Source organism: Urocitellus parryii, chromosome 2 (assembly GCF_045843805.1).
Source record: "Urocitellus parryii isolate mUroPar1 chromosome 2, mUroPar1.hap1, whole genome shotgun sequence".
In the NCBI taxonomy this organism is placed as follows: Eukaryota; Metazoa; Chordata; class Mammalia; order Rodentia; family Sciuridae; genus Urocitellus; species Urocitellus parryii.
In genome coordinates, this window is record NC_135532.1 from 218,552,165 (window position 1) to 218,838,945 (window position 286,781).

The following is a 286,781-nucleotide window of genomic DNA, read 5'->3' on the forward strand; positions in this document are numbered from 1 at the left end:
CAAGAAAAAGTGCCTCATTTTCTTCTGCCACCAGGCCTGGCCTCAATACAAACTCCCTGATGGAGAAACCTGGCCACCAGAGGGAAATATCAATTTTAATACAATTTTACAGCTTGATAAATTTCGCAAAAAGGAATGGAAATGGTGTGAGGTGCCATATGTCCAGGTTTTCTTTACCCTAAGGGAAAAATCCTAAATTATGCCAACAATGTAAAGTAGACTTAACTATGATATCTGCCATGAAGAGAGAAAACCTTGGGTACTCACCTACTGAGGAAAAACAATCAGGAGGACCCACAAAATCTCCATCTGCTGTTGGTGCGCAAGAGCAGCTCTCCTGTCCTCCATACCCTGGCCTCTCTGCATCTGCCCCAATAGACAGACCAAGTATATTACCTCTCCAGGAGTTGCCAGGAGGAGAATTTGGACCAATCAAAGTACATACCCCATTCTCCCTTCAATACCGAAGGCAGATAAAAACAGACTTGGGGAGATTTTTGGAGGACCCACATAAATATATTGAGGTATTTCAAAACATATGCCAGCTGTTTGACCTCACCTGGAAAGATATTATGCTATTACTCAACCCGACCTTGACTTTCAATGAGAAGGAAGCAACTCTGAGAGCAGCTGAGGAATTTGGGGATGACCTACACCTTGCTCTTGCCCCAGCAGAACAGACTAGGAGCAAACCCAATTACCCATCCAGAGCACAGGCAGTTCCCAGAAATGATCCTGAGTGGGACCCAAATGATGAACAGGATGCTTGGAAAATTAGCCATTTCCAAATGTTGGTCCCTGAGGCTCTCAGGAGAATCAAGCAAAATCCCATAAACTATTCTAAGGTTTCAGAAATTATTCAGGGACCCCAGGAAAGCCCTGATATTTTCATGGAGAAACTCAGAGAGGCCATGAGAAAACACACCACCATGGATCCTGAATCCACAGAGGGACAACTACTTTTAAAGGACAAATTTATCACTTTATTACAAATTTATCACAAAATTATCAGCCCCAGACATTTGGAGGAAGTTATAAAAATTGGCATATGGCCCTGATCAATCTTTAGATAACATCCTCTGAACTTGCTACTTCTGTTTTTTTATAATAGAGATCAAGAGGAAAAGAAGGAAAAAAAGCTCAGAAACAGAAAAAAAAAAAAAACTGAAGCGCTGGTATTTGCTCTTAGAGGAGTAAGCTCCCAGGGTGAAAAAGGAGGAAGACGAAATGCTCCTCAATCCACAAAAGGGACTTGTTTCCATTGCGAGAGAAAGGACATTTCAAACGGGATTGCCCAATAGCCAAGAGACCACCCCAAAAGCCCTCCCCAAAATGTCAAGGCAATTACTGGAAGAGTGACTGTCCTCAGGGGCATAGGTCCTTGAAGCCAGACTCCTCCACACAGGCCTGACGGGGCTGGGCTCAATTCTGGCTCCCGTGACTCCTATCACCGCATGTGAGCTCCGTAGGGAGCCAAGAGGTCAGCTTCCTCTTAGATACTGGTGCCAGTTATTCTGTGCTCACCTCTTACCCCGGACCTCTTTCCTCTAATACTGTAACCATACAAGGAGCATCTGGACGGCCAATCACCAGAAAGTTTACTCCCCCACTGAGTTGTGAGTGGGACAGGATGATGTTTTCTCATGCATTTCTGAGAGTCCCAGAATGTCCTACCCCTTTATTGGGAAGGGATTTACTTTCAAAACTTCAGACGTCCATTACAATGAATTTAGGACCGAGAGGGCCATTATGTTTGCCTTTATTAGAATATAATATAAACCATGAATTGTGGGCTACTGAAGGCAAAACTGGACGGGCAAAAAGTGCAATTCCAATCAAAATAAGTCTTAAAAGACCCTTCTGTCTTTCCATATCAGAGACAATATCCCCTATGCCCAGAGGCAAAAAAGGGCTTATTAAAGATCATTCAGAACCTCAAAAGACAGAAACTTTTAGTGCCCTGCAACAGCCCAGCCCATGCAACACACCCATTTTAGGAATTCAAAAACCCAGTGGGGAATGGCAACTAGTTCAGGACCTGAAAATAATGAATGAAGCAGTTGTTCCTCTCCACCCTATAGTTCCTAATCCATACACCCTCTTACCTGAGATTCCAGCAGCCGCTGCTTGGTTTACTGTGTTAGATTTTAAGGATGCCTTTTTCTGTATACCCTTAGACTCCCAATCACAATATCTGTTTGCCTTTGAGGAACCAGAAAACAGATCTCAACTAACTTGGACAGAATTGCCCCAAGGGTTTAGAGATATCCCTCATTTGTTTGGCTAAACCCTAGCTAAAGATTTAACAGAGTTCAGAGAGAAAACACCTCTGACTGTCCTACAATATGTAGATGGCATATTTTTGTGTGCCTCTACTCAAAAGAAATGTCAGGAAGCTACTAAAGAACTTTTAAACTTCTTAGCTGATAAGGGTTATAAAGTCTCAAAGAAAAAAGCTCAATTGTGCCAAAAACAAGTTCAATAGAACTCTCAAGCTAGTACCAGAAAGAATAACCCCTATAGGACAGTATCCTCTACCTCAAACCATAAAACAACTTAGAGGCTTCCTAGGGATAACTGGATACAGTAGGCTTTGGATCCCTGGATATGGGGAAATAGCTAAGCCTCTCTATAGCCTCCTGAAAGAGACACTACGCCAAGGAACAACTTCCCTGATATGGGAACCAGAACAGATTAAAGCCTTTAAGGCATTGAAAGGGGCCTTACTCCAAGCCCCTGCCCTCAGCTTACCTATTGAGTAAAAATTCAACCTATTTGTCATTGAGAGAGGAGGAATAGCCCTAGGAGTGGTCACACAAAAGAAGGGACCAGCTCAACAGCCAGTGGCTTATCTCAGTAAGGAGCTTGATCTAGTGTCTCGAGGATGGCCTCATCGTTTGAGGGTAGTAGCAGCAGTGGCCTTGCTAGTCCCTGAGGCAATTAAAATCATCCTGGGAAGAGACCTTATTGTCTATACCTCCCATGATCTCTCAGGAATTTTAAATACAAAAGGTGAACTATGGCTCTCAGACAATCGCCTTCTAAAATATCAAACCCTACTTTTAGAGGGACCTATAACTCAAATAAGGACTTGCTCTAATTTAAACCCAGCCACCTTCCTCTCAGAGAAATTAGAGGGAAATTCTGAATATGACTGCCAACAAGACCTAGCTATAAATCACTCAGCCCAGAAAGACCCTCAAAACATTCCCCCTCCATGTTCACTGATGGAAGTTCCTTTATGGAACAAGGAGGACGCAAAGCGGGATATGCTGTGGTGACTTTACATGACACCATAGAGGCACAATCTTTGCCCCCAAGCTGGATAGGAAGATGTACTATTGGGTACCCCTGGATGCAGGGGAGATGGACCCCAAATATAAAACAGCCAGCAAACCTCCCCAATCTCTAATATAGATGGGGACAATCTTTGTTTCGTTGGTATGATCATCTAGCTTCACTGTTTATCCCACAAATTGGTTTAGAAGATGTAATGTGGCATGTAGAAATTTCAAAAAATTATAATCAAACTGCCCTCCATGATATCAAGGGAAAGTATCTCTCTCCTCAACACTGAAATAACACTTATGAGGAAGGCCATCTTACAAAACCAAATGGCTTTAGCTCAAGGTGGCACTTGTGCCATTATTAAAACTGAATGTTGTGTTTACATCCCTGACAATTCTGGCAACGTGACAAATATCCTTAAAGATTTACATGCTCAGATAGAAGTCATGTCCTCACCAATCTTGTCCTGAGAACAATATCTTAGCTCCTGGTTCTCTGGTACTTCCTGGTGGAAAACATTGTTAGTCTCTGTCGTTGTCATCATACTCATTGGCATATTCCTATGCTGTGGCATTTATTGCTGCATTAATCTATTTCCAGTACTAATAACTTCCTGTTTCTCTTATAGACCACCCATTGCTCAAATGGCCCTCCAGCCTGTTACTTCTTTTTTTTCTTTTTTTTAATTTGTTTTAATTAGTTATACATGACAGCACAATGATCTTGACATATCATACATTTGAATCACAGCCTGTTACTTCTCAATCAGACTTCTATCATGGACCATTCGATAGACCCGATTTTTTAAAAGGGGTCTCCAAAACTGCTTGCTCAACACCTCCCCCTTTCAGCTTGAAGAAGCCAGAATGGTCATCAACCCCTTTCCTTACAGCAGTAAGGAGTTCCCAAAATTAGAGGGGGGAATGAAGCCAGATTTAAAAATAGGTAATTAGTGTAGCTAGGTAAATCGGTCTAATATTGAATGAAATCGAAAACGAAGGCCATTTTGAGAATGGAGCCCAGGAAAGCAGAGCAGCACTTGGGGAAATTGAAATGTTCATGTTCCCAAGGCCCAGGGCCCATTCTAAAGAAACGTTAATGAAGCAGCTCCCAGCAAACAGGGAGGTGTTAATCAAAAGGCCCTTTCTACCCAGATTACTTCTCTGGCCCATCTGCCCCTCATCTTTTGGGTCTTCCCACCTACATTCTATCACTGCAAGATAACAGAACAAAGGACAAGAACGCTGACAGAAATACAGGAAAGCTGAAAGAAGACCTTAGCTATTAAAAGGGGAAGACTCAAGGATTCCAGCTCTTGGGTCCCCTTCTTCCTCCAGAGAGAAGTCTTTTCTGCTGTCCTTAATAAAGCTTCCACTTTCCACTCTGACCTTGCCTCAGCGTGCTTCTCTGGTGTTACACTACTTTATGCTGGGGAAGCAAGGACTCGTCACTGGTAAATAGCAGTAACAGACTGGAGGAGGCCATAATCAATCAACCAACCCCCCTGAACCCCGAATTCAGGTAGTTCCAGAACTTTGTACCACCATGTAAGGGAAGGTGCTCAGAAGTTCACAGTCTGCAGAAGTTCACACAAAAGCAGCTTTTTCTTTCACTGTTCTGGGCAAGTTAATCCCTCAAGGACAGCTCCTGAGACGGGGACAGCTTCTTCTTTCTTTCCTCCCCCTACCAGCTGTTACCCTGGAGTCCAATGGGTAACTTCATTATCTTAGAAATGTAGACATCTCTGTGAAGCTCCAGCTCAAGGCAAGAGGCCCTGTTAAGGGATTTGTCTCTTTTTTTTAATCACATTTTGCATTTGCAAACATGTTTCTACAAACTACTATACTGCATAAGTGTTTGTGAAAAACTAGTAAAGGAGCATTCAGCACCTGGAGTGCCGATTTCTTCCAGGCCTGTGGCCAAGTAAACAGGAAGTTTAACTTCATTGAACTCTTTTGTAGAGACTCTTTTTTTGATAGTTCTAACATCAATTGTGGTGAAGATTTCTGGAGAAGTTCAGTTAAGATTCTCTGTGGAGGAAGGAGTGCCACACAAGACTAGCTATATTTCAATCATTCAACAGGCAATTGGACAGTACCGTTTTATTTAAAAATAACACTGAAGCTTCTTGGCATGGTGGCACATGCCTGTAATCCTAGCAGCTCAGGAGGCTGAGGCAGGAGGATCAGAGTTCCAAGCCAGCTTCAGCAACTTAGTGAGTCCTTGAGCAACTTAGGGAGACCCCGACTCTAAATAAAATATAAAAAGGCTGGGTATGTGGCTCAGTGATTAAGTGTCCATGGGTTCACTCTCTGGTACCAAAAATCAGTCAATCAATAAACAACACCAAAGCCTTTCCTTCAAACATGTGTAGATGTTAGTCTACACACTTTTTAATTCTTTAGGACTCAATTTATAATACTGACCAGTAATTGCTGGTGAACGATCCTGAAATTCATCTTTGCAAGGTTGAACTTTTGCTTTAAAGGCAGGGCTTGTCCCCTTGAGGTTCATAGACTAGCAGCTTGAGCCTGGGGTCGTGTGTTCTCTGAGGTCTCACAGGGTGGGTTCTCGCTCTCCGGGACAAAGATTCGTCATTGCTAGAGCAGGCTGTCATAAAGCGAGTTTGCCTCCTCAGGTCACTGGTCCCCCTCTCGTCACATGACTCCTTCTGCCTCTGACACACCGCTCTCATGCTCCTGCCATCAGATGCCATCTGCCACCTCCAGGCCCAACTACGACATTTGTTATTCCAAAAATACGTCTTACATAAGTCATTTCTTAAGAACACTCTAAACCAAATCAATTTTTAGAATAAGTTTAGATGGGCAAAAAGAATATTGAAATGTTAGTTTTAGTTAACTAAAAGTCTGAAAAACTGGCAATATTTATATTTATGCATAATGAGTTCAGGAAAAATTGATTTCTAAAGACATCAAGTCTTTATTGCCTTTTTTGTATCAGCTTTATGTTCAATTAGTATTTTTAAGAACAAATATATCTGTGATGGTTCAGACCTGCAACGTCCCCCAAGGTGCATGTGCAGGGGTTTGGTCCCCAGTGTAGCAGTGTTCAGGGTGGGGCTTCTGGGCAGTGATTGGGAACCCAAGGCTCTGACCTCATCGTGGACTACTCCATTAATACACCGGTAATCTGGTGGCATCGTGGGAGGTGGTGGGAGATCTAGGAGGTGGAACCGGTTGGGGTGAGAGGTCACTGGGAGTGGGCCATGGAAGGGAAGGTTTTCCACAGCCCCTTCTTTGCTGGCCCTCTGTTTCCCAGCTGCCCATGAGCTGACGGCTGTGCTCCACTGGGTCCCTCTGCCATGATGCTCTTCCTCAGCTCAGGCCAAAGCAATGGAGCCAGCTCACCGTGGACTGAAAATCTCTGAAACCATGAGCCGAGATATATCTTTCGTCCTTTGGTTGTCTTTCTTGGGCATTTGTCCCAGCAATGAAAAATCAACAGAACAATTATCAAATAAAAATTCATTACAAACCCTACCAACATGCAGACTTGCTTAACTAACTTCAAAAGCTAGAAGGATGCTCCAACATAATTGAACATTATGCAAAATGTAAGTCATTCACAAAGGACCACATATGATTCCATGTATAAGAAGTGTCTGGGACAGGCAGATGGGTAGAGGTGGAAAGTCTGTCCTGGTGTCTAGAGCTGGGGCACAGAAGTAAATAGACAACCTCTACCAGTCGGGACAGGGTTTCTTTCAAGGATAACAAAAATGTAGTGGTGGTTGGACGGTTCTGCAAACACACTCTACCTTAAATGTACAGTACCTCAGTTCCTTCTCAATGAAGCTTTTAAGAAGAAAAGGTTCAAAGAACCATGGTTACTGCTGTGGTTTGAATGTGAGCAGACTCTTCTGTGAATGCAGGAATGTTCAAAGGAATCCTGAGAGCTGTGACCTCATCAGTCCATCCTAGTTTGAATGGACTGACTGGGTGGAAACTGTAGGCAGCGGGGGCAAGACTGGATGAGGTGGTCACCAGGGGTGTGCCCTGGAAGAATGCATTTTCCCTGGCCCCTTCCACCTTCTTCCTCTCTTGCTCTGCTTCCTGGCCACAACTGGTATGGATGGAGGAGCTTTCTTCCACCGTGATGTTCTCCTCACCTTGGGCCCAGAGCAATGAGTCCAGTATCTGTGAACTGAGACTTGGAACCATGAGCCAAAATAAACTCTTCCTTCTCTAAATTGCTCTTGTTGGGGATTATGGTCACAGTGACAGAAAGCTGGCTAACACAGCTACTAATGACAGAGGATAATTATTGTTTCTGATAGCTGCACAGAGATTCTTTCCTATGGACTGTAACTGGAAAATGAGAGCTACAGAACTGGGTGTGCAGATCTCTGGTTGAACTGAAAGATGAATGGAAAGCAAAAATACAGGTATGAAAGGAAAAAAACAGTGTGGCTATGCAGACACTTTAGCATCTGCTGGCAAAGGGGCTCCCTGAGAGTTGGCCCACAGCATGGTGAGCCTCCAGTCACAGTGGAACAAGGCAATCAGAGTGGCAGCACCAGGCTTCAGCAAGAACTAAGCAGCTCTCAGTTCTTAAAAAGCCACTAAGAAGGAAAGTTATAATTCAGCTATATTTTATTTAGAGACCCCCTCAGACATACCCAACAACAAAAAAAGTAGAGATGCATATGACTTCTGTATTGATAGAAAAAAATATGAGCCCAGTGGCGCACGCCTGTTATTCCAGGGAGGCTGAGGCAGGAGGATCACGAGTTCAAAGCCAGTGTCAGCCACTTCGCAAGGCCCGAAACAACTCAGCAAAACTCTGTCTCTAAATGAAATATAAAAAGGGCTGGGGATAGTGGCTCAGTGGTTAAATGCCCTTAGGTTCAATCCCTGATCCAAAACAAAACAAAACAAAAAACTAAACTTGATATGTGTTGCTATAGGTTGAATGGATGTGTTCCTGCAAAATTCATATGTTGAAATCTGACCACCCAGGTGATGGTATTATCAGGTGGGGCTCACAGGGAGGTGATTCATGATCTCATACAGGAGGTATAAGGGACCTGCCTCCCTCCTTTCTGCCTCCTGCCATGTGTGGACCCAGAGTTCACCCTGCTGGAGGGCACAGTAATAGAGGGGCCATCTGGGAAGCAGAGACAGGGTCTTTAGCAGACACCAACCAGCTCGCACCTTGACCTTAGACTTTCCAGTCTCTAGAACTGAGAGAAATAAACTTCTATTGTTTGTGAATTACCCAGTTGCAGGTAAATGGACTGTGACATATACAGATAAGAATTCATCCCTGGCACGACGGCGCACACCTAGAAGCCTAGCTGCTTGGAGCCTGAGGCAGGAGGATTGAAAATTCAAAACCAGACTCAGCAACTTAGCAAGGCCCTAAGCAACTCAGCAAGACCCTGTCTCTAAATAAAATACAAAAAAAGGCTGAGGTTGTGGCTCAGTGGTTGAGTGCCCCTGGGTTAAATCCCCAGTACCAAAATAATAATAATATTAATAATAACAACAACAACAACTCATGATAAACAAGGGACTGGGATGAGCTCAGCAGTAGAGCATGTGTGTTTAGTATGCGCAAGGCCCTGGGTTCCATTCTCAGCACAACCACAACCACAAATCATGACAAGCATATCAAAATTAAGTAACTTAATACACTAATTTAAACGAATTTTTAAAATCTTAAAGAAAGATTCTGTGGTGGGTTGAATAGTGCCCCCCACAAAATAAAAATTCATGCCTACCAGCAACCTCAGGATGACCTCTTATTAACAGGGTCTTTGCAAACGTGATTACCTAGGTGAGGGCTAGCCATAAAGCCAATGACTAGTATCCTTACAAGAAGAGTCAAGAGGGACAAAGGAACTGTGACATAAATACACAATGGAGTCCTATTCAGTCATAAAGATGAAGGGAATTCTGCCATTTGTAGGATAATGTAGGGAACTTGGGAGCATTATCCTAAGAGAAATAAGCCAAACCCACGGGTCATGTTTTCTCTCAATGTGGAAGCTAGAGAGGAAAAAGCAAAGTGAGGTGGTGGAAACTTATGAAAATGGAAGACCAGTGGAGGAAGGGGACCAGAGAGAGGAAGGAGGGAGGGAAAGGAGAGATACCGGGGAGAGAGCGAGCGGCCCAATCACATGGCTCTATCATGGGCATACACAAATAGGTAACTACGAATCCGACTATTATCTATGATAATCATGCATCAATAAAATATGGGAGAAAGAGGACGAGGAAAGGCGATACAGCAGGCACACTGCAGCAAGGGTGGCCGTGGGAAGACAGAGGCTGAAACGGGAGACGCTGCTACAGGCCAAGAGCAGCAAGGATTGCTGGCAACCACCAGCAGCAGCCAGGAGAGGCAAGAAGGATTCTTTGCCAGAATCTTCAGAGAGAGCAAGGGTCTGTTGACACCTTGGTCTGGGCTTCTGGCATAGAACTAGGAGAGAATACATTTCTGTCCTTTTAAGCCACCCATGTGGGGCCCCTTGTAAGAAATTCATGAAGTGTCATCACTAGACCACTAGAGGGCAGCAAGTCCCACTTAGACAGATGGGCCCCAAAAAGTTACTCTTGTTTACAGAGAAAGCCATCTTTTGAATGTCAAAGTTATTATTTATCACTTCAATTATCACAACCATTATTATTTTTCTGAATAACTGTTGATTTTTGCAATAACCAGCTTGGAGCTTTTTTTTTTTTTTTTAAAGAGAGAGTGTGAGAGAGAGAGAGTGAGAGAGAGAATTTTTTTTTTATTTTTTTTTAGTTTTCGGCGGGCACAACATCTTTGTTTGTATGTGGTGCAAACGGGCAGCACGCATGCCAGGCGAGCGCACTACTGCTTGAGCCACATCCCCAGCCCATGGGAGCTTCTTTTAAAGAACATTCTTGTCCTTTTGTCATTTCACATGTAGGAGGGTCACTATAGGATAAATTCCCCAGTGATTCACCTTCTGGCAAAAGATACACCTTTTAAATTTTCAAAAGATAGGCCCTCATTGCTCTCCAAGGAAGTAGTAGCACATTACACTCACCAGAAATGTATGGAATGACGTTTAGATTTAGGTGTGACAGTACTTTTCCAAGCTAAGGGTTAAAAAAGCAGACTTCGCAAAGATCAGTGGCTTGTGTCCTAGGGACAGATAAAGGACCCTTGAACCCATGTTTTCTGGCTCAGGGGCTTCCGCAGCCTGTTAGGTCCTAAGGATCCATGCCTCCTGGGGTCCCCTCTCCAGGCTGCCATAGACTTGGCCAATTTTCCTTTGGGCACGGAGCCCAGGCTTGCAGACAGCACACTGAAACTGGTTTGTGTCACATTGGCAGAGAGAACATCTTCCTCCAAGACAGCAGCAATTATAACCACAAGCTCCCTCTTCCCTGAGTCACTCTGAACCTAAAGGCCAGAAACCAACCCAGGACACCAAAGGGATAGTCACCAGAGTGTCCTCAAGAAGAGTCACACGTCTGCTTGTCCTGCCTGCTCAGTCCTGCTGAGGCCAGGGATGGCCTCACTGAAGCCCTCAGGCAGACGGGAGACAGCTCAGTGAGGTGGCACCAGGACTCGCTTCTCCCTGTCCCCTCCATGGCACTCAACACCTTTGTCCTGAATCTAACTCACCTAATGGTCCAGCCCTAAGAAGGACAGGCAGGGAAGGACAGGGGATGGAGAAGGGAAGTGGGGAGTTACCAAGATGTCTGTCCATCTTTCCTTCTGACTCGGGAACCTGACCTTCATCTTGCTTCCATTCCTGCCCAGACCTGCCTGCAGCAACCCGGCTGTCTTATAACAACACAATAGTGCTTCCTGTAAGGTGAGGCGGGACCAGCTTCTCCTCCCTCCCCTGCCTGTTATCTACCTCTAGCAAATTAAAACTGGCCCAGTCATGACTTCCTAGCACAGGTCCTATAAACTGGGAAGACATCAATAAGTAGCTGTAAACGAACAAACATATTGGTTTTAGGTAGTTGACTGTCTTCCTTTGCAAAGAATATAAGAGGGGGATTAACTGTGAGTTACCATGAGACAACACTGCCCTAAGCACTTTTGTAATATGAACTCACTTAATCCTTGCAGCAGTCATAAGAGTTGGCACTGTAATTATTCCCATTTTACAGATGAGTAACCGGAGGCACCGAGAGACCAGGAAGGTCATACAGTGAGTAAGTGGCAAAGCTGGGAGCAGCAGATGTCAGACAGCTTCTCCCCTTTATTTCATTCTTCCTCATCCCTCAGAAACATCCGGGCATTTCTCCCTTTCTGAAATATTAGCTAGTAATCCCAACCATCTGTCCAGCCTGCACTGGGACAAGGGAATGGTTTCCCCGCCCTGGGTGTGACACAGAAATCCTCCCTGATAACTGAGCTCATTCCTGATGCTGCCCCAGTACATTAACCCCAAATCAGTGGCTTACAGCAAATGCAGTTGTTGATGTCGGGAGTCCCAAAGTGCAGGGTCAAGGCAGCTTCACTCCCTCTGGAGGCTGTGGGAAAGGAACCCTTCCCCAGGCCACCTGCATCCTCCGGATCAAAACCCCTCCCTGCAGCATCGAGGCCGGCAGCACAGGTCTTGCCTCCCTGGTCACTCTCTGTCTGACCCTCGTGTCTTCTACTCTTTGAGACTTGTGACGACACTGGACCCACCTGGATAGCCTGGGGCTTCCCCAGGTCAGGGATCCTCAGTCACATCTGCAAAGTGAAGCCACTGTCACCACCCTGGGGACAGGTGTTTTGCAGGAGGGCACTCTCCTATCTGCCACAGAAACCTGTGACATTTCCAAACCCTTTCTCTTGTCTTTCAAAGACCCCAGCTCTTTTGAAGAGGATGTCATTTTTATCCAGTAACCTTGTCCCTTTAACCCAGTGCTCTCAAACTCTGCTGCATGTTGAATTCACCAGTCCTTCTGTCAAACCCCTAACCAATCACATCACAATACCCGGGACGTGTGCCAGGTATCAGTGCAGACTTTTTTTTTGGCGGGGGGGAGGTACCAGAGATTGAACCTAGGCGCTTAAATACTGAGCCACATCCCCATCCCTTTTTATTTTTTGTTTTGAGACAGGGTCTCACTAAGTTGCTTAGGGCCTCACTAAGTTCCTGAGGCTGGCTTTGAACTCATGATCCTCCTGCCTCAGCCTCCTGAGCCGCTGGGATTACAGGTGTAAGCCACTGTATCTGGTTCAACACTTAATATTTTAAAAAAATCTCCAGGGATTGCAATATGCAAAATTTTGGAACCATTGTTATGATCAACAGAATTCCCAAACTACCCCCCACAACCCTTCAACAATGAATGTGAGTAGGGCTGGCCACACCCTACATCATCTCAAACTAACTGCTGTGGCTTGAGTTCGTTTATCCCTGTCCGAACTCATGTTGAAATGTAGTGGTGTTGAGAGGTGGTGGGCCCTTTAAGAGGTAATTTGGTGGTGGTGGTGGGGGGGCTCTACCTCTTCAGGGATTAATGTAGCTCTCACAAGAATGAGGCCAGCATCATCAGACCAGGCTGCTTTATGGAAACAGAATCTCCCCTCACTATCCTGTACACACAAGCTCCTCCCAGTAGCACCTGCTTCCCCTTTCCAATTCTCTGTCATGATTCACAGAACAAGGCCCTCATCAGAAGCTGAATGGATACCAGTACCACAATCTTGGACTGCCAGAACTGTGAATAAAATCAACCTTTTTTCTTTATTCATTTCCCAACCCAGATTTTGTTATAGCAACAGAAAATGGACCAAGATAGTTGGCTTAGCTCTGGTCTCAGTGCTGTCCCCCAGGATCCCTTCCTTTGGAGACCTCCATTCCTTTAGGCTTCCTGCCTCCCTTCCTTACCAAGCTCCAGTGCCATCACATCCTTCCTTCTCCCCCCAGTGGCCATGACTCTGCACTCCAGTCCTTTCCTTGCAGACACCTCCCCTGTTATAATGTAACCACTGTACCCCGCTGCACTAGCAGCTGGACATTTGAGAGTGGGAGGATCAGGAGGCTGACCCAGCTTTCTTGATCTCCAGGACCACAGATCCCATGGGTCCTGGGTTCAGAGTCTGGACGCTGCCTAATAAATCACTTTACTACTCTGCAAAATGACTGTCCTGCTCCTAAATCTCCCAAACTAATCTTTCTCAATGATGACTCAACTTTCTCAATCTTCCAAGAACTAACAGATGCCCCCAGGGCACATCTGTGACCACCCCACTCACTGTGCTGCAAGAGGAAAGCTGCCCTGCCGCCCCGCCGCCCGGTCTCGCCCGCCTGGTCCTGGGTCCCTCCACTTGATCTTCCCACAAAGTTTATTGTTACAATTACTGTCTTTCCTTCACCAACATCACCTTTCTCTGAGATTATTGCCTTTACATAAAACATGCTTTAATATGTCTATGAGAAGAAAAAAAAATGTCTATCAGTTTTTGAAACTACTTTCTTTTTTAAGAGATGGGGGTCTCACTACCTGCACTGGCCCCAAACTTCTAGGCTGACGTGAGTCTCCTGCCTCAGCCTCAGCCTCAGCCTCAGCCTCAGCCTCAGCCTCAGCCTCCCCGGAGCAGCTGGGATTGCAGGCATGTGTCACTGCACCTGGTTGTTTTGAAACTCTTTAAAAAAAGAATTTAATTAGTCAAAGTACGTTCTCTGATCACAGTGGAATTAAGTTAGAAGTCAGCAACAGCAAGATAACTGGTAAATCCTGAACAACTTGGAAATTTAATTTTTTTAAAAAAAAAAAGCACTTCTAAATACTGTTGGTCAAAGAGGATATCAAAAGGTAAATTAGAAAGTATTTTGAACTGAACAAAACTGAAAACAACATGTTCAATATTTGTGGGATTCCACTAAATAGTACTTTAAAGGAAACAGTTCATAATGCTCATATTAGACATGTCTCCAATCGATAATCCCAGCCTCCATCGTAAGAGACTGAAGAGCAAATAAAACCCAACTGAGCACATAAAAAGAAAGATCAGAACAGAAATCAAAATAGTCAGGAAAAAAATGGAGAAAAAAAGATCAATAAAACCAAAAGGTGGTTCCTTGAAAGGGGAGAAAAAGTTAAACTTTAAGCCAGAGAGATCAGAGACAAAAAGAAAGGCCAGGTATGGCCGAGTGCACCTGTCTGCTACTCCGGAGGATCATCTGGGCCTCAGAGTGTGGGGCCAATGTAGTAGGCAACTGAGCGAGACCCCTTTCACAGCAACCAACTAGCCAAACAAAAAATCAAACTGGTAGAAAACCTTAAACTTTTTTAATCTTCAAGAGGAAAAAAAAATTATATACTGGGTTAGACCAGCAAGTGCCCACCTTCCTGACCTCTGGTATTGGCTTTATAGAGAGGGTGGAGTCAGGGTAACAAAGGCACCAGGCAGTTTGGCCAGCTGGGCTTGGGAAAAGTTGAGTCACGATGAGATCACAACCATCTCCCCATCTGGAAGTCACCAAACAGGCTAGGATTACACTGAAGAAGATGGGTGGAGCTCTAATTGCACGCACACCTTGCCACGCCTTTGATTTTGTTGGTGGATGCACAGATCTGACTGGGAGGGAAAACGCAGATGGATCTAGATCTCTTTGGAGATGACTCGTAGAGATATATCCTCCTTGAACAAAGCTAAAGGCAGACTTTACACCACCAAGGTACGTTAGGATTAAATAAAACATTCCTATAAAGGATCTGGCACTCAGTAAACATTCTCTCCCACTTGAGGGCGCACAGGGGCTCACAGAGCGGTGCAGCCCGCCACACCTGTCTACTTACGGAACTTCTCTTCGCTAATTCTCTCCGGAGCGAGCCAGAGGATCGTTGTGTGCAGAAGCAGTTACTATGTCTAAGTATTTTCTTTGCGCGTTAGGCAAAGCGAACATTTGCATTTTGCAATGGATAATGGGCTCACGCCCAAGAAAATTACTCAGCACTTGTTTTTCTGTCTTTGGAGTACTTCCGAAATAGTTGCTTCGGTCCAGCTGCTAAGAACCCGCAGCTCGCTACTGACCCACCGCGGACCGGTGTGGCTTAGAGGCGAGCAGTCTCGCAGATCGCCTCTCTTTGCAGAGCCTGGATCAAAACCCCAGCGCCGGGAGGAGGCGGACCCGCAAGCTGGGGCGTTACGAAACTTCAGGATCAGACAGCCCCTCCTCAGAGGGGAGGGACCGGCTCCGGGGGCCTTGTTCTCTAGGAGTCGCAGCACTGGACCCCAGATCTTAGATCTGCGCCTCTGCTCCGACCCTGGCCCGGCTCCGAAGCGCGTACCCGGGGTGGTCCGCTGTCAGGTCCGCTCTCCACACAGGTGTCCCGCGCTGCCCACCCTGCCATGTCGTCCTGCAGCCGCGTGGCCCTGGTCACCGGAGCCAACAAGGGCATAGGCTTCGCCATCGCCCGTGAACTGTGCCGGCAATTCTCGGGGGACGTGGTGCTCACCGCACGCGACGAAGCGCGGGGCCGGGCAGCGGTGCAGCAGCTGCAGGCCGAGGGCCTGAGCCCGCGCTTCCACCAGCTGGACATCGACGACCTACAGAGCATCCGCGCCTTGCGCGACTTCCTGCGCAAGGAGTACGGGGGTCTCAACGTTCTGGTCAACAACGCGGGCATCGCCTTCAAGAGTAAGTGCGGGGCTTGTGGGGAGAACTCCCCGCGGCGCTCCGAGGGTACAGGCGGCAAGCCGCAGGCGCCCCTACTGTCCAGTACTGTGATCTGGGAGGGCGGTGCCAGCCCCTGGGGATGCGCTCAGCTCCCGCCTTGCAGGGCGGTTATTCGCTTTCTTGGATTGGGGAGCTCTGACACCGCGCGCTCTGCCTGCCCTGCCGGCCCGCCGGCCTGTGCAAGCCGGTGCGCCGCCCAGGGGCCGCCCAGAACTTTCAGCTATGGCTGTTTGTAGGAAAACCGGCCTCCGGGGAGAGAGCCACGCCTTGCTAAACTCATCAGCTTTTCGTCCACTGCAAGAACCATTTTCTCTGCTAAGGGTCTCCAAAATCACTTGGCTTTCGCTTTCCGCGTTAAACAAGGGCGCATTCATAGTTGCCAGGAGACATCTGCCCAGGACAGGAAATGAGTCGCTAAGACACAATTAACGCGCACTTGCACATTAGTGGATTTCATAGTTTGTTTAATGGAGAGCTTTGATAGGCTCTGGCCAAAGGGAAGCGAGCCTGGTTCCCGCCCCCAGGGAGCTAATGTTTGTTATAAAAAATGCAAATGTGGCTTTTAAGAAGCATCTTCCTTTAGGGGAAGAAATCAAGGAAATTATTTATTCCAGCAATTTGTCAATGAAGAAAGTTACTGAGTTGCCATGATCCAGGAGTATAAAGAAACAGGCCAGCTTTACTTACAACCGAGGGGGGAAGAGAAGCCTGAGACAGGAAGAGGCAAAGAACCGATTGTGCAGAAGTAGCTCTGCCTTTGGCCCTGGGCACGCACTCTTGCTCTGCCACGGACCCAAGTGGCCTCTAGGCTTTGGGGAGCTGCGAACCGGGAATTGACAGCCTCGATAGTAGACTGCCGCCGTTGGCTGAGGGATTGGTGAATAAAAACCCGGCTTCCTAGACAAGAGGTCTAGATATAGCCCTTATGGGCGGTACCCGCAAACCTGGGGGCAAACTGGGTGCCCAGGCTCCACACCTGCTGAATCAAAATCTGCATTTTAACACAAATCCCAGGTATCTCCTGTGCCTATCAAGTTTGAGAAGCAGCAGCAAAGCCAGGGGTCTGGAAGTGGGGCGGGAAGCCCAGAAGCTGCAGCATTACCAATGAGAGACTCCCTGGGTGTGGCCCCAAAAGCTGTTTTCACAGGCCCTGCAGGGGATTCCCATGCACACTGAAGTTTGAGAACCAACCACTAGAGATTTTAAAAATTAGCTTCTCTTTTAATTAGTTGTTAGGCAATAGAATCCATGTTCTCATGAGTGTGTATGGGGGGGTGACTTTTTCTTTGTTTCTTTGTCTTTTTGAAAGTGGATGATCCAACACCCTTCGACATTCAAGCAGAGATGACCCTGAGGACAAACTTTTTTGCTACTAGAAATGTCTGCACTGAATTACTGCCCATAATGAAGCCTCATGGTAAGTCCAGGGGATGGACTGTCAGGTTGTGTTCCTTAGGAGGGAATAAGCCATGAGCCCTCTGGACTGGCCCCCAGCAATTACCCAGAGCTGCTATTTCTTTTCTCTTTTTTTCTTCCTTTTTTTTTTTTTTTTTTTTTTGGTGGTGCTGGGAATTGAACCAAGAGCTTCCCACATGCTGGCAAGCTCTCTATCACTGAGCTACATTCCCAGACTCTGCTGTTTCTTTGTAAGGGAGTGGGGGAAGGGAGATTGAAGATTGTCCTAATTTCTCAAGTGTCTGGCTCCTTCCTTGAACATTTTGGCTTTCAAAGAATTGTATGACAGACCACAATGCTCTTGGGATCCAGATCACATGATCTTCAACCCTCATGGACAAAATGTCACAAGTCCCCAAAGGCTTTTCAGTGAATCTCCTCCCCAAGGATGTGCCCACACCTGGCTTGTCTGGAGGACCTGCAGGATGGTGTCTGCTCTGGCATTGTGACTTTCCCTGTGTTCCTTTCTTACTCCCAATTTTGCAAGCTGATTGAGAAAATCTGAAATAATTTTTCTTTATTAGTAAATACAAAGCCAGGTGTGGTGGCACATGCCTGTAATCCCAGCAGCTCAGGAGGTTGAGGCAAGAGAATGGCAAGTTCAAAGACAGCCTCAGCAACAGTGAGATGCTAAGCAACTCAGTGAGAGCCTGTCTCTAAATAAAATACAAAATAGGGCTGGGGATGCAGCTCAGTGGTCCAGTGCCCCTGAGTTCAATCCCTAGTACGCCCACACACGCCAAAAAAAAAAAAAAAAAGTTACCTGTGATTCTGAGAAGAATTGTGTGGTTTATTAGAAATGTGATTTTGAATAGGATTATCTCTGAATGCAAGCATTGTTAAGTCTAAATAGGTATATGGTGAGAGGCACACTTCTGCTCCCTACCCACTCACTCCCAAGCTCCACAGGGATTGTTTTCTTTATCAGTTTCTTTTTTTTTTTTTTTTTTTTAAAGAGAGAGTGAGAAAGGAGAGAGAGAGAGAGAGAGAATTTTTTTAATATTTATTTTTTAGTTCTCGGCAGACACAACATCTTTGTTGGTATGTGGTGCTGAGGATCGAACCTGGGCCGCACGCATGCCAGGCGAGCGCGCTACTGCTGAGCCACATCTCCAGCCCTCTTTATCAGTTTCTTAATGGACTGGGATCATAGAAAGCCTGCAGACAGAGTTGTAGGTGCTGGTCATAGGAAGCCTTTGGTCCAGGTGCATGGAGCTGGTGAGTGCCCAGAGGCCAGGAGATGGAGTTTACAAATATAAACCTAAGCAAATAAAAATGCATATTTTCAAAACTCCCTTTTTAACACAAAAGTATTTGCCACCTTAATTTTTTTTTTTTTAATATTTAATCTTGCGGGCTGGGGATGTGGTAGCGTGCTCGCCTGGCATGCGTGCAGCCCGGGTTCGATCCTCAGCACCACATACCAACAAAGATGTTGTGTCCGCCGAGAACTGAAAAATAAATATTGAAAATTCTCTCTCTCTCTCCTCTCTCACTCTTTCTTTAAAAAAAAATTAAAAAAAAATATTTAATCTTGCAACATTTCCCAGTTTGGCCTAGTCTTCTGGGCTCAGTGATCCTCCTGCCTCAGCCTCCCAAATCCCTGGGACTACAGACCCATGCTACCATACTCGATGTGATCTTGCTTTATGTTCGATTTACACCTCTGGGGCTCTTCCCAGATTAGAACAGAATGTTTTCTGTTTTTCCACTGCAGGGCTATCTTTTACCAAGTTATCAGGAAGTCTTCTCCCTGCTGAATTTTACAGTCATAAAATTTAAGAGCTGAAAATTGCTGATGAAGCCTTGCGTTGCTTCACCTCCACTTTCCTGAGAGGGGAATTTGAGTCCAAAGAACTGAACACACACACACACACACACACACACACACACACACGTATTCATGGATTTGGAAAATGTCTCTTAGTTTCTTGATTTCACTACTCAATCAAATTAGGATAACCTGTGCTAGTGAAATAGGAATTAGAGGGTCAAATGATTATAAACCAAGCCATTTTGAAAGACAATGAAAGACTCGGGGGGAGAATGGGGTTTGAGAATTAATCCAGAGCAGGTGAATATCTATTTTTAGTCAGTTTCCAAAGTGGAAATCTCTAGTTTACAAAATGCTAATATTTGTGATTTTTAGTAAACCTGGTGTTTACCAGAAGGGAAATATTGAGCATTGCTGCTTCCTAATGTCTCTTTGTTTAGCTCTAAAATGCATTTAAAAGTTTAAAAAGCCTTTGGTTTGCTTGTTTGATTCTGAGTAAATTGGCTAAGCAACCTTTGAGCCACTAGAGGGAGCTACTTGCCCACTCCTTCTAGAATGAGGCTGTTTCAGGACCAACAGGGTCACCTGGACTTCAGATGAGAGTGGGGTGCAGTTCTCCTCAGAATTAGACCCATCTGTTGACTAGGTTCCTACATTATCACCCAGCCTCTCTCAAAGGTATTCCCTTAGATCAAAGAGGACCCCTCTTCTGTAGAAGGGTTTGCGTTTCCTGGAAGGCTCTGAGTAGCTCCTGTAGTTTGTTTCTTCTCTTTCTTCCTTCCCCTGTAAATGTCATTCCTCGAGCAGCCAAGTATAGACAACAAAGCTGTATTGAAAGCAATGAGGAATTCATCACCAATGTAGTATTCTTGCCAAAAATATTGAAATAAATTTAGTTATAAGAAAATCAGACCAATCCAAATTGGGGGAAACACTACAAAATAATGAACTGGAGTCTTCAAAAGAAAGGTCATTATCGACTAATCTAGATGAAAATGGATTAAAAAGATATGACAACTACAGGGGCTGGGGCTGGGGCTCAGTGGTGGAGCACTTGCCTAGCACGTGTGAGGCCCTGGGTTTGATCCTCAGCACCACATAAAAACAAATAAATAAAATAAAGGTATTGTGTTCATCTACAACTAAAAAAAAATACTTAGAGAGATCGATGACAACTACATGCAGTCCAAAATCCCACATTGTATCTTGGATTAAAACAAACAAAAACTATAAAGCAGCATTATATGGAATGGCTGGGGACATTTGAACATGCATGCCACTGGAGATAACAGGGTTGTACAAACAGTGTGCTTCTGGTGGGGAAGGCCTGTTACCACACAGTCAGCCTCTGTACCTCTAGTTCTATAAATGAGGATTCAGCAACTATGGACTGAGAATATTTGCAATTTGTAAAACGTAGTATCTGTATTGAAACTGTTCAGACCTTTTTTCCTTGTCATTATTCCCAAATAATACAATGATTTACATAGCATTTACATCGTATTGGGGGTTATGAATAAGCTAGAGACCACTTAAAGTCTATAGTAGAATCTCTTAAGTTATCTGCAAATACTATGCATTTTATAGATGGGACTTGAGCATATGTATATTTGGTATCTGTCAGGCCCTGGAACCAATCCCACATCAACACAAGAATCACTTAAACACTAAAATATTTGAGGAGAGGGTTTAAATTTCTGCAACATGGAGAAAAGGAAGGAGGGAGAAAGAAAATGGGGCAAAATGTTAATCATCAGTGAACTTAGGTGAAAATGTATGTATGGGCTTTGCAACATTTTGCAACTTCTCATTAGTTTTCAAAATTTAGGAAAGACGTATGTATCACCGGGCTGGGGATGTGGCTCAAGTGGTAGCGCACTCGCCTGGCATGCGTGCGGCCCGGATTCGATCCTCAGCACCACATACCAACAAAGATGTTGTGTCCGCCGAGAACTAAAAAATAAATATTAAAAATTCTCTCTCTCTCTCTCTCTCTCTCTCTCTCTCTCTCTCTCTCTCTCCTCTCTCACTCTCTTAAAAAAAAATTTAAAAAAAAAGAAGTATGTATCACCATAAAAAATGAGAGAGGGAAAGAATGAAAGACAGACTGAATAATCACACATACCTGTAGGAGGAGTGTGATGTTGGTGTTCAAGGAGAGACTGAGGGTATCTTCATAAACAGGGCCCTCAAAGAGGTCTACCCCGCCCCAAATGTGCACCTGCGGTGGATGCCACTGATGTAGAGAATGTGAATTCAGAACAGCATGTAAGAAAATAACTCCCAAGTTGGGCATGGTGACATATACTTGTTTCAGCCATTTGGGAGGCTGAAACAGGAGGATCACAAATAGCCTCAGCAATTTAGGAAGACCTTCAGCAACTTAGCAAGACCCTGTCTCAAAACAAAAAATAAAAAGGACTGGGGATGTAGCTCAGTGGTAAAACACCCTTGGGTTCAATCCCTGGTACCAAGAAATAAAAATAAAAAATAAATAAAGAAAAGAACACTCTAAGATAGGTGGATTTGGATGGTGGATAAGATGTGCAAATTCGTGTTGGCTGGTTTTCGGGTTTCCAGCAATGCTTCAGATTATTGTATGGGTGCTGGCCTCCATATGGGCTTTCATGGGCACAACTGTCTCTTTAGCAGTTGTGAATTATAATCAACATGAATATTAATTCATATTAGTTTAATGACTCATACCATATTATTATTAACTAGAGACTAACAATTAATCAGAAATCAGGACCAGGATGAAGAATCAACTGTTCCACTTGTGGACATGCCTAGCACTAAGGACAGTGATATTCCCTGCCATCACTTGATCCTGATTTAGGTACCCAGGGTAGAAGTGACTGCCCGTGGCCCTAGAAATGTGCCAACCAAGGGCACTGGGAGCTGAGATGCAAAATGAGGGTACATTCCCTCAGAAAGCAGGCTCTTGCAGCATATGTGTCGAAGGAAGCTGTTTTATAAAATCGTCCAGTGAGTCTGCTACAGATGACAGTTCCACCATTTCATGGAGAATTGCTGCAGAAGGGAAAACCTATTCTTGACGGAGCTGTGTTCTTTCTTCCCTTTGGGAGAACAGGAGCCCAAATAAATGTATAACCCACACACACACACACACACACACACTGCCCCGCCCCCACACAGATTTTATGCCTTCTAGAGTTGCTTTTTGATGTTTTTCATCCATTAAACCTGCACCGTGCCTCGGTTGTTGCTGGGTGTCTTCAGCTGACCAGTGCTGCTTTGTGATGGGCTTCCATTTCTATTCCTCTGTTTCAGGGAGAGTGGTGAATATCAGCAGTTTACAGGGTTCGAAAGCTCTTGAAAACTGCAGTGAGGATCTACAGGAAAAGTTCCGATGTGACACACTTACCGAGGGGGATCTGGTGGACCTCATGAAAAAGTTTGTGGAGGACACAAGAAATGAGGTACACGAGAGGGAAGGCTGGCCCAATTCGGCTTATGGGGTGTCCAAGTTGGGGGTCACAGTCTTATCGAGAATCCTGGCCCGGCGGCTGGATGAAAAGAGAAAAGCGGACCAGATTCTGCTTAATGCCTGCTGCCCTGGATGGGTGAAGACAGACATGGCTGGGGACCAAGGCTCCAGGACGGTGGAGGAGGGAGCAGAGACCCCTGTCTATTTGGCCCTCCTGCCTCCAGATGCCACTGAGCCACAAGGCCAGCTAGTCCGTGACAAAGTCGTGCAAAACTGGTGAACGTCTTCTTCATGGCTTGATGTTTAATAAATGTTGGTGGAAGGAACAAGTGAATTCAGATGTGGTCGGATTCTATTTCTGGGGTTGAGGAGAAATGTCCACTAGAATCTCCCTGGGAGAAAGATGTCTCGTTCCAGACCCTGGAGCAGAGCCATTTTGCCATCTGTAGCCTGAAAGAAAAGGACATATCAGATTTTAGCAGGCATCGTGATTACATGGGGAACGGGTAGGCATATCACTGTTCCCACCCTATAGTTTCTGATCCAGTAGGCCTAGGGTAGGCCCCAAATTTGCATTTCTAACAAGTTCCTAGTAATGCTGCTACTGCAGCCGTCCTGGGTCAGCAGGTTGAGAACCATGGTATAATGGTCTTAAGAGCTGAGGAGTCCATCTTGGCCATTTTCCAAGCCATTCCTTGCTGTTTCTAGTTTGTTGATTCTGAAGGGTCATAATTTATCCTGTTTCCCTAGCTCTGCAAACTTCCTTTTGTATTTCATTCTGTCTTGCTGTATTTGAGTCTATTTTTATTGGTTCTGTCAAAAGGCAAAATTACAACAAATTTGAAGATCTAAATTGACTTTTACTTATAATTCTCGAGTGGGGCAACATCTCATCCCATAAAATAGTGAGTGTTCTGATGAGCCAAGCCCAGGATGGGAAAGAACTAAGGAAGGCAAGGACAGATGAGAAACAGATTGGTTGTTTCAAAGCTATTTTCTTGTAAAGGTTAAAAAGGAGAGAACTATGTATGTAGGCTAAACCTAGGTTGTTTAGAAATTTGGCTATCATCTCTCTCCTAGTTTTCTTAGTTTTGACCTGGTGAAGTGTAACTTTAGCATGAACAACTCCACCTAGTTTGGTCTGGTAGACCTAGTGTAGGAGCTCAGTCCAAAACCAATGTCTCATTTAAGAAACAGAACTTGAAAGACTCAGGAGAAAGGTCTTGTTTTATTAGGATGTGATTTCCTCCATACTGGGTTTGAACCCAGGGGGGCTAAACCACTGAGCTAGATCACCAATCCTTTTTATTTCTTATTTTGAGACAGGGCCTTGTTAAATTGCTGAGGCTGGATTTGAACTTGCTATCCTCCTGACTCAGCCTCCCAAGCAGCAGGGATTATAGGTGTGTGCCACCGTGCCCAGCCATACTGGGTTTTGTGTCTGCACTACTGCCCAAGGCTGCCCTGCCACGTCTTTCATCATTGTGCTTTCCTAACTGCAGATCATCTCCTTCCCCTGTTGACACCCCTCTCTGAGCTACAGCCCAGGGCGATTTTTTGGATGAATCCCTGAGCCCCTTTTATAGTCTCCATGACAAGAGAGTCCACTTGTGAGTCGCAGTGACTCATTGCTTTCAAGTGGGCTTGGTTTTGAGACTCCTGAGTGCTGGCTATGCCTTATAGAAAAAAAAAAAAAAAACCTGGAGATCAAATGATCTTATCAAAGAGGAGAAATTCCTGGCAAAGGTTTGTAAGGGAGTTAAGACTTGAAAAGGAGCGGCTAACCAAAGGAGACCCCAACAATTCAACAGTTATATGATGGAGAGGATACAAAGGGGGAGAAACTGCAAATTCATTCGCATCACCAAGTACATGACAGCTGTTCAGTGTGAACCAGTGATGGTATACTTGATAATCGTATTCACAAAGGTCACAGCCTATGTCCTAAAAGTTCCTTTCAGACATAAGGAATCAATAAAGCATAGAAATTTTCAAGATTGTGTTTATTTGGGGGACCAAGGCTAAACAAGGAAACCCTGTTATTTCTGGCATATCCCATGATGTAGGCAGGTATCTATTTTTCTTGACTCTCCATCACCTCAAAGTATCAGCTTAACTGTCACCTCACTCTTTCATCCCCTTGGCATGCAGAGAAGTCTGAATCCCACCCAGACTGCATTCCACTTCCTTTTAACCCATTTTTACATCACTCAGTAAGTCCAATATCTATTTACCTTAGGCCATAGCTCCTCCTTTGATGGTTTTTCAACAAGTTTCCTGAATATCTCCCATACCCTGGTCTCTCCCTCCAGCCAACTTCCAGATTCCTGCTGTTGATGAGCAATAGTTGGGGAACCACAGAACTCAGGCTCTGGCTAAGTTACAGACAGAAAGTACACAAATGAACCACTCCTTGATTTTATTTCTACTTCCTGTTTGTCTCTAGCCAGTTCCAGCTTGACAATTGGATTAGCATGTAGTTCACTTGGAAGACACATAATTGTCAGCTGTTGGCCAGAATGACGTTTCCCATGAGAAGTGCTGCAGGGGCCCTCGCTGGATGGTCTCCCCAGCACCCTCTGTCCAGGTATCTCCTGCCTCCCCTCTGCTTCCTCAAGAGCTGAGCTTCAGCAACTGGAAGGTGACTTTGCCCTGCTAGCCTCTGTTGACTGTTCCAGGTTCTTCTAAAAAGTAGGACCAGCTGGATAGGATCAGAGCTGGTAATTCAGCAACATCCCATCCATTATGGTCCCAGGAGCAGAGGGAGCCAGGCCATAACTAGAGAAGAAGGTCAAACCTCAAAAGGAACATTTAACTTCTCTGGAGAAGGCCACTCCCCTCAGTGGCATCCCTTCCCTGGCTTCAGATCATTCCTGAAATTCTGGGTTGTAGGAGATGCTACAAGATACCCTTTATTGTGATTCAGATCTTAAATGTGTCCCCGAATCTCCTGTGTTGAAAGCTTGGTCCTCAGCCAATGGTGCTACTGAGATGGAAAGTTTAGGAGATGGGCTCTAGCTGGGGGAAGTAGGTCACTGGGGACATGCACTTGAAGGAACCCCAGTCCCTTCCTCTCTCTGCCTCTTGGCCACTCTAATGTGGGAGCAGCTTGGCTCTGCCACATGTTCCCCACCAATTGTTCTTTATCTCCACAGATCCCAAGTGACCATGGACTGAAACCTCTGAAACCATGAGCCAAAATAAATCTTTCCTCCTTTTAAGCTTGTTTTTCTCAGACATTTTATTACAGTGATGAAAATCTGACTAATATAGCTTTGTCTCCTTAAAATTTCCCTTTTCCTTAACTAGGTCAAATTGGATCGTGGCTACTTGTGATCCAAAGGAACATTGTAAATAGAAGTACACTAAAGTATTTCATGGTATGCTGCAGAGAAAAGAATAATTAGGCTTGGGATCAAAAGGAAAACAAAATCATGAAGTGAGAACTCATGGCATGCAAAGCTTTGTCATACTAGTACTTTTCCAACATGATTTTACATAATTCCACCACAGTCCCTTAAGGTCATTTTTCCCCCCAAATGAAGACATAAAGGATGAGAGAGGCTAATTAGTATACTTAGGATCATAGAGCTATGAATCAAGCCTGGACCATATCCAGGACTATCTTACTTTTACAAAACTCCTTGGTGCTTGGCATCTGTAGCTTCTGCTGTGACTCTAGAGACCATGGATAACTCTCCTGGTGTAAAAATTAAGGGAGATGGGCTGGGATTGTGGCTTGGTGGTAGAGTGCTCGCCTGGCATGCATGAGGCACTGGGTTCAATCCTCAGCACCACATAAGAAAAATGAAATAAAGATACTGTGTGTCCACCTACAACTAAAAATTAAATATTTTTAAAAAATAAGGGAGATGATATAGCTAATCTAAATGATTTGTAAGCTATCTGGCCATTAGATCCCTAAATTATCCTGGATATATTTTTTCCATGGAGAAATGAAGTACGGTTTAAATGCAGCATATTTTAAATTGGTCCTCCTGTACTGATGAAGCCAATGGACACTTCTACAACAGCTTTTCTGTGGTGTGCTTTTCTAGGTTCATGCTTGTGTGGTAAACCCACGAATAACACCAGCTTTAGACCTGGCCCTTTGCCTTTCCCTTCTTTTATCAAACTGCAAAAGGAATTGTGACAGACCAAAGCTCTGAACAGCAAAGTCATGTGGAGATGAAATAGGTGATAATGATGAGCAGGACAAAGGTTTCCTTGTTACTGCAAGTTGACCACAAATTGGGCGCAGCATCAAATAGAGACATGCACAAGATTTCTCCTCCACTAAGAGAGCAGCGGGGATGAACACTAGGATGAATGCTGCTGGGTGGATCAGAATTACTTTATAGAACAGGCCTGAAGGGTCACCAATATTTGCATATCAAAACTGAGAATGCATTTAACTGGACAGTGTCTCCAATGGGGGTCAGCCCTAGTCTGAGAATGTAATGGGCTCTGGCATACAAAGTCTTCTTTACTATCAAGAGAATACTACAGTTCAGATGTAAATTAAAGTTGAAATGCTAATTAGTTTGAATACTGTTACACAAGGAACCAGCTCTACTTACACATCTTAAAGAGATGAAATAGACTTTTAAGTGTGACAAGACAAGTTGAGAAAGAAAACAAATTTGCCTTAAGAATAGTCAGTTCTTTTTCAGTGGTGCTGGGGGTTGAACCCAGGACATCGCACATGCTAGCTAAGCATTCCACCACTGAGCTATACTCCCAGCGTGTTATTTTTTTTTTTCCTAGTTGTAGTTGGGCACGATACCTTTATTTATTTATTTTTATGTGGTGCCTCACATGTGCTAGGCAAGTGCTCTGGCACTGAGCCACAACCCCAGCCCCCTGTTTGGTTCTTAATGTTGTAATGCTTCCTATCAATCTTGATTATAAATTGAGTTTTTTTTTAAGGGTTTGCAATATTTGAGTGTCAAACTTATTTTAAATGAATCCCTCTCACACCTGGAGTTCTTTACAGACAGGTGGCATATCTCCAAGGCATAAATTTATATAAGTGTATTAGGGCAAATTGGTAGATGTTGGCTTGGACACAAATGGAGGCTCTTTCTCTTTAATGTTCAGTATAAAGAGGTTCTTTCATCTCTGCTAGTTCAGAACTGCAGTGAGTGTGGCTAGGACTTGAACCACCTAAAAAAAAAAAAAACTCATTTGCCAATTTTTTTTTTTTGCCACTTGGTTTGCCATTTTATGGTGCCCATAAAATTCACCTTTTTCCCCCTGCTAAATGTGGCTTAATTGTTTAATTTTTCTCTGCTTCTATTTAAGATGACTCCTAAAAGTGATAATTAAAGGATTTACATCTGGGATACTTGGGGTGTGGCAAATGGAGATAGAATCAAATCAGGAGTATGGCTAGGCCAGAGATCCAGCATCCTGGTGCATTGGGAGAGGTGATAGATCCATTTAGGAATCTGGTATAAACTATACACCCTCTACTCCAGAAACATACATATAATACAAAGTGTTCTATACAATTTCCAAATGTCAGTGGGCTTTCTTCACTCCCCAAGCTCATTCGTGGACTACTTAGCCTTAGTGAAGCCCAGACCAGATCCAAAAATTCCTAAGGGCTTCTAGGGGTTAAAAGGGGAGCGGCCACAACAGAAATTACAACCTGAATCAACAGGTGGCAGTACTTTGATTGGCTGGGAGTCCCAGCTGGGGCAACCAGGACAGGGCCAATGCCCTATTCCAGGATAGGGCAAGCTAGGGTGACTCCCTCGGCCTCACTTGTTGCTTCTAGCTCTGCAGCTGTCAGGCCAGGTGGCGTGGGTCTAGATGATAGGAAGGGGTGAGGGTTAGTCTGGAAATATTAATGCTAGAGTTGACATGAAGTCTTCTTTCCTGGGCCAGAGCATCCATGAAGGGATCATTCCAAGAAGTGACCTCACTTCCCCTGACCTCTAGGGATAGAACAGGCCTGGGGCGGGGCCGAGGGTAGGGATGCCTTAAGGAGGGACTTCTAGCCTTCTGCGCCGTGAGCAAGTAGGGGTCCATCCTGTCTCCTCCCTGAGGGTAGAAGGTTAGGGGCTAGCCTGAAGGAAAGCATGGAATAAGCCAGGACCATGCACCTTGCTCGGGCCCCGTGGTTATCCGCGTCTGTAACTCCGACGCTTTTCCGAGGGTGGAAGCGCAGGTAGACGACTCTGGGCAAGTACTGACTGGCGCCCCTTCCCTTCGGTTGGGTCGGGAAAACCCTCCGTGAGGGGCGGACACCACCCTGCCCACCCGTGTAAGGCCTTCTCAGTAGTAGCTCGATCGCGAGGCGACGCCCACGCCGGGGAAGGCTCGGAAGCCTCGGCCTCCTAGACTCGGCGGTGGTGACGCCAGAGCCGCGGGCCGCGCCGAGGCCCCGCCCCCGGCCAAGGGCCCGCCCCCCGCCGCATCCCCACGCGCCGCAGATCCACCTCCCGACCCGCCCTGCGGCCCCGACCCGCCCCCAAGCAACCAGGCCCCGCCCCGATCGGCCCCGGCCCCGCCCCCGGAGCCGCGGCCGCTGGGCTCGGGCACAGCGCCTGCTCTGCGGTCCGGGTCCCCGCCGCGCCGCAGCCCCCGCCCGCGCTCTCCCGCAGCCCGACAGACTCCGCCACGCCGCACGTGGGCGCGCCCGCCGACCAGGGCCGCCGCCACAGGTAAGTCGTGCCCGCGCCTTGCCCGGCGTTGGCGCCCTCGGCCCCCCGGCGTCGCCTCCTTGCCGGCCCGCGGGCGGCTAGGCGGCGCGGGCGTCCTTCCCTGGGTGCGGAGGGTTCGGGCGGCGCCGAGGGGCGGTCCCGGGTGCAGGTGGCTCCCGGACGCGCGCTGCTGCAGTGCGGGGATGGCCCGCCGAGGCTGCGCGTGGGCGTGGGGCACCGGCCTGACACCCCGCGGGCAGCCTGGGAGGGTCCCCTCCGGGTTCCCCGGGCCACGGCGGTGGAGGATGCGCGGGCACGCCCTCGCCGCCCCGGGCGCGGGTGGAGGTCAGGTGGGTCACCACCCGGCCATCCTCTTGTCTGGCGGAGGGCGGAGGAGCTCTGCCTTTGTTTGCGGGTGCGGTCCCAATTGGGGAGGAGGCTGGGGACGCCGGCCTTTCCGAATTGAGGGCTTTCCTGTTAAGGAAACACCCCCCTACCACCACCCCGTTCCCCCGACTGTGCCCAGGAGAAGGGATCCAGCCGTAGTGCGCGCGCTTTGCCGGCCTGGCCCTGCGTCCTGCAGGATTCTTGGCTGCGGGCAGCATGGGGATCCCCTTAGCTCCTCCAAGAGCGGCTGCTGACAACACTGTCACCCGCAGGTATTGCCCCTACCTGGAGACAGCAGCCCGACAGGCTCCGCAACGGAGGGGAAACCTTAGTAGGTATTTTTTTGGGAGGTGGGTGGGTAAAGTGTTGGACAGCCTCACTCCAAAGCCTACTCCTACTAGGTGTCTTTAATTTTTTCAGTATATTTTCAGTACAATTACTACTTAGAAAGACCAAATTCTAAATAATGTGTCTTCCAGTTGATTAAGCCAACTGGCTGTGAGTGTGTGTGCCATAGATCAAGGGTTGTTCCTATCTGTGAGTAAATCTCGCTCATGGATTAGTGGCTATTTACAATTTTCACTGTTTTGTTTTTAGCCAACTTGTTCTACCCGTATTTACAATGAACTCCTTTGAGATCTAGCAGATGGTTTTTCACTTGAACTTGTTTTTCTATGAAGTTAAGAATGGGTAAGGTAGAGATATCCTACCGACATTTTTAGTCTTAAGGTGAACATATCTGGTCAGACACATTTGTGTGATTCCTCGTTTGTGTGCATAATTGTTTGTAGGCTATAACTCTTACCAGTTTAGCAAACTATCAAATCTCTCACAAAGATGTATCCAGGATGGATTGCGAGATCTAACCAAAAAAAACTATTTAAGGACTGAACTCGTCCTTCTTGCCCTAGCATAACATAGCATCTCACTGACCTGAGCTGGAATCCTGGTTCAGCTAGCCGCTAGCTAAGTGGACTTCAGAATTTTCTGAGTGACCTGATTCCCAATATCCTCATCTTGGAATTGATAATACTCATGAGACTCCTGTGTATTGCATGAGATAAATGCATGCATGAATGATGGGATACCAAGCTCACACAGAAGACTGGTATAGTGTCATCATATCAAATGCCCTGTATTTATACATAAAGGAGCTTGCTTGAATGACTATTTCCAAACTTCTCATTTTGCTCTTACACCAAATAGTACTTTCTTCATATGGGTAGCCATAGCATTGAACTGCTTCAGTTACCTCTTCTTGCCTGGCTGGCACTCTCTTTGCCAAGAGCAGTGGCTCACCTTTGCCACCTCACCTCCTAAACACACACCTTTATCACTGGTGCAGCTCTTCCTGGTACTGTGAGCCACCCACACCTGTGGACCTTGAGGACTTCTGTCCTGTTGTAAGGCTTCCTCTTTCTTCTTGCCTGTTTCTGATACTTCAGCCTACTCTCTGTCACTGTGTATGCACATTAAGTTGAAATTATGCATTTAGATATTTCCTTTTTTATTAGGCTGTATACAGTGAGACTAGGAACCCTGTAATCTTCAGGTTTCTTTCCCCAGTGCTTAGATGTTTAGTTAAGTAAACAGGTTGTACATGGAGTAGTGTGGTGCTGTAGTTAGGCTGGATTTCAGACCAGGAAATTTCTTAGGGGAGGGGAAAAAAAAAAAAGCTATGGACTGTTTGGATATGCTAACTTCTCAGTCTTTTCTTGGCAAAATAAACAAATTACCACCTCTCATAGCCATCCTTTCCTTAATATTTTCAAACAGTGTGAATAATTATATTTCAGAAAAAGGGACAATCTTCCCATGAATGATTTTGTTTGGGGGGTGCATATGTGTAGCACAGTATATTTTTGCACAGGGGACCCAGCATGTGCAAAGGCCTTGTGGTAGAACAAGTCTGTCTTGGGTCTTGCAGAGTGTGGTAAGGAGAGAAGTAAGTGGATCCTTGTAGGCAAGGGAGGGAGAAGTTTGAATTTATTATAAACAATGTAGGAAGAGTTTTAAACATAGCCATGATGTTTTCTTAATGTGTGTTTTAAGACGATTCCTGACCTATGAAATATACTGGAGAGGGACAAAGATGTGAGAGAGAGCTGTTAGGAACCCTGTGCAAACCTGCATGGGGCAGGAGGCTTGCTGTGCATTGAAATGGGATGGAGAACCATGGAGTCAACAGCATTTTCTAAAGAAACCAACAGGACTTGGGTTGGGTGTGGTGAAGGAAGAGTCAGGATGACAGAATGTCCCAGGGACACAGGTGCCACTTTCTGAGATAAGGAAGACAGGAAGAAGCATGCTCTGTGAGTGGAATTTAGAGTTTAGTTTTTATAGTAGTGTTATTGAGATATAATTGAAAGATCATAAAGTCCATTCATTCAAGGATATAATCCAGTGGATTTTAGTAAGTTCACGGAGCTGTGTAGCCATCGTCATATTCTATATTTCCACCACCTCCGAGAGATGTGTGCCCACATGGGGGTCCCTCTGCTTCCACCCACCATCGGCAACTGCCAGCCTTGCTGTTAGTGAAGATTCACCTGCTGTGGGCATTTCACATGATGGAGTTGTGTAGCATATGGTCTTTCTCCGCTTCTTCCCCGCCTCACCCCCCCCACCCCCGGCACGCCCCCTCAGCTGGGTTTTCAGGAGTCACTGCGCTGTAGCCCATGTCAGCTCTTAGTTCCTCCTCGTTGCCATCCGCTGTGAGGAACAGTGCTGCTCTCAGGTGCTTCATATCCCATCCTTATTTTCTTTGCTTTTGCAGTGCTGGGGATCAAGCCTTGGGCCTCACAAATGCTAGGCAAGGACTCTACCACTGAGCTACCTCCCCAGTGCACATACATCCTATTATATATATATTTTTTCTCACCATATCTTCTTGTAGAATATTTCCAGTCTTCTGGTGTCATGGAGAGGATTCAGGTGCTCAATACACCATTCAGTTTAAGAGCATGTCCTTAGGTATTACAGATACCCTGTGATGGGGGAAGGGCTGACTGCACTGAGAATCGGCACCTGGCAACAATATATAGTTTAGTAGTTTAGCAAATTTCACTCCTAGAATTAATGCTGTCAATTAGGTGGAAGCTGGCCGCCTCCTTTCTGCTGGGCGTGTTTGTCTCCCTCAGAATCCTGGAGGCTGGAATCACTGATCTTTTATTTACCATAGTGCCCGGCCCAGAAACCCTGCTAAATATTTGAACTATATTGCCAAGTGCATCTACACGGCAGTGTTTGTGGACACGTGTCGCCCATGGCTCTGCGCTGGGAAATATTTGTGTCCCTGAACAGATCCCTCATTTGTCTGTTCTTTGATTTGCTTTAGATACTCTCTGCACTGTGAGAATGTAAGATGGATCCAGAGGAGCAGGAGCTGTTAAATGACTACAGATACAGAAATTATTCCTCAGGGATTGAAAAGGCTTTAAGAAATTTTGAGTCCTCAAGTGAATGGGCAGATCTCATATCTTCACTTGGCAAGCTCAACAAGGTACGTGGGACAGGTACTTTTTGGAGGTGGGGACACAGTTGTCTTTTTAGTATTTATTGCAAGGAATTTGTGGTGACTATAACAATTAAACAATACAGAAAAGAAAAACCACCCCAGTGTTGTACCTCAGTTACCCTCTGCTAGTCATCTGTATGTATGTCTTCTAGCCTTGCTGAGCCTAACATTATAGTGTTCACACATTTAAACCATCTTCTTTTCAATAATTGTGTCTGCACAAGATAAAGTTTAAAATCGTCAGCTCTATTATTCAAAGATTGCTCTTTATTCACGGCCCAGGATTTTTACTATTTTTTTTCATTTACTTTTTTGATCCTTTTTCTCCTGACTGGTAACTCCCAGAAGATTAAAGGATGAAATGAACATTGAAATCCATCCCACACTAGTGTACATGTGTATGTGTGTGTGTGTGTGTGCGCGTGCGCGCACATGTGTGTGTTTGGATAAGAGCAAGGGGCGAGATCTGGGGGGACCCACACTGGTCAGATGTGGGCTTGACCTTGAGCTCTTAAATGGCCTACAGCCAAGACTATCATATATTTTCCTATTCTGCCCAGAGGGTGGTGACAGAGACACCCTTAAGCCCTCAGATGACTAGTGTGGCATATAAGTAGAGAATATTTGTGCTCAAAGAGGTGGTGCCCAGCTCTGTGGCCAGCACTTGAGTATGGAACCTGTGTGCCAGGTGGGAATTGGGAGACTCCCAGCTGTACCCTGCAGGCCTGGACTCCTCAGGTCAGACACAACAGGGAACTCTTAACAGGCCTCCCTGGAGAGGAAGGAGGTCTCCGTTCCCCTCCAGCAACAGGTGTGAGCAAAGAACGTGAGCAGGTTGAGCCCATGCACTGCCTGGGCAGTAGCCAGCCCTGATGCTGAAATGTGCTCTCAGTCCCTGAGAGGTGGTTATTACAGCTGATCTCTTGCAAGGCACATTTACAACAGGTAAATGTCAGGGTTGGGTGCTGGCTGGGGTGGACAAGCATCTGCTCCTAAGGTCCTCTTTACCAAATAGGAGCCTGAGCTTCCTGCAGCCATCCAGCTGCAAATAAGGAATTCTCAATTGAAGACAGTGATCGCCTGCTCACCTGGAGGAGGTCGCTATTTTAGGGCAAAATGGAAGACTGGGGTGGAGGTGTGTTCAGCTTCTTTGTATTTTACTAGTTTAGCACTTTGTATTTCACTATTTTGGCTCACCTGGAGTCTAAGAGGTTTTTTGTGAGTATATGTGTGGGGTGTTCATTATTTCTGTCTTCCTTTTTCTTAATTGAGATAAAATTAACATAAAATTCACTATTTATCCATTTTAAAACATAACAGTTGCTTGGCGTTTAGTACATTTACATAGTCGTGCAATCAGCACTCCTATTCAGTTCTGAAACGTTTTCATCATCTTAAAGGAAACCCATGCACATGACACGGTCTTCCCCCAACCTCCCCTTTCCCCTGCCCAGCCACAAGCAACCACTAGCCTACTTCTGTCTTTATGGATAGTTCCTGCAAATGGAATCACACACCGTGTAGCCCTTTGAGTCTGCCTTATTTCACTTAGCGTAAGATTCTCAAGGTTCATCCATCTTGCAGCGTCTATAAGAATTCGCTGTTTTAGGGCTGTTATTCCACTGTCTAGAAAGACTGTCCATCAGTGATATGTTTTCACCTTGTGGCTGTTGTGAATATGCTGTGACTCTATTTGTGCATATAGTTTGTTTGAACACCAGTCTTCAGTACTTTAGCGTATACATGTAGGAATGAGGTTGCTGGTCCTGTGGAGCCTGTGTTTAACTCTCCGAGGAAACACCAGCCTGTTTTTCTCAGCAGCTGCACGATTTTACTCACCTACCAGCAACACAGAAGGGTTCTGATTTCTCCTCATCTTCACCACCACTTGTTTTCAGTTTTTATTTGATAATAGCCTTCCTAAAGTGTGTGAAACGATATCTCATTGTGGTTTTGATTTGATTTTCCTAGTGACTAATAATTTGGGGCACTTTTTCATGTGTTTATGGGCTATTTATATACCCTTTTCAAAAAAATTTCTATTCAATATCTGGCCCATTTTTGTTGTTGATTTATAGTTCTTTAGGTATTTTGGATGCTAGGCCCTTTTTGGGTGTATGATTTACAAAATGTTTTTTTTTCCCCCCCATTCTGTGGGTTGTCATTTTAAATTTTCTGATGATGTCCTTGATGTGCAAAAGTTTTTAATTTTGGTGTCCAATTAACTGTTTTTTTGCTTGAGCTTTTGGTGTTCTGTATGAAATGGCTGCCAAATCCAGCATCATGAACACTTGCCCTGTGTTTTCTTCTAAGAGCTCTTTTAGTTTTAGCTCTTGTGTTGATCTTTGATTCCTTTTGAGTAAATTTCTGTGCACGATGCGGGGCAAGGGTCCAGCTTCACTCCTCTGCCTGTGGAGATCCAGTTGCCCCAGCACTAGTTGGTCTTTTCCTATTGAAAGGTGTGGGAGCGCTGTTGGTAACCAACTGACCGCAAAGATACGGGTGTGTTTGAACTCCAGTTCTTTCCTATTGCTCTGTACATGTATACTTATTGCTAGTACCACATTGTGGGTGTGTGGGGGGGTTGTTTTTGTTTTTATTTATTTATTTTTGTGTTGGGATGGAACCTGAGGCTTCAAGCAGGCTAAGCATGTGCTCCATTCCTGAGCTATGCTCACAGGCCGTGGATGGGTGACTGAGTCTCTCTGGGTTCTCTGTCCCTTAATATAAAATGTGACCAAAAGGCCATCTTAATCCATTCAGTCCACAAATATCAGATTGGCCCAGTCCAGGCATGCTGTGTGATAACTGACTCCATCCTCCATCAACCCAGGAGAGCGGGAACACGCAGAGCCTGTCTGTTACCACACGGTGCAGCCAGTGTACGCAAAAAAAGGGCAGACTCTGATTCCCTCTTCTTGCCACATTCCTGGAGCCCAGGACCTTCGTGGGTGCTGCATACTTATGTGTTGTGGCAGGGACAGTGTCTCCATCTGCCCCACGTGGCATTTTGAAGAGCTTGATCCCTTAGTACGGCCTGTTGTGGGCATCATTTTCCTTTCTTATCCCAGCCCACGGGTGCACTGCAGGATTGGGGTTGGCCTGCCTTCCATCGACACCCACTTCTACTCTCTAGGAACAAGTGGTGCACAAGGAGTCCTCCATTCATTCTCTTCCAGCCATGGCAGGACCAGAGTGCACTTCCAGATGCCTTCCTTCTTCAAAGACTCACTCACTAACTTGAACTCCTTTTATAGTATTGTACTAGTTAGAAGTTTTAAAAGACAACTTGTCATTGTGGTTGTGACTCCAGGACTCCCACTGTCTCATCTTGGCCGTGCTGCTTGTTCTGTCATTGTAATTAAGCAACAAGTTACACCAGCCACCCTGAAAGATTTTTAAGGCGTCAGAGGGACAAAGGTGACAATCAGGCTTGTCTCAATCTGCCCACGACTGGTGTCCTCAGCTTTGTTGTGTAACCTTTGCAACATATCTTAAGATCAGGTCTAACCTAAGCAGCTTGTGCAGGGCCGCAGCCAGCCAGCCAGCCAGCCACAGGGGGAGGACTCAGACCTAGCACAGCCTGGCCCTGGGCACGTGGTCTTTTTTTTTTTTTTTCTTTTTTGGTACCAGGGATTGAACCCAAGGGTGCTTAACCACTGAGCCACATTCCCAGCCCTTTGTATTTTTTGAGACAAGGTCTTACTAAGTTGCTTAGGGCCTCACTATGTTGCTGAGGCTGGCTTTGAACTTGAAATCTTCCTGCCTCAGCCTTCCAAGCTGCTGGGATTACAGGCGTGTGCTGCTGCACCTGGCTGAATCTGTGGTCTTGAGCAGGGTTTCCCGGGCTTTTCCATGTCAGTGTCTGTGAAGCTCATGTTTACCACTGCATTTGTGTGCTAGGGCTGCTGGAATACAGTACCACACTGAGTGGCTTCAACCACAGAAATGTATTGTCTCACACTCCTAGAGCCCAGAAGTCAGAAATCAGAGTGGCATCAGAGCCAGTCCTTCTGAGGGCTGTCAGAGTCTGTACCAGGCCTCCCTGCGCCTGCTGGCTGCTGACAGTCTCTGGAGTTTCTTAGTCAGTGGGCGCATCATCCTGATCTCTGCCTGGGTTCTCCCTCTGTGCTTGTCCAAGTTTTCATTCTTTCTGAGGACTGTGCCACTTCACCACCAAGGACCCTGACTCCTTCGCCCAAAGGAGGTGGGTATAGCCATTAGCCCCATTTTACCAGTGACTGTTGACCAACTTGCCCAATGTTACATAGCTTCTAGTGGTAACAGGGTTGAATTGTGTCTTCCAAAAAGAACATGCTGCAGTCCTGACCCCTAGAAGTAACTGAATTTGCAAATAGGATCTTTATAGAGACAGTCAAGCTAAATGGGTCATTAGGGTGTGGCGGTGATCCAGTCTGACTGGTCCTCAAAAGAAAGGGAAATTGGACAGACTTGCACAGAGGGAGAGCACCCGGAGAGGACGAGGCATCCACCAGCCAGGGAACACCAGAGGCCGATGTTAACCGGCAGACACCAGGGAGGCCTGGAACAGATTTTGACAGCATTCAGAAGGACTGGCTCTTTTGGTACTTTGATGTCTGACTTCTGGCCCCCAGGAATGCGAGACAATGCATTTCAGTGGTTGGAACCACTTGGCATGTGGTACTGTGTTCCTGCAGCCCTAGCACACAAACACAGTGGCAAAACCAAGACACTTGTACGCCTGGGTGCTGCGATGTGTCCCCAACACAGAGCTCCTGCTCCCATGGAGTGGGAGGCTTCATTGGCAGGACACAGACAATAGGCAACAAATATGTGATGGGTGCTGTACACCAAGAAGGAGATACTCCTGGGGTGTGGGGTGGTGAGGAGGAGGCCAGGTGCTGTTTTAGAGACAACTCTGATCACAGGACATGGAGCAGAGGCCTGAATGCAGTGGGCAAGCTGGCGGGAAGGCCTTCTGGGGCATAGGCCTGAGGGTGCATGGTGGAGGGTGCATTGTGGGGTGCCTACTTCTGAGGGCTTGCAGGTGCCCCTACATCTCAGTGGCTGCTGCTGCCACAGTTAACTCCCCACTCTGAATCTGAGTGGGGGGTCTGAGGTGACATCTTCGCCTACAGGATGCCTGTTTTCATCTTGTCCTCTCGTAGGCCCATCTGTTACAGTGTGGCACTTCAGTAGGGGACTACTATTTTAGTTATTCACCAGCAACCTTCTGGTGTCTCCATGACCTTGAGGTTGTCAAATAGTGCAATACTAGGGTCTAAGTGGGAGGACATAGCCTGGATGGCAGTGGGGCCAGGTCTCAGGTCGGGTTTTATTCTAGAGTGGGCAGGGGGAGGGGAAGCCACTGAGAGCCCTTCCTGGGAGGACTTGAGCAAGGATACCTGTCCTTACCTGTTAAGAGGATCCCTCTGGCTACCATAGAGCACGGGAGGCCTGGTGGAGGTGGGCACCTGTAGCCCGAGAGCAGTGACTGGCTGAGGGTTTGGAGGCGCGGGAGGGAGCAAGTTGGATCAGGGTAACTCTAGTTGTTACTGCTTCTCTGAGGCTTGTAGCTTCTGTGTTCTGTGGGACCTGGGGGAGCCAATGTGCATGGAGATTTTTCCTAAGGTTTAATGTGGTGGGATTTCTTAGATTAGTGTATGCACAGAACTCAGTTACTTTAGCATTGAATTAATAAAAACTGTTATGATGCAGATGCAAACCATACTGTGGGTTTGGTCAAGATGCTCTCTTGGTGGGTGGCTGTAAGCACAAACCATAGATTCAGAAGAGCAGATGCTTCTTGCTCAACCTTTTTTTACTAACAGAAAACTGAGCCCTGAGAGGTCTTGCTTTATCCAACTCTAGACAGATTCTAATTGTATCATTTTACCAACTTGTTAAATTTTCAATACAATTTCTAGAATTTTTCTATAATAAGGTATCACTGACTTTTTTTAGGGTATTGTGTAGCTTTCGTAGTTTTTAGGTGTGTCAGCATAATCAGGGTAGCTTTGGCTACTTGTTCATCTGAGACTTCAAGCCATCATCTAATTATTTTTAGATAAATTTTAATCAATAAAATTTATAAAACAAAATACCATTCAGCTTTCAAAAAAGGAGTGCATCCTGTCATTTGGGACAGATGGATGAAACTGAGGAAGGTTATGTTAAGTGCACTAAGCCTACCACAGAAAGATGGATACTGCAGTCTGAACTCCAGTGGAGGGAAGAATGCTGAGCTTTAGAGGTAGAGTCGAGGAGGGGGCCAGGGACTGGGAGCTCTTGGTTAAAGGATACCAGATTTCATTTAGAAAGAAAGAAGCTCAGCGGCCTATGGTGGCTCCCAGCCCCAAAATGAAGGATAGAGTGAATGCCTCTGTGGATTTAAAAGCTTATGACCAATCTTCTTTTTTAAAAATTGTCCTTGGTAGTACCAGTGCCCCAAGCGACCCATCTCTTTTTGCTGCTTTTGAGGACAGACACCATAAATCTCACAGATGGCCAGAGGCAGGTTTCCTGAACCACATGGACAGCCAGGGACCTTGGGCATCCCTGGACAGCTCCTGAAGTCTTCGGTTTATTTTGGTCTCCTTGTAGAGCAGATGTTGGAGTTGGAACTTCAGCTTGGACATTTGCAGGCAACGTGATTCAGCCCGTAACCAGGTCTGAGGGGGTGCACATCGTCTCTGCACACACTAGCTTTTTTAAGAAAGCTCATTTCTGGTGGAAGCCCAGGTGGTCTTTCATCATACCCCTGATAGAAGTTAAAAGGTCATTTCTTTAATCTCCTTCGTGCCCACGAGTGCCCTAGAGACCTTCAGTTCTTGCGTGTGCAGTGATGCGGTGATGCCCTGCATACTTAGCAGCCTGTGTAGACTGACACAGAAGAATTGACTCTGGACATCCGTGTCAGAGATCCTTCCTGATGATCTATGCCCAGAGCCGCGCCTCCAGAGCTCTGCGCTGACTGCTTCGTGGAGGGTGCATTGTGGGGTGCCTACTTCTGAGTGTCTTGCAGGTGCCCCTACATCTCAGTGGCTGCTGCTGCCACAGTTAACTCCCCACTCTGGATCTGAGTGGGGGGGTCTGAGGTGACATCTTTGCCTACAGGATGCCTGTTTTCATCTTGTCCTCTCTCATAGGCCCATCTGTTACAGTGTGGCACCTTAGTAGGGGACTACTATTTTAGCCATTCACCAGTAACCTTCTGGTGTCTCTGTGCCTGTGACTTTGAGGTTGTCACATAGTGCAATACTAGGGTCGCGGTGGGAGGGCATGGCCTGGATGGCCTTCTGAGAAGAGGCCAAGTGGAGAGGATGCTGTTGACAATTACCGACTCCCTTCTCTCTAAAGTAAAGTAGCCTTGTGCTGAAAGTACACATAGGATCCATTTATTTCTGGCAGCATCCTGATGTTCTTGGCAACAGAATTGAGAAGATGTAGCTAAAAGTATGGCACATCTTACCCTGCTTCTAATGGGTGGCAGAGGTTGTGCAGTCCTGGTTTGCCACAGTGACTGTAGGGCTCAGATGACATGACGTTCTGGCTCCATTCCCTACCCCAGGCCATCTGGAAGGAGCTGAGATTGTGCAAGGGCCTTGCCGACTCGGGCTTCATCAGCAGCCTGTGTGCAAGCCACTTGGACACTGTAGGATTGAGAGCGCTTCTCTTTGCCGAGCAGAATTGACTCTGCATTTCAATTCCTGGTAGCTAGAATAAGGTCTTACTGGTTTTGTGTTTGAGTAAAAGAACCTTTTGCCTTTCTTCCTTTCCAAGCCTGCTAGAGAGAAACAGTCCAGGTTTAGACAGAGGAATTAGCCCTCCACTTTCCTAGCGACAAAAGCTCCTCTAGCAGAATTGAGTTTATGGATAAAGGAAAGGGCTTGTGATCCACTTATGTGGTATAAATTCTTCTAAGAAAGTTATACAGCTAGAAATGTCTTTTAGGCCTTGGTATGGAAGGCACTATGTACTGAATTGCCACACCCACCACTGCCAAATTCATATGTTGCCGCCATAACCCTCAGTGTGACTCCCTATGGAGCAAGGTCTTCAGGTAATTTAGGATAAATGAAGTCATTATGGTGGGGCCCTGAGCTGATATCACTGTGGCCTTATAAGAAGAGAGAGACACCCCCTCCTTCCTCCATTCCTCGCCTTACCCCATGTGAGGACACAGCCAGAGGCGGCTCTCTTCAAGCCAGGTGGGAAGAGAACTGAATCACCTGTCACCTGGATCATGGACCTCAACCTCCAGTACTGGGAGAAGTGAGTTTTCTGTTGTTAAAGCCACACGGTGTGTGGTATTTTGTTGTAGCAGCCTGTGTAGACTGACACAGAAGGAACTAAGTTAAACTTGGCTGGTTTTCACTCAAGGCAGCTGTTTGAACATGAATATCTGTTGTGATTTAAGCAGGTATTTAAGCCTAATATGGGCATTCCCATTTATTTATTTTTTAAAATGGTCTTTAACTTCCCTTTTTTTCCCTTCCCATTTTCTTGACATAATAAACTGCACACATTTGAAGTGTATAATTTGGCAACTGTTGAGATTTGTGTATATCTGGGTGAAACTATTGCCACAATCAAGATAATGAATGTGTATCTGTCACCCCCAGAAGTTTCCCCATGCACTTTCGTAACCACTTACTCCCTCTTGGTCCCTAGATGAGTGCCAGTCTGCTTCCTATCACTGTAGATTCGTTTGCATTTTCTAAAACTCTATATAAATAAAGTCATCTGTTTCTCTGATCTGGCTTCTTTTCCTCAGCAAAGCTATTTTGAGAGTTGTTGTGGATGTTGATCATCCCCTTTTGCTGAGTAAGGCCCATGGATATATACGGGTCGTTTATCCACTTCCCCGTTAATGGACATTTGGGTTACATCCAAGGATATAGGTTTAATTGTTTTAAGAAACTGCCCGACCTTTTCCCTAGTGGTTGTATCATTTTGCATTCCCAGCCACAGTGGCTGAGGCCACAGCTCCTCTGTGTCCTCGCCCCACCTGGTAGGGTCAGGTTAACTTCAGCCACTTCAGTGGAGTGAGCACCTCACTGTGGCTCTGCATTTCCCCCATGACCGAGGACTAGGAGGGGAGCACAGGTTGCTGTGAATGTGTTCTAGTCCCATGGACAGACATCCCCCAAAGATAGCCGTGAGGGTCTCCATAGTGTCATCGTGTATAGTAAAAAGTGGGAGGTAGCCACCAGCTGTAGGGGTGTGGTCATGAGGCAGTCTGTGCTAGAACAGTGCCCTGGCAGTCGCAGCCTTCCAGTGGGACAGACCTGTAGTCCACTGACGTGAGCACACGTCACGAGAAATGCTCGTGAGGAAATGAGGGAGCAGAAAAGGCAGGTTGACACTTCTCTGTAGCCTCTTAGCCACACACATGCGTGGACAAAATCTAGAAGCCCTTTATTGTTGTGCTAATGTACTTCCAGTTTTTCATGATTCTAAAGAAAGCTGTCGTGAGCCTCTCTGTGCACAGGGCTGTTTACATCAAGGTGAGCTGGCCGGGGAGGTGTTGCTGTGCCAGAGGGCCTGTGGCTAATGCTGTGGCCACAGGATCTTTTGGTGGCCTTATTTTGTCCACTAATCTGTCTGCATGGATGCTGGGGACTCCACCTGTTAACTGCTGTCCTTATCACGCATTGATCTGGAAGGATGGTTCACTTTCCCCCCTCCTCACCTCCTCTCTTTCCGAATTCCTCTGGCATTTTCAGGCTGGGAACTTTAGAATCACTTGTAAAGTTTAAAAACCGTTAAGTGGGGAGGTTTGTGGACATTAGCTAACAATTATAGGTTACTCTGTGTGAAGAAGCGACATGTTTACACAGATGGGCCGTCCACGTGGGAATGTAGTGAGTCTCTTCAGTCATTAAGAAGTATTCACTTGTGACCCTAAGGATTTGTCATTCTTCTCACATAAGTCCTTCCTGTTCCTCAGGTTATTAGGGAGATGTTATGCATGCGTTTTGCTATTGTGACTGGATTTCTTTTCTGGGTGTGTGTGTGTGTGTGTGTGTGGTGCTGGAAGTGGCACCAGGCCTCACATAGGCTAGAGGAGCACTGTGCCGCTGAGCTGCACCCCAGCCCTCCTCTGTTTTAACTAGTTGGAGGAGAGGAAACCATCAACTGGTGGAACTGAGAACTGATTATCTTAGTGAATGTATTTGTTTTCTTAGGTTCTTGTCTTTGAGTTCTTCAGGTAGACAGGTGCACCATCCACCAATACTAAATTTGTGTATTTTTTTCCTAATATTTTGCTAGCATTTTCTGGAACAGGGTTAAATAATGATGCTACAGTAACGTTAGCTGCTAAAACAAGACTAGAAACTCAGTGCTGTGTGAAAGCATGCGCAGGGAAGTGTTTGTGTGTTTTGTTTGTGGTGCTACAAATAAAACCCAGGACCTTCTGCATGCTGGGCAGGGCTCCCCCCTGAACTGCATCCAGCCCCATAGTGAGGTCCTGACAGGCCTTAGTGACACATGTCACTTCCGCTCACATGCTCAAGGCACACCAGGAAAATATCTAGTGTGAACACATCTCACTGAACAAATGGCCAGACTGCACCCCTTACTGCGGGACAAGGGGCACATGGTGTGAAGGCATATCCCTGACACCGTCCGCACCTGGCACATGCTAATAACTAGGAGAGGAAGGGCCTCTAGTGGCTCACCATTACCTCAACCCTCAGCTGCCCTCTGTCGAGTGTCTCCTTAAGGATCCGTCTCTTCCTTACTGAATTTATTTACTGCTTATCTTCGTATAGCAGACATGCATGTCACCTCATTACTGCTCAGTGTGCAGAGTGTCGAGCTTTTTCCCAGCAGCACAGTCCCATCCTGTGCTTGTGGTGAAGGTGATAATCAGGCAAAGTTCTCCTCATGCTGTGGAAGTATAGGGGCTGGAACATCATCTAATTCCCAGGTTCTGCTGGGGATGAAGGAAGGAGCAGGATTGGACCCCGAGGTTCACAGTCAGACTTGTCCTGCCTTCCCAGGTTAGGGCAGACTCCTGGTTGCCCCCCAGCAGCTGGTCACCCCTCTTCTGTCTTAGCCAGTGGAACTCCAGTTATGTGTAGGGGTCCAGTAGGAGCATGCTCTCCCATGGTGCCCAAGTGGTAGATGATATGGTTCTAGGATGGAACCCTAATCTGTGTTCCTTGGCACAGATGAATTCAGACACGGCACACCACCTTCTGTGACCCATGAGAGGTGCAGGGAATGCTGCAGCTGGCGTCTGGGAAGGATTTCATCTAATACAAAGAATAGTGAAGAATAGGCACTTGTGTTTTTGGTTGTTTTGTTGGCTCTTCTGTGTACTTGTCGGAGAATCTAATGCCTGAACCCATGGCCATTGACAGGAAGAGACAGGCAGCAAGTCCACTCGCCTTTGGCAGCACATAGGTACATAAAACCCTGGGTCCTCTTAGGAGCCCTTTGCATAAGCCAAAGACAGCCATGTGCTGCTCTGGACCAGGTCTCAGCTCAGCCTAATGGACATCCAGGCTGCAGGGGTTACTGCCCTTCGCTGTAGGGGTTTATTAACATTCTAGGTTCTCTCTGCTGCCTGTTGGTGTCACCCATCCCTCACCCCCATTGCAGCAGCCAGAAATGTCTCCAGACATTGCCAAATGTCCCCATGTAAAACCACCCCAGCTGAGGACCTGCCCTAGATCTCTGGTCTCATGAGGTGGTGGGTTTTCTTCATTTAAACCCGTGCAGTTAGGGAGTCTGGTCTAAAGCCCAGTGTGTCCTCACTGAGCCCAGGACCCTGGACCACCCTTAGCGCATTGGAGCTGGAGCCTGTTTCCTGTGGGCTCAGGCAGGCATGTTGTCTGCTGATGGTGAAGGAACCTGTTACCCTTAAAAGCCACAGTGTCCCGCATCAACCCCTACCCTTGCCATCTGCTTTGGAGGGCTGCTGCCTGGGATCAAGACTTTTACCACATGATTGCCGAGGTTTCTAAGGCAGAACCTCTTATTTTCACCAGGGCGTGTTCTTGCAGTGCCGCCTCTGGCAGCCATGGTACTCTACCTCTGGAGGAAGCCAGGACTATTCTTTGTCACATTTCCTGTGCATTGTTAACCACCACTTCCCACCCAGCCACAAAGAGCTCGGCTCCCATGAACATGGCTTGTTTGAGGGACAGGGAAGCAAAGGGAAAGCACCGAGGAGGAAAACCGTGATCAGGTGGATGAGGCTGAGCAGGCCTCACAGCCTTAGGGAGCTGTGTTTTCATGTCCCGCTGAGACTCTGCACTACACTCTGGTGCCCTGTTGCCTGGCCTGTCACCTACTGCAGAGCCAGCCCACTGGGGAGCTCCCATGCATTCCAGAGAGGAGGATCTTGTGCCAGTGGGAACCAGAGCTCTGGAGGCCATGTCCCCAGTTCTGGGAAGCCATTCTGAAGCCATCCTACCTCCGTGCTCTCGAGGAACCAGTCCCACTCTGGTCTCTAGGCATGACTTTTGAAGAATATTGACTTAGCTGGGGATACAGCTCAGTGGTAGAGTGCATGCCTCACATGTACAAGGGCCTGGGTTCAGTCCCCAGAAGCACCAAAATAAATAAATAAACAAATTATGTATGTATATATAAATATGTATATATTGACTCCTACCTGTAGAATTTTGGGGACTGAAACCTGTTTGGGATTTGTGATGAGACGGTTCCTAAGATGTCCTTTCTTCTCTCAGCTTGAACTTTAACAGGTTATTATTAACTATATTATCTGCATGTGGATCACAATACATTTAAATAGAAGGAAGGTGACGTTTCCAGGTGCCACATCTAATTCCATTCTTCTGTTAGATCTCTGACACACAGGTATAAATATTGAAGTATTTTGCTTGTCAGGGTGACACATGCCTGTTTTCCCAGCTGCTTGGTAGACCGAGGCAGAAGGATCTTAAGTCCAAGGCCAATCTCAGCAATTCAGCAAGACCTTTTCTCAAAATTTAAAAAATAAAGGGCTGGGGATGTAGCTTAAGCCCCCAATTCAATCCCCAGTGTCTCTGCGTGTGTGCATCTCTCTCTCTTACACACACACACACACACACACACACACACACGTAAAGTAAGAATTCCAGTGTTCTCTGTGGCGTGTGTTCTGAGGTTTAGTCTGGGTTCTGAGGGTACGTTTTTCCCTGTCTTCACTCTCTTTTCCTTGGCTTCCTACAAAACTCAGTTGCCTCAACCTCCTCCCGCCACTTCTGAGCCTGCTGGCCGTTAACACCATCCCTCCCCCCCACCGCCCCGCAAAATAGTGTGACTTCCTTGTAAGCCCCTGTAATATGCTTTTCCAACCTCTGAGTGGGTGATGAAGAAACAGAAGCTCAGCAGCTCGCTTGGCTGTGGGCTGTGTGGATAGCATTTCTGTCCTTCAGCTGGGTCATCATCTGCGGGGGATCCCCCCTCGGGGTGGAGCGTGGTGGGATCAGGGAAGGATGTGATGCTGTCGAAGAACAAAAGGGGAGTCTGAAGCAGGGAGAGCACCGCCCAGTGTCACAGCTGTCCTGTATCTTTGTGGGAAGGTAGGACAGTAGGGGTTAGAGGTGGTGCTGAGTGGCTTTAGGAACCTAAATGGAATAATCGCAGAAGGGGGCACGCAAGTGGTGTGCTGTGGCCTGTGTGGTGAGGTAGCAATGTGTTTGTCACGTTGTGTTGTAACAAGTCGTTTTCTGATCTAGAATATTGATACCGAGGTCATCTTAACTAAGAGATTGGGAGCATCCTGTGTGGTTGGAGGGCCTCTTGCTCATGACCCCCTGGTGCACATATGTACATGGGGGGATAGGTGGCATGTGTGTGCATGTGGGTGTACATGTGTGGTGTGTATGTGGGTATGTGCTTATGAGTTTGATATGTGTATGTATCAGTGTGTATATATGTGTATGCATGTGTGGGGGTGTCTGTGTGGACTGTACCTGTGTGGGTGTGTTTACATGTGTGCGCACATGTGTAAGTCTGTGCTTACACATATGGGGTGCACATGTGTGTGTCTGTGTAGAGCGTGTGCATGTGTGGGTGTGAGTGTATGTCATGTATTGGGTGTGAAGGTAGCTGTTGCTCACATGTGTAGGCGTGTGCTACTTATGTATCCGTGTTGCATGTGATGTGGGCATGTATGTGCTTGTGGGGGCAGACACCTACATGTGTGGAACGTGTGGGTGGGCATGTATGTGTGTGTTCGTGTGTGGCAAGTGTATGCCTGGGCGGTCTGTGTGTGTAGGTGTCTGTGCATTTGGTGTTGCCCCTGCGAGGCCAGGAGGTGGACATGGATGCGTGCCTGTGTGCTCCCCTCCTCTCTGAGGCCAGCCTGTGAGTGGTGGCAGCACACATTCTGTGTGAGGAAGCCTCTGTGGAGTGTTCAGGTGACCCTCAGGGGGGCAGATGGAGCTGCTGGTGTCTGGTTTCGAGCTGGGCTGCGTGAACAGGCTCGGCAGTTCCCAGACCAGCACTCCCTCCCTGCAGAGCCAGGTCAGGCAGTTGCGCAGAGGGGCTTCTAGAGCCATCAGGCCAGGCCTACCGGACTCCCTGGCTGCCTCCATCTTCCCACCTGTGCCTTTGAAAGTCTTGGTCACTTGTCCATGTGGTAGCCTTCCGTGCCCTCTGCCAGGAACGAGACCTGCTCAGAAAGCATGAGTCCGTATTAGCTAGAGCAAGCCTAAGCAAGGAGGTAAATGGATTCAAAAGAAGTAAAACACTCTTTAAGAAGAATTTTAAAGAAAAAAACAAGTGTTCTAGTGCATCTCTCATTGGCGTGGAAGGCAGAGGGAACCCAGGAGTTCCATCCCTCACTAGTGGCTGTCTGGCAGCTGGGGTGAGCTGTAGATGGTAGCTGCCCAGAGCCGGTAACTAGGACTGGCTGGCCGACTGCAGCATGGCTGTGTTCCAGCTGGTGACCTTTTTGAGAAGGAAGCTCCTTGTTTTAGTAATTCTGACAATGTCCCTCCCCCAGTTAAAAGTGACCTCACAGGTGCCCGTGGGACCCAGCTTCCTGCAGTGGCTCCCAGGGCCCTTGCTGATGGACCTATTTCTCAGCTTCTCTCTCTCAGCCCCCGAGGCACCGCCATTCAAGGAGAGCATGACACTCCGCTCGGGCTGTGGGGCCTTGGCTTGCTGTAATGTGGCAAGTCCTGGCCAATCTGTTATCGCTCAGGTCTGTTCTTTCCTTTGTAAAGGGCACTGCTGGTGTCCCTTGGCGAGTACACAGCCAGTGTTGAAACTAGTGCCACCTGTCAGGTCTGACTCACTGTGCCGTCTCACAGCTGCGTTTCATGGCATGAAAAGAACATCCTTAGAAAGATGACTGACTTTCAGAGGGAGCAGGCCCATCTCTCATGCGTCTCTCATGTGGTGAACACAGTTCCTCCTTTGCTTCAGGAGACAGGCTTCCAAATGACTCACGTTTTTTTGTGGACAAATATTTGGCTGCTGGAGCCATGTCATTGCCCTGTGCGGGGGAGGTTGGAACTCTCTGCTGAGACCTTTTTTTTTTTTTTTTTTTAACATATTTTTTAGTTGATGGACCTTTGTTTATTTTTATGTGGTGCTGAGAATCAAACCCAGTGCCTCACATATGCTAGGCAAGCGCTCTACCACTGAGCCACAGCCCTAGCCCTCTGGGAATTTTTTTTTTTTAATATTTATCTTTTTTTTTTTTTTTAAATGTGCTGAGGATCGAACCCAGGGCCTTGCACGTGCAAGGTGAGCACTCTACCACTGAGCCACAATCCCACTCCCTGCTGGGAACTTTTAAAGGAAACATTTTTTTAAACTGATTTTACAGGCTAAATAAAGCATTTTTAAAATCAAACAATTCTTCCTCCTTCCCACCCATATTATTAATTTATGTTCATTTAAAAACATTGGTAATTGTAGTAAAATACACATAATATAAAATTTACCATCTTAACCATTTTGAAGTCTGTTGAATTACCTTTTGAGTTCATGCTCTAGTCTTTTGAAAATTTTCATTGTAGTTCCTACATGGAACCCTTCTAAATCAGCTGGAGAGTCCTGGAGAATATCACACTGTCAGATTGTATAATGCCAAAGGAAAACATAGGTATTTTCTTGGGTTAAACAAAGTGAGATAACTTTCCTAGCCTTTGGGAATGATGTTGGGATGTAGTTCAAGGCTCCCCCCAACCCCTTATTTTTGTTTTTAAATATTCTTTTAGTTGTAGATGGACACAGTATCTTTATTTATTTTTATGTGGTACTGAGGATCGAATCCAGCTCTTCACACATGCAAGGCAGGTAGGTACTCTACCACTGAGCTACAGTCCCAGCCCCCCACCTTTTTAAATAAACTTAGATTTTATTTTTTGTATTTTTTTTCTTTTGCCTCAAAAAGTGACATTTATTCAAAGAAAAAAAAAAAAAGACAAGATGTCCATCCCTTGGCTCCCTTCCTTCCCCCCTTCCAGCTGACCTTAGCCCTCAGAATTGAACCCTGGCTGGAGTTAGGTAGCAGGACAGCCTCTCAAATGAGGTCAGCAACATTAAGGGGCATCTCTTCAGTGGAGGTGTTGTAGAAGGTCTCAATGTCTCAAAGAGTCCTCTGTCATCTTCTGCTACCATGTTAATAGCCACACCCTTACAGTCAAAACGCCCACCTCGGCCAATTTTGTGGATGTAGTTTTCCCTGTTGGTAGGAAGGTCATAGTTGATGACTAAAGAAACCTGCTGCACATCAGCGTCTCTGGCCTATGTCAAGAAAGATGGCCAATTCAGCCTATGGATTGAAGATATGATCCATCCAGAGGAACTTAAATATGCATGTTTGCAGCCAAAGGGAAGCAAAAGAAGTTAAGTATCCTCTGTCTCCCAAAGACCTTAGGTAAGCCAGGTTTTCTTCTGAGTTGCTACTTTCCTGAGAGAGACACCTTTCTTGTGTTTTGTAAATATTTGTTCACTTACTTATTGGTGCTGGGGATCCAGCCCAGGGGCCTGTGTATGCTAAGTGTGCACTCTGCCACTGAGCTCCAACCCCAGCCCTTGTTATTTTGTTTTAAGATCAATCTACTAAGCCTACAAATATAATGAAGTAAAAAATATTGTAATTATATCTTAATTATAGTTCTAGAAATGCTTTTGGAATGGTACAGTTCCTGGGTAAAATAAGGAAGTCTAATTTCCTGTTTAATTGTAGCTTTTCCTTCCCATATAGCACTTTCGAAGTGTGATTTTGAAAACATGGCCATTTTTCCTTCCAGGTTCATCTATTTCTCTGATGTATTTATTCCCCAGTTGTAGGACATTTCTCCAAGCTACCTGTATTAGGCTGACTAGCCAGCCAATCTGAAAACCCCACCCAAAACATGAAACAGTCCTGCAAGTATTTGCTGAGCCTTCTTGCTGGAGAGGATTCTTGCCAGAACAAAATGCCCGGATAGAGGCTGGAAAGAGAGAGACAGAGGGTAGCCTTTCTGTCTGTGCCAGGATGCCAGTCCTGGCAGCTCTTGGAGAGCTGGAGGTGGATGAGAATGAGGGAAAGTATGGGAAGAGAGGCTGACTTCACGTGTGGCCCAGTTTTAGCCCAAAGGAGAAAAAATCACCAAGATTGCACAGGAGGGCAGGTGCTCTTGCTTTGTCTGGCGTTTTGAATCAGGAGGACAGCTTGAGAGTTGCCCATGAGCTATGGCTTCCTTTTTAACATCCCAATGCTTCATGTCTTCACTTTTTCTGAGCCAGGTTTCGTGGGTCATAATGTCATTTACCCATGCAGGTGTGAGCTGGCTTTGGTGTAGGGCAAAGGATGAAGGGCTTCCAGAGAATAAAAACACCCACCAGAACTTTAATAGAATTTACTAGTTCATTAAGGAGGGGACACATGCACACACACACACACACACACACACACAGGAATCAGGAGTTTACAAGCCCTTAGAGCCTAATTAGAAACTGAAGCTCACTCTCAGTTTCAGAGGCTGGACTGTGGCCATGGGTCTCTTGAGGGTTTGCTGAAATATGTCCCCTGGTTATTGGTCAAGAAGGAGTCTTCAGTTTGGTGTGGGAAAGGTCTGTTGTGGAAGTGACACACAAGCTTATGGTTTATGTAGCCTTAGCCAATGTGAGCAATTGCCATGAAACTGAATCTTTTATATTTTTAATTGTAGTAAAATATACATAATATAAAAGTTAGCATTTTGACCTTTTTTTTTTTTTCCCCCGGAGACAGGATTTTGCTCTGTTGCCCAGGATGGCTTTGAATTCCTGGGCTCAAGGGATCCTCCTGCCTCAGCTGTCCAAGCGGCAGGGATTGCAGGTGCACATCATTGAGCCCATCTTAACCAGTTTTAAGTGTACATTCATGGGTTGGGAATAGCTCAGTTGGTAGAGTGCTTGATTCGCAAGCACAAAGCCCTGGGTTCAATCCTCAGTACCACACACACACACACACACACACACACATACACACACACACAGTCTTCGTTTGGTAGCATAGCATTAAAGTGCATTTGTGTTTTGTGGATGTCACCACCATCCATCTCCAGAATGTTTTCATCTTCCCAAACTGAAACTTTATACCCATTAAATAATAACTTCTGTTCCTCCCTCCTCCCAGACCCTGGCAGCCTCCTTTCTACTTCCTGTCTCTCTGAATTCAGCTACACTAGGGATCTCAGCTAAGTGGAATCACATGATATTTGTTCTTTTATGACAGCTCCCTTCACTTAGCACCGTGTCCTTGGGGTTCATCCAGGTTGTAGCCTGTGTCAGAACTTCCTTCCCCTCTAAGCCTCAGAATGTCCCACTGTGTATTCACATTTTTTTTTTAAAGAGAGAGTGAGAGAAGAGAGAGAGAGAGAGAGAGAGAATTTTTAATATTTATTTTTTAGTTCTCGGCGGACACAACATCTTTGTTGGTATGTGGTGCTGAAGATCGAACCCGGGCCGCACGCATGCCAGGCGAGCGCGCTACCGCTTGAGCCACATCCCCAGCCTGTGTATTCACATTTTGTTGAGCCCTTCATCATCAGTGGACACCGGGCTGTTTGTCGTTGGCAGTGCTGTGTATACTGCTGCTGTGGACAAGGGGTTGCAAGTATCTGCTAACGTCCCTGCTTTTGCACCTTTTGGATATATATCTAGACGTGGGATTGATTGATCTGATGACACTTTGATAAGCAAATGAAATGTTCAGTCTCTGGGAGAGTCACCTCACTGTTCTCCACAGTGGCCACGCGGTATGCATCCCCAGCAGCAGTGCACAGTGTTCAGTATTGATCCTCCCAGGCAAGGGCTGTTCCTTCTAGAATACCTTCTTTTATAAAAGTAGCAGCAGCTACAGATAGTACGCTCCATCTCCCCTAATAGAGAGGAGGCATGGAACACCCAGGTCCTGCAGAGAAGTGTCCTCAGAAGAGAATGTGGCTGGCCATGTAGGCCAGGCGCCTCAGCTCCTTTCCAAGGGCATGGGCAGAGGAACTTCTGAATCAGGGGGTCTAACTAAAGAAATTGGGCTAGTGGAGGACCCCATCGAGCTCTGAGCTTTTAGCATCCAGAAGGAGGGAATAAATAATGGATAGCTCTTTCTTTCGTAAGGGAACTCTTACTACTGCATCCAAAAGATAAGCTTCTGCTCTTGCCATCCCACTGGGCCATGCATCCTCCCTCTGTCCAACATGTCCACACAGCTTGGTACATGCCCTCCCTGTTCATCACCTAGAAGCTGTCCTGAACGTCGTGTTGCTGCTGGGGTCTGACAGCAGCCCCGATGCTGTATCACTTGCCTGTCCTGCACCTCACTTCATCTTGTCACGTGGACTCTCATCTCACATCTGCACAAGGAGAGCCAGTGCAGTACAGTGAGGTACTTAGAGAGACCACATTCGCATAATTTCTGGTACATAATACTGCTTTCACTGTTCTGTTTTGTTATTGTTTTCAGTGCCTGACTTATAAGTAAAACTTTATTATAGAAACTTTATTATAAAACTTTATTATGGTGATGTGTCCCAAGACTCCCTGTGGATGTTTAATACCACAGATAATGAGCCTCTCATACTGCATTTTTGCTTGGATGTATAAGCAAAAATGCAGTATGAGAGGCTCATTATCTGTGGTATTGAACATCCACAGGGAGTCTTGGACACATCACCATACAGATAGGAGGGACTCTTATTAATTTGAGAAGGAGGTGATCTTGATGTGGTGGTTATGCTGTGGCAACAGACAAGCCTCAAATCTCAGAGACCTTTTTTTGCTGTGCTGGGGATGGAGGCCAGGGCCCTGTGCACACTAGGCAAGTGCTCTGCCGCTGAGCCATTTGACTTTCACACCTGGTGATCTTCTGGCTCACTGGGTCAGCAGCTGGTTTCTGTCTCTCCAGTTTCTCAAGACCCAGGCTGGGGTCCTTTTTTTTTTTTCCCCCTCAACCTTTTTTTTTTTGTATTGGAGTTCCAACCCGGGGTGCTTTTCCACTGAGCCACATTCCCAGCGTTTTTATTTTTATTTATTTTTATTTATTTTTTGAGACAGGATCTCACTAAGTTGTTTAGAGCCTCACTAGGTTGTTGGAGCAGGCCTTGAACTTGTGATCCTCCTGCCTTAGCCTCCCAAGCCCCTGGAGTCAGCCTCTGTTTCTTTTTTTTTTTTTTTAAGTTGTAGATGGACACGATACCTTTATTTTGTTTATTTGTTTATGTGGTGCTGGGGATAGAACCCAGTGCCTCACACATTCCAGGCAAGTGCTCTACCACTGAGCCACACCCCCAGCCCAGCCTCTGTTTCTTGATCTTAGAGTGGTCAGAGGCCTGACAAGCTCTGAGTTGGCTTTCAAAGCCCAAGCCAGAGTCGGCTCACAGTGCCACTCACCTCACTGGCTGGAGTAAGTCCTGTTGCCATCCTGGGATCAAAGGGCAGAACAATGGGATCCTGCTTTGCACAGACTGAGGGGAGCAAAATACCCACAAATCCTAAATGCCATCTGAGGGACTGGACATCTGTGGCACCAGAAATAGCAGAAGTCCTTAAACTACACTGAGCAAAACTGAGATTAGAGAAAACCATCTTATCAAAAATAACTTCCAGTGAAGACAGCCTTGAGCCCCCTGCCCACACCACGCCCGCAAGCCACCAGTGGTAGAAAGGACTCTCTGGGAGTGTGTCCTCTGGGCTGGCCAGGAGCCACACTTGCTGCAGCTGGGTGACAGCTCCTGGCCCTCCTGCCTTTCTCACGTTTGAAAATGTCCCTTGTGAAAGTGCCTTTCCCTTCCAGTGCCCGTGCGGCCTTCCTATCTGCAGCATCTCTGTTTGTTCTCATCTTCTGTTACAGTGTGTAACTTAAGTGGCCTCCTTGATTTTTTTTTGAACATAAGCACGTTATTCAAATTATTTTGTTGGTTTTCCCTTTGTTTAAAATACTAGGTTTTTTATAATGTCTTAAAATATTTCTTGATGATTGAACCCTGGCATGCTCTACCAATGAGCTATATCCCCTACCCTTTTTTAAAATATTATTTTGAGGCAGGGTCTCACTAAGTTACCCAGGCTGACCCTGAACTTGAAATCCTCCTGCCTCAGCCTCCTGAGTGGCTGGGACTATAGGTGTGCATCTGTAATTTTATTGACTTTGAGAGTTCATGTAGGCCTCAGGCCTCTGATGATACTTGTTGTTTTCCTCTCCCTCCTCTACCTCCCACATAACCTGAGTGCGTGTTAGAGGAGGGACCATTTTCTTTGTAAAAAAACAGCTGTCATGGCCTGCAGGGCACATGGCCCAGGGTGGCCATCCTGGCCAAGTGGAATGCAGTTGGCATGGCAGATGTTCCAGCCGCCTGCTCTGGTTTAGGCACTGCAGGAAGTGCTGAAGACAGCAGAGATTGGTGATAGTCCCTCCCCCAGGCGGTGGAGAGGAGGTTCCCTGCTCAGAGTGAGAGGACAGGCGAGGAGCAGCAGCAGGCCAGTGGGACCCGTGGACTGCTCTGTGTGTGGCGAAGGCTAGAACTGGAGTGTTAGGGAGCAGTGAGCAGCACAGGCAGGACCAGGCCTGGAAGCCCCTGGGTGGCCCTCAGGCAGCTTGGAGTTCACCCAGGGGCTTTCGGCGATTCACGTGTGGGAGGATGTGCTATGACGTGGGTGCGTAGCAGAGCATCAGACCCTGTGCCGCACCTCGGAGACATCAGCTACTCTCAGCCGTGGGGCTCTGCAGTGGTCACTTGAAGCTAGGAGAGCAGCTCTGACCTGCTCATGCTCTGGATCCGGTGTCTTGGCAAGGCACATCACATCCTGCAGACCCTTCTTGCAACAGCCCTGGGTCCCACCCCTGGACACCTCGCCTGAGACGCCATTGCTCATCCCAACGGGGTGATGGCAGATTTCTCCGATGGACACTGGATCCCTCCCAGGACCACCCTAGCTGGTGTAGATGCCAGGAAGTGTGCCCCCCACTCCCACTCAGTGTAGGTGAGCCCCCACTCAGAGCCATGTGGCTGGGCAGCTCAGCAGAGAGAGCGAAGGAAGACACAGCCATCTTCCTGTCCCCGAACAAAGCACAGGGCTTCCTTGGCTGGCACAGCAGGGCTTTGCTAGGGACAGGGGGTGTCTGCCCCACACAGCCTGTGTTCTGCTTGTCTTGAGTGTAGACTGGTTTCTTCTGGAGCTGGAGGTTCACCAAGCCGTCATCTGCAGGTGGTGTCCAAGGTGTGGCTAAGAAACCTGCTTGATGGTGACACGGTCATGCTACTGCCTTCCTCCTCCCCAGCATTGGCTAGGGGCTTTCCCAGAGCCTAGCTCATGGCCCTTCCTGGGCCCTCTGGGTTCCACTACATCCCCACCCGTCACGTTCCACTACATCACCCCCATCCTGCAAATCTGTCTTGGAGCCACACCGTGGTCTTCCTCACCTCAACAGATTGACTCTGCGTTGCAGATATCACCTCTGCCTTGCTCACGTGCTTTTCCTCATTGCACAGGCTCTCCAGAGCAACCTGAAGTATTCCTTGTTGCCCAAACGCCTGGTTATCAGCAAGAGGTTAGCTCAGTGTTTGCACCCCGCCCTGCCCAGTGGAGTCCACCTGAAAGCTCTGGAAACCTACGAGATTATCTTTAAAATTGTGGGGACCAAATGGCTGGCCAAGGACTTGTTCTTGTACAGGTACGATTGCTTCTCTGCCATAGGACTTTCTGTTATATGAGCAATCCATCTTTCAGTTCACAGGATTAAAAAACGACAAGCAGAATGCATGTGGGGGAGGGGTGCATGCACCACTGGGAGGTGACTGACGGTCAGTTTCCAGAGCCTCTGTGGCCAGACTGTACATGTGTTTGAAGGAGAACCAGAGTATGCACGCAGCTTGGTTGCCTGCTCTTTGCTTAACAATATCTTATGACCATCTCATTGCCAGCATTCATCTATATCACCAGTTCAAACGGCAGTCTGTTTGTTCTTGAAAACTCCTTTTGCTGTGCACAGTGGCACACACCTATAATCCCAGCAGTTTGGGAGGCTGAGGCAGGAGGATTGGGAGTTTAAAGCCAGCCTCAGCAACTCAGCAAGACCCTAATGAGACCCTGTCTCTAAATAAAATTTTTAAGAAGAGCTGGATGTGGTTAAATAGTTAACCTCTGGGTTCAGTTCCCAGAATGAATGAATGAGTGAATGAATGACCCCCTTCTGCACCTGGGCCTGTGGCTCAGTGGTGGTGCTTGCCTGGCACGAGCATGGCCTTGGGTTCCATCCCCAGCACTGCAAACAGAGACACTGCCTCCTGCAGGCTGATGTCCTCCTGAGTGGTACCTGATTCTCCCCAACCCTCCCTTTTCTCCTTCCCAAAGCTGCGGTCTGTTCCCGCTCCTGGCGAACGCCGCCATGGCAGTGCGGCCCGTGCTGCTCAGCCTGTATGAGAAGTACTTCCTCCCGCTGCAGAAGCTGCTCCTGCCCAGTCTCCAGGCCTTCCTCGTGGGCCTGCTGCCCGGCCTAGAGGAGGGCTCCGAGATCTACGACAGGTGGGTAGGCCTCTTGTCCAGCGTGATGCTTGGCCTGTCCAGGCCGGGGTTGTTCTGCTGCTTTACAGGAGACGGGGAGAGAAGCACCAAGACTCGAGCAGTGGGGGAGGGTGCTGCGGGAGGTGGATGGTTGCGGCTCTGTGTGGTCTTGGCTTCCTGGCACTGCACTGTGTCTCTCAACGAATGGGGCCGTCCCAAGCAGAGCGATTAGACCCTATACCTGGGGAAGTGTAGTGGTTAGTAAGGGAGGCCATGTACAGGGTTCCACTACATCCCCACCCGTCACAGAGGCACCAGGTTGTCACAGTTGGAGCTGGAGAAGCTTGATGCAGCTGCCCCTGAGGGGGACGAAAACTGCAGGGCGCCTGCAGCACACACTCTGCCCACACTCTGCCCCTCGTCCCCCGGCCTCCTGTGCTCTGAGAACTGCCTCCACCACTGCGAGGGTGAGAAGGTGGGGAGGAGGCCCAGGCGCAAGGCCACAAGTGGCAGAGCAGGATTCTAAGCCATAGGTGTCACGTTTGTTCTAAAGTCCTTCTTTGAGCTACTGAAGAAGAAAACAAAGCCAGGTTCACAGAGCAGCGGGGCCAGGAAAAGCGACTCCCTTGGCCAGTTTCAGCAGCACCTTGAGAGACTTGTAAAGTCAGGAGTAGGAGTTCACGAGATTTTCTCATTGCTGCCTAGGAATGGGGGAGGGCGTGTGTCCACTCAGACTTTTGCAGTAGAAGCAGGGTCCTTTTTCTTTTTGAGAATCATGAAGAACTTGTTTCTGGCCTGCCAACGCTTGACAGTGGCTGCAGCGATCAGCTCCTGTTAATGGGACCCATTCTAAGGGCCCCGCTGCACGGACTGGGGGTGACTGGGCCTGGAGTTTCCCCTTGGTGACAGGGTGCAGCACTTGCTTTTCCCTGTGCTGAGGCATGAGCCACCGCACCCTGGCCTGTGGCATTGGCCATGACTGAGAGCTGCAAGGGGCTGGGGCGGAATGAAGGAATCAATCCAGGCCCCACTTGGAGTGCTCCTTCCCCTAGACTTGAGGAAACCCAGGAATCAGGTGGCCTGGGCTGTTGTGGCCAGATCTAACCAGATCTAACCAGAGGTTTGCACTTCAACCATCCAAGCTTTCATGCAGACCAGGTAGTGACTTTCCTCTTCTCAGTGGAGAACCCACCTTTACAGTCACTGCATTGAGAGGAGCATTGGTCTTGTTGCCGTTTTAATCCTGGCACTCTGAGCTGCAGCTGGCAAGTAGTGAGGCTTGGGTTCTGTGTCAAGTTATGAATGGTCAAGGTCACATTGGAGGTAGTTGGAGTCATGCCTCTTGACTTCTAGTCTCAGGCTCTTTCCAGAAGTTCTGCTGCATTCATGTTCTCATAACAGATGGGTGTGTATAGCTGTGTGTGTGTGTGTGTGTGTGTGTGTGTGTGTGTGTGAGAGAGAGAGAGTGTGTGCGAGTGCGCATGTATATTTTCTTTTATCATCTGAGGGTGGAACACATTAACTCCCCAAATGTATCGCTGTCTTTTAAATCTGTAATTGTGAATCACTAGAAGTATGTGTTAGCTTTTTGTTGCTGTGACAGAATACCTGACAGAAATCAACTCAAAGGAAGAAAGATGAATGGCTCCATTACCATGGGCTTGTGATGCGGCAGAGCTTCCTGGCAGAGGGTATATATGGCAGAGTAGAGCTTCTCTCTTGCGACTGCCAGGAAGCAGAGGGAAAGAGAGTGAGAGAGAGAAAGGAAGAGTCCAGGGACTAGGTGTGCCCTTTACCTCCTGCAGTTTCCATCACCTCCAGGTAATGCCCCAAGTTGTGAATCCATTGGTGAATTAGTCCACAGGTGAGGTCAGCGCCCCCAGGATCCAGTCACCGCCCCAAAGCCCCACACATTGCCACCTTGGGGTTCAAACTTTGAACACTTGAGCCTTTGGGGACATTCTGGATCCAAACTGTTACTCTATGTAAATAGAGTGTTTTTCCTTGTTCTCTTAATTAATAAATGAGGTGCACTTGAACAGTGGTTAAAGTTGCTTTGCAGTGATATTTCCTGACATTGAACCAACAGCAGAGCAGCTGCATGAATCATTGAATAGACTTAGCTGTCATAGAACACCAAGCCCCAGGGTCTGTTGCACCCAGGAATTATTAGTTATCAGCTTTCCAAGGCAGACGCTGGTCAAAGGTTCTGTCGCGTGGGAGTGCACCGCCCTGTGAACAGGGCGGGCACTGCACAGTCTTCTTGAGGTTTTCATTTTAGCCTGAGGCAGTTTGCCCACATTTCCTAAAGTGCTTAGGAACTGAGTGGAACACCCAGCAGCCATTGTGTGCAGCCCGGAAAGGGTGGGTGGGCGAGGGGTCAAAAGTGCATGCTGGTAGACAGAGTTAGGCTGGGGCTGGGAGGGCGGGGCCACCCATAAGTGTCCTGCAGGTGGAGACTGTTCCTGGTTTGCACTTTTTAGAGAACCACAGGGATGGGAACCTTGGCTGGTGTTAGGAAGCCTGAGTCTCCCTGCTTTCCCACCTGTAGAAGCCTGCAAACTGCCTACACCTGGCCAGAAACCCTTTAAAGTGCCCGTAGAGTAGCTTCGAGCTGTTTTGCTGTCCCGACAGGAAGGACGGGGAAGCCGAGAGGAGTCTCCCTCTGCCCTGGAGCCAGGAGAGGTGAGAGTCTTCGGTGGTCTGTAAGGAAGCAGGAACAGCCTTGGTGGTTCTCCAGCCAGGCACGTGCCCCTCCCTCAGGGTCTTTGGCAGTATCTGGAGATGTTTCTGTCACCCGAGGGTGGAGGCCAGGGGCGCTGAACACCGCTGTGCACAAGCTGCCCCACAGCAACGGGGTATTCAGAGAAGCCCGGGCTTGTTTATTCCCTGTTTTGAGATAGGATCTTACTGTGTTGCCCAGGATGGTCTCAGACTCCTGGGATCAGCCATCCTCCTGGCTCGCTGTGCCAGCTGAGAAACCCTGGTTTAAATGATTGAGCATTTCTTCTGGTCGGGTCCCAGCGCTGTGACAGTGAGTGTGGCTGGTCCTGGGCTTCATTCTCACCTACCCTCAGCCCTGTGTCCGACCTGTGGTTCACGACGTAGGACACTGTTGTCACTAAGCTGCCTGTTCAGTGGCAGATGACCACATGGAAGCTGTGCAGTCTGTGGCTGTCAGATGGACGAGCGGCTACAGAGCCAAAGGTGCAAAATGCCATTCCTAGGCCACTCACCCACTTCACGCTGAGCAGAGGTCGTTGTCACTTGAGTGGGCTGTGTCTGCAGGAGGCACAGGACGGCAGCAGCCAGAGTAAATGGGAAGGTGGAATCGTAGGGCTGGGTATTTGGGGTTGTTAGAGTTAGTGGTTGGTTTTTGAATTAAAACATTGGTTTTGGTTTCTAGGCTATGTGCTCCTTTTGTAATTTAGCAGTCAAGATGAGCAGAGGGACTCTCGTTCAGCAGAGAGTTGCTTGGTTTTTAACCTCAGTTATTTTGTTCTTCCATAGTGAAAACATGTTGTAATTGCTTTTTCCTCCATTGTCATTAAATTGTTAGTACCTTTTAACTTTTTTTAGAATAAAGTAAAACTTAAGGAATAAAGTTACATTTCTTTAATGCAGAAATCTAGCCAGTGTACCCTGAATATTGGAAAAGGAATGACACACACAGCATCTCCCAGGCTTTTTTAAATTTTATTTTTATTTCCTTATTATTTTAGTTGTTGGAAGACCTTTATTTATTTTACGTGGTGCTGAGAAGCAAACCCAGGGCCTCACACGTGCCAGGCGAGTGCGCTACCGCTGAGCCCCAGCCCCGGCCCTTCCCAGGCTTTTCGATCGTGGAACCCTCCTCTGTAGAGGGCCTCTAGTGGCTGGTGTTGTGTGGAACGTACTTTGGGCATGCTCTGTTCTAGGCCAAGGGCTGTGCATGTGCAGTACACAGTGGGGGTATCGGTCTTGTCATGAAGGGATCCCGGAGACGTGCTCCAGGGGCTTCCTGATTAATCTGCTGCTGTGGAGTCTCCAAATAAGCAGACAGGACCATCCTGTCTGCTTCACACAGAGGCTGCCCAGCAGGCCTGTCCAGGGCACTGTTGACCCATCTCGCCACCTTGACATAATTACAGCCGCCAAGTGGGACTTCTGCCCAGCATTAGAGCTTTTGCTGTGATTTTTTTCTGACCTTGGCAAAGCTAACCTTTATTTGTTTGTTCAGCCTTTTATAGATGACCAGTCAATGACTTCAGCCGTGAAACTGTTCTGTGTACCTTTCCTAAACCTTTGGCTGTCCACTTATACCTCACTTTTGTGTTTCTAAGATGATATTGTGGATCATTTCCTACAAATAATTTATGAGACAAAAGATGCAGACTCATTTTGAGGAGAACAAGATTCATTTTTAATATATAAAGGGTGTAGTCTTTGTATGAAATATTTTTATATACTCTGAACTGATGGTTGAGAGTGAGCTGCAGGTCGTTGGTGTCATCATGAGTCAGGAGTGGCATCCATCTGACGGTTTCCCCTGCGTCTGTTGTGTGTCACTCCTCAGCAGACAGTAGAGCTGGTGGTCACAGCAGGTGGTGCAGCCCAAGCAGGCCCTGTTCTCCTGCACTGAGTTTTCACACGGGGACAGCGGCTTCTGCTCTGTCTCATCACTTAGTATGGACATGCACAGGAGGTGAACTTGTCCTCGGTCCCATAGCCAGGAAGCCTCACAGTAGAAGGGTTGACTCTTGAAAGGGAGCTTCTCGATCATACTGGGCCACTGTTGCCATGTCTTCCCGTCTCCCTTGTGAGTAGGAAGCATGTGACAAGTGAAATCCTTGCAGATCATGAGTCAGATCATCATGAGAAACCTCTGCATGGGAATTTGCCTCTGCTGGGTCACTGACAGATGCTGTCACCAGCCTCCAGGTTGTTTTTGGTGCTGACAGGGAGGTTACCTTGCCATTCAGCGGAATGGGGTTGGCTGTGATCAATGGAAAACAGGCCCTGATCTGCTGATGAGCTTCTCAGGAAGAGGTGCTGACTTTGTGTCATGGAGGCCCAGGTAAAGATAGGAGTCCAGTACCTGTCAGGCCCCAGCACAGGAGCTTCTCAGAGCGCAGTCAGCGTGAGGAGGCGCTGTGGGCAAGGTGGAAGAAGACACCACTCCAGGCACAAGGGCGTTTGCAGGCTAGCAGAAAGCTGGCCAGTTTTGTCCCAGTGTTCTGAAGTCAAATGTCACCTGGCACGTTTCTGGCTGTGCCCAGGTTGGGGCCATCTGTATGTTGCCTAGTCTTTTGTCCGTCCCAGCAGCTTTAGTGACTCCTGTCACTAAATCACTCACAAATGACTCCTGTGCTTTTCATCAAGTGGCTGATCTGCTGGTGCCCTTTCTGCTGATGGAGCCACCTTTCTTTCTCTGTGTCCATGGCAAAGCGTGTTGGAGACAGTCTCTGTGCCACCTTGACACGACCCAGCCAGATGTTTCCTGTTTGCCAGGAAGCTGCTCCTCTCGGTGATGTGTGTGTTTTAGCAAATTTAGATTCACCATGGCTGGGTGGACAAACACGGAAGGGCAAGAGATGGCCACAGCTCAGGACGATGAGAACAGTGGCGATTCCCCAGCCAGGGTGAGTCTGCTCATGGAGCTGTGCACCGTGCGATGGGGACAGTGGGACAGACCTCACAGCTTTCATCTCTCCCCCCCCAGGACAGACGCCCTGCTCCTGAGACTGTCCCTGGTGGTGGGCAGGGAGGTGTTCTATGCTGCCCTGTGGGGGAGTGTTCTGGCGAGCCCCTCCATCCGTCTCCCCGCCTCGCTCTTCGTGGTGAGCCACATCAACAGGGACTTGCCCGGCAAGGAGCAGAAGTACATGCTGGGGACCAACTACCAGCTCACGGTGGGTGCTTTGCTTCTCCAGGGGGGTGTGTGGGCATGGCTCTTGTGTGCAGCTTGTCCTGAGGCTGCGAAGGGACATCAGGCAGTGGTGAGAGAAGTAGAGCATCCCAAGGTTCAGGGGTGTGAGATGAGCTGATCCGCAAGACGAGGGGGCGGCACAGTGGCGCTGTGGGTCAAGGATGGTGGTGGATTCCCTTTTTTAAACTCATGCATTAAGGTTTATGCATTCGCATAGGTGATGTTTACACCCTAGGAGTTTCCCTGTGGCCTCTCAGCAACAGCGGGTTGCTGTGCTCAGAGGCACAGAAAACCCCTACAGGGAGGCTGCTGTGGCTTCCATCTTGATTCCTCTCTGTCCTTTACTGTGTCACACCAACCTCCTCTTAGGCTGACACATCCCCTCCTCCTGCGTGCTATCCCTGCAGCTCTTGGCACTATTCCTTCGTTTGGCTGCTCTCCAGCCTAAACCACTGGGGTTCTCCAGGTGCCCACCTCCTGGTCCTCCAAGGAAGCTCTCTTGCATGTAGACAGCGGCATCCCTTCTCAGTAACCTAGGGAATCGCTCTTCCCCACCCACCCCCTGTTAATGGCTTGCTGTCTGTCGCCACCTGGTGGTGGACCTGCACTTTGCACTTAACAGGCAAATAGAATTCACAGGTTTGAAAGAATGACTTTGTGAGCACATTCCTCTCTTTTTTCTTTTTTCCTCTTTTCACATTTTTTATTGATGCATTAATATTTGTACATAGTGAGGGGGCTTCTGTTACTTATTTGTACATGCACACAGTTAACAGTATAATTTGACATATTGCTCCCCAGCACTTTTCCTCCTCCTTCCTGGCCTCCTCCCCCAGTCCCTCTCCTCCACTGATCTCTCTTTGATTTTCATGAGATCCCTGCCTCCTCCACTGTTTTTTCTTTTCCTCTCTAGCTTTCACATCAGAGAAAACACGACCCTTGACTTCTGAGTTTGGCTCATTTCACGTCACATAATGGTCTCTAGTTCCATCCATTTTCCTGCAAATGACATAATTTTATTTTTCAACATGGCTGAGTAAAACTCCATTGTGTACATATACCACGTTTTCTTTACCCATTCATCCAATGATGGACACCTGGCTGGTCCCATAGTCTGGCTGTTGTGCTGCCCTCGGCGTGGGTACTCCTGCGTTGCTGTGGCGTGCTGACGGTAATTCTCTAGGATAAGTTCTGAGGAGTGGTATAGCTGGGTCCTATGGGCATGGGTTCCCTGCCTAGTCTTTTGAGGAACCTCCATGCTGATTTCCATGGTGGTTGAATTAATTTACAATCCTACCATGGTATAAAAGTTCCTTTTTCTCCACATCCTCTCCAGCATTTATTATTATTTGCATTCTTGATGACTGCCATTCTGACTTGTGTGAGGTGAAATCATGGTGTAGTTTTGATGTGCATTTCCCTAACTTCTGATGTGTTGAACATTTTTTCATGTATTTCTCCTTCTGAGAAGTGTCTGTTTGGTTCATTTCCCTTTTATTCCTGTGAGCTTGTTCCTCTGTGGATGGTAGCTCTCCCTCACAGGGTCTTTCTGTTGACGAAGTGGATGAAAATCACCTTGCCGGTGGCTGGAATGTGGGAGACACATCAATAAGCCTCCTTCCTTCCTGCCCTGTCAGTGTCTCTTTCTCTCCATTTTCATGGCTCTGCTTTGGCTTCTCAGGTTTTGCTCTACCATCAAAATGTAATTTTCTAACTGATTTCTACTCATCCTGTCCTCGTCAGTTGCCAAGTGTTTTGCTTTACTAAAACATGGTTTTGTTAATATCCGTCCTATGCCATTAAAATGTCTGACTTCCTCTTGCTTACAGAGAAGGTCCAACTCGAATTTTCTGAGTCGGCTCCCAGTTGCCACTCACCTGCTCCCCTCAGGCCCTCTGCCCTCCGCAGGGCTGCCCACGGGGCCTGGTCGTGAGGCTGTTTGCCCGGCCAGCTCCCTCCTCGTGACTCACAACTTCCTGTCACCCTTCCTCCACACAGAACTCAGTGTGGCTGCTTCCTGTCCTTGGAGCCTAGCTTCCAGTTCTCCCCAGTGGAAAGGGCTTTCCTCCTCCTCTTCTGGACCCTCATGGCTTTTCACGATACATTGTCTTTGGCTTTTAGCTCTGACGCTGGTGTATTATCGCTGTCTGTATTCAGAAATGACACTTGAAGTAGGTATTGATTATCTGGAATCCACTGGATCATGTCTTCTGAGTTTTCATTTAGTGCGAGATTCCTGTTGGATCCTCTCTGGGATCACAGAGTTTGAGATCTCAGAGCTGACCATCCGGTTGATGTTCCTGCAGCCCTCGTGGAGCAGGCGCGGTCCGAGCTGGGCATCTTCCCCGTGTCACTTAACCCCTACCCCCTAGATATCCAGCCCCTACCGTCCTGACCTACAGCTTGTTCTATTCTGCATGCTCTAATGTGGTGTTGTCAAAGGGTTACTTCATTTTTATGACTATAAAGGACAGCCTGCAAAGGATGTCACATGTCATTGGAACAAACTGTGTCATTTATCATTTATAGGTGAAATCACTATGTGCATCCTTGTTGGATTCGAATGTTCTTGTACAGAGAAATAATCTGGAGATTGTTCTCTTCTTCTTCCCATTTTATTCCTGTCTGGTAAGTCGTGTGAGTCCTTCTGGAAAAGTCCCTGCCACTTCGCAGGCACGGGAGTTGGGCATAAGGCATTGTCTCGTGAGAGCAGAGCTCGGGTCCCCTGCATCGTCACTGTTTGCTTTCTGCCAATTAAAGGCCTTTGTTTGTTTTCGTAGGATGGTGTTTCCATAGCAATTATCAATTAGCTTCTTTCCAAGGGTGATGTGGAAAAATCCACCTCTTTTGAGAACTGCCCTTGGGGTGGGTGGTGAAGGAAGGGCTGCGTGTCAGAGCCAGCGGTTGCTGTGTCAGTCCCTTGCAGTAAGGTCTTTTCTGTCCTCCTAACAGGATTCCAACGAGAGAGCCATTCCCCTGCTCAGATGGGACATCGTGCACATTCTCTCGGCCGCCACCCAAACCCTGCTGAGAAGGGACATGTCTCTCAACAGAAGACTCTATGCCTGGCTGCTGGGTACGCAGTCATTCGGTCAGGGGCACAGAACCTCCTAGCACTGACTTGGGATGAGTTTCGGTCTTGATGGTGTTTCTGAGTCAGAGTGTGGAAAGATGCCAAGATGCCACACTAAGTGTAGCACTGGTCAGTCGAGGGCTGCTTCCCACACACAGCTTGGGTTCTTTGCAGCTTTTTTTTTTTTTAAAGGGAAATTAGTGGGATTTTCAAAATGCCAACTGAATTCCATTTTCCATTTCAAGAGCTTGAAATACCACTCAGAAAAAAAAATTGTAGCTGAATCTTACTGAATTAGCAGCCTATTCTAAAGAAAAGTTTCACAGGATGAGGGTGTATATGGAGAAAGCCCACAAATACTGGAATATGTGTAAATAACAGAGACGCCTGGGAGGCGTTGGTAACTTTGGAGCACACAAAGCCGCTGGGCTGAGTTTCTGTGCAGGAGCATGTGTGTCCCTAGGCTGTCTGTGGACTCGTAGGCAAAGTGCCCGGGACTATTGGTCAGAAAGCTTCCAAGGCACGGAGCCCAGGAGATCAGAGGACTGAAGGTAGCCCTTCTATGAACTTCATAGAGTCCCTTCTTCATGTCCCTAAGGAAAGGTAATGCGAGAAGCCATTGTGACTGAGCACCATCGCTTTTGTTCACCATCAGTGCATGACCTTATCACACCCAAGTCAGGAAGTCCTCTGGGTTGCTCTTCCCTTTACCTCCCTGGGTACATAGCCTCCAACAGGTGTTGCAAGAAGCTCACTAAGGACTCGTGATGGCCAGGGCTCTTTCAGGATGTGTAGCGGAAGGCTCCTCTGTTAAATGCATATTCCATGGATAGTGAGGACTCCAGACCATCCCCAGCTGTGTCCCAGAAGCCCCAGATTCTTGATCACCTTGTGAGGACAGTGCTTGTCCTTAGCCTGAGGACCTCGTGGACTGCCGTGCCTCAGAATGAGGGTGTGTAGTGCATCCACGGAAATGCCAGCACCTCTCGTGGTGCTGGACAAGGGGAGGCAGGTTTAGAAAGCAGTCCTCCTTTTGCCACATACTTGCAGTTACACTTGTCCCAGGCAGGGTGGATCCCTGGGACAAACGGAGATGGAATCCGCCTGCCTGATGCTCAGTCACCCCACTGTCAGGAGGTGTGGGGCTGGGTGTCGCTCAGAGTGGAGCTCACGTCTCGCACGCAGGAGGCCCTGGGTTCCATCCCCAGCACTGGGGGAAAATGATGTGGCTTGATCTGATTCGGGAGTTCTATTGGAGGAGTTCTGTTTTTAAAGATATCAGTGTCTGAGACTTTTGTCCACTGAAGTCCTGTAAAAGCATAGGTCTCTTTACTGTTTGTGATGTGTGTTCTTTTATAGGTTCAGACATTAAGGGAAACACCATTGTGCCGGAATCTGAAATCTCTTCTTACGAAGACCAGTCTTCTTATTTTTTTGAAAAATATTCCAAGGATCTCTTGGTTGAGGTAAAGGATATTTCTGGAAAGCTGACCCCTTTTGGGGCATTCCTCATCAGGACTCTGTCGCGGGTTTCTCTGTGAGACTTCACAGTCGCCCTTGCCACGGGGCTGGGAGGACCATGGTGTGTCTGTGTGCCGGGGAAGGGTTCTCTTTCCCAGTGTTTAGCAGTTAGGACAACCAAATGTGGTGCTTAACCGTACGCAATGTCCTAGTGTGTGGCTTTTAAACAGAGTCTGGCTGAGATACTGCATCAGAAGTTTTTAGACGCTGACACGGAGGACCGTCACCACGCCTACCTGAAGCCCTTCCGCATCCTCGTCAGTCTGCTTGACAAGCCAGAAATAGGTAACGTTAGTAACATGTGGACCACCCCTTCTCAGAGAATTGAAATACTGTGTTGTTTTGACGATACTCTGGTCTTTGGAATCTGGAAGCCGGGAGGTTTGGTTCTCTCCCCCAGGCTGCCTGGAGGTCTTGCCAGTGGTTGGACTGTTTTTCTTAGGAAAGTGCCTGTCGGCTCCTGCGTGTGCAGGTGCCTGTGCCACTGGAGCCTGTAGAGATTTGCTCCTGAGGAACGTTTGGTCTCAGTGTCCTGCTCCAGAGCACTTGGGCTTTATTTTCAGCTAGGTAGGGGAGCACCTGCCTTGAATTTCTGCTTTGTGACCATGAACACATCATCGAGTGAAATGAAAGCATTTTACCGTAAAATGATGGCGGTCGAACCAGGCTGGGCTCCCTGAGGACCTCCTCCTACTCTCCGCAGCCCTGTGAGCATCGGCGGAGATGCCCCCTCTCTGGCCTTTTCAAAACATTCTCTGCAGTATCCATTCACTGTCTGATCTGACATCTGGTCACTTGAGCCTGGGACAGGGAACTCTCCCTCTTCTCTTCGCACTGCCAGCCCCACGGTGTCCTACAGGTGCCTGCCCCTGCCCCTGCCCCCTGCTTGCAGAGAACAGGAGCCAGGACATTCTGGTGGTGCTTATCTCTCTGGTCTCAGGAGGGAGGCCCTTCCTTTATTCGCTGAGTCTGTTACAAAGCCTCTGCTGTGTGGCAAGGGGCCGTGTCAGGCTCTGTGGGTGCACAGAGGTTGGAGGCTCCTCACCCTGATCAATGGAGGGCACCCTGAGGTCCTGGAGTGTCTGAACTGTTTTTGATGAATTGCCCACACTGGCCTCAAACTTTCAATCCTCCCCCCTCAGCCTCCCCAGTAGCTGGGATTACAGGCATGAGCCAGCACCCCTGCCTTGTATTGTTTTTTTTTTTAAATAATGACAGTAGCTGACAATTTTTGAGCAACTATTTTGTGCCAGGTGATTTGCACACATTGTTTTTTTCTGCCATACTGGGGATTGAATCCAGGGGCACTCTACCACTAAGCTACATCCCCAGTCCTTTTTAATTTTTTATTTTGAGACAGAGTATTGATAAGTTGCCTAGGTGGCTTCCAACTTTCAATTCTTCTGCCTCAGTCTCCCAAATAGTTGGGATCACAGTTGGGTGCCACTCTACCCCGTTGCATATATCGTTTAATCCATTGTGTCCTGTAATCCATCTTGTATATGGGACACCTATAACCACTTAAATTGAGCAGTTTTTATAGGATTTTATAGTGTCCTCTGTGAGTGTCATGGTGGGACATGGTGGGTTTTAACATGTCTCCGTAGAAGGGGGGTTCTCTCGTGATACCCATTTTGCATAGGGAGAGCCTGAGGTTGAGCCAGGTGAGCTGCTTGTCCAAGGCTTCCCAGAGGCCCGAGCTCTCCTGATCAGACCCTGCTGCTGGCCTGGGTACACTGAGACCAGCCATCCCTGAGATGCTTCCTGTGCCACAAAAGGAACTTTGCCTCCACTGTGGCTCCAGCCGCTGTCAACCAAACCCAAGTGTGAGGTGGTCTGTTCTTCCCAGCCCTGCCTTTACGCACTACCTCTGCTGTCTGTGCGCTGCTCAGACTCCTGTTTCTCTCCCTCCCTTGCCAACCTTCCTCTGTGACTGTGGAATAACTGCACTCTCCAAAGCCACAAGTTTAGACAAACTGAAGCCGGTCGTGTTGATGTGCTGGGGGCTTGGGCAAGTACTCAAGAAGAAACTGTAGCTCAGCGTTTTGGAGCTGTGTGTTTTATGTCCGAGCCATGCGCCTTGTGAGCCAAGTAACTGTTACTGCTACTCTCTGGATCTCCAGGTCGTATTTTCTGGAAGGGGACAATGTCCAGCTTCTGTCCAGTCATAACAGCCACTAATTTGCTGGCCTGATGACTTGGTTGTCTGAGGGACGGCGTTCACAGGGGTGAGGAAGGAGATGATGTGGAGCTGGAAGGCACAGCACAGCCTTCCAGTCTCTCTGTCCTCTCAGCACCTGGGCTTTTAGCCATATCTGACCTCCTCCTCCAAGAGCAGGAATGACAAAATCGCCTTTGTTTTGTAAGAGACATTTGGCATTCTTACGCCAAAGATAAGATACATACAGGGTTTATCTTGGAGATAGTTTTCTCAGAGGCACATCTTCTGACTCTGTTTCAGCTCAGTGGTAGGGTGTGCTTAGTGTCTACAACCCCCAGTGCCACAAAACCAGGGTGGGGGAGATTAGGCCCATCTACTTCTTGCTTTCTGTACAGTGGTGTTGACAGACTTTCATGTTCTGTGAACTGACATGCGTCCATCCCTCTGAATACGTGGGGAGGTGTTAATCCCCCAGCTGCCTACCTGATGGCTGCTGTAGCACAATGTCCTGCCCAGTGTACTGCCTGATTGGCAGAAAGCTATTTGACGTGCAGCTACTGCTAGGCCACTGAACTATGTTCCCAGCCCTGGTTATTTTTTGTTTTGAGACAATATCACTAAATTTCCAAGGCTAACCTTGAACTTGGGATCCTCCTGCCTCTGCCTCCTGAGTCACTGGGATCACAGGTGTGCAATCACGCCCAGCTAGTGCAGTTCTTTTGTGGATCTTTATAGGCTTTTCAGGACTGGGGTTATTTCTTTTGCATTATTTTGGCTCATGATAGAAGATAGGGAAGAACTGAGGATAGGGAAGTGGCCCTCCTTGGCGGTTATTTCTGTTGAGTAACACGTCTGGCCATGCGGTCGTTTGTGCACTCTTGGAACATGTCACGGGCAGCTGGCCTGCACCTAGCAGAAGCTGGCTTGGGCAACTTGCCTAGGCTGTCTGTGCCCCAGTCACCTTAGGTGTCCTTGGGAACAACAGTAGAGCACTTTGTGTGTGGCAGTGGTGAGGATCAGGAAGGCCTTCATGTGAAGTGCCAACAGCAGAATCTGCACAAAGCAAGCTCGACAGAGGTGCTGGCTTTTTTCATCAATGTCATCCTCTAGTCAAAGATGTCATTCTCACCCCTTAAGTTATGTTGCTGTGTGATCTGGAGTAAAAGGCCTATATGTGGAGTTACTCTATGTTTTATGTGTGTTGCATATGATTTTTTTTTTTAGAGCAGTTTTTTTTTTTTTTTAGAGAGAGAGAGAATTTTTAATATTTATTTTTTTTTAGTTCTCGGCGGACACAACATCTTTGTTGGCATGTGGTGCTGAGGATCGAACCCGGGTCGCACGCATGCCAGGCGAGCGCGCTACCGCTTGAGCCACATCCCCAGCCCTGCATATGATTTTTTAAAATATTTTTTTTTAGTTGTCATTGGACACAATACCTTCATTATATTTATTTATTTTTATGTGGTGCTGAGGATCGAACCCAGTGCCTTGAACGTGCTAGGCGAGCGCTCTACCACTGAGCCACAACCCCAGCCCCTTGCATGTGATTTTTTAAAGGATTTTTAGTCCTTCTCTGACCATTTTCTTTTGATTACAGGGCCTCAAGTGGTTGAGAGTTTGTTTCTCGAAGTCATCAGAGCCTTTTATTCTTACTGTAGAGATGCCCTTGGCTCTGACCTTAAGCTCAGCTACACTCAGAGTGGAAATCTACTGATAAGGTATGGATATGGCCTCTAACCTCACATGTCTTCCTCCCTCCCAGAGCCCAAATTTTCTTTTCCTCTGCAGTTCACTGTAAGTCGTAACATGCTAGAGACAGTGGACATGGAGCAGGCTGAGTCACTGGTGACAACAATCCATGCTCTTAAGTCAGTCAACACGAATTGATTGTTCCCCACTGAGTCCAGTGAAGAATGTGAAGGAGTTTGGTCCCTTCCCTGGCCTGGGTGTGCAGACGGTGTTCACTGATGAAATGTGCAAATTGTACAACAAAGGCAGCTTGATCCAGGGTGGCACATGGCAAGTCCCGCACAGGGAGAAGAGCAGATGGGGAGGAAGTCCAGACGTGGGCCGGTGGACTGAGGCAGGACACCAAGGGCAGAGTCCGCATGCTGAGGCAGAGGGGTGGAGTTTGGGGACAGCAGGCACCTTGGCTTCGAGTGTGCGGTTACCTGTGACCCCTGTGTCTTGTTCTTGTGCCACCACACCCAGCTAGAACTCATCTTTCCCCCCTGCGGTCTCACACTGCTGGGCAAGCACCCTACCACTGAGCCCCTGAACCACAATACTTTTAATCTTGATTAGAATTTGTCAGCCTCTGTGGAAATACCTCATAAATGGAGAAATCTATTACAACTTTGCAGATTCAGTGTTCCTGCAACTTGGGGCTTTTCATAGGTGTGTCTCCTTTCTCCCCTCCTTTTACAGCACAATCAAAGAGAACAGAAATGCCTCTGAGATCGTGAAGACAGTGAACTTGCTGGTCTCCTCCCTCAGCACGGACTTCCTGTGGGATTACATGATGAGGTGTTTTGAGCAATGCTTTAGGTAAGCAGGTGTGGCACTGTAGGAAGCTGGGCAGGTGTCACTGCTCTGGGATGCTCAGTGTGGCGGAGTGTTCGTAAGAGCTGAAGTCAGGTGGTTTCTCCTGAGCTTCAGCATTCAGCCAAAACAGGATTGGGAAGAATCCACTTAAGAGTCTCACAGGATTAAAGATGTCCCCAAGAAGATGATTCACATAACCTTTGCCACATAATTCTGAAGCTGCTTTATTTACTAAATCTCACTTAAGAAAACTCGCGGTGCATTTTCTGGTTATATTGATCAAATCGGCTTTCTGTGCACTGTTCTCTTGCTGGCCCAATCTCCTTAGCGCAGCTTAGTTCTATGTCTTGGGGATTGGATGGAGTGCTTTTGATCTCTTCACTCTTTTTAAATTCTTATTGAAATGAGTGTGTATCGGGTCAGATAAAAGCAGTAATGTTTTAAGCTACTGTAATCAGCTTTGCTGTTACTTTTAATCTGTGGGTGAATTGCATAACCTCAGAATTGTGCTTGGGCCAATCAGGGACAGCAGGCTCCCCAGAGAGCTCTCCCAGGTCATTGCCTTTCAGGAGGAGGAATGCAGCCTTTTCAACTCTGTTTTGTCCCTTGAGGTCTTTGGTAGAACTTTCTTTCTTTCTTTCTTTCTTTTTAATCTCTGCTGTGATGCTTGGAACCTCTCCCTATTCACATGCCCAGCTGTCACACAAGTTTTCCACATAAACAGTGTGCTGGGAATGTCTTCAGTGCTTTGGAGCATCCTCAAGAGAAACAGGCACTTTGTCATCATGATTTTGACATGAGAAAGCTAGAGCCCAGTGACATGAAGAATCCACTCCTCAGTCACGACTAGAACCCAGCAGTGCCTGCCTTGGGCATCTGACTTCCCAACTGCTGCAGTGAGGCTCTTCTGCCTCCCCAAGCACCAGGCCAGATAGGCTTATCCTGTCCTGAGTCATTTGTCACTGGACCCACAGGCAGCAGCAAGGCCAGGTGGTACTGAGCTTGAAGCTTGCTTTGGTCACCTGGGGCTATTTATTTACTTTAACTTCATCCCAAAGGATAGAACCCAGGGTCTTGTTCATGCCAGGCTAGTACTGTACCCCTGATCCATATCCCAGTCCATATTTTTGGGGGGAGGGGTACCGGGGATTGAACTCGGGGGCACTCGACCACTGAGCCACATCCTCAGCCCTATTTTGTATTTCATTTAGAGCAGGGTCTCACTGAGTTGCTTAGCACCTCACTTTTGCTGAGACTGGCTTTGAGCTTGTGATCCCCCTGCCTCATGTCCCAAGCCACTGGGATTACAAGTGTGCTTCACCAAACCCGTCTATTTTTTGTTGAATTTTTAAAAACTTGTTTGTGGTACTGTGGTACCAGGACCTTAGTGCTAGGCAGGCATTCTACCACACTGCCAGCCCCTGGGCTGTTTGTTTTGTTTTATTTGTGGTACTGGTGATTAAACCCAGGCTCCTGCCTGGCTGGGGAGGCCTTACCACTGAACTCCACCCCAAGATGCTGGTTTAAACGTTGCTCCCCAGATAGAGCTAATGCCCACCTGCCCGCGCGTCCTCCTTTCATCCCAGGTTGGTCCCCGTCCTGCACTTGGTGTCTTTCCCATGATGCTGGTGTGTACTGTTACAGCAAGTGTGTGTCCGTGAGTGGCAGTCTGTGTCATCTGCTGCACGCTATCTGAGTGACGCCAGGTGGTACGCACCCTCCTGTAAGGTGCTCCTTGGGGGTTAGCACTCTACAGCTGTATCTTAATGCATTCATCCAGTTTGTGTGTCTGAGGCGCTGTAGCAGCTCATGCTGGTGGCCCAGGTTCACTCTCAGTCGTGTGAGTAGTACCTTGGGGAATGTTCACCGTGTCTGTGTAGGTGTACACTGTCTTTCCATACACACCTAGAAGCAGAATCCCCGAGGTGCAGCATAGGCTACAGCTCTCTGCAGGAATTCTCCTTCTAGGGTGAGCTCCAAGATAACTAGCATTGCTTTACAAGAAAACACGCTAACTCAGGTCGAGTAGTACTGTGACAGCTAGATGCATCCCAGGTTACTATGTTTTGAGAACCAACATATCCAGTCGTCCCTTGGTGTCCTCGGGGAATTGCTCCCAGGATCCCCTACAGATGCCCAGGTCTGGATGCTGTGGTCCCTGAGATGAAAGACAGTAGTTGCTTATGGCCTATGCCCATCTTCCAGTGTATGCTAAATCATCTCTAGATGACCTGACAATGCTCCATATGATGTCAGTGCTGTGAATAGTTGTCATTATGAATGGTTACATTGTTTAGAGAATAATGAACAGGAAAAAATTTGTACCTGTTCAGTACAGATGCATATTTGTTTGGGTTTTTTGCCATCTGTGGTTGGTTGGATCCACATTTGTGGAATTCAGGGATTCACCAGGTTGATGGTACTTTTTAACCATTTATCATTTACCCAATTACCTGCTGAGTAAAAAGTGTTGAGTTTGGATCAGCTAAGCAGCTGACTATGGGTTGGTTCCCACCCGTGGCACCATGTCAGCAGTACTTGGAAAGCTTCGGGTTTAGTAGTTGCACTTCTCTGTGACATGGGAGAATTCTAAGTAGCTCTTGCTGATGAGCTCCAGACTGTCCGCTAGGAAGGAGGTGTCTCAGGGCCTGCACTGTCTCTGGTCCAGGCCTGTTTCCTCAGAACCTGCCTTTGGTTTGGGGTCAGGGGCCTTGGATATGCACACTGAAAGCTCTGAGGTCTGCTGGGTGTGGAATCCCACGCAGTCATGGAACCACCCACATTTGCACCAGTGTTGTTCAAACCAAAGGAACCGAGTTGGGAGACAGATTCAGGGCACTTGCTGACCCTTCTCTGAGTTGGTCACCATAGCTTAGGTGTTAGAACTATCAAAGCTGTCTTTCATTAGGTTTGAAATGGATCCATTACTATAAATCATAAGATGCTTGAAATTACTGTAGGATGAAAGATGAATCTGATTTTCTTTCTTTTAAATAATGTAGACTGGTGAAGCAGAGTAACGCTATTGGAAAAGGCGTCAGCCCTGCCCCCACGGTCTCGGAGCTCTGCACCCTCCTCGTGTTCCTTCTGGATGTTATTCCCTTGGTAGGTGCTTGCTGTGGACAGACAGCTCTTGCTCTTATTAGTGCTGGGAGCCTACTTTATAAACCTAAATGTACTGAAAAGCAGCTTTACCTAAATACACACACACACACAGATCTTTATGCTTGTTTGGCTATGAAGTGTGTGTCTGGATGTAATCTCTTTTTTTTTTCCCTTTCTTCCTTTTTTGGGGGGTACTGCAGATCAAACCCAGCAGCTCCTGCATGCTAAGCACATGCTGTACTACTGAGCTATGTCCTTTTATATTTTGAATATCTCATTTGAAAGGTATTATAACATTTGGCCAGTTGTAAGTGGGCAAAACTAAAGTTATATAAACCAGATGATGGGATGAACTGATAGTATAGTTACTTAGGTGTGAAAGCAATTATACTTCCTAGTTAAAATTGTGCACTTGGGCCAAGCTTGGTGGCACATGCCTGTAATCCCAGCAACTCAGGAGGCTGAGGCAAAAGGATCATAAGTTCAAGGCCATCTCAGTAACTTAACAAGACTTTTTTCTCAAAATAAAAAATAAAAAGGTCTGGGGATGTGGCTTAGTGGTTAAGCACCCCTGGGTTCAATCCAGGACCAAAAAAAAAAAAAAAATTTGTGAAGTGCCATTTTGAGGTGCATTATTTTTCTGGGTGGGCAACTGGAAACGTGTGTATGAATGGTGCTTTTATTCCACAGGAGCTGTACTCAGAGGTGCAGACCCAGTACCTTCCTCAGGTGCTCGGCTGCCTGGTACAGCCTCTTGCTAAGGAGGTGGAAGCCTTAAGCTTACCTGAGCTCACGCACGCCTTGAAGACATGTTTCAAGGTGCTCAGCAAAGTCCAGATGCCGCCCTCCTACCTAGATACGGAGCCCACAAGTGGAAACTCGGTAGGTGTCTGGGAGTGAGCTGGTTCTCGTGTCCGGGAAGTGGGAGGTAATGAGGGTTGGTCTGGGCAGGATTATGGATGAGAAGGTGTACAGGTAACACATCACAACACGTGAACACTTTGAAAGGTTTCAGTGTTACTAACCTCCCTTCATCTCACCCCTCCCATGCTACATAGCTGTGGTTAATGGCAAGATATAGCTAATACTATGCAGCTACACTCAGTGCCTGCATGTAGACGGGCTTCAAATCTTTGGATATATAAGTGTGGATGCATGTGATTTGGGTTACTTAAAAGGCAAGCTTTTGGACTGGGGTTGTGGCTCAGTGGCAGAGCACTTGCCTTGCATGTGAGGCACTGGGTTTGATCCTCAGCACCACATAAAAATAAACAAACAAAATGAAGATATTGTGTCCATGTATAACTAAAAAGAAAATTAAAAAATAAATAAATAAAAGGCAAGCAACCATATGGATTGCTTTGTAGGGCTGCTGTAACAAAGTTCCTAAGACTGGGTGGCTTAAACAACAGAAATTTTTTCACAGTTCTGGAGGCTAGAGAGCAGTATTAAGGTGTCCACAGGGTTGGCTTTTCCTGAGTGCACCACAGAAGAAGACTGTGCAGGCCTTTCCCAATTTCTGCTGGGGTGCTGGAAGTCCTGGGTGTTCTTGGTTCATTGAAACATCAGTCTTCATGTTCACGGGACTCTCTCCCTGAATGCATCTATCTCTGTGTCCAGAATTCTCCATTTTATGAGGACCGAAGTCCTGTTGGAGTAGCACCTATCCTAATTCTCACTCGATCTCCTGCAAAGACCTTGTTTTCAAATAAGGTCACATTCCAGGGCACTCGAGGCTAGGATTGAGGTTCATGGTCCAACCCACGGCACACACTTTTGTGACTTTCTTTGGTTTTCACTCAGACAATATTTGGGGGACATGAGTACTAAAAAAAACTGGATAGATCATTTGGGTTCTTTCTAATTTTTCTCTGTTCAAAGCAGTTTCACAGGCAGCCTCCTTCTACAACTGTGCACAGGCACCAGTGTCTCTGAAGGATGAATTTTTGACAACAGGTTGTGATTGAAAAGCATGTACAGCCTCTTAATCTGTGAGAGATGCTGACATGTCTTCCAAAAAGATAAACAGTGATAATCTCAAATGTTTGATACCCATGTTCTTTGAATTATTTTTATTTCCTTCTTTATTTGGAGATTTGAAACCAGTTCAGGGCAACGGCAGATGGGTACAAACAGACTAAAAATTGAGGCGTTCAGAGAGAGTGTCGCAGGTATTGATTAGGGTTTGGTGGCAAATGAGTGATCGATAGACATTCAGTCTCAGATTATAGACTAATTACAGACTTAGAATTTAGTGTTCTTTTTTCCTCTGGCTGTTCTAGCTGTTAGAAAAAACGTCCTGAAATAAGATCCAAGGTACAAAGCTGAAGTGTTTGTCAGCTTGACAAACCACTGATCGAACCAGCTTAGAGAAGGAAAGACTCATGGGACTCACAGTCCTCCACAGTCACTTAGCTGCATTGTGTCTGAGCCTGTGGTGAGACAGAACATCCTGGTGGGAGCAAGGGCAGGAGCTGCTCACCCCATGGAAACCAGGAAGCAGAGAAGGAGAGACGGGGACAGGCAGACTGGAGACAGGCTAGACCCTTGCAGTGGCCCGCCCCAGTGACCTGCTTTTTCCCATCTCCTGAAGAGTCTGCTGCCACTTGGGGATCAGGCCTTCGTTGTTCAACACAGGAGCCTTTGGGAGGACATTCCAGATCCAAACTAGAACATTAATCACTTCTAGTTTACAGATATGAATAACAACACACTTCTAAAACCACATTCCCCGTTTCATTCTTCCCTGAAAGCACAGTGGGGTAAATGCTAAGGAATTTCGCGCCGAATATAATGTCTAAAGAACAGTATAGGAAAAGAGAAAAGTGTTTAATGTTTGAAGTGTCGTCACTGTATGTGTGTGTTCATGTGTGACATGGACAGGTTGAGTATCCCTTATCCAAAATGCTTGGAACCAGATGTGTTTTAGATTTTGTAATATTTGCATATATATAATGAGATATCATGGGGATGGGACCCAAGTCTGAACATAGAATTCTTTTATGTTGTATATACACCTCAGACAGTATTTTTAGTGCCCCTTCATTTTTTTTAAATTTTCTTGTATTTCTTTTTTTTAATATTTTTTTTGAGAGAGAGAATTTTAATATTTATTTTTTAGTTTTCCGCGGATACAACATCTTTGTTGGTATGTGGTGCTGAGGATCAAACCTGGGCCGCACGCATGCCAGGCGAGCGTGCTACCGCTTGAGCCACATCCCCAGCCCCAGTGCCCCTTCATTTTGATTGTGACCCGTCATGTGAGATCAGGTTTGAAGTTTTGCATTTCCAGCATTGTGTCAGTGCTTATAGCGTTGGATTTTGGAGCATTTCAGATTAGTGATTGTCAGCCTGCGTGTGCGTTTTGGAGGAGCTGCTCTGTGACAGCTTCCTCTTTGCTTTATTTCTTCGTGCCTTTATTTTGCCATCAACTCATTTTCCTATTCGTATTTTTAAATTTGTCAAAATCTTTTTTTTTTTTTTTTTTTTTGGTGGTGGTGGTGCTGGGGATTAAACCCAGGGCCTTGTGCATGCAAGGCAGACACTTTACCAACTGAGCTATATCCCCAGCCCAGTAAGAAACAATTTTTAAACAACTGTTTTGAACACTGAAGAGTCTCAATAAATAAGACAAAGTAGACTCCAAGGCTGGCCGGCCTGCTGAGCGTGCTGGTTCCTCCCCTGGGGCTGTCATCTCCTCCCCTGCCCTCCCCTGCCCTCTTATTACACACTTTTACAGGGGACTCTTTTGTTGCAAGAGTTATGTTTTGGAAAAAGAGGTTTGAAACACATTCACTGTTTGTCTGATTCGTCTGACACTTGATTCACTGACCACCACAGGTGGTCTTAAGTGATGCTCACAATACAACGGTGTTTTTCATCTTTTGCAGAGTCCAGTAAAAGGCGAAATCACTGTGGAAACAAAGGCAGTGGTTCCGGTGGATGAAGACGCTTCCTTTCCCCCATTGAAATCTGAGGACAGCGGAATCGGGCTCAGTGCCTCATCCCCAGAGCTTTCTGAGCATTTGAGAGTCCCTCGAGTTTCTCCTGAAAGAGATGACATTTGGAAGAAGGGTGGGAGCATGCAGAGGACATTCCTTTGCATCCAGGAGCTGATTGCCAACTTTGCCAGCAGGAACATCTTTACAGTACCACTGACCACGTCTGGGGAAGAAAGCAAGTCTGAAGAGCCTGCAGGGCAGAGGGCAAAAGGCGGGCCCCAGAGCACGGTGGGTGACGACACGGGCAGGAAGAACTCATGGGAGGCCAAGCCCCTCACTGTGCCCCAGTTTAAGCAGATGCTTTCAGACCTATTCACCGTACGTGGGTCTCCATTCAAGACAAAAAGTTCAGAATCGCCGTCATCCTTGCCCAGTAGCCCTGGCAGAAAAACAGGAGGAGAATGGGATGTTGACCAGGTGGTCATCCATCTGGAGGGCTCCAAGGAGGACTGCAGGGAGGCCTTTGCGGCCGCCTGCCACCTGCTGCTGGACTGTGCCACCTTCCCTGTCTACCTGTCTGAGGAGGAGACAGAGCAGCTCTATGAAACTCTCTTCCAGCTTCCAGGTGAGAGGGAGGCAGGGAGCCTGATGTTGAGGATGCTGTAACTGAGGTGGCTGATGCTTACAGACCAGCTAAAAGTGTGTCAGCCAAGAAGGGACTGTGCTGGGGCATCCCAACCCGAGATCCAAATTTTTTTGAGACTGACACATGATTTTGAAGCATTTTGGATTAGTGATGCTCAATCAGTTAAGGCTATGCAAATATTCCAGAAATCCTAAAATCTAAAACCTGAAGCACTTCTGGTCCCAGACCTTTTGGATAAGTGATGCTTAGCCTATATCCGCCACAGTTGTTTCCCTCCTTATTTTGTAATCAGGTGTATATAGTTTTATGTTTGTCTGATGCTGGGGATTGAAGTTGTATACATTTTTAGTTTATGTGTCATTATATAACAAGTTGATAAGGGCTGGGTCTATGTTTTTAAAATTTGAATGTCTGGAACAGCCCGTCAAAAGATCTATCACATTAACCGTGCCCAGTCATAGTAAGCAGACCATTCCATGATACCTGTTGTTAGAGATTTATGTATGGCTTGCATGGGCACTATAACAAAGGGCCACAGCTGGGTGACATCAATAATAGAAACTTACTGTTTCATAGTCCAAGAGGCCAGAGGTCCAAAGTCAAGGTGTTCCCTGGGCCATGCACCCTGAGATTCTGGGTTGAACCTGCCTTGCATCTTCCCAGAGCAACCTTGGCCTTCCTGAGCTAGTGGCTGCCTCTCTCCAGTCTCTGCCTCTACCCTCACCTGGCGATCTCCTCGTGTCTCCTCATGTGGCCTCTTCCTCTATAAAGGACACCTTGATGACCTCGTCTTAACGTGGTTACATCTGTACAGGCCCTATTTCCAAGTAAGCGTCACACCCCCAGGTTGGCACACTGCTGTCCAGGTGACTCTCCAGTTACTGCTGGACCCAGGATGCCGTAGAATTTGTGGATTAGAAACCAATCTCACCTGGATCTGCTTGTTTCTGTCCTCTCTGGCTGCCTTCCTTTCAGGAGCCAGCGATTCCAGCTTCCCATCGTGGCTGAAATCCCTCATGACCATCTGCTGCTGTGTGAGTGATTGCTACCTCCAGAACGTGGCCATCTCCACCCTGCTGGAAGTGATAAACCATTCCCAGTCCCTCGCTCTTGTCATTGAAGACAAGATGAAACGCTACAAAAGCTCTGGGCACAACCCATTCTTTGGCAAGCTACAGATGGTGACATTGCCTCCCATTGCCCCAGGCATATTGAAAATCATCGCAGAAAAAACAGACTTTTATCAGGTACTTCCCACTAGGAAGAGGGTGGTGAAGGGTGAGTGGGCGTCTCTCTGAATCATTCACCTAAGGTCCTCCCTAAGAACGCAGTGACTGCCCAGGGTAAGGAGCGTGCAACTCCAGGGGCACCCAGAGGTTTGCTGAGATCCAAGGCTGCCTTGTCTGTCTGTATCCCAAGCTCCTGGCATCGTTTCTGGCTCTATTGGGCAAGCTACAGTAAGAGCAGCTTGGCCTGCAGTGCCTGGGAGGAGCCTCTGTCAATGAATTGGGGCTGGATGGAGGCAGGGTGCTGGGACCCCTCCTCTGCCCCCACTTGGAGTGGCCCTCTGCTAAGCAAAGGAGTGGGAAGACAACATGGTGGCGACCTGCTGTCCCTGGGAGATGCAGAAGCCCTCGCCACGGAGCCAAAGCTAGAGGGCACCCCTTTGTCTTGGTCACACCCACCAGGAGTGGATAGTCCAGTTTCCATCAGGCCGAGCTGGGTAGGAAGTAGAGAAGGAACCCATCCGCTCAAGTGCCATAGGCTCTTGTTGCTTCTACCAAGATAAGAGATTTTCTTGAATAACTGTTCCTCCATTTCCTGAATGCCCTTAGCATAATTCCATAGTCCCAGTGTTGTTCTTCACCAGTTAGTGGTGGTGTCTTTAGGAAGACAATCCCTAGGGCTCTGTGAACTGCTTTTCTGGCTCATCTTTGGTTCAGAAGCAGGGCTCTGTCCACAGTTCAGGCCTTTGGGGAGCCAGTGTGCACTTGTTCTTTGACTTGGATACCACATCCTCCTTTCCCTTTTACCAAAGTAGAGTCACAGTGTCTATCTTGAATCTATTGAACTTGGATTGAGGACCAGCACTACTGTAAGCAGCTGTTATTGGGCAAGTGTTTCCTTGTTCCTGCCTGCCTGGATCAGAAAGTTCGATATAATTACCCTGCAAGCACAGGGAAGAAAAAAGGAGGATCGTGAGTTCAAAGCCAGCCTCAGCAACTTAGTGAGAACCTGAATCTAATAAAATATAAAAAAGGGATGGGGATGTGGCTTGGTGGTTAAGTGCCCCTGGCTTCAATTCCTGGTACAAAAAAAAAAAAAAAAGACCCTAGTCAATCCCCAGCACTGCAAAAAAAGAGAAGAAAAAGAGATTAGACAGACAGACAAAAAGAAGCTCCTCCCAGACTTCTAATCTTCCATATCTGTGAGTTGGGGCCTCTCCTCCCAACCCAAGGCTGGTCTCTGGCTGCTAGGGCCTGGCCCCTCCCCCATGCCTATTCGCTCTTTCCTTGACTGCTCCTGTCCATGCCTCACCCTCAGGGACTGTAGCCACACAGCACTAGGGCATGACCTAGGCACCCACAAGAATGGTGGGTCTGTTATGTCCTCAAGTGGACGTTGTGGGATGCTACTGTGTACGGCTGGGCACCCACACCAGTGCACCCCCACTGAGGAGAAGACACCACTCTGGAGGAAGAGGGCAGCTCCTTACCTGGGACAGCAGGGAGGACAGGGACAGTTTCTGCCCTCTGCCCCACTGACTCTTGGCCGTTCAGCTCACCACCACCATCCAGGGCTCCTGGGGTGTGCAGAGACCACACCTTTCCCAGCCCCTTTAGGAGCACCTGCCCCACTCCCACTGGATCATCTCCTTGGAAGAAATATGGATCCTGGGCCTGTGTTGCCTCTTCTTTAGATGCTAATCAGTAAGAGAGACTCAAACAAGATGGTTGTTACATTGTTTTCCACACTTTTCTATTTCAAGGTGATACTTTCCCTTCGCCAGGCATGGTAGAGCTTAGGAGGCTGAGGCAGGAGGATTGCAAGTTCAAGACTGGCCTCAGCAATTTAGCAAGACCCTGTCCCAAAATTTAAATGAAACAAAAAAGGGGCTGAAGCTGTTGCTCAGGGGTAAAGTGCTTGCCTCGCATGCATGAAGCACTGAGTTTGATCCTCAGCACCACATAAAAATAAATAAAGATATTGTGTGTTCATCTACAACTAAAAAAATATACATTAAAAAATATTTGAAAAAAAAAAGGAACGAAAAGGGCTGGGGATGTAGCTCAGTGGTAGAGTACCCCTGAGCTTAATTCCCCAGTACTAGGCGAATTTTAAAAATTTCCCCTCAAAATTTTCAGGAACTAGTATAGTGAGATTTCTATTTTATACATATTTGGGTTAGATTGTTACACAAAAGTTTAATTTCCTTGAAGTTTATTTTTAAACATGTATGCTAATTATTAAGTATTTGTTTTCATCTTTGTTCAAAAATAAATATTTTTGAATATTCCAGAAGAAATCTTTTTTTTTTTTAAAGAAAGAGGGAGGGGGAGAGAGAGAGAATTTTTTAATATTTATTTTTCAGTTTTTTCGGAGGACACAACATCTTTGTATGTGGTGCTGAGGATCGAACCCGGGCTGCACGCATGCCAGGCGAGCGCACCACCGCCTGAGCCACATCCCCAGCCCAGGAGAAATCTTTTATATATGCATTTGCCATAAGGGCTAGAAGGAGGGGATGGGATTCCTTTGCTTAGTTAGAAAGTCTTCAAAGTTTAATTGTAATTTGATCATTGGAAATTACTTTCCCCTAGAGAAAAAAATAAAAAAGTAATGGTTAGGGGCTCAAATTAGTCAGTAGTTAATTTATTGATTCGTGTCAGGAAGAGCTTTGTCAAATAGAAATAAATGAACCAAAAAAATGTTATGTGACCTAAAGTGTGCCTAGGATAGAGCAGTCTGAAATCTAAACTGTTTTCATGACCTGAAAGAACTCCCTCCTGTGAGTGGGGACCCAGCCTCGCTGGGTCAGGCAACTCCACTTGTTGTCCTTAGGACTTGGGAAGGGGCTGCAGCTGCTTGCAGACCCCTGTGTTTAAAAAGCTAAGATCAGGACTAGGGAGATGAACAGCTGGATTAGGGGTGCGATTTGGGTACTGACACTGAAGCAGGCTCCTGGGCAGAGAAGGGATGGACATGCTCGTCAGTTAGCACTGGCAAGCTGTGACTCTTCACCAGTGCTGCATGGGACTGGTTGGAGCCTGCCCACAAGGGTGGTGTACTCTGTGTTCAGCTGCAGACTGGGCCATCCTAATAGCTTCTTCGAAGCCACTGGGCTCCCTAGAGGGCATGTTTTGGCTTGCCAAGTGCTGGCACAAGCTGAGTCTTTGTGTTTACTGAGAAGCTCCAATACTTCAGATCCGCCTCTGGTCAGTTCCCTTCCTGAACGTGACATTTATATCTAGCTAAGAGCTGCAGTGCTTTTAGCCAGTCAGAAACCTCCAAATTTAACCAATAATGCTCCCTATTGCTGCAGGACTCCTGGTGGGTGCTGGCTTTGTTTTGTGTTAGTAATGTGCATCTGGGTGTTAAGGATTCTAGAACATTTAGCAAACATAAGTGAAAGCCAGCATGTTGGGCTGGGCATAGGCTGGTGGAAAGGAGCCGGTGTTGCCTGTGTTCACGCAGTCTCTGCCACCTTTTCTTTGTCCCAGAGGGTGGCCCGTGTGCTTTGGAATCAGCTCAACAAAGAGACCCGGGAGCATCACATCACCTGTGTGGAGCTATTCTACCGGCTGCACTGCCTGGCCCCAACAGCCAACATCTGCGAGGATATCATCTGCCACGCCCTCCTTGATCCTGATAAGGTGAGCCTTCAACCCAACCTGCCACCAGGCCCCTGCTGGGCCACCCTGCTCTATTTGCCCGAGGCAGACTCATATACCCCCAGCAAAGGCTTTCCAGCCCCATGGACTCCTGACTCAAGAGCAGAGCTCAGGGCCTGGAGGATCTCTGGGATCTCGAGCCACCCGCTTTAGAGTTCTGACAATGTGATTTGTGTCCTCCTATGTGAAGGCCACTAGGAGATCCGCACCAGCTGCCTAGCAGGGCTTGAGGGCTTCTGGGCTGTTGGCAAAAAGAGGCAGCTGCGGAATGTGTTGTCCTTTCAGAAGTTAAGTGTTGATGTGCAGCCTTGTTCCTTAAGGCCCTGAGCCTGGCACTTCCCCAGGGCGTGAGGAAGCAGCACTCTGCTTAGTCCTTGGACCACTGTTCTCGGGAGTGACCCGGACCCTGCTCAGGGGGAGTCTAGAATGTGCGCTCAGTACACAGCAGGAAAAGAGGGAGGAGGCCAATTTCTCTTCTCCCACTGGCCAAGTGCCGCATGAAAACACAGTCCCTTGGAGGAGACAGGGCACTCACTTGTTATTGAGACGAGATTCACCGTGGCTGAGAACAGCATCCGTTTATACCACCAAGCTCCTCACCCTTTCTTTTCTGACCAAGGGAACAAGGTTGGAAGCTCTGTTCAGGTTTTCTGTGATCTGGCACCTGACGAGAGAGATCCAAGGCAGCCGAGTGACGTCCCACAACCGCTCCTTCGATAGGTGAGGTGGTGGGTGCCACGGAGACTCAGAGGCTCCTGGTCTGCTGGGGATGTAGGGCGGGTGAAGCTGAAAACTGAACCCCTGCATGTGAATCGGCCCTGCCATGGCGCCCATGGTCCTCTGAGGGAAATTAGCTGGAAATGTGAGCACAGTGAAGAATTTTCTTGGTTTGGGGAGGAATGAGGAAGCTCAGCGTGCCTTAGTCACCAGTGGAGCTTTTCCAGCTGACTCCCATGGGAGGACTTTCTGGGGCGGTGCAGAGAGTCCAGACCTCGCCTGGGACGCTCTCCACACTGTGCATACAGTGGTGCAGCCGACCACCTTCAGGAGTGAGTTTTATTGCAGGCACATTCTGCTACACTTTGCTTTCTTCAAGTGCCCCACTGTCTCTGAGGTGGTGGCTGTGAGGCCGGCACACAGCACTGGGGTGAGGCTTGGGCTTCAGAGCATTAGGAGCTCCCCGCATCATTCTAACAGGAAATGGAGGTTGCACCACCTTGCCCTCCTCTGCCTGGTCTGTGACCAGATTGCTGAAGCTTCCTGGGGTGGGTGTCCCTGTTGCTGACAGTGAGTGCCCAGTGTGCACACCAGGACTGGCAGGCAGGGCAGCAGGGTGTGGACTTGGTGGTGTCACCTCTGCGTGCAGGTCCTTGTTCGTCGTGCTGGACAGCCTGGCCTGCACGGATGGTGCCATTAGTGCAGCGGCCCAGGGCTGGCTGGTGCGTGCACTGTCCCTGGGGGACGTGGCACGGATCCTTGAGCCTGTGCTCCTGCTGCTGCTCCAGCCCAAAACCCAGAGGACCTCCATCCACTGCCTCAAGCAGGAGAACTCAGCTGGTGAGTGGGCTTTGCAGGGTCCTGGGCACAGGAGGGAGGGGCTTGGCTGCCTGTTGTCACGGTTTAGGGACTTAGACCCACTTGACGGTTTTGCTAGATTCAGGTAGTGTGAAAATACCTTATAAACTTTTGGGGACTTTGACAGTTTAAGACCATGGAACTAGAACTTAAAACTACTTACTAGTTAGTGGGTGTTTTAGTTGGCTTTTTTATTGCTATGACCAAAAGACCTGACAAGAACAATTCTAGAGGAGGAAAAGGTTACTTGGAGCTCACAGTTTCAAAAGTCTCAGTCCATAGATTGCTGGCTCCATTGCTCTGGGCCTGAGTAAGGCAGAGCATCATGGTGGAAAGGTGTGCAGATGAAAAGCAGCTCAAGACATGGCAATTGGGAAGCAGAGAGAGGGTCAGAGCTCCCTGCACCACAGACAAAATATACACCCCAAAGGCATGCCCACTGCCATGATCCATCTTCTCCAGCCACATCCTATCTGCTTACAGTTACCACCCAGCTGATCCCTATCAGGTGCCTCCAGAGCTACACTTGCACTGTTTGGCCAACTCACGGCTGTGCAACCAGGCGCCAGGTGAGGTGTACGTATACTAGGTAGCACTTCGGCCAGATCTGCCACCAGCTTCTGGGAGCAGGATAGTTCGGTGGCCTCCAGATATGAGTGGCTGAAAGTGTACAAGTATAACCTGGTCAGGTATACTTTATCCATGAAAGCGTCTTACTGTGAACCTTTAACTACAAGGTAAATGGGTTTTTTCCTGACTGTTCTCTTAAGGTACTTGGAGCTGTTGAGTTCTGTTGATCAGCTGTCAGAAAGGCAGACCTAATACACCTTGTTGTACCCAGAATTTACAGAGGCCTCTTAGAGGAGTCTTCTTTTTCTTCTTTGTTTTTGTAGTAGTGAGGATTGAACCCAGGGCCTCATGCATGCTAGGTAAGCATGGTACTACTGAGTTACATCCCAAGCCCTTTTTTATTTTTACTGTTTGAGACAGGGTTTCAATGCGTTGCCAGAGCTGGCTTCAAACTTGAAATCGTCCTGCCTCAGACTGCCAAGTCACAGGGATCACAGGCGTGTGCCACTGAGCCTGGCTCAGAAACATTATTTTTTTTCCCCAGAAACATTTTTAACACAAATTTAAAATAAGGAAAGAAAAGGAAATCTTTAGAAACCTAGCCAGTTCGTTAAACTACAATGGTTGGTGCTTCATGCAGAGTAACTAATATTACCTGCTCATTTGTTGTGATTCAGACTTTGCAGTGTTCTAAGGATGGCTTGGAGCCCTGAGTCAGTTTGTGGAGCTCACTGGTTGTGGGGTCCGTTGGTCCAGGGGTGCTTCTCAGGGAGGACAAGCCCCTCCCCTGAGTGAGCGACATGGAGGTGGCCTCCTGTCCCTGCAGGGTCTTTGCCTGAACCTATAAGCTCTGGTTTTCCTTTTGAAAGGAAAGCTGGCTGCCTTCTCAAACAGGAGACATTTATGATCGTTCCACAGTCTAAGAAAGGAAAACTGAAAGTATGAACTAAGCATCTTCTTAAAAGTTTGGCTACAATTCATGTCCACTCCATTTTTTAGTGTTTGTCTTTTTAAGAGAAAAGTTCTGGCTTGACACTTGTTTGGGTTTCGCAAGTCTCCCAGCACGGCCTCCTGCTTCCTTACTCTGTCTTCTGCCAACCAGCTGCAGGGGCCTGAATGGTCTGCTGCCTCCTGATCCAACTGGACATCTTTGCTCTGTCTTTTCTTTCCCTGGAAGAAACAAGAAGTACAGATTGTTCCAGGCCACACCGGACAAGGAGAAAGGGGAAGACGAAATCAAGGATGAGGACGAAGACGCTGAGGTTGTTGTCAAGGAAGTGAATACAGAATTTGAAGCTTATTTCCTGGCAGATAATGATTATGACGGAATTCAGAAGTTACTGCAGCAGCTTTTCCTAACGGCTCCTGTGAACACTGCAGAGCTAACAGGTCTTTTCATTGAGCAAAGCCATATTGGGAGAGTGATTAGCAAACAAATGTTTCAGAAAACAGAGATGATGATGTGATAGTGATGAAATTTTTGGTTTCATAGCCTTTTTAAATTTAACTGAAAGAAAGGGTACTCAGTGTACTGAACAAATTAAAGGGTTATTTCTAAGCTTCTGTGAGAAGAACTGTGAAAAGAGCCTGGTTGAACAGCTGGACAAGCTTTTAAAGGACACCACCAAGCCTGCAGGCTTTCTCCTAAGCAGAAGATTCATTAATGTCCCTCAGATGGCTCTGCTCGTGCACCAGCAGTTTCAGAAAGAACGAGCAGAGTCACACAAAACTAAGAAGCCACGTGGGAAGTGCTCCTCATACTTCTGATTAGTAAGACATTTGTGGAAGCAGGAAAAAACAATTCCAAAGAGAGATGGAACAACCGGAAGGACAAATGTAAATGTTTGCAAATGCAGAGGAAGAGTTTTTCTATGGGAAGGCCGTCGTGAAGTTCAACTACTGAGCGCCAGAGGAGAGCGACGAGCACCTGGGAGGCAGGTGGTCTTCAATGATAAACCCATGGAGCCCTTGCCAACTGCGGTGTTAATTCCAGATAGCGAGACGAGTGCAGTCACGGGTAAACTGAAAGAAAGTCTGTCTGTCCAGCCAGCACGTTTTTCACGGACACTGATGGGGTTATTTTTATAAAATTACCAGAAAACCCAGTGGAGATTTATTGAAAACCACATGATTTTATTCAGATTCAAGTCCTTTACAAAGAGCAGGGTTCTTTTCCACGTGCCTGTGATGTATTACAAAATATCTCTTTTTTTGGTCAATTATGAATGGTTGACTAAAAACTCCTACCAATGAGTGGGTTGTGGCTCAGTGGCAGAGCACTTGCCTAGCATGTGTGAGGCACTGGGTTCAAACCTCAGCACCAAATAAACATAAACAAAATAAAGATACTGTGTCCATCTACAACTTAAAAAAAAAAAAGTTGAGTAGTAATTTGAAGAATTCAATAAAAATCCTAATATTTTTATTTAAAAAGAAAGAAACCAGGAGTGCACTGCCCACCCCAATCTTACCTACATAATCCTGTAGAAATCTATTTTTAGAATATTACTATGTACTTCCACTGGCTCATGGATTTCTATCTCATCCTTCCTCCTTTCTTAGTCTTGCTTAGTGTTCATGGCACAGATATGTTGAATTCTGTTTAATAAAAATGTTTGCAGGGCTGGGGTTGTGGCTCAGTGGTAGAGCACTTGCCTGGCATGTGTGAGGCCCTGGGTTCAATCATCAGCACCACATATAAATAAATAAAAATAAAAGATCCATTTACAACTAAAAAATATTTAAAAAAAAAAAATGTTTGGCACCAGGCTGGGTGTGGTGGCCGGCACACAGCTGTAATCCAAGTGACTTGGGAGGCTGCAGCAGGATTGCAGGTTCCAGGCCAGCCTCAGCAATTTAGAGAGAACTTGACTCAAAAAATAGAAAGGACTGGGGATGTGGCTCAGTGGTAAAGCATTCCTGGGTTCAGTCCTCTGTACTTAAAAAAAAAAAAAAAAAAAAAAAGCACTGAGGCTGTAGCTTAATGGTAGAGCACCTGACTAGCATGGGCAAAGCCCTGGGTTCCATCCCCAGTACCACATACCCACACACGAATCTTCAGCAATATCAAATAATTTTGGCTTTCCATATCTTTTTCAAAGAGAATTGAATATTTAGAAGTACTCTATATTTTCTGATTAAGAAGTGCTATTGTGCTTATTTTTTAAATTAGAATTAATGAGGAAGTAAAGGCATGAATGGAAATCCCTGGTAGTACCAGTCCCTAGAGCTGGTTCTGATGAAGGTGAGGCAGATCCTCTTCAGTCTCTCTCACTCTTACAGATGCTCTCCCCAAAGGCTCTTTCACAGAGTGTTCTGCATCTTGATTCTTCCTCTATGTGTCCTACACATTGCTCCTCTGAGCACATGTAAATGAATGTTTTAGGGGCTGGGGATGAAGCTCAGTGTTAGAGTGCTTGCCTACCTTGTGCAAGGGCCTGTGTCAATCCCTAGCCCTGAAAAATATTTTAATTAAAAAGGGGAATGTATTGTTTTTCTTTTTTCTTTTAGTACTGGGGAGTGAATCCAAGGTTGCTCAACCACTGAGCCACATCCCCATCCCTTTTTATCTTTTATTTATTTAAAAAAAAATTTTGTAGATGTTGACAGAACTTTATTTTATTCATTTATTTATATGCAGTGCCGAGAATCAAACCCAGTGCCTCACACAGGCCAGGCAAGTGCTCTACCACTGAGCCACAACCATAGCTCCCCCTTTTACTTTTTGGGACAGGGTCTTGCTCAGTTGCTGAGAGCCTTGCTAGGTTGCTGAGGCTGGCCTCGAGCTACTGGAATTACAGGTGTGTGCCACTGTACCTGACTGGGAACAGTGGTCTGTTGCGTGCATGTACCCGATATGTTCAGTGAGCCCTTCTCTGTGGGTCTTCAGCTTGCAGTCCAGCGTATCTTCACACAAGACATTTCACAGAACACCCTTATCCTCATAGTTTTGCCAATATTTCTGTAGGATACATTTCTGGAAAGGGACTTCCTGGGACAAAATCATAGTATTTTTTTCAGATTGTCTTCCCCCAAAAGTTGTGATAACTGAAATTTATTATGCTGTCCCATCTTTAAACTTAAAAAAAAAAAAAACAAACAAACAAACAAAAAAAAACTGCCTGCTTTCCTTGGTCTGTCTAGACTTTGGTGGTATATTTGATGGGGGGACTTTATTAATGTTGATCTTTCTGCTGGGTGTCGCACACCTATAATCCCAGTGGCTGGGAGGCTGAGGCAGGAGGGCCACAAGTTCAAGACCAGCCTCAGCAACTTAATAAGGCCCTCAGCAACTTAGCAAGACCCTATCTCTAAATAAAATATAAAAAAGGACTGGGGATGTGGCCCAGTGGTTAAGGGCCCCTGGCTGGGTTCAATCCTTGGTCCAAAAGAAAAAAAAAATCTACCTTTCTGATTTTAAGACAAAAACTGCCCCAGGACAAGTTTATCATTGCTGACTCTTATGTTCTAAAGCCATTTGTCACTTTGTGATTCCCAGAGGACTTGCATCGCTGGTTTATCAGAAAGAAACCCTCCTTCAAAGGGACAGGTGGGGCACCCGAGCTTCAGGAAGCCCCTGAAGAACAGCTCCCCCTCAACCAGTTCACCACCGTTGATCGAGAAGCCATCTGGGCTGAAGTGGAGAAAGAACCAGAGAAGTGCCCTCCCAGAGGTGAGCTGAGTGATGAAGACTTGCCCTACTACGTGGACCTCCCGGACAGGATGGGCCCCGGTGCCCCAGACAGCAGTGAGCACACAGAATCGGCAGATACAAGCTCTGGCCACACGGACAGCGAGAACACATCCACCTTCTCGTCCCCCTCCCACGACCCGCAAGAGCTGAGCCATGAGGAGAACTGCTGTGCCCCCATCCCCATGGGGGGCAGGGTGTACCCCAAGCGCTCAGCCTTGCTGGCAGCCTTCCAGCCAGAGAGCTTCAAGTCCAGTGCCAAATTGAGCCTGGTGCGGGCAGACTCGGACAAGACCCAGGCCTCAGAGTCCTTCTCCAGTGACGAGGAGGCCGACTTGGAGCTGCAGGCCCTCACCACGTCTCGGCTGCTGAAGCAGCAGAGGGAGAGGCAGGAGACACTGCAGGCCTTGTTTAAGCACATCCTGCTCTACCTGCAGCCCTATGACTCCCGGCGGGTTCTGTACGCCTTCTCTGTGTTGGAGGCCGTGCTCAAAACCAATCCAAAGGAGTTTATCGAGGCCGTGTCCAAGACCAGCATGGACACCAGCTCCACAGCACACCTCAACCTCATCTCCAACCTACTCGCGCGCCACCAGGAGGCCCTCATTGGCCAGAGTTTCTACGGAAAGCTCCAGACCCAGGCCCCCAACGTGTGCCCCCACTCTCTGCTGATCGAGCTCCTCACCTACCTCTGCCTGAGCTTCCTGCGCTCCTACTACCCCTGCTACTTGAAGGTCTCCCACCGAGACATCCTCGGCAACCGGGACGTGCAGGTCAAAAGCGTTGAGGTTCTGATTAGAATAATGACACAGCTGGTCTCAGTGGCCAAGTCCTCAGAAGGGAAGAACGTGGACTTCATCCACAGCCTCCTGCAGAGGTGCAAGGTCCAGGAGTTCGTCCTGCTCTCACTGTCAGCGTCCATGTACACCAGCCAGAAGCGCTATGGCCTGGCCACCGACCGGGGCAGGGCCCTGCTAGAGGACAGTGTCTTTGAGGAGAGTCTCATCAACCTGGGGCAGGACCAGATCTGGAGCGAACATCCGCTGCAGATCGAGCTGCTTAAGCTCCTGCAAGCACTCATCGTCCTGGAGCACCATCTGGGCCAGGGCCAGGAGGAGGCCGAAAGCCAGCCGACCCTATCCAGGGAGTGGCAGAGGGCCCTGAACTTCCAGCAGGCCATCGGTGCCATGCAGTATGTGCAGCCGCACCCCCTCACCTCCCAGGGCCTGCTGGTCTCAGCCGTGGTGAGAGGCCTACAGCCCGCCTATGGCTACGGCATGCACCCTGCCTGGGTGAGCCTGGTCACACATTCCTTGCCTTACTTTGGAAAGTCCCTGGGATGGACCGTAACACCCTTTGTTGTCCAGATTTGCAAAAATTTGGACGAGCTGGTCAAGCAATATGAAAGCGAGTCCGTGAAGCTCTCCATAAGGTACGTTTAACTCTGAGGCCTCTTACTACTCTGATGACGGTTCTGTAATGGACAATTTGCTGTGGATGCCAGTTGGAGCATAAGACAGTCTAATCCAAACCCCTTTAGTGTTGTCAAGAGGGATAGCAAAGAACTGAATGTTCAGATCCTTTAATTCCCCACAGCTTCCCAGGCTAGCTCAGTGCTGCCAGCAAGTCATTTACTGTCATTTTTGCAAAACAGAAATAAAAACATGAGTCGTCTTCACAGAAACCCTAAGACACCTTAAACCATTTCCCCAATAACTGAATATAAAATAGCACCAAAACGCATATCATTCCTATGATGGTCTTTCATTGTGAGAGCTCTCTGGCTGCTTTGTTTATTGTGGGGAAGGTGGCTCAGAAAATACACCAAGTACCGGTTTTTTGGTTTGTTTGGTTTTTTTTTTTTATAATTTTTTTATTTGTAGATGGACACAATATCTTTATTTATTTACTTACTTTTTTGTGGTGCTGAGGATTGAACCCAATGCCTCATGCATTCGAGACAATTGCTCTACCACTGCTGAGCCACAAACCACCCAGCCCTCAAGTCCCAGTTTTATCCAAATTGAAGAGTCTTTACTTAGCCGGCTGGCTGGTGACTGCCCCCTGCAGGACCCATGACTATCTCTGCAAGGAACAGCCCCAAGCCTGAGCATTTTAGGATATTTAAAGGCAAAAACTACATCTGGGTTGATGTAGCTACAAGCAATAGGTACAGAAGCTGAATTGGGCAGTTAGTGAGACAATGCAGTGGGTACATTGGTATTTCCCACTCCCACAGGACTTTCCAGGTCTGCATAGCAGCAAGCAAACAGAGAGAAGGGGGTCAAAATGACCCTAGTTCAGTATACATTAGAGAATGGTTACTAAGATCTAGACAGTGATCTCTGACAAGATACATTGCCCAAGAAAAGTGGAAACCAAGGAGAACAATTTTACATTGTATAAGAATTGCTGTTTTTTGTTGCCAAGTGTGTTATGCAGGTAATTATTAATGGGTACAGAGGCGGGGCTTTCCCAGGGAGAAGCATTCTTACATGATGTGGAGTCCCAAGGTAAAATGGAGTCTGTGTGGTCACTGCCCATAGAGCCTGGCCCATAGCATTTGTATGTAGGGTTACAAACCTTTATGGCCTTATTCTCAAAAATTCTCAAAACCAGTTCTTGTTTCTTCACCAAAGCACAACCTCCAAGAAGGAAAACATTTCTCCGGATTATCCACTCACGCTTTTGGAAGGTCTGACAACCATTAGTCATTTTTGTCTTTTGGAACAACCCAACCAGAGCAAAAAGGTACATTTCCCACCCTAAATTCAAGGCAGTTTTCACATGTTGCTTTGTCTTCATCATGTTATGATTATTTGGAGTAAGTTAAACGTATGTGAGTAATGTACACATGAAGTCATGCATCTGTATGCAAATTATGTGTGACGCAAACATGTATGCAAATGCTTGCATGTGGTACAAATGTGTGGGCAAATGCATGCATGTACATCATGCAAACATGTAGTGTGTTGCTATGTAGATGATGTGGCTAGGGACCCCCATGCACGGGCTCCTTCAACCCTTTCCCGCTGTCCCAGCAGTTACCATATGGGATAAAGCGTAAAGCTTTAAAGATTGATTTTAAATTTACAAATGTGTGTTTTGTTTTGTTTTGTTTTGTTTTGTTTTAAACGCATCTTTTACTTGCTGTCATGGTGTTCTTGAAATCTGAGGGTAAGACGTTGTAGCTGTTTTGGCCCTCACTGGGATTAAATCCTAGACAACATCCGGTGCTTTGGTTGAATGATTTGAAGTGTGTCATTTGTAGGGTTGGCCTCCCAGCTGTCTCTCTTTGAAAGAAGCCAAGTGTTGTCTGGTTGCGGGAATCACACTGCCTGGAGGGGGCCAGGGGCCCACCAACCCCAAGGCACCACTGCCCCAGGAAAAGGCAAACATCACTGCTGGGCTGAGTCTCATCTCAATTTCCCTTCTGACTCTCAGACCTCTGCCGCCAGCGATCCTGCCAGCTTGAGAAATGCCAGGAATGCCATTTTGGAAGAGCTGCCTCGCATCGTGAACACCATGGCCCTTCTCTGGAATGTTCTCAGAAAGGAGGAGACTCAAAAGAGACCTGTGGATCTCCTGGGAGCCACAAAAGGATCCTCTTCTGTTTACTTTAAAACCACCAAAGTGAGAAAGGCCTTTCTCTGCCATCACTTACTTTGTCTTGTATTGGCCCACAAAAGAATTCTTATGTATAGGAAGGCGAACACAGATAATGCCAGTAGATCCCAGGTGGAAGTCGGAAGTGGGCAGCTCCACTTTGTTCATTTGTGAATATGCATGAAACAAGGCAGCATAAATGGCTTCAAGGGTATTCAAGTACTCAGTGAGCCTCTAGGGAATTTCTGCTAAAACACTGCTTCCTTCTGTGCTCAGCTCTTAGCAGTACCTTTGAAACATGGCACATCAGGTCACCTTGGAGTCTTTTTAAATTAAATTGGCAGCACACAACCCAGAACATCTCCCTGGGTTTTCGCTTCTCCTTCTGGGCACAGGTCCTGGCCCCTGACGACCTCTGGCACTGTGTTGAGTGGCTTAGAATTGCCTGCTGCAGCTGCTGTCAGTCCAGTGCCCCAGAAGCCACACGTGGCCTCTCCTTACACACAGCACTCGGGTTCTTCCATCCTGCATTCCTTCATTTAGGTGCAATGAAGCACAGGATCCAGAATGTTCTGTTGGTTACAAGGCTGCCCTGCAGGGGAATTCTGATGTAGTTCAAGCTACCAAGGAACCTGCCCTAAAAAGTTTCAAAAAACCCTTTGCACTGGGCCTGTCTGAGCCTATTTCTTCGTCTGTGAGACAAGGTTATGGTTAGTGTTCTGTCCCGTGGGTAGAAAGATTAATGATAGTAATGGGGAGTGCTTATTGAACACTCGCTCTCACCCTCCCCGAAGCCCCCAGGGCAGTGGACTGGGACTCCCAGTTATCTCTCTAGAGAGGAAACCTGCTAGAATGGAGAGGACACCTCTGTTCAGGTTCAGTTGTGTCTGATGTGAAATAAATATGGGGAGTAAGTTCACAGCACCCAGCAGTCATTCCTATGCCTGCTGACGTGTGCCAGGCCCTGTTATGCACGTGGAGGAGACACGAGGCCCCTGCCCTTGTGGCAAAGACGAGGACCAATGATGAGGGGAAGCCGCTTCAAGGAGAGACAGGCTGCTGTGACAGCGTGTAACAGGAACTGGACTTGGTCTGAAGTTACCTGGCAGAGGCTAAGCAGACTCCAGGTAGGAGGAGTTAGCGAGAGTGGAGCATTTCAGGCCTGGGAACTCTGAGTCTGCAAAGCAAGAAACAGCCGAGGAGCAGAAAATCCACAAGGACCAAAGGGAGAGAGCTGGGTGACATCCAGAGCCAGGAACAGTGTATTTTAAACTGTTTTAATAATACATTGGTTAAATAGTTCTTAATGGAAAGTCAGCTTTCCACATGGCCATAAGCCAGCCCCAGCTGCAGGAGGCCCGCTCAGGCCACGGTTCCTAGGTGCAAAGCGATGGCCGGGCCTCCTGGGTTCCTCTCCCTGACTCTGGAAGTTTTGCATGACTTCTTCAAGACTCATCCAGGGATGGGGTATGGCTCAATGGTGAAACCCTTGCCTAACATGTGCAGGGCCCTGGATTCCATCCCTAGCAACATAAAAAATAAAAATAAGATGGCACTCTGCTCACAGCTGGGGGCCATAGACATCATCTCCTGAGACTCTGATCACCTCAGCTTAACGCAGCTGACTGTGCCCTCCACCCTGGCCAAGCATTGAGCCTGCGTGGGAGGCACACCCCCATCACACACCCAACTTCTTGGAGGGGGACTCCTGACCTTCCTCTTCCTGGGATCCACCAGCTATGAAGTGTCTCAGGATGGTATTGGGACACTAATGTGACAGGTCCTGCTCTCTGTGCTTACAGTAGGTGGTGGCCAAATGTATCTTACATGAGAGCCCTGATATTTTTCTGCAATCATTTTGTTTTCTATTTTCTAGACCATAAGACAGAAGATTTTGGACTTCTTAAACCCCTTGACTGCCCCCCTTGGGGTTCAGCTGATAGCAGCAGTTGCAGCTGTGTGGAGCAGAAAGAAGGCTCAGCGGCACAGTAAGACAAAGGTAGGGTGAGTGGTGGGAGGGGTACACTTACTGCACAAGGAAGCACCTGAGGCTGGGCATGGTGTACACACCTGTACTCCCAGCCACTCAGGCTGAGGCAGGAGGACCTCAAGTTCAAGGCCAGTATGGGCAATTTAGGGAGACCCTGTCTTAAAATAAAGAGGGCTGGGGAGATAGCTTAGTGATAGAGTGCCCCTGAGTTTGATCCCCAATACCAAAAAAAAAAAAAGAAAAAAAGAAAACAAGGAAGAAACGCTGGGGGGTTGGAATCACAGGTGATGTTGCATGTCAAATGGGAAAACCATTGAGTTAACTTCACCCTTTTAAATGCCTCAGTTAATACAGCCACATTTCAATATGGGTTTGGGGTGGGGGGAGCCCACCTCTGCCTTCTGCTTTCTGATATACCTACAATGGTGTGGACAACATGTCCTTTTTTATCAGTGCATATTAATTATATGAAATAACAAGGTTCACTGTAGCAGGATCCTACATGCACATACTTTGATCATGTCCTAGCCCTGCCCCCCACCCTCCTCTCCCTACCCTCCTGGTCCCCTGACCTATTCTCTAATAGTCCCCTTCAACTCTCCATAACAGGTACATTTTATGGAATTTAAAAACCACCCATGAACCTGCCACCTGGCTTAAGAAATGGCTCATTGCCCTCCTATGAAGGCTGCTGTGGGTTATTTATTCCTTGGTGCTAGTTACAGGTCACCACTTTTTTTTTTTTTTTTTTTGGTACCAGGGATTGAACCCAGGGGTGTTTAACCACTGAACCATGTCCTCAGCCCTTTTTTTTTTTTTTTTAATAGAGACAGGGTCTTGCTGAGTTGCTAAGTGCCTATCTGCTGAGGCTGGCTTTGAACCAGTGATCCTCCTGCCTCAGCTTCCTGAATTGCTGGGATTATAGGCATGTGCCACTGCACCTGGCATCACCACTTTTTTAATGTGTAAAAATATCACTTGTCCACAACAGTAAAGAAAAACGACGCTGTCATTCCTTATGCATTTTGTCCGTGAACTCATGGGTCGTGTAGTCCTCCAGGACTCGGTTTACCTCCTTCTAAAAGGTCAGCACATTCCTTGTTCTACCTGGGACCTCCCTCAGAGAGGAAGGCCTACGCTGGAAACCCCACAGTGTTCCTGGCTCCATGGTCAGGGCAGGCTCCTGCTCTGAGGAAGAGCCAGGTGTTGGGTCCCCAGGTCACCCTCCATAGCACCTGTGGGATGCTTCACAGGTTCTTTAGCATATCAGAAGAACCAGGACTTCCTGGAGGTTGGCACCTATATTGCCCTTTTATTTTATTTATTTAGTACCAGAGATTGAACCCAGGGGTGCTTAACCACTGAGCCACATCCCCAGCCCTTTTTAAATTTTTTTTATTTTAAGACAGGATCTCAACAAGTTGCTTAGGGCCTTGCTAAATTGCTGAAGCTGGCTTTGAACATGCAGTCCTCCTGCCTCAGCCTCCCGAGCCCCTGGGATTTCAGGCCTCTGCTTATGTCACCCTTTTAGATAAACACGTTATCTTTTTAACTGAGGAGAAGAGAAAGTATTACCAAGGGGTTCTTTTTTTTTTTTTTTTAGTTTTTAAAAATATTTTTATTTTATTTATCTTTTATATGGTGCTGAGGATCAAACCCAGGGCCTTGCATGCACTAGGCGAGGACTCTACCGCTGAGCCACAACCCCAACCCCACCAGGGGTTCTTTAAAACTTACAATACCAAAAGACAGGCTGTAAGAGATGGAGGGTTAGATTGGAAAAAGAACTGAGAGAGGGTCATAGCCTCCATTCCTCTTCCCAGCATAAGGAAGCCATTCTCAATTTCAGTTTGTGGGGGGAAAATTCAGTCCGTTTCCCCACACCCTCAGCCCCTAAAATACTTTCTCATTTCAGACATAACAGTATTACTCCAGCATCCACTGCAGCTTTTATCCCTGATTTATATTTCTGTGGCTATTGCTTAACTCACTCTAGTCCCACAAATGAAGCCCTTTACCCAAAATAGGAAACAAATAGGAAATATTTGTTCAAATAATTAAAGCAAATTTCTCTCTCTGGGAACAGCTACCCTAACATACATTTTGTGTGTCATTTATTTTTGTTTTTTCTCAAACTTTCAAGGAATTCTTTTTTTCTCTGCAGATAGTCCCAGTGGCAAGTGCATCCCAGCTCACCCTTGTGGACTTGATCTGTGCGCTCAGCACCCTGCAGACGGACACAGTGCTGCACCTGGTGAAGGAGGTGGTGAAGAGGCCACTGCAGATCAAAGGGGACGAGGTGAGAAGCCCAGGAATACTGCTCCTGTAGGGGAAGGGTTTGGGCTTCATTAGGATTTGTGCAGCAAGGACTAAAGGAGAGCAGCAGGTAGGGTGAGCGACAAGCAGGGGCTCCGGCAGAGTCGGGGAAGGTGGGAAGGTACAGAATACCACGTAGAACTGGGCAGCTGGCGGATGAGGGCTGCTGGGTTTGCTGATGGCTGCTCAGGGTGGGTAGGCTCCTACCTTACCAGAGACTGGGAGACAAGACCTGGACTTTTTTGTCATTATTCTTCAAAGGGATGGCTCTGAGGTCCTTGAGAAAGAACTCCTGCATTGGAGGAGTTACATGGGCACCTCAAAGGGACAGAAGGAATATTCATAATTACGAACTATTTTTATAAATAAAATGTTCTAAGAAAAGGATGTAAGGAGCCTACAGTCAGGTGTGGACAGGAGCAGGTGAATTCCTCTGGTGGCCTTGAGCTTTCCAGGCAGGGACTTGGAGCAGGGTGGTGACTAGGGCTCTCATTCCAGGGTACTGGTAGAAACTATGCTGTGTGTGTTTGCATTTGCCCAAGCCTCCTAGTGTGGGGATTGGAGGAAATTCCCTATGCTGAAGTTCTTTTGTTGTTTGGCAGTATTTGGGATAGGGCCCAGGGCCCAGGCCTCACCACTGAGCTACGTACCCTGTCCTTTTTGTTGTTTTATTTTCAGACAGGCCTGGGCAAGAGCCGACTTGGGAGGAGAGGCATATGGAGCTTCAGCTCAAGGCTTTAGATTAAAGTTATATGTTCTTGTCCTTCTTTAGTCTCCTTCCACCTATGTTTTTCTTTCATCTCTCCTACCTCAAAAGCTGGTGAGCAAAAGCTAAATCATTTGAGAATCATAAAATTATTCTCAGTCACCATCATCTTTACCCCATAGTGAGAGATGACTGCAGATGATCTTATCTTCAGCAGTATTTATAGACATGCTGCGGGGGGCTGGAGATCTCGTGCGTGGTTGTCCTGCCCTCGTCTTCTCTGGAAGGGCCTCTCACATGTAGCACAGGACACCCCTCCATAGAAACACCTGGGCCGAGGGCCTGGCTTCTGTGGGCTGTGAGCCCGTCCTATGCTCAGGGACCTCATCCTTTCCAACATCTGTGGAAAGTCAACTCTGTGCATTGCCTGGTGGGGATCCTAAGCTGTGCAAAAGGGTTCCTGCCCTTGGTCCCCATTCTAACCCTGATGTTCTAGGTTGGAAAATAAGTGAGGAAAGAAGAGAAGCCCACCTAAAATTTAACACTGAGAGGCCTGGTTATGGCACCAGCCAAGTGATAAGGATGTACAAGAACCCAAGATAACTTCCACAGTGTTTGCCGGAGCTCTGGCCCAGCATCTCCGAGAACATATGGTCCCCCTGTTGCCGGTCACTTTTTGTTGTTGTTGTTGTGCTGGGGATTGAACCTAGGGCCTTGCGCATGCCAGGCAACCACTCTACCAGCTGAGCTATATCCCCAGCCCTGCTGTTCACTCCTGTACATGAATATTAAAGCAGCAACGTAGATCAGAGAGGAGCAGGGATGGAGAGGCAAGCACATCCTCGGCCTGCTGGGATTTAGGACTGAGCAAGTGGTGGGTGTCAGGAAATGACACTCCCTGAGGGTGGCCCATGCCTGCCCTGCCTCTATGGTGGCAGAAGCATAGGAAGTATATAGGAGAGGGCCCTGTGGTGGCTTGCCCAGACAGAGTGGGCACTTGTGGGTTTTGTTCCCTCGCATTACTTGAATGTCTACAGATATTGGCAACTTCCTGTTTTGTCCAGGCCTTAGTAGGAAGTCGATGGCAGACTGGTTTTTAGCATTCCAAACCCAAACTACATTTTATTTAGTTCCTTAGCTCAGCTTCTACAAATAACCTTTTATGAAGAAGCCAGTGGGGGGTGGGGGGCAGCGCGGAATGTGTTTCAAAGCCACAAAGGAGTTCAGCCACTTGGGGAGGCTGTGCACTGGTTTTGTGGGAATCTGTGTAGCTAAGAGGTGGAATTGCTCTGGTCCCCTGTCTGTAGGTAAGCAAGTGGATTTATGAGGGTCAACACTGGCCCAGCTTTCTGTTCGGGGAGATTCAACTAAAATGCCAAATTTTACTATGGTGTGTCTTGTTTTATCTGAAAGATTTTTCGGCTAAAATCTGTTTTTTGTTTGGATGCAGAGCTATTTCTCTTTGATTTGGGTTCTTTGATAATCAGTCTTCTTTCCTCCCAACTTGGAGTAATTGGTTTTGCTTTAACTTTCAGAAGTCGCCCCTTGTGGATATACCCGTGCTGCAGTTTTGCTATGCTTTTATCCAAAGGTAATGTAGTCCCCTCAGATACATTGCTGAATTGCAGATGCTACTGCAGTGACCATGGACATAGACAACTCTGGTTTTCTTTTTTTCTTTTTTTTCATTTTTGTAGAACTGGATATTGAACCCAGAAGGGCTCCACCACTGAGCTACATCCCTGGACTCACTCCCCACCCCCACTTTATTTATTCATTCATTTTTTGCAGTACTAGGCATTGAACCACAGGTGCATCACCACTGAGCTATATCCCTAAGCTCTTTTTTTATGTTTTATTTTGAAACAATTCTCATTCCGTTGCCCAGACTGGTCTCAAATTTATAATCCCTCCTGCCTTGGCCTCCCTAATCACTGGAATTATAGGCATGTGCCTCCATGCCCAGCTTGGTTTTATTTCTTGACTACTGGAGAGCCTTAGATCAGATAATATCTTAAAGGTGTCTTCATTTCTTCCTGGGGCAAGGGAATGGACAAGTAGCTTTATTTTTCCTTCTCCAGAGATCTAATCTGACATTTAAAAATCCGTATTGACTTCATTATGTCAGCAAAACTTTATGTGAGGCCTGTTAAACTTTAAAAGATTCAGATTTGCATTAAATTGATACCAGCCCCTAACACACACACACACACAAATACAAAGTGTGAAAGGCCTCTCTTAGCAAAAGGAGAAATGATGGTTTTGGTGATTGTGCTCATGGCTCTACTGGCCTATGCTGGGTGCTTCTGCATTGTTTGACTCCTTGGTAGCTGTGGAGGTGTGGAAGTCCTGCACAGGAAGTTTCGCTGACCTCTTTGAGCTCTTAAAAGGCAACTCCCCCGGGTACTGCTTCAGGGACTACTCTGTGCAGTAAACACAGATGGAGGGGTACCAATGACTTCTCAGGGAAGCCTCAGTATCCTCACCTATCTGCCTCGAGTGTCACAGCCAGCTACAGTCTCCCTGGTTCACATTTAACATTTCAGTTATTCGAACTTGCCAAGTTATAAAGTTGCAGGAGGGTAAATCGAGGACCATGACCCCAGAGACCCTGGGTCTAGGGGTTACATTCAGAGCTGGTCTCTCCTAGAGCAGTTAAAGATGAACTGGTTACTTACCTCTTATGAGAGCAAACATGGCACAGACAGTATTGTATAGTGTCTGAACCTTCCCAGCAGCTGCAGGGTAGGTTTTTGCCATCCTTCGGGGTGGCCAGGGACCAGAACTAGGCCCTGGGACCTCTGTCTGCACCTGAGCTTTAGAAAACTGCACTGCTGCCTGGCTTTGTGGCCATCCTGTTAGGGTCTGCCTCATCCCTCAGGAGCCTGCCTGAGAGCTGCTGGGGGTCGATGTGTGTCACCAGCATTGTCAGGGAAGCAAGGTACTAGGCCAGAGAGAGACTGAGACCAGTCATCTCGGGCTTTTATTCTGTTGATGAGGAAGCCACAGCAGGGTTTGGTCCCCTAACTCCAGCTGCTTGCCAGAGCACGAAGGAGAAAAACAAAAAACAGGCCAGTCAGATGTGCTGTTTTCCTCTCTGCTTACCAACTCCTGGCCTAAAATGTTTTTAATAAGTAAATGTACTTGCAGTTGTTCATGGATGGTGTTTTTGTCATTGGAGGTTGACTGTGGGTTGTTATGATCTGGCCCTTGGTATCATTGGTCTAAGATTAGACAGTTACCCCAGTGCAACACACAAAGACAAATGAGGCGAAGACAGAGGGTTAAGGTGGTCCTGGGGCCAGAAGCTTCTGCTCCTGCAGGAGGGCATTTAAGAAAAGACCATCCAAGGCAGGCTTATTGTAAGGCTGGGGAGGCAAGGGAGAGGGAGATACTCCCTAGAGAATGGGGGGCAGAAGCGTTCAATTTAACCGGGGCCAGGGCCCCTGACAGGATTCAGCTTTCTGCTTTTGTTAGGATAGGAGGTGGGACTTTCAGTGGAGAAACTCTGAAGTGACAGGTGCTTCCCCTCCTTGGCCTGGTGTTGGTGTAGGGCCCCCCATGTGGGGGGAGTCACACACCTGTGCTGTTAACGTGTTGAGGGCATGCAACTGTGTACTTTGGGCCCATTTTACCTTTTCTGGCCTAAGACTACAAGTGGAAGGTCATGAGACTCTGGGGGCAACTTATGGGCACATGCATAACTCTGGAACATGACATGTGCCCATGAGTATAAATGGAGAGAGGGGGAATGTGGAAGGAGACTGGCACCTCAGCGTCAGTTCCCAGCAAGGAGCTTTTTTTATAGTCCTTCCTGTCCTTCCCTGGTCCATTTCCTGCTCATCCCTAGCTGCCTTCCCATGCTAACATTGTTTCCTTTGTTTGTTTAAATAGGCTTCCAATACTAGCCTTGCAGGAGAACTTTGCTTCGCTTTTGGGAGTACTGAAGGAATCTGTGCAATTGAATCTGGCTCCACCTGGATATTTTCTGCTTCTCAGGTATCACATCACCACATTCATATGGAGGTAGTGTTTTCTGTCGGAACATATTTTATTTCTGCAGCATTTTTGATCAGAAACTAATTGTCCCCCAACAGCATGCTGAATGACTTTGTAACAAGAACTCCCAACCTGGAAAGCAAGAAGGACCAAAAAGACCTGCAGGTCTGTATGTGCAGTGTTTAGTGAATGTTGTCATTCCTGCGATGCCATCTTTAGGGTAGGTCACCACCAATGACCAGCACTGGCAGAGTCCCATCTTGGCTTTGCCTTTGATCAAGTTCATCATCTGCCAGTGGAGGTGCAGGCAGGCTTGGGGCCTATATTTGCTATGAAGATTCCTGGTTAGTGTTGAGCAGCCTACCCTAGAATTTACAGGGCCCCCCAACCCTGCAGGGTATGCAGATGTCTGTGGATCCCTCTCTAAAACATCCATCTGCCATTACACATAGATTTCTTTCCTTAAAAGAAGAAAGATTTCTTCCCTTTATTTTTCTCTGTTATAGAAGCATTGCATGCTTATAGAAAATTCTGTAAATACTGAAAAACAAAAGTACAACTTGCTCAGATGGAAAACTTCTCAGAGCAGAAAGCTGACTAATATGTGGACTTCAAGATGGAGTTAGAGGGGCTGGGGTTATGGCTCAGTGGTAGAGTGCTCACCTAGTATGCATAAGGCACTAGGTTCGATCCTCAGCGCCACATAAATATAAAATATTTTTTCAACCTAAAACTAAAAAATATGGAGTTAGAAAATCACTATTTTGCCACTGTTGTAAAACATTGATTGATTGAGATGGTGACTTGTGGTCAAAGGCTTCAATTTAACCTGGGATGTGTAGTATTTGTCAATTGTTTTCTTTCTTTCTTTTTTAATATATATTTAGTTGTAGATGGACACCATACCTTTATTTTATTTATTTATATGTAGTGCTGAGGATTGAACCCAGTGCCTCATATGTGCTAGGCAAGCGCTCTACCACTTAGCTATAACCCCAGCCCAGTATCTGTCAATTCCAAGACCTCACACACAAAATACAAAAGTCCAGGGCTGAGGATGTGGCTCAAGTGGTAGCGCGCTCGCCTGGCATGCGTGCGGCCCAGGTTCGATCCTCAGCACCACATACAAACAAAGATGTTGTGTCCGCCAAATACTAAAAAATAAATATTAAAAATATTAAAAAAAAAAAAAAAAAATACAAAAGTCCAAATGCTGAAGTCCCTTGTATAAAATGGCATACTATTTGTATATAACCTGTACATATCTTTTTTTTAATATTTATTTTATAGGTGTAGATGGACACAATGCTTTTTTTTTTTTTTTAATGTGGTGCTGAGGATCGAACCCGGGTCCCACCCGTGCTAGGCAAGTGCTCTACCGCTGAGCCACAATCCCAGCCCCCCTGTACATATCTTCCTGGATGCTTTTAATCATCTCTAGTTTACTTATTTTGCCTAGCCTTTGCATCTCTTTACCTGTAATATATTTGATAATAAACTGGTAAATCTGTTTCTCTAAGTACTGAGTTGCTAAGTAAAGAGGTGTTATCCTGTACTGTTTAGGGAATAATGCCGAAGAAAAAAGTCTGTAGGTGTTCAGTGCAAATACAGTTTTCTTTCCGATACTTCCATTCCTGGTTGATTGAATGTGTAGATCCCAAGGCTTGTCTAACAGTTTTATGTCTTTAGTGATATTATTGAAAATTGTTATGATCCCCAGCGTTTGTATAAGGTATATCCTGCAACAGTTTCAGGACGTACCACAATAGGAACTGTGTAAAGCATAATGAGAAGTTTTGAGTGGCTCCTTTGGACTCAACTTGTGGAGAAGAAAGCATCATTACCATGCAATGCTGCCCTGGGATGTTGATATTTATAGAGGACAGCAGCTAGGGGCTGGACTGGAGGTGGAGGGAGTGTGGAGTTTGATTTCCTGACAGTTCTTCTAGTGCGTGTACATTGCCTTCCTGAGTAAAAGAAAGAAGGCCAAGGACATGGGCTGGGTTGCTCACAGTTGCTCACTGCATTTCAAAAGTTCATGGGTTTTTCCTGTATCCCCAAATTTCTATCTCAAAATGTGTGAATTGCTACCATGCAATGCGTTCTCCAGTGCATACCAGCCTGGTGGCCTCTAAATCAGTCAGTTCGGAGGCTTATCTACCTGGAGTCAGCTGCCTGCACAAGGGGAAAGCTCTAACCCACTGGCTGTTCCTCATTTCAAATGCACAACCCAGGTTATTTTGCCTGTGCTGCTTTTTGTCCTCTAAATCAGGGTTCATTTAATTTGCTGGGGCAATTCAGTTCTTAGGGAAACATATTTACCAGTTTATTATCAAATATGTTACAGGTAAAGAAGTACAAAGGCCAGGTGTGGGTAGGGACATGAGCTTCCATGCTCCCCAGATGGCCTCCTCCAGGAACTGCTGTGTGTTCAGCTCACTGAAAGATCTCTCAGCCTAGTCCTGTGGGGGTTACGGAGACTTCATTATGAAGGAAGGAATGATTGAGTCACTGACCATCGGGGATCAGCTCAACCTTTAGTCCTCTTTCAGCACAGGTGGTTGAAATATGGGGCTGAAAATCCCAACCCTCACCAGGCGTGGTGGTATGCACGTATAATCCTAGGAAGTCAGAAGGCTGAGGCAGGAGAATCTCAAGGTTTTTTTTTTTTTTTTTTTTTTTTTTTTTTTTAAAGAGAGAGTGAGAGAGGGGGGAGAGAGAGAGAATTTTTAATATTTATTTTCTACTTCTCGGCAGACACAACATCTTTGTTGGTATGTGGTGCTGAGGATCGAACCCGGGCCGCACGCATGCCAGGCGAGCGCACTACCACTTGAGCCACATCCCCAGCCCCAAGAATCTCAAGTTTTTAAGACCAGCCTCAAGGGGCTGGGGATGTAGCTCAGTTGGTAGAGTGCCTGCCTCACATGCAAAAGGCTCTGAGTTCAATCCCCAGCACCAGGGGGAAAAAAAAAAAAAAGACCAGCTTCAGCAATTTAGTAAGACCTTGTCTTAAAAAGGACTGGGGATGTAGCTCAGTGGTAGAGCACTCCTGCATTCGATCCCTAGCATCACCATATCACAAAAAGGAAAAAAATGGAATACCTACAAAATTACATATATATGTATGTGATATATTTATATATATATATATATAATGTATATATGTATATGTATATATGTATATATATGAATTTAAGATGGATATATATCTCAGTCATCTTGAAAGATATATACCTTGCCATCATTTTGAGGTAGAAAAATCTATATCTAGATTTATACCTATATCTAGATATATATTATCTAGATATATATCTGTCTCAAAAATGATAGGTAGATAGTTTGGGAGATTTCCAAGGATTTTAGAAGAGAGATGCCAGGAAAATGGGAGGAAGACCAAGTAAGTATTTCACAGGACATATTTGTGCAATGATCCTCGTGGGAATTCTCTTAGCACAAACCCCATTTCCTGATCACTCTGCCCATTACTCGCCGCCCCCCCACACACACACATACAGGTTTGCCAGCCAGCTGATTTGCTCAGGTGTACCCCCTTCCCACTCAGGAGGCAGATGTGTTTGTTTTGTGCCTAAACATAGCTCCAAAGCTGATGGACCTTGTGTAATAATTGAGGTCAGGGGTTATAGTTGCTCTTAGCTGGTGGTTGGTCAGCCGTTATACTGGCCATGAACCCTGCTTAGGGTTCCTGTCTATTCACCTGCTGACCAAATTCTTCCCTGATGGTGCTCCTGAGAGTGGGTAACCTGTAAGTTTGCCCCCATCTAGCCAATTTATTTAATTTTATTTTTTATATTATTGAAAGGTACAATCCCAGAGTCAAAGGGCAAAACTACAACAATTTAGCATAACGATATCTCGATTTTCCATTTTAGTCTCAGGCATGCTTAGTCCCAAAGCTCAGCCACAGATAACTCAGTGTTCCATGGGACAGTACTGGGGAGAAAGAAGGGCTGTATTCAGTGGCCAAAGAGTGAAAAAGACGGAGCTGTGTTTCCCAGCCAGCTTCTCTACTGCAGGGGTTGGGAGGGAGAGGGAGACTAATGAAGGGGAGGAACATCCATGTCTTTTCTGGAAATAGGCAGAGATCTTTCTGGAATTCAGGTGCCAGCTGTTTTTGCTCTCTTCTTAGTCTGGTCTTTCTGGTTATGGCAGCTGATAGATGTCTTTAGCCTTAAAGGAGGAGGACAGAGGCTAAGAAAGCCTGGGTCAAATTATCCTTGTGTCATAGTTTGGGAGAGGCATTTCTTAAATGATCAACATGTCTACATGCAGACCTGAGTAGAGTCAAGGCAGGGTCAAGGCAGCAGAGTGCCGCAGTCTGTCTGGGCACAAAATCACCGAGCCACCACAAAGCCTTGTAGATTCAAACAGCAACTCTTTCTTCCCGAACTCTCACCGGCACTCTACACACACTACCTGGGAAATACACTCCCTCCACTGGGCTCTGCGTCCCAATTCTCTCAGAACCCCGGGAGAACTCAAGGGAACTCCAAAGGAGTGGGTGCCTGAGGCAGTAGGATACACCCTAACCCTGGAGCCACCCTATTCCCAGCAGGATCTACCCTAAACCCAGAGCCACCCTAATCCCTGAGCAGGGTCACCTTTCAACCCAAAATGCCATGGGTCATTCCTACTTGGCTATGGCTCTCAGCTGCAGAGGACACCAGCCAAATCTGAAGGTAGAGGTGCAGGCCTTCTAGTTCCATTCCGGTCACCCAGCAGACACCTGCAAGCCCAAGAAGAGAGCCAGTGTTTTCAGCAGAAGTGGCCTTCTGCTCCCTAAAGAGTAGCCTAGCTGCCCTTACCGTCATAACCACACATCAGAGATGTCACCTGCACCAAGCTAGTGGGAGGCTGGTAATGTATTGCCCAGCTGTGTGACCTCCTCCAAAATTAATGATTTTTAAGTCAATTAAGAGCAAGTGAAGCTGGAGGATTTATTTACATCTCCCAGTAATGACTTCATGTCATAATACAGTGTGCTCCATTGAGCTGAGCAGAGGAGCTTGGTGTGATTAAAAAAGGACTGTAAAAAGCAAGAATAACTTGGAAATGACCACAGTCATTTATGTTCTTTGTTTTTGCAGTGGCACAAGTTTGTAATCCCAGCAGTTCAGGAGGCTTAGTCAGAAGGATACAGGTTCAAGATCAGCCTCAGCAACTTGGCCAGACCCTGTCTCAAAATTAAAAATAGGGCTAGAGATATAATTCAGTGATAAAGTGTCCCTGGGTTCAGTCCCCAGAACCAAAAAGAAAAGCTATTCTTGGGCTGGGGTTGGGGCTCATTAGTAGAGCACTCACCTAGCATGTGCGAGGCTCTGGATTCAATCCTCAGCACCACATAAAAATAAATATGTAAAATAAAGGTATTGTATCCAACTACAACTAAAAAAATTTTTTTTTTTTAAAAAAGCTACTTTTCTTGTAATGAGGGTACAGGGAGACGTGGAAAAAATTCTTTTTAATTAACTAGTTAACAATAGGTTAGTTCAGGTTACTTTTTATCCAAAGATTAAGGCAGAGAGTGAACTTCAGTATTAAGCCAATTGAAACTGACCTGTTTGGAGAACCTGTCTGTTACCTGGCTAGTCCTGATTTTTCAGAGGGTTAGATAAACAGCTTAGTTGCAGCTTGGTGATGTGGACATCAGCATGAATGACTCCATTTTCATTTTAGGCTGTACCTGTCAGGGCTAGTAGTGGAGCTCAGTTCAAAAAAGTGGTCTCCTGTAACTTTTATTTAACACTAGTAAGAACCCCTGGTCCTAGAGAAACCAGAAGACCAACCTGTTAACAATGTGCTCCTTTGTTATCAGAATATGTCTGATTCCTGATGTCTTGTTCAGTAACCACTGGGCACTTGTCGTTACCAGAAATGCCATCGCCTTTGTGTTCTGAGCAAGACCTCAACCATACAAATATAGCAAAGTTTATTAAGAAAGAAAACACCCAGAGAGGAGGGTGGGTCATCTCAAAGAGAGCAGCAATTTGTTTTGTGAGTGTGGTTTAATTGGGGTAGGAGGCAAAGTTGTTAGAAGGTCCTTTGTGCTCTGGATTGACAAACTCCACTAGATTCCCAAAGTTCCATGGACCCCCTGAGAAGGGGAGTAAGGCTTCGTTAGGATATGGCGAAGTTATGCTAGTAACCTAAGGACAGCTCTCTGTCATCCTGACCAGCTGACAAGTTCCAATTGGAACTTATTTTACAGATGGGCTGATGGGCTCTGGACCTCGTCACCCTGCTTTCCCAGGGACTCAGGGTCCCATGACCATCGTGAGCTTTATGGTTGCGTTGTGTTTACCTTAGGCCATGGTCTGGTCAGCATTGTTTGTGCAGGGCCTTGCTTAAGGTGTTGTAGCAGTTAGACTCTCTGGAGTAATCATACCTTTGCCCTTTGTGCTTAACCCCTGAGTTTATCTTGTCCGGTTGGTTGTAAGAGGAGTAGTTTATAGGGCTGAGATCAGGTGGGGCCCTGAAGTAGCTATCTTCTCAGAACTTGTGGTGCCACAAGGCAGTGCTGTTGATTAACTGATTTGTTTGGCACTGAGTATTTTCTCACACCCCTGAGCTAACTGCTCAAACCCCTGTGTCTGACTGCTACCTAACCATGTGACCACTGCGCACCTGGAAGTGTGGCTGAATTGAATGTGCTAGAAATGTAAAATGCATGTTGGTTCCAGACATGATACAAAATAAAATGCAAAACCTCATTAGTAATTTTATATTGATTGGATACACTGTGTGTGTTGGATACATTGGGTTAAATAGGACATATTAAAATTAGCTGCCTCTAGAACTGGGGTTGGGGCTCAGAGGTAGAAGCGCTTGCCTAGCATGCGGGAGGCACTGGGTTCGATCCTCAGCACTACATAAGAATAAATAAAGCTATCATGTGCACCTACAACTAAAAAAAATAAATGTTTAAAAAAAATTAGCTGCCCTGTTTCTTTTTACCTTGAATGTGACCGTAGAATATTTGATGTTATGTAAATGGCTCACAGTTATGACCTGAGTTATATGTATTTTTATATATATATTTTTAAGTTGATGATAGAACTTTATTTATTTATTTGATTATATGCGGTGCTGAGAATCGAAGCCGGTGCCTCACGCATGCCAGGCAAGTGCACTATCGCTGAGCCATAGCCCCAGCCCCTGAGTTATATTTTTATTGGATGGTGCTGCCTCTTCGCACCTAAACTTCTTAACTGACTTCCATTCCTCTTCCTCTGATGGCTCTCAGGAAATCACTCAGAAAATCCTGGAAGCCATAGGGAACATTGCTGGCTCTTCCCTGGAACAAACCAGCTGGCTCAGCAGAAACTTGGAAGTGAAGGCTCAGCCACAGGTGGCCCTGGAAGAGTCTGACCCTGAGGAGGACTTGTACGGTACGTGTGGGGGCATCAGAGGGTAATGCTTGCTGCCCGCTTGGGGCCCTCGCTGGCCTTTGGAAGGAGCTTAAGTGTTCTCACCACCAAAAACAGACAGACAGACACACCTAGATAGAAAGAGAAGAGAAGCTATGAGGTTGGGAAGTGAAGGTGGTACTGTTTGTTTTTGGTTTTGTTTTTTAATATTTATTTTTAGTTGTAGTTGTACACAAAGGCATTGTACCTTTATTTTTTTTTATGTATTCTTACATGGTGCTGAGGATCGAACCCACGTGCTAGGTGAGGGCTCCACCACTGAGCCCCAACCCCAGCCCTGTACTGGTTTTCAATCCCAAAGGCTGGGTGCTTGCTTCCTCCTGGAATTGTGGAAACATTAACAAGACCAAGCACTGAAGGAGACTTTTATTCTTGGCCAAAAATAAAAGTGGGAGATGAACTTGCAAATCAAGTTCCCACCCCTTGGGGGTTGGGGGGTCATAGATGAAGAATAAGAGAAATGGGGGAGTAGGCTAATAAAGGGAAGGAATATGCATGTATTTTGGGGGAATGGGTAGATAGTTTCCTGTTGTTTGGGCACCACCTTGTTCCTTATATGGTTCTTTCTGGTTATTGTCATGATGGTCAACTATCTGGCACCAGAGAGTACTCCTTCAGCATGCAGATGGGATTGTGAATAAGCTGAAGTTGTCTGGTCTACAGCTGGCAGCTTGTCCTAGATCCAGCCAGCTTCAGCCAGCCCATCCAAAGAGGAACTTCTGGCCTTCCAGCCTCTTGTCCTCAGAATAAGCAAGATTAGGGCCAGGCCTGGTGGCCCAAGCCTGGCCCTCTGCTCCAGGCTGAAGCAGAAGGATCCAAAGTTCAAGGCTAGCCTGGGTAAATGAGGGAGGCCTGTCTCAAAATTAAACAGTAAGCTGGGGGTATAGCTCAGTGGTAGAGTACTTGCCTAGGAAATGGGAGGCCCTGGGTTCAATCCCCAGGACCAAAGGGGGAAAAGTTTAAGCTAAGGAAAAAGCATGTCCTGCTTGCTTAGGCCTGCTTCCGTTCACCCAAGTGCCCTTTGTGCTCAGCAGCTAAGTGAATGAACAGTCTTCACTTCTTAACAAATTGAGTTGTGGGTGTAACAGACAGTAGGGTCCCTCTGATGGCATCCCAGGGACAGATGCCATGTTAACCTTCGCTGGGCCCAGGGAGAGTCCCAAAGGTGACCTCCCTAGATAACGCACATGCACGGGGTGCCTGAAGGCCAGAAGTCCCTCTTCAGGTGGGCTGGCCAAAGCCAATTGGATCTAAGGTGGCATCCAGGGTGACCACCAATCTCTAGCTTCATTATAATAAAAGAAATGACTGTTCCTCCCCTTTATTAGCCTATTTGTCTTCCTCATTTCTTTTGCCCAATATGGGTAATCTCCCAGCCCCAAAGGGGTAGGAAGTTGATTCATAAATTTGTCTCCCACTTCTATTCTCGGCCAAGAATAAAAATCTCTTATGCTGTTCAATTAGTGCTTGGTCTTATTACTGGTTCCACAGTTCCAAGGGGGAAAAAGGATTCAGCCATTGGAGTCAAAAATTGATTAATAGTCCCATCAAGTCAGGTCTGACTCTTTGCCCCAAAGACAGCAAACAAAGGTAACGGTGAAAGCAGGAAAGGCGTGTAATCAATAGAGCTGTACTTGGAAGACAAGGGGATGAGGCGTGCTGGCCCTGTCTTTGGGGCTACCGACTTGGGCTCTAGGTTTAAATAGAGGAAGAATTGGGACGGGGGTTAGAGTGACATGTGTTAGATGGGTTTCTGTTGGTGAGACAGAATACCTGGGGAAAAAAACGTGACCAGAAAGAAAGGTTTTTCTTGGCTCATGGTTTCAGAGGTGTCAGTTCGTGGTGGTCAGCTGGCTCCACTGCTTTGGGCCTGAGTGAGGCAGAGCATCACAGCAGAGTGCCTGGCAGAGGAAAGCTGCGCAGCTTGTGGTAGCTGGAAAATGGGAGGTGGGGGAGGCGGGGGGGGGGGGGGGGGGGCGGATGGCAGCAAAAAGGAGAGAAGCAGGAACAGTCCCCAAGGGCATGCTCCCAAAGACCCACTCCCATAGTTTCCACCGCCTTCCAATAATGTCCTCAAATTTGGCTCCACTGGTGAGGTCAAAACCCCACCTCTGGATACTGCACAAGCTGGTGAAGAGCAGAGCAGTCTTGATCAGACTGGTCTGGTTGATCATTATCTCCTTCAGTTTTTCAAGGTGACTCTGGAGAGGTCCTTGTTGCTTAAAAGGGCAGTTCAGTTCCCACGAGATGATTACTCCTAATTGGGGGGCAGCCACAGTTGCTGTCATGGGGTAATTGTTCCTGCTTAGGACGGTGATCTCATCCATTGTGGGGTGATGTGTCTGCAAGGCTGTGCTATTCCAGGTGACTGCAGCTTTGGGCAATGACTAGAGACTTGGTCTTGAAAACGCCCTGGTTACCCTTATCTTGGTGTCCTCAGTCTTAAAGGAAGACAAAATAAATTAGGTCGATTTAGGACTAATCATCTTTGTAGTACCTGTTTTTACACAGACACTCCCTAAGTGATTAACATGCCTGGAGAGCCAAATAGGATTCTGACCCAAAGTTTAAGGTGGTAAAGGAGATAGAGACACAGGCAGAGATGCTGTTTCCCATTGGGCATCTGCAGGCCAAAGTGAAGAGTCAGTGCTTTTTAGCAAAAACAGCCTCTACATCATTGTTACAAACTCAGTGTGGTAGTTTAGGCTGTCAATTACCAGGCTCTAAAGACCCGCAGGCACACCTGCCAACCAGGCAGATCTCAGGGCATGGCACTCAGTAAGGGAGACACTGGAATGTGTCATAGGAGTATCTCAAATGTAGTTGGCAAGGATATTTATAGAGTTTTGTCCCATCCGGCAGGACACATCAGCGAACCTAGATGGGGAGGAATGAAGGGACAAGAGACACGAAAGGTGACAGCAAGACAAAAGTTCTGATCAAGCTGCAAACTTTTATTGTTCACACAGGGGTATTCATATGCTGGGGATGGGGAAGCTCTCTAATCAGCAATTGCTGGATATGGGTGGTAAAACTGCCAGCTGCAAGATGTCTGATGATCCTGATAGCCGCAGGATGTTCCTGGGAGATAGGTAGCTGCAGGATGTCTCCCAGGGGGCTGTCAGGCTAATCTTTGAAGGAGAATTTCCTTCTAGTCCCCGGCAGAGTTTCAGGACCTTGGCTGAGCTGAGTTGTGACAGATCTTTTAAGGTGGGTGTATTAATCCATTTTCTCTTATCAAAAACACAGTACTATAGACTGGGTAACTTATAAAGAAGGTTTATTTCAGCTCGTGGTTCTGGAGGTGCGAGGTCTAGGGGTCTTTTCTATGGTGGCAGAGTCCCCAGGCAGCACAAAGCATCACGTGGCAAAGGTTAAGGAGTGTGCATGTGTGAATGTGTGTGTACACACACACACGTGTTCTTCTTCTAGTCCCTTTCTTCTCACAGAGTTAGTGGTTTGGATTGGTGAGTGCAGCATGAGGTGAGGACCCAGAAGTGACTCTTGGTAAGTGCGCTGCCAGTTTTGATGAGCTAGCTGCTTTAGTTGGTGTACAGTTTTCTCTTGGGAGTCAGCGTGCCTTGGGGCAATTGATTTTCTGTGCTAGTTCTGCATTTCATTTAATATGGGGACAGGAGAGCCTGTGCACTGTTGCTTAATGCAGGATGAGAGGTAAGTTTAGTCCCAGTTTTATTAAATACAGTGAAGAGAAATTACATTTTTGTTTTCAGTATGAACTATATGGCACAGTACCTGCCACAGAGTAAATGTTAAAAACTCCTTAGCTTATATTACTCTTCTTTCAGAATTGTTAGTGATGGATATATCCACAGAAACAATGCTAAATGGGTATTTTTTCTTTTGGTACCAGGGATTGAACCCAGGAGTGCTTAACCACTGAGCCACATCCCTAGCCTTTTTTTTTTTTTTTTTTTTAAACAGGGGCTCAGTAATTTGCCTAGGGCCTCACTAAGTTGCTAAACTGACTTTGAACTTGCAATCCTCCTGCCTTAACCTCCCAAGCTTCTGGGATTACAGGCATGTGCCACCTCATCTGGTTAAGTTGGTCATTTTTTATATACAAGGGAAGACGCGTCCATGAGTCAGGGCTCTTTTCCCTTACAGATAACAGAAGTCTATTGCAGATGAACAAAAACAAAAATACCAAATGAAGAACTCTGGGCTCCTGCACATGAAAAGCCCAGGGCTAATAATATCTGCTTTAAGCAGTGGAGTGACCAGATGCTCAAATGACTCTGGTAGCTCTTCTGGGTGACATACCTAACCCAGAGGAAGGGCAGGAGCCACGTGATGTGGGCTCTCACCCAAAAGTTGGTTCTCTTCCCAAAAGGAGGAAGGGCAGGGCGCTGGGCAGATTTTGATACCACACCATTACTTGTGCCATATTTGCTAGATAGCTGGCCCTGTGGTCTGCCTAAGAAGTAGTTGCACCTAATCCTGTAATGAAGATACTCTGAGTACTGCCCTTGGCGAGCGATAACCAGCAGTTGTGCTTTCTGAGCCGTGACTGGGGGTGGTAGGGGAGGAGTGCACCCTCCTCCCTGGCTGCCCTGCTGGGCGTTTCTGCCTTGGCTGAGGACACTTCCACCCACCCCTGGGGCTCTGGCAACTTGGTTGCATCAAGTATTGCTGGGCCTGGCTTTTGTGCAACAATTAAATATAACCTTGAGACAGTGTTGTGTAATATGATTACCTGGCTTCAAAAAATTATTAGAAGTACCGGGTACAGTGGCGCACGCCTGTAATCCCAGCGGCTTGGGAGGATGAGGCTAGAGAACTGTTGAGTTCAAAGCCAGCCTCAGCAACTTAGCGAGGCCCTAAACAATTCAGTGAGATCTTGTCTCTAAAAAAAAAAAAAAAAAAGAAAGAAAAAAGTGTGTGTGGGAGGGCGTTGGGGATGTGGCTCAATGGTTAAGTGCACCCTGAGTTCAATCCTCAGTACCAAAAAAAGAAAGAAAATATCACCTAGGCTGTCCGAGTGAGTGTCCTGAGCCAGTGGAAGCCAGAAGTCTAGCCTAAAGGATTTCACAGTCATTTGGGAAAGAGATGCTGTTGGCTGGGAGGCAGGGCGAGCAGTGGTTTAAATTCAGGCCAGCAGGAGGATTGGGGATTGAGTGTAATCGAGGATGACTTAGGTTTGGGGCTTAAGTAGTTTATTGAGGTAGAGAAGACCGAAGGAGGGGATCATTGGGTTGGAAAGGGACATTGAGCTTGGTCTTACATGGGTTAAAGCTAAGATGTATAAAAAAGAGAAGCATCCAGCAAAAGGTGAAGAGGCAGTCATGGGGTGGGGAGGAAAGCTGAGAGAGCACAGAATCCTGGGCCCAGGAGAGTTTCCAGGAGTAGAAGTGGTTAAGGGAGGACAGGACCTGCTGGACTGGACAGTACGAAGCCGTGGGGATGTGGTTGGGATGACGAGGGGGAACACTCAATGGAGTAGGTGAAGCCGGCGTTGGGGTAGGAGTAGAGACAGTGGATGGAGAGAATCCTTGAAGCTTAACTAGTAGGGCAATAACCAGTTAGAACTAAGGACCAAAGATGCTTATTCTTATGCTTTGCTTTTACGCTGGAGTGTTTCAGGGCCTGCATGCATGGCAATGGAGTGATGTGGTAGTTCCTCTTAATGCAAGAGAGGGAAAGGAGAATTGAGAGCAGAGTTCTTCACCGCTGTTGGGACAGAATTGAGATCATAAATGGGCTTATTGTTCTTTGATAAGAACCAGAAAGTTGTCTATTAAAACAGGAGATGAGACAGAGAACATAAATGTAAACACTGGGGTTAATAATTTCTTAGTGGTAAAATGAAGGGGTGACCTTTGATTGCCTTAATTTTTTCAATGAAATATGGGGTGAAAGGGGCTGGGGTTGGCTCAGCAGTAGAGCACTCGCCTATCACGGGCAAGGCCCTGGGTTCAATCCCCAACACCACATAATATCTTTATTTAGATTTTTTTTAAAAAATAAAAGAAATTTTTAAAAAGAAAAGAAATATGGGGTGAGAGGTTATCAGTTTGAGTCGGTGTTGAGGGAGGATGTAAAAGAATTGTATCGGAGAGAGAAAAGCCAGCACACCACCCAGGAACATGTGACAAGACTGTCTGCTTGCATCAGGTCCCTTTTGAAATATATAAAGGCGATGGCGCACGCCTGTAATCCCAGCAGCTCAGGAGGCTGAGACAGGAGGATTGCAAGTCAAAAGTTTGTTTTAGCTTGTGGTTCTGAAGGCTGGAATGTCCCAGAATCTTGGTGCTGCCATCTGCTTGGCTTCTAGTGAGGCCTTTGTGTTCTGTCATAACAGGAGAAAGATCAAGGGCTAGCAGGCATGTGCAGAAGAATCAACGACAGTAGTGGCGGCCTCGCTGTTTAGCAACCCACTCTCTGATAACTGATCCAGACCCACAAGAACTAACCCCATCCTGCAAAAAAGGCATTTTTCCCTCTTAACCTAATCATTTCTGAAAGGCCCCACAGGCCAAACCACATTCTAGTCATAGCTGTAGATGGTTGGGGTTAGCCAGCGTTGAGTTTTTTAGGTGATTTCTTCAGAGGAGAGAGAATCAAGAGAGGTACAGGTGTTTGCCAGGTAGGGAAGATACAAGGGCCTAGTGCAAAGTAGAGGAGTGGAGGCCACACAGGGACTTAGGAAAATCCCCGATGGGTGTTCACAGCTGGAAATGGAGGTTTTGGAAATATGTGAGCTCAGGGATGTGACAAACACATTTAGTGACTGGGCTGGAGCACAGTCACAGATTTTTGGAAGAGGTCAAGGCACATAGAGACCAGAATGTTAGATGGATCACCCAAGGGGATATTGAAGTTTGAAAAATAATGACAAGAATAGAAATGAGGAGGGAAAGGGTGAGTTGGTGCTAATTTATTTTGTCCAAATATCTCCATTCTTAGTTGATGAAATTCAGAATGTCTTTGTTAAACCCAGTCAATAAGAAAGACAGAAGCTCATGACTCAGGTTCATGTGATGCTTTAGGGGCAGTAAATGGTGACCCGACCCTCATAGTTAAACGCAAATGCCTTTCTGTCAGCAGATGCTGCTGCGGCTTCAGCAATGGTGTCCGCGTCTGCCCCCTCGGTTTACAGTGTGCAAGCCCTCTCTCTCCTGGCAGAGGTAAATACACACCTGAGTGTAGTCCCTTGTGGAAATGCTTGCCATCCTGAATTATCGAAAAGGCATGTGTTTATTCTCAGGTGCCAGCGAGTGTGGGCTCACCCTCCCAGGTGAGCTCCGAAGTCAGTGAGGACCTTGTTTGTCAGCTTCCTTTTGCTATGACAAAGTACCTGAGAAAATCAAGTCAAAATGAAGAAAGGTCTCTTTGGGCTCACAATTTCAGAAGCTTTAGGGCGTTTAGTGAGGCAGAATACCATGGTAGAGAGGGTGTGGTGGAGCAAAACTGCCCTCCTCTGGTGGCCAGGAAGTACCAAGAGGAGGGGCCATGACCCCAATATCCCTTTCAAGGACCTGTCCTCAGTGACCTAACTTCCTCCACTAAGGTCCCACCACCTCCCAACAGTGCCCCAGGCTGGTGCCTGCCTTTACCACAGAGCCTTGAGGGCAGCTGCCTCATCCAGACCACAGCAGGCCTCCAGCTACAGCGTGGGCTTTTCTCCTGAGGATATTTGTTTCTGTTTTCTTACCTTCTGGTCCTTCTAGGTTCTGGCTTCTCTGCTGGACATGGTTTACCGCAGTGACGAGAAAGAGAAGGCCGTGCCCTTAATCTCCCGCTTGCTCTATTACGTCTTTCCCTACTTACGCAACCACAGGTGAGGCTGTCTCCTCCCTTTCATCCCCCCAGATGCAGAATGTGTTTTGAGGAAGAATCTAGGGGTTTTCTTGACCTTGACTTCTGCTCTGCCCCTCCCCGTTTAGCGCCTACAATGCTCCAAGCTTCCGGGCCAGCGCCCAGCTGCTCAGCTCCCTGAGTGGCTACGCCTACACGAAACGCGCCTGGAAGAAGGACGTGCTGGAGCTGTTTCTGGACCCTGCTTTCTTTCAGATGGATACTTCTTGTGTTCAGTAAGAAACGCTGCCCTGGACAGCGCACTCTGGACCTCGGGGTTGTGGTTCAGTAGTTATCACTGTGGAGATGGAAGCAGACCCTTAGCATCGACTCCGATCATAGGACACATGTCACAGGCTCGTAGCCAGCCAGGCCTTCACCAGAAAGGCACTCAGAATCTCTTAGGATACAAAGGTGCCTTTTTCATCAAAAGAATAATTTTGCTAAATGAAGAGTGCATAGGCTGGGGTATGGCTCAGAGGCAGAGTGCCCACCTAGAATGCACGACCCTGAGTTTGATTCCTAGCATAGGAAAAAAAAAAAAAAGAACGAGTTAGCGCATTATTCCTGAAGAGCATAATATAGGGTCATAGGTGTTCTAGGGACACTTGGTCCAGTGTTGCTTTGAGATTTTTGTTTGTTTGTGGGTTTGAGATAGGATCTTGATGTGCTGCCCAGGCTGATCTCAAACTCCTGACCCTCCTGCCTCAGCCTCCTAAGTAGCTGGGACCACAGGCTTGTGCCACTGTGCCCGGATATGCTGCTTTATCATCATCATGGAATATTTGGCCAGCATTGAGGTGGCAGAGCCCACTGTGATGCAGGTGGTATCTTGACCCCATTTCTCAGCTCATACACCCCAAGTTCATACTGAGATCTTGCAGTGGGCCAAGCCCCGCATTGCCATTAGAGATCACCTGAGACACAGATGCAAGATGTGCTTCCTGTGCCTTTTCCCTGGAAATCAAGGAACCCACTCAGTGGCTCCCCTGGCTTGCTGAATGGGCCTTTTTTAAAGACAAGGGAGGTGTAGGGAGAGACAGTGCAGATGGGGACAGAGTTTTTTGTTGTTTGGCAGTGTTAGGAATTGAACCCAGGGATGTAGCTCTACTACTCAGCCACATCCCCAGCCCTTTTATTTTTTATTTTGAGGCAGGATCTCACTAAGCTGCTTAGGATCTCGCTAAATTGCTGAGGATGGCCTCAAACTTGTGATCCTCTTGCCTTGGCCTCTCAAGTTGCTGAGATAACAGGGTTACTTCACCATACCACACCCTTTTTCTCTCCTTTTTTTTAAAATTTGTGTGTGTGTATTTATTTATTTTAGTTGTAGTTGGATCCATACCTTTATTTATTTATTTTTATGTGATGCTGAAGATCTAACCCAGTGCCTCACACATGCTAGGCGAGCGCTCTACCACTGAGCCACAACCCCAGCCCTCACCCCCTTTTTTTCTTTTTTTTTAAATTTTGAGACACAGTTTTGTTAGATTGCCCAGGCTGGTCACAAATATGCAATCCTCCTGCCTTGGCCTCTCAAGTAGCTGGTCGCACAAGTGTGCCCACCACATATGCTTGGGACAGCCTTTTTGTGTGCCCTAAATGTTTGTTCTGCCACCAGAAGGCTGCTTGGAGCCTCTGTCCCTGTGGGTTCCCAGATCCACGGATGCTCAGGTATCTTATATAAAATGCACTAGATTTGCATAGAACCTACACACATTCTCCTTGTACTGTAAATCATCCCCAAGTGACTTTTAACACCTAACAGAATGTCAATGCTATGTATATACTTGTTTTACTGTATTGTTTGGGGAATAATAACAAAGTCTGCACATGTCCAATACAAACACAATCTTTTTCCTGAGTATTTTCAATCCATGATTGGCTGAGTCTGCAGATAGGATGTATGGAAAGGGCTGGCCATAAGCTTTTTGCTCTACTGGGTAGCCCAGATTAGCCCTTTGGAAGTAAGAGCCAAGGGTGGTATTTGTCTTCACCACCCACCACCTTCCCTCCACAAAACTTGGAGCATCACCTGGTATAGGTATGTTGAAGAGCACCCTTGGGAAACCAGAGCACCCTGGCAGTGTGAGTGGGCTTCGTGGCCAGCTGGGCAGAGCATCCTTCTTCTTGATGCTAGGGTCATAAAGAAAGGTTTTTAAATAAAGACAAGAAATGCTAAGGTTTATCCTTTCCTCATACAACAGCTTATGTATTTGTGTAACAGCCTCTTTTCAGAGAACAGTTTTTTTTTTTTTTTTAACAGATCTTATTTAAAAAGTAGGCTATTTTCTTGATGCTTTTAATTTTATTATCAAACATTACAAATTTAATTAATATTGCTTTTTTTAATATCCAGTTGGAAGTCCATTATTGACCATCTTCTGACTCATGAGAAAACCATGTTTAAGGACCTAATGAGTAAGTTGTGTGTTCCTTGCCACACTTTAAGGACCAAGGCCAGCCTAACTGGCTCTTACCATGCATTTCAGAACCTCTCCCAAACCTTTTCTGTGCTGAGCCTTAAACTGTGATGAGCTGTGCCGACTGTCAGGACTACGTGACTGTGTCCTGCCCGTTCCCTCTGTTTACTAGGAGGCCTGGACAACCCTTTTTTTTTTTTTTTCTTCAGTGCTCAGGATTGAACTCTGGGGTGCTCAGTCACAGAGCTATACCCCCTCAGCCATTTTTATTTTGAGACAGGGTCTCACTAAGTTGCTGAGACTGACCTTGAACTGGGATTCCAGGTGTGCGCCACTGTGCCCAGCCTGTGTCCGGCCTGATGACGCCTTTTTTACAACTTTATTGTGGAGAAATACTGCTGAAAGCAGCCAGGTTCACACCTTTGTGTCAAAAGTAATTTGTTTTCCATAACAGGAGTACTTTTCTATACATCAGATCCTCTTCTACTGCCCTGTCATTATATATCATTAATGAAATGAGTATTTTTAATAATACATGAAAATAATTATCACACACTCTCACTTAATCATGGTCATGATTTTTCAATGGGGAAAATGGGAATTGCACTGGACTCAATTTCACTTAACCTCTGTCTGTGGTTTTCCTACCAAGTGTAATCAATCTATCTGCTGTATATTTGTTCCAGACATGCAGAGCAGTTCTTTAAAACTGTTCTCAAGTTTTGAGCAGAAAGCCATGCTGTTAAAGCGCCAGGCTTTTGCTGTCTTCAGTGGAGAACTTGATCAGTACCACCTTTACCTTCCATTGATACAAGGTAAGATGGCTGTGTTAGTCTGTCTTTAGTTACTAGAACAGATTATCTGAGACTAGGTAATTTATAATGAACAGAAATGTACTGGCTCACAGCTCTGGAAGCTGGGAAATTAATGGGCTCATCAATTTCTCTGATGATGGTCTTCTTCCTGCTTCATCCATCTCATGATGGAAAGCAGAAGGACAGGAGAGCAAGAGGGAGGTCAAACTCCTTATTTTATAATGGCACTGATTGTCCCACCTGTGAGGGTGGAGCCCTAGTGGCCTAATTACCTCTTAATAGCATTACATTGGCAGTTGAATTTCAGTGTGTTGGATAGGACAGACCTTCAGACCTAGAAGTCTGACTGTTTACTGTCTTCACACCAGTCTCCTGCTAGCGTCTTCCCACAGCCACTGTACTTCATGTTGATAGGACTCCCTCAATCAGCACTTTGAACACGGGCTGGTAAAGGCCCTTTTTTCCTTCATATAAATTTTTTGTCTGCATAAAAAAAATTAACTGTCACAGATATCGTCCATGATTTTGAGGGCTCTTTTCCTTCTTTAAAACATTAAAGGGGTGTGTTAGTCACCTTTCCATTGCGGTGACAGATGCCTGAGGAAAGCAGTTCCAGGGAGGAGAGGTCTGCTTTCACTCACAGTTCCAGCCCATGCTTGGCCGCCTCCATTGCTTTGGCCCCGAGGTGAGGCAGAGCATCGTGGCAGAGGCGTGTGGTAGAGGAAAGCTGCTCACCCCATAATAGCCAGGAAGCAGAGAGAGAGAGAGAGAGAGAGAGAGAAGGTAGGCCCTTCCAGTGACTTCCACCGCCTACAGCTTCCTTCCCTCCCAGTTGTCCCTTCAGCTCTCGGGGAATTAATCCCCTGATGGGGTCCAAGCCTCATGATTCAGTCACTTCCCAAAATCCCCGCTTCTGAACCTTGCTACATTGGGCCCAGGCCCTTGGGTGACTTTCCAGATCCAAACCAAAACAGGTGGCAAAGTGGATACTCTGCTTTTAATTCACCCTCCTCTAAGATATGAAAAAATTCCCAAATAGGAATTTATTTTTCTTAAGACTCATGGCCTAAATAGAATCAAATAAAATTAGTACAAGGATTTTGTTGTTTCATGTTATAAAGGCTACCATAATGAACAATTCTACAAATAAAATCATAGAATAAATCTTTTTTTCTTTTGATCAGATTCATGAAGGTATAATTTACATGTAGTTCATGTCACCCCTTGGTTATACAGTTCTGTGGATTTTGATAAGCCCATGCATATAGACATCACCACAGTCAAGGTATAGAACGTTCCACCTCATTGTTCCCTCATGCCTCTCCTCTTTTTTTTTTTTTTTTTTTTTTTTTTTTTTTTGCAGTACTGGGGATTGAACTAGGGCTTCATGAAAGAGTCTCCACCACTAAGCTACACCCCCCAACCGATTTTACTTTATTTTGGGTCTCCATGAGTTGCTTTGGCTGCCTTTGAACCTGCAGTCCTCCTGCCTCAGCCTCCCAGTTAGTTGGGATCCTAGGCATGTGCCACAGCACCCAGCTTTTGTGCCCTTGAGAGTGAGCCCCTCCCCATAGCCCCTGGGGCCACCAGTCTGCTTCCTGATGTCATTCACATGTGATCACATGGCGTATAGCCTTGGAGTCTGGCTTCTTTCTCTTTGCATAATATATCTGAGAGTAATCCACATCATTGCATTTATTAGTAGCTAATGTTTTTTTCTAGATTTTATTCTGTAGTTTATTTACTCCCTCACCAATGGAAGGGCATTTGGATTGTTTTTAGGTAGAAACATGATGTGTCTTTTGCTCTGATCTTTAAAATTTTTTTTGCTTATAAACATGTGTCAGCTCAATGTGTGTGCTCTTCAACATCTGTCGTCTCATTTGTGCTTTTCCTGAAGTCATCAGGATTGACTCCTTTGTTTTTGGAACTAAGAATTGAACCCAGGGGAGCTTAACCACTTGAGCCACATCCCCAGTCCTTCTTATTTTTTATTTTGAGCCAGAGTCTTGACAAGTTGCTTAGGGCCTTTCCTAAGTTGCTGAAGCTTGCCTTGAACTTGGGATCCTCCTGTCTCTGTCTCCCAAGTTGCTGAGATTATAGGCAAACACCACTATGCTCAGCAATATGATTCTTTTTTTTTTTTTTTTTTTTTTCATTTTAGTTTTTGGCAGACACAACATCTTTGTTTGTATGTGGTGCTGAGGATCGAACCCGGGCCGCACACATGCCAGGCAAGTGTGCTACCACTTGAGCCACATCCCCAGCCCAGCAATATGATTCTTAATATCAGTATTAATCATCAGTCTACTTCAAGCTTCTAACTGTTGGAAGGTCTTAATTGTTTTAATATAAAATATTAACAACTTTTATGACTATTAATTATAATAATTTATATTTGCAATAATAAAGTATCTTTATGCTTCAGATGATGTAACTTCAACATGTAATGCACATTAAAATCTTCACCTCATAATATCTTGAACACTTAAGATATATGAAAGCAGATATTTGTATATTGACAGATGCAGATGGCAGGCCTTACATGAATTACCAAGAGGTTGATCTAATCAGAGAGAGACCAGGAATGCCAGTGAGGACGAGGGCAGCCCTCCATTGATTTTGGCTGGAAGCAGATCAGAGCTGAACTTGGTTGCATGCCTACAGAATATGCAGGGGTGAAAACCATGGGCGTCAGGTTTCCCACAGTTGACATGCAGCTTCTGGATGTGCTTCACAAACCTGGCCAGGGGACAGTAGTCTCAATGGGAACGCTGAGTCTCCTTTATCGATAGAGGAGTGAGTAGGAAATGAAGAATGTGTTGGGCATGTACCTTGTTTTCCTTTTGGTCTGAGAGCAAACACCAGCTCCTTCCCTCTCCCACATCTTGGGTAAGGCATGGGTGAGGCCCAGAGAGCTACAGAGATGCTTCCAGCTGCATAGAGGCTAGAGTGAAAAAAAGAGTAGCCAGCAAGCAGCCTTTCTCAAGCTGTGGTGTGCAGAATGTGTCCATCCAAACAATTCTGAGAAATCATTCCACTGAGGGACAGAATTGGGGGCTGTGTACTAGCATGTACATTTTATATCGCTATTACATTGATGATCCCTAATAATACTAAAAATATGATGTTAACATAGTAGTGACATTAAAATATGATTATAATATAACGATATTTATTTACTGCTTCTGAGGTTTGAACATGGGGCCTCACACACATTAGGCAGGTGCTCTACCACTGAGCCCCAGCCCCAAATCCACAAATATACTGATTTATTTTTTCATATGTAATAAAGTCAGCATATTGCTGCCTTAAATAGAAGGTGGTTTGGGAGCTCTTGGGGGAAAGAAAAGAATTTGTAAACAAGTACATTTCTTTCTCTCTTTTTTGTTGCCAATGCTAGGAATGGAACCCAGGGCCTTTCACTACTAGGCAAGCAATCTCCCAATAAACTACACCCACTCAGTGCTACATTTCTAAAAAAATTACTGGCTTAAAATAATATACTTTTACCCTATTCTAGATTTTTTTTTTTTTTTTTTTTTTTTTTTTTTTTTTAAATATTTATTTATTTTGAGTTCTCGGCGGACACAACACCTTTGCTTGTTTGTGGTGCTGAGGATCGAACCCGGGCCGCACGCATGCCAGGCGAGCGCGCTACCGCTTGAGCCACATCCCCAGCCCTATTCTAGATTTTGATTAGCTGTTTACAAAGCTCTTTCCTACTTATTGTCCTTGTCCCCAGCGCTGTGCCTGGGTCCGCCCAGCAGTGTGAGGGGCTGTGGAATGCATTCACAGCAGTCTCTGACCAAGTCTTGGGACACTTGGCTGGCCTCAAGATGCTCCATGGAACACTGACCACATCTGCCTCTAAGGAGGGATAGCACTTGCTGGTGGATAGCTTAGCCCAACCAAAAAGGGCAGGGACGGCAGACTTCTAACATTTCTCGTTAGGTTCTTTCACCCTGATTTATAGCACCATCAGATAGCAGTGAAAGAGATCGATGTGCATGGAGTGGAGAGCTGAGCACCCATCTTGGCTCAGAATGACATAAATCTTACACTGATGGGGAGACATAAATTCCACTGTACAAAGCCACTGGATGCACAGCATGAGGACTGAGTTAATAATAGCACGTTACATCCTGGCAGTTAACCAGGAGCACACCCATGAGGTAAAGGTATTAGGTAGCCTTGCAACAAAAAAAGAAAAGTGATGCTCCAAGATGGCGCTGCTGTCGGTTTGCTGGACTGTGTTGATCACCCTGTGTCTCACTGGGAGCCTGGGGACATCACGTACACCTCACATATACAGATTTTTAAATTTTACATTGATCATAAGAGAAAGTATAATAAGCCCAAAACAGTTTTTAAAAGGGGTCAAGGTGCTGTTTTTTCCAGGAGCTGGGGATGTAGCCCAGTGGCAAAGAGCTCTCCTAGCATGTGTCAGGCCCTGGGTTCAAGCCTTAGCACCACATAAAAATAAACAAAATAAGGGCATGCTGTCCATCTACAGCTACCAAAAAAAACAAAAACAACATTTTTTAAAAATAAATAAGGTGCTGTTTCCACAGTGAGGTGAGGGCTGGCATAGCACCTCCAGAGGGTGCATCTGGAGGAAGGGCTCTTCACCCCGCAGCATGAGCATGGCTCATTGTCATGCTCTGTTGTAGCTGTTCCCTTTCTCATCTCCCTTGCCCCGTGCCTTCCAGGTTCAATATTTTGTTCAAGGTTTTCTGTTGCAGTTGGAGTAAGAACAGGGTGTAGTATACTTTCTTCCTCTTGTCTGGAACCAGAAGTGAGAACTTCTTTTTAAAAATAACCAGCTTGCCAGCTACAGTGGTACTCCCAGCTGTCCAGGAGGCTGAGGCAGGAAGATCCCAAGATTGAGGCTGGCCTGGGCCACTTTAACAAGCCCCTGTCTCAAAATGTTTATTTTATTATTTTTTTTTTAATATTTATTTTTTAGTTCTCAGCGGACACAACATCTTTGTTGGTATGTGGTGCTGAGGATCGAACCCGGGCTGCACGCATGCCAGGCAAGTGCGCTACCGCTTGAGCCACATCCCCAGTCCCCTCAAAATATTTAAAGTGGGGCTGGGGATGTGGCTCAAGCGGTAGCGCACTCGCCTGGCATGCGTGCGGCCCGGGTTCAATCCTCAGCACCACATACAAATAAAGATGTTATGTCCGCTGAAAACTAAAAAATAAATATTTAAAAAAAATGTTTAAAGTGGGGAGTGCTGAGGGGTGCAGCTCATGAGTGTGCTCCTGGTTAACTGCTAGATATAACGCGCTATTATTAACTACAGTCCTCATGCTGTGCATCCATTTGGCCAGCATGTGTGAGGCCCTGGGATTGATCCCCAGTTCTGCCAAATAAATAAATAAAACCAGCTTTTCAAGTATCTGAGCTGTGCATTTCTTTCATTTGGTCAGACTACTTTTAAAGACAAAGAATAAAAACCCACCTAAATTAGCTCAAATAAAGAGAAGTCTGGGGCTGGGGATGTGGCTCAAGCAGTAGTGCGCTCGCCTGGCATGCGTGCCCGGGTTTGATCCTCAGCACCACATACAAACAAAGATGTTGTGTCCGCCGAAAACTAAAAAAAAAATAAATATTAAAATTCTCTCTCTCTCTCTCTCTCTCTCTCTCTCTCTCTCTCTCTCAAAAAAAGAGAAGTTGCTGATGTTCTGCAGCAGATCTTAGCTAGCATGACCATCATTGAGCTTTTCGCTCTAGCAGTGTTACACTCCTAAGAAACCCTTAAAAATCTCATTCTACAGTTATTTCAGTGGGGAAGAATGTTGTTAAAGGTTGGAGAATTTAGCTTGGGGTGTTTTTCTCCCTTGAGGAATTAGTTTGTGCATGGTCACCAAATCAAAACTTTATTGAATAAATCTATTTTATTCACTTGCTTCACTTCCCATCCACACCCCACCCCAAGTTGTGCTGTCTGCCAGGCAATCTGTAAGGTCTTCTACGTCACTCAGCCAAGGCTGCCTTTGGTTCCCATGTCTCCTAATTCTCATCCTTAGAAGAAGATGTAGCTGGGCATGGTGGCACACACCTGTAATCCCAGCAGCTTGGGAGGCTGAGGCAGGAGGATCACAGGTTCGAGGGCAACCTCAGCAACTTAGCAAGGCCCTAAGCGACATAGTGAGACCCTGTCTCAAAATGAAAAATAAGATGTGGGGATGTGGCTCAAGACATTAAGCTCCCTGGGTTCAATTCCTGATACCAAAAAAAAAAGAGGAGGAGGAGGAGATGTAAGTGTCGAAGGTTGTCAGAGGCCATGCCTTCCTCAGCTGTGGCTGGGGGTTGACAGCCATCTGGCTCCCCTCCTTCAGGGCCGTGGCCTGCTCACTTCCCAGAGTGGGCTGCAGGCAGTGGGTTGCACAGAACCCTCCCCCCAGCACTGTCATGAAAATGTCAAAGTAGTTAGCAGGTTTGTTTTTTGCTTCTTTGGCTAATGAGAAACCCCAAGCTGCATCTTTGCGTGACATCTTTAAAATCTTCTTTCCGTAGAGCGCCTGACAGACAATCTCAGAGTCGGACAGACATCCACAGTTGCTGCTCAGATGTTTCTTTTTTTCAGAGTTTTGCTGCTAAGGATATCTCCTCAACACCTCACCTCACTGTGGCCAATAATGGTCTCTGAACTGGTGAGTCCGCCTGTCTGTCCTACTCTCTGTCCTGAGAGCAGGCTGGAGCTTTCTGAGATGCTTTTCATTGTTGCGCAGTATGCCACTCCATGTGTAATCTTATTTTATCTGAAACTTGTTAATCAGGTTGGTAGTACTAGTCGGCTCCTTGTTAAATAGAGAATATTTTATCCTGGTTTAGTCCCTCCTGTCAGTTAAGCCAATTGATTTGTACCATTTCGTATTATTTGCTAGATCCCTCTCCGTGGCGCTGGGGCTGGAACCCAGGGCCTCGCCACATGCTCGGCCAGCACTCTACCACTGAGTTGTGTCCCCAGCCCTGCTAGTTCTTCTAGACATATTAATTTTAGTAGATTTAATCTCCTTCCGATATTTACTTGAATACACATTTTCTTTTTTAAGATTCAGACATTCATCCAGCTTGAAGACGATCTGAGAGAGGAAGACGAGTCACTGAGGTAAGTGGAACCAGGTGTGTGTGTGTGTGTGTGTGTGTGTGTGTGTGTGTGTGTGTGTGTCAGGGCTAAGGGACATTCCTGTGTGACGGAGGGTTGTCTAATGCCAAGTACTGTCTTTTCAGAGGAATTGTGAAGGGACCAGTTAGTGTGAAAATCTCTTAAGAAAACTTCGCCTTATAAACTCTTCATAAGGAAATGAACTCTCATAGATGTGAAGGGATTTATAACAAAAATGTCTCTGCTAATTTATAGAAACAGCAAAATAAACAGAACAAAAGTTTCAGTGGCTGATGGAAACGGGCCCTCAGTGGGGGAGATGGCCCCGAGTGAGCTCCTCTTGTACTTATCTGCGTGCAAGTTCTTGGACACGGCGCTGTCTTTCCCACCCGACAAGATGCCGCTGTTTCAGATGTAAGTCAGACCAGCCGCCCTTCCCAGTGGGCCTTCCTCTCCTTCAGCTTCGCTTGCTCTCACCCCTGCAGTAGCGAGAAGCCCCAGTATGAGCTTCTAGTGGCCCAGAGCCGGCTGGGAATCCATGCCACGCCACGCACAGCCCTGACGTTCCACGAGTTTGGCTGCAGTGGTGTTCATGAGTGTGTCTCTGCGCAGTGTGTGCCCGCACGTGTTGTGAGTTTGGGCGGTTTTTGCTTGAACATACATTTTTATTTTTTGCTATTGGATGCTTCTGGAACAGGGGTCACCCCCTGGTGGTCCTCGCTGCCTTCACATAGATTTTATTGTCCATCTGTAGTTAAATCTGAATGCCTTTATTCAGAATGTGCCGTGTCCAGGTCACTTTGCCCACTGGCGTACATTTCCCTCAGGCTCGACACAGCTGCTCTGGGATTACTTTCATGCCTGGCCCCAGAGGCCACTGCTCTCTGTCCTGCCCCACCAAAGGAGTAGTCCTGCAGAAATGCTTGTGGTTAAAACATTTGTGGGTTCTCTTAAGTGCGTATTACTAATTGAAAGAGCCAAACCGAAAGGCCACACACTGTATCATTCCAAATTGTATGACATTCTGGAAAAGACAGGGCTACACAGACAGTATGAAGAGCAGTGGTGCTGATTGCGGTGGCACACACCTGTCGTCCCAGCAGCTGGGGAGGTTGAGGCAGGAAGATCTCAAGTTCAAAGCCAGCCTCAGGGCTGGGGATGTGGCTCAAGTGGTAGCACGCTCGCCTGGCATGCGTGCGGCCCGGGTTCGATCCTCAGCACCACATACCAACAGGGATGTTGTGTCCGCCGAGAACTAAAAAAATAAATATTAAAAAAAAAATTCTCTCTCTCTCTCTCTCTCTCCTCTCTCACTCTCTCTTTAAAAAAAAAAAAAAAAAAAAAAAACAAAGCCAGCCTCAGCAATTTAGCAAAGCCCTAAGCAACTCAGTTGAGGCCCTGTCTCTAAATAAAATATAAAAATGGTCTGGGGATGTGGTTCAGTGGTTGGGCACCCCTGGGTTCAATCTCTGGTACAAAAAAAAAAAAAATGCAGTGGCTACTAGGGATTGATTGAAGGAGGGGAGTGGGCTCAGGTCTTTAGGGCATTACTATAGACTACGGTGATGGTGGGTATGTGTCATTACACGTTTGTCAAAACCTATAAAGTGTTCACCACCAAGAGTGAATGAGCTTTAATGTAAACTATGGATGCTGTGTGATAATGGTGTATCAATGTGGATTCACAAATTTCACAAATTGTAACAAATTTCCACAGTGACTTGGGATGGCTTAGTATGAGGGGAGATAAGTGATATATGGAAATCTGTAATTTCTCGATTTAACTGTGAACCTAAATCACCAAAAAAGATCTATTTAAAAAAAAGAAAAAGAAAAAAAAAAAACCTGGGTTCAGATACACACAGATAGTTCTCAGTAGTGTTATTTATCATAGCCAAAAAGTGGAGACTAACTCTTGCCTAGATGGTAGTGAAATCTCACCCAACAGCATAAAGAAATGAGGAACTGAGACATGCTACACGTGAATGAACCTTATTCTAAGTGAGAGGAGCCCGTGTAAGGAACACATAAAGTGATTCCATTCCTGTGGAATCTCCAGATAAGGAAAGCCCTGGGGCAGCAGGAAGAGCAGTGGGTGCCTGGACCAAGGGGTGAGGAGATCCAGGTGTGAGAGCCAAGAGGAGCAGGGGTTTTGGGGGGGTAATAAATACTCTAGAATTCATCGTGTTGATAAATGTATAATCCTTTCAAACATCATAAGAGCCATTGAGTGGTGTATATTAAATGGGTGAGGCAAACATTATATCTTAATAAAATTAAAAAATTTTTACATGGGCTCTGATCCAGCATGTCTGACCTTTGGTTTTTCTCTCCAGCTATAGATGGGCATTTGTTCCAGAGGTGGACACAGAGAGCCCTGCCTTCCTACCAGATCTAGAGGAGAATCACCAAGAATGCACACCCCACACTGTTAGGATTCTAGAGCTTCTGAGATTGAAATATGGGGTAAATATTTTCTTTTTTAAATTACATTTATGCCAGGCACAGTGATGCACACCTGTAATCCTGGTGGCTCAGGAGACTTGAGGAAAGAGTATCATAAGTTCAAAGCCAGCCTCAGCAGCTCAGTGAAGCCCTAAGCAACTTAGAGAGACCCTGTCTCAAAAAGTAAAAAGGGCTAGAGATTTGGCTCAGTGGTAAAGTGTCTCTAACAAAATTCCTCCTACAAAAAAAAATATATATATTTTTTTTGTTAAATGGGAAAAGGGCTAAGTAGTGAGAAAGTAACTTCTATGTGACTTGATTTTAATGACTTGTAAGTTTTTCAAAATACAAGTTTTAAAATTTGAAAGGACTATAAATTCCACCTTGTTTTCTTACCTGTCATCCAGTGGCTAAGATACATCTCCCTTGGTGGCACAGTCCCATGGAAGTCACCTTCCCCAGGTTGCTCTAGCATCCAGGAGGAGGGAGAGCCCACTGGGAGGAATGGAGGCCTCAGCTTGGGTGGGAGTTCAAAGCCAGCCTCTGCAGTGAGATCCTAAATAAAATACAAAATAGAGCTGAGGATGTGGCTCAGGGGTCGAGTGCCCCTGAATTCAATCCCCTATAACCAAATAAATAAATAAATAAATAGAAGACCCGCAGTTTGAGTCCCTGCCCCTGTCACTGAGCTGGGCATGAGTTTTCTTGAAGAACTCATCTCTTAGGTGTGGCTGCATCAGGTGCTTCGTGGGCATCTCCCCTCGTAAAGCCACATCATTTTTGTGGTCTTGGTTTGGCAGGAAATCAGCGGCTCGGATGAGCTCACCATGAGGAGCGAGTTTCCTCTTCTGCGCCAGCACTCCATTCCCAGCATTCGGCAGTTGGTGCCGTTCTTCAGGGCTCTCAACTGTGCTTTTAAAACCCAGAGTCAGCTGCCTGCAGATGCCCCCACAGCTCCACTCACAGAGCTTCCCGTCACCGAGAGCCCAAGGGTCTTGAGACAACTGGAGGAATGTGTGGAATATGATTTTTTGGAACACCCGGAATGTTAACTTCATAAGAAAGAATTTGTTCAGTTCATTTATTGATGCTTTAATGAAAACCCGGAAACCGTCTATACAAAAAAGGAGCCAGGATAGTACTTTTAAGCAACTCTTGTTTCAATTCCAGAAGTTAATTTCAGATAACTCTCTGTCCGGCAACAAAACACACCTCCCTAAATGCCTTGTAATATATCTGGATCTCATTCTGTGTTTCTTCCTGGATTTATGTAATGGAAATAAAATTAATATATCATCTAATGGCAGTGCACAATTTATAATATGAAGTAAAGTATAAAGAGAATGAAGAAGTCATTTTGTTGAAGCAGATGAATGGGTCTTTCTCAATATATTCCTCTGAAAGTTTAAACTTTTAGAATGTTATCTTTAATGTTTCACACAAATGTCCTTTCAACATTTATTTGATACTGAATTTTAGAACTAAAATATATTGCTTTCTGAAAATAATAATTGCCCTGTTACCGATTCAGCAGAGGTAAGCACTTGGATATATCTCAATAGTAGCCAGGTGTGGCAGTGCACTCCTGTTATCCCAGAGACTTGGGAGGCTGAGGCAGGAGGATCACAAGTTTGAGGCCAGCCTTAGGTACTTAGACACTGTCTCAAAAAGAAAAGGACTGGGATGTGAATCAGTGGTAAAGCATCCCTGGGTTCAATCCCCAGTACCAAAATTGTGTGTGTGTGTGTGTGTGTGCGTGTGTGTAATATATACCAACATATTTGGCCCTTGCCCACAAAAATCACTGCATAAGAATTATGTAGTTTTAGGGCTGGAGATGTGGCTCAGCGGTGGCGCGCTCGCCCGGCATGCGTGCGGCCCGGGTTCGATCCTCAGCACCACATACCAGCAGAGATGTTGTGTCCGCCAAGAACTAAAAAATAAATATTAAAAATTCTCTCTCTCTCTCTCTCTCTCTCTCTCTCTCTCTCTCTCTCTCTCTCTCCTCACTCACTCTCTCTTTAAAAAAAAAAAAAAAAGAATTATGTAGTTTTAAAATTCTGACAACTATAACCTTAGTTATGTATCTGTGTACCTTCCAAGTGCGTGCTATGTAATACAAGTCAGTTGGCGCTCGCTCTTGGCCTTTTCTCTTTACTGTCTCCCTGGGGATTTCTGTACCACTTGGCAGACACTGCTGCACATTCAGATAACCCTGGCTTGGCAGCCTCTGTCTTCTGCCCGCTCCCCTGCTTCAGATCCTGGCTTGGAGCTCCTTCTCCTTGGTGAGCACAGTGTGTCCTCCAGCCCCTCCTCGTGTCCACATTGCAGAGCGAGCTTAGTCCTCTCTCCTGTGAATGCTCACACACCCACCCATTCCTACTACACACGAGGGTACTCTGGGAATTTGATTAGTAGTATTAGTTTATTTTAACATCTGACCACTGATTCGGTGCAGTGCAAAAGCAGTTATGTCATTAGCTCAAACAGCATTTTGGCCTCACCAAACCTCCTCCCTGCCTAAGAGCTAAAAATTACCCCCGGATGTGAAGGCAAATACTGGTTGAAAATTACATGGAGGGTATGTCATTTTTGTGTGCAAGGAGATATTCTTAAAAACATTTAATGTTTGGTCACTAAAATTATTGAAGTGTGAAATAGTTCTGTGTCACAATTGCTTACACATTGAGATATCTGTAACTCAGGCTGTGTGAAGCTGACCCTACCTTGATTAATAGCTAATGTCAAGGTAGATGTGTATGTACATTTATCAACAAAATCAATAGCTGATTTATATCACCAGCAGCTATTAGGCCTTGAAAGTTGGTTCTTGAATCTTTATGTAGACTTACAAGTTTAACTTTTTGGCTTTTTTCTCTCCAGTATTTACAATACTTTATTGTTTTCTACTGATTACACATATGATTTAATCTTTATTTGTTAACTAGAAATCCTAAAAGATGGGGATTCAACACTTGCATAATTATGTTTAGCTGGGAGTATTCAAGTCTTTCTTTTTTGTGTGCCAGGGCTTGAACCCAGGGTGCTTAACCACGGAGACACATCCCCAGCCCTTTTTATTTTGTATTTTGAGACAGAGTCTTGCTAAGTTGCTTAGAGCCTTGCTAAATTAGTGAGGTTGTCTATGATCCTCCTGTCTCAGCCTCCCAGTCTCTGAGATTACAGGCCATGTACCACCACTCCTGACAAGAAAGAATTCCTAAAGTGATAAATGCCCAAATCTCTTTTTCCTCAAAGCTGTTTGCTGTAGCTGAGAGTGCTGGCGCTCTTGTCCACATGGCTGAGCTTGACTGTCAGCTTCCCTTCCTACTTGCCTGGGCAGATGCTTTGTGCCTCAATTTTCTCATCCATAAAATGGGACGTCAGTTCTGATCCAAAAGATGCTACCACCCCAAGAGGTAGCAGCTAGGCTACTCCATGCCATCTCTGTGGCCTCTATAAACAGTTGTCAAAGTGTGAGGGAAAACAAAGTGAGCATTTCTGGTACTTTCTTCTTTCCATTTTACAGGAGAGCTGCCTGCTCTAAGTCCCATGCTTATGTGGCCCAAGGAGAAAAGGATCACCACACTGAGGGCAGGCAGTATGTTGGAGGAGAGGTGCTTGCCAGGGCTTGTGGGAGCACATGCTGTGTTCTACTTTTAGATGTAGGGAGCTCTGGGGGCATTGGTGGGAGTATAGCTCATGTGTGGGCATGAAGGATCCCTGCTGCAGGGGCCAGGCAGGGCGCCCAGTGCCTTGCAGGCAGGACTTCATTTCTCATCACCCTGGGAGGTGAGGGCTGTTACCCATTCTGCAAACCAGCAGAACAGAACTGAGGGGGTTGGGTGGTGGCTTAGCGGGAGGGAGAGCACTTGCCTAACACGTGTGAGGCACTGGGTTTGGTTCTCAGCACCACACGTAAATAAATAAAATAAAGGTCCATTGAAAACTAAGAAATATTAAAAAAAAACAGAACTGAGTTTCAGAGATTCAGGGCCAGGAATCGAAACCTAGGGCCCTTTCTGCCTATCAGCCCAGTACCCGGGAAAGTGAAACTGGAATTAGGCAGCTGCTGCCGGCCATCACCAAGGAAGAGACTTTCAACACTGCCTTGCTCTGTTATGACCAGATGCCCAAGCTTACAAGATGAGAAAGAAAATTGCTCTGCGTTCACTAACTCTGTGGAATCAAAAATAGAGTAGTCCCTTAAACATTGTTGGTAGAAATATAAATTGATTGATGGAGGAAATAGTAGTTTCTATCAAAATTACAAATGGACATATTTTTGACCTTACAAGTTCACTTCCAAGAATTTATGTGATATTCGTGCATATGTGCAAAATTATTTATGTACACATTATGCATTATAGTATTCATAGTAATAGCAAAACTTTGGAGACAACCTAAGTGTCCTCCAGGGGGAGATTGGCTAAATAAATTACAATACATTGATATAATGGAATATTACTGAAAAGCAAAATACTGTCGCAGAAGGATCTCCAAGACATATTGATCAATGTAAAAATCAAGTTGCAACCCGGGTGCGTTGGTGCTCCCCTGTAGTTCATGGCAAGAGGATGGCATCCTTGAGGCCAGCCTCAGCAATTTAATGAGGCCCTCAGCAACTTAGTGAGACCCTGTCTCAAAAAGTGCTGGGGATGTAGGGCAGTATGGTAAAGTGGCCCTGGGTTAAATCTCCAGTAGCCCCCTGCCAAAACAAATCAAGTTACAAACAGGTGTGGTGGTGTGTGCCTGCAGTTCCAGCTACTCAGGAGACTTGAGGTAGGAGGACTGCAGGTTTGAGATCAGCATGGGCAATTTAGGGAGAACCTGTCTCAAAAAATAAAAAGGACTGGGGGTGTAAGTCAGTAATAGAGCACCCCTGGGCTCAATCCCCAGTGTCAAATATAAAATAAGAATAAAGATGGAAAGCTTCATAGACTATTTTGAAAGCACCTAGATTTCACATCATGTCTTTTTTTTTTTTTTTAAAGAGAGTGAGAGAGAGAATTTTTTTTTTAATTTTTTTTTTTTTAGTTCTCGGTGGACACAACATCTTTGTTGGTATGTGGTGCTGAGGATCGAACCCGGGTCGCACACATGCCAGGCGAGCGTGCTACCGCTTGAGCCACATCCCCAGCCCTCACATCATGTCTTGATTTGAATAAATAAGTCTATTTGACCCTTGTATGGGATTTTTAAATTCCTGCCCCAAAGAAGACAGGTTTTTTTTGACATACACACCCAGCCTAACTTGGCTTCTTTTTATTCTTTTGTAGTGCTTATTGGCATCAGATCAATATTGGCACCAGATCAATATTAGATTTGCCATTTTATCAAGAGGCTCCCAAGTTTCAATTCTGAGGCAAAGCTGCTTAACTTCCCGTAAGAACATTGGCCTGCTAAACGATCGACCTACCCCAGCTTATGGCACAACTCCTAAGTAGCTTACTTTTTTTTTTTTAATTTTTTTTTTAGTTTTCGTGGACACATCTTTATTTTATTTGTATGTGGTGCTGAGGATCGATCCCAGCCACCCATGCATGCCAGGCGAGTGAGTGTGCCACCGCTTGAGCCACACCCCCAGCCCAGCAGCTTACTTTTTTAATATTTTTTTTTTAGTTGGAGGTGGACACAATATCTTTATTTCATTTTTATGTGTGGCTGAGGATCAAACCCCGTGCCTCACATGCTGGGTAAGCACTCTACCTCTGAGCCACAACCCCAGCCTCTTATGGCTTATTTTATATGAAATTCTTGCCTGGCTGAGGCCTTCCAGGAAACTGAGGCAGTGCAAAGACCCCCTTTCAAAGCCATGATTCCTGGGGCTGGGGTAGAGCTCAGATGGTAGAGTGCTTGCCTCGCATGCAAAAGGCCCTGGGTTCAATCTCCAGCACCTCTAAAACTAAACAAAATCAAACCCTGATTCTTGTGACCAAGTCAGAAAATTTTCAGACATGTTCCTCAGAAAGGGGACACTCTCAAGGGAGAGAATGTTTCCTGTCAGAGAGGAAAGGGACAATATGTCTCTCCTGTCCTCCAGCTTTATTGGTGGAGTCCAAGGAAGCTTCCAGAAAAAACTGCCCAGGTCATCCTTTTGACTTTTTTTTTTTTTTTTGGTAGATGGACACAATGCCTTTATTTTATTTATTTATTTTTATGTGGTGCTGAGGATTGAACCCAGGGCCTGGTATGTGTGAGGCAAGCGCTCTGCCACGGAGCCCCATCCCAGCCCCTCCTTTTGACTTTAATGGACATCATAGGAACTGCAAGGACCCCCTCCAGGAGAGGAGGGTGGAGTGCTCACAGAGTTGGAATTTTTAAGGAATTTGAGTCCCCTTGTTTTCCTCAATGTCCTGCCCCTTTAATCAGCTTATTACCCTGGAGTAGCCCTCCACAAGCTTTCTCTGTGGTGGTCCTGATATTTTGGTTGTTAGGGTGGTTGAGGGTTCTGACATTTCTGGGATGAGGTAGGGTCAGGGCCAGCTGGTGGGGTGCTACAGGACCTGGAAACAATGTTGTCTTATGGGAATGTAATTATGGCCAGGAGAGGTGGTCACATACGGAGCCCCATCTTCCCCGGTGCTTGTTTGTCAGGTACATCTCCCTGTGGTTTCAGCCGCCCTGCGTGGTCTTTTCCCTGCTAGCCCATTCCTGGCCAACTAACTGCCTAACAGGGGAGAGTGAAAAGCTACACCCACACACAGTCTTTCCAGAATTCTCTCCACTGTTGGAAATTTGGAAGATACACTGTACTGTGCAACCAGTTGCCTTATCAACTCATTGCTGTCCTGTCACACTCTGCTCCAACTGCCAGACTCTTAATGCACTCATCCGATTTCATTCTGTAACCAAAAGCTTGGTCCCTGTCCCCAGTGTCAATCAATGCCAATTTAATGAGGACATGGTTTTGGGAAAAAGAAGATTTGTTCCTTTGCTAGCAAAGGAGAAACACAGGAGACTCCTGTCCCAAAGTCTGTGACTCTCCAGATCAGGAGGGACAGCGAGTTTTAAAGGAAATTCAAGAGTTACTTTCCAGGTGTGCTCTGGTAGGGGGCCCAGGGCATGCCCTGACCTCAGCGTGTTAGGATTCACTTGTTAATTTGGGAGTTGTTTACTTCCAAGATCCTCAGCAGTCACCGGCTTTCCGTAGTGGGTGTGTTCAAGGGCAATTAACTAGGGAAGAAAAAGTAACACCCTCTCCCCAATTTTGTTAGGGAGGGGAAGAGGGGAGAAGAGAGGGAAACAATTTAAAAAATAATAATAAAGCCTGGGGCTGGGGTTGCAACTCTACACTAGAGCGCTCACCTAGCACGTGTGAGGCCTTGGATTCGATCTGCAGCACCACAAATAAATAAAATAAAATAAAGGTACTGTGTTTATCTACAACTAAAAAAAAAAAAAAATTTTTTTAAAGTACTTAAAAAAAAAGTCTTAGAGCAATGAGAGCTACATTCAGAAGGTTGTTACTGTTACCGCTGCTGATGGTGTGACGAGTCCTTGCTTCCCCAATGTTGAAGTATAACACCAGAGAAGCACGCAGAGGCAAGGCCGAGGCAAGGTCAGAGTGGAAAGTAGAAGTTTATTAAAGGACAGCAGAAAAGACTTCTCCTGGAGGAAGAAGGGGATCCAAGAGGTGGAATCCGTGGAAGTGCGGTTGTCTCCCCATTTTATAGTTCCTTCAGTGATGGAATGTAGGTGGGAAGGCCCGAGGTGTGGGGCACAGGTGGGCCAAAGAAGTAATCTGGGCAGGAAGGACTTTTGGGTCAGCATCTTCAAGTCTGCTGGGAGCTGTTTCATTAACACTTCTTTATGATGGGCTCTGGGCCTTGGGGACATTAACATTCCATGAGTTTTCCTTCCTTTCCGGACTTCATTAACATTCCAAGAGTTGTTCGGCTTTTCCCAGAATTCATTCTCAACAATGGCCTCTATTTTCGAGTTTACTCGATATTAGACCCGATTTACCTAACTACACTGACTACCTAACTTTAAATCTGGCTTCATTACCACTGTTACATTTCCCCACTGTCAATTTCTACCTTCCATTTCTATGGAAAAGTGGGCAATAGGGCTGGGGTTGTGGCTCAGAGGTGGAGCGCTCGCCCCATGCATGAGGCACTGGGTTCCATCCTTAGCATCACCTAAAAATAAACCACCTATAACTAAAAAAATCCACCTATAACTAAAAAATAAAAAGTGGGCAACAACATCTGCCAGTTATTTCCTGCTGAGAAGCTGAAGTTGGGGGGAGTAGCCCAAAGTCCTTGTTTTCTGTCAGGTGGGGCATGGAGAGTTAAGAGTATTAGGCACCAGAGCAGTCCAAAGGTCCATGGTGGCAATTGGCAGGTGACTGCACAAGGTATCCGTAGGGCAAGGTTTATGCTAGAACAACAATAAACAAGGTAGCAAAAGCATTACTTTTTTGGTAAACAATTAATATGAAAACAATTAGTATTTCAGCCAGTCTCTGGAATGCAAGACAAGCTTGTGTCTCCAGAGTCCTTTGTGATAATTAACTATTGGTCACTCTTATAAGAACCCTTCCTTTACAGCCTCCAGTTTTACTTACTTTTGTTAGGGCTGACACAAGTGTACATCTTAAGTTAAATTAAAAAAAAAAAAAGCATTGTTTTAAATGTCCATATAGGACTGTGCTCAGGCTATTATACTCTCCTGCCAGGTGTTTAAGACCAAACTGGTAAAAACTGACCTTGTTCTTATCTATTCTTAAGAGCCAGCTGAGATTCCTCTGAGATCACTCTTGGGGACCTGTGTGAAGCCTCCTGGCTCCTTTGGGTTTCATTTATCAGTGGTATCATGGGCGAGGATGGGTCAAGTCAGGGTCTTGATGACCACATATGTGGCTTTGTTGTGGAGGACAGACAGGCAGGGCACTAAAGATAGCAAGGGACAGGGGCTGGAGATATGGCTCACTTGGTAGAGTGTCTGCAGTGCATGTACCTTAAGGCTATGGGTTCAATTCCCAGCACCACTGAAAAAAGAAGATAGTAGGAAATATTTTTATTTGGTTGCAGTCAGGTCCAGAGGGCACAGCTTCCTTTCATTGTAATCAATTAATCCCCCCAACCCCTTGTTCGGGTAGTTTCAGAACTTTATACCCAGCATGTAAGGGGAGGGGCTCAAAAGTTCACACAAAAGCAGCTTTTCCTTTCATTGTTCTGGCAAGTTAACCCTTCAAGGACAGCTCCTGAGAAGGGGAGAGCTTCTTCCCCCACCTTCTTCCTTCCCCCTGCCAGCTATTACCATGGAGTCAATTAGTAACTTATCTTATCTTAGAAATGTAGACATCTCTGAGAAGCCCAGCTCAAGGCCAGAGGCCTTGTTTAAAAAAAAAAAAAAAAAAAAAAAGACAATTCCTTTATACATTTTGCATTTGCAAACACACTTCTGCAAACTACTATACTGGATAAATGTTTGTGAAAAACTAGTAAAGGGGCGTTCAGCACCTGGAGTGATCTCTTTTAGGCCTGTGGCCAAGTAAAATAGAGCAACAGGAAAATAGGAAGTTTAACTACATTGAACTCTTTTGTAGAGACTCTTTTACTTATAGTCCTAAAATCAATCATGGTGAAGATTTCTGGAGAAGCTTAACTAAGATCTTCTGTGAAGGAGGGGGTGCCACTACAGCTTCTCCAGGAAACTTCAGGCATTTCATTCTCCACTGACCCTCCCCTTTGCAGAATGTGTATCACCAGTTGACTTTCGTCCTCTCCATCTCCCTGATTGGCAGATCAGGTGACTCATCAGAGTATAGGAGCCCTCAGAGGGGTCCCATCCTTCTCTGTGTGCTGGCTGACGTTAGAGGGCAAAGGCCAAATACTGGCTGCTTTTTCCTTGACCCTTTTACTTCTTTGACTTTGGTCTCCCAGTTTTAACACCCAGCAAGCTAGTTTCACCAGTCTTAAAGAGGGAGTAACAGGTTACAACTTTAATTGTATAGTTATCCCTTTTATTTAATCGGGTTAGTATTAGGGCTGGAAATCACCATTATATACTATTTGTCCTGTAGGTGATGGTTTATGCTCTCAAATTAACCTGAGAGTTTTGTTTTTAGAAGCAGAACCTTTGTAAAACACTAACAGGCAATAGTTGTAAAGTCTAAAAGGAATATACAAAGTGAAATGAACAGAGCAAAAACATTTAGCTTATATAATAGTTATGAATCAAGAAAAATGATTTTTATAATCTTGAACCTTTACTTACACATTATATCCCCTGTTTGAGATCACAGTAATCTTTAAAATAAAAATAATCTTTTGAACACAACTTATTTTATTTTAAAAAGTTTTCTTTTGGAGTTGTAGATGGACAGAATGCCTTTATTTTATTTATTTTCATGTGGTGCTGAGGATCAAACCCAGTGCCTCATGCATGCTAGGAAAGCACTCTACCACTGAGCTACAGCCCCAGCCCCTTGAACCCAACTTTAATTGAGCTGAAATTTAGCCTATTTTGGAGCCATTCTAACATGGGGTAAGGTGGGAGGCAGAGCCTTATCTCAGAAATGGCAGGGCTTTTCACAAATAACATAATACATCTTTACATCTGAAATATGAATTAAAAATTTATTTAGAGAGCTTTTAACCTTTTTTGTGAGGGAAAATGGTAAAATGTTTTTATGTTTTGTAATATTTAGCTTTAAACAGATCAGGCTCTCATTATCTTTTAAAAATACATTTAAATTTCTACCCCAGTGTAAAGAGTACCAAAATTTTACATACATCTTATTGATAATAGGTCCTGTTATAGAACATTAAATGACATAAATAAATCTCCAATTAAATTTGTTTTTTCTTTAAGTTTAAAATTACCATTTCAGACAACTTTAGTTTGGAGAACATTAGTTTGGTAAAGTACTTTTTCAAGCTTTATATTTTAAAACTTGTATACTAGAAGAACATGAGTATACTTAATATGCAAAGAACTAATAGTTAGCATCACCATTACACAGATGTCCTTATATTAATTAGGTTTAATTTTTCACAGTAAAATTTAGAATCTGTTGATCATTATAGGCTTGCAGAGTTTAGCGGTACTAGTGTAAGGGTTTGGCTAAGCATCGGAGAAAGAGACCACCAAGAGACCACTCATGCAATTGGCAGAAGGGGATTTATTGAACCAGCATGCCGGGGCTCCGTGCCCACTCAAGAAAGGAGAGCAGCCCAGAGCCCAGAGCAGGGGTTGAACAATGCTTAAGTACACTTTTTGGAGAGGGCGGGGGCTTTGCATACATCAGAACAAATCATCATGAGGCTCGGGGAAAATTGAACAACAATTCTTAGACTTGAATAGTACATTCATTGGTGGGAACAGTCTGGGCAGGGGTGACTGGTCACTTCTAAGCGGGGTACACATTCAAACTGATTGGTTTTGGGGCCTGGATGCCTACTCAGAGCCCTTAGTTATTAAACAGCCAGAGGATCAGGAGGAATATTTACTGGGCAGTTCGGGTATTGTCCTAACAGAGGAATTTAAGGATACCTGCCGCAGTCTGGCTGCAGCAGAATAGCCAGGGGGTGACGAATAAGCTGTGTTCGTTGATACAGCAGGAATGGGAGCCGTTTATTGTAGGGCAACAGAGCTATTTATACATTTTGCACAGCTTATCTTAATTAGCATAAACTAGATACATCAATCAACCAATAAGGAATCTCCACACTTAATGGCTTGCTTTTGTTACTTCTCAAACCACTCCCTCTGACATTTTGCCAGGCACCATCCAGACTTGTTTAGGAACTCTTACATTCCCCTGGCAAAATACCAGGTGTTATTTTGACTTGTTTACAGACCTTAACAGATACCTGGTCCTTTACTTTTTAACTCAGGCCTTGCAGCTTAGAAACTTTACAATGCCCGGTCTTTTACACTTTAACTTTTACACTTTAACTTCAATTTCTTTTACTCTTACACTAGCAAAAATCAAAGGACAGACTTAAATCTCTTATACATTTAGGGAACTGTGTTAATGATCAGAACTAGACTTAGTTAAAGCAGACAGATATAAGTCAGTTTCTCAAATGGCAGTGTGGCCCTTTTTACGCCAGATGCAAAATATGAAAGACAGCACTTATTGTTTAAACCTATATGAACTTTCATTTTATAAATTTTACAGAACATTGAGATAAGATTCAGACAAACATATTTAGTTTCAGATATATACATATCTCTAGACACATATATTTAGGTTATTTATGAAAAATCAAGCCTGGTTAAAATTGTAAGTTGGCTGTTTCCCTAACAACAACAACAACAATAAAAATCCTAAAAGTAATGGACACTAAACTTTAATATTTTATAGCTTTGAAGCTTTGCACCAATTGTTATTCATCAGTGTGAGGTTTTTTAAAACAGGAAGAATAGGCAGAGTAAGATATCTGGAAAGGCTGACTCAATTCACATTTTAAACAACTGTTCAGAAGAGAATGAATCCCCAGAATTCGCATTAATGTTTCTTAAACAGTTATCCCCCCACCCAGGGGGCAATTTATTTCCTCCTAAAACAAAATCTTGGTTAAGATAACATTGATCATTTTCTTAGAGTCCCTTTGGCCTAAGGCCTTATTCTCTTCTAGGAGACCTCCAGCAGAACAGGTTCTGTTTTGTTTTCCAGGAAAGCACTTGCAAATGAATTTGTTACTTTTTTGGAGAGCATGTTATTTGTACATTTAATTTACATAACAAATTTTATCCCAGGAGAGCTATCAGACAGTCTAGCATATTAAAAACAACAACTGTGCCTTAAATCTTTTTCCCTTCCAGTTTGTACTCATGGGGTTGGAACACAGGTTATTGTTGTTTGACTAGTCTATCATAATCATCATAATACCATCAACTTTAAGTAAATTTCCCACTGTCAATTGTACCCAGAGATTCTCTTTTTAATATGTATGTATTTAGGGCCTTCATTTCCCTAGGGCGGGAAAACGAAGGTCCTAGATACATACATATATGAAGACCTTCATTCTGTCCGATGAAGGTCACACGGACCATACAAAGATTGTTAGGGACCCCTCTTTGTAGAAATCAGTGAAGCCAAGATATAGGTGCTTGAATTCATGGAGACTCAGGGAAGCCCTTGTATTTTAGCTTTTTGGGCAAGAGGAAGGGCTGTCCTCTGGCCAAGTAGGGCATCCTGTTAGATCTTAAAAAGTGGAGTCGATTTTGTCCCCAGGTTATCATTTTATTTAATAGTACTGGAACCTATTGCCCCATTTCTTGTGACTAGCAGCTTTTATTTTTTACCCCCCCCAGTAAGATAGGCAAATTAATCATCTTGATTAACATGATGTGATGGGCCATACATGAGTTTAATGCACCCCAGATAAGGTTTTTTCAAATGTAAAGTCGACCCTGTGAGGCTAGCATCCTGGTCCACTCCTTTGTCTCCAGAGTGGGGGGTGGGGGTGTGTGGAGTGGTGGATGGAAATGGGGGGACCCAAATGACAGTTAACAAAAAAATTCAGACTTCAGGACTAAAAGCATACAGCCAAAGAGACAGTCACGGTCCAAGGCAATAGCTCAGCTTTAGTGAGTGGCCTTCTCCAATCTTCTAGGGCAGTCATATCTCCCTGAAATGCCTCCACAGGAGGCTGTGGAAACTCCTCTCTATTCCCATTTGCCTCATTAGGTCGGCCTTCCCCTTGTCACTGTATCTAAAGTAGACCTCAAATTTGTAAGTGTTCATTTAACATTCATATAGCACTTTCTTTTTTTTTTTTTTTTTTTGGTCACGGGGACTGAACTCAGGGGCACTCTACCACTGAGCCATATCCCCAGCCCTATTTTGTATTTTAGTTACAGACAGGGTCTTGTAAGTTCTTGTAAGTGACAGCACCATCTTAAGGACAAAGTTTTGCTTTCTCACCCAAGAACCTGTAAAGGTAAAATTTCTAAGCTGATTTTAAGCTGCAAAAGCTTGAGTTAAAGTGTAAAAGATTGGGCATTGTAAAGCTTCTAAATGGCAAGGCCTGGGCTAAAAAGTAAAGACTAGGTATTGTTAAAATTCCTCGGCTACCCCCAACCTATAATCTCTGTGAGTTGTTAGGACAATGCGGGAACTGCCCAGTAAATATCTCCATTGATTCCCTGGTTGTTTAATAGCTAAGGGCTCTAGGTAGCATGGCACGTAAGCATCTAGGCCCCAGAACCAATCAGTTTAAATGTGTACCCCACTTAGAAATGACCAATCACCCCTGCCCAAACTGTTCCCGCCAATGAATGTGCTAATCATGTCTCAAAGTTGTTGTTCAATTTTCCTGCGCCTCATGATGATTTGTTCTGATGTATGCAAAGCCCCCCACCCTCTCCAAAAAGTGTACTTAAGCTCTGCTTGACCTCTGCTCTGGGCTCTGGGCTGCTCTCCCTTCTTGAGGGAGCACAGAGGCCCAGTGCGCTGGAATGGATCCCCAATAAAATCCCCTTTTGCCAATTGCATGGAGCCAGTCTCTTGTGTGGTCTCTTTCTCCAACGTTCCGCCGGACCCTTACAAACCTTTCTGAGAAAGGACCATACCAACCCCATCCTTAACTGCCCACATTAGGACCTGCCCTGCTCTAATCCCTGAGCCTGCCCCATAAGAGTTGAGGAACTCAAGCCTGGGATTGCCTATCTCCATCTATGGAGAGATGGCCTTTATTTGTTAGCTCTGACAAATAAACTTTCCTGTGCATCTCTGCCTGGTCTCCGTCTTTCATTTCTCGCCTGCCCGTGTTCTGGTTCCTGGATTTGCTTTGAGTTTTACTGAGTTGATTAGTAACTTGGTGTTGTTGAGGCTGGCTCTGAACTGGTGATCCTCCTGCCTCAGCCTCCCAAGCTGCTGGGATTACAGACATGCACCACCACCAAGCCTGATACAGCACTTTCCATGTGCCAGGTAAGCTTCAAAGCTCTTTTAAAAATATTAATTCATGGGGCTGGGGTGGTGGCTCAGTGGTAGAGCGCCTGCCTAGCATGTGTGAGGCACTGGGTTCGATTCTCAGCACCACATATAAGTAATAAGGGTCCATTGGCAACTAAAAAATTTAAAAAATATTTAAAAAAATACTAATTCACCTCAGCAATTTAGCGAGGCCCTAAGCAACTTAATGAAACCCTGTCTCTAAATAAAATACAAAAAAGGCCTGGAGATATGGCTCAGTGGTTAAGTGCCCCTGAGTTCAAAACCCCTCCCCTGCCCCCTCCAAATCATTAACTTCTCATATAGCCCTACAAGGAAAGTACTATAATTCCCCCCATTTTACAGGTAAGGATACTGAGACAACGAGATAAAGTAACATGCTGAATGTCACACAGCTAGTAAGTACACATGGAAGCTCAGAGAGACCTTGCACTTTGCCATTATATTAAAATGCTTTTTCTTTTAACCAAGAGAGGCTAAGACTCACCATTGATTTCACAACTCACTGTCATTACTGCCACCTGTCATTTAAGAGTCTTGAAACTTTCTCTATTTTGCTTACCAGTGTACCCTTCAACACTCTTACTTTGCCAGACACCAAGAAGGCTCTTAATACACAGTTGATGAAAGAGATTTGCACCTAACAAAACAATCTGAAAGCCCCAGGAAACCCAAGAACTTGCCTGGTTTAGAGCTTCGCAAATGGTAATAACTAGCACTTCTAGGTGATTTACTTTATTCTTCAGTGACAAAGATAACAAGAGATCACAAGGTTGTTTGGTTTTATATTTCCTTATTCTTTCATTAATTTAAAAATCCTTGACATTTAGGAGTCTCAAGTTAAAATACATGATAAGATGCAAATTGCAGAAGAGTAGGAAAGGTAGTGATACCTTTGCTGAGTCACCTTTGCTGATTACCAATGCTAAGCTCTGTTTTCCCAGACGCACTTGACTTGGTCCAGGAGATGCCTTGGGATGCCCAAAAGCTGAGAAGCAAATGTACAAGGGAGAATGGCCAAAGGTGGAGTGATCCCGGCAGGAAGGAGCAGCCCAGAAGGCATTCTTTAACAACTTTTACAATTCCCTTCAGGGAGGAACAATTCCTGCAACAGGTTACCTTAGCTACAGGTTGGTAAAGGTAGAGAAAGGACTTTGCAGGCATTAACATTTCAATGCCCCAGAGGCAGCCTTCAACTTCCCAGACCCAAACCATCCTCTGTCTGATTTCCTATCTATATTGACTGCCTGTCTTTAACCTTGCTTCAATGCAGTCCCATAATGCAAACAATATTTAATAAGTAGTAAATCTGGAGTAAGCCTTTTTATTTCTATATTGCTTTTCCGTGCTGGAGATTGAACCTAGGCTTCAAGCATACTAGGGTAGCACTTCCCCTGAACTACATCCCCAGTCTTTCTAAAATTTTGAGACAAGTTCTTGCTATGTCGCCCAGGCTGGTCTGGAACTTTGGATCCTTCTGCCAAAGCCTCAGAGTCGCTGGGATTACAGACATGCACCAGGGCGTTCAGCTAAAGGCGTTTATCGGGTTGAAGGCTGATAATCTTCTGGTAACTTCCCAAAGAATGAACTATGTTCGTTTTAATTTCTTTTCTTTGGTGGTGGGGGGAATACCGGGATACTGGGGACTGAACTCAGGGCACTCAACCACTACTCCAGCCCTATTTTGTATTTTATTTATTTATTTTTTTATTTTATTTTTATTTTTTTAATATTTATTTTTTAGTTCTCGGCAGACACAACATCTTTGTTGGTATGTGGTGCTGAGGATCGAACCCGGGCCGCACGCATGCCAGGCGAACGCGATACCGCTGAGCCACATCTCCAGCCCCCTTGTATTTTATTTAGAGACAGAGGCTCACTGAGTTGCTTAGCGCCTCGCGGTTGCTGAGGCTGACTCTGAACTCGCGATCCTCCTGCCTCAGCCTCCCAAATTGCTGGGATTACAGGTGTGCGCCACCGCGTCCGGCCTGTCTTCATCTCGTCGATGAGGTTCCTAAAATATCGACAGCAGTGAGCACTGAAGCTTTTCTCCAGCGCAATTCAACATGCCAGGTCAAGCACCCGGACCGCAACCGGACCCAGGAATTTCGGGCTGGCGAACAAGCGCCCGACGCCCGGCCTGACGCCTACCACAACGCGCGGTAACCAGCCCAGCAAGTCCAAGTGCCGGGACTGGAGTTCGGCTTTGCCTGGAGGCGGAAGCGAGGGCGGGGCTTGTTTGGGACCCGCCCCGGAAGTGGGTGGAACGTCGCACACCCGAGTCGCGTCGCGGCCGAGGCCGGTCCTGGCTTTGTAGCTCGCTCAAGATGGCGGCGCAGCCACCCAGCGGGATCCGCCTCAGCGCGGTGAGCAGCCGCGAGGGGTGGAGCGGGCCGTGTCCCAGGAGGGCGGGCAGGCGGGCAAGCGAGGGGGGGCCGGCAGTGGGCGGTGGCGACTCGAGGGCCCGGCGCGGCGGCCCGGGCCGCGGCGGGGCTGGGGAAGGGGTCGCCATCTCGCTTTGCGCGGAGCGGCTCGGAGGCGGGCTGGGCTGCGTCCCTGGCCTCCGTCCCTGGCCTCCGCGCGGGCTTTCGTTTTGCCCTCGCGGCCCCTCCTCTTGTCCAGTCTCCGCCGCCTAGCAGCTGTCGTCGGAGGGCGAGGCCCCTTCTTAGAGGCGGGCGGCGGGGCGGGAACGCAGTCCGCAGCAGGGACGCCGGGCCCGGGCGGGCCGCGGGACTCCCCGGGCAGAGCTGGGGCCAGCCTTGGGCCCTTTGCGGGTCCTGCGCCTCCTTGGCACCGAGGCCCCGGCTCTGGGTCACCGGGCTCTCCTTTTGCCCTTCGGACGCTCTGTTTCGGGTCCCTGGGAGCTCTTGGAAATCCTTCTAGCATTTCTAGTATCTGGAACCTTAGGGAGTGGTCCCGCGGACTTAGAATGTCAGGATCTGAAAATGTGGGTGTGGCTTCCTCACCTGATTATCCAGGAAAAGTTTATTTGACACTGTTGGCATTCTTAGGCAAAAATGTATCTGCTGGCACTGAAATGCTGCGTGTTTGACACATGTTTCATTCATTTAGCCTGACACGGACCAACACCTGGTAGAGTTCCAATTTTACATTTCCCCAATCCTTGTGTTAAAAATCTGGTTTCATTCCCTTGATTATTTGTGAAGTTGATCATTTTTTCCGCATTATTATTGTTTTGAACTCCCTGTTTAAATCGTTTGCCCATTTTTCTAAATTCCTTTTTCTTGGGTTTGAGGGCGGGATCTTTATTGATTTATAAGAGTTGTTTACACATTCCGGAAAAAGGTCCTTTGGTTACATAACTGGCTTATTGAAAGAGGTAGTCTTTAGTAGTTGGGAGTATAGAGAGCAGCTTTATTCTTATTACTGCCTTTAAATTTTATTAATTTCTTCCTCTCACCTGTGTGCATCTGGGCACTCTAACGTTTTCCTTGGCTTCTGATATGAGTCTGATCATGTCCAGTTTAAAATACCTATTCAGAGCTGTGGGGGGTGTGAGGCCCTAGATTCAGTCCCTAGCACCAGAAATAATAAATAAAAATGAAATTTCTAATTTTAGCTTGGTGTGGTGGCGCAGGCCTGTAATCCCAGCAATTCTGGAGGCTGAGACAGGAGGATCACAAATTTGAGGCCAGCCACAGCAATTTAGTGAGGTCCTCAGCAATTTTAGGATACCCTGTATCAACAGACGACTTTTTTAAAGTTTTGCAGAACATGACCAGTTTGAGTCATTTTCAGTCAAGCCCAGAAACCTGTAGTGGACAATAGGAGTGACTTGGTTTTTTTTTTTTTTTAAATATTTATTTATTTTTAGTTTTTGGCAGACACAACATCCTTGTTTGTATGTGGTGCTGAGGTTCCAACCCAGAGCCGCACGCATGCCAGGCGAGCGCGCTACCGCTTGAGCCACATCCCCAGCCCCGTGACTTGGTTTTTTAACTGGTTCTGCAATTTGGTTGTTTTATCTTCCTGGCCTCCTTGCACTTGTTGTCTCTGCCTCTTTAAGATTGAGGTGGGAAGCCTGATGTGGCACTGGCCTATCAATCTCCGCTATTCTGGAAATTGAGGCAGGAGGATTGTAAATTTGAGTCCAGTTTGGGCAATTTATCAAGATCCTGTTTCAAAATAGAAGGATTGGGGATGTAACCCAAGTGGTAAAATGCCCCAGAGTTCAAGTGCCAGTTATACCCCAACCCCCAAATATTTAAGTGAGAAATCAAACAAAATCAAGAGTCAAAACTGTCTAAATTGTGCTTTGGCCAGCATGCTTGAGGCCTTGGGTTCCATGCTCATTACTGCAACACAAAGCAAACAAAAAAGTCTTCAAGAAGGCAGTTTTGGGCTGGAATTGTGGCTCAATGGTAGGTTGAGTTCTTGCCTAGCATGTGTAAGGCACTGGATTCAATTCTCAGCACTGCATATAAATAAATAAAATGAAGGTACATCAACAACTAAAAAAAAGAAAGAAAGCAGTTTTGTTAGCTGGCTGGCTCCATGCAGCAGCTGTCAGTGTGCTAGGTCTTTCTTTTGTGGGTAATATGATCTGTTTGGAACCTAATTGACAAGAGATTTCCCATCTGCAGCTTCTGGACAGTATCTCTACCAGTCTCTGCTTTTGTTTCAGGATAGGAGTTGGCAAGCTTGTGGGCCAAATCAGCCTAGCACCTGTTTTGTATAGCATGTGAGATCAGGACAATTTATACAGTTGTAAATGGTTGGGGGAAAAAAAGAATATTTTGTGACATAACAAAAATTATATGAAATACAGTTTCAGTTTGCATAGTTTTATTGGAGCACACCCATACCCATTCATTTGCCTACAGCTGTCAGATGCTTCTGTTAAGAGAGAGTATAAAAATTAATGAGCTTTTGCATTTGTCAGAAACCATAGAATTTGGGCTGGGGTTGTGGCTCAGCAGTAGTAGCACATGCCTGGCATGTGTGAGGCACTGGGTCTGGTTCTCAGCACCATGTATAAATAAATAAAGGTCTATCAACAACTAAAAAAAAAAATTAAATAATTAAAAAAAATGTTTAACAAAAACCATAGAATTCAAGTGTCAAAGGGAACCTCCTTAGTATGTACAAATTTTTATCAGGAAAAGATCTCTCTCTTTCTCTCTCTGCTGTGCTGGAGATGGGTGGAATGCAGGGCCCTGGATACCATAGGCAAATGCTGTTAACACTAAGCTACAACCACAGCCCACTATATATTAATTTTAAAAAAAATTATTTAGGAAGTCCGAGATCCCAGGATGGGATGAAAGTGACAAGACTTTAAAAATATTTGTGCTTTTTTTTTTTTCTCTCCTTTTTTTAAGTAAAATGCTTATACCATTTCTTCGTTGTTGATTCCCCACACCCTTTTCAGAAATCCTCTCTGGGTTTAGCCTACACAAGCACTCTTCACTGCCTCCTCTTCTCCCAATGCATATGTCACTTTTGGGGGTTTCGATTATTAATATGGTTTGTTTTTACTCTTAACTTTATGCTCATGTGCCAGTGTACTATAATTGCATTTTCTTTTCTATATGGCTTTTTATTTTCCCTGAAGTTAATAATTAACTTACATTTTGTTTGCTTTGTTTCTTTGTGCTGATCACTCAGTAATCCAGATTTTCAGAGGAACTGGGAAATCTTTTCCAGATGTGTTCAGATACACCCAATATTTTGTCAGTTTGTTACTGGAGTCTGGCCAGAGGCCCTGCTATAGGGACCCCAACAGAGCAGGTGGGGCAAATGGAAAAAGTAATTGCGAAACAGGAAACGGACTTAATTTCCTTCCACAGGGAAGGAAAGGGGTGCCAGATCTCCTTAGCTTTGGTTTCAGAGGTTCTGAGATGAGCTTTAGGTTTAAGTAGAGGAGGAATTGGGGCAGACAAGAGTTATGCATAATTAAGTAGATTTGGTCAACATGTGATCTGATTGATTCTTATCTCAGTTTTGGTCACACAATTTATAAAAATTGTAAAGGAAATTGCCCTTGTTCAGGGGATAATCTCTATTTGCTTTGTAGGATTTTTATCTGTCAGACCTGTGATCCTGGAGAGGGGTCATTTGGTTCCTATAAGATCATTGCTTCTGCTTAGGGGGCAGTCTCATCATGGGGTGATCTGCCTGCAAGGCTCCCAAGTACTAGACATTTCTAGGCATTCTGTAGGGGATCTGGAACAGGATGTTGTAAAAACTGGCAGATGAATGTTCCTGCAAGGGTTGCAGATACCTTAGTTATTCCCATCTTGGCAGCCTCGGTCTTGAAACAGGATGAGACTGGTTAGGTAAATTTAGTGCTAATAAACTTTGAATTACCAGTTTTGGGATCTACTTCTTAAGTGATTACCTGTGTAGGTGCAGAGTTGAGTGGGAATCTGTCTCCCCAAAATTTAAGATAATAAAGGAGACAGATAAAAATTGAAGTCAGAGGGCTGGGGATATAGCTCAATTGGTAAAGTGCTTCCCTCACATGTACACAGTTCTGGGTTCAATCCCCAGTACCACACATATACACAAAAAAATGCAGTCAGAGATGCCAAATTTTATTCTGCTTTTAGTTACCAATTGTGAAGGGTAACTGCAGGCCCAAATGAAGAGTCTGCTTTTTTAAAAAATATTTTATTAGTTATTAATGGACCTTTATTTATTTGTTATATGTGGTGCTGAGAATCGAACCCAGTGCCTCACGCATTCGAGGCAAGCGCGCTAACACTGAGCTTCAACCCCAGGCCCAAGAGTCTGCTTTTTAGGCAAAGGCACCCTCTTTAAGTTCCTGTTACAAGTTGAGAGTCATTGTTGTTTCAGGACTTCCCTTTAATGTTTTTCTCCAAATTCCTTCTCCTTTTTCTGTCTCTCCATCCCAGGTATTTTTCTTTTGGGATTTACTCTTTGCAAGCATTATAGTTTAGTGACTGACAACACAGGCTCTGGAGCCTGCCCTCCTGGGTTCAGATTCTGATTGATAGGTAACTGGATGTCACCTAACTTTTTTTGGTACAGGGATTGAGCCCAGGGTGCTTTACTACTGAGTCACATCCCGAACCCTTTTTATTTTTATTTTGAGACAGGGTCCCACTACGTTGCTTAGGGCCATACTAAATTGCTGAGGATGGACTTGAACTTGCAGTCCTCCTCTTCAGCCTCCTGAGTTGCTGGGATTACAGGCATATGCCACCGTGCCTGGCCTATTGCCGGATATATTAACTGTAATGTTTTAGAGATTTTCTTTTGCATACTTTATTTATTTTTTGTTTCTTTTCCTGTGTATTTTTGGTTTCTAATTTATGCATTTTCAGATGTGTGGAGATAGTTAGCTTTCAGTTTACATTTTCAAGTAAGATACTAAAAGTTGACTAGATGTACCTGCGTGAGTAGGGCTAGTCCTACTGATGGGCTTCACTGTTGGGTTGATCAAGTAGGAAAGAGCCATTTTATTGAGACCACTGCACATAAGTATGTGGTAGACCCTAAAGAATGGAAAAGTCTGTTTAAAACAACCAAAAGCATTGAATTTTTTAAAAAAATGAGAACAAAAGGAGATGCTATCAGTAGTAACAGTTTTATAAGATGTTAATCATATTGGGTAAGATGGTAAAAGAAGGTAAATGGGATGTCTTATTTCTTACAATTGTATGTGAATTTACAGTTATTTTCAAATAAAAATAGCTATCTAGAGGGCTAGGTAGAATTATAAAAGAACCAAATAGAACTTTTAGAAGTCAGTTTCTGGAGAGGAGTACCACACCTAGTCATCTGCCATGACATGTAGAATCCTGGCTGCTAGCTATTCTGGTAGTTTGGCATGAGAGAGGGAGGTAGGAGTATCAAGTTGTTGCCTTTGCTCACATGTTTTTGAAACAGTCAGGGACCTCCTCCCAAAACAGGAATCCTTAGGATTAAGACTTCTCAGGGGAAGTAGGATGACCAAGCTAGCTCTCAGTCTTATGGGGTTAACAGCCGTACCAGAAAATTAGGAGTTAAAAAGTGCACCAGTCTTCAAAGCTATGGGAGTATGATATCATGCCAGGAGATGGATGGCAGGCAAGAAGTTAGCTCAGCCTTCTGGGGTTTTGTGGTCAGCAGAAATGCCAAGAAGCTAGAGCCAGACAAAGCAAAATCACCAAGACAAGGCCGTTGGGACAGGACAATAGTCTGCAATGTTCTAAAAAATAACATTAGAGACTTTCCCACACGATAAGGGGCAAATTCCAGATTGTGAGGGGCAAATCCATGTGTGTAATAGTCACAGAAGTAATCCACAGTTATCTTTATCCTGTCAGCATAGTAAATGGGATCTGTAGAAGTACTTATAATGCAGAGCTTGCTGCCTGCCTGTTCTCCCAGCTACTCGGGAGGCTGAGGCAGGAGGATTGAAAGTTTAAAGCCAGCCTGGACAATTTAGATTTTGTCTCAAAATTTTAAAAGGGGGCGGTGGGGGGGGGGACTTGCCTTGCACATGTGAGACCCTGGGTTTGATCCCCAGTCCTGAAAAAAAGAGGTAAAGAGGCCGGGCTGGCGTAGTGGCCCATGCCTGTAATCCCAGGTGCTTGGGAAGCAGAGGCAGGAGGATCCTGAGTTCAAAGCCAGCCTCAGCAATTTAGCGAGGTGCTTAGCAACTTGGTGAGACTCTGTCTCTAAATAAAATACAAAATAGGGCTGGGTTGTGGCTCAGTGTTCAAGTGCCCCTGACTTCAATCCCCCTCCCCCCAGCAATAAAAAAAGATCCTGATGGCTTCCATCTCCTTCCCCATACTTTGCCCAATGTGATTTTCATCTGACTGTTCATCTCTTTTGTGTGTGTGTTATCCTTTACAATGAACCATTAAACATAATTAATTCTTTCTTTGAGTTTTGTTAGCTATTTTAACAAATTATCAAATAGGTAGGGATTGTGTGAACCCCCAATCTGTGAAGTATAGGAGATCTGAACTTAAAATTGGCATCTGAAGTGGGGTCTGTCTTGTGTCTGCATTAACTCCAGGTATTTAGTGTTGGAATTAAGAGTTGGAGAATTTTTTTGCTGGTGTGGGAAAAATCCACACTTTTTTTTTTTTTATCAGAACTATTATGAGAGTATAGAAAAACTTTTCCCCCTAAAACCTCACATTTTGTTTGTTCATTAATCCATTAATGGGCATTTGGGTTGTTTCTCCCATTTGGCTTTTGTGAATAATGCTCTTTGAATTTGGACATATAGATATCTCTTTCAGTTCCTTTGGGTCTAAACCTAGAAGTAGAATTGCTAGACTATATGGTGATTCCCTTTAAAAAACAAACAAACTTATTTATTTATTTTTGAGATGGAGTCTTATTATGTTGCCCAGGCTGAAACAGTCCTTGTTCAGCCTCAGGCAGTCACAGGCAGAGGTGCCACCACACCTGGCTTATATTTAAATTTTTGAGGAGCCACCATTCTGTTTTTTCATAGCAGCTGCACCATACATTCCTAGCAACTGTTAACCTAAATAACAACATAGAGAATAGCTCTTCAAAATGAAGAGTTAATTGGGAAAAGCAAGCTGTTGGCAATGCAGAATATGGTGGCAGAGTAAGTATGGACATAGGAAACATGTGCTGTTAGGCAGATATTTGTGAGGACCCTTCCTTTATGGCCTTCCTGGGTTCTATTTTTTTAGGATTTGACACAAGTTGACTCCATTTTGGTAGTGACAACTTTCACACAACAGAAAAAAAAAATCCAGTTTCTGTATATCCTTGACAACACTTATTATTTTCTGTTTTTTGTTTTTGTTTTTCTTTTCTAAATAGTAGCCAATCAAATGAGTGAGATAGCATCTAAGTGTGGTTTTGATTTGTATTTCCCTAATTGTTAATGATGTTGAACATCTTTTCATGTGTTTTGTTTAGTGGCCATTTATATACCTTGGAGTCCTTTGCTCATATTGTTAAATTGTAGGAGTTCTTTATATATTCTGGATATTAATCCCTTGTCAGATATTTGATTTGCAGATATTTTTCCCATTCTGTAAATTGTCTTTTCACTATATGTGTCTTTTGATGCATAATTTAAATTTATGACATAGTTATATTTGAGAAATCATTCTCAAATCCAGTGTCATGAAGCTTTTCTCCTGTGCTTTCTCCTAAAGTTTTTTTTTTAAATAGTCTAAGCTCTTTGATTCATTTTGATCTAATTTTTGTATGCGTTAAGATAATGTGCATATCCAGTTTTCCCAGGATCTTATGTCAAAGACTGGCCTTTTTTCCCATTAAATGATCTTGGCACCATATACATGAAGGTTTATATGTATGTGGACTCTTTACTGTCTTGATCTGAGTCCACTAGTTTTCCGTTGTCACAGTAATCTAGAGCTTACCACCATCAGTTTCTCCAGAGAACAGACCTTCATTCTTGTATAGGATTGTCTAAGGCAATTTCAAGGTTACTCAGGGTGAGGAAGGATCTGGTATATCTTTTTTTCTTTTTTGATATTGGGGATTGAACTCAGGCACTCAATCATTGAGCCACATTCCCAGCCCTATTTTGTATATATATTTTTAAGCGACAGGGTCTCACTGAATTGCTTAGTGCCTCACAGTTGCTGAGGCTGGCTTTGAACTCACAATTCTCCTGTCCTAGCTGAAGCTTTGTATATCCAGTTAAATATCACCACTCTCATATCAAGTGCATCTCCATTCAAATCTTTTTGTTGGTGGTGTTGGTACTGGGGATTGAACTCAGGGCCACTTGACCACTGAGCCACATCCCCAGCTCTGTTTTGTATTTTATTTAGACACAAGGTCTCACTGAGTTGCTTAGCGCCTCCATAAGTTGTGAGGCTGGCTTTGAACTCTTGATCTCCTGCCTCAGCCTCCGGAGCTGCTGGAATTATAGGCTTGCACCACCACGCCTGGCTTCCATTCAAATCTTAATCCTATTATTTATTTATTTTGTGGTTCTGGGAATCAAACCCAGGGCCTGGTGTATGCTAGGGAAGCACTCTTACCATTGAGTTACATCTCAGATTTTCCTTGTTTTATATGAGCTCAGTTCTTTCTTTAAATGATATATTTTTTTAAAAAATATTTTTTTAGTTCTACATGGACACAATATTTTTATATTGCTTATTTATTTTTATGTGGTGCTGAGGATTGAACTGATGCTTCTTATGTGTGAGGCAAGTGGTCTGCATCTGAGCCACAACCCCAGCCCAAAAGGATATATTTTTATTGGTACATTATATTATGCATAATAGTAGAGTTCATTATGCTGTACTTGTACATGTGAATAACATAATTTGATCAGTCTCATTCCCTAGTACCTTTCCTTTTCTTTTCCTTCCCCTCCCTCCATTCCTTCTTTCCTTCCTTCCTTAGGGCACTTAACCACTGAGTCACATCCTCAACCCTTTTAAAAATTTTTTATTTTGAGACAGGATCTCACTTAAGTTGCTTAGCCCTCAATAAATTGTTGGGGTTGGCTTTGAACTTATGGTCCTCCTGCAACATGGGATTACAGGTGTATACCACCAGGCCTGGCTAGTAACTTTCCTTTCTAAAGAGATAGTTTTTAAACAGACACTTAAAATATTTGTTGTCTTCCAGGCATTATTCTAATCACTTATATTTTTAAACAAATATTTAATTTATGTACTGCTTTTAGCAACCTAAGGCTGGCTTTGAACTAGTGATCCTCCTGCCTCAGCCTCCCGAGCTGCTGGGATTACAGGTGTGCACCACCATGCCCAGGTAGAATTCATTTTTTACTGCTGTCCTCTTTGCTTATATGAATCTCTTAAGAATTAAGTGAGAATTGAAATTCCTTCTATCACACTCTACCTTACATTTAAATTCCTAGTATAGTAGCATGGACCAGAATACCTTTTTTTTTTTTTTTTTTTCTGGTACTGGGGATTGAACCCCAGGGGTGCTTAGCTGAGCTACATCCCCAGCCCTTTTAAAAATATATATTAGAAACAGGGTCTAGCTGAGTTGCTAAGTGCCTCCCTAGCTGCTGGGATTACAGGCATCTGTGCCCCCTCGCCTGGCTCTGAATACCTTTTTAACTCTAGACCTCACTTCTTATGAATATATGAAATGGAGCAAAAATAGAAGGACTGAGCTCATGGTGGTTATGGTGGTTGAACTAGTCTTTGTCTCCTTGTTTGGTATCCAGAAGTTTTATACCCCAAGGCCATGCCTCAGGGTAAAATTTAGAATGGGTGAAGGTTGTTTCATTCTTATATAAATGGTAGAATTGGGACTGAAAGATCTAAGCACTGGCATGTTCTCATGTAGGTTAATTTGAGAAAAAGCTTCTTGTACAAGATGTAAATCTGGAAATTGATTTTCTTTAGAAATTTATGGTATTGTTCTTAAGAAAGTCTTAATTATATATATTCCATATTTTATAAACATATAACCATAGAAAGTCCGAAATGCATATTTTCTAATTTGAAGAGCAGTCTTTACAGGATATGATTTCTCAAAATGTGTAGTATTTCACCTAATGAGTGGTACTGAGGACTTTGTGGATCATCTGAAAGCAAGTGTGGACAAAGGAAAAATTGACCTTTTTCTGACACCTGGTGGCAGCAACTGAGCATTGTAAATGTTCTTGGCTTGCATTAGATTTAATCTAGTTTGGGGAACTCTTAACACTTACCATAGTGCTCCCTATTCTTTTTGTTTTTCTTCTTTAAATATGAGTAAATTTGTTCAAAATAAACACAAAAAAGATTGTATGGAAATTCTCTGCATAGTAAATTTTCAACCCTCAACTCAACCTTTTGTTATTTATTCATTTATTTAAAAAAATTTAAAGATATTTATTCTTAAGTTTTAGGTAGACACAATATCTTTATTTTACATTTATGTGGTGCTGACGCTCAAACCCAGTGCCTCGTGCATGCTAGGTGAGCACTGTACCACTGAGCCACAACCCTGGTCCTTCAATCTTTTATTTTTTTTTTAAAGATTTAAAAATTTTTTGTTGTTGTTGTAGATGGACACAATACCTTTACTTTTTAAATTTATTTTATGTGGTGCTGCAGATCAAATCCTGTGCCTCACACATGCGAGGCAAGCTCTCTGCCACTGAACCACAATCCCAGCCCCTTAACCCTCAACCTTTTAAAACCATATGTACATTTTTATACATTTGCTGTCTACATCATTCAGGAAATTTAAGAGAGTTCCCTGTAGTATGAGGTTAATCGACATATTCTTTAATAAAATAGTATCTTGAAGGGGTTGGGAGTTGTGAATAAAATCAGACTTAAAAACCTTGGAATAAGAATGGTCTGTTGCATTGAAACTAATATTTGATATTAGTTTTTGATAAGAATTTGATAAGAATTTCTAGATGCATACTGTGCCAATGTCACACAATTGTAATGAACTTAAGAGTTATAAACCAAGTCAAAGAGTCCAGTAGTTACTGTTCACGAGACCATCAGAAAATCCTGTCATGAAGCAAGTTCATTAGATCCAGTACACTAAGGAGACCCTCTCCCACACAATTGTGTTTCAGAGTAGGAAGATTAGGATGTTTATAGGATTTTAGGACCTTGGCTGAGTCATTTTAAGGTAGGTCTTGCAAGGCAGGTAGCTGTTGGGGATTGGGCCATTGTGGATGGATACAAGAAGGCAAGGGTTTTGAAACAAGTCTTGATATGTAAGTTGTTTAGTTGGTTTCCAAGAATCTTCTGTGTTGTATTTCCAAGATATATCCTGGAGCTAAGTCATTTTTGTTCAGCCTCAGTTTGTTTAACCCTAGGACAAATAAATTATATTGGATTTTGTTCTCTTTTAAAAGTAAGATCTAAATTAATTTACATGAATCATTGGTTTGTTTCAGCTTTGCCCGAAGTTTTTACATACAAATTCTACTAGTCATACTTGGCCATTCAGTGCAGTTGCTGAATTAATAGGTATGTAAATTGACGTTTCATATATTATCTGTTGCTTGCACTTACAGTTTTAAAACTTTATTGAATAATAATATACGAGTGTACTTCAAAAATTTTTATCTTTAATAATATTAGTAATAAGGCTTACCTAGCATAACAATTATGCAAAAGGGAGTCAAAATCACTGTTTAACTTTCCTTATAATATTACCCAAGTATTTCATAACATTAGGTTTCAATTTGCTAAGTTTGTACAGTGTTTATATTGAAAACATTTTTATTCTGATTATCAAAGTTAAAAATGAGAATTATGCTTCTCAATATATACTGAGTATATAATAGAGAATGTATATAATATATAGAATGGGTTCGTTTTTCTGGTGTTACGAAGATTAATATGTTAGATTTGTGATAATAAATTCTTGCTTCATCCAAAAGATAGGATGAGCAGGGTCAAGGATTTTTATATATGTATGTTTTGCTGTATGGGGCTTGAACCAGGAACCTTGTACATGCCAAGCAAGCACTCTACCCCAAAGCTACATTCTTGGCCCTCTGTTTTTGTTTTGAGAAAAGGTCTCACTAAATTGTTGAGACTGGCCTCGAACCTGCAGTCCTTCTGCCTCAGTCTTCCTCGTCACTGGATTATAGATGTGAACTACCACATCCAGCTAGGATTTTATTTTAATAGTGTTGTAATGAACATTAAAAGAGGCAGGGTTGCAGTCAGATTTGCATTATGGGGTCATGATTCATGCAGACGAATATTTTTTAGGATTTTAGTATATGTTTTAAAAATATAGTAAAAGGACACTTTGTTCTTAGGTATAATTAAATTCCTTATCAAGGAAGGGTCCATGTGCAAGGAAAAGAAGGACTTTTTGAACAAGTACTTTTCTTTGTTATAGTTAGGTTTTTCCAAGTATTCCAACTAACACATGTATTTGGGTGATTCCCCCCCCCCCATCTTGGAGTGGGTTTGCTTTAACATTGTAGTTCTTATTTTTATGGCATCCTGCTTCCCATGACTTTCATGGCACTGTTTGGGGTATATCCCATTTTAAGTTTTTAAAAAAAATTTTTTTTTTTTTTTAGAGAGAGAGAGAATTTTAATATTTATTTTTTAGTTTTCGGCGGACACAACATTTTTGTTTGTATGTGGTGCTGAGGATCGAACCCGGGCCACACGCATGCCAGGCGAGTGCACTATCGCTTGAGCCACATCCCCAGCCCAGCATTTTAAGTTTTTAATAAAACAGTTATCTTGAAGGGGTTGGGAGTAAAAAGATTATTTAATTCTAGGCTGCTTTGTAGGCAGATAATTGAAAATATCTATAATACCTATAATAAGGTCTTCAAAATATATTTTGATTGGTTAAGGAATATTCAGATGAATCACCAGTTGATTTAATTTCTGGTACCATTAAAAAATCTTGGGTTGAGGCTGTGGCTCAGAGGTAGAGTGCTTGCCTACTATACATGAGGCACTGGGTTCGTTTCCCAGCACCACATAAAAATAAAATAAAGATGTTGTGTCCACCTATAACTAAAAAATAAATATTAAAAAAAATCTTCTGTTTTTAAATGTATTCCTTTATACTTACATGGTCTAAGAGAAATTTTGAGTTGAGCTAAACAAGGATGTTAAATATACAATAATAGAAATAAAAGCCAAAGAAACTTTTGTTAAACTGACAAGGGTTATGACTGTAGCTTATATATATGTATATATGTAGCTTAACAGAAAATGAAATTGACTTTTCATTTATTTAATAAATGTTATGTACCTTCCATGTCAATTCATAGTGCTAGTTGACACTCAATTCTCAGTTTCCCTTATGATAGCCAGGCTGATCCTTCTCTTAATCATCTCTGGGTTCAGTGATGTTTTACACTAATTTAGTGTGACAGGTACCAGTCTTTGCTCTATACTTAATATGAAGAGCTGTAGAAAGGATTAATTCTGCAGTAGACAATGAATATAGTTTCCTGTTTCCAAACCTTATGAATTCCTAAAAACTGTAGCTTTTAAAGTAGTCCTAAATGTGGTAATCTGTTGCTTGTTAAAGGATTGTTCTAATTGTTCTTTAAAATGCAAACTCAAAATTTCTCAAAACCTTTTGTGTCCCAGATAATGCTTATGATCCTGATGTGAATGCTAAACAGATATGGATTGACAAAACAGTGATAAATGACTGTATATGCTTGACATTCACTGATAATGGGAACGGTATGACATCAGATAAATTACACAAAATGCTAAGGTATGTAAAAATGTGCCATACATTTGAAGATCAAGGCTTTAAGTAGTTAAAAAATTCCATGTGTCATACTTTGTATCCTGTTTTGGTTTTTTTTAAACATGAAATTTCATACACTCAGTGTGAGTGATTGCCTCTGACCATATTTCTATTAAAACTTACCATGGGGGACTAACTTTAAATAGATTGAGAGATTGAGAAAGCAGCATAAAGTAGTCCTAAGGTCTTGGGCTATAGGATCAGAGAATAGGATGCCAGTGTGAATCAAATGTGTCTGAAATGGAAACAGACTGTAGTATAGATACAGGGTACAAGAAAAATTTAGAAGCATAGGCCTTTTGTTATCCCTTAAATGTTATGCTGCCAAAAGGTTTAGTTGATCCCATCATTAATCATATCACAGTAGGCTTGCTGAGAACAAGAGAATCATGAACACTTAGAGGAAGAGGTTCATGGGGTAAAATCTCAAGTCCTAGGACCCCAGATTATAACTCGGCCAACTAATTGACCAGGATGTGCCGGCAGCGAGCTCCTGTATTAGTACCTGTAATTCTTACACCCCTGTGATAAGATTTGGTTTCTTTTGCTTCATAGATGGGAAGATACATCAAGATAGATTAAAAGTAATTTGCCCAAGATGATATAGTCAGGAAGGTGAGGCCAGCATTTGGACCCAGGCTTTTTTAACTTGGTATTATATTTGGTGAATTTGAAAAAAATTAAAGATTATGAGTGTTTATATTTTAAATCTTTTCTTTTTCTTTTAGCTTTGGCTTCAGTGACAAAGTCACCATGAATGGTCATGTCCCGGTTGGATTGTATGGGAATGGCTTCAAGTCAGGTTCTATGCGTTTGGGTAAAGATGCAATAGTTTTTACCAAAAATGGAGAAACCATGAGTGTGGGCTTCTTGTCTCAGACCTACTTGGAAGTCATAAAAGCAGAACATGTTGTTGTTCCAATAGTGGCATTCAACAAACACCATATCCTTTTGGTTTTGAAATAGAAGCTGTTCGAAACTGAAAAAAATATGGGGAAGCATTCTACCCTTTTGCCTTTCTCCAGATTCTTGTTTTTTAATTACACCTATTCCAGTTTTTGTCTTTGTCAACTGCCTTTAACCCTACACCTGAAGCTCAGGGTTTGTTATTGGAATTGTGCTATGGAAATCCTGAATGTTAAGGTAGTTACATTTAACATTAAATTATTTTCAAGGGCTGGGGGGATAGCTTAGTGGTTATTGTGAACCTAGCATGAGTGAGACCCTGGGTTTGATCCCCAGCACCATAAAAAGAAATAAACAACTTTTTCCATAGCTCTCCTTTTTATTTTAGGTTTATTATGGATTAGTAAAGACGTCTGTGGTATGACTTGAAAATTTTGCTAATGATTATGAAAAGCAAGATAACTTTAGGAAAATTTTCTGACACATTGAAATATTAGAAGGCATTAAATTAAATTAGTAATAATATTAATAAACTTAATTTTTATCCTTTCTGATATTCATTTGAAATCAAACTGTCATTTTAAAACTTTGAAAATACTTGAGAAAATATTTTTCTGCTACTTATTAAAGTTTACATACTATATTTGTGAAAAGCATGTTGGTGATCTGAGTCTTTAACCAAGGACATACGTCAGATGATTAATTTAGCAGAATCAAAAGCAAGCCTTGCTGCGATTCTGGAACATTCTCTGTTTTCTACGGAACAGAAATTACTGGCAGAACTTGATGCTATTATGGGTAAGAAGGGGACAAGGATCATCATTTGGAATCTTAGAAGGTAAATGTAGACCCCAGCTAGTTGGTGACCATTTGGGAAGTAAAGTACATGTTTAGGGTTGGTTTCATTAAGTACATTCATTATTACACAAAGAAGAAATACATGGAAAGGTAATTTTGGTATAGTTAATGATTTATCTTTCTCAGGATATTTTATTGAAGTCACTTTGGCTTCAATTTGAAATACTAGAAAAGAATTCCTGTTTATGCCACTCAATCTCCATTAGCACTGTATTTTCAATCATTCTGCATCTCTCCTCAAAAAAAAAAAAAAAAAAAAAAAAGAAGACGACGACAAAAGTCCCAGGAACAAGTTCAGCTTATAGAAATCTTCCATTTTTGTCCATTAAAGCTAAGCATGATCTAGCATCATAGATGAGATTTTTTGTGTGTGTGTTGCTAAACTTTATGATTCTTTATCCATTCAAGGATAAAAATATTTGTAAATAAAAGCTTTAAAATTTAAGAACAATTTGTTTCATTGAGATATCTAAAGATATACTGAACCATAGGAATAAAGCACAAATAGCAGTAAGTCTAAAGAACTTTAAAACTGCTTTGAGCCAGGCATGGTGGTGCACACCTGCACTACCAGTGACTTGGGAGGCTGAGGCAGTAGGATCACAAGTTCAAGCTAGCCTAAGCAAACTCAGCAAGACCCTGTCTCAAAATAAAAAATAAAAAGGATAAGGGGTGTAGCTCAGTGGTAGAGCACCCCTGGGTTCAGTCCCCAGTACTGAGGGGAAAAAAAAAGTGTGCTTTTTGATGGTGTGGGGGGGATCATAAATAATAAAATTTGTGCTTTTCTGACTTATTGAATTTCTTTTTTCTTTTTTTTTTTTCTTCTTGCTTTTACTTCCTTATCTTTCCTCCTGGATTTTTTTTTTCTTTTTTCAGTTAAGCTTTTTATTTTGAGATCATTGTAGATTTTCATGTGCAGTTCTAAGAAATAATAGAGCTCATATACCCAGTTTTCCTAATGGTAACATCTCACAGTAGTGCTGTTGATCGTGGCAGGATATTGTCATTGATGCAGTCTAAGTAGAGGACACTTTGATCATCACCAGAATCCCTCATGTTGCCAATTTTTTTTAGCCACACCCACATTTTCTTAATTACTGTCAATCTTTGTTCTGTCCCCTTTCTATAATTTTTTTCATTTCACATAGTGTTATATATTTGAAATCATGCAATGTGAAACCTTTTGGCTTTTTTCACTAACGTAATTCTCTTATCGTTTTACATTGCCACCAGCAATGTGTGAGTGGTAGTTTCCCTAATCTTTGGAATTCCTTTTCTTTTATACTTGTCCCTCTCATGAAGTCTACTGGGTATGAGTTTATTTTTGTTTTTTTCCTAAGGATAATATTTGATGCTTATTTTGTCTGAAGTTAAATTTTGCTGCTTTTGAAAATTACTTTTACAGCTACAAAAATGCGACGGAGTTTGATTTTGAAAAGGATAAATATGACATCAGAATTCCTGAGGATTTAGATGAGGCATCGGGGAAGAAAGGGTACAAGAAGCAAGAAAGAATGGACCAAATTGCCCCTGAGAGTGACTATTCCTTGAGGGTATGTATGCAGCTCTCTTCATGGAAATGAGAAAGTCATGGAGTAAAGGAATTATTAGGAGACTTACAGTACCCCCTGTTTTTCTAAAGGTTGGCAGTGATGTCTATAGGAAAGCATTGCAGAAAGAACTGATATATAAATTTTCATTGGCCCACTGGTTGTTTCATTTGCTTAGAAAACCTTGTAATTGCAAAATCATCAGATCTAACAGTGCTTAATAGTTTTTACTATGTGCTTGGATTCTTTGAATTGACATTGTTGGAATCAGCATATTTTATGATGGCTGTACTGATTTTTTAATTTTTTTTTTTGTGGTGCTGGGGATTGAACCCAGGGCCTTGTGCATGCTAGGCAAGCACTCTACCTACTGAGCTGTATCCCCAGGCCTGTACTGATTATTTTATCACAAAACACCAAAATGTTTTAAACCATTTTTTTTAAATATTATTTTTTTTGTTGTAGTTGGACACAATACCTTTATTTTATTTATTTATTTTTATGTGGTGCTGAGGATCGAACCCAGGGCCTCGCATGTGCGAAACAAGTGCTCTACCACTGAGCCACAACCCCAGCCCCTAAACCAATTTTTATAATACTCTAGAATACTCACTATACCTTAATTATCATCCTGAAGAGAGTATATATTAATATAGTTTTATGATAAATATCTCTTGAGATTTGACCTTAGAACTGGCTTTGATTTTTTTTTTTTTTTTTTGTTTTGTTGCTGGGGATAAAATCCAGCACATGCAAGGCAAGCATCAGCCCACAAATGGGTATGTTTCTAGACTGAAGAAATGAAAATCTCAATTTAACAGTGTTGATATAAGAATATTAAATTTCTTAGTATAAGACATGATAATAATTTTTTGGTACAATTTTATGTGTTAAAATTATGTAGTAACTAGAAGCTGAGAATCTGTTCGACATTTACATGTTTTACCATGTGGTTTCATAATTATAATCCTATCAATTACTGTAATCTGAAATGTATTATTCCTGTTGCTGTGGCATGCCATAGCTGTTTAGAATATCTTTCTCAAATATGAACCAGATCCAGAGGCAGCCAGGGGATTTGATTTGAATACACTAGAAGTACAGTATTTTAAGATATTAATTGCGCGCGCGCGCATGTGTGTGTGTGTGTATATTGGGGATTGAACCCAGGGTCTTGTGTAGGAGGCAAGCATTCTACCAACTGAGCTATTAAAGAATTTTATAAATGACAAACACCACTTCTTTTGAACTTGGGAATTAGGGAAAAAAAGAAATGGTCAGTTAGGTTTGTATTGAAGCTTTCGTCTTTTCTTTGTGAGTTACTCATGTATTTCCATCTGGGGTTTCTGTTAGAGGTTTCAGAAGATCATGTTGTAGGGGCTGGGGTTGTGGCTCAGTGGTAGAGTGCTTGCCTAGCATGCGCTAGGCACATGGGTTCGATCCTCAGCACCACATAAAGGTAAAATAAAGATATTGTGTCTACCTAAAACTTAAGAATAAAAAAAAATATAGATCATGTTGTAACATGTTTTAGGTCTGAAGTTTGGTCAGATTTATTAAACATCTCAACATTTATATATTAAGAACTGAAAACATACTTTGACTATAGCTCAGTTTTGAAAAAGCGCCATATTTCTCTGTTCTGCTTATGCATTGGTGCATTATTTAGAATTTTTTACTTGTCAAGCCTATGTAATTTTCTCTGAATTATATTAGATCCTGCTCATTATTTTATTTTTGAATTTTAGGTCATTAGATTGTTATCTCCATATCATTTTTTCTGACCACAGTTTAGTGAAAATAATCAAATTAGAATAACTGTACCGCTTTGAAATCTGTTACTGCTGTTACTATTTTTTGACTCTGGGAACTTAATTCAGGGGCCTTGTATATGCTGATAAATACATGGTTTACCATTGAGTTATATACCTCCAGCTCTACAATATGTATTATTTTACTGAAATGGTGGTATGTCTGTTCTTAAAGCAAGGCGATAACTTTCTGTTTAAAGCTATATCAAAGTAATATTGAATAAACCTGTAGATAATTATTTAGAAAGTACCAATATTGTTATGTTTCTTTTCAGGCTTACTGCAGTATATTATATTTAAAGCCAAGAATGCAGATAATCTTACGTGGACAGAAAGTGAAGACACAGCTAGTTTCGAAGAGTCTTGCCTACATTGAACGTGATGTTTATCGACCTAAATTTTTAGTATCCTTTATTGTTTGACACTGTATAAGCATGTCAATCAAGCATGCACTCCTTTGCCCCTTTTTCCTTTTTTTTTTCCCTTGATAGGGATTCTAATTCTCTTCAACTTTTCCCTTCTTCTTTTTTTTTTTTTTTTTTTTTTTATAGAGTGAGAGAGGGAGAGAATTTTAATATTTATTTTTTAGTTATATCGGCAGACACAACAACTTTGTTTTGTATGTGGTGCTGAGGATCGAACCCGGGCCGCATGCATACCAGGCGAGCTCGCTACCGCTTGAGCCACATCCCCAGCCCAACTTTTCCCTTCTTTATGCACTTCAGAGTTCATTAAAATGAAACAGAGTGATTTGAGGAGAGTGAGGAGTGTTTTTTTTCTTCTCAGAATTTTCCTTAACATTTTAAGACTAAAACAGTGAGAATTACTTTTGGATTCAACTGCAGAAATAAAGATCATTATGGCATAATGATGTATCACAGAAATAGACTCATCAAAGCTTATGAAAAAGTTGGATGTCAGCTAAGGGTAAGCTTTATATTTTAAAAGAATGGGCTATTTTTAATAAAAATTAGAATAATGTTATTGGGATAAAGGCAAAATTATTTTATAGTGGTTTTGCTCATGATTTTTAGATGCCAGTCTCTTAAAAATAATATTAGTATTACATTTTAATTTTGTATTAATTTCTCATTTGATCCTGAACAGTCCTATAAGGGGAGTTAGGATATTTATTTTGCTCCTACTTTATAGATAAGAAAATTGGGGCTAATAAATAGGATGTGCAGTTTGCCCAAGATCTAACAGTGAGTGTGGATCTCAGCCATAGATGCCCTTCTTTTGCCTGCATTTGATATGGGATCAGTGATTGTTTTCTTACTGGAATGATACTAGTTAGATTTTATTAATGTTGACTGAAATAGCCTAAAAAATAGTATCTGATAGGCTATTTGCTTTTTAGGAGATAATTCCTAAATATATTGGGACTGTCCTCTTAAAAAAATTTCCATTGTTGTAGAATTCACATTAAGATGATGAGCTAGTTCACTATGTCTGTCTGTCCTGTACATATTTACATAAGCATTTTTTAGGGTGTGTGTGTGCATTTTCTACGAATTCAATAGTTTGAGGTTTGTAGAAACTCAATAATGCAAATAATTCTAAAAATCAACTTTGTTAAAAAAATATTTGGGGGATGGGCTACTGGGGATTGAACTCAGGGGCACTTGGCCACTGAGCCACATCCCCCAGCTCTATTTTGTATTTTATTTAGAGACAGAGTCTCACTGGGTTGCTTAGTGCCTTGCTTTTGCTGATGCTGCCTCGCGAGCTGCTGGGATTACAGGCATGCACCTCCGCACCCGGGAAAAAAGTTTTTCAGGCTAGGTGTATATTTTGCCGGGGTGGTGCTGCACCCCTATAATCCCAGCAACTCACGAGGCTGAGACGGGAGGATCACAAGTTTTAGGCCAGCCTAAGCAAATTAGTGAGAGTCTGCCTTACACACAAAAAGGCTAGCTCTTTTATTTTATTATTTTTTATTTTTAAAAAAATATTTATTTATTTTTTTAGTTATCGGCATACACAACATCTTTGTTGGTATGTGGTGCTGAGGATCAAACCCGGGCCGCACGCATGCCAGACAAGCACGCTACCGCTTGAGCCACATCCCCAGCCCCTTTTTTTTTTAGTTCTGTTTTTTTTTTTTTTTTTTAATATAGAATCCTGCCATGAAGACTTCTGAGACTGTTGTAATCTTCTTTCTTTCTTTCTTTCTTTTTTTTTTAAAGAAAGAGTGAGAGAGAGAGAGAATTTTTGATATTTATTTTTTTTTTAGTTTTCGGCGGACACAACATCTTTGTTTGTATGTGGTGCTGAGGATCGAACTCAGGCTGCACGCATGCCAGGCGAGCCTGCTACCGCTTGAGCCACATCCCCAACCCCTCTGTTTTTTGTTTTCTGTTCATCTTTATTCTAAATTCTTTGTAGAATGTTGTAAGCTCTACACAGTATAGTCATGTAGATTTATCTTGAATGCTATTTGAATAGGTTGGAACTCTGCTTCACCTATTTTCATGGCATGAGCCCAGAATAGTAGCATTTTTGCAGAAGTATGTGAACTTTGTTGGGCTTTTCTTTTTAATTGTTAATTTCATTTGAAAATTAATGCAAAAATCTGGCAATTGTGATATGAGATATAAATGACATTTACTTAAAATGCTAATTTTCATTTGCAATTAAAATACTAGTTGCTAGGAATATTCTATAATGTGCTATTTATTTATTTATTTATTTATTTTTAGAGAGAGAGAGGGAGAGAATTTTTAATATTTATTTTTTAGTTTTCGGCGGACACAACATCTTTGTTTGTATGTGGTGCTAAGGATCGAACCTGGGCCGCATGCATGCCAGGTGAGCGCGCTACCGCTTGAGCCACATCCCCAGCTATAATGTGCTATTTAAGTTAATAAATTTCATTGGAAGTTAGAAATGCATTTTTGATAATCTGCCTTATTTCTCTAGTGCTTTGGGATTCAAAAAAAGTAATCTATCTGCTATAGATTATAAATTCTTTTTCTTTTGTCATTTATGAATTTTACTTCATAGGATACAGGGCCCATTTTGCAAACACAGTTAAATTTGCATCGTGGAGGCTGGGGATATAGCTCAAGTTGGTACAGTGTTTGCCTCACATGTACAAGGCCCTGGGTTCAGTCCCCAACACCACAAAAAAAAATTTTTTTGTGTGTCATGTACAGTTTCTAGTTCAGCGTTCAGTTTTACCTTGTAAAATTAGGCTTTTAGAACAAACATTTAATGTTTGTCTTTACCAGATGGTGGAGTGGGCCAAAATGCAGATGCTCAGACTTACCATGCTAGGTGTTCAGCAGAAAATTATGATGAGGCACAGAGCATGCCCTCAGCTCAGTTTGGTGAGAGTACTGTGGAATATCCTTAGACCATCAAAAAGTCTTTCTGAAGACTGATGATGAGATGTCTCCATTGACTTCACTGCCTTATAAAGTCTGCGAAGGGCTCTCCAGGCAGAGCAAGCTCTGCAAAGGAAGGGGAAGAAGTTTCTGAGAGTGTAACATCATGAAGAACAACTTGTGTGGCTGAACCATATTGTAATTGGGGAACAAAGTAATTGGAAAGACAGGAAGATGAAGCTGGAAAGAAGGATGACAAGAACTACAAATGAAAGGGGTCTTGTTATGACCGTGGTTTACTGGTGGTCTGAAATGAAGAACCATTGATGTTTTTTGTTGTTTGGATTTTTTGTGGCACTAGGGATTGAACCCAGGGTTTTATACATGTTAGGCAAGTTCTCTACCACAGAACCCTTTCTCCAAACCCCCTTCCCTCACCACTTTTTTAAAAAATTTATTTTTGAGAAAGGGTCTTGCTAAGTTGCCTAGGCTGACCTTTGAAGTTGTGATCTTCCTGCTTTAATTCTCAAAGCTAGGATTACAGGCATGCAATACCTTGCCTGTCTCCACTATTGACTGTACTGGGGCTCAAATCCAGGGTCTTATGCATGCTAGGCAAATCACTGAGCCACATCCTTAGACCCCACTGATGGCTCTGAAAAGAGCAGAATTGTGATTAGATTTACATGGTTTAATTAATAACTAGGAAAATTTTTATTTTATAAGTTACATATTCTTCCATTTCCATTTGTAAGTAGACTCAAGAATAAGCTATAATTGTGAACAATATATACTTGTTAATAGCATATAAATAATCAGAATTCAACAGTTAATTTGAATTGATTAATTTTAGCTAATATAGTTTCAAAAAATAACTGATGCGCTGGGCGTGGTGGTGTGCGCCTGTAATCCCAGCAGCTCGGAAGGCTGAGGCAGGAGGATTATGAGTTCAAAGCCAGCCTCAGCAAAAGCAAGGCATTAAGCAACTCAGACCCTGTCTCTAAAGAAAATACAAAATAGGGATGGAGATGTGGCTCAGTAGTTGAGTGCCCCTGAGTTCAAACCCTGGTTACACCCCCGTCTGCCCCAAATAACTGGTGCAAGTGACCTAAGTTTTTATTTCATCATATTGGCAACTGGTTACATTTTTATTTTTGTTTTTGTTTGACATAGGGTTTCTCTGTTATCCTCCTGTCTCAGTCTCCCAAATGCTGGGACTGAGGACTTCACAGACTATATATGCCAGAATTTTTGCTAGGCATTGCAGATACTGAGATGAGATACTTCTTCTTCTTCTTCTTAAATGAGTTACCTCTTGTTTCTCCTGTCTTAAGAAATTGCATCCAAGGGCTGGGGATGTGGCTCAAGCGGTATTGCGCTCGCCTGGCATGCATGCGGCCCGGGTTCGATCCTCAGCACCACATACCAACAAAGATGTTGTGTCCGCCGAGAACTAAAAAATAAATATTAAAAATTCTCTCTCTCTCTCTCTCACTCTCTCTCCTCTCTCACTCTCTCTAAAAAAAAAAAAAAAAAAAAAAGAAAAGAAATTGCATCCTGGGCTGGGGATGTGGCTCAAGCGGTAGCATGCTCGCCTGGCATGCATGTGGCCTGGGTTCAATCCTCCGCACCACCTACAAACAAAGATGTTGTGTCCGCCGAAAACTAAAAATAAATAAATAAATATTAAAGATTCTCTCTTTCTCTCTCTCTCTCTCTATCTCTATCTCTCTCTTTAAAAAAAAAAAAAGAAAAGAAAAAGAAATTGCATCCTGGTTGTGGTGTTCTTTTTTCCTTGTATAAATTTGGAGATGATAATACTTGTATAAACGTATAGTTGGAATGCTTTTAGAGAAAAGCTTTAATACATTTAGTAATTAACTCCCAGAAAAATAAAATAAAAATGAAAATATTCAGTCTAAATTTCATGAGACTCATGTGAGTATAGATTAATGATTTTTTTAAAGCATTATTTTTTTCTTTTTAAAGATTTTTTTTAAGAGAGAGAGAGAAAGAGAGATAATTTTAATATTTTATTTATTTTTTTTAGTTATTGGCAGACACAACATCTTTGTTTGTATGTGGTGCTGAGGATCGAACCTGGGCCGCACGCATGCCAGGCGAGCGCGATACCACTTGAGCCACATCCCCAGCCTAGATTAATGATTTTTTAAAAACAAATTTTGAATCTTTAAGAGTACTTTGAGCACAATGTGTTATGCTTAAAATGCTGATTTTTATTTTATTATTTTCAGGCAAACAACATGGGTGTTGGAGTAGTTGGAATTATAGAATGTAACTTCCTTAAGCCAACTCATAATAAGCAAGATTTTGACTATACTAATGAGTACAGGTATGTTACATATTTAAATTATTGACTGAGATTTTTGGAAATGGATTACTAAGAAATCCGGGATCTTCTTTATTTTTTATGAATCACAGAAGTAGATCTCAACAGTAAAGATAGTAGAATACACTTGGAATGGATTAGAATTTATAGGATGGAAGAAAATAGCTAAATGCCTTTTCTGTGTAAGCACCTCACCCACCCATTTACCTGAAAGTTCTATAATGTAGTATTAATTTTGTAAAATGAAATGTAAAAATATCCATGTTATGGCAAAAAATTTAGATGAGGAGAAAGTTTTGAAAATATTTACAAAATAAGTGAGGGGTTGGGGATATAGCTCAGTTGGTAGAGTATTTGCCTAGCATGCCTAAGGCCCTGGATTCAATCCCCAGCACCACCACCCCAAAAAAACAAAAATCAAAAATTAACAACAACACCACAGTCAAAATAAGAAGTCAATAATTTTAAGTAGATAGCAAGAAGGCCTGGCCATTCCTGATCTCTAGAAGGTGCCTGGTGTTGCTGGAGTGGGCTGTTAGTGGGAGAAGCATGGCCTGAAGCCACAGCTCTAGCTCCTCTGTGAGCACAGTGCTCCACCCAAACAACAGCAGGGTACAGAACATGGATGGGATTTGGAGCTGAAAAACAATAAACAAATAATGTTATAATCAAAAAGTCAAATGATTGTTTTAATAAGATTAACAGAATCTATAAGTATCTGGCAAGACTAAGGGAAAAATATAAGAACATATGAATCATCAGTATGGGAAGTGAAAAGGAAGACACTGTAGGTCCTATAGGCATAAAAACATTGAAAGGAGGGGCTGGGGATGTGGCTTAAGCGGTAGTGCGCTCGCCTGGCATGCGTGCGGCCCGGGTTTGATCCTCAGCACCACATACCAACAAAGATGTTGTGTCTGCCGAAAACTAAAAAATAAATATTAAAATTCTCTCTCTCTCTCTCCCTCTCTCACTCTCTCTTTAAAAAATAAATAAATAAATAAATAAATAACTGAAGGTATTGTGATCATCTACAACTAAAAAATAAATTAAAAAAATTAAAAAAAAAGAATTGGAGGGCTGAAAATTACAAAATAAGTTTTTCTCTAAAATGATTAAATGAATTAAACCATTTGATTTTTTTAATCTTGCCATATATGTGATGGTGTTGATATTAAAAGTCTTATTATAAATTCTTTGTGAGAATTTGGGAGGATTAAAGCTACCTAAGACAGTCATTTCAAGAACAGCAAAGCAGGGGGACTTACAGTGATTAAATGCTACTAGATATTAATTTATTACAAAGTTGTAGTAAGTAAGGAAGTCTGGTGTTAGTGATAGGATAGATAGTTTAGGGACTTATATTTTTTATGCATCTTGTGACCTGATTTATCTCAAAGATTACATTATTGTGTAATGGAAAAATGATCATCTTTCTAAAAACTGCTGGGTCTGGGCTGGGGATGTGGCTCAAGCGGTAGCGCGCTCGCCTGGCATGTGTGCAGCCCCGGTTCGATCCTCAGTACCACATACCAACAAAGATGTTGTGTCCGCCGAGAACTAAAAAATAAATATCAAAAATTCTCTCTCTCTCTCTCTCTCTCTCTCTCTCTCTCTCTCTCTCTCTCTCTCTCTCTCTCTCTCTCTCCCCCCCCCCCCACTCTCTCTTTTAAAAAAAAAAATAAAATAAAGAAAATAAAATAAAAACTGCTCGGTCACTTGGCTTCCATATGGACAAAAGGAACCTTAACTCAAATGAAAGGCAATTCTAGATGATTTTTTCAACCTGAATGAGAAAAACAAAAATGTTATGTGGGTTTTTGGTTTTGTTTGGGTTTTGATGTTTTTTGGGGGGTGTAGGAGTAAGTGATGCTATGGATGGAACCCAGGGCCTTACTCATGCTAGACAAGAGCTCTACAACTGAGGAATACCCTAGCCCAGTAAGGCATGTTTTCAAATCAGAACCCCAAAAGTGTTGCTCCTCTTGGGCAAAATGAAACACTTGTTTAAAATGAAAAAGACGTAACTAATGTTGGCAAAATATAGAGCAGTTAGAACTCTGTTAAATCACCCGTTCCATGCAGAAGGTGGCATACATCTGTAATCCCAGCAAATTCAAGGCCAATATGGGCAACATAGGTCCTGTCTTACAATTAAAAGGACTGGGATATTCCTTAGTGGTAGGGCACCTCTGGGTTTAATACACAGCACCACCCAAAAAAAAAAAAAATCCTATCTGTGGAAATGGTTAATTGTTGTTTATTTAATTTTTTAATATTTATTTTTTAGTTTATTTTTGTAGCTGAACACAATACCTTTATTTTATTTTTATGTGGTGCTGAGGAGCAAACCCAGGGCCTCGCACATGCTAGGTGAGTGCTCTACTGCTGAGCCACAACCCCAGTGCTCTACTGCTGAGCCACAATGCCCCCCCTTAATTGTTTTTGAAAGCTGTTAAACTATTAAGTGAGTATCAGTGCACACCTTATGACCTTGCAAAAATGAGTAATGTCTCACAGGCTGGGTAATACAGGGAATGAGAAAAAGATGAGAGTGAGTCAAGGGATATGAGGAGAGGAGCAGGTTTGGGAGGGGTGATACATTCCCATTTAGACTTAGAATGTGATGCCATGGTGAGTTGGGTAGGTTATGAGGTGGTTTCTACCTAATGTTAACCTGCCAGAGTGTAAAATATGAAATCCTGATTTTTAAAAACTTTTAAAAAATTCAAAATGTTGTATTATTTGTATCTTAAGTTCTTTGTATGTGGTTTCTCTTACAGTAGTTGTTTAATGAATAATTAATTATTTAGTTGTGGCCTTTGTCTTGGTTTCATGAATTTATTAATGTCTTATTGTGGGAAAAGTGAAAGTCTTCATTGTAAAGTATAAGATCTTTTGAAGATGGGCTGGGATTGTAGCTCACTGGTAGAGCACTTGTCTAGTATGTGTGAGGCCCTGGGTTTGATCCCCAGTACCACATAAAATAAGTAAACAAAATAAAGCATGTGTCCATCTACAACTATTAAAAAAGATCTTTTGAAGTATTAATATTTTTTTTGCTGGTAGTGATGAGTACTTTTCATAAATCAAAAGTTTTGCCAGGCTCCATGGCGCCTACCTGTAATCACAGCAGCTTGGGAGGCTAGGGCAGGAGGATCCTGAGTTCAAATCTGGCCTTAGCAACTGTGAGGTATTAAGCAACTCAATGAGACTCTGTCTCTAAATAAAATACAAAATAGGGCTAGGGATGTGGCTTAGTGGTGCAGTGTCCTTGAGTTCAGTTCCTGGTATCAAAAAAAGAAAAGAGGGGCTGGAGTTGTAGCTCAGTGGTGGAGTGCTTGCCCCTTGTGTATGAGGCCCTGGGCTTGATCCTTAGCACCACATAAATAAATAAATGAATAAATAAACAAAAATAAGATACTTTTTAAAAAAGTTTTGAGTTCTAATTTGAATTGAATTTGGTTGGGATTGAAATGAAGGGAGCCTCTGGTAGTCTCCCAATAATTACTTTACAATATACCTCTGAATGGAGGGCCTAGTGCACTAGTATTTTGTTTGTTTGCTTATTATTTTTTTATAATGAATGGGGATCCAGCCCAGAATCTCACACTTAGTAGGCAAATGTTCTGCTACGGATTGTACCCTGGACTCTTCAACTGTTTTATGTATTATTTCCAAGATGATCCTCTCTCTTTTCTAGGAACTTACAAAAAGTTCTTATAGGAACTTGGCATTACTTTGAATGTTCTTTATTAGTCATATATTCTGGACATCTTTTCTTTTCACGGTGGCCATGTAATGATTTTTAGATCATTTACATTTTCTCTTGTATTTGAAAAAATTAAATCTTTATTATGCTTTTTCTTGATTTTATAATTTTGCTTTTTAAAGACTTACAATAACAGCACTAGGAGAAAAGTTGAATGATTACTGGAATGAAATGAAAGTGAAGAAAAATTCAGAATATCCTTTAAATTTGCCAGTTGAAGATATACAGTAAGTACATTTAAAAAGTACCAACTCATTCTGTTGTCAAGATGTGGTATTGGAGGGGCTGGAGATGTGGCTCAGCGGTAGCGCGCTCGCCTGGCATGCGTGCAGCCCGGGTTCGATCCTCAGCACCACATACCAACAAAGATGTTGTGTCCGCCGAGAACTAAAAAATAAATATTAAAAAAAAAAAAAAATTCTCTCTCTCTCTCTCTCTCTCCTCTCTCACTCTCTCTTTAAAAAAAAAAAAAAAAGATGTGCTATTGGAGAATAAAGTGATTGTACTCTTTTTTAAAATTTTTTTAGTTGTATATGGACTCAACGCCTTTATTTTATTTTTTATGTGGTGCTAAGATCGAACCCCGTGCCAGTATTCACCCATCTATATGATACATGCTTATATCTTATTTCATTTTAAAATGCAAATCTCAACACATTAAATTGATTTCATAATCATAACAAGTTACATTTTATAGTTTGAAAAAACAGTGGTCTAGTGTAAACATTATGAGCATGAATCTAAACCCAAACAAGTACAGATTCTGGTTCTGCTTATGTATAAAGTATTAACAGTATGATGCCTGACAAGCACTTAATAACACATATCATATATTAACAATCCTATAAACAAATGAGTGATATCTATATGTATCAATAAGGAAAGATATCCCAGATGTAAAGAAAAACAATAAAGATGCAGCTCAGTGTATAAATTCTCTCCCCACTTTTTTTTTTGAGCATACATATACACATCTGTATTTTCATAAACATGGAAAATGTTTTCCATGATTCAAAAAATTAACAGAGGTGGTCTCCTGAAAGAAAAGCTTTTTACTTCTGGACTATTTTGAAGTTTTATATACCAATATAAAAGAGGGTTTTTTTGTTTTTTTTTTTTGTGGTTTTGGGATTGAACCCAGGACCTTGTGCATGCAAGGCAAGCACTCTACCAACTGAGCTATATCCCCAGCCCCTATAAAATGAATTTTTATCCTTTGGTTTTTGGTGCTAGGGATTTACTCTAGGATTTTGTGTATGCCAAACACAGACTCTTCCCTTCCTGTTTTTTAAAAACTAGATTAAAAATGTTATTGACATTATGGTGATGTCTTAATATGTTAAAATGAGTCTGCATAACTTTTTTTTATTGGTTTGTTCAAAATATTACAAAGCTCTTGACATATCATATTTCATACATTTGATTCAAGTGGGTTATGAACTCCCATTTTTACCCCGTATACAGATTGCAGAATCACATTGGTTACACATCCACGTTTTTACATATTGCCATACTAGTGACTGTTGTATTCTGCTATCTTTCCTATCCTCTACTGTCCCCCCTCCCCTCCCCTCCCATCTTCTCTCTCTACCCCATCTACTGTAATTCATTTCTCTCCCTTGTTTTTTTTCCCTTTCCCCTCACATCCTCTTATATGTAATTTTGTATAACAATGAGGGTCTCCTTCCATTTCCATGCAATTTCCCTTCTCTCTCCCTTTCCCTCCTACCTCTCGTCCCTGTTTAATGTTAATCTTTTTCTCATGCTCTTTCTCCCTGCTCTGTTTTTAGTTGCTCTCCTTATATCAAAGAAGACATTTGGCATTTGTTTTTTAGGGATTGGCTAGCTTCACTTAGCATATTCTGCTCTAATGCCATCCATTTCCCTGCAAATTCCATGATTTTGTCATTTTTTTAGTGCTGAGTAATACTCCATTGTGTATAAATGCCACATTTTTTAATCCATTCATCTATTGAAGGGCATCTAAGTTGGTTCCACAGTCTAGCTATTGTGAATTGTGCTGCTATGAACATCGATGTAGCAGTATCCCTATAGTACGCTCTTTTAAGGTCTTCAGGGAATAGTCCGAGAAGGGCAATAGCTGGGTCTGCATAACTTATTTATAGAACTTGTAATTTTCTTTTTTTTTTTTTTAAATATTTATTTATTTATTTTAGTTCTCGGCAGACACAACATCTTTGTTTGTATGTGGTGCTGAGGATCGAACCCGGGCCGCACGCATGCCAGGCGAGCGAGCTACCGCTTGAGCCACATCCCCAGCCCAGAACTTGTAATTTTCAATGAGAAAAATATAAAGGCAAGGGGCTGGAGATGTGGCTCAAGTGGTATTGCGCTTGCCTGGTATGCGTGCGGCCCGGGTTCGATCCTCAGCACCACATACAAACAAAGATATTGTGTCCGCCGAAAACTAAAAAATAAATATTAAAAAATTCTCTCTCTTTCTCTCTTAAAAAAAAAGATAAAAAAAAAAATAAAGGCAGTCTATGAACTTCCATAAAAATAAAAGTACAATATTATATGTCAAATTTTTTTACATTTTGACATTCAGAAACATGCTATAATTACATAAGAAAGCAAAAGAACACACAACATAAAATTGGTTAAATTATAGAAATGTAATTTCTTTGTTTTTTATACTTGTGAGTTTTACTGTGCTAATAAATAAACTATAGATAGATTCAATACTGTAGATGTTAACTTTTTTTTTTTTAATTCTTTTTAGTTGTCAATGGAACTTTATTTTGCTTTATTTGTATGTGATGCTGAAACTCAAGCCCAGGGCCTCACTCATGCTAGGCAAGGGCTCTACCACAGAGCTACAACCTCAGTCCTAGATGCAAACTTAATGTAAATTTCACAAGGCATTTGTAATTTTTTAAGTTGTTGTTATTATCAAACAAATTTAACAGTATGTTATTAAACATAAAATTTGTTCAAATTGACCTATGACTTTTATTTAACTTTTTGGAGATATACATATTTACATAAAAATAATGATATTGGCTAATAATAATAGCTATGTCACAGATTTTTCAGGAAAAGAGTTCAGTGACTAGACATTTTGTGCTAGAAATAATATAAAAATCAAATGAAGTCCTTAAGGGTCTATATTTCTTTCCTTTTTTATATTTTTTAAATTCTAAAAGTTTTTTTAGTAGTAGATGGACAGAATGCCTTTTTATTATTTATATGTGGTGCTGAGGATTGAACCAAGGCCTAACACATGCTAGGCAAGTTGTCTACCACTGAGCCACAACCCCAGCCCAGGGGTCTGTATCCCTACAGTGTTGGTTTTGTTTTGTTACAGGAAACGTCCTGATCAAATGTGGGTTCAGTGTGATTCCTGTCTGAAGTGGCGAAAATTACCAGATGGGATAGATCAACTTCCAGAAAAATGGTATTGCTCCAATAACCCTGACCCACAGTTCAGGTACCATATAGTTGGTAGTATCCTTTTTGAAAAGGCAGAAAGTGCTTTTTAATATGTATGAATAGGCACTGGTGACATGTTATTCCTATTTGATTTTTGTCTAGAAACTGTGACGTTCCAGAAGAACCTGAAGATGAAGATTTGGTACATCCCACTTATGAAAAAACCTACAAAAAGAAGTAAGTGCTGTATTCATGTCTGGTGAGGATATGATGCTTAAATCATAAGTAGCAATATTTGGCGGCATTAATTGATGTTTCCCCCAAGGCAAAGCTAGTATAACTAAAAAAGATGATATGGAATGCATAATATCAAGCATTGTTTTTCCTTAAGTTTGTGCTGTGAACATCTTTTTCTTCATCACTTGGTGGTATTGCTATCCTATTTATAAGTTATATAAAGTATTTTGATCATTTTGAACTGTACATGAACTGTAAGTGAACACATTACCCTTAGGAACTAACAGTCTTAACAGAGAAAGTGATGTGTGTGTATTACAAATTAGACCTTTGCGAGTGTTGTGAAAGGTACATTGTAATATTATAAAGAAGCTCTTAAGGAGAGTCCTCTAGCTGGGGTTGCAGAGCTGGTGGGTAGAAATAGGTCATGAAACTTCCATGAAGAAGGTCATTTTTATAATAGGCTTTGTAGGATGGGTAAGAGCCTAATTAGAGTAAATATGTGAGTGGTAATAATGCAAAATGGAAGTGGAGCAAATAAGATGGGAAAACTTAAGGCTAATGTACTACTGTACACAGAAGCTGACTTCACTAAAAATCTTTCTGGTGTACTATTCTTTAGTTAAATTTAATAGCCGTATTAGAACTAAAGAAACCAGTTAGAAGCCTATGTGATATTCTAGTTTAAAGATTTGCAGTTCAGGTCTGTAGGGATACAAAATTTTGTTTAAAAGTTAATTAAAAATATAAAAAGTATTCCCTTTTCTAAGGGTTTGCCACTCATTATAATGAAATTAAAGCAAAGTTTAGTGTACATGTCTGAGTAATTGGTAGTGAAGGAGCAGGTATAACATTAGGAAATGGGATGGAGGTGTAAAAATGAGGTAAATTTAAATGTTCATTTTTCATCTTTTCTTTTAAAGCAACAAAGAAAAATTCAGGATCAGACAACCAGAAGTGACACCACGGGTAATTAAGCTTTCCATTTCATAGCTGTGGATTAATTTTAGTAGTACATAGCTTTAACCAATAATTGCCTTTTTTTTTTTTTTAATTTTAACTTTTTTAGTTACAGGTGGACACAATGTCTTTATTTTACTTTATGTGGTGCTGAGGATTGAACTCAGTGCCTCACGCATGCTAGGCGAGTGTTCTACCACTGAGCCACAACCCCAGCCCCAATAATTGCCTTTTAAATTTTGGATTTTCGTAACAGATTGAAAGAATATTGTTTATTTATTTCACAATCCTCCCTCTCCCCCTTCTACCCCTCCGTGCCCTCTTTTCTGACTCTTAACTTTTTAACCAAGCAACTCATTCAGACTGTTCAGTTGTATTTAGTTGGGCATCATCTGAGTAAAAGCAAAACAAAGTCTTATAATAAGAATCTTACTGTTAGCTAGTTGAAGTGACTGTAATCCCAGCTACTCAGAGGCTGAGGCAGAAGAAGGTCAGCCTCATCTATTTAATAAGATCTTGTCTCAAAGTTTTAAAAAAGGACTGGAGATGTAGCTCAGAGGTGGAATATTCCCCAGTACCTTTAAAATTAAAAAAATAAAAAGAATCTTACTATTAGGCAGTTGAGGAAAGAAAGAGTCACAGGGCCACCCAGAGAACCTGATTCAAAGCTGGTGATTTCTTCTCCTTTGTTGACTTCTCAGACTGCCCTTCACATTTCTTTCTTACTGCTTACTGATATTAAGGAATTTTGCTGAGTAGTTACATTTCTTATATAAGGAGTTTTAATCTGCTGTGGGATGTGTATGTTTGCTTAAAATTTCATTGAAATGTTTTAGTGTAGAGGGTTTAGGGGTGAAAGCTTGAAGGAAAAAGAAGAGTGGGTTTATTTTGGTTTATGTATATCTTCCATTCCTTTCTCAAAAAATATATTCTTAGCATCTCTCAGTAAGTCCTATTCTATAGTGTCACCATATTACTAAATCTTTTTTTGGCTTTGTGGGCCATGTGGATGTTTTTTTGTTTGTTTGTGTGTGTTTTTGTTTTTTAATCTGGTGCTGGGAATTGAAGCTGGGGCCTTGTGTATGTGAGGCAAGCACTCTACCAACTAAGCTATATCCCCAGTCCCACATAGATTGTGTTTTTTTTTTTTTTTTTTTTTTTTTTTTAAGATGTCAATGGACCTTTGGTTTTATTTATTTGTATGCAGTGCTGGGAATGAACCCAGTACCTCAAACATGCTAGGCAAGTACTCTACCACTGAGTCACAACCCCAGCCCCCGCACAGAGTTTTTATTTTTTTATTTATTTTTTATTTTTTTATTTTTTTTTCAGAGTTTTTAATTACATATTTTTTTCTTGTGTTTACATCCTTTAAAAATGTAAAACCATTTTTAGCCCATTTCTAGGCTGGATTTGGCTTATTGGTGTATTTTTACTCCCTGGTTAGCATATATTTAGGATAGTTCTCAATATCCCATGAGATAATGGGAAAAGAGAAGCTTGTATCTTGTGTTTCAGGTACGTAACATTTAGATAGTTCTTTTAAAGATCTGTTTTTGTCCTCCAACAGATTAATGCTGAACTGTTTCGGACAACCCCTGTTTCAAGTCAGAGTTTTTCTCCTGTGAGGGAAAGTATTTCAAGGGGACATCATTCAGAAGTGACAAATTCCTATCCAACAAGACCTATAAATAATCATCGAGTTTCACCTCAGTCTGAACCTGAGAACAACAGGTTTGTTGTGTTTTTCTATTTGTGGAATATTGAATTGAGCCTTTATGTGCCATTCCTATGGCAATAATGCAATTCTAGGCAATTACAGTTTATATGAATGTAAAATATCTTAAGGACAAATTACTTTGCTTTTATTGTCTAAATTTTCCTCCATCCTCAAGGTTGCCAAACATACTGCCCAAATAGCAAACCAGTATAGATAGCCCTCCAAGTGTGGAAAAAGTAATCCATTGGTGATAAATTGACAGGAAACTACATAAAGAAAATGAGGACTGGTGTTGTGGCTTAGTGGTAGAGCACTCACCTTGCATGTGTGAAGCACTGGGTTTGATCCTCAGTACCACATAAAAATAAATTAATTAAATAGAGGTATTGTGTCTGTCTACAACTTTAAAAAAAAAAAAAAATGAAGCAGGTTTTAGGCCCAGCACGGTAGTTCATGTCTGTAATCACAGCTGCTTGGGAGGCTGAGGCAGGAGGATAGCAAGTTCAAAGCCAGCCTCAGCAAAAGCAAGGAGCTAAACAACTCTGTGAGACCCTGTCTCTAAATAAAATAAAAAAGGGCTGGGGATGTGGCTTAGTGGTTGAGTGCCCCTGAGTCCAATCTCTGGTACCAAAAAAGAAAAGAAAAAAGAAACAGATATTAGGAAGGAAAAATAAAAGTATGTATGTATTTAACCTCAAATATATTAGTAATTACACAAAATATAAATGGAAAATGAGGCAGGTTTAATTCAGGGAAACTGTTCTATTTGAAATGATAGGGAATACTAGTTTGCTTTATGGTTTATCTTTGGTCATTGAATGCTGATAAAAACTGTGATGCACAAATGAAAATGGAAGTGCTATTCCCTAGAAAATACAAAGACAAGATCTGGGGTGGGGGCCTTATGTTTAGGGTATGTATTCCTTGGAATGCTTCGAAGAGCTCAGATGAAGAGATCTTTTACAGTATACAGATCTAGTGCTTGAAGGAGATCTCAATAGTCAACTATTTCCTGATCTGTAAAAGGAGAAAATAATGACTTCATTGATTCAATGATCAATTCTGTAAATCTGTTTTTTTTTTTTTTTTAATGAGCATGGGCTTTTTTTTTTTTTTTTTAATTTGTTGAGCATGGGCATTTATTAAAAGTTTAAGATAATGCTGGGCACAGTGGCACTCCTCAGGAGGCTGAGGCTGGAGGATCACAAGTTTGAAGCCAGCCTCAGTAGTGAGACCCTGTCTTAAAATAAAAACGTTAAGGGGCTGGGGTTGTGGCTCAGTGGTACAGTGCTCACCAAGCATGTGAGGGGTGCTGGGTTCGATTCTCAGCACCACATGAAAATAAAATAAAGGTATTGTGTCCAACTACAACTAAAACAAAATATTTAAAAAAATAAAAATGTTAAAATGGCTGGGAATGTAGCTCAATGGTAGAACATCCCTGGGTTCAATCCCACACTACCCCCAAAATAATAGTAATAATAATTATTATTATTTTAAAAAATTTATTTATTTATTTTTTTTTAAAAGAGAGAGAATTTTTTTTTAATATTTATTTTTTAGTTCTCGGCGGACACAACATCTTTGTTGGTATGCGGTGCTGAGGTTCGAACCCGGGCCGTATGCATGCCAGCCGAGCTTGCTACCGCTTGAGCCACATCCCCAGCCCTTAAAAAATTTATAATAGTGCATTTGTTAGAATCATTACTTAATTGTCATCCATTTTGTTTGTAATTTATAATCTTACATTTTATATATAATTTTTTTCCAGCCTAAAACGGAGGCTTTCTACTCGTTCCTCAATTTTGAATGCAAAGAATCGGAGATTAAGTAATCAAACATTTGAAAATTCAGCTCATAAAAATGACAATGATGATGATGAAGATGTGATCATCTTAGAAGAAAACAGTACTCCCAAACCTGCAGTAGATCATGATGTTGAAGTTAAACTAGAACAGAGTCACAATGAACAAAGTAGTGTTCAAGTTGAGCTTGTGGGCAGTGCTAAACCTTGTGGGCAGGCTAACTCAACAAGCACTGCATCATCCAGGTGTGATCAGGGTACTACTGCAGCCACCCAGACGGAAGCACCAAGTTTAGTTATTAAAAAGGAAGAAATTATTGAAGATGAGATAGATGTAAGAAACGATATAGCAATACTGCCCTCCTGCGTAGATGCTGAAGGAAAGATACAGGAAGCCCAGGAAACCTTTGCTAAGGCTGTAGATGATGTTGGCTGCCAGTTACAGGAGCTGAGAAATGAACTACTTTTAGTCACTCAAGAAAAAGATAATTATAAGAGACAGTGTCATACATTTACAGACCAAATCAAAGTATTACAACAAAGAATACTAGAAATGAATGACAAATATGTGAAGAAGGAAACTTGTCATCAATCTACTGAAACTGATGTTTTTTTACTTGAGAGTATTAATGGCAAATCTGAAAGTCCAGACCATGTGGTATCTCAGTATCGGCAAGCTTTGGAAGAAATAGAAAGGCTGAAAAAACAGTGTAGTGCTTTGCAACATGTAAAGGCTGAATGCAGCCAGTGTTCTAATAGTGAGAGTAAAAGTGAGATGGATGAAATGGCTATGCAGCTTGACAGTGTATTTAGACAACTGGACAAATGCAGTATTGAGAGGGACCAGTACAAAAATGAGGTGAGTTGTATCATTCCACATAGTCTTGAAAGTCCAGGGCTATTTAAAACTTAAGGAACTGCTAGATTGGAGAACTTTCATTTCATAAATAAATGTTTGTTACTCTCCTGGTTCTTAACAAGGGGGTTGGGCCTATTGGGGGCATGTAGTTGATGTAGGTGTATTTGGTTAACATTTGAGGAGATTGCTGGAAAAGAGTGGATGTATCTAGATAAAGGTAAGTTCTGTAGTGCACAGGATATAGCTGTAAGATAGATTATTATCTTGTTCAGAATACCGATATCATCCCTTTTAGATACTTAATTCCTCAATATAGTCAGAACTTTGCATCCATTATTAGTATGCCTTTCAATAACCATAATGAGTTAGATGTTGATATCCATATCTTATAGATGAACTCTCTGAGGATTAGGTTTGTTCTCAAATGGCACAATATCTCGAAGTTACCAAAAACAGACTTCTTCATTGTTCCTTTGCTTCTCATTATGCAGTTGTGTTCTCAGATGGCTCTTCAGGACCAGCCATCATATCTGCTTTCCAAGCTGCAAGAAAGAGAAGGGGTATAGTTTCTTGCAGTTGCTTGTAGTCCATCTTGCAGAACTTAAGTCACCTGGTTAGTGGGTGCCTGTCAGGGAAATGGAATCGGTCTAAGGGGTCTTTTACTGAAGAAAGAGAGAAACAGTAGTTGCCAGGAAATAATTGGTAGGTAGCCTGTGCGTAAGCTTCCACTTCAAATCCAAGAAGCTCCTTTTTAATCTATTTTATGTACATTATATTTTGTAATGTTTCAGAGAGTTTCCTTGCTCCTTCCTGGAAATATTGCTGATATAACTGTTTATTCAGACATTCTTCATGATATGTTAGGTCAGGATCTAGATGACAAAATATATAACAGTCAATACAAGCTTATTATAAGTTGGTATTAAGTGTGTAAGGAATGAAAACCATAGTGACAGCAAAATTTAGGCATTAGTGTCTTTCAAAGTTTCAATTTTTAGGTACCATTCATGTAGTTATTAATGTTTTGTTTTACTATAAAAAGATGTAGAAGTAAAGCTAAACAAATGAAACTTTGTGTAAAATTATTGGGTGTATTTAACATTTTTTGATAATTGGTAATTTTTATCATGCCAGTTCTCTATTTCTTACTTTAAATTTGCACTTCAACGGTATTTTTAAATTTTAGTTATAAAGTTAATTTATGTTTTTGTCAGGTTGAATTATTGGAAATGGAAAAATCACAGATTCGTTCTCGGTGTGAAGAACTCAAAACTGAAATTGAACAGTTAAAATCTGCAAGTCCTCAGAGAGGAACAGATGTTTCAACTTCAAGTAACATTGAGGAGTCTGTAAATTATGCAGATGGGGAAAGGTAATATTAAATGAGGTATTTTGCTGGGGCTGCAGTTAGAGTAGAATGCTGTTTTTTTCTATTAACACACATTAAATATTGTTCTATGAAAAGAAGTCATTGATGTCTGCTGTCATCCCAGTGTTCTGTACAGATTCAAAAGAGGTAACATCATTATCCCTTCAAGTTGCAAACAGTTAAGGTTCTGTTTAAGTGAAAGAACCTAGAAGGAACAAAAAATGGTTTGAGACAGGCAATCCCAGTGGCTTGGGGACTGAGGCAGGAAGATCACAAGTTCAGAGTCACCCTCAGCAACTTAGCAAGGCTCTAAGCAAATTAGCGAGACCCTGCCTCAAATAAAAAAGGAATATATATATACACACACACCACACTTTCTAAAACCATTCATCTGTTGATGGGCATCTGGGTTGATTCCATAATTTTAGATTCTTATGAGCTGTGCTGCTATGAACATTGATGTGGCTGTGTTGCCTGGTATGCTGATTTTAGTTTTTTGTTTTTTTTTTTAAGAAAATACTCAGGAGTGGGATAGCTGGGACATATGGTAGTTCCATGCCTAGTTTTTTGAGGAATTTCCAACTGCTTTCCATTTTATGTACATTATTTTTTTGTGATGTTTGAGAGAGTGGTGTACTTGTCTGCAGTCCTCTAACAATCAGTGTTCCTTTCTCCCTACAACCTGTCTAGCATTTATTGTTTTTTGTTTTGTTTTGTTTTGTTTTTTGTACTAGGGATTGACTCCAGGAGTGCTCAACCACAGAGCCATGTCTCCCGTGCTTTTATATATATATTTAATTTTTTTTTAAGTTATAGATGGACACAAAACTTTTATTTATTTATTTTTATGTGGTGCTGAGGATCCAACCCAGTGCCTCACACATGCCAGATGAGTGTGCTACCACTGAGCCACAACCCCAGCCCTTCTTATTTATATTTTATCTAGAGACAGGGTCTTGCTAAGTTACTGAGGCTGGGTTTGAATTTGGGATCCTCTTGCCTCAGCCTCACCAGTCACTGGGATTACAGGTGTGTGTCATCATGCTTGGCTTGTTGTTTACATTCTTATTTTTTTTGGCGTGGGGGCGGTACCGAGGATTGAACTCAGGAGCACCCAAGCGCTGAACCACATCCCCAGCCCTATTTTGTATTTCATTATTTTATTTAGAGACAGGGTCTGAATTGCTTAGTACCTTGCCATTGCTGAGGCTGGCTTTGAACTCCTGTCTCAGCTTCATGAGCTGCTAGGATACAGACATGCACCACTGAGCCTGGCCTGTTGTTTATATTCTTGATCATTGCCATTCTGACTGGAGTGAGATAGAATCTTAATGAGGTTTTAATTGGCATTTCCCTGACTGGTAGAGATATTAAACATTATATCATATATTTATTGGCCTTTTGTGTTTCTTCTATTAAGAAGTTTCTGTTTAGTTCTTTTGCCCATTTATTGATTGGGTGATTTGTTTTTTTTTTGGTGTTAAATATTTTTAGTTATTTGTATATTTGGATATTAATCCCCTATTGGAGGAGTAGCTGGCCAAGATCTTCTCCATTCTGTATGCTCCCCATGCTCTTAATCATTTCCTTAAGCTGTTAAGCATATCACTATTTTCCAGGTGATAATGATACTTAAATTAGATATTTTGCTAGTCCATGTTTTCTTCAGTCTGCAAATTAAAAGTATAAATAGGGACCAGACCAAGCAAGTAATAGGGACCAGACCAAGCAAGTAATTGTAGAAACGCTGTGCTTTGACCTGGGCTAGCATTTGATGAGTAAGGAGGTTAAAATCTAATGAATCTAATGCATAAAATGAATTATTAAATCCAGTTCTTCAAGTGAAGTTTTGCTTTTCTTTTGTTTAACTCTGTTTCATTTTGCAAAGAGTTGATTCTAACGTTTTCACTTTAAAATTCTGTGTGTGGGGTAATCCATACTGATATTCATCTAATGAGTCTCCTATTGTATTTGCAGCCTCAAACTTCGATCTCTTCGAGTTAATGTAGGACAACTGCTGGCCATGATTGTACCTGATCTTGATCTTCAGCAAGTGAATTATGATGTTGATGTAGTTGATGAGATTTTAGGGCAAGTTGTTGAGCAAATGAGTGAAATCAGTAGTACTTAGTATGTCTCATGAATTAATAATATACTTGCCCAGTCCTTTTTGTTGTATGGCTTTCAAAATATAAACAGTTTTGTTCTTTAGTTTTGATAGGTAACAGACTGAAGAACCATTATCTTTACTGTATTCTATGCATTCAAATGTGGTCACAGATATTGTGGGCACAGTTCCATCTTTTTTTAATGCCTGTGAATTGTTGGTATTGAGCAGCTGAATAGCTAACTTATGACTGTTTTGAATGTATATATTTGAATGTAAATATTAGGCCCATACATATTTTTTTATTGTTCCTAAAATACGTAAGTGATTTTCACCAAGAGCTTTTCAGGTTGCCCCTAAGCTTTGTGCAATTTTTTCTGGTTGCCAAAAGAGTATTTTTCTTGGAATTGAGGGCTGTACCATGATATAAATGAAAATGCAACTACCTTTGATTTTCTTATAAAGGAATTTAAATAATTTTTAAATAATGTAAGAGCACTCCTGATTACAGTCTGGTTATAAGGGAATGAGCATTAGAGTTTCTTTTCTATAAATTCCTATCTCTTGACACACATTATTCATGAAAATATTGTAAGCAAAAACTGACTCCATTTTGCCAGGGTTTTTCTTGTGCTGAGATTGCCAATCATGATCAAACACAAAGTGTTTTTATAGAACAAAGAAACAATCGTTAGTATAAAGTATTGAAAATATTAAATAACCACCAAGTTTACTTTTGAAGCCCATTTTTAGCTGTTTAGTCAGCATGGAGTGGGCACAATAATTATTTAATATTTCTTTTTGTGAAATTTCCTGTACAGCCTTTTGTAGGATTATTGCAGATTAATATGAGTTGAGGAAGACAATCTTTCTCGGCAATACTGCAAATCTTTTATTATATTACAGACCTAAGTGTTTTATATCCTGGAGTTAAGGAACAAACTGCCCTAGGATTATAGTATTACATGCCATAATATATGCTTTATTGTTTTATGTTTTGTGCAATCTTAAAGAAATAGCTTTTTATTAAGTCTATATCTCTATGTGTATATAATTAAAAATCATATTTTCAACAACTAAAATAGGCATTATTTTTTCCAAAGTTTTATCATCGCTATTTATTTTTACTTTTGTTTCTGAAAATTCAATACATATTCATTTTGTATGTGTACTTAATTACATGTCTGTCATACAATATTGAATTTCTATTGTATATTACCTTCTGGAAAGAGCAAATAAATGAAGATTGTTTTTATTTGCTTGATAAAGTATTTGAAAGTGTATTTTTGGTATGAAACTGGTTTTGTCTCAATTGTAACTGCCCACATTTTTAAAATACATTGTAATAAAATATATGGTGTCTGCCTCTTCAGATATCCTTTTTAAAAGATTCAATGTTAACCTCAAATTATTTTAAAACTAAAAATGTATCCTTTAGATTATCAGGTTGAGCTCATTCTACTAAATTAATTGTTAGACTAAGTGTTTGAGTCTGAGTTCTTTTTTTTTTTTTTTTAAGAGAGAGTGAGAGAGGAGAGAGAGAGAATTTTTAATATTTATTTTTTAGTTCTCGGCGGACACAACATCTTTGTTGGTATGTGGTGCTGAGGATCGAACCCGGGCCGCACGCATGCCAGGTGAGCGCGCTACCGCTTGAGCCACATCCCCAGCCCCGAGTTCGTTTTTCTTTTTTTTTTTTTTTTAAATATTTATTTATTTATTAGTTATTGGTGGACACAACATCTTTTTTTTTTTTATTATTTTTTTTTATTTTTTTTTTTTTAAATTTTTTTTTTTATTTTTATTTTTTTAAAGAGAGAGTGAGAGAGGATAGAGAGAGAATTTTCAATATTTATCTTTTAGTTCTCGGCGGACACAACATCTCTGTTGGCATGTGGTGCTGAGGATCGAACCCGGGTCGCACGCATGCCAGGCGAGCGCGCTACCGCTGAACCACATCTCCAGCCCCCACAACATCTTTGTTTGTATGTGGTGCTGAGGATTGAACCCGGGCCGCACGAGGTAGCAAGGCGAGCGTGCTACCTCTTGAGCCACATCCCCAGCCCCATGAGCCACATCCCCAGCCCCTCGTTTTTCTTAAGAGAGAATGTGTGTGTTTGTTGTATTCAAGAGGAAAACTTTTTTTTGTTTAAAAAAAGAAAAAAAAGCATTTCATCTGGAGAAAACTTGCCTAAATGATGACACCTGTATAAATCACACAAGTTTGTGAATATTTGTTGATGTAATAGGGTTTTTTTGGAATTTGCCATTTTTTCCTTCTTGCTGGTCAGCTTTTATATTTTTGAATTACCTATCTTAATTAATCTGGAAAAAATAATTATGGAATTAGTAAGAGAAACTTGCTAAATTTTATTTTTTATTTTTATTTTTGGCAGTACTGATTGTTAAGCCCAGAGATACTCTATCCCTGAACTACACCCTAGTTCTTTTTATTTTGAGACAGTCTATATTGCCCATGCTGGGCTTGAATTACAATCCTCCTACTTGAGGCTGGGATTACAGGACTGTGCCACTTCCATCTGGCTCTAAATTGGTTCTTTAGAAGTACTTCTATATTTTTCACTCCTTTAAGAAATATTGCCAAGAAATGAGGCTGAAAATGTAGCTAACAACAAACTTAAGACATGGAGGGCTTTTGCAAGACTTATCAGTTTCCTTGTTGTTGAGTTTGTAGAAATCTAGTGTTGGAGGGAAGTCTTAAAAATTTTTTCTTCTAAGACACATCGAGGGCTTTTGCAAGACTTATCAGTTTCCTTGTTGTTGAGTTTGTAGAAATCTAGTGTTGGAGGGAAGTCTTACTTAAAAATTTTTTCTTCTAAGACAAACAATGGCAAAAACCAAAGTATGAGGAAGCCAAAAAAAATCACAGTCTAGACCTGCTTTGGTCAACTGAGTCTACAGAGTAGTGAATGCTGAGGGATGGCACAGACTAAGCGCAATGAACATATCCTGTGTCCTTCCTTTGGGCCTCAAATTCTAATGTGGGGGGAGGTCCTGCTGGTCATACTGCCTTGTGATCTCAGATGCTTGGTTCTTATATTTGGGTCATACTGGTCATTGAGGAATCATTTAAGTGATTTTTTTTTTTTTTCTTTTTAAGTACTATACTGAGAATTGAATCCAGGAGTGTTTTACCACGGAGCTACATCCCCATCTTCCTCTTACCCCTATTTTAAATTTTACATTTTGAGACAGAGTCTCACTAAGTTACTGGATTTGAACTTGGTGATGGATTATAAGTATGCGTTACCACACTTAGTGAGTCTGCACCCATTCCTTTTTTTTGGGGGGGGGTACCAGGGATTGAATTCGGGCACCACTGAGCCACACATTCCCAGCTCTATTTTGTATTTTATTTAGAGACAGGGTCCCAATGAGCTGATAAAGTGCCTCACTTTTGCTGAGGTTGGCTTTGAACTCAAGATCGTCCTGCCTCAGCCTCCTGAACTGCTGGGATTATAGGCATGCACCACCATACCTGCTTGTGCTCTATTCTTATTAAGTCAGTTTTGGGGGATGGACCCAGATAAGTATTTTTGGATTTTTTTTTTTTTTTTTGTATCAGGTATTAAACCCAAGGGTGCTTAATTTATGAACCACATCCTCAGCCCTCCCCCCTCCTTTTTTTTTTTTGCTTTTATTACTGGAGATTTAATCCAGAGACATTTAACCACTGAGCCATATCTCCACTCTTTGTATTTGAGACAGGATCTCAATAAGTTGCTGAGGCTGGCCTTGAGCTTGTAATCCTCCTGCTTCAGCTTCCTGAGCCACTGGGATTACGGTGTGCACCACTAACTCCAACCCCATAACAGTATTTTTATGTATTTATTTTTAGTTGTAGATGCACATAACACCTCTATTCATTCATTTATTTATTTTTATTTGGTGCTGAGGATCAAACCCAATGCCTCATAGGTGTGAGGCAAGCGCTCTGCCACTGAGCCACAACCCCAGTCCCTCATAACAGTATTTTTTTAAGGCCTTCCCACTCCCAGTGTGCCATCAGAGCTGAGACTTACTGTTCTGTATCTTCTGCTCATGAATATTTAAATATGAACTCAAGTTGTTTATGAAACAAACTGAATCAGCATGGCCATTTTCTCCTTGGGGCAGTCAAGGAGGAAGTGTAAATGGAACATTGCTCAATACCTCTCGACAGGTAACCTTCATCTAGTTTTGTATGTTCTTTCAGAAAATATTGACTACCTACACAGATACATTAATATATATATAATATATATATTATATATGTATAAAATTTATTTTTAATGTGGTGCTGAGGATTAAACCAGTGCTTCACATGTGCTAGGCAAGCGCTCTGCCACTGAGCTACAACCCCAGTCCCTATTTATCTATTAATGGTATTAGGGATTGAACATAGGAGTTCTCTACCACTGAGCTACAGACTTTAATTTAAAAAAAAAAATTATTTTTTAGTTGTAGCTGGACACAGTACCTTTATTTTATTTATTTATATGTGATGCTGAGGATTGAACCCAGGGCCTTGCCTGTGCTAGCTGAGTGCTCTACCACTGAGCCACAACCCCAGCCTTTAATTTTATTTTATTTTGAGAGGGTCTCACTAAGTTGCCCTGGGGTTGGCCTGGAACTTGCCATCCTCCTGCCTCAGCTTCTCAAGAAGCTGGGATTACGAAGTGTGCCACCATACCCGGTTAGCCAGCTTTCAAAAAATGCTAGGAAAAGTCTCCTCAGATGAACCTGTGCATTTCTTTTATCAAGCAAAAGCAAGGCATCCCATGACATTTGTTTCCTGATCTAATAGGAAGCTCAGGGGTGGGCCAAGTCTCATTTGGAAACTTACCCCACTTAAAAAGGCTTGGTGTATTTGTCTTTGCCTACTGATTGGTGTACAACTTCAAAATGTTAAGTTATTGCTCTTTTTTTAATATTTATTTTTTGGTTGTAACTGAACACAGTATCTCGATTTTATTTATTTATGTGATGCTGAGGATCAAATCCAGGGCCTCTCACATTCCAGGCGAGCGCTATACCCCTGAGCCACAACCCTAGTCCTTAATTGTGGCTCTTTTATTTGTACTTGTGTATATCATTGATGATTGAACCCAGGATACTCTACCACTGAGCTCTTTCCTCAGTACTTTTTGTTTGTTTGGTAGCAGCAATTGAACCGAGGGGTACTTAACCATTGAGCCACCTCTCCCGCCCTTCTAAAATTTTTAAATTTAGAGACAGGGTCTCCGTGAATTGCTTAGGGGGCTTGCTAAATTGCTAAGCTGGCTTTAAATTGCAGCCTGCGGAGCCACGGTGCGCCACCTGACCGGGCCTCACTTTACCTTTTAATTGTAATTGTGTACATTGCTCCTGGAAGACAGTCTCTATTTTATTGTTATTTGAAACTCCAGTGACTAGGCTGGCCTCTTTTCAGATAACTCAACTACTCATGAACACATTTTGACGTTTTGGGCAGGTCTCAAAACTGTTTACCCACCTGACCTATCTTTTATGAGACTGTAAATACCCCAAGGGTAAGTTTGAGTTTTGCTCACTACTGAGGATCCAGTGCCAGCATAGGGGCCAGCATATAGCAGATGCTTAGTACCTGTTTGCTGCAAGAATGAACCAAGGGGCTGGGCGCGGTAGCACATGCCTGTAATCCCAGGTGCTAGGGAGGCTGAAGCAGGAGGATCGCACGTTCAAAACAAGCTCAGCCAAAGCGAAGAGCTAAGCAACTCAGTGACACCCTGTCTCTAAATAAAAACAAAATAGAGCTGGGGATGGGGCTCCGTGGTCGAGTGCCCATGAGTTCAATCTCTGGTAGCCCCTCTAAAAAAAAAATCGAACCAAGGGAATAAGTGATCGTAGTAAATAATTTATAGTCTCATCCATTCTTTCGTCCCAGCGAGTCTGCAGGAATCCGTTAAGTCTGCAGGAGGAACCCTCCTTCGTACCCGCCACCCGCCGAATGGCGGTGGACCAGACAGGGCGCCGGAGGCGGGCACCTCGGAGCCCCGCCCACCACAAGGTGAGTCGCCCGGAGCCCCGCCCCTAGGGAGGCGGAGCCTGCGGTGCGCGGGAAGTGGCGCGCGCAACGGCGGGAGCTTGTGGCGCCGCGGACTGGCAGCTTCCCTGCAGGTAGGCTTCCTGGGGTTGACCCCCCATCCCCGCAGGTTTTCCGCGCTCGCCGCGCCGGGGTGAGAGGGCCTCGCTGAGGACTGGCGGGTAGGCGGGCAGACTGCTGGGGCCGGGGTGGCTCCCGAGCGGCGGGCAGCCGGCCCCGCCCAGCGCAGCCTCCTCCCGCCAGGCCCGGGCGGGCTCCCGCTGCCTTGCGCCCGAGCCTGAGGTGGGGTCTTGTGGACCCCGCAGCCGTCCCTCGCCCGTGAGGCCCTGCCCGCGAGCTCCCTCCCCCGCCTTCCGCGGCGCCCTTTCCGGAGACGGCGCCCTCCCCGAGGCGGCCCCACTGTGGACCCTTCCCTCGCCTCCGGCCTGCGCCCAGCGGGGCTCCTGCGGCGGCCGCAGTCCCCGGTCGCCCTGCCTTTCCGGCTTTGCGGGGGAGTCCTGCGCGGTGGGACGCTGAGCTGAGGCGGCGCTGGGGGTGGAGCGCGCAGGTGGGAAGTCGGGGTAGGGGGCGTCCTTTCCCGGGCGGCGCGCACTTAGGCGGGTAGCGGGATTCCTGCCCCACACTGGTACTTAATTCAGTTGATCCAGCTTCCCGCTGCCTTCGGAAAAAGGACCGCCCATCAGAACTCGGGAGGATGAAAGTCATCACGTGTGAAATAGCCTGGCACAACAAGGAGCCTGTGTACAGCCTGGACTTCCAGCATGCCACTTCTGGCCGGGTCCACCGACTGGCGTCTGCGGGGGTGGACACCGCTGTCAGGGTAAAGGGGACAGAGACCGAAGACCCAGGGAAGCCCCACTTGGAGCCACAGTTTTCACTCTTTTATTTAAAATTTATGGCATCCTCCTCAGGTTGCTCTGTCAGCCCAGAATGCTAAATTCTTAGAACCTGAAATGAGCGATGAAAGCGAGACAGAGTAGTGTTTGTAATTTTTTTTAAAAAAATCTAACTTGGAATGAAACCCAGGGCCTCCTGCATGCTAGGCAAGCACTATGTCACTGAGTTACATTCTCAGCCCTTTTATTTTGTGGCAGGGTCTGCTAAGTTCCCCAGGCTGATGGGAAACTTGCAACTCTCCTGCCTCAACCTCTTTGAGTAGTCAGGTACAGGTGTGCACTACCATCACCAGGGAGAGTAGCTTTCTTATTTGAGTAATAGTGTCTACATTGTTCCAACTGGATGCCCATTATGTTAGAATCCTGGTCTGGGTTCCTTTGGAGTAACAATTTTCTCTAGAAAGCTGTGGGAGGGAGGATCACAGGTATGGAACTTGGACACCTCCTTTCCTCCTCTCACTATTTACCTACCTGAGATATGGTTGAGCTCACTTTGCAGATGAGGAAATTTGAATCAGAAAAGGGTGTGAGGCCTGCCCAAATCCATAGTCAGGAAAGGGCCAGGTGGGAATCAGACCCACATCTGTTGACCTCAAAGCCTGCCTGCTGTTCTTGAATAGTTCATGGTCTGAAAGGAGAGATTCCTTCATTTTGTGTTTCAAAAGGAAAATTAAATTCTCTTGTTGAAAATAAGCATAGAAATGTTTTAGTACAAGCAAGGTAGTGAATGCTCATTCTTTGTTTTTTTTTTTAAGTGAATGTTTTGGTATCAACAGATCTGGAAGGTAGAAAAAGGACCAGATGGAAAAGCCATTGTGGAATTTTTATCCAATCTTGCTCGTCATACCAAAGCTGTCAATGTGGTGCGTTTTTCTCCAACTGGGGAAATTTTAGCATCAGGAGGAGATGGTGAGTATTGTACTTCAAAAATCCATTGAGATCTACATACCTACTTGTCTCATGTTAGTTAGTGACATTTGAGCTAAATATCCTTTTTATTTCAGGTATCACTGATCTTCTCAATCTGGCATTTAGATAGTTCAGAAAAATACTATTTGGGCAAGTGTGTCAGAGTGAGGAGATGGAGGATAACAATATTAAACTTAGAAGACCTGCTTGAAAACAGTTCTTTTCCACTTGCTCCCTTGAAGATGGTTGAAATCAGGCAGGAAGGGTGCTTGTCTTTTGTCAGTATTGCAACAGTTCTGGCTCTGTTTGGTTGTTTAATATCTGTGGTGATTAGAGTGGGTTCCATGGCTCTGTGTAATTAATTGGTTTCAGGAATTACTTTAATGACTAGCCTTCTAACTTGTCATTGTTTGGTAAGAGCAGATGGATTCAGATTTTCAGTCTGCTAAAACTATACAGAAAAGTAAACCTTTTACTTTCAAATAGTCTAGGAAATGTATAAGATAAAGCAAATGTGTGTTTTTATTTGGAACAAGAGGAAAGGGAAATAGTTGAGTTCAGTGCTATGAGGCTCAGAGTGTGTCATATGTATGTGGTTTGTGTGTGTGTGTTTACAGGAAAAGGTAGAGGGTGGAAGACCACTAGGAGGCCAAAGGCTGTCTCCTGTGAAGTTGCACAGGACAGCTCTGGTTTTGCAAAGCCTCTTGGCCTTGAAGACCTGGAAACCTGCTATTCTTCAGTATATGTAGAGTATCCATTTGTCAGAGCCAATCATGTCAGCCAAACTCCCAGACTAATGCATGCAACCAGGATTCCAGTCAAGTTTGAGTGGGACACATATGTTTATACATTGGCAAAATCCATTTACTTTGCTCCTGTGAACATTTTTAAACAGGAAGTTAAATCATTGTCAGAAGGTTTTGTAGGAAGTGTAGAGTCAAAATGTGAGGAGTCATCAGGCACAAGACATAGCTAGCTAGCATCAGGCTAAGGTGACTGGTACATCCATAATGAATTAATTGTTGACACTTAAATGGAGCTTTCCATGCACCAAGCATCATGTTGTAAATGCTTTATGCATATTGACCCACTTAGCCCTCACAATAGCCCAATCAGGTAGGTATATTATCATTATCCTCATTTTATATATATACATATTTTTTTAAAAGGGTCATTTTTAAAATTATATATTTAAATTGTTGAGGACCTTTATTTATTTATATATGGTACTGAGAGTTGAACCCAGTGCCTCACACATGCCAAGCAAGTGCACTACCATTGAGCCACAGGCCCCCCACCCCCTCATTTTATATTGAGGAAACTGAGTCATCAGATATTCAGTGACTTGCTGAAAGTTACAAAGGAACAATTTGTAAACTTTTGCATTGGTGGGTCTTTGCCCCCCCCCCCACCTTTTTTTTCCCTATTCCGCTACATGTAGCTTATGCCTTAATTTGTTAAGGCAATGGCATTTTGCCGACTATGGGGATCCTTCTTTAAGGTGACTTTATATAGCTCTGGTCTGAGGTTGATTCTTTTGTAATGTTAGTTTAGAAGGCAAGCCTAGTCTTTCTGTCCAGATTTTTAACAAAAGTAAATCATCATGGCCACAGTGTCCATTGAACAGAAAAAATGTTGTTTAATGCCCTAAAAATCCAGAAATGGAAGAGTGTGCAGTGAAGCATGGCTTATCTGAAATTGAATCTCTCCACAGATGCTGTCATTTTGTTGTGGAAGGTGAATGATAACAAGGAGCCAGAACAGATTGCTTTTCAGGATGAGGATGAGGCTCAGCTGAATAAGGAGAACTGGACTGTTGTAAAAACCCTGAGGTGACCTGAGGAGGGACCATGGGAGTGATTTATCTTTATCACCTGACACATTAAATGGAATATGCCTTTTGACCTTTATATCTAACTTAAAACTTACTTATATGAGATAGTCATAAGACAATAAAAGATAAAATAAGTTAAAGAGGATTTTCTTTTATAAAGTTTTCCTTAGTAGAAAGTAATCAATATCAAATATACAAATATCTTTGAAAGCAGTTGTTTATAGCCAGTGCTAATATAATTCTTGTGGAAATTTCTAGAATCTCATTCTAATGCATGGTTCCAGAGTTTGTGTTTATAATTTTAGCAACCTTTTCCTTTTTGGGATAATGACTTTTTCCCTCTCTGTCCTATTTGGGTTCTAGGGGCCACTTAGAAGATGTTTATGATATTTGCTGGGCAACTGATGGGAATTTAATGGCTTCTGCCTCTGTGGATAACACAGCCATCATATGGGATGTTAGTAAAGGTAATAGAGATTTTTTATTAGTGGGGGATGGAATATTCTAAGTATTTAAAAAAGTCTAGCCTGCTTTATCTTTAAAAGCCATAAGAAAAGTTTCTTAAGTGAACTAAAATTGGTGATTGAACTAAGAGAAGACGGATTAGTCCCATATACCATGAGTCCAACTCAGTTTTTAGGGCTCCACTCAGAGTGTAGGAGGCTTTGCAGTGGTGTTGTGAGTTACTGGTGCCTGTGAGAAGCAAATCTCATGTGCTTGGGAGGCAGACATGAGGGGTACAGGCACCAAGTGGAGGACTTGGTCATTTGTAATTAATGTGCATTGCATCCTGGTTGATGTAGGTGCGATCAGGTTTCCATTTTAGGAAATCAAGGATAGCTGAAGACATTCCACTGCCTTTACGGCATTTGTTCTCTGTTCTGGGAGACAGGCGCTATGTCAGAAGTTGCAGTGGTATATAAGTAGCAGTGAGTTCCAAACCCAATAGTAGCTAATTCCCAGTCATCTTTATCCCCTACAGTCCTTTATTCAGACCTTTTATTCTCACCCAGACTCTTCCTGTACTCTTGTCTAATGTGCAGGCAATCACTGTCTCACAACCCAAGTGCCTGGCTAGGGAATCCAGGAGTGGAGTTGGCATTGGCCATTACTGTCTACTATATCAGTTCAGTTTTCATCTATTCTAAAAATCTCTGTTCTATCCAGCCATTTGGGCCATCCTCTTTCCAGCCTATGTCTGTCATCCTCTCACTAATCAATATCCAGTATTCTGGCATGATGAAGGACCAGTGTCACTGTCTTTTTTTTTTTTTTGTTAGTTGTAGATGAACACAATATCTTTGTTTATTTATTTATTTTTATATGGTGCTGAGGATCAAACCCAGGGCCTCACACATGCAAGACAGGCATTCTACCACTGAGCTACGGCCCCAGCTCCAGTGTTACTGTCTTCTGTCCTCTCCACATCTGGCCATTGTTTTCAATGATTTCAGTTCTGTGAGGCCAGTGCATCTAGTACCCCCTCAAGCCAGTTGTAATGACCTTGAACATTATGAGTATGCAGGCCACTACTGTATTTGCTGACAACAATGGATCTGAAATGGCTACATGGTAGTGGTGGGGGGTGTGGACAAATACACAGATTGGTATAATGTCAAAATAGGTGCTAGGAAAGGCTGTTTAGGAGAGCTACCGTGAGCTTTGGGCCCTTGTACAAACAGGCCTGACTGAAGTGAGAGAGCAAACTGTGTACATTATTTAGGAAAAGAGTGCTTCACCTGTGGGAACTACAAGAACAGGCCCTGTGGCAGGAGTCGCCTGCCCTATCCAAGGAACAGGATGGAGTAAATGTGAGGGAGGATGGGACTTGACAATACTTGCTGATGGGCTGGCTATAATTCTAAGCTTTTGGCAGCCAGGTGGATATTGGTGCCATTTCCCGAGATTAGGGACTCTGTGGGGGGAAATAGTTTTGTCAGGGCGACTAAAGTCAAGGATACATCTTAGACCTTTGTTGCTTAACTATTCTGCCAATGTCAACCAAGGGTCCTGCTCTTTCACTAAAACCTCATCTCCTTCAGGTTTTTGAATGTGTTTACCCTCAGCTTTGTCTTCCAGTGTGCACAAATCCTAAGTTCTCTGATTACTGTTTTTCAGCCCCTCTGGCCTGTTATTTCCCCTGCCTTGCTCCCCAACAGAATCATATACCTGCGCATTAGTCCCTCTGACTGTCTTTCCATCTCCACGTCCACCTTCACAGACCCCAGCCTGGGCTGAGTGCAGTTGCTTCCAAGCCTGCATTCCTTTTGCTTCTCAGGGTCAGACCTGTTTGCCTTCTCCCACAAGCTATTTCAGATCTTCAGAAGTCTTCTGCATCCCTCTTCTCAACCCCAGCACCTCAATCCCAGCAGATTTCCAGAAAAGAGTTTCAGAGAGAGAAAGAGAAGTGCCATAAAGTAGAGCAGAAGGGCAGGGAGTTAGACTGAAACATGTATGTTGCATGTTGTGTGTGTATGTCACTGGCAGCTTGAAGATTGACGGTTTCGCTGGTGGTGGGGAGCGACTGCAAAGTGAAGTGCTGGGAAAGTGACTTGCATACCACTTTTGAGAGGCTTTTCTTGATTGCTTTGTTCATTTTTTAAGAACGATTAGGCTTTTGAATGATGATTTAAAGTGTCAATACTTCTTCACTCCTATTATGAGTGAAGTATAACAGTCTGGCAAACCTGTAAGTTTGGGGCTAGTCACATTCTGAAGAGCAGATAGGGAGCCTCATTTTGTTTAGAAGTTAGCAAAATGAGTATGAAGTTAAATTAGTAGGATTTCAGGCTGATGTTTGTTGCAGAAGAATCTAGGCCTGCAGATGAATGTAGCATCCTTGTAGGCTTGCATCCTGTGCGATAGGCTTGTATGTGTGAGTTGGTGGAAGCCTTTTGTGTGAGCATCAAATCAGTCTGTTTGAGGTTGATGACAAGAGATGAGGGGAATGGGTAGGGCGTTGTAAAATGACACAGGGAACTTCATCAATTAGTTGGTTGCAGTCTGCCATGGTTAAGGATTTGGCATGAGATGAATGTCATCAGAGAATACTTAAAATGTAAGAATTGAACAAATAAAAAATTGGTTGATGAAAAAAATGGTTAAGGCTCCATAACTCCTTTTTATCCAGGGAATCTCTTTGTGCTGCTGGCTTTATTTTCCGAGTATTTTCCTTAAAGTCTCTTCACCATCCCTATTAACATTGCACCAGTTCAGGCCCTTCCTAGCTGAGCTCCTAACTAGTGACCATTTTTGCCAACTCTCCTGAGCCTCAGTTTCATCTTTAAAACATGGTCACTTCCCAGTTGAGTGTTCTTGGCTCATGCCTGTGCCTTTTCCTCACCCACAGGGAATCTGGATTATATCTCTTTTCCTCACGATTTGGCTCTCACCTTACCCATTAGCAGTTCTCAGTTACTTGTCACTACACCATCTATGCTGAGCTCAGCTGTTGTAGAATACCCTTCCTGTTCCCTTTCATTTCCCCTACATCCTGCTGGATGTGAAGACATCGGGTCTTCTCTGATGCTTACTCCTGCTTCTCCTCTGATCTGCGTTGTGTTGTACCTGTCTGTAGCTGCCCTGGCTTTCCATTATTCTATGAGCTTGAGTGTGGGGGTTGTGTGGAGTCAGCTCTGGGTCCTCAGCCGTCACAGGTTTGGAACAGAGCCTGTCTCTTGCTGCCTGCTGAATGATGCAGTGGAATAAAGGGAATAATATTTATGTCATAGTTTATACAATTTGTTCCCAAGGAGGTTTTGGTAATCTGTTGCTTTTTTTGTAGGACAAAAGATTTCAATTTTTAATGAACATAAAAGCTATGTACAAGGAGTAACCTGGGATCCTTTGGGTCAATATGTTGCTACTCTAAGCTGTGACAGGTATGTTAGTATTTGGCAAGTTGTCTTTGTATTGCTTGGTATTTTCTGCAGAAGGTTTTTTTTTTTTTTTAATTTTTTTTTTCTGTAGTCATAGATGGATAGAATGCCTTTCTTTTATTTGTTTATTTTTATGTGGTGCTGAGGATCGAACTCAGTGCCTCATGCAAGCTAGGCAAGCGCTCTGCTGCTAAATCACAGTCCCAGCCCTGCAGAGGAATTTTTATTACAACCAAGATCAATAATAGTCTAGCTCTGATTTTTTTGTTCTTTTTTTCATACTCTTATAATAAGTGGAAACTGATTAGGGCAGGTACCTTACACAGATTTAGCACTTGGTAAATCTTTATTGAAGGGGTGAATTAATGTAGGAAGAACTATTGCATTTGATTTCACAGGAGAATTAAAAAGTCTTTTAAGAGTGGGGCGCAGTGGTGCAGGCCTGTAATCTGAGCGGTTAGAGAGCCTGAGGTAGAAGGATCTCAAGTTCAAAGCCAGCCTCAGCAACAGAGAGGTGCTGAGCAACTCAATGAGATCCTGTCTCTAAATAAATTCAAAAAAAGTGTTGGAGATGTGGCTCGGTGGTTGAGTGTTCTTGAGTTCAACAAGAGTTTGCCTCCCGGGCTGGAGATATGGCTCAGCGGTAGCGCGCTCGCCTGGTATGCGTGCGGCCCGGGTTCGATCCTCAGCACCACATACCAACAAAGATGTTGTGTCCGCCGAGAACTAAAAAATAAATATTAAAAATTCTCTCTCTCTCTCTCTCCTTTCTCACTCTCTCTTTAAAAAAAAAAAAAAAAAAAAAAGAGTTTGCCTCCCCCCCAAAAAAAGTCTTTCATGAATATGACTTAAACAAAAAAAGCTAGTTGGAGTATTTATTTAGCGCTCGCTCTCTCTCTCTCTCTCTCTTTTTTTTGTGGTGATGGAGATTGGATTTGGGGTTTCATGCATGTTATGTCAGTGCTCTATCACTGAGCCATATCCCTAACTCCTATATTTGACTTTTTTTTTTTAAATTTGTATTAGTTGTAGATGGACACAATACCTTTATTTTATTTACCTATTTTTATGTATTGCTGAGGATCGAACCCAGTGTCTCTCATACTTCGAGGCAAGTGCTCCACCACTGAGCTACAGCCCCAGCTCCTATATTTTACTTTTTGATGATAGTTACTAGTATAGTGATTTTTAATGACTCCATTTAAATTTTTAATGACTGCATTTAAATTTAATAGAAACTAAATATTTTGTCCTTCTTGAAAAGAAGTCTTGTTGCTGTATTTATTGGTACAATTGCATTTAATTATGTTCTTGGAACAAAGGGTTAAAAAAGATCTGGAGTTCCAGGTGTATTATTTAACCCATTAAGTTCCAAGTTTTTAATTCAATGAATATTTTAATAAAATTGATGTAAGCGCATTTAAATAGATTAGAAATCATAACCTAGAGCTTATATATTATGTAAATTATTATTTAGTAATACAATTAGATTCTTATTATAATTATATGTAGTATATTTAAGCTTTAATATCTGGGAACATAGAACAAAGTAGTTTAACATAATAGTTCTTTTAAATATTCATCCAACTACTTTTAACTAAAAAATTGAAAATAATATAACCCTGGCCTAAAAGCAACATGTAGGAGTTAGTGTTTATTTTTCATAGACTCTCCTGTTGTATTCTGGATGCCATTTATTTTATGATATTTGTGTTTTGTTCAGGCAATCAGGAGTAACCAGTTTGATTGGTTAGTAAGAATAATATGAGTTAACAACCAGATTTTCTGCTGGAGTTCCCTTTATGTTCTAACTCTCCAAGAGTGAGACTCTTTTAACACAAAACAAACTTCACTATAGTCATACAAATTGCCACTGGGACAAATATCTAAGACCTGAAACACAAGACGGCCTGAAGTGTGTCTCACTTGAGAAGTTGAAACATGCACTGAAAATAAAATTGTGACATTTTTACCACTGCTGTTTCCTTAAGGTGGTTAATATTTGCCAATCTGTCATAATTCTTCAATTAAGTCTAAATGTCAGTGGTACTGGTCTGCAGACTCTGATTCCTTGGGGCAGTCATAGATGGTAATAGATTGCTTCTGTATGAATCATAATTCATTTGCTAGAAGAGGAAAATCTATTCTTTCTTCAGGGTATTGAGGGTGTACAGCACACAGAAGAAGCGTGTGGCTTTTAATGTTTCAAAGATGCTGTCTGGAATTGGGGCCGAAGGAGAGGTATGAAATATCATGACATCCTTTCAAAAGTCTGTTAATTGAGACTTAGGAAGTCAGGAGGTCCTCCCTTGTAGCTAAATCACTGGCCTTGGGACTGGACACCTGGACTAACTATACCATAAGGTTTCCTCTTGGAATGGAAAGAGACTGGTCTGTATGGAAATGGGGACATCTGGGGACAGGAGAGAGCCAGTGGTGGATGATCGTGGTTTGCAACCTAGCAAATCACTTGGGAGGCATTAAAAGTGAGTGTTCCTTTGGCTTGAGGTAGCAGGGTCTCCAGGATTCTCAGGTCTAGCTAGAGTGTATCACAACTGATCTGGGAAGATTCTTGTATTAGGCAGCAGAAGGCAAGTTGGGTGTAGTAGTGCATGCCTATAATTCCTGAGGCTGAGGCAGGAGGATTGCAAATTCAAAACCAATCTAAACAACTTGGACTTGATCTCAAAATTTAAAGCATCCCTGGGTTCAATTCTCAGTGCCAAAAAGGAAAAAAAAGAAAAAAGTTAGTTATGATGGTGCACACCTGTAATCTCAGGAATTTGGGAGCCTGAGGTAGGAGGACTATAAATTTGAGGCCAGTCTCAGTAACTTGGTGAGGCACTAAGCAACTTAGCAAGGCCCTCTCTCAAAAACTAAAAGGGCTAGAGATGTGGTTCATGGTAAAGCACCCCTGAGTTCAGTTTCCAGTACCAAAAAAAAGGCAGGTGGGTTGAACGTTGCCTCAGTGGTAGCAGATAGTATACCATCTTGCAGGTCATTGGAGAGCTCTGACAGAACCAGCATAGATCACAGGGCTGGTAGTTAGGAGGAGTAGGAAGGATCTGAAAGAACAACGAGTAGGACTCTGTTCCTAAGCAGTCATGACTTTCAAGGCAGACACTTAGGTGAGGGGGAGCAAGTCAGTTCTTGGAGCAGCAAGGGGACTTGGTGCAAACCCAGCCCGAGGTGCCAGGAGAAGGCCCTGTGGGTGTAAACTGACTTGCACTGAGAGATCATGTCTATAAAGGAGGATAGTAATGCCTGCTTCCTTCAGGTGTTGAGAATGGAATGCTAACAGTTTATAAGTTATTAATAAATGGTGGCAGAGGCTATCCCACACAGATGTTCAAGAAATGTTGTTAAAACCTGGTAAGAGCAAAGGTCTCCTGGTTGTCTTCCTGCTTCTCTCCAGTCTCACTCTCCAGACAAACCACCGTGGTGGGGTGGGATGTATACAGAGTTTTAAAAAATTATTATACAAACACATATACACATATGGAGATACAGATGCACGTATATAACTTTCCTTAACAGAAAGAGAGATTCAGTTCTCATGATTATTTGATTTGTAATATGTTTTAATTTTATTTATTATTACATCGTTAATAAATGGTAAAGATTTAGTGTGTAAATCTTTATTTAAAGATTTAGAGTAATGTTTAAACTTTGTATGCTACAGGCAAGAAGTTACCGGATGTTCCATGATGACAGTATGAAGTCCTTCTTTCGTAGACTCAGTTTTACTCCTGATGGATCTTTGCTCCTTGCCCCAGGTGTGTTGACAGCTTTTGATCTAATGGTGTGATGACAGAACAGGGGTGTCTGTGCTGCCCTTTCGTAATGCTTCTTTTCAACTCAGTGAAGTCTGATCAGAGCATTGGTCCCCAACTTGTCTGCACATTGAAACCTCCAAGGGAGCTTCAAAAAGATAGTGCTGTGTCCCACTCTAGAGATGGGAGTTTATTGGTATGGGGTGTATTACCTGGCTTTTGGAATTTTAAAAACATTTCCAAGTGATTTTGATATTCAGGTAAGTTTGGGAATGATGAAACTAGAGTGATAAACAGTTTATTTTAGATAAATTTTTTGGTTAAAAAAAATTACCAATAAAACCTTTTACTGAATGATTTTTTTATTAGACATGTATGTGGAAGTCATAGTTCTAAAGCCAAAAATAAAGTGCCTATTATTTTTATTATTCTCAAGAATGAAGGCACCTTCATTGGAGAGGGACAAGTTTGGTTGAACTAACCTGTGGGAGTTTAGTTGTCAAATCTGAAAAGTCAGCAAAATCAGCAAGGAAAAACTAGATTTATTGGCTACAGGAAGGCAGAAGGTTAATAAGCCCAACATGATCAGGCAGAGCAGTGTTGTGGCTAGATTGTCCACAGAGATGTCAGCTAATTTATATGGCTTGACGAACATCCTTAGCATGAAGATGACAGTATTGCCCAGGTCAGGTTTGCCACCAAGAGTCCCAGTCAGGCTGGGCATGAGTCATTCATGCATATATGTGGGTGAGGCTTTAAGGAACTTTGAGAGCATTTTGGGGACACTTTGATGCAAGAAGATTCAGGACCAAGAAGTAGTAGTTGCTAATGTTGTTTACTAAAGTTACTCTCAAAAACATTTTTATTCAAATTTATTTACTAAACTTAATAAAAAATCCTTTATTAAATGGCAACTCCCAAAATATCTTTAGTTAAGATAAGGTACCAGATCGGAGTTTGCTATCACCATTATTGTTTTTTGTGGGGTTAATAAATACAGGAAAACAGGAAAATGAAATTACCCAGATTGGAAGAGATAAACAACTTTTTATGCCTTTGATAGGATTGTATTTATAGAAAAATCCAAGGGATTTAAAAGATAATACAAGCATTACAAAAAAAGAATTTGATAAGGTGGCCAGTATTGGGTAAATACATAAAAATCTATATCTTCTATACTGCAGTAAGTCTAAGAAATGGAAAGAGGAAAAGTATCCCAGTAGGAGCTGCAGGTGTAGCCTGGTGGTGGAGTGCATGCTTAGCATGAATGAGGCCCTGGGTTCAATCCCAGCACTGAGGAAGAATCCATTTATATTAGTGAAAAACCCATAAAATACATGAAAGTGAATTTAATAAAAAAAGGCAAGAATGTTTATGAAAAATTCTAGATTCGATTATTAAAGATTGTAAAACAAGTTCTTTTTTTTTAAATATATTTTTTTATTAGTTGTTGACAGACATTTATTTTATTTATTTATATGTGGTGCTGAGAATCAAATCCAGTGCTTCACACATGCTAGGCAAGCACACTACCACTGAGCCACAACCAGCCCCATAAAACAAGTTCTGTATAAATGGAAATATGTTGTGTTCTGAAAATTATCACCAGTTTAATTTTCAATTTAAGTCCTATTAGAGGGTTTTTTGTTCTTTTTTGTTTTAGCAAGGCCTTGCTAAGTTTCCCAGGCCGGCCTTGAACTTGGCATCTTCCTATGTCAGCCTCCTGAGTAGCGGGGATTATGGTTGGGTGCCACTGAATCTATAGGTTTTTTTTTCTTTTTCTTTTCTTTTTGTGGTGCTGAGGATTGAACCCAAGGCAAGAATTCTACTAAGCAAGCTATATCCCCAACTCCCTGTTTTTTTTTTTTTTTTATATATATTTATTTTTAGTTGTAGTTGGATAATACTTTTTCTTTTTTTCTTTTTTTTTTAAAGAGAGAGAGAGAGAGAGAATTTTTAATATTTATTTTTTAGTTCTCGGCGGACACAACATCTTTGTTGGTATGTGGTGCTGAGGATCGAACCCGGGCCGCACGCATGCCAGGCTAGCGCGCTACTGCTTGAGCCACATCCCCAGCCCCGGATAATACTTTTTCTAATTCTTTTATGTGGTGATGAGAATTGAACCCAGGGTCTCGCACTTGCTAGGTGAGCACTCTACTGCTAAGCCACAACCCTAGCCCCTATTTTTTTTTTTTAATCCCAGTTTTCTTTAGTAGAACAAATGCTGACAACTATCCGAGGAAATATGAAAAAAAAAAAAAAAAGGAAAAAGAGTTGAGTGTTTGCCTCATCAGATACCAAAAAACACTGACACTACTGTTGTCAAATCAATATGGTATTGGTATAGGACTACACTAAAAAACTAGTGAACTAGATTGACAAATGAGAAATAGGGATATAAGGGAATTTAACATGATCATAGGTGGAATTTTAGTGGGGAAAATAGGTTATCCAATGAATGGTACTGAATAACTATATGAAAGAAGATAAAAAATTAATTCTAAGCCAGGCACTGTGGTGTACACCTGTAATCCCAAAGTTCTGGGAGGCTGAGGTAGGAGGATCACAAGTTCCAAGTTCCAGGCCATTCTCAGCAACTTAGACCCTCAGCAACTTTTCAAGACTGTGTCTCAAAAAAAAAAAAAAAATGGGGCTGTAGCTCAGTGGTAAAGCAATTCCCCAATACCAAAAAAAGAAGGAAAAAAAATTTTTCAGGTAAATATAATACTTAACTATAAATACAAGAATATAGAACTCCTAAAGAAACAACAGGTCTGTTTGCATTTTAATATAAAACTTTGATAATGGCAAAAGATGCAGCAAGTTGAACTAGTGGATGGATGGTGGAACTGGAAAATAATATTTGTGTTTGTGGTATAAGGAAGAAAGGGCTGCTATATATTGTATTCAACAATCCTAAATACACAGAGGAAGAAAATCTCAGAAGAAAAATGGTGGTTTGTAGCAGAGCAAAGCTACACATTGAGTGGACCACAGAAAAGGATTCTAAAACTCAGTAGGGAATTACAGATTGAAGTATCGTAAAAACTAGATGTCTCTTTATTTCCATCAGACTGGAAAAATAATACTATTGCATGCAGAATGTGGGTATTGTTGCTGGGAGAATGGATCACCATTTTGGAAAGCAGTCTGGTAACATTTAAATGTATGTGCCATCCAGTCCATCTGTCCACTCTGAGAGCCAGTTCCTTAAGAAGTGAATGCAACCTGGAATCTAACCTGAGAGTCATGGAGGCCTCCCAGGGTTTGGCATAAGCCAAGACCTTGAGCCCAGAGACCTTGCCCATTATCTGGGTGGGGAAGATCTTACCAGAGGAGAAAACATTTTAGTAATGTGCTGAAAAATGAATAAACATTTGCCAGATGGCTAATAGTTTGGGGCAAGGTGATATGGGGATAAGTATTTTAATTTAAATATGGTAGTAAAAGATACCCAACAAAATTTACCACCTTAATCATTAAAAAAAAAAAAAAGTAAATGCATAGTATGTAAGGTGTGTTTCAAAGATGTTTATTGCAAGCATTGTAGTGGTTAAAAAAAAAAAACAAACACAAAGCAATACTCATTAACAGAGGAGGTAGTTTTATACCAGTAAATAGAATACAGCTACTAGGAAAAAAATGCATTAGGGCTAGGGATGCAGCTCTTAGTAGAGCATTCGCCTAGTGTAAGTCAGGCCCTGGGTTCAATTCCCAGTTGCCAAAAATAAGTAGATACAAATTGACCTTCATGAGTAATTGGCTAAGAAAAGCAAAATAAGGAAAAGTGTAAATAATATCTCATTTCTTAAGATTCTAAAAAGAATCTATCAGATGGGTATACTTGTGGTTGAGTTACAGCTGTCTGCATTGATTATATGAGAATAGAAGAAATGTAAAAGTGACATAATGGTTTATTAAAATGGATTACGTGGAGGTGGAAAGATGGACAAGATGGGTAGAGGGTTAGCAAAGCAAGAAATAGTAAATAGACAGCTGATACTGCTAACTGCTCTTTCTGATAGATATGAAATGGTCATATATAAAATGATATGTGTATGTGTCAAGAGATACAAACATGGAGTAGGGAGGAGTTTATAAGAGCACTTTTATGTCACAGCCTCTCCCTGGCAGGTTTTGCCCTAGTTTTCAGTACATCTAGAGTAAGTGAGGACAAGCTGTCAGAAAGAACTGTTCCCCAGAGCAGTCAGGCTCTGCTTGAGGCTGGGAATCGCTGCACTGGCTGGCTCTCCTCGCATAGTCAAGTCTGAATCAGGCAGATGGGGAAAAGCCCGGGTCTCAGTCTCTGGATGACAACCAAGGACTAAATCCAGGGACAGAGAGTCGGCTCCTAGGCGGATCCTGGGCAGCTGGATCTAGTTTCAGGCTTCATCAGCTTGATTTGCCTGGATTCTCAAAAATGTTTTATATAGCAAGGGTACCCTACTTTATGTTCCAGTTCCCAGGGAGCTGCCAGACCCTCAGGTGAAGATGCAGATAGGTAGAACTGGAGTAAAGAGCAAGAACAGATAGTGATGGAATATTTGTACTTGTCTTCAATAATAAAATAACATTGTCCAGAGAATAGCATTATGGGGGAAAAATGACAAACCAGAATTAAAGGCTCTTAAACTTTTGCTGGAGAACAGTCTAACCTAACACTGACTCACCTCTCTTTCCCTTCTGTTCCACAGCTGGGTGTGTGGAATCCGGTGAAAATGTAATGAATACAACTTATGTTTTCTCCAGGAAAAATCTCAAAAGGTATACAATAGAGGGAATATTTGAGATGCTTGCCCTCTCTTTGTGCTTTTGCTGAGCAGCAGTGACTATTTCTAAACTATGTTTAATTTTTTAGGCCTATTGCCCATCTTCCGTGTCCTAGCAAAGCCACACTCGCTGTTCGCTGCTGCCCTGTCTACTTTGAATTGAGGCCGTTGATGGAAACAGGTACCCTTAGGGCCACAGTGCTGTGCTGTGCTGTGTTCTGTCTGAGGCAGGTCACTGGTCGGGTGGGGATTGCATGTGTTTTGGGAAAAGGTGTGTATGTGGGTTTGATTCACTCATTTTTTTAAATTGATACTTAAAAATTGAACCTTTTTTTTATTGATACTTAAAAATTGTACCTATTTATGTTAATGTGCGATATGATGTTTTGATACATGTATGTATTATGTAAAGTTCAAATCAGGACATATCTGTCTCAAACATTTATCATTTCTTTTTTTTTTTTTTTTTTTTTAAAGAGAGAGAGAGAGAGGAGAGAGAATTTTTAATATTTATTTTTTAGTTCTCGGCGGACACAACATCTTTGTTGGTATGTGGTGCTGAGGATCGAACCCGGGCCGCACGCATGCCAGGCGAGCGTGCTACCGCTTGAGCCACATCCCCAGCCCCATTTATCATTTCTTAACCTCTGAGCCATATCACCAGCCCTTTCATATATTTTATTTAGAGACAGGGTCTTGCTGAGTTGCTAAATGCCTCACTAAATTTCTGAGGCTGGCTTTGGATTTATAGTCCTCCTGCCTCTTCCTCCTGAGCCACTGGGATTACAGGCATACACCACTGCTCTGCCCAGCTATCATTTCTTTGTTGTGAAAACATTGAAAATTCTTTCTTGTAGGCTTTCTGAAATATACAGGATAGTCGTGTCATCTATATTCATCATCCACAGCAGAATTTCTATCTCCTGTTCTGTAACTTAGTACCTATTGACCAACCTTTCCTAATTCCTCCCTCTCCCTCTTTTCTCCCTCATATCTGGTAATTGCTATTCTATTCTCGCCTTTTATGAGATTATCAGTTAAGTTACCCTTAAAAGCTGGAGCAAGGACCGATGTTATCAACATGTATGTCAGTTTTTTTTCCCCATTGTCCAGAATACATTTTCTTGCTTACCACAACTTTAGAGAATATAAGTGCTAGTTTTGTGTTTCTGCTGATTCATTATTGATTTTCTAGGCAGTAAAATTATGTGTAAATTAGGTTTTTGTTTTTAACTCCCTCCACCAGCTGCTTTTAAGATTTTTCTTTTTATCAATGACTTTAGGCAATATAAATATGATGTGCCTAGATGTAGTTTTATTCATATTTCTTGTGCTTGGGGGTTCATTGAATTTCTTAAGTCAATCAGTTTATAGTTTTTATCAAATTAGGGTGTTCTTGCAAGTGATTGTTGTCCTATTCATCAGGGACTTTGATGATGCATTAAGCTGTTTGAAGTTATCCCATGGCTTATTGATGACCGTTTCCTTTTTCAGGTTTTTTTTCCCTCTCTGTGCTTTGACTTAGAAGTTTTGACAGCTGGGTTTTGAGTTCATTAATTTTTTCTTCTGTATGATCTACCTGTGGTCCTGTCCAGTGTATTTTTCATCTGTGACATGCAGTTTTCATCTCTTAAAGTTTAGTTTCAGTTTGAGTCTTTCTTGTATATTCTTGTCTCTTCTTTTTTTGTGTGTGGAGGGTACTGGGGGTTGAACTCAGGGGCATGTAACCACTGAGCTACATCCCCAGCCCTATTTTGTATTTTATTTAGAGACAGCATCTCCCTGAGTTGCTTAGCGCCTCACTCTTTGCTGAGGCTGGCTTTGAACTCTTGATCCTCCTACCTCAGGCTCCCAAAGCTCTGGGATTACAGGTGTGCGCGGCTATGCCTGGCAACCCATGTCTTTTATATGTTGCTTCTTTTCTCTTGCTTCTTGAGCTTATAGAGTACAGTTACAATAACTTGATGTTTTTGTACATAAGGTTGTTTTTTTATTTCCTCCTAATTGTGGGTAATATTTTCCTGGCTCCTCACATGCTTTGAACTTATGCAAGCATTGTGAAATTTACCTTAGTGGATGTGTTGGATAGTTTCATTCCTATAAGTTTTCTTGAGGTTTACTCTGGGATGTAGGGAAGTTACTTAAAAACATTTTGATTCTTTTGGGTCTTGTTTTTAAGCTTTGTTAGATGCCGTCACAGTAGCATTTGGTCTTGGGCCAATTTTCCCTACTCTTGAGGCAAATCATTCTGAATAATCTATGTCCTGTGAAATATGAAGCTTCTCACTGAGTTGGTTTTTTGTCACTATGACCAAAATTCCTGACATAAACAACTTAAAGGAGGAAAGGTTTATTTTGGTTGTGGTTTCAGTTGGTTAGCTCCAAGGCAAAAACATGTTATAAAGGTGTGGCAGAAGAAAGCTGCTTATGGTAGCCAGGAAGCTGAAGAGGGCTTTGAAGGGGCCAGGAACAATATAAACCCTTCTAAGGGGCTGCCCTCAGTGACTTTTACTTCCTCCAACAGGTCCCACCTCCCAGTAGTTCATTCAGCTAATGGATTAATCTGTCATCCATCACATGGATTAATCCACTCTTGAAGTCAGAGCCCTCAAAATTCAATCATCTAAAAGCCCTACTTCAGAAACTTGCTGCATTTGGAGACCTTGCTTTCAAAACATGAGCTTATGGGGGACATTCCAGATCCAAGTTGTAGCATCCATTCTGGCTGGATTCCTGGCCTGCTGTGAGCTTCAGGGATTGCTTTCTTTCTGATAGATCTTGCTCAGCCTCCGGTACTGTCCTCAGAGGTAGGCACTGCTCAGTACTCAGGTGATGACTCAAAGCTCTCTGCAACTCTTTCTGTAGCTTTTGTGTCCCTGCCTGTGAGTACTGGCTGCCTTGGCCTTTCCCAGCTGCCTGCTCTGTCTTCTCGACTAGGGGTCTGCGAGGCCTGACCTAGGTTTTCGCTACCTTTTTGGCACCTGGAAGCACACCAGGCAGTAATTTGAGGCAATTGTAGGACTTCACTCATTTGCTGCATCTCTCAGAGATCATCCTTTGTTGCCTGATGACTAGTGTTTTGAAAACTTGCTTTATATATTTTACCTGGTATTTTAGTGGTTTTCAAGTGAAGGGTTGGTCTCTGTTATTCCTGTTATTCTGCTGGAAGCAGAAGCTGTTTTTGACTTTTTAACTTTTAATGTAAATGAATATAGCCAGATTGACAGAGCATTATAGCATCACCTGGTGGAATGTTTCTAAATATACCATGTGTTTTCTTATCAGAACGTGACCACTCAGAATGACTTCTTCCCTTTTCTAATCTTTTTTTGGACCTCGGTGCCCAAGGCATACTGTCCTTACTATTGTGTTCCTTTGTACATTTCTTTTATTCATATATAAAGAATTCTTTGTAAAGAACAGCAAACTGGTTTTTAGTAAAGCTCTCATTTATATTTCCCTGAGACAGGGCTTTTTGAGGGAATTGGTTATTTCCTTTGGGAACTTGGTTTTGTCCTCTGTTCTGCCCATCTCCCCTGCAGATCAGGGATCACGCGAGCCAGCCATGGAACTGTTGAGCCTGCCCTACCGCGTGGTGTTTGCAGTGGCTTCTGAGGATTCCGTGCTGCTCTATGACACCCAGCAGCCTTTCCCCTTCGGCTATGTGTCTAATATACATTACCACACCCTGAGTGATATTTCGTGGTGAGTGCTTGCCAGTGAGCAAAGGAAGAGATAGAGTCTTGTGACCAGGGTACGCCTTGGGCTAGGAGATATGTCAATACTAAAAATGGCCCTTTTGGTCCCATTTGCCAGTCACATTAAAGGGAAAGCTGTTCTGGTTTGTTGTGAAGCTTGTTTCCTAGTTTAACAGCTGTAGGTTTGATGTCATTTAGGTTGCCCTATGGGACTAGTGGAGCTCTCATAAACTGCAGGGAGGCCCCAGGGCCTTCCTCATCATTTGGGATCTTGTTGGGTTCTCTGAAGGAAACTCACTGACAAGCCGTTGGAAGTGGTGTCACTTGGCGCTCTGCTCTCCCTCGGCCACTTTTTGGTCCCTAATTTTTTTTTTTTTTTTGTGGTGCTGGGGATTGAACCCAGGGCCTTGTGCATATGAGGCAAGCACTCTACCAACTGAGCTAGATCCCCAGTCCTTGGTCCCTGATTGGCCTCTGCTGCCTGCCTAGACCTGCATTTGCTTTAGCTGGGGCCTGGCCACTCACCATCTATTTCTTACTCTTTATTGCTCTTTTTTATTTCTCTGTTCTTTTAATTTTTTTTTTATCTTGAGAAAGGAAAAGATCATCTATCTCATTGTTATTTATATGAAAGTTAATAATAGTGCAGATGAGTTGTGGTGACTTAGCTACATGCTGTGTTTATCAGCTTTCTGTTGCTGTGAGATACCTGAGAAAAACAACTTATGGAGGAAAGATTTATTTGGTCTCAGAGGCTTCAGTTCCTGGTCAGCCTTTGGCCAAACGTGAGGCAGAACATCAGGGTGGAGGTGTGTACAGAGCAAAGCCTCTCACCTCCTGGCACCCAGGAAGCAGAAAGGGAGAGTGTACCAGGGTCCAGGGACAGGATATACCCCTCCTAGGTATGCCCGGTGACTCCCCTCTTCCAAGCAGGCCCCACCTTCTAAAGGTTCCACTACCTCCCAGTAGTGCCACCCACTGGGATCTGGGTCTTTTTTTTTTTTCTTTTTATTAGTTGTAGTTGGACACAATATCTTTATTTTGTTTATTTATTTTTATGTGGTGCTGAGGATCGAACCCAGGATCTCACATGTGCTAGGCAAGCATTCTACCGCTGAGCCATAACCCAACCCATTATTTATTTATTTTTGAGACAGGTTCTTGTCCTGTTGCCCACGCTGGACTCTTAGCACCTGAGCTCAAGTGGTCCTCCTGCATCAGGCTTCTGAGTAGTATGTAGTCACAGGCTGTTGCACCCAGCTCATCAGACTTTATTTTCTGATTAGTCTTGAGAGTGTTAAATATGGGTTGTAAATGTCACTAAAGTCTTTAACTTTTTTCTCTGCTTTGGGAACAAAGGTCCAGCGATGGGGCTTTCCTGGCCATTTCTTCCACAGATGGTTATTGCTCATTTGTGACATTTGAGAAAGATGAACTTGGCATTCCGTTGAAAGAGAAGCCTGTTTTGAGCATGAGAACTCTTGATAAAGCAAAGAAAACTAAAAGTCAGATGCACCAAGGATCTTCACCAGGACCCAGATTGGGAGAGGGGACCCCCAGCAGCAGAATACATGACTCCAGCAGTCCCTCTACAAGTCCCTCGTCATCTGGACAGCCTCCAGCCCCAGCAGCCCTCAAGGACACTCCTTCAGTAACTCCTGGCATCAAAAACTCCTTGCCAGGGCCTTCAGAGGAGAAGACCCTACAGCCCAGTAGTCAAAACACGAAAGCGCACCCATCCCGGAGGGTCACTCTGAACACATTACAAGCCTGGAGCAAGACCACCCCCCGGTAAGCACATTTGACAAAACAAGAATTTGACATTGTGAAGTGAACACTCCCCGTCTGTTCAAGGTAGAAGTCTGCAGTGAGTCCTTCCCACCGTTATGAGAGGTTGCTTGACATTAAATCTGAGGGTGTCATGTTCTGGCTCGCAGGCCTCTGCCAGTTCCTTCATTCCTAGCTGCTGTGTAGGCACCCGGACTGAGATTTGGTCACAGCCTGCCATCCAGGACCATAACCACTCTCTGTGGTTAATCTGTGTTCCCAGAGCACACTCTGCCTTTGCAGCCTCTGTGTCAGCCTCTTTTGGGTTCATTGTATTGTCTGTCCCCTTAGTAACACCAAAGTCCTCCTGAAAGACCCATCTGAGTGTGTCTTCATTGTTTAAGGACTTTGTGGCCCTTCAGCCCTTTACTCTGTCACCACCCATCACATTCAATAGCAGATGTTTGGTTTAGGTCTCGGTTTCCTCTGTTAGATTATGAGCCTGGAAATATGTCCTCATTTTGTACCTGTGTTCTTTTTCCTAAGATGGTACCAGGTGCTTCATGACAGGTGGGAAATAAAAGGGAGTGCTGGTTAGCTTTCTGTCACTGAGATAAATGTCTGAGACAAGTCAACCTAGAAGGAGGAATAAATGTCTTTCTTTGGCTCATGGTTTCAGAGGTTTTAGTCCATAGTCACTTGGTCCTATTGCTCTAGGCCTGTGGTAGCCTAGTGCATTGTGGCAGGAACAGTGGTGGAGCAGCCTGCTCACTCATGGAGTCTGGGAAGCAAAGATAGGGAGGAAAAGGCCAGGGAACCCAAATCCCCTTCAAGAACATGTCTGCCAGGATCTTACTTCCACCGTTACTTCACAATGGCTCTTTTCTCCCAGTAGTGCCATAGTCTTGGGAGCAAACCTTTAGATGTGGGCCTTTGGGCAACACTCAGTCAAGCTATAGCCAAGTGCCTTCTTTTTTTTGAGATACTGGGAATTGAACCTGTAACCTTGCACATGTTAAGCCAGCACTGAGCTATACTCCAGCCCTTTTCATTGTATTTTCTGATAGGTTCTTGCTAAGTTGCCTAGACTGACCTTGAACTTGAGATCCTCCTGCCTCAGTCCCCTAAGTAACTGGACTTACAGTGCACCTTTACCCATTTTATTTGGTTCTTTTCTTTTAATTTTTTTTAGTTGTCAGTAGACCTTTATTTTATTTATTGATATGCGGTGCTGAGAATCCACACACATGCTAGGCAAGCGCTCTGCCTCTGAGCCCCAGCCCCTTATTTTGTTCTTTATTTTTTTTTTTAATTGGTAATGGGGATTGATCCCAGGAGCACTTAACCCTTTTTTTAAAATTTTGATACACAGGATCTTGCTAAATTGCTTAAGGCCTCATTAAGTTGCTGAGGCTAGTCTTGAATTTATAATCCCCCTGTCTCAGTCTGCCAGTTGCTGGGGATTACAGGCATGCACTACCATGCCTGGCTGTTAGCACATAATAACTGTATGTTAATGTGGGGTACACAGCAATATTTTTTTAAAAAATATTTTTAGTTGTAGATGGACAATACATTTATTTGTTTTTCTTTATTTGGTGCTGAGGAGCAAACCCGGGCCGCACACATGTTAGGTGAGTGCTCTACCACTTGGGTACAACCCCAGCCCCATATACAGCAGTATTTTGATACATGTATACCTCATGTCCTGATCAAATCATCTTAAACACTTACCATTTGCATGGTGGGGAACATTCAGGATCCTGTGTTAAATGCACGCCACTTGTTGTAACCACATCACCTGCTGTGCAGTAGAATCCATTCCTCCTATCTTGCTGACCTTGGACCCATTGGCCAGCTTTCCCCATCCCTCCTCCTCTTGCCACCCTGCCCTCCAGTTTCTGGTGGCCACTTTCCTGTTCTTGACTTCTACGACATCAGCTTTTTTAGATTCTAGATGGTGCAACTATGTTGTTCTTGTCTTCTGTTCCTGGTTTCCTACCATAATGTCCTCCAGGTTTATCCATGTTGTTGCAAATGCCAGATACCCTCCTTTCTGTGGCAGAGTAGTGCTCGTTTGTTTATAAGGAATGTCTTCCTGAGCTACCTGGTCCCCAGGAACAAAGGGCTCCCTGTGATGCTATGGCTATTTCTCCCCCTTCTCACTAGTCAGCTGACTTCATCCACGTTGCTGCCCCCGCCACAGAGCTGCTTTACATGTCCTTCTTTCGCCAAGCAGTGCTGGCCTTTGGTTTTCCTTTCTTTTTACCTCTGATGCCCAGTTATCCCCTGTGACTCTGCACTTCCTCTCCACCAATCCCTCTACCTCCTCGTGTTCCAGATGGACTAGTGGAGAGGGAGATGGCAGGGCAGGATGGGGAGGTGAGGCACAGCCCCCATTCTCTGCTGTGCTCTTATGTCTTTATTGGCTTAGTCACAGTGTGGTTCAGGTGTAGTGCTCAGCTCTTTCTAAATCTCTCATTTCTACAGAATAGCAGTATGGGTTTTTTTTTTTTTTTTTTTCTGTGTGTTTTTAGATAGTGGGAGGCATTCTTTGAAATATTTTTGGTATTAAATTGCTTTCCTCTTCTGATTTCTTCTAAACTATTTACCAAGTTTCTTGCATTTGTAATTAAAAAGAGAAAAATAGTCATTGAAAAATTAAGGCTCTGGATTTTAAAAAAAGGATTATCTATGTTTGGTGCTTTCCATATGTAGAAATTTTGATAACCTTATGTATGCAGTATTCAGTAAGGTGCTCACTGGACCATTGTTAATTAACAGAACTCAGCTTTTGTTTAAAGCTTTTAGATGACTGGTTATGGTTTGAGTTGACCATTATAAGTGTGATAGTTAAACTTAGTAGGTGGATGTAATCCTTTCTAAATAACTGGGCACTATATGATTGTCTAAGGTTTTTTTTTTTTTTTTTTTTTTTTTTGGAACTAGGGATTGAACCTAGGGGGCACTTAACTACTGAGCCACATCCCTATCCTTTTTTATTTTAATTTTTTTTATTTTTTTATTTTTGAGACAGTGCCTTGCTAAATTGCTAAGGCTAGCTTTGAACTTGTAGTCCTTCTGCCTCAGCCTCCAAGTCACTGGGATTACAGGCATTGGACCACTTTGCCTAGCTCAGGTGAACTTTGGTAGTTTTGATATTTAATATCATATATAAATAAGTTTTGTAATACTAATGAGCCATTCTTTCCTTTTATTTTTTTTAATCAAGGAGAATAAATTTAACACCCTTAAAGACAGATACACCACCAAATTCTGTACCAACCAGTATAATTTCTACCTCTTCCACAGAAGAAATTCAGTTAGGTAAGTGATGTTGTTAATGGTTTAATGCTTCTCTTTTGTTCTTTTGGAAATTAGCACCACCCAATTTTATATCACTTCTAAGAGAGCAAGGATGCATCCTGATGCAGCTGTCTTCTAAGAATCCCTGCCTGGATGTTTATCTTAGAATAAGGCAATCCCTGTGATCTGTCTTGGGTTCAGGAAGAGTGGTCTAGATTGGGTTTCTTGACCTGATGACTTCGTGATTGGGCAGGATAATTTTGTTCTATTGTGGGGTATTATCAGCATCCCCAGATTGTACCCCTGCTCTGTGACATTCTCAAATGTCACCAAACGTTGCCCACTTCCCTTGACAGACAGTTGCCCCCGATGGAGAACTGTGGTATAGATCCCATCTTAGCAACACAGGCTCTTGCTGGCAGTTCCATTCCTCATCTTGGCTCTGTGTTTTGTTATGTCAGCTTTAAGCCTATAGAAGTCCTCATTCACTTGCCCATTTTGTGTTTATTGATATTTCAGAGATGCCTGGAGATCCTCAGGGCAGTCCTCCAGAGCTCAAGCAGCCCAGACTTGACGAGGACCAAGGAAGCCCCCAAAGCCTGGACCCTTGCTAGGACCTTGACTGCTGCCCATGGGCCTGCTGGGCAGTGCCTGGGCATGTAGCAAGGCAGCCAGGAGGGAGACGCCCAGGCCAGTGGCATCGGAGCCAAATAGACATTCGGAAGTTGATTTCTGTAACAGAAAAAGCACATGTACTGATTTTTCTCCAGAAATACGCATACTTTGTATTTGGTATCCATCTTTACCATGGGGATGTGTCTGTTGTAATAGACTAAATCCTCTTTTTGGTGAGTTTCTGAAACTGGAGCATTCAACATTATCTGAGGTGAAAATCAGTAAATCCTTCCTTGAAACTGTCAGGAAAGTACAGCTATGCTGTGGGGGACTTGCAACACAGGAGCAGAGAGAAGAGAAAGAGATTTGAGGAGGTTTATGCTGTTGATTTTTAGAATGTTAGAAGTGATTATTAGATTTAGCTTCTAATTAGTTGATTATTCAAACTTTAGAAGTTATGTTTTTTCCCTGATTTTAAAGGTAATAATGCTCATTCTGGAAAATTAGTAAACTACAGTGAAGAAAAAAAATAAATGGGGACTGGAGGTGAGACTCCCTCATTATCTCACTATTAGAAGAAACTCTTGTTGATTTCTAAGCATATTTTCTTCTTAGCATTTTTATGGATTTTTCTTTTTAAAGACAGCTGAGATTTTACTTCAGATACAATTTGTATCTGAATAGGTTTACTTTTTAGATTGGCTTTTCAAAGCCAAAAAAAGAAAAACCAGCAGTTTATGTCTCTTGCTTTCCCTGGGATCCGGGAAAATCATATGTTCTCTTTTTCTATTAGGAATAAATGTGAGAGTTGGTGCTGGGTGTAGGAGGGGCTCTTGTCGTCTGAGGGCGGCCATCTTGGGAGTTTGGAGCCTCTCAGCTCAGGAGGTGCTTCCTGGGTGATATGGTTGAGAGGTGGTTAGTTACCTGATGGCACATGGGCTGGGCTCACTTTAGAAGCTCATGCAGTTACTGTGCTGACGAGTTGCATGATGCCTGCTGCTTTCACACATGGCCTGGACAAGCCATGCAGATAAGGGTGGTGAGCCCAGTGCTTCCTTCCCAGGCTGGAACAGACCACAGAGTGAAGGGTGGAGTGGGCTGAGGAGAGGAAGAACATTCTTCTTTGTCTATAACAACAAAGAAAATGGGAAGAAGCATCAGTTTGTTGCTTAATCCACATCTGGGTAAACCAGAAGGAGTTTGCCATTCTTTAGATAAGAAGGTGTAAAGCCAGGATGACTTATGGCATGGGGAACTGACAGGTGAATGTGTATGCATTTGTCATAATGTAGATGTGGGTTACATCAAGAAGGAAAAGGTTCAACTTGTCATGTACTGTCCCTTTTGACCAGTGGTTCTAAATTGTAGCTGTGCACTGAGGTCACACCAAGAACTGACATCACCCCTAGGCCTGGGGCCCCCGCCAGATAAACAGCTACAAACCACACATGTAGCTGGTGGTTGTTGATCATTTTGATCACATGTTCCTGATCTCAGTGAGCAGCCTGTCTCCCAGCCACACTCAAGGCAGGGACAGTGTCAGGTTTTAAAAATCTGTTTCTTTTTTTTTTAAAATATTTATTTTTTAGTTCTCAGCGGACACAACATCTTTGTTGGTATGTGGTGCTGAGGATCGAACCTGGGCCGCACACATGCCAGACGAGCGCGCTACCGCTTGAGCCACATCCCCAGCCCTAAAAATCTGTTTCTTATACAACTAAAATGGGGGGATTAAGGGGGAGGCAGGGACACACCTTCAGCCAGACTACTAACTGCCTGTTCATCAGCTATCACTCTTGAATATACATGATAAAATTGGCAATAAATGACAGGTGATGTCACTTCATTGTGGTCTAAAACCCAGCCCATCTCTATCTGCATAATTCGTTGGGGTCTGTCTGCATAATTCATTGGGGATGCCTTTTGCGCAGGAGCCCACCTGCAGGCCAGGTGCTGTCCTCTTACAAACAGTCCGCCACTCTGGGTGGGGTTCATATGGGGTTTTTGTTGTTTCCAGATGTCTCCAGTAAGTCTGCTGTTGAATATTAATCCCTGCTGCTAGGTGGCTGGAAGGGAATGAGGCCCAGAAAACTGCCTGGGAGAACAAGTGTGACAAGGGCAGGGTCTGCCTCTGCCTCGGTGTTTCAGGAGGGATGCTGATGGGTGGCCTGGATAGCACTGAGGGGAGAGGCAGTAGAGGCAGAGCCTCCATTGCACCAGGGTGCAGGGGCCTCTGGGCCTGCAGTGATAACCAGGCTGACCAGCCTTAAGGAGGCGCCCACAGGTAAGGCTCCCTGGCAGTCTGGATGCCATAGTGGGTAGCAGCCAGTCAGGTCTTATTTGGTCCTCCTTTGCTCAGTTTTGCCCCTGTTGTCTTTGCTGAAAGCACTTGCCACTTTGCTAGTGCCCTGACCCTTCTAACCAAAATAGTTGTCAGTGTCCATTTTAAGCAACTTTGTGGCCCTGAGGCTTCAGCTCTGGGGATATCCTGAGTGCTAGAAGATGGACTGGTCTACTCCTGTTCCCACTTTGGAGTCTCGCGTACTCCCACAGGGTCCTTTGCAGCTCTGAAAGCCTGGAAGCCTCTTTACCTTCTTGGTAGAGGAGGGGAATAGGAGCAAAGGCAGGAGAGCCATCCATGCTGAAATGAGAAATTGAGCAAAAACAGCATACAGAGCCAGGGACATGGTGGCGTAGGCCTGCAATCCCAACAACACAGGAGGCTGAGCTAGAAGGATTGCAAGTTCAAAGCCAGCTTCAGCAACTTAGTGAGAGTGCACAAATGAATGAGTGGCCAAAATCATAGGCTTCCCCTGTGTATCCAAGCTCCAGACACTGTTCACACACCCCTTCTCATGGCCACTGGAGGTCACTGTTCCCACTATGAATCTACTCAGCAATTGTATTTCCTAGGCTGGAAGGCACTGTCACTTCAGGCCCACTGCCCCTTGATGAGGGCGAGGGCAAGTAGGGCCAGATACCTATACTAGCTTCTGCCCATGGTGATCAGACCTGGAGTAGAGCACTGCTCAGCAGCTGGGGTGAGAGGATAATGAAAGGAATACATGACTGCTCATTGCTTTTTTTGTTCATTCAAGAAATGTTTATCAAGTACTTTCTAGGCTCTGGAGGACATATCAGAGGACAGCAGAAATTCATCTCTGCCCTCATGGAACTGATGTGATTGGGGGACCAACAATAACATAAGTAGGTTTGCATTAGGAGATGTCCATGGGAAAACAGGGTGAGGTGTCTCAGAAGAGCTGGCTACAGCCTGGCTTGAAACTCAGGAAGGGTAAAGAAGGAGGTGGTCAGATCAATCGGGTGTCCTGGGTTCATCCAGGAGTGAGACATCTTAGTCCTCTCAGGTACCCAGAACACTTAGCCCTGTGATAAGGAGGGTGGTCTGACGGGACCCCTCGCAAGGGCAGAGTGGGGAAGGCACCTGCAGTTAGGCCATTAGAGGTTGTTCCAGTTTTTGGAATCTAGGCAGCACATGACATGAATTTTAGACCTTAAGCTATAAGCTGGCACACAGGGACTGGTGAGGGACGATGGTGGCAGGGATCTTAGGCCAGTAGTCAAGTGTTTGTGGACTTCTCCCCAAAATGTGGCTGTTGAGTGTGGGAGCCAAGGCAGTGGAAGGAGCATGGGACTTTGGAGTTAGAGGGGTGAAGTTATTTCTGTATCAGTCACTAAGTTGCTGTGTGACTGCATGTTTTAGTTCACCTGCCCAGGCCACAGTTTCCTCATCTATTAAATGGAAATGCAGCATTGTCCTTGTATGTTTAAAGGATTAAAAGAGGCAGGTACCTCCTCCTTAAGCTGAGTTTTCTCAGTGATTTCTCGGAGGTTAACCGCTATATTAGGATTCCCCAGAGGACAGAACTGACAGGATATGAGTATGTAGGGAGATTTTGGTATAAGGAATTTGCTCATGTGATTATGGACGCAGGTGAGTCCAGTATCTCCACTGTGTACTGGTATTCTGGGCACCCAGCAGGGCTGATGGTGGTTCAGAGGAGCCTGAGGATTCTCTGCAGGAGTCTCTCTTGCTTGGGACTCAGTGGGGGCAGTCTTTGTTCTTTTCAGGCCTCCAGCTCACTAGGGGAGGCCTACTGCTTTATAGAAGACAGTCTATTTAGTCAGAGTTCTCTGATTTAAATGTGAATCTCACCCCAAAATACTTGCCAAGTTGACACACAAAGTTAACCACTAACTCAGGCCAACCCTGGGAACTGAGATGCATGCACGTGGCTTGGTGAGCTGACCAAAAGTCTAGACTCTGAGCAGCAGTTGGTCTGGATCCCAAAGCCGTGGCTAATCTGGCCTCCCAGACATTTAGAGATAACTCCTCTCCATCCAGATTGCCTCATCTACAAAATGAGAATACATGATACTCTGAGAACCTCCAAAAGAGCAGTTTAGGAATATTGAAACAGTGTTAAAGATCAAAACAGTCTCTTTCCTATAGCAGAAACAACCAAAAGTGCTTGTGAGTTAACTTGTAACAGGTCTTAAGCAATCACAGTGATTTTAAAGTTGCAGACTGAGCCCTTGTGCCTGGCTTGAATGTGGATTCTGCCATTTGCTGCGTGACCAAGGATGATGTTGCTTAATCTTTCTGAGCTTTGCTTTTCTTGTCTAAAATGTAACAGAAAGACCCTCATTATGGATTTACATGGAAGAGTAGGGAACCTGGTGCAGGTGACCCCTGAATGAGCTTCTGGCCATTCTTGCCCCCTTTCTGACCTCCTTTGCCACTGAACATGACCCCCTCCTTAATGGGAGCACGTGCTGCAGGTGTTGGATTAAAAAACAATGCTTTTGGGCCCCATCTCACATTGCTCCTCCTAGATGACCTTTGCTCTGCCAGAAGCTGTAAAATTAACTCCACAAAAGTCCTACTGGGTAATTGCATTCTTTGCCACTGAGAGATATCAACAGAACTCATTAAATGGGGAGATCCCAGCTTTTGGGCCATGTTGGGGCAGGACAGAATTCACATTGTTCATGGCAAGGAAGCACCTGCCTGTGGCAGGCAGGCAGGGTCCTGGAGCATCCTGAGGGATGGGAGATGAGCAGTCATGATGCCTGCAGGAGGCCGGCTCTGGGGATGCTCACTAGAGAAGGCCAAACCAGAATGGCCTCTGGAGCAGCCAACCTTAGGCAGGAGGTGGGAGCCTGTGACAGCTGCAGGAACTTGAAATGACAATTTGTTCACTTCTTCAGGTTGACAGGGCTCCAGTTTTAGCATCTCTGGTGATGGCTGAATGCTGAGTGAGGCTCTCATACCCATAGTTGCAAAAGGGTGTGTGTGTGTGTGTGTTTAATGTTTTTTAGTTTTAGATGGACACAGTATCTTTATTTTACATTTATGTGGTGCTGAGAATGGAACCCAGAGCCTCATGCATGCTAGACAAGTGCTCTACTGCCGAGCCACAATCCCAGCCCCAAAAGGGTGTTTTAAATAGCCAGTGCTTAGGAAGTAACACAAAACATCATCTACCATGCTGGTGTGAAACGAAGTATTGGAGCCTTTGTCTTTTAATTTCCTAGAGCTGCCATAATGGATTTTTTTCTTTTCTTTTTTTTTTTTTTTTTTTTTTGTAGCACTGGGGACTGACCCAGGGCTTTGCACATACATGCTCTACCACTGAGCTACATCCTAGTCCATGTAATTAATCTCAAGTGGCTTAACAAAAGCTCACTCTCTGGATTCTGTAGGTGTCAGCAGGGCTGTGCTCCTCTAAAGGCTCTAGGGGAAGACTCTTCTTGCCTCTTCCCACTTCTGGTGGCTCCTAGTCTTCCTTGGCCTGTGGCTACATTGCTCTAGCCTCTGCTTCTGTCTCCACATGATTTTTGCCCTCTTGTCTTCTCCCTTCTCTTAAAAGGAACTTGCCTTTAGTTTCAGGGTCCACTTTAATCCAGGCAATCTATTCTCAAGGTCCTTAACTAATTATGTATAAAAAGACCCTATTTCCAAATAAGGCGACTCTCAGGTGAGTGGAAATTTGGAAGGCCAGAAGACAGACCTGTGGGAAAGGTTGTCTGTAAAGTAGGAGCCAGTGTCACATGGCTAAACCCAAACCAGGAAAAAAGTACTTAATTGCTACAATGCAACAAGTCCTCTGATCTGTCCCCAGCTGGCTGGGCAAGGCCCTCCAAGTTCCCGGTGCCTTGGCTAGTGCTGGCTGGAAGAGAGGGTGATAGCCCTCAGAGAGACTGGTGAAGTCAGCTAATTGCCACCTGTACTAGCTTGCTGGAACCTCAGCTGGTCCTGGGGGTGTGAGGAAACTGAAGCAGAGAGGGCTTAAGAAGGAATATTGAAACAGCATTAAAGATTAGTTTCCTAAAGTTATAGCTAGAACCTAGCTGGGAGTCCCTGGCTCTGAAGCCTGCTCTTACATACTGTACTACCAGAATGCATCATCATACAGGGAATGAGACCACATAGCCAGCCTGAACCTGGGTGTACCTGCATGAAGGAAAACCCCCAGGACATCAAGGGAAGCCAGTCCAAATCCTTGCCATATCCATCCCGTTTTCCCTTCAGTAGTCAGAGAGGTGGGATTGGGTCGCCTAACCCCCAGGGGGCGCTCGAGACACAGCCTGTGAGAAGATCCCGATGAAGACCAGAAGCTAAGTGGGTATGAGCTGGGTGCCTGGAGAAAAGGCTCTCCCTCTTGACTGGCTCCAGCCCATGCAGCTGGTGGTCCCAAAGGACAGTGTTGGAGAATGGGCATAGGGTAAAGGGAGGTGGGCCTGTTTTTAAAAGTGGCCAACTTGAGAGGGCACATTTAAACTGAGACTTGACTATGAGGAGAGATGAAGGTGGGCATTTCAGGCAGGAGAAACAACCGGAAACCCTGAGGTGGGAAGGCCTGGCCTGTCTGGGGAGTTGACAGGCAGAGATACCTGTGTGCCTAGAGCTGGGGAGCCTGGGGAGCCAGCAGGCAGGTGATGTGGGGTAAGGACGGAAGAGGGTGGGGACAGGGAAGGAAGCCTGGCTGTAATCATAATGCAAAGGGGAGTCCACATCTTTCTTTTAGAAGGACCTCTCTGGAGCCTGTGAGAACAATGGCTTGTAGAGGGAACCCTGGTCAGGAGGCTACCCTTATGGTCCAGGCAGGGATGGACCTGGACCAGTGCCAGCTTGGGGGCAGAGGGATGGGCACATTTGAGGGGCATTTTTGATGATCAGGACAACAGAGTGTGGTTATTTTGCTAGTGAAGTGAACTTGTAGAGCTCTTATTAGGAGAGCCTTAGAGTTTGAGGTTCAGGGCCAGAAGCAGCCAAGCCAATGGGACCAAGCATGTCTGCCCAGTCTCCCTGAAGAAGGGATGGGGGAAGGTGCATAGGTTCTCTGCCACCAACAAATCCTTTTTCTAATGCAGGAGTACTATTCCATCTCTGTTGCTTTGTCTCACTTATCCTCTCTTGAATCCTCCCAGTGACCAGGAGCTCACCACCAAGTGGGAAGCCAGCTCCATTTCCACTCAGCCGTCAGCAAGCAGTTCCTCTCTGTAGGGAGTCAAATCCTGGTTCTCCCTGTGTGCTCTGAGCCACACCACAGGCTGCTCCCTCCTCTCAGTATTTAAGATAATGTCACTTTCCGTTTGGGACTTTCTTTTCCAGGATGCACACCCCTCAGGAAGAGGGGGACCTCCAAACACACAATCTGCCAAACCACGGCACTTCCCCAGTGGAAGAAACCACTTCAGTGGCAGAGAACACAACAGCTCCATGGAGCAGCCTGGCCTCAGCAACAGAACAGGGTCTGTCTGGTCTCAGCTCTGGCCCCTGAGTCACTGGCTATTTTTTCTTCTCAGGCCAGAGCTGTGGATTAATCGGGGGCTCCTATTTCCTGGCTGATGAACAGATGGAAGAAATACAACCCTGCCGTCCAGAGGCCTGTGTAAGACACAGGGTCTGCTGGGCATGAACCCAAGCTCTGCCGGGTGGGGTCAGAAACCACCTCTGGTTCTCCCGAGTCCCAGGCATGGCAGAGCCCTGGCCTCACCCTCTGCCTGGCTTCTGGTGCTCTTCTGCTCAGAAGCGGAGCTGTGCAGTCAGAGTCCTGTGTTCCAGAGTAACATGGGGCATTCATTCTGTGTGCTTAGCTGAATGGAAGGATTGGAAGTGGTTCAGTGGAGATTCTTGGGTGACCTGTGCAGAATCCAGAGTGTTCCATGGAGGACTTCAGCTATAGCTCGTGGTACAACAAGAGGAGACTGAGCTTGCCAACTCCCTGCCTGGCTTTGTCAGAGAAGTACTCTGGCTGCCATTGGCAGAAAGGGAGTAGTCTCCCTGGACTGACTGTCACTGAACAAGTGATGCCTGAGATGTCCCATGCCTCTGTGTGGCTTAGCTTTCTGGGGAGAGATCAGGGTAAGAATAGCCTTTCCTTCCTTGTGTTCCATGAGGGTGAAGTGACATGGTACTCAGCTGTCTTAGTTGGCTTGCTTTCCTACTAGGACAGGGTACCATAGCCTGGGTGATTGGTTGATTTGATTTCTTTCTGTTCTGGAGGCTGGGAACTCCAAGGGGGAGTGTCCTCCCCTGGTGAGGGCCTGCTTGCTGCATCATGACATGGCACAGGGCATCATGTGGTGAGAAAGTGCACAAGAGAAAGATGAGAGCAGAAGGAGCCTCAGCTCCCCAGAGTTTACTGCGGACCCCTTCCCTGACCCTCCATGTGGAACACCTCTTAAAGGTCCCCTCCCAACACCATCATGATGGAGAGGACATTTCAGCCTGAGATTGGGAGGGGACATTCCAACCGAGCACCACCTGTCTCTGCAGTAAGTGCTCCTTACTGCTCCAAGCTAATCAGCACTTTGTTTTACTTCTAAAATTGAAAACATTGATAGGAAATTCAGGAATCATCTTGGTATCTCTCTCTCTCTCTTTTTTTAAAGAGAGAGAGAGAATTTTTTAATATTTATTTTTTAGTTTTCGGTGGACACAACATCTTTATTTTATTTTTATGTGGTGCTGAGGATCGAACCCAGTGCCCCGTGCATGCCAGGTGAGCATGCTACCTCTTGAGCCACATCCCCAGCCCCTCTTGGTATCTCTTTGAGCTGGCTGTTGACCTGCGGAGGGTGGAAGTCCTAGAGGCATCCTTAGGTGTCCCTGCCCTAGCTCGGGACTCCACAGGTCACCAGCCACAGTCTCCAGGGATGGCTTCAAGCCTTCCCCTCCCAGCCCCCCACTGATGGATGCCATCCCCAAGGGCGTTTCTAGGACATAAGGCACTCCCCTCCCAGCAGGGCATCACCACTAGCACCAGCCTGTAAACTTGGGCAGGGACTGGACCTCGTTCTTCTTTATTGTGGTAACACATATATGACAAAATCTGGCCATCTTAAACCATTTTAAGTTTATAAACAATGGCATTCATGATACGATGTTGTGGCACTGCCACAGTCCATCTCCAGATCTTCATCTTCATCCCCGATAGAAGCTCTGTGTCCATGAAGCTTGGTTCCCTTCCGTCATGGGCATCCTCTCTCTCTGGGTCTCGATGAGTTTGCCTGTTCTAGATACTTCCTTTAAGTGGGATCGTATGTTATCAGTCCTTTATCTGCCTTGTTTCCCTCAACATGGAGGCTTGTATTGGCACCACTTCTCTGGACAAGTAACTGCCCTGTGTGGCTACACCACACTCTGTGTATTCATTCACGTTGATGGGCACTGGGTGGTATCCACTGGGGCTATTGTGAACAGTGTTGTACAAGTGTCTGAGTTCCTGTTTTCAATTCTTAAGGGTGTCTGCCTAGGAGTGGGATTGCTGTGACAGTTGGCTTAGGGGTTGAATTATGTACCCCCCCCAAAAAAAAATGATACATTGAGACCCCAGCCAGTACTTTAACATTATTTAGAAATAGGGTCTGTATAGAAGGGCTGAAGTAAAACAAGGCTCAGAGGGTGGACCCTAATGCAGTGTAACTAGTGTCTTTATAGAAAAGTGAAACCTGGACAGAGACAGTAGGCATAGAGGAAGGACAGGGTGAGCGCAAGGAGATGGCCATCTACAACCAGGGAATACTTGTGTTCCCAGAAGCTAGGAGAGAGGCCCAAACTGACCCTTCCCCCATAGAAGGACTCAGGCTGCCAACACCTTGATTGGGACTTTCAGCCTCCAGAGCTGTGAGATAGGAGCCACCAGTTTGTGGTAGTTAGTTGTGGCAGACCTGAGAAGCCAGTACATGCTGTGATTCTGTGTTGAGCCAAGCTGCTGTCCTCAGTGGCTTCACCACTTTCCATCCCTCCAGCAGCGTCCAGGAACTCCAGCCTCTCAGCTGACTTGTAAATACTTCTGCTCTTTCTTTTTTCAAACCACGATGGTTTGCACAGTGGTACCTCACTGGGATCTTGGTTTGCATTTCCCTAAGAAGGATCTTTTCACGTGCACATTGCAACTTCTGATGTGCTCGTTAAATACATTTGGATTTATGAGTGAATGGGAATTTCTGCTCTGGAACTTCCCACCAGTGTTTGCTGTGTACACCAGTACCTTGGGGACGTCACAGAAGCCCCATCCAGTGGTTTCTCAGTGAGCTTAGAATTCCTTGTGCGGCCTTTGTGGTTGGCTCCCACAGTCCCTTCCACCTCATTTCTTACCATTTGCTTCTTGCTCACATTCAGAGTGGCCATCAATTATTATCCAAACCAGGATGTCTTTGAGAGATATGCTGGGACAACAGGATCGCCTGGGGGACTGTTTTGAGTTCACACCAGGGTAGAGGTCACCCTACTCCATTCCGTCAGCCACGCTGGCCTCTGTGTGCCCTGGGATGCCAACTCTATCCCCACATGGGTCTTTGCACAGGCTGGTACCCACACCTGGGTCCCTTTTCTCTTGCTTTCCTCCTGACGAGCTCTTCCTGGCCTTCCGGTCTCAGCTCAGTGTCTCCCTCTCCATCAGGGACCTGCCAGTTATTCTCTCCACTACTACGGGATCATTTTCTTCACAGCATTGATCACAACTTGCACTTATAAATTCATTTCCTTGCATGCCTTACTCTAGACTATGTTTATTTTTTATTTGAAAAGAAATAGAACCAACCTGTTGCACGATGCCCTGCAAAATCCAGACAGTGAATGACTAGCTGTTGGATGAATGAATCAGCCGTTAAGAAAAGCTCTGTGGTGCGACTGTGAAATGACAGGTGGGAAATAATAAAAACCTGGTGGAAGGCATGCTTCTGCAAAGAGTGGACTCAGGCTGGGCGTCGTCACACCACGCACCAAGTGCATGTTTCTCAAACTGCCCTTTCTGAGTTTTGTTGGAATTGTTGTGAACCCAGCTGTTTCCTTCTAAAGCTGTTATGAAGGGGTGTTTGTACTTCCTTACTATAGCCACATACTGGTGCACCTACCCATTCACCTCGGCTCCGCACCTGCCCACTACATTCCTACATGCCCATTACCCACCATCCACCATTCCAGGAACAGGCACTCACTTGGACTCCCTGCCCACCCACCCTTGGACTACCACCAGCCTATCCAGGAAGTCACCATCCACCCACCAACCATCCTTCTCCTATGCGTGCATCTGCTGCTTGGTGTGGACCTGGGCCCCTGTGGAACTGAATAGTGTTGTGGGGTCCGCAGTGTGCTCAGGGCAGTTCCCATTTGAGATGTCCTAAAATGAAGGTCGCGTGTGTTCAAAATGTGGCTCTGAGTGAGTCCACCAGATCCTGCTGATGTAGGGATGCAAGAAGGCCCAGGCACAGGGGTGGGCGTGGCTATTCAGAGATCAGGTGTGGGTCTGTCTGACCCAGAGATCTGTGCTTCAAATATCCTCCACCAAGGGGAGAGCCAGCAGATGTCTGAAAGGGTGCTTGAAGCTGCCCACCCAACCTTGCTTCTCGTCTTGCCACCAGAGGATGAAATAGGAAGCATTTGGAGCGTGAGAGCTGGCCAGGACTTCCCAGCTGCTCTGGCCAGTGCCTCATTTACAGAGGAGGAGACTTGGGCCTGGCCTGCTGACCTGAGCATACTGCTGTTGCCAGCATCCAGCCCAAGACTCGGGGACCAACAGAGGAGACGTGAACTGCTGCCTTGTGGGCCTTCCTGTTCCTGGTACCACTCTTTCAGACCAGAGACAGTGCCATGCCTCCTTGCCATTTGGCTGGGAGTAGGCAGAGTTGAGGCCTTTAGTCTGTAAGGCAGGGATGTGGACATCTTGGGAGTGAGTCCGTCAGTGCCTGCCAACCCTCCATGGTGCCCACACAGCCCATCAGAGCCCATGGCATGTGAGTGCCGTCTGTGGTTTCAGCTTCCACTGGCTCCCATCTTATCCCTGGGTAACCCCTTCTGGAACAGTCCATGCTTAAATGGGTCCAGAGCTCTGGTCCAGGGAAAAGAGGTTTCCAAGAGTAAGACACATGGTTTAAGGTCTACTAACAGAAAGTAGCCCTGGGTCCCTAGCAGCTCACTAGCACCTTCCAGGGTGTCCTGTAGAGACTTGTGCTTGCAGAGAGCTGGGGCTGTGCATGCTGCTCCTCTTCTTGCCTGAAAGACTCACTCTTTCCCAGTTCAAAAGTGCACCTCAAAAGAGAGATTACTTTATTGACTCCCTGGCAAGAGCATTTCCTGCCCCAGACCCCTGCCATGTCTCCCATATCCTGCTATGGATTTGGCCTTTCACAGGATTATTTATTTAGTCCATTTAGAAAAATTGTACCTTTGGAGATAAAAAGAGGGGCAAAGAAAGGAAATAGCAGTGGAAATACAAAAAAACAAAAGGCAGCACTAAAAGTCAATAAAATGGTTATTCGAAAGGTTTCTCCTTTTGTTTTCCTTGTAATGGATTGAGAAGCCCTCTTGGCAGTGCTAATGCTCAGAGGGAAAAGTGTTGTTCCAAGAGGGCCCTGTTTGCAACCATCTGTGGAAGGCTGCTGCTCTCCTAGGTACCTGGAGTTTCTGGTCCAGCCGTCCCTGAGGGTCCCCTCTCTTTGCCCTTGGTGCCTCACTCTCCAGCCTGGGGGCAGAAAAAGAATCAATTGTGGGATGGTGAGAATGATGAATTTTCTTTTTTCCTTTTAAAATTTACTCTTCGAGGGGCTGGGGATATAGTGCAGTTGGTAGAGTGCTTGCCTTGCGTGCACAAGGTCCTGGGTTCAATCCCTAGTACAAATAAATAAGTAAGTAAGTAAGTAAATAAATAAATAAATAAATTCGCTCTCCCAGGTTAAGGGAACAAGAGGTTTCCACCAGCTTGCTGAATTCAGGGAGCTTTTAGAAGTCTGCAGGTAAATTCTAATTTAGGAGGAGCTGGAAAGTAGAGCTGAAACTCTGTAATGTGAGGACAGCTAGTGTGGATCTCTTGACAAGTGGTAAATGATCAGGTAAATGTCAAATTGTGCCTCAAAAAAAGGTGCCCTGTAACAGAGCAGGGAGGAAGAGCACGAGAAGAAGATTACCATTAAACAGAGAGGTGGGAGGGAAAGGGAGAGAGAAGGGAAATTGCATGGAAATGGAAGGAGACCCTCATTGTTATACAAAATTACATATAAGAGGATGTGAGGGGAAAGGGAAAAAAAACAAGGGAGAGAAATGAATTACAGTAGATGGGGTAGAGAGAGAAGATGGGAGGGGAGGGGAGGGGAGTGGGGATAGTAGAGGATAGGAAAGGCAGCAGAATACAACAGACACTAGTATGGCAGTATGTAGAAACGTGGATGTGTAACTGATGTGATTCTGCAATCTGTATGCGGGGTAAAAATGGGAGTTCATAATCCACTTGAATCAAATGTATGAAATATTAAAAGCTGCCAAATAAATTTCTGGAAGCCTTAGCAAGTCCATTAGCCAAAATCTACTTGTCAGAAAGACTAAAGAAATATAAATGCCTTTATCTGCCTCCAAACATGGATGGCTACCCTGAAACAAAATTGGAGGTGTGGCAGAAAGAATGAGAAGGAACAACAGGTACATGATTATTAGCGTCTGCTATACTTTGGAGCTAGAATGTCCCCACAGGCCCATGTCTTAAAGGCCTAGTTCCCAGGGTGGTGCTATGGTGAGGTGGCCGCTTTGACGTAGGGCTTGCTGAGAGGTTTTAGCTCACTGGGTGTGTGCAGTCAAAGAAGATTGTGTGACCCAACCTCCTCCTTCTTCCTGCCCCTCTGTCTTTTTTTGAGGTGAGCAGCTCTGCTGCACCATGCACCCCCTGCTCTGACATGCTGCTTTGCTGCAGGCCCAAATGCAATGGGGCCAACACACTATGGACGGAAATGTTTGAAACTGAGCCAGAACAAACCTCTTTTTGTAAAATACCTCAGGTGTTTTGTTACGTATAGAGCCATTCTTCTAAGAAGTGAGGGGAAGAGGGAAACGAGGAACACCTGGGTTCTAGGCCCGAGAGCCTGGGGAGAGGCAATATCTGCTGAGTTTGTGGAGATCCGAACTTCTCTTTAAGCTCTGTTCAGTTGGAGTAGAGCAATCAAGGAGGCAGTAGACTAGCAGAACCAGAGCTCCAGCAGCATGTGAATGAGAATTTAAATTTATGGGCTGGTTGAAACCGCCAGGCAGAGAAGAGAAGAAAGTCCAGAACAGAGGCCTGGGTCTGAAGGGGAGAAGATGAGAGACTGTACCACAGCATGCAGTGTCTCTGGGCTGGAAGCTCTCCCAGATGAAGGGGGTCCGTGCATGGTATGCCTGGAGAGGCCAGAAAACCGACCATTGGCCAAGGATGGGCCACTTGTGAGCCTGGTAATGGCTTCCGAAGGCTGTCTAGTGGACTTCACATGCTGTTTAACCCCAGCCTTAATAGTAGATGACACGCCACATTTCTTTCTCTCTCTCTCTCTCTCTCTCTTTTTTTTTTTTTTTTTACTGTGAAGACGATGCTGCCGTAAATATCTTGTGCCTACTGTTTTGCCGACATGCCAAAGTATTTTGGACAAGGCCTAGGAACTGTGGCATCGGAAGGTGCACAGATGTTAAGTTGTAATCCTGTTGTCACCAAACACCTACTAAACTGTGACAGGGATTTACAGTCCCACCAGCAGCACAGGTGAGGTCAGTTAAATAAAGTTAAGTCTTTGGTAATCTGGTAGTTGAAAAATATTATTGTTTTCCTTTGAATTCCTTGAATTCCCCCTGTCCCTGTTGTCTGTTTGCCCATTTTCTTTTCAGTTGTTCTTTTCTCTTGTTGATTCATCAGCGCTCTGTATATATGTGTTATAATTGTTTTCTTAGTATATGGATTATTTTTTGGGGTTGTACTTTCCCCCCACCCCAACTTTAAAGTCTGTATTTAGTACAAAACTAAATTTCTTGGTTTTTTTTCCTTTCTGCTTAGAAAGGCCTACAATGCCACCCCCATTATAAAAATATTCACTCCTTTTCTTCTAGGTTTTACAGTTTCTTTATAAGAGCCAATCACTGATGTATGTGGAATTCTTTAGGTGCAGGAGTGAGGCTGAAACCCAAGCTTCATTTTCCAAATGGTTAGCCAGCTGTTTCAACACCATTTCTTGAGCAATTTATTCCTCTAGTTAATTCAAGATGCCACCTCCATTATTTGCTACATTTCCATATATTGGGGAGTCTGTTTTTACATTCACTTGTTCCATGAACCATCTGTGAATTCCCCAATGCCGCGGCAGTGCCGCTGGTTGAATCACTGCAGGTTTCTGTGCCTTTCTGCCAGCCACTGGGGAGGATCCATCTACCCCGGCTCAGGTGCAGGGATGCATTGAATGAGGAGCCCAGGGAGGGGGTCAATGCTAGCTAGCACTGCCCAGGACGGTTTCTTTTTCCCTCTTTGGACCTTACTCTCACTGGGCCAAAGTCGCCAGGCCTGTCTCTCCCAGGTTTGTCTCAGGCTTCTCTGACTCCTGCACAAGCCCAGTGGCCTCTCACTGGCCCTGATGGGGCCTGAGGTGCAGCCTGGTCAAGGTGGTGGTGGGGTCACTGCACCTAGGGTTCTTGGGCTGGGAGAGGGGAGGATAAGGTTCCATAGAGGAAATGTGGGAATGCCACTAGAACAGAGGGGCAAGTCAGGGTGAGCGGGGCTGGTGGCCAGAACACAAGCTGTCTCCTGCACATGAGCCACAAGCCAGCTGAAGACCCAGAGTGCCACATGCCACCTAACATTTCTCTTCATTTCCTGAAATTCCCTGGCTAATATGTTGACTCTTTTTTTTTCTTTAAATATTTATTTTTTAGTTGTAGTTGGACACATACCTTTATTTATTTTTATGTGGTGCTGAGGATCGAACCCAGGGCCTTGCATGTGCTAGACGAGTGCTCTACCGCTGAGCCACAACCCCAGCCCCTAATATGTTGATTCTTGTGTTTGAATTTCAAAAATAATATTTTTAAGCTCTCCCCATCCCCCCAAAATAGGTTAAAGCTTTTATTAGATTGCACTGGACTTTAGGTCTCTCTGGGGAGAAGGGGCACTCAGCACCCTGAGTTGTCCTAGATGAGCCCAGGGGTGCTTCCCTTCCCTCTGGCTTTACTGGTTCCTCTCAGGAGCGCTGAAGAGTCTTCATGAAGGTCCTGTGTATTCCTCAAGCTTATTCCTTGGGTGATTGATTGATTGATTGTGGTGCTGGTGGTTGAACCCAGCACCTGGTGGATGCTAGGCAAGCACTCCAGCACTGAGTCACACCCCCAGACCCTTCCTTGGGCTTTAAAAAATTTAATAGGCTGTGTTTATTAGAGCAGTTTTAGGTTTACGGAATATTTGAGCAGAAAGTACAGAGTTCCCATAAGTCCTCGCCTTTCCCCTCCTGCTCAGTTTCCCTGTCATTGACCTCTTGCGTTGATGTGGTGCATTGGTGACAATCAAATCAACGTCAGCACGTTATTCATTAGTGCCTAGTTTACACTAGGATTCATTCTGTGTTGTACATCCTAGGGGCTTTGACATGTGTGATGGCAGGGAGCCACCGCTGCAGGGTCAGGGGGAAGAGTCGGAATTGTTTCTCAGCCCCCCAAATCCCCGACTCCATTTGTTTGTCCTTCCTTCCACTGATCTGCTGACCCACGGACCCACTGGTCTTGTGGCTATCTCCGTACTTTTCCCTTTTCTAGTGTATCACGTGGTTGGAATCGGACAGTATGTGGCCTTTTCAGATTGTCCTCTTTCACTTAGCAGTTTGCATTTATATGTCCTTCCTTCTTTTTGTGGCTTGACAGGTCATTTCTTTTTATCACTGAATAATATTCCATCTGTGCATCCGAATGGGATTTAAAATATATTTTGGGGGATTTTAAAATGTATTTTGAGTTGATATAAATGAAAATACATTTTCAGCAAAGATTTTTAAGTTGCCATGTGCTTCTTGTTCACTGTTGTCTCGTAGCTCCAGACTCACACTTCTATATCTGGGATGCCAAGGCTGCCGCTCCAAGCCACCTTGCTCTTTGGGAAGCTGGCTGTGCGTTAGGCTCCACCCATACCACTCAGGTGACCGCCACACTCCCTGAGCCTCCTGGTGCCTCGAGTGCCAGGGGTCCCAGCTCCAGCCAGACACACCTTCCTCTCAGGTGTGGCCCAGCTCCACAGACTTGGCGCTAAGCTTCCCACCTCCTCCTCTGCTTCCCCATCCTTCAGGTGACAACTGCTTCCTGCCTGAGTGGCCCTCTATGAATTTCCCTTTGTGTGCTAACAAATGTCCACAAATAGAGTGGCTTCAAAGAGCACCATGTTACTCTCTCACCATGGTGGAGGCTGGAAGTCCAACCCTGTGTCGAAGGACTGAGATCAAGGAGTGGCAGCCCTCCGCTCCCCGTGGCTGCAGGGAGTATCTGCTTCTTTGGGTCTCCCAGCTGCTGTCCTTGGTTCCTGGACCCTGCTGCACCTTCATGGCCAGCCACACCAGCGGAGGCCTTCTCAGCTGCTCCCTCTCTAGTTCTGCTGCTCCTGTCTCCTTCCTCCACTTGGGACCCTTGTGGTGACATGGTGGACTTGGGTAACCCAGAAGATCTCCTTGCCTTTTGAGGCCTTAGGATCCACTGATGATTTCCTTCACTCTACCTGCCACCTCTATTCCCTGGCTGAACCCTCATGTTATTTACGGGTCTGGGCACTACTATCGGGCATCCTTGAGGGTCTTTCTTTTGCCCGTCACCGTCCCCTTCCCTCACCTGTACTCTGTTTCATGAATGCCCTGTATTAACTATTCTCCATTGCGACTAGCGCAGTTTACCTAACTGGATCCCATCCGATCCTGATACTGTAGTTATTGCTTGTTACATGAAAGCATTTTTGTTTGTTATTTTTTAACCCTGGATTTAACTAAGGGCCCTTTACCACTGAGCTACACCTCTAACCCTTTTTATTTTTTTATTTTGTGACATGGTCTTGCTCAGTTGCTGAGGGCCTCAATAAGTTGCTGAGGCTGTCCTTGAATTCATGATCCTCCTGCCTTGTTAGGGTCTGTAAACAAGTCAGGATGGTGCCTGGCATTTTGCCAGAGGGAGTGGTTTGTGAAGTAACGCCAGCGAGCCATTAAGTGTGGAGATTCCTTATTGGTTGACTGCTGAATCTAGTTTATGTTAATTAAGATAAGCTGTGTGGAATGTATATATACCCCTCCTGTCCTACAATAAACGGCTCCCACTCCTGCTGTATCAATGTACACAAGTTGCTCCTCACCCCCCAGTTATTTTGCTGCAGCTGGACTGCTGCACTGCCTCAGCCTTCCAAGTCTCTGGAAATGGCAGGTGTGCACCATAGCACCTGGAAATATGAAAGCTTTTTAAGCACCTGTCTGTCTACCTTACCTACCTATGATCTCTCCTATCTATCTATCTTGTCTGTCTGCTTATCTATCTGTTCTTTAACCAATCATTGAACTAGATTTTTCTAGTCATAGCATGAGAAAATAAATATAATTTCCCCTCTTAATTTCAACCACATATTTTCCTTATCTTGTTCATTTTATAGTCAGACTCTTCCAGGATATTGCTCAACAACAGAGTAGACATGCTCTTGATTGGTTTTATTTTTTTAAATTTTTATTTATTTTTTTCAGGAACTGGTATTTATTATCAAAGTCATATTTGATGTCAACAAGATGCCACAATTACATAAAAAATTGTGCACATTGTGATCTCAATGCAAACAGTCAAATGGAACCCCAGTCATTAAAAAAAGTAATTCAAATTACCCCAAAAAGTAACTGAATTTTTTAAACATCAAATCACATTATTCATTAGTCCCTAGCCAACAAATTAAATTTGTTAAATTATCCAGCAAACTAAAATGGTTAACAAGAAGAAATACAAATTCAGGTCTGGAATTGATGTTTAAAAAAGGCAACTGCTTAAGCTTTTCTATTCGAACTCTTCTTTCTATTCTATCTCTCAGCCACTCAGCTTCATGCCATTCATCATCTGGCAGGCTCTCTCAGCCACCTCTGGCAACTCAAACTTAACCACAGGGCACCCCTTGGACTTCCCATTCTCCATCTTGATGTCGGTGTACAGCTCGTGGCTACATTCGTTGAGTTTGTCCTTTAGCATCTTCCGTGTAAAATCAAATGGGAGTTTTCTCACAAATATCTGGCAGGCCTTTCTGGCCACCCCAGGAACATGGCTTGTGAAGCTTCCTCCAAAGTTGCCACATTCCATCTCAATGGCACAATCGAAGCTGGCACCACTGCCACCACCCATGGCAAGGCCCATGTGCTCAATGCCAGCGCCCAGGGGCCCATGGGCTCCAGGCTGTTGGCCCATTTTCTCCAGGCCCATGCACTCTAGATTATTGGCTTCCATGGCTCCAGGCCCATATGCTCCAGGTTGTTGGCGCCCATTCGCTCCAGGCCAGTGGCCATGCGATCCATCACTGGGCCCATGCGCTCTAGGCCACACCCCCATACCTGCGGGCACCTTGCGCTCCAAGCTCAGGCCCATGCGCTCAATTGTGTGGCCAGCACGGTGGACCGGCGCGGCCATGCACTCCAGGCCGAAACCCATGCAGGCACCCATGCGCTCGACACCAGAGCCAGTGTGCTCCATGGTCTGGCCCATACGTTTGATGCCATAGCCCATGCGCTCAACAGAGCCCATGTGCTCGATTTCGGAGCCCACTCGATCCATCCATGACCCAGGCCTGTGTCCGGGTCCCCCTGCTGAGTCCCTCTGTTGCCTCCTCCTTCCTAGCTGCAGCCTCAGGCTGTGAGCTCCTTTTCTCCTCCTTGGTTACAGCCTTAGAAGACTCTTCAGCGTTATACTTAAAAAAATTAAGATGAAATTCACCTAACACACAGTTAGCCACTTTTAAACTGTGGTAAAATAAAATCAACCACATTAAAGCACACGGTTCAGTAGCATTTAATACATTTAATACATTCACAGTGTTCCACAACCACCACATCAATGTAGTTCCCAAATATTTCGATCACCCCAAAGAACCCTCCTGCTTATTAAGGATTCGCTCCTCATTTCTCTCCCCCTGGGCCCTGGCAACCACCAATCTGATCAGGTGGTACAGCAGGGCACCAGGAGGTATATAACGAAGGACTGGTACATGTTACAACGTGGATGAATCTTAAAAACATCATGCAATTTCAGACGCACCACGTCTTTCAATATGTGACATTTTGTGTCTGGTTTCTAAAACTTGGCACAATTTTTCCTTGGAGGTTCATCCAAACTGTAGAAGTACCTGAATGTTTTATGTGGTTTCGTTGTCCTGATACATCACGTTTTGTTTCTCCATTTCTCTGTAGACGGACATATGGGCTGTTCCCACCTCTTGGCTGTTGTGATAACGCTGCTGTGGGTTCATCTACAGCGCATTCATATTCGAGCGCCTGCTCTCAGTCCTCTTGGATATATCCCCAGGAGTAGAACTGTGGGGTCATTATTGCGTTTGAATTAGGACTGTCTTCCTCGACACAGGTTGATAGAATCACCTCCTGTGGCTCCTAAGGTTCCTGTCGTCATTTCACGCTTGTCCAGTTCTCCTGCCTGGCCTGCTGGGTGTGCTCCATGGATCCAGCTGCCCGTGGACTGAAGGTGCACGCCTTGAGAGGCGCTGAATTCTGTTTGACCTTGGCCCTCGCACACTGCTCTGGTTTTGTGGTTTGCAGCTGAAATGGAAAGAGGAAATAAGACAGGAAGATTGTTCCTCACGGTGGAGGGGCAGAGGCTGGGTGAACCTGTCATTCTTTCACTGCCATTGGAACTGGAACCAGCAGAGTAAGTTATGGCTGAGAACAGTGACCGACAGCAGCCCGGGGAGCAGGGAGGGAAGGTGAGTGGCCGTGAGTGTATGTAGAGGGGTCTGAGCTGAGTGTCCACTGCTGACCTAACCTTGAGCTTAAGCAGAGCAGTGCCCACTGGGTCCGGATGGACAGGGTGGCTAAGGAACTGGCTGCTCCTGGGGCTCCCAAGTCTCCTCCTTGTCCCACTGCCCTCCCTGCTGTGCCCTAATCTCCCCCAGGCTGACTCCAGTGACCCCCTGCGCTTTGAGTTAATTCCACTTGCTCTCCAAATGCAGCTTCTGGACTGAGGCCTCCCACGAGTGCCCTTCGGCTGTGTAGCTGCCAGGTGGTGTAAGACCTGTTAACCTTGACCCCTGACAACCTTGGCACCTGACCCTGTTTCCCCTGTGGCGTCCTTTCCCCTCCACCCTCAGGCACTTGAACTAGCTGAGGCAGCAGACGTTTGGTCCACAGCGCGGTCAAAGTGGACTTGCCAGCTAGCCAAGGACCCCGGTGCTTCCTGTCTTCCCTGCTGGCCCCCAGGTAAAATGCAGACCTATAATTTACCCTGACCCTGCATGTGCAGCAGAGGACGACCTGGGTGAAATCTCTCTAATGAAGGAGTCAGAAGAAAGTAGGTCCAAGTTAGTAACAGTCACGTGCTCTGAGAAGTACTGGGAAGGGAGTGGAGAAGAGGCACCAGTTGGTCTATATGATCTCGTGTTCTTCCCTTTCTGGATGTTTTTAATCTTTTTTTTTTCTTTTTTCTTTTGTACCAGGGATTGAACTCAGGGGCGGCGCTGCTTAACCATTGAGACATGTCCCCAGCCCTTTTTGATATTTTATTTAGAGGCAGGGTCTCACTGAGTTGCTTAGCACTTTCCTTCTGCCTCAGCCTCCCAAGCCACTGGAATTACAGGCATGTGCTACTGCACATGAATAAAGTCAGCAGCTGAAATGGAAAGAAGATGGTGTGTGTGTGTGTGTGTGTGTGTGTGTGTGTGTGTGTGTGCATGTGTGCACTACCAGGGATTAAACCAGGGTCTCACGCATGCTAGGCGCTCTGACCCTGAGCTACAACCCCAGTACTTTTGATTTTCATTTTGAGACAGGGTCTCTCTAAGTCACTGAGGCTGGCCTCCAGTTTGTGATTCTCCTGCTTCAGAGGCAGGGCTTACAGGCATGCGCCACCATGCCCGGCCTGATATCAGGAAACTTCTCGAGGATGTGTGTTCCTAATTAGAATCAGTTCCTAATTCTATCTGACAATTGTTAGGCCCTTTAAATCTGTAAATTCACGTCTCCTTTCAGTCCTGGGAAGTTTCATTTCATAGTTTTTAGAGATGATTTCTGCTCATGTGTTTCTGTTTCCTCCTCCGAGGATCTCTTATCTGTCAGAGGTTTTCAGCTCCTCCCGTGGAGCTCTGGGTCTTTGTCCTCTAGTCCATGGCCCCCTTTTATTTGTATTCAATCTCTGTTCTGCTCTGAAACATTTTCTCTATATTCCAATCCTCTTTATTTTAAAAAAATATTTTATTTAAAACTTTAAAATATTTTATTTAAAATCTTATATTTAAGAGCTTTCTAATCTTTTTTTATAGCATCCTATTCTTTTTTTTTTTTTTTAGCTTTTTTGGTTGTAGATAGACACAATACCTTTATTTAGTTTTATGTGGTGCTGAGGATCAAACCCACTGCCTCACATGTGCTAGGCAAGCACTGTGCCACTGAGCCACAACCCCAGCCCCCTAGCATCCTGTTCTTATGGATGAAATAACAGTGAATGTTTCTGTTTCCCTGGACGGTTTCCTCTGGTGTCAGTCTTCTTCTCTTTGTTGGTTTTTGGTGGCTGATGATTTCCTGAGGGGTGAAGGGGTGAAGTGGGGCCAGGGCTCTGTGGATGTCAGCGGGGCTCCTCCAGGGGATACCTCCCTTTTGCAGAGAAAGAGGCAGCTGGTTTTATGACGATGGCCCCCTCCAATGCCAAGCGTCAGGTTTTGTGGTGAGGTGCCAGGACCTGTGCTCCCGGTGTTTGCTTTATTGCTCTAGAAGAATCTTCCGTGGGTGGGTGGGGGCCATGAACAAGAGGACTCCTGGCACTGGGTTCTCAGTTCCACTCCCTCCCTCCTCCTATTTTCGTGATCCCTCTCTTAGAATGTGCCAGGGCCCTAGTACTCCACGCTCACACTCCCTGCTGTGCTTCCCCCCACCCCAGTTTTTAACAAAAGATAGTGGTGGTCTCTTTTTCTCTCTCTTCTTTCTATTTGTGGTACTGGAGATTGAACCCAAGGGTACGCTATTCCTTTTAATTTTTTTTAGGTGGTGCTGGGGATTGAACCCAGGGCCTTGTGCACATGAGGCAAGCACTCTCCCAACTGAGCTGTATCCCCAACCCCCTTTTTTTTTTTTTTTTTTTTTTTATTTTGAGACAGGATCTGGCTAAGTTGCTGAGGCTAGCCTCAAACTTACTATCCTCTTGGCTCAAACTCCTGAGTCCAGGAACAGGTATGTGCCATGACATCCAGCTCTCCACCCTGATTTAAAAATTATGTTTTACTAGGCATGGTGGTGCACAGCTGTAATTCCAGCTATTCCGGAGCCTGAGGCAGGAAGATGGCAAGTTCAAGACCAGCCTGAGCAACATAGCAAGACCCTGTCTCAAAATAAAAATAAAAAGGGCTAGGGTGTAGCTCAGTGGTAGAATGATTGCCTAGCGTGCATGAGACTGTGGGTTCAATTCCTAGTATTGAAAAAAGAATTTCATGAGCTTTCTTTTCAAGAATTAAAAAATAAGCCAGGTGCAGTGGCAGATGTTTGTAATCCCAGCACTCAGGAGACTATGGCAGGAGAATCACAAATTTGAGGTTGACCTCAGCCACTTAGTGAGACCCTGTCTCAAATGAACAATAAAAAGAAAGTATCTTAGCAAGTAAAGCACCCCAGGTTCAATTCCCAGTACAAAAAGAAAAGTTTAAAAGCAGACAGACAAAAACTTGATAACTGTTCTCCCATCTCCTTTGTTGTTGGAATAGGCATTCAAACATATGAACTTAGTCTTACTGTATTGAAAGGAAAACTCTGAATTTAAAGATTGCTTTTGCTGTTTTATGAGAAGGAAATGAAAGGGTAAACTGTTTAGAATTGTTAGGATCCCTTTAGAATGACCTTCTTTCAATACATCCTTCCATCATTTAAAAATCAGAGTTAATATTGTATATTTTTCTATCCTTTACTTTTAACTGATTATGTCTTTATTTTTCAGTAGATTTCTATTGTGTAGGATAGAGTTGGGTCTTGTTTTTTGTTTTCCATTCATTTGACAATCCCTGCCTTTTAATTGGTGTTATTTAGAGCTTTAACATTTAATGTGATTATTGATATGGTTAGGTTTAAATCAAAAGAAGATTTCTTTTTTTTTAAATTATTTTAAGTTGTAGGTGGACACAATACATTTGTTTTATTTATCTTTATGTGGTACTGAGGATTGAACCCAGTGCCTCACATGTGCTGGGCAAGTGCTGTACCACCGAGCCCTAACCCCAGCCCAGAACATAACACTTCTAATCTATGCATGGTGGTGGCTAATTTTAACTGATAACTTGTTTGGATTAGCCTAGAGAACTGATTAGACATGATTTTTAGGTGTGTCTGTGAGGGGTTTTCTGAGAAGATTGGCATGGGAGCCTGAGTGAACTAAATGGGAAGACCTGCCATCAGTTTGGACAGGTATTACTCAATCAGCTGGGGATCAGGACAGAACAGCTGGGTACATGATTGTTTTCCTGCTCCTGGACATCAGAACTCAGATTCTGCAGCATCTGGGCTCCAGGGCTCATTCCTGGACCTTTGAACTTGCATGGAGCCATGCTACTGTCATATCAGGGTCTCTTGCTTGCAGACAGCCTGTCATGGTGAGACAGGGGCAGAGGACAGGTGGTCAGTGCAGACAGTGAATGGTCCCTGGGAGAGATGAGGACTGATTGACTAATTATCAAAGAGTTGCTAATGATTACCCACCCGGGCTGCTCTTTTCCTGCCCTTAGGCAGGTGGGGAGGGAGAGGAAACCTGGGTCTATAAAAAGGCAAGACACAGCCACCTCCTTCTCTCCCTCACAACTTGCTTTCTGTGCTTGCCTCAGGGTTTCTTGGGTGTTTAATCTTCAACACTGGAGAAAGGAGGATCCCTGATTTCCAAGACTGGAATCCAAGAGACTCCTCAGCCTCCGTGATTATGTGAGGCAATTCCCCTAAGGCCTCCCTTATATCTTCATTCATATATATATATATATATATATATATATATATATATATTTTTTTTTTTTTTTTTTTTTTTCCTGTCTCAGAAGAACCCTGAACAATGTAGCACCTACCAACGGAACTTCAAAATACATGAAGCAAAACTTACAGAACTAGGGCTTGGGTTGCAGCTCAGTGATAGAGCGCTTGCCTAGCATTCGTGAGGCACTGGTTTGGATCCCCAGCACCACGTTAAAAAAAAAAAAAACCTAAATAAAATAAAGATATTGTGGATATTGTGTCCATCTACAAATAAAAATGTTTAAAAAAAAAAACCCTTACAGAACTGAAAGAGAAATAGTTCCTCGATTTGTAGTCAGACATTTCTCTCTGTAGTTGATAGAAATAGAAAAGCAGATGGACGCCAAAGAACTGAGCAACACAAGACAGAGAAGAATGGAGAAGGAGCAGCCTGGGGAGATCGGGAGGACTTGGAAACCCTCGTGCATAGTAGCCTTTGACCTAGGAGGTAGCCATCAGGAAGTAAAGATGGGTAGTGACACAGAAGGAGGATTTAGAGAGAAGATGGAGGAAGCCTATTTTCTTTAAATAGGAATGGAAGGGCTTTGCTTTCATTAAAAGAATTTTATGCACTGAAGACCAGATGGCTTGGATGTTTTGGAGCACCTAGGATCACACTCCAGAGCTTCTCCCCAGGACCCTGATTTGACCATAACCCTGACCATGTTCTGGGCTGGTGGGGGAATGTCCGTCTCTGCTGTCTACTGCTGACCTTCTGGTGAAACGAGGTGCAGCTTCCACTTAGGAAAAGGGATGGGCCTTCCACATATTCCTCCCTTTTGGCTTCCCTCAAGACCTTCCCCTTGTCCAGCAGTGGAAGGGCCTATGGTGACAGGAGTCCTCTTTGACACACAGTATGGTCCTGGGATGTTCTGTGCCAGTGGATTTTCAAGTTGAACTAAGTCGTACGTAAAACCTGTCAGAGGAGTGGCATGTCTGCTTCTGTAAAGCACAGGGCCACACGTTCAGCCATCAATCCCTGGTGAGCAACTACCATGTGCAGTGTCACGGGAGTAAAAAAGTGACCAGGACGGCCAAGTTCACAGTCTCTTGGGGAAAATGGAGAAGCATAGCGTTGAGTTATGAAGAATATAAAAACAAATAAGAGTCCCAGTTTTAAGTGTCCACCTGGATAGATGACCACAGAATGAACACACCTGTGGAACTGCTTCCCGGGTCGAGAGGGGGACCCTTGCCACACTCTGCTCCCTTCCAATCTCTAAAGGAATTACACTAAGTCGCAAACCGCAACCCCCACCACCCAAGCAGGTTGTTGTTGACCCACCTCCATGTCGGCATTTGACATGGTCAGTCTTTAAAGATCAGCTGTCCTCCTGGGTGTGGAGTGGTGTCTTATTCTGGCTTTAATCAGATTTGATGGAAAAATAGAGATGCCCGATGGGTAGGTACATATAGGAGAGGGCCGGGACGCGGAGCTCCCTCCAGCACCCGCCTCCCCATTCTCCCACCCTCTCCAGCGTCCTGGACCCTCACTGCCTCCAACTCATGATGGGCAGGGCAGTGGGGGCTCCTCCCCAAGGCAGGCATGGCTCCCGCAAACACCTGTCGAAGCCACTAGACCCCGACCTTCTTGATGCTTATTATTTTGGTTGGGAAACCTAAGGAAATTCTTTATTTTGGAAAAATGCCTGGGATGACTGAAAACATCCCAGACCTCCCCAGAGCTGGAGGGAGCTGATGCACCAGGTGGGGGCTGGTGGGCAGCCTGCAGCTGGGAGGGCTCCCCTGTCAATCATTTACCAGCAGCAGCAGAGGAGGGGCTGAGCTTTTAAAGAGAAAGCGCCTCAGGTCATGCTGGGCGCCTGGGATGAGGCCACTGAGTGGGAGGTGGGAGTGAGGAAGAGGCTGGCCACTGGCCTCCCAGAGGCTGGGCCCTCCCTGATTTATGGGGTGACCTCTCCTGGCCTTTTCCAGGCAGGAAATGGGCTGTTTACTAATGCCTTCCCCTCCACACACCTGCGGAAGCCAGTTGGTAGTATTTTAAAATAATTTACTTGAACCAGGTTTCTCTGCTTTCCTTTGGATGGTTGCCCAGTAGTTGACTTTGTGCTTTTTGATTGAGAAAATGGCTTAAAATATACAGGGCCCGAGACTACTTCTCTTCGCCTCTCTGCCTCTGTGTCTGTCTGTCTCTCTCACACACACCACTGTGTCTCTTCTTGGGCAAGAAAGGGGTGAGGATGCTAAAGGAGATGTGGAGCAGCTTTCTAAAAACTTTTCATCTTAATTAAATCTCTTCAACGTCCTCAGCCCCGTCTTGCCCTGGTTTCTCTGCTTTCTTCCTCCTGGTCCCACAGTGACTGGTCACAGCGTCACCGGCTCTCGGTTGCCTGGAGTCTGCTTCCTGCAGGAGTGAGCCATTTTGGCCTCACTGGGCTTATGGGCCCCTCTGGGGTCTCTCCCGGCTCCCCTCTGACTCCAGTCTTGCAGACAGCGGCACCTGACCTGAAGCCATGAGTGGGACCTGGTTTCAGGGTCCAAATCCTGGCTCTCCTCTGTCTATACCTCATGGGATGGGCTGTCGTACGATTTTTGAGTATGTTATAATTTTCAAAATGTCTCCATTTAGGATGACAGTGGCTGACATGAAAGTCGGACCCTGTGGGAGATTTCGGAGGCCTTTGATTTCAAAAGGCGAAACCCAGGGCTAAGGCCAAAGCCATTACGATGGCAGCCCTGTCTCAAGAGTGGCTTCCCAGGGATGAATGGGAAAAGTTATTTTTCCCCCAAGTTCCACATGGCAGAAGAGTCTCAGGCCTATTCGTAGGTGAATGTGAGAGGTTGGGAGGCCCTGGGCTGACACCCCTGAGGTGGAAGAGGGGTTCCCCCGCTTCCAAGCCTAGGGCCTCTGGTAGCACTGGGGCCCTGAGACCTGACGCAGGAGGAGGGAGCCGGAAAACATGGCTGACTTCAGGCCTCTGTGGATCACAGCCAACTTTGAATTGATTTAGAGAAACAAAGAAATAGCATTTCTTAATCCATGAGGATTGAGGGGTGATTTATACCTGTAATGATGTTTTCCTGGAAAACAGCTGAGTTGATTCGTGTTTCCTTTTCATTGTAAGGTTTGGAGTTGTGTGTCCTGCCCCCCAAAGCAGACCACGTCCTTGTCAGAACCGTCTGGGTCACGCCCCCAGCCCTGGAGATTTGGCAGAAGCAGGCATCTCCTGGATGGATGTGGCTATAAGGTGGCAAATAACAGGCTCAGAGGACAGGGCGCTTGTCCTGGGAGTGAGGGAAGATGGGAGGGAAGAAGGAGGTGGGGGACTGCATTCTCACACCCTGTCACCTGGGGAGGGAACCGAGGTCTCGTGTGGGTCGGCTTCCTATTTTAGCTGACAGGCTGTAGAATAGAAGCCTCTCTGTCACTTCTGGTGTCACCCCTTCCTGTTTCACATCTGGTCCTCGGGGTCTGATACGGCTTCCCTCCAGTCCAGGTAGGTCCCACTCGCTAAAGCCAGGTGGCCCAAGCTCCCAGTGCTGATGGGGGATGTGTGTGACTCTTTCCATGTGACTTAGGTCACAGCCAGAAAGGACATCAATGCTCTGGGAACAGTCAGGCCCCCCGACTGTCCCAGGAGGTCTCTGTGGCGGAAGGAGCAGTCGCCCTGCTCTCTTGCAGCTGGGCCCGGCCCCCAGAGGAGAAGCCAGAGGAGTCTCCCCGGGGCCCCTGGGGGCAGCAGAGCTCCTGAGCTTCTTGCCGACACCCAGAGAGTCGCGCCGGGTGTGCTTCGCTTTGCTTTCTCTCCTCACTCTGTGTTCTTACCGTGGGCTCCTCCTGCTCATGGTGGAAGGCCGCGTTGTCCCTACTTTGTGATTATGGCAACTCTTTCCTCCGAGAGCGCCCCTTCCCTCCTGCCCTGCCTCGGAGTTGAAGTGGGGATACGGTGACTGGGTTTGTGGGTGTCGCTCAAGCATCTTGTGGCTGAGTTTGAGCCACTGCCCTCTGATTTTCCCATCATGCACGGTGGTGGCCACTGCTGGGTGTCCGGCCAGCAGAGCTGGTCGTTGGCCCAGCTGGCAGCCCTTGAGACCCCAAGTCCCCCAGGCTCCGGCTGCGATCCCTCGCACCTTGGAGACGGAGCCACATCTGGAAACCAAAGCTGCTGCCGACCATTTCATAAACAACCTTGTCGCAAGTAAGCACCAGGCCAAACTCCGAGTCTCTCTTTATTTAGCTCTTATTAAATCACCCACATAAATATGTATAATAAATACAAAAAACAGCAAGGGTTTAAAAAAGTCTTTGGTATACCGAGTTTTCTCCTCTTATTTCTCCCCCTTCCCTGTGTTCTAAGCACATCCCTTGGATACAGAATAACCCAGAAGTAAACTTTGGGCTGCACCCTGCATCCATCAGCTGTCACTCAGGGGGCCCAGCAGCCCTGACCGTGGCCCTCAGGGATGGACGGCCCTGGGGGACTCACACGTAGTCGTTCAGCCTGTACCCGCTGTGGGATGCGGAGGTCACCGAGGGGGCCCGGTTGTCTTTGTAGGCGTCTGGTGGCCGGTAGGCGGGTGCGGTGGCAGCATTGGCAGTGGTGGCCCTGGGCTGGGCCTGGTAGGGCCTGTAGGGTGCCTCCTCCTGGCAGGACAGGCAGAGCAGGGTGCCTCCGATGAGGGACAGGGACGAGGAGATGAAGCCCAGGTACAGGGCCTGCCCGATCTCGAACTTCATGCCGCTGGGCAGCAGCGGGTTGTAGAAGTTTTGCACCACGTCGTTGGTGGTCCAGGAGACGGCCACCATGCAGAGGAGGCCGGCCAGGAGGAAGAGCGACCCTCCAAGCACTGCGAAGGTGGTCTTGGCGGGCGTGCCCTTGGCGCAGCGGGTGCACTTCATGCCCACCACAGCACAGGCGCAGGCCAGGCCGGACAGCAGGCAGGAGATGACCATGAGCGCACGGGCCGCCTGCAGGTCACGAGGCAGCGCCAGCAGCGACCGGTAGATCTGGCACTGGTAGATGCCCGTGCTGTGCCACACGCACTCCATCCAGAGCCCCTTCAGGTAGGACACGGCCGTCAGGATGTTGGTGCCCACGTGCGCCGTCCTCCGCCAGTGCGGCAGGATGGTGGTGATGAGCGTGCCCACCATGCCCAGGAAGCTCAGCAGGAAGCCCAGGAGCTGCACGGCTGTGCTGGCCATGGCTGCGGTGCCCGCCTAGCCCTGCCGGGCAGCACCCTGGTGCCCTGGGATCGCGCTGCTCCTCAGGCACCTGCAGGCGTCCTAATAAAGCCGAGGGAGGCGGGAGGAGGGAGAGAAAGGAAACAGGTTAAATATTATCTCAATGCATTTATTTCTGTCACTGAGACTGGGTTTCCATAGGCAGTTGGTGTAGCAATTAACATTCTGAAAAATAGTTTCTGACAATTCACTGAGAGGAAGAATAGGCTGCTTTCCCTGGAAAGCCAGAGCTGGGGAGGATGACAGCAGGTCTGGGCAGCCCCCTCAGGGGACCTCAGGGAAGGGCACTCCAGAGCCCCCTTTTCTGATTTCCTTTTGGACCTGCATGGGAGCACCATGTGTGGGAAGTTCTACCATGTCTCTACCCTCAAGCACTGCTGCTGCACCTGAGTCTCACTTCGTCCTCTGTGGTCAGTAGTGGCCATTGTTAAACCAGCAGATGTTATTCACACCAGCCTGGACTTGTGTGCTGGTTATGACTAGAAAACAGTCTTGGGCTGCCACAGGATGCAGGGTTTTCTGCAGGGGATGACTTTCCTGTCCACTCAGACAGGGAGAGCCTCAGCCCTCCAGGATGGTCAGGTGCTGCCTTCGGGATTCCAGGACCAATGTGATGTGGGGATGGTGGACTGCTGCCAAGGGGCTGGGCCACCAGGGTCACCAGTGCGTCAGGTGCCGCAGCCAGGGACAGGCCAGTGTTCCCTTCCTCCAGCACAGGCCTCCAGGTCACCCCAGCCTGCCGCCCCAGTGAAGACCTTCAGAGGGAAGTGGTCACAAAACCAAGGCTTCTAGCTGGCCTTCAGAGAGGGAATGTGGAACCGTTCCAGAGGTTAACATTAAAACATAAACCTCAAAGTTTCAAGATCCAGAACACTCTGTGGTGACAAGAGCCCTGCAGCTGGGTAGTGCCTGGAGTGTCAGGGACACCTGGAGAGACTGGGAGGAAGGAGGGAGGGAGGGAGGAGGAGAGGGAGGAAGTGGGGAGGGAGGGAGGAGGAGAGGGAGGAAGTGGGGAGGGAGGGAGGAGGAGAGGGAGGAAGTGGGGAAGGAGGGAGGGAGGAAGGGAGGGAGGAGGAGAGGGAGGAAGTGGGGAGGGAGGGAGGGGGAGAGGGAGGAAGTGGGGAGGGAGGGAGGGGGAGAGGGAGGAAGTGGGGAGGGAGGGAGGCGTCCTGGGAAGGAGGTGTGAGGAGGTTCCCCACCTTGTCCCCAGCTGGCCTTTCTCAGGTCCTGCATGAAGTTCTGTCATCCCTCCACTTAGCAAATAGACATACCCTGTCCAGGGGCTAGGGACACCATTCCAGTCCCAGCTGTCCTGTGGTCACTACTGTGGAGGAAGTAGGGCCCAAGCAATGCCCACGTGGCCACCTGGTCAGAGCTGCTTCTGGGGGTCTACCCCACACCCAAGCGCAGCTACACCACCAACCGCCAGCTCATCGGCCTGAGGCCCTGGGAGTGAGACGCTGAGCCTTGCTGGGTCAGACTTTCCAGAACAAGGGGGCTGCCCGGCAGACCAGCCCTCAAGGCTGTGGAGCTAACGTAAGGCCCCTGGAGACGGAGCCGGGCAGTCAGGCAGCCTTCGGAGACTCTGGGGTCAGTGGAGATTGGGAGAGGCTGGGGCCAGATGCGAGGATCAAACCCACTGAGACAGGACAGACACCAGGGACTGTCCCAGAGCATAAAGGGCAGATACCAGGTGAAGAGGGGCAAACGCACGTGCAGAGTCCTGCCTGAGGTAACCTGGTTACCTTTACTCCATCAGCGCAGTAAAGTCACCCCCAGGCTGGAGATGTAGACGGTAGACGAGTCACAGGTGCAGGGACACAATGAAGAGCACAGGCGCAATGCAAACCCACCCCTAATGACACGGGTGGTCCCTGCCCGCCCTGTGGAGGCCATAAAAGCTGCATCCTTTGTCTCTATGTAAGTCACCTGGGTGTCCTTGGTGTTGGAAGAACTGGACACCGGCAGTGCCATTTTGAAACATCCTCCATCTTAGACAAGATCACCCCAAGGTCGCTCTGACTCAGCCGGCCTCAAACCCCGACAATACCCCATCATCCTGCCAACTTGAAATAACCCCACCAGTTCCGCCTAGAACAGTGACCACCCCAAAGAATGGAGGTGTCCACCATAGGACCCTTCCCTGACCTGACAACCCCCTAGCAATGGCCTAACTGCAACAATCCCCTCTTCCTCTTGCCCCTACAACTACCCCAGGCTGTGAGTTGGAGACGTCCAGTCTCCGCTGGGTCCACCTCTGCAGCTTTGGCCAGAGTAACCTGGGCTGCTGCTGAGCTTCCTCTCCCCTCCTCATTTCCTTCATACGGTTCTTTCCTTACACTCGGGGCTTGAGCATAGAACTAAGTCTTGTTCCTGTTCCGGTGTGTTTTGTCTGACCCCTCTGATGGAGAGCACGGGCACCTGGTGGGTAACAGGGACGCGGCTGGCACATGCCTGGCAGTCCTCCCATCTCCTGAGGCGCCATGCTGCCAAGCCTCTTGCACTGAGGAAACTGGGGAGGTGCAGGGGAGGAGCATCCCATGGCCGACCTGGCTGGTCCTTGATTTCCTTCCTCCTCTAAACGCTACCTTCCTCAATTATGTAGGCACCAAGTCAGCGGCTGAGGAGTAGACTCCAGGGCGCTGAATCCCCTCCCCAGATTGTCCCAGAACAGTGACCTTGGTCCTTTTGCAGTGGTTTATGTGGCCAGGGTGACCCACCATCCCATTTTGCTAGGGATGGAGAGGTTGCCCAGGTGGGGGATTTCCTAAGCAAACAGGCCAGTCCCACGCTCCTCCAGGGAGCCCAGGGGCTGCAGATGTCTCCAAAAGGACCCTTGAGATCTCTCCCAGGCCTGCCCAGAGCCACTTTCAGGCTGATGGCCCCACAGCTGTCCTGGGTCCAGGACATTCTGTGGCCTCTCACTTGTCAAGGTCAATTACCAAGTATACTGATCCTAAAGAATGTGGCATGAAAGCTAAGCCTGTCTGACCCCATTAGGCTGAGCAAGTGGAGCCCAAGTTCAAGGGAGGTCTACATATTTATGGAAAGAGGTGAGGGCTAATTTTAGAAACCATGAGGTTGCTATTTTTAACTTGTGCTATAAGGATTTGTTAATTTAAGAAGTGAGTGTTAATGACCCCCAACTCCCATCTCCTCTCCCTCCTCAGCAGCAGCTGCTGCAGGCGTCAGGTAATAATTCAACTGCCCGGCAAATGCCTTCACTTTGGGTCATGCAATGAAAAAACAACTTCAATAGAGTGCATCTCCCTGGAAACCGCAGAAAACTCTTCCCTGGCACCCCAGACCCCAAGACCCTGCACCCCTCGGGGCTCTGTGTACAGGGAGGAGCTGGCCCACTCTGGCCTACAGGAGCTGCTGCACTAGGGCTGAACCCGCAGGTCCAGGGCTGTGTTTGGCTTCGCCTGCGGCTACCCTTTCCCCACTGATGTGTGTGGCTAGAGAGATAAGTCCCAAGCAAAAAGCATTCCAAGGTCAAGTTCCCAAAGACCTTGATAGGCTGGCTGGGTGGGGCCGAATCTAACAAGGCCAGTATCCTGTGGCTCAGCGATGGGGAGAGGCCTTGGTGCAGGGTTTCTCAGCGGTGCTTCTTGGAAGGCTGCCTTTGCAGCTCGTCTCACATGAAGGACATAAAAGTCAATTACGTTTGAGAAAAGCTGGACGCTGGCAAGACTTTTCATCGGCATAACACGCAAAAACACGCAGCTTTCCTGGGAGTGCTCAAACAAAGTATTTTCTAAATTTATTTGACTAAAGACACCCTCTCATCCCCTTTCCTGAAGAACAACTTGAAGTAAAATCACTGGGGAAAAATCCCTTAGACTTAGGGCTGGGGTTGTGGCTCAGAGGTGGAGCGCTCGCCTAGCATGCGTGAGGCACTGGGTTCAATCCTCAGCTCCACATAGAGTAGAATAAAGACGTTGTGTTCACCTGTAACTAAAAAATAATTAAAAAATCCCTTAGACTTAGAACCTTTATGGAGCCAGGGAGGCTGAGGCAGGAGGATCGCAAGTTCAAAGCCAGCCTCAGCAACTTAGAGAGGCTCTAGGCAACTCAGCAAGACCCTTTCTCTAAATAAGATATAAAAAAGGGGCTGGGAACGTGGTTCAGTGGTTGAGTGTCTCTGGGTTCAATCCCTGGTACCAAAAAAAAAAAAAAAAGTTTCTTGGAGGCAGTGGGGAGACAGAATTGACTTAAAAAATGAAAATAAGAGAATTTGATTTTCAGGAGGACGAGTGAGCGGCCACAGAAGGCCCAGGAGGACGCTCTGACTTGACTTGTCCTCCCTCCAGGGTCAGAAAACCCGGGCTATAAAGTGATGTGAAAATCTGTGAAGGACAGCTGTGAGAAACCCCAGAGCTACCGTCTGCCCCTTAAACTGGATCTGGTTTTATGAGCGCCGGCTCTGAGGGATGAAGGTTTTTTTCCATATAAATTTTTATGTTGTCTCCTTCCTCTGTAGTCTGTGGGTTACATTTATTTTTAAAGGAAAGAATTACAGAAAAAAAAAGGCACCCTCCGTGCAGAGCCGGGAGTGGGGGGATCCCACACTTTGTTCACCTGCCAGGCGCCTGGACCCCAGCTGTGCAAACCCTGCAGCTTCAACTCCAAGTTAAGCGTCATTTCTATAGCGGTGGCCAGCGGGGACAGCCAGGCCAAGACAAAGGGACAGATGTGCTATGGGACAGTTCTGCTTTTTGTCTGTCCAGTGTCCCCAGGCACATCGTCCTGCCTTCTGAAGACCTTCCTCCTGCTCCGTGGGGCATCTGCTCAGCCTCTTTGGCCAGCCACACTTCTTAGAGGGTTGCAGATCATGGGCCCTAGAGGGTGTTTGAATCCGTGCCTCCCTGTCCCTCACAAGTCTCACCTTTGGCTACTTGCAGCTGGCACCTAATCTTTCCCATGGACACATGGCTTCCTGTCACCGATCCCTTGGGACTGGTGAAGGATACGTGAGTCCCAGAATGGGAGCACAGGTCCTGTGCAGAGGAGCGGGGCATGAACCAGGCATGGAACAAGTTTCTTACCCAGAACCACCTGTTTGTGCCTCATTTCAGGTTTGGGCTGTTGTGTATTTGGAGCACATTTAGAGCTGCTTGGTTACAAGCCATCACATGTGACCTTGTCTCTAAATGCTCTTGACACAGTGTGAGATCCGTGATGGAGGACCCAACAAACAGGGTGGCTCCCAATAATTTTATCAGAGAAAAAAACAAAGAGCTGTCTTGGAATGAGCAATGGCTGGAGTGGCCCTGACTTCCCCGTTCAGCAACTTGAGAAAGGTCGTCCTGTCCCCGACCCAACTGCCTCTTCACTACTGTTGAGGGTTCAGATCTGGGATCGGAGATCAACTCCAGGGAGACTGGGTTCCCTTACATGAGATATAGCAGCAAAAGTATTCGACGCGAGAACATAAAAAACTTGAACTCTGCACAGAATGAAAGAGCCTCAGTTGGCATCACCCGAGCACGCGTTGGACACTGGCTTTCTTAATCATGTAGGAAGCAGGTGGATTTATTTCCTAGAAATTTTGCAGATTCTGTTTGTAGCACATCTTCTTACACAAATATGAAAGGATCATGATGAAGCCATCAAATACTACCTTGGAAAAACCATTTCGTATTCTCTGAGGATGCACCTCTGTGTGGGGTTGTTGGCTCTAAAAGTCAAGTTACTTCACTGCTGTCCCAGACTTTCTGTAACTTTCCTTGGGTTACTTTTCAGACTGGCTGGATGGATATTTTAAACTTATGAGAACTCCCTACACCCTCCACACAGTCTTAGGATAATGACATGACCAGAGCTTGGTACCTCATGACGGTTATGGTAGCCATTGTTATGTGGTAAAGCCTTGTGAAACACATCCCCTGAGGTCACACAGAAGACGGTCATAGGTCATGGGCTGACTCCACCTCCCCTCTTGGATGAGTGAAGAACAACCTACTTTTCATAATAAGAACTGGTTTGGAGAACAGGTTGTGTCAACACAAATGGAAATCATGGTGTGTGGTTAGAGGCCAGCAGAGGCGTTTTCAATTCAATAAGATGGAAGGCTGTTGATTTACCAAACTATGAACCTAAGTCACGGTGACCACAAAAATTCTAAACCCTTTCCCGGGAGGCATTATCTCTAATTCCAACTCACCAAAGGTCATTAGAATTCCTTAGAAATGCCGTAGGTCAACATTTTTAAATGAAACGATTGAATTTAATCTCATAAAACCCACGGGTGCCTTTTCTGAGCTGTTTCTCCTGATGAGATTGTCGTGTAACTCTTCCACATTGTTGTGCTTCATTTTTTAAGGTTTGGATGACTAAGAACTTGCCATATAAGAAAAAACTATCTAGGAAAGTTAAAAAAGAAAAATAAGTGAACACAGGATATTTCCTAAAGTGTTAGATGAATTTAGATGACTAGTAAAATGTTTTGTGGGAAAACTTTAAAAGAATGCTCGACATTGACTCACATCCCCCCAAAAGAGATGTCTGGGTGTCCCAACCCCAAATACTCAGAATGTGACCTGTTTTGGAAATAGTTTTTTTTTTTAATTTTTTAGTTGAATTTGGACTCAGTGCCTTTATTTGTTTGTATGTGGTGCTAGGTTCGAACCCAGAGCCTCACACTTGCAAGGCAAGTGCTCTACCACCATGCAAATATGGTCCATTCAGATGAGGGCATGCTGGAAGCGGGTGGCTCCTCATCTGATAAAACTGATCTTTATGAGGAGCTGGCATGTGCAGGCGGGGACAGTGCAGCTGTGAGCCAGGGAAGGGTGGCGGTGCCAGCCACCACAGGAAGCTTGCAGTGGCCCAGGGAAGGCTCTCCCGCATGGCCCCGGAGGAACCAGCCCTGCTGATGCCTCGATTTCAGACTTCCAGGCACTAGAACTGTGAGGGGCTACGCTGCCCTTGTCAACCAGGCTGTGACTATGTGTCCTGGCAGCCCAGCTGGTGCCCAGCAGCACCAAGTGATATGAACGACGATTACACCTGGGCGTGGGAAAGTGAGTCTCCTTCCCAACAGGTGCCCAGCACCATCTGCCTGTTCACATTTGTCACTGAATAAAGCAAAGCAGCAGTCAGCTTCATGTCCCCAAGTGTGGAGGACAGAATCCCGGGGGAAGAATCTGGAAGCCCTCATAGATGTCAAAGTTCAAGAGCGAGGCTTGCCTGCAGCCAACAGCCCGTACAGTGGTGCACATGGCTCAGCCTCTCCACGCTTAAAAAGCATGTAAAGTTCACTTAACCTGCAAAGAGTTTGGGGCTGAGTTCTTTCTCCAGGGTGTGCGCAGGGGCCAGGCAGCACTCGGACTGACGGCTGACCTTTTTGGTCTGGATGTCTGGTTCTGTTAAATCAACATGTGTTGGTTTCATAGACCATAAAAACCCAAATTTGGGGTGCAGGCCAGGTTTGGATAAGGTGACTCAGAGGGCTGAACAAGCTTTACCTTAGAAATGCAGCGGAGCTCCGCAGGGTATCTGCTCAGTTGGGACTTACATCAAAACAGAAACAAAAAATGAAGAAAAAATACCCCAAGCAACAAGACATTGTCACAGCTGGGCTGGAAGCTTTCATGAACAAGACAACTATTTTGTGAATTAGGTAAGACTCTGCCATTTATTTATTTGAGTCCTGAAATAGGAATATATTTCTGTGGTTACAAATGTGGTGTCAAATGAAAGCATAAGGCTAAGATTTACTGAGGCTAAATAAAATAATGATGTTTAAAGCTCGCTCTCTGTAGGCTCATTTTGAGCCCAGGTGGCTGTTAGTTATTAATGATAAGACTAAAACCAATCACAGCAAAATTTGGTCAGCATTTATGATATGCCAACCCACAGCTAAGTCTTCCCATTGGTGTTTATTTAATTCTTAAATCTGCAATGTGTTTATTGTCCTCATTTGGGAAAACTGAGGCTTAGAGAGGTTAAGTAACTCGTCCAAGGTCATTTCTGGGCTGAATCAGGGTGACCAATAGGAGGCTATTGTGGTCATTCAGGTAAGAGATACTGGGACACTGGGCTAGTGTCATAGTGATAAAGGTAGGTACAGCCGAGAAAATGTTGGTGTCTGAGTACATCTGGAAGGTGGGACTGGCAGGATTTGCCAGTGGTTTAGCTGAGGGGTGAGAGACATGGCCAAGGTTTTGGTCTTCAGTCACTGGAGAAATGGAGCTGCCATTTATTGCCATGAGGTGCCCAGGTATTTGGTCATACATTACTTTAAAAAAAAAAAATCTCTGTGAGAATGCTTGGGATGAAATTAACATCTGAGTCAGCAGAATTTAAGTAAAGTAGATTGTCCTTCTTAATGTGGGTCTTATCCAATCAGTAGAAGGCCTGAATAGAACAAAAAAATGTGTCTTACGTCAACTCAGGCGGCCACGACAAGGTATCATCATACCCCATGTGGTGGCTGAGGGTAAGGAAACGTATTTTCTCATAATTCTGGAGACTGGGAAGTACAAGATCAAAGTTCTGGCTCATTCAGTTCCTGCAAGGGTTCTCACTGTGTAGTCACTCACTCTTCTTTATGTACACGTGGGGAGAGCCCTTTCTTTTTTTCCTCTTCTCTTAAGGCCACTAATCCCATCATGGCATCTCACCTTCATGACCTAATCTAACCCTAATTGCCTTCCAAAGCCCCATGTTCAAATACTATCACCTGGTGGGTTAGAGTTCTCACATATTAATTTTTTTGGGGGGGGCACTCACATTTAAGAACATTTCTTGAATGTTCTTAAAATTTCTTGAATGTTTCAAGAGAAAAATCTTTTCCCCAGCAGATTGCCTTCAGACCCCATTTCAACCTCATTCCTTCCGTGTTCTGCAGGGGACTGCCTTGTGACTGGGGCAGCAGTAGCGTCTCTCCTGGGCCTCCAACCTCCAGGTCCACTCAGTGGATTTTGGACTTGCCAACCTCTATAATAACGTGAGCCAATTCCTCACACGTCTTATTAATTCTATGTCTCTAGGACAGCCCTGACTTATACAGAAAGTAAAGAGAAGAGGCATTCTGTACAGACATATTAAAAAGATAGTGCATCATGATCAAGTGGGGTTCATCCCAGGAATGCAAGTTTGTTTCAACACACAGAAATCAGTAAACGTAATTCACCACATCAACAGACTTAAAGACAAGAATCACATGATTATTTAATTAGATGCATAAAAAGCATTTGACAAAATACAACATCCATTCATGTTCAAAACACTAGAAAAACTAGGGATAGTAGGGACATACCTCAACATTGTAAAAGCTATATACATTAAACCCAAGACCAACATCGTTCTAAATGGAGAAACCTGGAACGAGACAAGTATGCCCTCTTTTATCACTTCTTTTCAACATAGACCTTGAAACTCTAGCCAAAGCAATTAGGCAAAAGAAAGAAATTAAAGGGATACCAAAAAAAAAAAAAAAAAAAAGAGCTCAGACTATCCCTGTTTGCTGATGACATGATTCTATATTTAAAAGACCCAAAAAACTCTACCAGAAAACTTCTAGAACTCATAATTGAATTCAGCAAAGTAGTAGGATATAAAATTAACACCCATAAGTAAATTACATTTCTATATACCAATGATGAATCAGCTGAAAAAGAAATTAGGAAAACTATCCCATTCAAAATAGCCTCAAAGAATAAAATAAGGTACTTGGGAACCAATCTAACAAAAGAGGTGAAAGACCTCTACAATGAAAACCTCAGAACACTAAAGAAAGAAATTGAAGAAAACCTTAGAAGATGGAAAGATCTCCCATGTTCTTGGATAGGCTGGATTCGTATCGTCAACATGGCCATATTACCAAAAGCATTATATAGATTTAATGCAATTCCTATTAAAATTCCAATGACATTCTTCATAGAAATAGAAAAAGCAGTCCTGAAATTCATTTAGAAAAATAAGAGGCCCAGAATGGTCAAAACAATCCTCAGTAAGAAAAGTGAAGAGGAGGCATGACAGTACCAGACCTTAAGTTATACTACAGAGCTGTAGTCACAAAACCAGCATGGTATTGGCACCAAAACAGGGATGAAGACCAGTGGAATAGAATAGAAGACACAGAGACAAACCCACATAAATACGGTGATCTCATACTAGACAGAGGCACCATAAACCTACATTAGAGAAAAAACATCCTCTTCAACAAATGGTGCTGGGAAAATTGGAAATCCATATGTAGCAGAATGAAATTGAACCCCTATCTCTCACCCTGCCCCAAACTCAACTCAAAGTGGATCAAGGACCTAGGAATTAGACCAGAGTCCCTACACCTACTAGAAGAAAATGTAGGACCAATTTTCCATCATGTCAGCTTAGGAACCGACTTTCTCCACAAGACTCCTAAAGTGCTGGAATATTACTCAGCCATAAAAAGAACGACTTTATAACTTTTGCTTGTGAATGGATGGATCTGGATCAAATAAATAATGGGATGGTTTTAAACTAAAAAGCTTCCTTACTGCAAAGGAAGCAATCAAGAATGTGAAAAGAGCCTACAGAATAGGAGAAAATCTTTGCCACCTGCACCTCAGATAGATCATTAATCTCCAGGATGTACGAAGAACTCAAAATACTTATCACCAAAAACAAACAAACAAACAACCCAATCAATAAATGGGCAAAGGAACTAAACAAGCACCTCACAGGGGAAAAAATACGAATGGTCAACAAATATAAAAAAAAATGCTCAACATCTCTAGCAATTAGAGAAATACAAATTAAAACTACACTGAGATTCTATCTCATTCTGGTCAGAATGGCAATTATCAAGAATACAAGTAACACACTTCACAGAAGAAGAAATATATGATCACAAATATATGAAAAAGTGTTCAACATCTCTAGCAATTAGAGAAATGCTAGTCAAAACTACTCTAAGATATCATCTCACTCCTGTCAGAATGGCAATCATCAAGAATACTGGCAACAATAAGTGTTGGTGAGGGTGTGGCAAAAAAGGCACGCTCATACACTGCTGGTGGGACTGCAAATTGGTGCAGCCACTATGGAAAGCAATATGGAGGTTCCTCAGAAAATTGGGAATGGAACCACCATTTGACCCAGCTATCCCACTCCTTGGTTTATACCCAAAGGACTTAAAATTAGCATACTACAGTGACACAGCCAAAAAATCAATGTTTATAGCAGCTCGATTGACAATAGCTAGATTATGGAACCAACCTAGGTGTCCTTCAGTGGATGAGTGGACAAAGAAAATGTGGTATATATACCGAATAGAATATCACTCAGCTTTAAAGAAGAGTAAAATTATGTGTTTGACAGTAAATGGTTGGAGAATATCATGCTAAGCGAACTAAGCCAATCCCATAAAACCAAAGGCCGAATGTGTTTTCTCTAATATGCGGATGCTAATTCACAATAAGGCTGGGGGGCACTAGGTAAGAATAGCGTTACCTTAGATTAGGTAGAGGGAAGTGATGGGAGGGGAGGGGAGGGAATTTGGGGATAGGAAAGATAGTAGAATGAAACAGACATCATTACTGTGTGTATATATGTGACTGCATGACCAATATGATGCTGCAACATGTACACTCAGAAAAATGAGAAATCATATACCATCTATGTACGATATATCAAAGTGCCTAAATGCATTCTACTGTCATATATAATTAATTATAGCAAATAAAAAATTTAAAATAAATAAATAATACAAGTAATGATAAATATTGGTGAGGATGTGGGGAAAAAGGCACATACATACACTGCTGGTAGGACTGCAAATTGGTGCAATCACTATGGAAAGCAGTATGGAGACTCTTCAGAAAACTTGGAATGGAACCACCATTTGACCCAGCTATCCCTCTCCTCTGCCCAAAGGACTTAAAAACAGCATACTACAGTGATGCAGCCACATCAATATTTATAGCAGCTCAATTCACAATAGCTAAGCTATGGAATATATATATATATATATATACAACACACACACACACAATGGAATATTACTCAGCCATAAAAAGAAGGACTTTATAACTTTTGCTGGTAAATGGATGGATCTGGAGACTATCATGCTAAGTGAAATAAGTCCGTCTCCAAAAAACCAAAGACCAAATGTCCTCTTTGATATGTGGATGCTAACATACAATAAGGGCAGGAGGAGTCAACCCAGAGGGAGGGAGCTGAGTGAGGATGTTCCACACTGGAGAGAGCCATCCCCTGAGTCTGGCCGTAATCAGGTCACTCACGTACCCCAGGCACTGAGAGGTGCTCGATAGGGTTAGTAATTTAAAGGAAGCTGGAGACCTTGAGAAGTACAGTTTTAGTGGGTGATTGGAGTGGGTCATGTAGAGAGGGACAGGAGAGCATGAGCCCAGAGGATGCCTTCAAAGGACGTGGATCACCAAGGGAATGAGGGATGAGGCGATGGTTGTAAGACAGGGTCCAGAGCCTGAAAAATTCAAGCTATGAACTGGGATAGGAAAAAAGTCACAGTTTTACTTCAGTGACGTCTGATTGACAGCATTTCCTTCACTATGCATGGAGCAGGCACCTACGGCGATGTGACAGTGCCTGGGACTCTGTGAGCAACAGAAACCACCCAAATTTCTCATCAACTTCCAGGTGTTGCAGAGACCTGGGAAGGTCGCTTGCATTGCCGCTGTTTCAACCCCTGCCAGATCTCGGGATATAATGCATCAACAGAGAAGCGCATAAATCACTATGGACAAATTGTTTGAGATCTCTAGATAACTGCATTTCCATAGCGTCCTCTCCCTTTAGCATCCCAAGTATTATTTTGTACATTCGAAAGCAATGGGCTAAGAGATGCTCGGGCCTCATCAGAAGGCTGAAGGGATTCCAGGCAAAATGATCAACGATCCCCAGATGTCACCATCAACAACTAAGTACCACGAGGAACCGCTGCCTGAGAGTGTGTGGCCAAGAGGGGATCTTTGTTTTGATCTGCTGTTGTTTTGAAGATGAGAGAAATAAAGCATGTTTGCATGCCTTTGGGAATGATCCAGGGAGAAGGGAGACACTGTGATGTTGAGATGTCCTGGTAGGGGACAGCGCGGGGGCCGGGCATGCAGACAGCTCTCTGCAGGGTGGTCCAGGGCACCGGGAGATGTGGCCAAGGGCATCATAGATGTTGTTGGATTGCTTCAGTTTTCTCAGGAAACAGGAAGCAGAGCAGTGACTAGGGAAGGCAGATGGGGGCTGGTGCTGTGTCTGTCCAGGGGATGAAGCATGACTGCGTGAGGAGGAAAGGTCGGGTGAGTCAGTCCCAGGTGCCTGGGTGGCCATGAGGCTGCTGCCCGGCCTTCTCCAGCACAGGCGCTGCACCGTGTGGACCCCACGTGGCCCCACGTGGACGAGGGCTGACTGAAGCCGGCAGGGACTTTCCTGAAGGGAATGATGAGCTGGAGTTGCACAAAGGAGCCGTGGAGCAGCGGGCTGTGGAGGTGAGGCTGGGAAGGAGGGAGGTGCAGGGGTGGAGGCAGTGACAGAGACAGTAGTGACGGACAGCAGGCAGTGCGCTGGAGGGTGGGAGGGGACGCTTGCTGCAGTGATTGGGAAGGCCCGTGGCCATCGGTAGGCAGGGTGGGATCACAGGAGGAGAGGGACCCTGAGGGGGATGGAGGGCCAGGGGGAGAGGTGGAAGGCCACCCGCGGAGAAAGGGGCCACCATGAGTCACCTTGAGCACCGTGTCACCTGGTTGTTTCACCAGGAGTTTAGGTGTCCCTGATGGTCAATTTAGGTGCTCCCTGTGAATGAGGGGAGAGAATGGGGCTAGAGAGCAGGGCTCGAGGCGTGCACGTCTTTAAGGACAATCCTAGCTTAGGAGAGAATAATGAGCTAACTCTCGGCCCAAGTCTTTGTCCTGCCCTTTACTCTGTTCTTCAGGGACTGCGGTGGGAAAAACGCGGCCTTCACAGGCCACTCCTCTTTCTCTGAGACCTACAGCTCTTCTTTTCTGCAAAGCAGGAGAGTAATGAAGGACAGTGGCTGTCCACTCAGAGGATCTGAGAGCCTGGGGGTTGGGAAATGACTTCTGATCTGGGCAGGGACATGGCAGAACGTGTGCTTGAGACCCCAGACAACTGAGCTATACAAAGACCCTGAAGCCCAGGACACCCCCAGAGTCTGGTGCCTGGATTCCGGGTCTACACATGGGAATTTTTGCGCTCCCCTCCCCAGCCAGGTGATTTGGACATGCATCCAGGGTTGAGAACCACTGTCTTAACTGAAATGACTTTGAAAGTTTCTCTGGGTAGCTTTAAAAGAGTCTAAGATAACCACGTGTGGTGGCACATACCTATAACCCCAGTGACTGGGGAGGCTGAGGCAAGAAGATCCCAACTTGGAGCCTGTCTCAAAGTAAGAACTAAAAAGGCCTGGGGAGGTAGTGCAGCTGTACTGGCATGGGAGTCGGGGCGAGTCTGAAACTGTTTAAGCAAGTCGTGTCCAAGAGTCTGCTCTGCTGGGCCTGCCTGTGTGGGCTCCCCTGAGATGGAGACAGTCATGCCCGGCCTGAGCTTTTCCCTGTCCCCTGCAGATTGCCTGATCTACCACCAGTTTGGCTCTCATTCTCCCTCTGTCTCAAATCCTCTTCGTCATCTTATCTGTGTTCTTCCCCCATCCTTGACCCTGAACTTCCACCTGCCTCTATAATTCTTTTGACAGCTGAGAATCTGGAAAGAAGGGGTTTCCTACTCACCTTTGGCTCCCACCTTCCCAGCACTCTACTGCTTAAGCCACCAGGGCCCTCTTCCTGGGCCCCCAGCTCCTCTTGAGCACTCAGCCTTCCCCCTGCCCAGGGCTAGGAGGCAACCCAGGGCCTGGCTCTTGCTGTACCACTAAGCTCCAACCCGCCCCCGGGATGTTGCTCCTGGCCAAGAGGGTCAGCCATGCACATTGTGTCTTCATGGATGACCCTTGAAAATAAAACTCCTGGCTCTGGCTCCAGAGAACGACATTAACATTGGTAAGAATATGATAAGGTCACTCCTAGGGGAAGCCAGTATGTATTTTTTAAATGTTCAAGAAGTTTAGAATTAGCTGGGCCAGATGCAAGGTTCAGATTGGGAAGTCCTGGTCAAAGCAAAGGCCCTGCCAATAAAACAGCACACTTTCCTGCTTAGTCTTCAAGGAGGTGACCAAGCTGCCTCTCTGAAGCTACTGGGTGCCACCTGTTACCTTTTCCTGCCCTCAGGACTGGCTACAGAATTTGCAGTACCCAATGCAATGGAAGTGCAGGGCCCTGGTTTGTAAATCATTAAGAATTTCAAGGTGGTGGCAGCAGCACCTGCAGCCTAGTGTGGAGCGCCACCAAGTGTGGGCTCCCTTGTGACGCTGGTGGCAAGCCAAGCCAAGCCGAGCTCTGCTGTTGTGGACATGCCCAAAAACTGGATGTAGGGATTTTTCTTCTCTTAAAGGGATAAGTGCATCTAGTCAGGTTGTTGAAAGAAACAGGAGACGCTCTTGCAGTGTTCTATAGAGTAAAAATAAGTTTTCGTGTTTTTATTTTTTCTTCACTTAAATGGGGCCCTGATGCCTCTGTGAATATCTGTCAAGGAGGAGCCTTTGGAAAACAAAGCACTGCTGGTCTCCTGTGCCCGAACATGGCCGCCAGTTAAAACAGACCTGGGCTCTAAGCCTCAGTTTTCATCTGGTGTCCATGGGAACTGGAGGCCCCTGGCCTGCTTCTTGCTCCCAGACTCCTCTGCTCCAGATCTCCCGCCCTGGCAGGAGTGAAGCTAGGTGGTGAGTCCCACTGTCTCCCTCCTTTCCTACAGAGTCACCCAGTTAGGAAAGATGGTGGAGGTGAACGGCCCATGGTGGAAAATTCCCTGGGTGACATTGCCTCAGGGCCCCAGTGGACCGTCCAGCCTGCCCACGGGAGGAAGATGCAGATCAGCTGGAAGGAGGAATGTTTTGAGCTTGAAAGTGCCAAGAATCACTCCTGAGCTGGCAAGGCTGACCACCTGCTTCAGCACAAGCCTCCAAAACAGATTTCTATGCTGCTCTGTAGGGCAAGATCTTTTCCAATATAAGCAAGAAAATGATTTTTTAAAATGAACATATTCAATTTTATTGACCTTCATCTTAGAAAAAAATGAATCGGAGGAAATATTTATTAGTTATATATAGATGTGTGTGTGTGTGTGTGTGTGTGTGTTTATTTATTTACTGTACCTGGGTTTGAACCCAGGGGCATTCTACCACTCAGCTACATCCTCAGCCCTTTTTAGTTTTTACTTTGAGACAGGGTCTTGCTAAGTTGCTGAGGCTGGCCTCCAACTTGTGATTTTTCTGTCTCAGCCTCCTGACTAGCTGGGATTACAAGCCTGTGCCATGGTGACCATCTTATTAGAAATATTTTCATAGACCAAAAGAAGAACCTGTGTTTTTCTCTGTAGAAAGATGCACGGGCCCCATCATATAGATGGGTAAGTGCAACACAGTAAACATAAGAGATGGGCGGATCGGACGGAGCCAGGTAGCAGGGAGGCCGGGCCTGGTCTGACTGATCATGGATGAGTTGCCCAGCCCCTCGAGACTCACCTGCTATCTCCCTCGGAGCAAGGGCTTCTCAGTGCTTTTCTAGAAGATGCCAAGATAATATGTGTGAAAACCTGAAAGCCAGGTTGGATCCCTCATCTCACAAAAATAAAACAAAAACCACAAACAAAAACAAAAAATGAAAACAAAAACCCAGACTCTGAAAGCCCAGCAGGGGAGGCCATCAACAAACTCAAGGGTGCTCCACTGAGGTTTTACCATCCTCACAGACAAACAGGTCCCCGATCCCAGGGACCAAGCAGAGGCAGGCACCAGCAGGATGTTCCCCAGGCCAGGCCAGGGTGCTGGGGGGCCGCGAGGACTGGGCAATCCCCTGGTTTCCTGACTTCAGAACGAAACCCAGTGCTTCAGAGATATTTGGCCTTGAAAACTGGAGGAATTAAACAGCCAAAACCCAGCACCCTGAGTGGCTGCAAAGTTTGGGGACCCTCTCGGGGCACTAACTGTGGTTCCCCTGCTGTTTTGTCTGGGGTCCTGCTGCCCATCCTGGGCAGACTCTGTTGGAAAGCGGTCTCGAGGTGGTGGAAGGATTAACTCATGGATCAGATTGCATGTAATTTCCCCTTTCTACCAGGTTTTCCTCATATTAAGAGACATCCACAAATTTTCTGCCCTTCTCCAGTGCCAGTGTGTGTATGGGGTGGGCAGGGGTGGGGGTCCGGGGGTGAGGAGGATGTTGCTCCTAAGCATAGAAACTCTGAGCACTTTGCCTGGCCCCCTTTGCTGGAAAAACCAAGGAATAAGAGCCCACAGAAGCGCACGTGATGACAAGCTCACCAGCCAACTTGGGGGTCTCAACACCCACAGATTCAGTCCTAGCTCCCAAACTGAAGCCCCTCAAGTGACAAGAGTTCTGCCCAGACACTCAGGAGCTGCATTCTTGTCCTACCTGGCTCTTTAGGAGCCAGGCTGCCCTCACTCCCGGCTGCTTAGAGTCCTCTGGGCTCCAGGCCCAGCCTGAAGTGGTTTTTCTGGCTGAGGCCGTAGTAGCCGTGCCACTGGCCTCACCCACTCACATACCTGATCAGCAGGGGCCTCGGAGCTTCTGGCACAAATGACTTTCAACCTCAGGCCACCCCCCACCCCCCGCAATTCATAGCTTCACCCCAAACTCACATGCAGAACACTTAGGTCCTATCCGCCTGACTGATGGGGACCCCAGCTGGGACGCTGTGGTGCTGCTGTCTTCCCTCCTCCACCGATGGGAAGTGTCAAGTCCAGGGCATTTGAGAGAAGATCGCCTAGACAATGACCGTGCTCTGAGCAGGGCCTCTGTGGGCACACGTGCCCTTGGGTTAGAAGGTTAACTACCCCGTGCAACCATAGGAGGTGGCTTGGTGCAGGCAGACATTCAAGACCAACCAGAAATTTCCTTCTGCATTTTAGAACAAGAATGCCTGAGGTGTCTGCACACGGTCATCTCCTTCCTAAATATGCTCTGATGGCTGCCGGCTGGCCGGGAGTCCTTACCTCCCCAGGTGTACCCGGAAGGCTGCCTGAGACCCAGCCCCGCCCACTGCCCCCGGCTCCTTGCTCTGGGGCCATTGGTTGTTCACTGGCTTCTCTTCAGCCTTGTTGAGGGCTTCCCTCAAGACTCACCCGATTCCTGTCAGTGACCAAAAGTCCTCAGCAAATCCCCTCTTGATCCCGGCTGTCTGGCCACAGTGACCTCTGAGCTGCTCACCTGGCCGCTGTCCCCACACTGCTTTGGACTTTTCTCCTCTTGAGCAACTCAGTTTCTCAACCTGCCAGCTCGGTGGGTCCTGTACTGATCAAGGAGTGAGTTTTATTTATTCTGCTCCAACTGTGGCCGTAAATGGCTTTGGTGCTGTCTGTGGGTGGCGGGAGGGCGCGGGTGGCCAAGGGGATCAGTGCAGAACCATGGACAGTGGGCCCTGAGTTGAAGGTAAGGGACACAGGGAAATGGGAGGCAGTGTCCAAGGAAGAAAGAGACGTTGGCCCTGAGGGCCCAGGAGGGCTGGGACAGGCTCTGATGGAAGCTAGGACAGCCCCTGAGTGTGGCCCAGGGAACCAGCCATGCTAGGAGTCTCCAGCCCCTTCTGTGTGCTGCTGGTGATTCTGGGATTCAAAAGTGTCTTCAAAGTCACTGCTTTGACGTGACATGCACTTTTTTTCCTTCCTTGTTGATGCTCCATGGTCAAGAATGAGAATCTCTTCCGGCTTTGGCTGGAGCTTAAAAAAGAATGCTGTTCGGAACTCTGGGTGTGGACCAGAAGCCTGTTCTCTGGGTCCCTGCAATGGGAGGGGACAGGCAGGGAGGGGAAGCAGTTCACAAGTGTCTGTCAAGCGTTATTGATGGAGAAATGATCCTCTGCCCAATCTGCAGTCTTTCCCCACCTCTTTGGAAGAAAAGGTCATAAGTTATAAATGAAAACACTTTGGTTCAGGATTGTTCTTGGGTCCAGCTGCTCCTGTATTCAGAGTTGTCCTTCCATGCACACTATCTCGCTGTGCCAGGACACTTACATAAGCCACCCCAGCTTGCCTGGCACACCCTCCACCCCACCTGCAGAGTTACATGGTGGAGAGGAAGCCGTGGCAGGAGTGAGCCGACCTGAGGTTTGCTTTTGTTAAATAACAATATTTTCGAACATTGGCACATGCTATGGGCACTAGCCTCCGTAGTAAAATGCACCCGTATTATCCCCCATTTTATGCTAGAAGTTTCTGGAGATGACTTTCTGTAATTTGGCCTTTGGGATGATTTGGCTACAGGTAATACATTTAATTTAAAACTGCCTTTGATTTCCTGGCACTGATTGAGTATTCTTGGGAAATCCTGTCAAGAGAGAAACGTAAACTCTGAATTATTTTATTATTTATGATATGTTTAGGAGTATTTCATTAAACAACAAATGAGGTGGACGTAATGTTATGTTTTGTAGCTATTTAATTAAACCTTTTTTAATCTTGATTTTCTTTGGAACAATCATTCCTATTCTGGCCTGAAGTATGTGAGGACCCAGGCCTGAGGCTCCTGATGGATAAAACAGCTTCTCCTGGGCCCCAGGGCAAAGTTACAGGGACATCACATGACTTGGCCTAAATATTGATTTGTTTTTCATTCATCCAAAACGTATTGAACTCCCGCCTGTGGAGCACCGGGTGCCTGGTGAGCCAGGCAGATCCTCCCCGCCCTGTCGGGGCGTGGGGTCAGCTGGCCATGCAGGGAAGTTAGGGGCAGGAAGGTTTGTCTTGGAGGCTCCAGCCCTTCTCCCCGAGACCTCTCTGTCATGGGAGCCACGGTGTGAGGGAAACGAGACTTTTCTCTGTCTACGGCTGGCAGAGGCGTTGTCAGCCTGGCAAAGGGCTCCTTTGTCTTTGGTTCAAAGAGCAGAGAGCCCGGGGTTTGGAAGGATGGTTGACGGGTGCAGAGTGCTGGCTTGGGCCTGTCTATCATAGGCACCGCTGGAGGAGAGCTTGGGCTACACCTTCAAGGAGATGAAGTGTGTGGGCGCCTGGCCACTAAGATGCTGGTGTGGGACTTGGGGCCTTCTGAGGGCATCATCTGGGGAGGGCACTGGGGGTTTAAGCAAAGCAAGAAGCCAGGATCAGGCCCAATTGCAACAGATGAAGAGACGCCCAGTCTCAGAGCCTCCTCACCAAGTAAAGGGCCCAGGGACAGGGACAGGTATACCCATATCAGAGATGGGTGTCTCCTCTCATCACTGACGAGATCACAGGACTTCCCGAGTCACCAGAATGGAGTATGGAGGGCATCTAGATCATCCCTGCTCAGATGATATGGATTTAAATTGTTTCGAAGAAAAGGAAAATCCCACAAAATTTCCCTAAAGACAAGTGAGATAGGAAGGGGGTGAGAGTCAGATTCTGTTTGCATAGGAACGTCCCTTAGAGTCTGGATTTGCCCCAGATTCTGGGTTTAAGATCATGCTTTCTAGTGTGAAGAATGAACTGCAAATTCAGAGATCCTTACTTTTCACCAAGTAGATAGCCCTGAACTTTGGCCAGCATAGTTTCCTGGGGCTCCCCAAACTGGGAGCTAAAGACCACAGAACTTTCTTCTCTCTCAGTTCTGGAGGCTGGAAATTCACAACCAAGGTGTCAACAGGGCTGCTGCAACCCGGGACGCTGGGTGGAACCCTTCCTCGCCTCTTGTGGCTGCGGTGAGGGCTGTCGTCCCTGGCCCTCCTTGGCTGGCGGCTGCCTTGCTGCAGTCTGAGGCCTGTCGTTTCATCTCTCTTCATGTGGCATTTCTTGGTATAAGGACACCAGCTCATACTGGAACAGGATGACCCACACTACCATCCTCATCTTAACTTGAATATACCTTCAAAAACCCAATTTCCAAATAAGGTCACATTCCTGGGTACCGGGGTTAGGGCTTTTGGGGGGATGAAATTCAACCCATACCAGGTAGTCATAGCTGTGTCCACCAGTTACTTAGCCCTGGTTCTAATACATGGAGTGCGACTGTGATTTCTATTTGGAAGAGAAAGAGCTCAGCTATTGCCAGTGATGCCCAAATTCCAGTGAGTCAACAAAGTGAAGATGCTGAACCAATGGCTACTACAGTCAAGTTCATTTCCAAACAAGGCAAAGGCTAGGTGCCTCCCAACCCCACACTCTACTCTGAAGCTGCCCCTGTGCCTCATGACACCCTCTGGTCCTGACAAGAGTGCCACAGAGTGACAATAAAGACAAAACACGTCACTGTTTGGAGACCATACAGCCCACTGTGGAGAGCCCTCCTTCCCATCAGTTATAAATTATGACATTTTCCTATTTCTTGAAATAACCCTTCATAAATAACCAGCATTATTAATAGGACTTCATAGTCTACTTAGAATCAGAAAGAATTTTGCTGAGGAAAATTACAAATAGAGGATAGGAAAGTTAACTGGTGGCAAAAGTAGTTAGAAGAACAGGGACATGAATTAACTCAGTTCCTGTTTATGCTTTCATCTTCAAAAGCGAGGTGTAACTGACTGGAGGCTGTGCTTTCTCAGGCTTTGTCACTGCAGAAATGTTTTGGCTAATGCTGGCCAGGTCACACAAAATAGGAAGGGAATGGGATAGGATTTCATTTTTATCTACCCGTTGCCAATGATTTAGCTGACAACCGCAACAGGCTTTTGACATGGTCCTGTATTTGCTTATTGTTCTTTTGTGCTCTGGATGCTGGAAGATGTAACTGTTTGGAAGAGATAGATGCCAATTACTTCCCAGCTAAGGTGCCCAGGGACCCTCTGATGAAGACTGACATCCAAAAAATTATGTCTTAAAATTTAAAGCGATCAAAAGAATTGAAAGCAGAAGCTCAAACAGATCTTTGCACACTCATGTTCACAATAGACAAGAGGTGGAATCATCCCAAGTTTCCACTGAGGGAGAATGGACCAACAATAGGTGGTACACACATATGGTGGAGTATTGTTCAACCTTAAAGGGGAAGGAAATTCTGACACTTGCTACAGCATGGATAAATCCTGAGAACATTATGCTAGGTGAAATAAGCCAGTCCCCAAAGGACAAATATTGTATTCTTCCACTTAGAAGAAGTACTTAGAATGGTTAAATTCAAGTAGAAAGTAGAATGCTGGGATATCAGGGGCTGGAGGAATAGAGAAATGGGGAGTTACTATTTCATGGGTACAGAGTTTCGATTGAGGAAGAGGAAACGTTCTGGAGATAGTGGTGATGGTGGCACAACAAGGTGACCATACTCACTGCCACAGAACTGTCCACTTAAATGGTTAAAATGGTAATTTATGTGATGCGTATCTTCATTATTCAGCTTTCCATTACTGTAACAAAATATCTGAGAATCAACTTAAAAGAAGAAATGTGCCCCTCACTCACAGCTTTAGAGGTTCCTGTCCACCGTCAGTTGGTCCTGCTGCTCTGGGGCTGTGGTGAGGCGGCATGTCACGGGAAGGGTGTGGTGGAGCACGGCTGCTCCTCTCTGGTTGGGACAGGAAAGGGTGAATGAAGAGCCAGGCTCCCCCAATTCCCTCTGAGGGCACACCTATGACCTCAAGACTCTCACTAGGCCCCAGCTCTTGAAGTTTCCACCATCCCCCAATAGCACCACCCTGGGGACTCAGCCTTCAACACATGGGCCTTTGGGGACATTCCAGATCCAAACTAGAGCAGTCTCTTATTAAACTCTGGAAGGTGCCGGGTTGGCTGTAGGCTTTCTGAGCTGAACCGCCCTATTGAACGTAATCTTGCAGCTGTCCATTAGTTTATGAGGTAAGGAGTTTTAGTGGCATAAACGTTCTTGGATATCAGTTGACGCAACACTTCCTATCTCCATTCTACCTAATTCTGAGAGCCAAATAGCAAATCCAGGCCCCCGTGTACCCCAGGAGGGTGGCTGCCAGGTTTGGGGCCTCGAAACATCGAGCCCTTCTTCCTTAGGGCTGTGCTGTGCGGGGCTCCCCTTGCGGGTGGGGCCCTCACAGGAAGAGCTGGTGTGCAGACTGCATCAGATGGGCTGGGGAGACTGTAATGAGCCACACTGGACAGAGGTCAGACCTGTCCTGGATGCCGCTTGATTGCTACCTCCTCGATGCACAGGTCTACTGGCGCCGAGTGTCATGCCTGCAGTGGGCCTCAGCCTTATAATTTCCTCAGTGTCTTCACGCTCAGTTGTTCAACGGCGCCCACAGCTCTGTGCAGGGAGGTAGCTGCTATCGGTGCCAGGCATCTCGTCTAGCACTCACAGCTGATCTTAAGGATCTGCATTCCTTCCTCCACCTGTTGCCAACCCAGAGTCGCCAACCCTCCCACGGGCTGTCAGAAGAGGCAGTTGTCCAGAGAAAGGGGCTGTGAGGCAGGGCTGTGGGCCTGGGCACCGAGCACTGGATTAGGAGTCATTGTAGGAACTTTCCCAAGTACCGTTTTTCTAATAGTCTTGTTCTCCACCCCACTCCCAGCTGTGGGGCCAGGATGACTCTGCAGGGGGCCTAAAACACCTTCAAAATATGTCACCATCGGGCATTATGGGATGAGGGAGTCAGCGGCTCAAGAAGTGCACCCAGACACCACTGGGTGCTTGACCAAGATGCTCTCAATGTTCAATTTGATACCCACGGAGCAGAGCTTGGGCCCTTCCTCCCCTCAGCTTCCTGCTCCTGAACACATACCACACATGTGAACACGAGCCCACACTTGGACATGAGCACAGACACACGCAGCTACACACACGGACGCAAACCTGGACACTCACACGTGTTTTCTCCTTGGAATGACATTTGGCAGCAGTGAAGCCATTCAGAATTCTTTCTGAATTCTCACCATTAAGATAAAAAGGAGAATAACTTTGAGCCCAAGAAAGTCTTTCCTTTGCCTCAAGTTAAATTAGGAAGCTGCTCATCCTTCACCTTTGTCAGTGCAAAACTTCAGTCAGTGGCCTCCCTAATCCTGGGTCCAGCAAACTAAGATCACATATGATTTCAGGGCATGGTCTGGCCCATAAACAAGGATATCTAGATACCCCAGTGAACTCTGATCACAGAGGCTTCTTGCTGAGGTTCGTGCCCTAAAAGTAGGCACACGATCACTGGCTCAGCTCTGGATAATCAGGAATCTCCCCACAGTTCATGATCGCCTCCATGAGGAAGAAGCAACACACAAAACTTTGAAAAACAGAAGAGCGGGAGTGTAGCATGTTTCAGTGAGTCAATGAGAATAAGAAAGGGAGCCCAATGTCAAACTCAATGCCATTGTTCTAATTGCCAAGTTCCTTTGGGCCTTTTCATGTTGGTTTCATGGAAATTTATGTTCGCTGGGAAGACTGTATTTGCTACAGGATCTTGCTGTGTTCGTGTAGCCTGGTAATAAAAACCATCTGCCTGAAACCTTTTTGGAACAAAGAGGGGTATAAACAAATAAGCAAATGGTCATAAAATATCAGGAGAAGGGAAAGGGCTATTTCAGAAAGGGGCCTGGCCCACAGGCAGCAGGCCAGTGTTTGCAGGAGGCTGGAGACTCCTGAAGGTCGTGTGTAGGGCCATTGTGAAAACACGGATGCTTTTGGAACAACTTCAGTGCCTGTGGGGAGGTTGGGCCGGGCTGAACGGCCCTGCTCTGTTCCTGACCATCGCACTCTGTGCTTGGGGCTTCACCACTGGGGGAAGAGCTGCAGCATGAAGCGTTAAGCCACGAATCCCTGAAGTGGGTGAATCCTGTCCCCCAAACTCATATCCACCCAGAGCTTCAGAATGTGAGCTTATTTGGGAATGGGGGTCTTTGTAGATGTGATTAAAATACAATGAAAGTATGCTGGATTAGGATGGGCCCCAAATCCAATGGCTGCTGTCCTTAAAGAAAGAGGGGGACACGGGGGTGGTCAGTCAAATGAAGATGGAGGCCCAGAGTGAGCCATGCGACTTCAGCCAGGGAGCGCCAGGGAGCACGGGAGCCACTGAAGGCTGGGAGAGGCAGAGAGATCCTCCCGAGAGCCTTTGGAATGAACTTGGCCCTGATGACACCTTGAGTTTGGACTTCTGGCCGCCAGCACTGAGGGAGAATAAAGTTCTATGTAGGAGGAAACTCAGGTGGTCCCCTTCTGACTAGGAGCACTGGAGCCCAGGGCTTCATGGGGAGGGATGGGACACAGATCCAAGGACCCTGTCAGGTTTTTTTCAGTTAGGAATTGAGGACCAGGAGTAGGACAGAACTGTCCTTGGGAGAATACTTGTTTGCTGGCTGTTTTCCTGCCACATTAAGGGAGATTGAGGCTCTCTGGAGCACAAAGAAGAAAGTGAGCCACGGGGAAGAGGGGCCTCTGAGAAGGGGCCTGTCCTCCTGCTCTCAGGATCAGCTCCACAGATTGGGGTGTGGGGTGCACTGCAGAGGTCCCAGTTGAGCTGGGGTCTGAAGCAGAGAGGGCTGCTCTTCTGGCTGCTCTGGGAGGCAGGGAGTGGAGGAGAAGTAGAAAGAAAGTCTAGGTTTTTGGCTTCTGATAGGTTTTTATGCTCTCAGCAAGATAGTGTTCTTGTAAACTAGGTGTGCGAAAGACATAATTTGCAAAATTCCTTTAGTTCTTATTACCATGTAAAGATTCAGGACTGGAGATTGGATCTGTGAGGTTCTCATAATAATCTAGAAAGTTCAGGACATTATATATAAGCCCCTACCAACAGAGAAGCTCAATTACCCAATCCTGGTGCTTGAGAAGTGGAGCTAAGAAGGGGAATCCAGTCACATTTTGCTCAGATCTTTCCCAAATCTAACATGTTGGAGGGGAGCATTATTCTGTTCCCTGTTGGGGATCCTTAGAAGAGTCAGACCCATCTCAACATGGGGGTACAACTGGGAGTTGGAGGCACAATATGACTGAAGGAAGGTAGATGGATGGGGATAGGTTGGATTCTGATTGCCTTCAATTCCTCTGTGGCATGGAGGAGACCAAGGGTTCTCATATGTCCTCCAAGCAGGTATAGCATGCAGCCAAAAGTCTGGCTGGAAACTAGTCTGGCCTATCTTGACTTGGAATGGGGTGAGAATCCCATCAGACCTTGTGGGGATTGCATACAAGAGCCTCCAAACTCAAGCTGTTAGTCCCTTAGGCCATGGTCTTCAGCAGGGTTGCCAAATGGATGCCCCAAAGTTAGACCCATACCACTGGTCCTGGGTGGATGCCTGTCAGCACACTCACAAGTACCAGCACAGTGGCCTGAAGAAGAGTGCACAGAGAGGGGATATATCCCTTCCCCATGGAGACCACGAACTTTCCTGTATACCTGCTGCCATTTTGAATGGTGGGGAGGAAGGAAGAGCTTGGATGAGATCTGACTCTTGGCATTTACCTACTGGAATCCATTTCAATCAAAGATTTCGTTTTTCAACCAGAGGGGTAGAAAGAAAATTAATGACAAATTAAAGATCCCTCTGCTACCCGTGGGAGAAGGTCTCACGAGGAAGAGGACTATAGAAGCCACATCCCCCCTGCACAGATGAATGGTCTGGATCGCAGATGAATCTGAGATCGTGCTACCCAGGCATGGAAGGATGATTGTTATAAACTGAATTGTGTTCCACCAAATTCCCATATCAAAGTCCTAATCCCTGGTTTCTTCCCTTAATCTCTCCTATAAAGGCATTTTTTATTTTCTCTTCAAATCTGTTAGATGTGGCTGGATTTGGAGATAGGACCTCTATAGGGGAATTAAGGTAAAAGGAGATCACATGGATGGGTATGAATCTAATTTGACTAATGTCCTTATGAAAAGAGGAATTAAAATGCAGACACACACAGAGGGACAACCATGAGAGGACAGGGAGAGGATGCCATGTACCAGGCAGGGAGAGTAGTCTCAGGAGGGACCAATCCTGTTGATCCCTCCATCTGAGGCTTCCATCCTCCAGAACTGCAAGGAAACAAATTTCTGTTGTTAGTCACCAAGAGCATGGTGCTTTGTCACAGCAGCCTTCACAGACTGATACAATGGCTGTGTTTGAGACCATAGGAGACAGTGCCTCCCAGCAGACAACCATGTCCACTGAGGGCCACACAGGAGCCTGGTGCTGCCTTGACTCCTGTTGGATGTCAGCTGTCACATGGGACTCCAGGGCTGAGAATCTAATCCACACACAGAAGGGGAACTGGAACTTCTGACTGGATGAATTTTATCCTGAATTGACTGAGTGTTGTTCAATTGTGAGGGCCTATGCCTGCTGGGCAAGCTCCGACCGCTGGGCTTCACCCCCAGCCCAAATCATCAGGTTTCACAACTCATTATGGAGGGGGATGAAGGCTTGAGACAAAAGTCTTCATGGAAAAGTAAATCTACAAATTCTTGCCTACCTGAATTTCGTAGCCTAAGGAAGTCATACCAAAAATGCGAGCACTGTCTGAATCATAGAAGCAGGAGCCACTCTGCACCCGTCCTGGAAGCTGACACTGGTGTTTACCATGAAGACTAGTCCGGACAACTCGGGGCTCTAGGCTAACTGCCCCCAGCCTACGAGTCGAGAGGCAACCGTGTCATCACTACGTGCGCTGGCTTGAATAGCGCACCCATCCAAGTTCTTGTCCACCCAGAGTCTCCGAATGTGGCTTTGTTTGGAAGTAGGGCTGCTGCAGATGTCATTAGTTGAGGTGAGGTCATCCTGGATCAGGGTGGGCCCTAATGCAATCTGGCTGGTGACCTTAGAAGAGAGGAGACAGGGCAGAAGGCACAGGATGGCAGCTGCAGAGGTGGCAGTTATCCTGTCATGAGCCAAGGGACATTAAGGAGTGGGGCAACCACCAGGAGCGGGGAGGCAGGGAAGGATTCTCCTCTAGAGCCCTCAGAGAAACCGTGGCCCTGCCAACGACCCCTTGCTTAGGGGCTTCTAGACTCCGGAACTTCTAGAGAGTAAATTTCAGTTGTTACAAGCCGCCTGATTGGGACCCTTGCAACAGCTGCCCTGGGAGATGAACACGTGTGTTATACACTGAGGTCCTGAAGCGGTGGGCTCCATCAAAGGGGGCTTAGCAGCCCTTCCCCTGCAGGCTAAGGCCTCCAGGGAACCAGGAGGGGACTGAGAGGCACAGGGGTTCACATGCTTCTGCATGGAGCACCCTTGCTCCCTCTCCCAGCTCAAAGCACCCAACAAGGGCCCCTTCCAGAAGATGCTTATGGATCACTCTGGACTCCCTCCGGCAAGTGAGGAGAAAGCCCCGGAGGGAAGGAAAGTGTCCGTAGTGAACTCAGATTTTCTTTGCTTTCTAACAGGAAGCAGCTTAGAGTCTGTTTTCTTTTCTTTCCCTTCCTTTCAAATTGATCTTTTGTATCTCCAATCTTTTATCTTAACTCTTATCTTTCAGCAAACTCAAGTGGGCCCTGCATGAGCTGTGAAAATACCAAACTTCAAAGGTTTCACACAAATCATCTTAAAGGACTGACCGAAGCCCGGGAAAGCCGGAAGGAGGCCCAGAAGTCACCCCTTACATCATCGCAGTTTAACTGGTCATTGTTTTCTCCTATGCAGGTCACATCTCTCACCCTAACCGCCCCTCCGGGGTCCTGAGCACCTGGAGATACCTGAAGACCCTCTCCCAAATGCCAGTCAGAAGAGTTCCGCTGCCCAGAGTGTGGGTGGGGGCCTCGTGGCCAAGGAGGTTCCATTTCCTTTGTAGCTTCCAGTGGGGTGGGAGGTAAATGGATGGAAATGAGGGGTCTCAGTGGTGACCCTGAGGCTGGTGGGGACCTTGCAGAGTGACATATACAGGGAGGGGATGCTTTTGTGAGTGAAGAGAGAAGAAAATTAAAATAATGATAATAACGCCTTTTCTCTGGTCTTGGAAAATCTACCTGGAATTGTATTTTTCATTTCTTATCTGGAGTTAGCTACCAAACAACAATTAATGGGCAAAGTACTTGCACAGCAGAGCCTGACAGGGTGAGATAGGAGGTTTCTAGTCCCAGGGGCAAGGCGAGCTTCAAATTCAGCAAGCCTGCTGTGAGCATCTGCCTCCTAAACGGAGCGCTGTTGTAAGTGATGGGACATGAAAATGGCTGAGACAGACGGCCAAGCTTTTGTCCCCTCCACCCAGGAAAAGACTCAGAGCTGGCTGTTAGCTCTTCCTTCAGCTACATAGACACTGTCAAGAGACTCCTGGTTCTTAGCTCAGGCCTGCTGTGTTTGCTTGTGCAACATCAGGCCTGTGTTAAGGCAGCCACTGGGAGGCCCTGTGGGCCTCCATCTATCCACTTGGTTGAAGACCTTCCCCCTGTTAACTTATCCAGTCTTAGGGCTTTGTGTGGTTGCTCTTGGGGAAGGGGAGAGATGTATCAGTGACAGAGGGCCTCAAGGAGTGGGCCACACAGAGCCAGTGACTCTAGCAGCTCCTGGGAATGTGAAGGTGGCCCTGGGTCCATCTTCAGCCTTTTCCAATTTTAAACTTACAGAGAAAGTCCAGGGCCATCACTAGTGAAGAGAATGGGCATTTTATTTTCCCTTTGAGACAACCCAATACCAAAGAGGATGAACGAGGCCCACTCTGAATAGTCACCTGGCACACACTCAATCACCAGTAACATTCCTTCATTTCCCAAAGAGGCCTGGAGACCTCCACCAAACATGAGGCTCCCGCAATGTCTGTTTAGGAAACTGACGGAAAAGAAAAGGAGGGTCACAGGAACGCCGGGGGAGGCTGGATTCCTCCTCCTGGACATGGTCCTGTCACCCAGTTGATGCTCTTAGAAGCAGATATGGATGACTACCAGGTTCCCTGGGTCTCCACCACAGCCCTGGGGACTGTTTGGCTCAGTCCTGAAAACCTGCCCTGAACCCTCTCTTCTTCCTTGAGCCCCCTATATTAGTTTCCTGGGGCTGCCTGAACAGTCACCAGTGGGATTAGTGCCCACCATACTCTGGGGTGACCTTATCTGAACTTTACTACCAGTATCTACCACACTATATTCCAAAGAGGTCACATCCTGAGGTTTGGGAAAGACATGAAATCAGGGGAGCATCATTCGACCCCGTGACTCCCTCTCACTGACACGTAAACGATGGAAGCTGCCATCCTTGCAGCTTGCATACCCTGGGCCACGCCCATCCCAGCAGAATCCCGTCTGTCTGTTCTGGGAGGCAGGAGCCATCCTTCTCTCCCCATCACACTAGGGAGCCCATTAGCCGAGCCCTAGGTCAAGTCCAAATGGCTGCACCTGACTCTTCAGCACCCTCCCGACATACATCTTCCCACCGTCGAAGGGGTTCCCATTCATGCTTCTCCATCCTCTGTCCTCTGGCCACTGTGCCCTCTGTTGCTCTCCTCTTCCCTCCTGGGCACTGGGTCCAACCACACAGGTTGGTTCCACTGACTAGGATGCCCTGCGATCCTTCCTTCCTCAGCCAGGCTGCCCTGATGTGTTTTGCAGGCATGTGAATTCCCCTTTGCCTCTCTGGTTCACGGTGTTTCACCAACAAACCATCTCCCCAGCTATATTGGGCTTGCATGTCTGCGTTTCTACCCTGTGGCACATTACAGAAACTGAGACCAGTCCATAAGTTTTCACTTACAATGAAAGGTAATGTAGCCTCTTTGCTTTGTGGGCTGGGTTCCTACGGACAATTACCAGGAGGGACTGAGTCAGTTTAGGATTTTAATGACAAATGAGTAGGATTAGAGGAGGGTCATTAGGAAGAGTTCAGAGTTGAAGGCGTGTCTGTCCCTGGGCCTGCAGGGGAGCTTGTGGACAGCGCATTCCAACTTGACCTCCTGAGTCAGAATTTCAGGAGGTGGAGCTGAGAATCTGCTTTTATGTCAGTCTAGCCCAACCAGTGATTCTGGTGCATGGTAAAGGTGATCTGGACATAGACAGGAGTGTTCACTCTAGGCTTGCTAGTGCAGCAGGGGACAATACTAGCGACATAGCTCACAGAGTCTGACAGGCAAAGCCAACAGAGACTGAGTGCTTCCTAGGTGATCAGTTGCCCCCAGTACTGCTGTTCCTTGTCTCTGGTTGTGGAAGGATGTTCTCACATAATCAAACACTGTCGGGGAGAATCTGAGGGTCTCCAGCGTGACCCCATGGGCAGCGCTGAGCCAGCAGCCTGCCTCAGCCGCAAAGAGAGAGTTGACTTGTCTCCCCATTCGGGTTCCCCTGAGTGGGGGAATTAGAGCGTGTTGTTCATTTATAATGTTTGCTTTGCTTTTGGAAACACCTTGGGGCAACTCAGGATAGGTTTTCACAGTGGTGTTTGCCTTGGCTTAGCTGCAAAGTCCCCCTTTTTAGCCTGTTTATGGCGAGTTAGCACATGGCCCCATATCCAGGAGCCCCACACCAGACCTAGCAGAAAGCAGAGGATGCACGGAGGGCAGGGTCAAGTTTCCCCAGACCCACCTCATCCTGGAGCTAGTCCGAGGTCAGGCTGGGCACCAGGCTGTTTGGACTTTACAGCCTCAGAGATGCCTCCAGACACATGCTGCCTTAGCCTGACCAACAACCAAGGAAGACATTCCGTTCTTTTAGCACCTACTCTGTGTTCATATTTTCTTTTCTTTTTGAAAAGTCAACTCACTTTCCATAGTAAATTGTGGATCCTTCTTGATGTTTATGCTCAAGTTTCAAACAGATGCCTTGTTACATGTTAATAATAATTGCATCTGTGCCAGCGATTCCATTTGCATCGTTTCATTTAATCCGCACAGAACTCTATGCAGAGGGTATTATTAGATCCCACTTCATGATGAGAAACAAACTCATGGAGTCTGGGTGGCCCAAGATGACCCACTCTCAAATAGAGGGCGAATCTGTAGCACATCTTCTCAGTGAGTGATTGCTTCCACTTGGCTGGTGATCTGCCACATCCTGAACCTCCAATGTCATCCCCAGCCGCCCTCCTTTGCCTTGAAGTAGGGCCAAACTTATCTGAGGGCTGAACAATTTTATCTTAGCCCGTATTTACTTTAGATGTAGCTTATAGCAGCAAAATGACAAATGAAGAAAGTTACCTGTTTACAGGAACACATCTGCAGGGTATGAATATGTTATCATGCGGGTCTCTGCAAGTGGCGCTTTCTTGAAATGAAAGCACAATTGGGTTACACTAACGTGGAGGGTAGAAACAGGTGAAAATCCAAGAGAGACTGTTAGAATATGGCCATGGTCACCTGACCCAGGGAGGGTCCCATTCAAAGGCCTGAGGATGTTGGGTGGATTGTGATAGTGAAGAGGAGGTCCCCTGGGAAATGAGTGGGACATGTGGAACTGAGACTAGGAACTGGAAATATGGGCTTCAGGGAATGAGTCCAAGAAAATCACAATTTCTTACTGGAAGGCTCCTTCTTCCTGTCTCCCCACATCTGCTGTACTGACATGGATGCAGACCCAGCCCACACCGACTAGGCCACTACTTGGACTGGTGGTGACTGCAGGGGTCATGTTCATTTCTCTTTTCAGCAGCCTGGGCCTAAATTAAGGAACTTGAAGTGAAACTCCACAGGCTCTGAGCCAATCCTCAATAGGCGTTGTTCTGATGGAAGGAAGTTATGGAGATGAGTGTACATTTGGACTTTATGATGTGGCCATGAGAGAACACTGGATAAATACAAAGTCCTATGAATTTAAAAGGTTATTTACTGGCTTAATCCAAGGAACTCAAAAGGGACTAGACTATGATTTAAAACTTGGATCCCAGGCATGGACCCTGCATACCAGTTTATAGATACTGGGTGAGGCAGGCTGGAAGGGGTTAATGCTAATTTCCTTTCAATATCCTGAAAACACCACAATAAACTAAGAACAGTCAGAAGAAATCACCATGAGTAAGAGTAACACTTCCACATTGGCTGCCCACTATGTGTTACATGTTTACATATGTTAGCTCTAACATCCCCTGCTGACTGAGGTATTATTGTCCCAGGTTTGCATTTTGGGGAATAAGAGATTCAATGAGCCCAGTGACTTATCTGAGGTTATAATATTAGCAAGAAATAAGGCCCAGAGTGAAAGGGATCCTTTCTTCTCTAAGTTGGCTCTCACAAAATACTATTCTTACCCTCACTGTGGTCTGAGGTGGTGTCACATTATACTTCTGCACTAGCTAGAAGATTGGGGACAATTATGACATCCCTGCAGTATGCCCGGGGGTCAGTCCTGGAATTATCAGAGTTCCCCTTAGCTGAGAAAGGAGTATTGCAAGGAAATGACACCTTAGATTTCCCCCGCTAGTGCACAAGCATTACTTGAGAGGGCTACGGTATGTTAGAGATATATTACTGTGACATCTTGTAAATTTTATAGCTACTGTCTTACACTTCACCAGCATTCCTGATCTTGTGGTGGTGTTCACTTCAAATGATATTGTGTGAATGAGTGTGTAAGAAACAAATGCAGGTCATGCATTATTTGACACGAATGTATTTAGGAACTAATTTCCCCTTGAACAGCATGACTTTGTTTATCCACTGATTTTTTAATATATAGTTTATTTGCATTCAAAATATGATAGTAATAAAACTACTTATTATCTATGGAACAAAACACTGAATATTTCCCACCAGATATTTAATAGAAACCATATTTCTATTAAAATGTTTTTGTAACCTTGAATACATCTGTCCTAAAGGAAGGAAAAGTTCTCAATCCAGGCTCATATTAGATTCCTAGGGAAGCTTTTAACAATTTTTAAATGCATGGGCCCCACTCCTAGACCAAAAATTCAGATCTCTTGAGAAGTCTGTTCCTGGGAAGTGATAATTTAGAAAACTTTATGAGTGATTCTAACATGCAGCCAATGTTGATAAATACTAGATTTAGGCAGTAATGGATTTTTAAAATAATGCAGTAATGTCTTATTAATATCAGTACATCAATGTTTCACACAGGAGAAAAGTCTGTTATGCACTACAATCAAGAGTTTTGAATACAACACAACTAAACACATGCAATTAATATCATGAATATAAGAAATCAGTAAGTTCCAGAAACAAAGTAGAAGCTCAATAAATGTTACTAAAAGAGTAAAGGAATG

The 286,781-nt window shown here is 44.9% G+C and overlaps 5 protein-coding genes, 2 non-coding genes and 1 pseudogene across 8 annotated transcripts; 6 read left to right on the forward strand and 2 right to left on the reverse strand.

The window, feature by feature from the left end:
• The first annotated feature begins 15,364 nt into the window (after window positions 1-15,364).
• Window positions 15,365-22,914, forward strand: LOC113175984 (carbonyl reductase [NADPH] 3). Its single transcript, XM_026380367.2, has 3 exons — window positions 15,365-15,886; window positions 17,235-17,342; window positions 22,449-22,914. Exons 1-3 carry the CDS (start codon window positions 15,598-15,600, stop codon window positions 22,883-22,885), a joined length of 834 nt encoding a protein of 277 aa, XP_026236152.1. The 5' UTR covers window positions 15,365-15,597; the 3' UTR covers window positions 22,886-22,914.
• A 6,246-nt stretch (window positions 22,915-29,160) lies between these two features.
• Dop1b (DOP1 leucine zipper like protein B) lies at window positions 29,161-133,699 on the forward strand. The gene is made up of 37 exons (XM_077795051.1): window positions 29,161-29,276; window positions 32,980-33,144; window positions 56,079-56,260; window positions 56,941-57,111; window positions 62,792-62,981; window positions 65,528-65,626; window positions 65,951-66,074; window positions 67,431-67,537; window positions 67,763-67,877; window positions 71,354-71,474; window positions 72,184-72,303; window positions 75,303-75,405; window positions 76,096-76,287; window positions 79,296-79,971; window positions 80,968-81,239; window positions 84,714-84,866; window positions 85,504-85,604; window positions 86,251-86,441; window positions 91,528-93,151; window positions 94,359-94,470; window positions 95,164-95,352; window positions 97,202-97,324; window positions 99,480-99,614; window positions 101,873-101,928; window positions 104,232-104,336; window positions 104,435-104,501; window positions 111,601-111,745; window positions 118,850-118,929; window positions 119,473-119,582; window positions 119,689-119,835; window positions 121,959-122,020; window positions 122,709-122,837; window positions 129,367-129,503; window positions 129,906-129,961; window positions 130,214-130,372; window positions 132,295-132,424; window positions 133,204-133,699. Exons 2-37 carry the CDS (start codon window positions 33,007-33,009, stop codon window positions 133,453-133,455), a joined length of 6,873 nt encoding a protein of 2,290 aa, XP_077651177.1. The 5' UTR covers window positions 29,161-29,276; window positions 32,980-33,006; the 3' UTR covers window positions 133,456-133,699.
• LOC113175990 (small nucleolar RNA SNORA67) lies at window positions 49,937-50,107 on the reverse strand. The gene has a single exon (XR_003300024.2). It is a non-coding gene; the product is annotated as a small nucleolar RNA SNORA67 (small nucleolar RNA).
• On the forward strand, window positions 86,785-89,117 carry LOC113175982 (BRCA2 and CDKN1A-interacting protein pseudogene; annotated as a pseudogene).
• A 15,916-nt stretch (window positions 133,700-149,615) lies between the features above and the next one.
• Morc3 (MORC family CW-type zinc finger 3) lies at window positions 149,616-191,891 on the forward strand. Of its 2 annotated transcripts, XM_026380365.2 has the most exons (17): window positions 149,616-149,689; window positions 161,158-161,230; window positions 163,340-163,472; window positions 164,237-164,451; window positions 165,105-165,252; window positions 166,678-166,825; window positions 168,909-169,037; window positions 169,441-169,560; window positions 174,218-174,315; window positions 178,207-178,311; window positions 181,413-181,535; window positions 181,640-181,714; window positions 182,638-182,683; window positions 184,245-184,408; window positions 186,166-187,057; window positions 188,272-188,429; window positions 190,404-191,891. In XM_026380365.2, the coding sequence occupies exons 1-17, from the start codon at window positions 149,651-149,653 to the stop codon at window positions 190,555-190,557; spliced, it is 2,820 nt and encodes a 939-aa protein (XP_026236150.2). In that variant the 5' UTR covers window positions 149,616-149,650; the 3' UTR covers window positions 190,558-191,891. The 2 variants fall into 2 exon arrangements, with proteins under 2 accessions (XP_026236150.2, XP_026236151.2); XM_026380366.2 differs by lacking the exons at window positions 149,616-149,689; window positions 161,158-161,230; window positions 163,340-163,472; window positions 164,237-164,451 and adding an exon at window positions 164,536-164,651 and having other exon boundaries at window positions 165,182-165,252.
• A 4,749-nt stretch (window positions 191,892-196,640) lies between these two features.
• Chaf1b (chromatin assembly factor 1 subunit B) lies at window positions 196,641-222,206 on the forward strand. The gene is made up of 14 exons (XM_026380368.2): window positions 196,641-196,671; window positions 197,236-197,417; window positions 198,270-198,402; window positions 200,117-200,234; window positions 200,600-200,703; window positions 204,021-204,117; window positions 206,271-206,355; window positions 207,797-207,890; window positions 212,585-212,654; window positions 212,749-212,840; window positions 216,202-216,364; window positions 217,717-218,148; window positions 221,357-221,451; window positions 221,950-222,206. The coding sequence occupies exons 2-14, from the start codon at window positions 197,292-197,294 to the stop codon at window positions 222,042-222,044; spliced, it is 1,704 nt and encodes a 567-aa protein (XP_026236153.1). The 5' UTR covers window positions 196,641-196,671; window positions 197,236-197,291; the 3' UTR covers window positions 222,045-222,206.
• Window positions 202,852-202,923, forward strand: LOC113175989 (small nucleolar RNA SNORD101). The gene has a single exon (XR_003300023.1). It is a non-coding gene; the product is annotated as a small nucleolar RNA SNORD101 (small nucleolar RNA).
• A 29,783-nt stretch (window positions 222,207-251,989) lies between the features above and the next one.
• Cldn14 (claudin 14) lies at window positions 251,990-252,709 on the reverse strand. Its single transcript, XM_026380370.1, has one exon. It carries the CDS (start codon window positions 252,707-252,709, stop codon window positions 251,990-251,992), a length of 720 nt encoding a protein of 239 aa, XP_026236155.1.
• Between the last annotated feature and the right edge of the window lie 34,072 nt (window positions 252,710-286,781).

What these genes read in the sequence shown, in the direction of transcription:
- LOC113175984 (XM_026380367.2), top strand. Translation starts at nt 15,598, where the DNA reads ATGTCGTCCTGCAGCCGCGTGGCCCTGGTCACCGGAGCCAACAAGGGC. An exon ending in CGCGGGCATCGCCTTCAAGA is followed by an intron (nt 15,887 to 17,234) that starts GTAAGTGCGGGG and finishes TCTTTTTGAAAG; the next exon opens with TGGATGATCCAACACCCTTC. An exon ending in GCCCATAATGAAGCCTCATG is followed by an intron (nt 17,343 to 22,448) that starts GTAAGTCCAGGG and finishes CCTCTGTTTCAG; the next exon opens with GGAGAGTGGTGAATATCAGC.
- Dop1b (XM_077795051.1), top strand. Translation starts at nt 33,007, where the DNA reads ATGGATCCAGAGGAGCAGGAGCTGTTAAATGACTACAGATACAGAAAT. An exon ending in TCCCATTTTATTCCTGTCTG is followed by an intron (nt 65,627 to 65,950) that starts GTAAGTCGTGTG and finishes TCCTCCTAACAG; the next exon opens with GATTCCAACGAGAGAGCCAT. An exon ending in GCTTGACAAGCCAGAAATAG is followed by an intron (nt 67,878 to 71,353) that starts GTAACGTTAGTA and finishes TTTTGATTACAG; the next exon opens with GGCCTCAAGTGGTTGAGAGT.
- Morc3 (XM_026380365.2), top strand. Translation starts at nt 149,651, where the DNA reads ATGGCGGCGCAGCCACCCAGCGGGATCCGCCTCAGCGCG. An exon ending in GCGGGATCCGCCTCAGCGCG is followed by an intron (nt 149,690 to 161,157) that starts GTGAGCAGCCGC and finishes GGTTTGTTTCAG; the next exon opens with CTTTGCCCGAAGTTTTTACA. An exon ending in AAGTTGGATGTCAGCTAAGG is followed by an intron (nt 169,561 to 174,217) that starts GTAAGCTTTATA and finishes TATTATTTTCAG; the next exon opens with GCAAACAACATGGGTGTTGG.
- Chaf1b (XM_026380368.2), top strand. Translation starts at nt 197,292, where the DNA reads ATGAAAGTCATCACGTGTGAAATAGCCTGGCACAACAAGGAGCCTGTG. An exon ending in GAATTGGGGCCGAAGGAGAG is followed by an intron (nt 206,356 to 207,796) that starts GTATGAAATATC and finishes TGTATGCTACAG; the next exon opens with GCAAGAAGTTACCGGATGTT. An exon ending in TGGAGCAAGACCACCCCCCG is followed by an intron (nt 218,149 to 221,356) that starts GTAAGCACATTT and finishes TTTTTAATCAAG; the next exon opens with GAGAATAAATTTAACACCCT.
- Cldn14 (XM_026380370.1), bottom strand. Translation starts at nt 252,709, where the DNA reads ATGGCCAGCACAGCCGTGCAGCTCCTGGGCTTCCTGCTGAGCTTCCTG.